The sequence below is a fragment of the Equus caballus genome, chromosome 2, assembly GCF_041296265.1.
Source record: "Equus caballus isolate H_3958 breed thoroughbred chromosome 2, TB-T2T, whole genome shotgun sequence".
NCBI classification, from domain to species: domain Eukaryota; kingdom Metazoa; phylum Chordata; class Mammalia; order Perissodactyla; family Equidae; genus Equus; species Equus caballus.
In genome coordinates, this window is record NC_091685.1 from 52,928,032 (window position 1) to 53,190,347 (window position 262,316).

General features: G+C 44.5%; 1 protein-coding gene, 4 long non-coding RNA genes, 1 other non-coding gene and 1 pseudogene across 7 annotated transcripts; 5 read left to right on the plus strand and 2 right to left on the minus strand.

Annotated features, from left to right (window-relative positions):
• Positions 1-64,874: 64,874 nt before the first annotated feature.
• LOC138921537 (cGMP-specific 3',5'-cyclic phosphodiesterase-like) lies at positions 64,875-104,893 on the plus strand (annotated as a pseudogene).
• A 5,578-nt stretch (positions 104,894-110,471) lies between these two features.
• LOC138923239 (uncharacterized) lies at positions 110,472-133,493 on the minus strand. The gene is made up of 7 exons (XR_011436601.1): positions 133,343-133,493; positions 129,761-129,939; positions 120,026-120,112; positions 118,570-118,702; positions 117,557-117,947; positions 112,161-112,286; positions 110,472-111,835 (listed from the first exon to the last, which is right to left on the minus strand). It is a non-coding gene; the product is annotated as an uncharacterized lncRNA (long non-coding RNA).
• Positions 123,226-135,712, plus strand: LOC111771742 (uncharacterized). 2 transcript variants are annotated; one of them, XR_011436603.1, is made up of 3 exons: positions 123,226-123,341; positions 124,290-124,514; positions 132,189-134,623. It is a non-coding gene; the product is annotated as an uncharacterized lncRNA (long non-coding RNA). The 2 variants fall into 2 exon arrangements; XR_011436602.1 differs by lacking the exon at positions 124,290-124,514 and adding an exon at positions 129,806-129,892 and having other exon boundaries at positions 123,235-123,341; positions 132,189-135,712.
• MIR8927-2 (microRNA mir-8927-2) lies at positions 129,687-129,831 on the minus strand. Its single transcript, NR_127937.1, has one exon. It is a non-coding gene; the product is annotated as a microRNA mir-8927-2 (primary transcript).
• A 2,937-nt stretch (positions 135,713-138,649) lies between the features above and the next one.
• Positions 138,650-222,988, plus strand: LOC138923238 (rho GTPase-activating protein 20-like). Its single transcript, XM_070261163.1, has 20 exons — positions 138,650-138,920; positions 160,513-160,787; positions 166,936-167,043; positions 185,724-186,342; positions 187,280-187,447; positions 194,066-194,215; positions 195,197-195,238; positions 195,875-195,959; positions 199,936-200,013; positions 202,269-202,335; positions 204,766-204,921; positions 207,629-207,798; positions 209,173-209,334; positions 212,107-212,216; positions 213,592-213,781; positions 214,991-215,372; positions 216,272-217,713; positions 219,339-219,543; positions 221,661-221,778; positions 222,643-222,988. Exons 4-17 carry the CDS (start codon positions 186,278-186,280, stop codon positions 216,418-216,420), a joined length of 1,974 nt encoding a protein of 657 aa, XP_070117264.1. The 5' UTR covers positions 138,650-138,920; positions 160,513-160,787; positions 166,936-167,043; positions 185,724-186,277; the 3' UTR covers positions 216,421-217,713; positions 219,339-219,543; positions 221,661-221,778; positions 222,643-222,988.
• Positions 222,989-226,014: 3,026 nt separating this feature from the next.
• Positions 226,015-231,294, plus strand: LOC138923240 (uncharacterized). Its single transcript, XR_011436604.1, has 3 exons — positions 226,015-227,752; positions 228,285-228,373; positions 231,163-231,294. It is a non-coding gene; the product is annotated as an uncharacterized lncRNA (long non-coding RNA).
• A 768-nt stretch (positions 231,295-232,062) lies between these two features.
• On the plus strand, positions 232,063-235,277 carry LOC111772032 (uncharacterized). Its single transcript, XR_011436605.1, has 2 exons — positions 232,063-232,314; positions 235,080-235,277. It is a non-coding gene; the product is annotated as an uncharacterized lncRNA (long non-coding RNA).
• The last annotated feature ends 27,039 nt before the right edge of the window (positions 235,278-262,316 follow it).

The following is a 262,316-nucleotide window of genomic DNA, read 5'->3' on the forward strand; positions in this document are numbered from 1 at the left end:
ATAACACAAGCTGTGTGATGGACTGTCTGGGCCCTAATCCCAGTGATACCACCCACAGATGTGTCAGCTAGCGACAAAGTACTTAGCTCCTCTAGATTTCAGTTTTCCTATCTGCAAAATGGGGATCAAAGAGTCATCGTTAATATCAAATGACACATACTAATACTCAACAGAGTAGCTAGTATTAATCACAGCAAATCAACACTTTATTCATTCTTTTTTTAAAAAAAAGATTGACACCTGAGCCAACATCTGTTGCCAGTCTTTTTTGTTTTTCCTTCTTCTTCTCCCCAAAGTCCCCCAGTACACAGTTGTATATTCTAGTTGTAGGTCCTTCTGGTTGTGGCATGTGGGACGCCACCTCAGCATGGCCTGATGAGCGGTGCCACGTCTGGACCCAGGATGCAAACCGGCGAAACCCTGGGCCACCTAAGGGGAGCACACGAACTTAATCACTCGGCCACGGGGCCAACCCCACTTTATTCATTCTTACTTCCATGTCTTTACCCAAAGCCACTTGCCTGATGTGTCCCTCCCACCTGGCATCCCTCCATGATGAGCTCCTATTTGTCCCTCAAATCCTGGTTTAAATAACTGCCTTTGAAAGCCTTCTTTTACCATTTCACTTAGAAAAGGTCGTTGCCCCACTGCGGCACTTTTACTGCATTTTGTGCACGTTGCACTATTACAAGCTGCATCTTCACAGCTCTACTTATTTTGCCTTCTCCTGCATATGGTAGCATCAGCATGCGAAACAATGGCTTTGCATCCTTGTACTCTGTTATGGGTTTTATTGTGCCTGCCGTGAAAAAAGATATTTTGAAGTCATATTACCCAGTACCTCAAAATGTGACCTTTTTCAGAAATGGGTTGCTGCAGATGTCATTAGTTAAGACAGGGTCATACTCAAGTAGGGTGGGCCCCTAATCCAATGTGCCTGGTGTCCTTATAAGAAGACAGCTATGTGGAGACACAAAGAAAACACCACGTGAGGATGGAGGCAGAGACTGGAGGGAGGCATCTACAAGCCAAAGAACGCCAAGGGTTGCTGGCCTTCACCAGAAGCTAAGAGGCAAGGCAGGATTATTCCCAAGAGGCTTCAGGAGGAGTCTGGCCCTGCTGATGCCGTGATTTCAGGCTTCTAGGCTCCAGAACCGTGAGACAACAGATTTCTGTTGTTCAGCGCACCTGTTTGTGGTGCTTTGTTATGACAGCCTTAGGAAACACACACATATTCCCAGACTCAGGAGACAAAACTCCAATATATTAGTGTTGAAGAAGTAACTGGCTTTAAGAATTTCACTTAATACATTTGGACCTACATAGAAAAATAAGAGTATCCATAGAAGGCTATATTAGATCATCAAAAGTTCTGACTCTAGGAATCTATCGTTTTATGTGATTTCATATTTTAGTGTCGTATTTCAACTCCCCACCCTATCTAAAAATTTGAGATAGATTCTTAGGACTTAGAAAACCTTTCTATATTCCTCCTTGCCCTGTAACCTACATTGATTGCTCATAAAAAGGAAATTATTATTAACCATCACGGCAGTGATATAAAGGTTTTCAACACATGATTCATATAAATGACACAATTATTCATCTCTGTATGCTATCGCTAATCTGAGGATATTGTGTCTGAGAATTTAGAAAAAAATTTTTCAAAGAGTTTTTAATTACAACATGTTTCCTTTTAGTGTCATATTTATCTATTACAATGCAATTACGCTGATATATGCTTTACCCAGAAACATTTTATACGGAAATAACTGTGTAAAGATGGACAAAACTAATCTTATATTCTAGGCCAGAATCAAGGTCTACTTTCTACTTTAGGAACTGTAGTTAAGAAAGAGGGAAAAAAATTCTGGAAGAATTTGGAAAGAAAAATGTAATTTCAGTCATTGTGGTTAGAAGAGACATTCATTGTATAATTGAAAATTCCGAAGTATACAGGGAAGGTAGAATGCCATACTATTTGGTGCCTAAAATAACACATTACTATAAAGTAAAGCAGTTTCATTTTGGGAGCATGGAAAAGCCAAGTGTGCTTTCTGAGATCTCTCTGAGCCTTGACTTCAAGAACAACCAGTGAAAGTACTAAATCTGTCATGAAATAGAAACTCTGCCCGCCCTGAGCCAAACACCCAGTTTTCTGACACCTACGCTAAGGCTGATTCTAAATAGATGCCTCGCCTTTTACTGTCCAGGTCTGTGAGCACCAGGTCCCACAGGGAAGGAAGTGAGTATAGTCAAGGTCCACTTGTCCAGCTTGTGGAACCTCTGCGAGTGTACATATTCAATCCAGTCATGCAATAATCCTGGGTTATGTTTTATCCCAGGCCACCACTGATTTGCTGTGGTGGCTTTGGGTAAGTTATTTTTCTCTGAAGTTCAGTTTCCCCATGGGTAAGTGAAGATAATGACAGGATCTGCTTCCCAGGATTAAATAAGAGAAGACTCAGGGTGCTTAACGTAGAGCCTGGTGTATAATAATCACCCAAGAAAAGTTCATTATATCTTCATCATCATTACATTGGTGTGCGTAATGGAACCAGTAAGCCAACTGAAGGTAGGACTATGCCCATTTCTTAATGGACACCCCATACTAATACTCTAGGCCCGCGATTAGCAACTGAAAGCCATGGGCCAAATCCAGCCCAACGCCCGATCCTGCAAAGAAACACCTCCTGGAACAGTCACTCCCATTCTCTTACATGTGCTCCATGTCTGCTTTACCCTGAAGGTGTGAGCAGCGGTAAAAAAGACTGTATGGCCTTTGGATCTTAACATATTTATTACTGGGTCCTTCAAAGAATAGGCCAGTGCTACTTAAAGTGTGGTCTTCAGCTGGTCAGAATGCAGACACTCAGGCCCCCAGATCTACTGAATCAGACTCTGCACACTTTCACAAGATCCCCGAGTGATGCACACGCACGTCACAGGCTGAGAAGCACTGGGGTAGGCCATAGGTCAGCAAACCTTTTCTGTAAAGGGCCAGACAGTAAATATTTTAACCTTTGTGGCAACACGTCTTTGTTGCACTTATTCAACTCTGCCCTTCTAATTCGAGAGCAGCCATGCATGCGCATGGTCCTATACCAGTGAAACTACTTGTGGAAACTGAAATGTTAATCTCATATAGTTTTCATGTTTCACAAAATATCCTTTTAATTTTTTCTAACACTTAAAAATGTTAAAATCTTTCTTAGCTCAGGGGCCACACGAACACAGGCAACAGGCTGGGCCTGGCCCCAGGCCATAATCCGCTGTCTGGTCTAGACAGCTGGGACGTCCCTGCCCAGCCAACACTTGGCTCCTCCCCCTCCTCACTCACTCTCCCCAAGACTAAACACCTATTTATATTTTCTAGCACATGTGACTTTAGAGAAAGTACCTGTTACTCATCTAACTTATCCTAGAATATATTTCTGTTCCTCCCATATAATTTCTAACTTGTAACATAAACTTTCTGTGAAATGATGTGAAGATGGACTACATTCCTTCCTCATTAGATGAATAGAACACAGCACAGAGAGGCTGCGCTGGGAACACACATACACTTGCCTCTGAAAAAATAGGAAACTGATCATAACAAAGAATTCTTTTGGCCCTAAATTCAAACCAACCATTTTGAGCACTTCTAAATATGCAATCAGAGTTCAAGGCTCTTTATCTGATATACAAATCTTATGATATACCAAGATTATACGCGAATCAGTTTCATAAAAGAAGCGTAGTTCATAAAAGCCTTTAATTTATGTTCAAACTTTACTGAAGCTGAGCTCAGTAGAGACCTGTCACTAATGATGGGTAGATAAGAGGCTTTGTTGAATTAAGACGGCATCAATAATTTAAGTTTAGCAATTTAAGAAACACAAAAGCACTCAAGATTTATCAGACGCACAAACTATATAAACTATTTGAACAGTCTTAGATAAAACATTTATATATATATATTTACAATATATAACCTTTACATTTTTCTTTTTGTTTTTTTTTTGCATGGAAAGATTCACCCTGAGCTAACATCTGTTGCCAACCTTCCTCTTTTTTTTCCTCCCCAAAGCCCTAGTGAATGGTTGTATGTCCTAGTTGTAATTCCTTCTATTTCTTCTACGTGAGCTGTCACCACTGCATGGCAATTGACAGACAGGGGGTGTGGCTCTGACTGAGAAGCAAACCTGGGCCACCGAAGCGATGAGAACGCTGAACTTTAACCACTAGGCCATCAGGGCTGGTTCTACCTTTTTTTTTTTTGAGGAAGATTAGCCCTGAGCTAACATCCACTGCCAATCGTCCTCTTTTTTTTTGCAGAGGGAGATTGGCCCTGAGCTAACATCCATGCCCATCTTCCTCTACTTTGTATGTGGGATGTTTGCCACAGCATGGCTTGATAAGCAGTACATAAGCCCGCACCCAGGATCTGAACCAGCAAACCCCCAGCCACCAAAATGGAGCACATGATCTTTACCACTGCACCACTGGGCCGGCCCCTGCTTCTACATTTTTAATCTGAATGAATTTGTTAGAATAGGTTGACTCCTGGTTTAGGTTACTGCCACATCTTTATATTTTTTTTTATTTTTACCTTAACACACTATTTTATCTTTCTACTGTCATCCAATTTTTGCTCTCCTTTCTAGGATAGTATATTTTGTGGGACAGGCTGAGATAAAGACTATTCTTAAGCTGAGAAATCCTTCAACTGTAAATCAATCACTAATGAAATATTTCCCCAGTGTATTAATTAGAAAAACCTCAGGTACAAGAAACAGAAAATCCTGGCTTAACTAGCTGAAACCTTAGGAAATTTATTCTCTCATCTAAGAAAGTCTGAGTCGAAGCAGCTCCAGGGCTGCTTAATTCAAGGCCTCCACAACATCAAGGACCAAGGATCTTTCCACTTGCCCATATTGTTTTTTTAGGGTGTAGACTTGTCCTCAGGCTGACTGACATTATCGTAACAAGACAAAGTAATATCCAATAAAAATACTATCTTTTCCTGTGTCTCTTTTCATTGTTACAAAATTTTTCCCTAAATCCTCCAGAAGATTCCACTTCATGGCTCATTGACCAGAAATGTAACATACCTATTGCTAAAATATGAACAGCCAGGAAGAAAGGGAGTACCATAATTGGATTAGGAAAGCATCTGGCCATGGGAAAAAGGTTAAATTACCTGAACAAAAATCAGTATTAGAACAGAGAAAGGGGCCGGAGTGTGTGAGCTATTGCTGAATAGTCACACAATACTCAATACTACAACCAGAATTAGTAATTAGCAAACTGCCACTGATAAAACTTATCCCATTCACCAAATAGGGTTAATGTGAAGTAGCTAATTACTTTTCATGGAGTGGATACCATTGGGAGATTCTGATTGGGACTATAAAACCTGATTATTGGAATAATATAGATCCGAAGGAGTGAAAATATAGCTGCACAATTAAAGGCACATACCATAATCTGAGAATCACTACAGAACGTGGCAAAACCTCACACCTCTCAGTAGACCAATGTCCAAGCAGACCATGTGATTCAGGCATTTGGAATTTGTAACCTCCACTCAGGCTCCAGCCAACTTTCTCCATGATGTGATCATTTCCAATTCACATAATGGCTGACCAATTAGAATCTGCATTCTTTTTAGATCCCATTTTGTCCAGTTCAATCAAAATGTTTGTCATTTTAGTAACATTCCAGTGGATCCTAAATTCCTCTCACAATTTTGTTGTACTGTCAGTTCTTGATCACAACTTTACAGTCATCCTAAGTTTCACTATTTGTACTTGTCAACAGCAATCAACACTTCCCTTCAGAGGTGGGGGATACTAGGGAGTGTACGGTCTGTGAAAAAATGGAAAGCATGTTCTCCACTCAAAGGACCAGATGCTTTTCAGCTTAGCTGACTGATGCTAGTGGAAATGTGGGCTCAATATTATGAGATTTTCCAACTTTTCAAAAGAAATCAGGAAGCTGGATATTTACATAGTAATATCTCAGTTTGTCAGTTTTGGCAATTAATTACTGGGTGTTAATTACATAAAGGTGTTCACTTTGTGACAATTCCTTAAGCTGCACACTTTGATTTGTGTATTATTCTGTATCAAAGAATAACATGTACTTGAACACAGAGTTTACTTTAAAATAAGCAACAACAAAAATGAAAAAAGCAAAACTAAGTTAAAAAAATAAAACAAGAACACTCTGATATGACCTAGAGGCTATCAGTTTGTGACTATTCAGGGAGCTGTCTCTGACAGCTTCATTTCAGGGTGCTGCAGGTGGGAAGAAACATGACTTGGTCACTTGGCTGACAGGTGACAACAGACTGAGACAAGAAGAGAAGTTGGAGCATTCTCTTCTTTCTGTCCCTCGCTGTCCACCCTTAGTCTCTCCCCAGGAGCAGAAAGTACAGAAAGCTTAGTGAGGACGGAGCACTGTTTCTAAGACCCAGCTGCTGGAGGGTAACTATGCAGACAATTGCTATTTATTTTTTCTCAACTATTTCCTCAAGCAAGGAAACAAAAATCTATTCTAAACGTAATCTATTCTAAAACCATTCTATGTTTTCCAAATATAATATAAAAAGCATCTCAAACAAATTTCCTTTTTGTAATTTAAAAGTCTAAGCTGGAAACTGACTGATGTTTATTAACATAAATCAGAACATGATGAGTTTCAGAGAGAGTTATTTATCTTAACTTCTTGTTACGTTTTGCTCTTTTTTATAGCAATATAGTTATAGAGCGATTGGGTTATCTCTAAGTGGGCTTCACAACAAATAGTTTTGCTGCAGACTTACTTCTTTTAAGTACTTTACTGCTAAAACAGTGACAGAGTTCCTCCTTCCTTTCCCCATTGAATGTCCTGAAGACACATTTAAATGTTTTAACCTATGAGAAGCTGCTTACTTCCTCTGCAGAATATTGAAGGAGAAAAAGTTACTATTTGAACAGGAAAGAAGGAGGCATTTAAATACAACCAGATATCTAGAAATGAAATAGCACATTCCATGAAGAAACTGTGAGAAATCACAACAAAGATATATTGTAAATGAATGACTCACAAATGTAGTATAAGAGAATAGGAATATAAGTGATGTTATTATAATTCACTTATTAGAATAAGCAAAATGACACCAGATTAAATCTATTGGTTTTTCCTACATGGAATAGAGGAAAAAATAAGATAAAAATTCATGGTATTAAATTTTGCCATTCTTTCAACTTAAGGGTGAATTATATAGCTTGAGAATTTTCTGAAAGTTTAATGAATAATTATTTCCCTTTAAAATCAAAGTTTTTCCCTTATAACTTTTTGGAGAACTATCTGCTCCTTGATAGTACTCAGTCTTGGCTCATGAATAAGGCAAAAATAGTTTACGAGCGATGCAGTCTTTTATGTATGGATGTATGTGTGTTGGTGTGTACGTGCATAACTGTTTATAATGGAAACATATCCAGAACAAGGATAAAATTACTGATTGAATTCTTAAAAGACATAACTACTGACAGAGAGCCTTGAGAAAACTTGCTCTCAGAAGCTGCCAGGATTCCAAGAAATCAACCAGGAAGTCTAAGGGCAAATGTAGGGAAATTTTAATTAAAACTTCACTATCTAATCTAAGGTGACTTGAATACTTCTATAAATGTTTATGAGATTTTATCACATATCATTAAGGTTCATAAAACACATGATTTATACACACAATAACCATATGAGTCAAACTCTCTAAACTTTTTAGTTATCATCCAGCTCAGTCACTTACCCTGATTTAGTACATCGCGCAGGATTCCTCCTGGATGGGAAAGATGAGATAGTAGGAAAGTAGCTAAAGGCACAGCCAAGCTGCTGACCTTTATGCTTTCTCTCTAAAGGGTATTTAACAGTACTCACCTGTCTCAGGCAGGTAAGATGTGGGTTTACGTATATTTTCATTTATATAAGGTGTTAAGACCTTGGAATTTGAAAGATCACTTTGGTCTTTCAAAAAATGAGGGGAAAGGGGCGCGGAAAGCATTCTCTGTAAGTGTGCTTGAATCAGTTACTTTTGCTACGTTGGCTTTTGGAATGGAAGATGAGATCCTGCTGGAGATCAGACCCTTCTATAACCTAGCTCACTTCTGAAGGCCCTTCCAGTCCTGAGAAGTACACGATGCCATGAATACTTGCACAGACCCTGACCACAGCAAATTCAAACTGTCCCATAATAAGACGCCCTTCAAATAGAGACTCTTGCATTCGATCTGCCTTTTACTCAAAATGCAAAGTATGAAATTTTTCAAGATCTCATTCTAAGATTTGTTGTCTACTATTACCCAAAGCTCCACATACCTTTAATTAAATTTCTTCTTAGACTGAGGAAAAACTGATATTTCCCCACCACTGATATCAACCCCTGTCATGGAGCCACAGGTGAGCAGCCTCGTGTGTTCACAAAGCACCTTACAGATCCGAACATTCTCGTTCATCCTTCTTCCCCTGCCTCAGACTCTTCTGTCCACAGAAATCACTGAAGAAGCAAATTCACTCATCAATATGGTTTGTTGCTTTTAACTAAGAAGACACTTTGTGGTGTTATAGAGAGCATTTCACCAACACCATAAGTCATTCATGTGGCGTTCTAAAATAGGGAAAACAAAATCTGTATCCTTTTTAGGATCCCAAAATCAGCATGAGGCTAAAAAAAAGTAATAACAAATATCTCCATTGTGAAACACAAATCAAGACATACTTCCTTAATTCATGTTGATTTCTGAAAAAATTTCCCTTCTATCTAGTTCTGGTACTTTAAGCCCAGTGGATGCGGGAAGAGTACAAACATGAAGCCATTATAAAGCAATAGAGAGAACACAGCCCTATTTATTTGTTGATAAGAGTTCTAGAAGCTAGGAACGGAAAGCAAAATAGGAAATAGTAGTTTACTTACAAATAGCTTATAGCTTAAAAGCAAGAGCTGGTCCATATAAGTCCTAATTCAGTCCAATTCATTGTCAAAATAGCCCCCTATCTTACCTAGTTTGCAGCTACTCCTAAATTTCCCTTTGCCTTTGTGACATTTCTCCTTCTTTGTTCTGGATCTCAACATGGTGCCTAAGTAATAAAGAGCTGAACCAGGATTGTAGGTGCCTCATGACCCAGATCTTTTCCTCACTGGCTTTGCCAGGCATGGCTTCTGCTCCCACTGTGACCCTCCTGGCTGTTGGACATGGGCCTGTCCTTTCAACCACCCCCCACCTCTCCCTGTTCCCCATGTCATCTTTCAATTCCTGACACCCCTCTGGATGCTGTTTTGAATGAACTCTGGATCCCGCTTTTTGTTTTGTTTTGTTTTGTTTTTTTATCTTCCTGGTTCTATGAATTTTATTTGCATTTGACCACACCAACCTGACATTCCCACCCACCCCAACGCCCATTCCCACCTTGTGAGTGACCTGAAATGACAGAAAGGAAAGTCCTGACAAACATCAAACTCCTATAGAGGGACGGAGCACTGTAGACTTCACTTACAGTGTGCCCCTCCCCGTGGGAACCGGGGTTGAGGCACTGAAGTGAAGGAGGATAAAGCCCAACACATAGTTGTTTTGTAGAGTTGAGCAGTAACAGCCAGAAATGGTGTTTTGCCAGAAATTCAGTTTTCCTTTCTATTCTCCTAAAGACCATTAATACTTTCCTAAACATGTGATGGATTTGCTAAGTAAATTTACTCCAAGAGTGTATGCATGTTTTATCTCCATTCATATAGCCCGAACTTTTAAGTCTCTTACAAAAAACAAATCCCCATCATTGTACCCTTACCCCCCTTTCTTGGAACATTCCATCACCAAGTGTTATCACAACCCTCTCCCTGTTGCTCCCAAGACTGTCTGATTTTTTCCCCCGGGGCAGGCATGGCTAGGATGCCAGACACACCTTGGCCCCAGCAGGCAGTGGGCAGGTGAGGTTGGCAAGGCCCTGGTTTGCGTGGCACAGGAGCAGGCAGTGTCTGGAAGGTGACTCCTCGGTGATGCAGCAAAGACAGACTGGGTCCAGCAGCCTGCCTCACGAGCCAGAGGGCTGTCAGCCAGCCACTCCCATTCGGGTGGTCTCCTGTCCCACAGCCCTTCACTTCTGATAGCGGGAAGGAACGGGTGCCTTCCTGTTGCTGAGACCTTGCTCCTCAGCAGGCGGGTATCAGTACCTGTTGCCCTGCCCTGCTTTCTGCCACCTGGGGACCCAGGGCCTGCTGAGAGCATTTGCGCAGGTGCAGTCTGCTCCGCAGGACCAGTGTGTGCCAGTTTGATCCAGTCAAGGCCTGTTGGACCAGATCCAGGTTCCACACAGCTGGGCATCATCAGGGGCTAGATGCCATCCCACATACCCCGGACCCCCCTACCCATTGACTTGAGTGGTTGGAAAGATAGCTGGAGCTAGACCCCTTCCTGCCCTATCTGGGATGTAGAGAAACCAGAACCCCTATATATATATATATGTATTTCACGGAGGCCACTGCCCTAAACATCAAGTTTCTTGTGCCGTCTCCACAGTCCAAACCTAACCCCGTCTATCAGTGGGGGACAGCAGAAGGAAGGCTTTTCACAGCCTCTGCGTGCCTCCCTACCAGGCTTCCCCCTCTTAACCCTGAGTCTGTCTACCTGTGGTCCACTGAAACGTGGCTAGGGACAAAGGCTGAGGAGACATGGGAAGCCCTCCTTGGGAGAACAGGAGGAGGAGGTGGGAGGACTTGATATCACCACAGCCCATGTCCTAGGAGAACAGAGGTCAGCAAACAGTGTACGCCGTCCAGCCCCGCGGCCGGGGGAGAGATGATGACTCAGCTTGCTGCGTAGGGAACAGAGGCTCGCGTGAGGGAGGGACCGGGAGCCTGGGCAGCAACACGGGAAAAGCTCTTTTTGAGATCTTTTAGTGCTCATTTAGCCCCACTTTTAAGGCGAAGCTCTTCTGGGGTTTCTACTAAATGCGTCATCTATTCATGAGGGTCTCTTTACTTTGGCTTGTGGAAACTTGAATGATTCTCAGACCTCTATGAGCTCTAGGAATTGTTCATGTTGCAGCTCCCTAACAACTGTTGTTTTCCCTGAAATTGTCCAAGGACGTACTTATAAATTGATATTCAGCCAAAGACTCAATGGGACTCCTGTGAAGATACCTGGGGCACTTCTGCATAGCCCCCTTCTCTTAGGCAGTCTGCACCACAAATTCTAGATGCCTCAGCTTCCCCAAATGATGATTTCCATCTCAACTCAATGACATACCCAAGCTTTGTTTGGATTCCCCTTCCTGTACTTTCAGTAGAAATTACTTCCAGGCAGAAAACCTGGGCAAAGCTAGGGTTCACCTCATTTGTTTTTCTTTCCTCCAGGATTATAGCCCTGTGCTGCCCACCATCGAGTATCTTAAAATAGTTATTTCCTAAAATGTGTCTAGTTTTCTAGTTGTTTATGGACAGAGGGTAATTCCATATCCTTATTACCTCTTGTGGCCAAATTCTGACTTAACTTAGAATGGAGTTTGGTTTTAGAAAATCTTGAGAATTAATCTTTTGAAGTACAATAGAATTGAAAGTTACTTTAAGCGGAAAAAAGGAAGAAAGAAAGAAAGAAAGAAAGAAAGAAAGAAAGAAAGAAAGAAAGAAAGAAAGAAAGAAGAAAGAAAGAAAGAAAATGTAGCTGCCATTATTATTTAATCTCACATGTCCTTTGGAGTCCAATTCCTTCTACTAACAGGAAAAAATAAATAAAATTGGCCAAATAAAATTAACTCACCTGCTTTTTTAATTGACTTATTTTTTCCCAAAATATTTTAAAATTAAGTTGGTCACAACAGTTTCTCCTCTCGTACAGAGACTTCTCTCTCTTTCCTCTACAGCTGGCTTCTGGGTTCAGGCCAGCACGGTGGTGTAGGAGAGATCTTTGGTCCACATGCTCTCTTCTGCTGGAATTTTCCCTTCCCTCCCTCGTCACTGGATAGCCTCCACCAGTGTGTCCTGAGGTCTGACTGATCTGGTCTTGTTCCATGGTGTCATCTGCTATTGATGCCGCTGGATCTTGTGTTCCCTCATCCTAAGGTCCCCATAGTGGTTCTTGTCTGTTCTACTGGTTGTCTCAAATCTTTGGCCCTCGTGGGAGACCCAAGAGCCGTCAGCTGATTTTCCACACCATGCACCAGGATGCAGAATTCTCTGAGGCAGCCTTCAAACACTTCCTCAAACACAGCTCTTCTGCCCAGAGACTACATGAACCAACACAAAGCTGAATGCAGGGCTTTGCTAAGGCACTCAGAGCATTCCCTCTTCCCTCTCCCCAGGGCACTGGCACCCAAGGAAGTGAGTAGATCACTCATATCTATACTCTCTCACTTCTCTTCCTCCATTTTCCAAATCCTAGTCATCTTAGAGAAAGAGAACCACCTTCCTGTCATAAGGAAACTTCCCTTGCAGTAGTCTCTGTTCTCTTTATGCTATAGCATCTTGTAAATACAGCTCTATAGGAATTGAGTGAACTGAGCCCAGACTATTAATTGTAAAACGAAGCTTTTGGAATTTATAAAACACTCTTGTTCTTTAAAAATGAGACTTAAGTCTTGCAATGGATAAAAACATGTCAACTTGAGGACTCAAAGAGGAATAAAAGGCCTCTTTGTTCTGTACCTGCTCTCACTCTGAAGCAATAAATGCCATTGATTTAACAGATAGGGCAGCCACTAAACACCTAGGGACTAGGGAACAAAAAATAAAGGAAACACTGACTTACTATATAAAAAAATTATCCTTTTTACCTCCTCCATAGTAAATCTTTGTGTGAGAACTGACTTTCCTCATATCCTCCTCCTCCCTACTAGCATCTGCATGACCTGATTGTAACAATAGTAAGAGTTAAAAGGTAGTGATTTCATACAGTGTGTCAGGCGCTGCTCCAACAGCTTAAACTCACTTAATTCCTGTGACAATCCTGTGTGGTATGTATTTTCATTACCCCCACTTTACAGAAGGGACAGCTGAAGCACGAAGAGCTTAAGTACCTTCCCTGAGATCACACAGACACTTTTTCTTAGAGAAAATTACTTACCCTTCAATTCTTAGAATTTTCAGCTACAGAATGAGGATAGCAATTACAGTAATAGAAACGGGGCAGTGTGTGTAGTAGCTAAGCTAAAGAGTCCCAGGTCCAGACCGCCTGGGTTCAAATTCTGTGTTTTGGAATTGCTAGCTGGTACCGTTGGGCTCCCTGACCTCTGACCCTCAGTCGCCTCAGCTATAAAGCAAGGAGGATGACAAATGCATCTGCCTCTGTGGATTATTGTGAGGATAAAGGAATCAATGTAAGTAGAGACTTGGACCCAAACTTGGCACACAGCGAGTTCTCAGTAAATGTTGGCTCTTTTCAAAACCACCCCCTACCTTGTCTGAAATCCTAGAGATCAGGTGAATTTTGGAATTTGGAGACTTTTTAGAATGGCAATATGGAACATTACCCCAGGGGGTCTGAGAAACACCCCATGACCAAATATTAAGATTTCTACTGCAAAATGCATGAACATTCACTTTAAATGAGATAAGTAAAGACTGAAAATAGCTTTGTGTCAGTTCAGGTCAGATTTTGCTGCTGAATCAATTATTTCCAAGTTTTCGTTTGCAGAGATTTTTTTATTTTAGAGTTTGAGATGAGGCATTATAGACTGTTTTATTTCACATTGTTGTGAGTATTAAACGAGTTGATCTGTGGCAGCTGAGCCAAGCGTGATGCCTGGCACATAGGAAGCTCTCCATAAATATGCATTTGTCATTTTATTGAAATTAAGACTATTACTATATTAAGTCCACAAAACATTTACAGCTACAGCTGCATCTTCATAGTACCTTTACAGTATTCTCCTAGATATTTTCACAGATAACTTCCTATGAAGTTCCTGATTTCCGTATTCTATCATATTTTATGCTTGGGCATGAAACTCATGTATCCCCTTTATCTACTCCACCTTCCTTGGTGAACAGTCCTTCATGGGATCCCACAGCTTTGTCACTGTCTCATTAGTCAGAGTGAGGGAAAGAACACAGTCTCATAGAAGAAAGGAAGAATAAAATGATTGTCATTTATTGAACATTTGCTCTGGGATCCATGCTAGATACTTTATATAATTATCTCATTTAATTCTCTCAACCACTTTGTGGAGTAAGCATTGTCATTCCCATTTTACAGATTGAGAAACCGAGACACAGAGAGGTTAGGTGATTGCCCAAGGACTTTAGAAAGAAGTCCCTGACCAGCTTCCCTGGTGAATTCTATGAAACATTCAAAGAAGACCTAACACCTATTCTTCTCAAATCCTTCCAAAATGATTGAGGAGGAGAGGAAGCTTCACAACTCATTCCAAAAAGCCAACATTACCCTGATACTAAAATCAGACAAGGACAACAGAAAAAAAGAAAATTACAGGCCAATATCACTGACGAACATCAATGCAAAAGTCCTCAACAAAATACTAGCAAATCAAATACAACAATACATTAAAAAGATCATACACCATGATCAAGTGGGATTTATTCCAGGGATGTGGGAATGGTTCAACATCCGCAAATCAATCAACGTGATACACCACATTAACAAAATGAAGAATAAAAGTGACGTGATCATCTCAACAGATGCCGAGAAAGCATTTGACAAGATACAGCATCCATTTATGATAAAAACTCTAAATAAAATGCATATAGAAGGAAAGTACCTGAACATAATAAAGGCCATATATGACAAACCCACAGCTAATATCATTCTTAATGGAGAAAAACTGAAAGCTATCGCTCTAACAACAAGAGCCAGACAAGGATGCCCACTTTCACCACTCTTATTTAACATAGTATTTGATGTGCTAGTCAGAGCAATCAGACAAGAAAAAGAAATAAAAGGGATCAAAATTGGAAAGGAGGAGGTGAAACTGTCACTATTTGCAGATGACATGATTTTATATAGAGAAAACCCTAAAGAATCCACCAGAAAACTTTTAGAAATAGTAAATGAATACAATAAAGTTGCAGGATACAAAATCAACATACAAAGTTCAGTTGTGTTTCTACACACTAACAACAAAGTAGCATAAAAGGAAATTAAGAATACAATCCCATGGGGCTGGCCCCGTGCCCGAGTGGTTAAGTTCACTCGCTCTGCTGCAGGCGGCCCAGTGTTTCGTTGGTTTGAATCCTGGGCGAGGACATGGCACTGCTCATCAAACCACGCTGAGGCAGCATCCCACATGCCACAACTAGAAGGACCCACAACGAAGAATATACAGCTGTGTACCGGGGAGCTTTGGGGAGAAAAAGGAAAAAAATAAAATCTTTAAAAAAAAATAAAAATAAAAAAAGAATACAATCCCATTTTACAATTGTAACAAAAAGAATAAAATACCTAGGAATAAACTTAATCAAAGAGGCAAAAGATCTGTACACTGAAAACTATAAAACGTTGAAAGAAATTGAAGAAGACACAAAGAAATGGAAAGATATTCTGTGCTCTTGGATTGGAAGAATTAACATCATTAAAATGTCCATACTTCCTAAAGCAATCTACAGATTCAATGCAATCCCTATCAAAGTTCCAAAAACATTTTTCACAGAAATAGAACAAAGAATCCTAAAATTTATATGGAAGAACAAGAGACCCAAATAGCCAAAGGAACCCTGAAAAAAAAGAACAAAGCTGGAGGTATCACACTCCCTGATTTCAAAATATACTACAAAGCTATGGTAATCAAAACAGCATGGTGCTGGCACAAAAACAGACACACAGATCAATGGAACAGAATCAAAAACCCACGCATCTATGGACATCTAATTTTCAACAAGGGAGCCAAGAACATACAATGGAGAAAGGAAAGTCTCTTCCATAAATGGTATTGGGAAAACTGGACTGCCACATGCAAAAGAATGAAAGTAGATCATTACCTTACACCATACACAAAAATCAACTCAAAATGGATTAAAGAATTGAAGGTAAGACCTGAAACCTTGAAACTTCTCAAAGAAAACATAGGCACTATGCTGTTCAACATTGGTCTTAGCAGCATATATCCAAGTACCGTGTCTGACCAGGCAAGGGAAACAGTAGAAAAAATAAACAGATGGGACTACATCAAACTAAGAAGCCTCCACATGGCAAAGGAAACCATCAACAAAATGAAAAGACAACCTAACAATTGGGAGAAGATATTTGCAAAGCATATATCTGATAAGGGGTTAATATCCAAAAATATGTAAAGAACTCATACATCTCAACAACAACGAAACTAACAATCCAATTAAAAAATAGGCAAAAGATCTGAACAGACATTTCTCCAATGAAGATATACAGATGGCCAACAGGTACATGAAAGGATGTTCAACATCAGGGAAATGCAAAACAAAACTACAATGAGACATCACCTCATTTCCGTCAGAATGACTATAATAAATAAGACAGGAAACAACAAGTCTTGGAGAGGATGTGGAGAGACAGGAACTCTCATACACTGCTGTGGGAGTGCAAACTGGTGCAGCCATTATGGAAAACAGTATGGAGATTCCTCAGAAAATTAAGAATAGATCTACCATATGATCCAGCTATTCTACTGCTGAGTATTTATCCAAAGAACGTGAAAACGTGAATGTGTAAAGATGCATGGACCTCTATGTTCATTGCAACATTATTCACAATAGACAAGACTTGGAAGCAACCTAGGTGCCCATCATGGGATGAATGGACAAAGAAGATGTGGTATATATACACAATGGAATACTACTCAGTCATAAGGAATGATGAAATCTGGCCATTTGTGACTACATGGGTGGAGCTTGAGGGTATTAAGCTAAGCGAAATAAATCAGAGAGAGAAAGTCAAATACCATATGATCTCACTCATAAGCAGAAGATAAAAACAACAACAGCCACACAGAAACAGAGATTAGGTTGGTGGGTACCAAAGGGGAAGGGGGGAGGGAGGAGGGCAAAAGGAGTGATTAGGCACAAGTGTGTGGTGATGGATTGTAACTAGTCTTTGGGTGGTGAACATGATATAATCTACAAAGAAACTGAAATATATTGATGTACACCTGAAATTTATATCAAGTTATAATCCAGTGTTATCACAATAAAAAAAGAAAAGGAAAAAAGAAAGAAGTCCCTGAAATTATTCAGGTGCTTCTCCTCCCCTACCCCATGAGGAAGACTCATAGATTATTCACATTTCCTAAGGTATACACACTGTTCCAAAGCTTAAGAACCCTTGAAGTCGTAGATACTATAAAAATCCTAGATAATCTAGGTGCACTAATGAGTGCTATCAGATTCCAGATTCAGGCAGGATTTATTTACAAGTCCTCCCTTCAACCCAGGAAATACAACACTGGTGCCTCTGTGCAGATGGGGATTAAAAGACACCCCAACAACAACATTTTGTTATTGCAGCCTTCCCTTCTCAGCTCACCTTCAACATTCTCCCCACAACCTCTATCTCGTTCACTCTCTAAATCTGATTTGTGTGCTCCCTTCAGTCTGTCACCTTCACCAGATTAAATTCTCCTTTGAAAGCAGGGGCCATGTCTAATTCTGCCTTCCATCCATCCTCAAACTGCAATGTTTTACCCATAGTTACTTCTTAATATGCTTTTGATGAAACAGAAACTAAAGCAATATCTCAGGGGAAATCTCAGACTGCCATTTCAATGTCAGTTGCATCCTTATTTTACACATATGTCAGACTCAACATCCGCTACAGCCCTTACCTTCCTTTGAGTTCCCAGAAACTGAATAATCTTGGGGTTCTTGTCAAATAACTATAAAAGAACTTTTTAAACATTATAATAAGTATTTCTCCAGGCTTAATTCCTTAGTTACTCCTATTCTCCTGCCTTTGAAATTATCAAATGCACTCCGCTTTTCCTTCAGTCCCTACATGTGTGGGGTGTAGATGTCTAGAAGTAGGTGGTGGACAGAAATCCTCAAAAATTAAGCCCAAGTCAACATAAGAGTGAAAAAAAAAAAACCCCACAGATAATCCCTATCATTTCCTTGTTTACAATACGTGGACAGCTTTCCTATAAAACACACATATATAGAATATGATAGACTAAAAGCTGTTTCAATGATATGACTTCATCCCATCATCCATAAAGTATACACTATAGAGCCATTTGAGTCTTTCTGTTTTCCAGAAAATCATCTGTCTCTTTTCCTTTAAGAAGGACTCTATTTGCATGACGCTTTGGGTCTTTAGGGAATACTGACAGTATTCTTTTCATTTTCTTCCAGGACAATGAACACTCAAATAAATGCATGTTTCTGTGTTAAACCACATGATCTCTCTACTGAAAAAAGTAACTAAAGTTTGAATTAATAAGCATTGAGAAATAGAAGGTATTTTTCCTTTGTTTATATATAGTTTAATGATTTTTTGTGACACAAGTCAATAGCTTATAGCAGGTGTTTCTTTTCTTTCTTTCTTTTTTCTATTTTTTCAAGGCCATATCCACTGATCCCAGTACATATTCTGGGTAATACAAAGATACCAGAAATTTCAGGGTAGAAAGTACATGCCTAGCCCTAAAGTTGGCCCATAAAACTCTTCAAATTGCATCCTGTAACTCTTGCCAAATGAGTTCATTGAAACAGTAATATTAACTTAATCATATATTATTTTAGTTTTTATGATGAAATCATTCCAAGGAATGTGATGGAGTAAATTCTTAGTTTTTTATTTGGAAATCCATTCTGTAATAATAATAACTAGGTACTCACATTTTTCTTAATGTCCAAGTAACATACTGAGGTTTGGATAGGGCAAATTAATTGTCTAAAGTCACTCAATAAAGGGCAAAAGTTTGGGGGAAAAAAGAGCTTCTTTTCCTGTTGTGAATAGTAAATCCACATCATCTGAATAAGTTAAGGAATAAAAAAATGAGCCATAAAGACTTTCAGCTTCCATTTCATCTTGTGTGCAACAAACATTAAATTCTAAGTTAGATATATTTCCTTCAATTTTTTAAAATAAAGAGATAAATGTCATCTATCAATGTTAAATAGATGATTATGAAGTACTTCTGATTTGTATAATCAACTTTTAAATTAAAAATTTATCACAAAACTAATAAAAAAGAGAAGAGATAGCTTTAAAAAAAAAAGTGGGTGGGACATTGTAGTTTCTCAGTTGAAAGGAACAGCACTTCCTTTTCTCATGATACCCAGAGCTCCCCGGATAGTGGATCATGTCTGATTAGAAAGTGTCTCTCCTTCCAGCAGAGCAGTGCCATTAGTTTTCCCAGCAGCCGATTGGGTCACTTCCCCTCAGGGCACTCAGCTGACCGCCAGGGTATTACATTCCCAAGACTGAAGACTCTCCTTTTTTCCCCATCACTTAATGCATCATTCGTCTCTGTAGAAACTCAAGCTCCTTCCTCTGAAAAGTAATACAGAAAGACAGATGAATTATGGCTCTTTCAGACTGAAGCATGATCTATTTTCTCTTCTTTAGTTCCTGGAGAGTAAGGGGAAAAATAGATTTAATTCCTGATGTAACTTTCACTCCCATTTTCTGAATTGATAGAGTAGACATCTGAAATTCTTGCATTGAAAAAAAAATTGATACACAGTGACTATATTTTAGCTTTATTTCAAGAGGACAAGAATTCCATTGGATTGAATACGGGTAACATTGGGGAATAAAGGACTCATTAAGCAGGAATTAGGTCACTAACCTAGTTTATTTTCGGTACCATAGATTCTACCAAAGAATGACCTTTTCTCCTAGCTTACACAAGAATGAATGAAAGTATGCGTGATGAGAGATCATTTTTGTGGCTTACAACTCTGGAAGGTTGTTTTACAGCCTGAGTGGAGAAATGAGGCTGAAAGTCTTTGATCTCTAAATTCCATCGATAGCTTTTAAACAAAAATAACAGTAGAGTGAGCTGTGGAAATAGTAACGAAAGAGAGAGGATGTTTCAAGGAAAATATTCACACAATTATTTAACGTTAAGGGGATCAAACAAAATAAGATCATGAGCCATTTTCTTCTAAGGAAGAAAAAAGGATGTTTACACTCTTAATTTTTCTTTTCATCTGAGTCCAAGAATGAAGAATCCAAGAGTCTAAGACTTGCTGGATCTCCCAGTAATTCTTCAGAGAAACTTTCAATGAGGAATTAAGAAAACCAATAAAGGAAGCTGTTTTAATGGGAATGTGGAAATTTGGGGAGAAGGGGATGAGAAAATAAAACAATAAAGTCAAAAAGGGAAATAACTCCAAAAATATAAATTTTTTCTCTGTGGTTCTTAACCTGGCACTTCTGATGGAGATTTTCCATAACACAGTTGCCAGGGTGCCACTCTCGGCTCTCTAAATCAAAAACCCTCGAAGTGGAAGAGGAGCATGGATCTTTTTTTGCAAGTTCCACCAGTTATTCTGAAGCACACTTCAGCTGAAGGGCTACTTTTCCAGTGTAATCCACACTTACCCCAGGCCTTACCACTCTATGATTACAAAACTGCAATAACAGCAATAGCTCAAATCTCATGGTCCTCCACCTCCATGTTGATTGCAGGATCTCATCCACCTATTTTTGTAGCCCCCAAATGCATAGCACAGGGTTGGAAAGCACTCCTCCTGGATTTTTCTTGCTGCGTTCCTGGCTAGTAGAGTCACTTGAGAGTGGTACTTAACACTGGCTCCCTGCTCCAAGAGTGGACCCCTATCCTGATTCTCCCAAAGAGCAAACTCTCAAGCCCAAACAGACTTTGTCATCTCAGAACCAAGCTATGGTATGCCTAGATGTGGTGAAAATGATGCTCCTTCACAGCTCAGAAAGCACAGGTTCACTAAAAGGCTGAGACCTAATTGCAGGAATATAGAATGCTTCCCCTTCCCCCTACGCCTCACCACCACATTGCTAAAACCTATTTACAGCAGTTCCTGTTACCAAGTACCTCACGCCTGGCTATCAAGAAAAAATTACAAGGCATACCAAAAGGCAAGAACACAATTTGGAGAAAGAGAGCAAGCATCCAAACCAGACATGGCAGGGATATTGGAAATATTAGAGAATCTAAAACAACTACGATTAATATGCTAAAAGCTCTAATGCATAAAGCAGAAAGTGTGCAAGAACAGATGGGCAATGTGAGCAGAGATGAACTCCTAAGAAAGAACCAAAGAGAAATGCTTGATGTAAAAAACACTGTAAGAGAAATGAAGAATGCCTTTGATAGGCTTACTAGTAGACTGCACATGGCTGAGGAAAGAATCTCTGAGCTTGAGGATATACCAACAGAATCCTCAACAACCAAAAAGCAAAAAGAACAAAGACTGAAAAAAATAGAACAGAATATCCGAGAACTGTGGGACAACTACAAAAGGTGTAACATTTGCATAATGGGAATTCCAGAAGAAGAAAGAGAAAGGAATAGAAGAAATATTGGAAACGAAAATGGCTGAGAATTTCCCCCAAATTAATGTCAGATGCCAAACCACAAATTCAGGAGGCTCAGAGATCACCAAGCAGGATAAACGACAGAAAAACGACACCTTCGCAATATCATTTTCAAATTACAGAAAATCAAAGATTAAGGAAAAACTCCTGAAAGAAATTGAGGGGAAAAACACCTCACCTGTAGAAGAACAAAAATAAGAATTACAGGGGCCGGCCCCGTGGCCAAGAGGTTCAGTTCACACGCTCCGCTGCACTGGCCCAGGGTTTCGCCAGTTCAAATCCTGGGCGCAGACATAGCACTGCTCATCAGGCTATGCTGAGGCGGCATCCCACATGCCACAACTAGAAAGACCCACAACTAAGAATATACAACTATGTACTGGGGAGCTTTGAGGAGAAAAAGGAAAAAAATAAAATCTTTAAATAAAAAAAAAAAAGAATTACAGGGGCAGTCCCAGTTTGCATGCCCCACTTCGGCAGCCCTGGGTTTTGCCAGTTCAGATCCTGGGTATGGACCTACTGCTCATGAGGCCATGCTGAAGCTGTGTCCCACATAGCAGAACCAGAAGGACTTACAACTGGAACATACAACTAGGTACTGGGGGGATTTGGGGAGAAGAAGGGGAAAAAAAAGAATTACATCTGAGTTCCCAGAAACCATGCAAACAAGAAGAGAGTGGAGTAAAATATTTGAAGTGTTGTGAGAAAATGATGCTCTTCCCTAACCAATTCCTGCTTCATCACCTTGGCCCCTAAGCCGCATGATAGATGCCTCTGTGCCGGTGAAAGCAGATCCCCCAGATTCTTCTTGCAGCCTTCATCTCCATCAGGGTTCAAATTCACTCCATGGGACCCATTAATAAAAGAGAGAGCATCCTGTCCACTCGTGTCCTTTACCATCTCTGTTTCCGGACACCCTGCTCTTTGGAGACGCTTTCCTACCATGTAACCTACCTTACCCAAATAGCCTCCATGAGCTTTTAGCTGCAGCTTTTCATCAAACACACACCAAAATTCCAAATCCCAGTTTAGGTTGAGACGAGATCCCTATTACGCTAGTAATTCTTCTATGACAATATTCTTTCTCCCAAGTCACCTAAAATCTAGCTAAATCCAAGAAAATCACAAGGTCTTAGATCAAGTGAGTTGCTAAATGTCAACCTCTATAGTTACCTAGAAAATGGCAACATCTGCATTTCAAACCAAAGGCCCAAGTACCATTTGGATTGCCCCAGGGATAAGGGGAGGGAAGAGGGTGAGAACATTTGATAGAAAATGTATTCTCAGATCTCCAGTCCTAAAAACTATCAAGGAAGATACAAGCCTGTATCATGTCAGCACTTCATGATCACCTCGCTCCCTACACCCTTCCTCTGCTCCCTGTCCTACCCCCACTTTCCAAACCTTCTTGTCAGGACTTTTCATCTGAGCAAGTGGCTCCAACACTCAGCCAGTTCTTGTCAGCGAAAAATTAGTTGTCAACTTTGACTCTTCCTTCTCTTTCCTCTCACCTCCCACGACAAATTTATCACTAAGTCTCATTGGTTCTATACACTAACTTTCTATTGATTCTATTTTCTTCTTCTCAGCATTCTCATAGTCTCTAGTCTAGACTGATAGCATGACTTGCTGAGACTAACACAGTAAGCCACGACTCATTTCCTCACGCTCACTTTTGTACCCTGAAATGTTTTTTTATTGTTTAATCAGAGTAACTTTTTAAAAATGTTTGCTTCCCTTCTCTTAAAAATCTTAAAATACTCTTGAATCCATTGCCAGGGTCTGCAACTGTAAATTGAGACAGTGATTTTTACATTCATGGTTATGGTAAGAATTTGAGAGAATATAAAATATATGTATAGAGGATATGTATATAAAAAGCTTTATATACAATAACTTTGAGCTACTTCAGCAATATGTTTCACCGTCTTGTCACACAATAGGAAAACGATGTGTACTCAGGGATGAATTGTAATAAAACTAGTGAATGTTTCTGTTTCATCAGAAAATTCTTAAATAAATCTTGCAGTTTTTCACTGAGAATATGTTGACATGAAGAATTCCGTGACTATAAGCCTTAATTAGAGCTAAATTTCCAGACATTTACCCACTATTGCTTTTGCACCATCAGTGCAAATGATAAAACAATTTAAAGGGCAAATAATATCTTAGCATTATCACGAAAATAATTTTTACCTTGTCCTAGTGTACTTTGAGAACAACTACTGTAGTCTAAAGTCACAAAGGTCTCTTGGTTTGGTTATTCCAATAGGTTCCCCACATCCATTCTGGCCACCTTGTAATCTGTTCACCAACAAACAGCCAAAGTGGACTTGTAATAAGGCAATTCTAATCATGTCACTCCCTACTCAAAACCTTTTTATGACTTCCCATTAGTCTTAGGATAAAATTAACAACCTTATGTTGGCTGACTGAGCTTTCTACGATCGGGTCCCTGCCTACCTCTGCAACCTTATCTTCCTCTGTTCCCCTCTTCAATCTATTGGCAACAACCATATTAGCATCTTTCGGTTCTTCAGACACAGTGATTTGCTCCTGTCCCAGGGTCTTTGCACATGCTCTTCTTAGTACTTGTAATGCTTCCTCCATGCTCCATTTACCTGATTAACTTGACCCGTCCTGCAGCTGTCAATTTAAATCTCACCCTAAGAGGCTTTCCTTACCCGTCCTCCATTAGATTAGATCCCCCATCATAAGTTTTCACACTCTTGTAATTATATAATTAGTGTCCTACTTATTTTTGAGATCTGCCTTCTCTGTGAGACTGTGACTGTCCTCAAAGACGAAACTGTCTGCCGTGTTATTCACGGGATCCCGAAGGCACAGATTAGGGGCTTTGATTGTCTGATTTTATTGAAGGGTGTCACTGAGCATAAAGACAAAAGGAACTGGAAGATGATCTGCATGTAAGTGTCAGTCTGTCTGCTCCTTAACCATGTGCAACACTGACCCTGTGGGCCTCAACTGAAGGAGCAACAGACCACCTTAATCCAGCACCAAAGTGCCTCACAAAGGCTTCCAACATTAAAAAAAAAACCGCACACACACACACAAACTGGAGGTGCAGAGAACACATCACTCCTTCCCCACAGGACTAAGATTGCAGCCAGACCAGCGTGTCTGCACCCAAAACTGAAACTCCACTCCAATCATAAAGGTTGGATTACAGGGATAAATTCGCCAGACCTCGATTCCTCTTTCCCTTAACATGATGCCTTTCCAAGGAGGTTCCTAAATTCTCATTCAAACAGACTTCAAAGAATCTTCAGACACATCCAGCAAATGTCTGAACTCTAGCAGCAAGTGTCGCTCAGCCCCAGATGTGGACTTCCACCACACTTTACCAGTGATTTTGTTACCTCCTCCGTCCCTCCATTTCGGGAAAAATATTGAACCATGAACGCGCTCTGAGTCAAGTCTGTAACTTCTAAACTTTCTGGAAAAATTATCCTACTCTCAAGCTTAACATCACAGTAAATTTTACCTCTAGAAAATATTGTGGCTCTCCCATTAAAGAAAAATGTACCAGAAATTAAGTAACTCCAGGAGGCTCAAAGTTCTTCTTCAGGGTATACCCAATATGGCTTGCACATGTCTTACGCTGGGTGGATGACCAGCAGGTGACTGGAGACAGTAGCCGAAGAAGATACCATTAGAAATTATAATTTTTTTTTTCTTGCTGAGGAAGATTAGCCTTGAGCTAATACCTGTTGCCAGTCTTCCTGGTTGGTTTTTTTTTTGCTTGAGGAAGATCAGCCTTGAGCTAACATCTGTGCCAGTCTTCCTCTACTTTATATTTGGGTCACTGCCACAGCATGGCTGATGAGTAGTGTAGGTCCACACCTGTGATCCAAACCAGCAAACCCAGGCCACCAAAGCAGAACTCGCCAAACCCAACCACTACGCCATGGGCCCTGCCCCAGAAATTATAATTTTCAGTATTTATTTTTTACTTAGTTCAAAATAAGTCACCCAAATGATCTGACTTCCTAAAATACTCCGTTAATTCTACTCAAGATGAAATTTATTCATCTTACATAATGCTGCGTATGAACAATTCATAGTAAGTCATAAAGCTCAGGATTGCTTGGTGATGAAAAGTGGAAGTTTTGGTTAAATGGCTAAATATTTGATTCACAATGTCTCAGTTACATTTAGAAGAATGTGAGATAGTGTTTCCTTTTTCTATTTTCTGCAGTATTGCTCTCAAAGCTGAGTTTATTTTAAAAAGACAAAGATTAAACACTGCAGTGAATTATGTCTACACCCATGTGCAAACACCTTTTTCTTTTTGCTGGTCTTTGTGGCTTTTTGAAATCTAATATTTACTACATTTTGTTTGAAAGAGAGACAGGTAAAATGCAGCTTAGAAAAGAAAATGGTAACAGAAAGAGATCTCATTACAGTGACTTACCGTAATTGGGTCAGCAAGAGGCCAGGAATGAATGTATTTGTAATGGAAATAGGAACTTTTCTGGAACATGTAAATAGCTGATACAGTGCCATTGCCTTGGAAACTGGCTTGGATGTAATCAGTCATTTTTTTAGGCTGGTTTGAGAAAGGAATACCAGATGGAAAAATTCAAAGTAGGAGGTTAATATCTAGAGACGAGCTAGTGGCTGTGCTTGGAAACCTAGCCATCAGGAGACCACTGGAAGGGCTGATTGCTGAGAGGAAGCGAGAGCCAGGAATCCCAATCCTGTAAGTGTGGACGCATCAAGGAAGAATTCCAACCTCCGCAGCAGCCGCTCCACGCGGTTGCCGCTAGTGCAACTGAGGAACTGAATTTTTAATTGTATTTCATTTTAACCATTTTAAATTTAAATTTAAATGGCCACGTGTAGCTAATAGCTACCGTGCGGGTTGCCACAGCTCTCGAAAATGCCTTTCTAGTTATCACAGTCAGCTGTACAATGTAATTTCATTAACTCCAAATCCACTAATTTAGAAACCACGATTATTCGACTTGGATTGAATTAGTCTATCAGCAACCTTTTGAACTACGAAGAAAATGGCCGATGATCAGATTAATAATGCAAAAAACTTTATAGATCAAAAGTTTAACTTACACAGTGGCAGGAACTAGTTACAAGAAGTAGTCTATAACTATTAAAACTATTTGTTAATGAATATAGGGAGTAGATTTGTTAGACAATGAAGCACTTTTATTATTCATTGATCTGAAGCTGGTCTAAATGGACCTTTACTTGGAAACACTCTTTCAATGGTTAATTTTATGTCAACCCGACTGGGCTAAGGGATGCCCAGATAGCTGGTGAAACACTATTTCTGGGTGCGTCTGCGAGGATGTTTGTGGAAGAAGTCAGCAGTTAAATCTGCAGACTCAGTGAAGCAGATCGCCCTCACCAGGGTGGGCGGGCATCAACCAATCCTTCAAGGGCTCGAATAGAGCAGAAAGGTGAAGGAAGGGCAGATTCTCGCTGTCTTCTTGAGCGGGACATCTCATTCTCCTGCCCTTGGACATCAGAGCTTCTGTTCTCGGACCTTCAGAGCAGATCTGGGAACACCAGCAGCTCCCCTAGGTCTCACGCCTTCAGACGAAGCCTGAATTATACCAATTTTCCTGTCTCTCCAGCTTGCAGATGACAGACGTGGGACTTCTCAGCCTCTATGACCACATGAGCCAATTCCTATAATAAATCTCCTCTTACATATGTCTATATATATCCTGTTGGTTCTGTTTTTCTGGAGAACTCTGCCTGATGCTACTCTTTAATAATTAGTTATATATTTATTCACTTATTCAAATTGTATGCCAGACACTAGACTAGTGCTGGAGACTTTTTAAAAAACTTACCCTTAAGGACCTCAATTTTACCCTGGAAATTAAATATGTATTTCTGACTTATTAGAGTTTAATAGATATTCATATATTTGTCACCTTAAAGATATGTAAGGACATTAAACCTCTTAACCTCAAAAAAAGCTCACTTTTATTTTTAAAGATTTCACCAGCGCATGATCTAATATAGTTCGTATTTCATATTTTTCACACAAATAATACTGAACTCTTCCCCGATTACTACAAAATGATGCCATTTTTAATATTTTATTTAATTGCACTTTATACTAATTATTATTTATATGATTATGTTTCTTTAGTATAGTACATTAGCATACAGTATATATAAATATATATGAAATAGTTTAAGGTTTTCGCCACATATTTACTTAACGAGTTTAAAATTTCCCGGTATTTAAAATTTGATTTAATTTTATATATAGTACGTAGTACTAATGTACTAATAGAATACTAATTATATTCTATAAAACTAATATAATACTAAGATAACCTGCCTCCTCTGCCACAGAGAATATATACTAATATAGGTACTATACTACTCATATAAGAATTATGTGTAATTATACTTATATAACCATAAGAATAACCGTGAGTATATATACTAGTATAAGGATAAATACTAATAGTTTCTTTTTTCTAATTTTCTGCGTAAGGTATTAACACCTAATATGTACTGTCAATAAAATAGTGAATTGATTTGCACTTAGTGAAAGGGGCTTAATCTGTTAACCTTTCCAGGAACATTGAGCGCGGGCTGTGGAGCTGGACTGCCACACTGTTGGACTCCCAGCTCCCCACACACTAGCTATAACCTTGAGCAAGTCATTAAGCTTATCTGTGCTTCTACTCTTCACTGGGAAAGTGGGAAATAATAACTGCCCCCTAATGGGGTCATTGTGAGAGTTACATGAAAAGATTCGTGGAAAGTGGCTTACGGATTCCCTGACACATGGTGAGCGCGCAATAAAACTTCATCATTGTTATTATTATTGGAAATATATTGCAAGTTAAACTAAATAAATTTGACACCCTGTGTCACCTGCTTACAGGAGATCCTTGAGGAGAGGAGCTTACCAATGTCTGTGTGTTCTTATAGAAGGTTACGCAGGGTCTGTCCTCACACAAAACTAAACCAGTGTTTCATACTGGAAGATTTTTACTCACTGGTATCTAAATTTGTAGATAAAACCTTCAAGTATTTTCATTTTTATAGAATGTTAATATACTTATCTTTTTCCTTGAAGTACAAGATTGGAAAATGCACACTGTTTTGTACTTTTCGTACTTTATCTTGAAGAATATGCATTTGACGTAGAGTGATTGCAGAAGATGTTTGTCATGTTGAAAACAAATTGTTTTTTCTCTGAAAGAGGAATGTATGAAATTTGAAAATACGGCCTTTACCCAGCGTGCCTGTCAAAGCCCTTCTCTCGCAGAGGTGTGCTTCTGCTGATCACGGCTCTCCTCTAAGTGGCATATAAAGAAGGATAATTTTATTCTTAAGTACATTCTATCACTTACCCTAAAACCAAATAAAGAAATTAAGTCAGGCAGGCCCCATGGCTGAGTGGTTAAGTTCACGCGCTCCACTTTGGTGGCCCGGGGTTTCGCCGGTTTGGATCTGGGGCACGGACGTGGCACCGCTTGTCAGGTCACGCTGAGGCGGCGTCCCATGTGCCACAACTAGAAGGACCCACAACTAAAAATATACAACTATGTACCAGGGTGCTTTGGGGAGAAAAAGGAAAAATAAAATCTTAAAAAAAAAATTCTTAAAAAAAAAGAACAATTAAAAGCTATAAGACTCTACATACTGAATAAAAAACACAGATGGCGTTTCTGCACTCTAACATCCTTTGCCCTTCAGAGTGGATTGGTAGGAATAAGAGAATTAAAAACTAGCAGCTGGAAATACAGGACACTACCTAACTTAAGACCAAAATGAAAACTAGAGTAGCCAGGAGACATGGACCTCATATTCTCTCTTTTCCTGCCAGCCTATCACTTTCACTGGTGTTAAGACAAGTGTTAGCTTTATGGGAGGGGGAATTTTACATATACACCAATGCACACAAATTCTCCTGGGAAGCCTTGTAACTGTTGCATTTAAGATCCTTGGAAAATTTTGGTGTTGGAATATGTTAGCCCAATAAAATAATCCTAAAGAGTTTAACGTCATCAGTGACCAATGGTCCCCATCTCAAACCTGCCTCTTCTGCCACAGAGAATGAAATGCTGCCACAATGAAGCTTGAAGCTGATAGTGTTGGAGCACTCAATGGCTTTCTAACAAATTTAGACCTGACAGTTATTTTGTCTTTCTCTTGTCTTAGTGGATTAGTCCACAAGAGCACTGCCTTTTCTCTGGCTGCTCCCGGAATTCACACCAACCTACCTGCCTGCAGGCAGCCGGCCAGGATGGACACCCTACAGATTGGCCGAACCCACGCCAGCTGTTTGACAGCACGGGGAAGGATGTCCAGAGGCGATTGTGGGTGAATGCCAGGCCACACTTCTCGACTTCTCATTAGTCTCCTTTTATAGGCTTGAGAGCTAACCACAAGCAGTTGCATGCTTTGATAAAAGTGGATCACAGAAATGGAAACGAATGCCATATCTGGCAGCTATTTTAGGCTCATTTCTTTGGACAATTGAACATAAACGGTTGTCTTTATGGGGCAGTAATGTCTAGTAGGTATTTTTAAAGGATTTATATGTTATCTAATAATATTGTATAAATTAAGCCCTTTTTCTGTAAAGTAAATAGCATCTGAATACTGGCATTTCGTTGTCACTGACCTGTAAAGTCATCTAGAAAAATTTGCTTCATTGTTAGAGCCTAAATTTTCCTGCTTATAAAAATAGCAATAATAAAAGTCATCTTTCTATTTCCTGTGTTGGCGGGAAAGCTATTGCACAGATAATGTAAAATATCACTTCGGCATGAATTAGCCCTGAAGGATGACGTGGGCCTGGGCTAGGAGACTACAGAACCTTATAGGGTGCCTTCTTGGGAGCCAAACTTAAAAGGCTAATTCATCTTCCTACCCTTGTTTATCTTTTTCTCTGATTTTACTACTTAGCTCTTTTAACTTGTTATGTGTGTATATATATATGTATACTTTGTAAGATACCTGCCCCAGATCCTTTTGGAATGAAATGAGGGTATAAAAACTAAAATTTTATTGAAATGCTATAAGCATTAGTTGGATTTTCTTGAGCACACACTGGGTGATTATGGGGACGATGAAACAAGGGAATCGTAGAAAATCCTCGTACATTTCTCAGGAACCCCAACTTGTTAACCACTTAAAATGTGTAAATCCCATACAAACAGACAGGCTTTCCTTGACGTTTGGGAGAAATCTGAAAGCGAGAAGAATGCTGGAGGTGAGAATTAAATATCTATTAATACACTTTTAGACTACATATTATGTGCCAGACACTATTCTGTTTGTTTTACATGTATGATGTATATCCTATTATTACCACCATCCCCATTTTACAGATGAGGAGACTGAGGGTCAGAGTGGCTAAGTACTTTGCCTAAAGTCACACTGGTAAAAAGTGGCAGCCTGGATCTGAAACCACTCAGGCTGGTTACGGGGTCCATTACACCATTACACGGCATCATCGATCCAGACAGCAGAAGACAGTTGAGGACACAGCTTTGTGATTCTCAACCTGAAGGTCCAGTAGCATCGTCTTTGGAAGGGGGAGAGGGGAGGTTAAAAACACATTCTGATGTCTGTGCCCCACTCGGAAAGCATCACGTCTATATTCTATAAGCCCCACGGGTAATTCTATTCTAGCACCCTGGGTTGAGAACTCCTGAAATAGACAAACCATCAATTTCAGCTCATAAACTACAGAGCAGCAAGGACTCCGAAGGGATATTCTATATTCTGAGCAGACTCTTCCAAATCTTTAAAAGAGAGGAAGGAATGAGTAAAGTGAGTGCAGTGTCATAGTGATAAAACAGTTATGAGAATAATCATGACCCTGAGAAACCAAGCCCTACACAGGTCCCAAGTTGTCACTCTCCTGCCAACAAAAGACACCACAGTCGCAGTAATGGGGAGCTATATTCTCTCTTCAAGAGAACACGGAAATTTAAGCCCAGAGATGAAGGGAGGCAGACGGAGCAGTGCCTGTTTCACAGCATGTGCAGGTTACACTTTGCCTTAATAGAAATAGAAAGAAGCAATACTGTGAGAAAGCCACTCACTGAGCTACAAGCACAGCCACATACTCCATTGGTACGACACAAAGAAGAATGCCCTTTTAAACCTGTGTTTTATGGTCACAACTATGCAAAACATCTTTAACTACTTTATGTTGTGATAGACGATCACAGAGACTGAAGGTTAATTTACTGAGTTAATTTACTGAGTACTGTGTTCTCAAAAACAAGATGTTATTTGGAGAGAGAGCAAGAGTAAAGGAGCAAGAAAGAGTAAATGAAAGAGGCTGAGACACGTATTACCAAGTAATAAATTAAAATGGAGGTGTGTGTTTCCCCTGGGAGTTGTCGATTCTGCATGGAGACATCTGATGCTGTGCCTTTTAACGGCAACCCTCCCAACCCTTTCAGTTATTTCAGTTGCTGGAGTTTTCCAGATGCACAGAGGGTTGAACAAATTAGACAGACCGCATATGTGAATTATCCACTGGACTCCTTTTGTGTATTTCATCCATATCCACACTGCTAGATGCAAAGGCGTTAGGTGCCAAATTCCTGAAAAAAGGTTGTCGTCTGCTCAGTAATGGCTCAGATGCTTCAAATCCTTTGGGGCATGATGGGGGTATAAAGAAATGAATTCATATTACATGTCCTCAAAGGCTACTTCTTGTGTCTATTCCTGCACTAACATCAAACTGATTTGCTAATAAAGTGGCTTAAAGTAGTGGTTACAGTTTCTTACTCATGTTTGACTATGGCATTCTTAACTTTAGCGAATAAACTGCTATTTGTGCCCAGAAACTCACTCTGATACCTAATTTTATCTTGACTGCCACGTGGTAAATAGTCCTCAGACTTTATTTGGCTAATTTTGTTCTTTCTTTCTCTTCAGGCTTTGCTGTTTTACAGTCTGAAACTATAACATAGCGCCTGGAGAATCTGAGGAAGTCACCCCATATGAATTTGAGTCAGTGAAAGGGACAACATTGTGTACAATCCTCCAGGGAGGAGACACATTTGTGAGGTGTTATACTAACTTCTTTCACGCTAAGGGGGAAATCTACCAAACAATAAGAAAAATGATAACCAAAATGATTAATAATAATAATAATCTGGAAGCATGATCATTTGGGCGGGCTCTAGGTTGACATTTTCTCTATAGGACGTAAGCAGTTCGAAGAGACAGGCTGAACAGATTAATACTCCAGGTAAGATTACAGAGCAAATAGTATTCAAAATAAATATTTTCTCGGATGCTAAAAGCATCTGCTGATCGACAGGGCATTCTTTGGGGCAGGGGGTTGCCTGAGGCAGCTCATTGCACACAAGTCATGGGGGCTCATCCTGCTTCTTACAGTGTCTGCGTCTGCCAGGCAGGCCTGATGTCCTCCATGGGGCTGGCAGGGCAGGTGCACGTGGAGTCAGCCTTGCAGAGCCAGCTCCACCTGCCGAGGGGCTCCAAGGGCTCCGTTCTGAGACGCAGGTATAGAACATTGCTGTTTTAACCTTGGGTCCCAGCTGCACATGCTGAGTCAGTGTTACCAGCCATTAGCACACAGACTCTTTGATCTTTTTCTCTTATTTGTGCCTACCTTCTACCACTTAGAACTCAGAGAAGAAAAGGAGTGGTTCATTGACTCCTAACTTCCAACGGCCTCCTTAGGCAAGTTGCTTCACCTTCTTACATTTCTCAGATGTAAAACAAGGAGATTTCTCCATACTAAAGTCCCCTCCTGCTATTTCATTTACAACTTTCCTAGGCAACACCTTTTACTTTTTTTTGGTGAGGAAGATTGGCCTTGAGCTAACATCTGTTACCAATCTTCCTCTTTTTGCTTGAGGAAGATTGTTGCTGAACTAGCATCTGTACCCGTCTTCCTCTATTTTGTATATGGGATGCCAGCACAGCATGACTTGATGACCAGTGTGTAGGTTCATGCCAGGGATCCGAAACTGTGAACCACGGGCCCCAGAAGCAGAATGTGCAAATCTAACCACTACGCCACCAGGATGCCCCGTTAACACATTTTTTTAAAGCCAGATTCAATTGGTTATAATCAAAAGTAGCTAAATGTGCATTTTTTAAAAACACTGCAATTATGTTCAGGTCTTCAACAGAGGTTTGTCCAAATTTGTGAGACTTTAAAATAGGATTAAAAATACAAAATACAGTTCATCTACCTTACTTCTCTCTATTCCTTTAAGACAGTAGATCAAATAGTCAAGTGTCTTCTTTCCCATTAAAGGAATTTTACAAATATTGCTGTCATTTTCTTATCCTATTTAGGATACACATTTCATCTAGAAGATTCAAAAAGAAAAAGAAAAGACTATGTGGAAAGATATATGAACCTAATATGTGTTTTCATGAAATAAACATCCCAGAGCCTGTCATCTCCAGATTGCTGGGAATCGAAAACTCAAATATGATTGCAAACAGTTGCCATGATCAAATTTGCCTAAAAATGAAAAAGAAAGAGAAGAGATCTTCATCTTCGGAACATCCAGATGTGCTAAATATGATGTTAGAGACATTTATATATCTATGTAGTTGAAATCTTTGCAACAGCTTTGTGAGGTAGATAATTTTATTTCCATTTTCACAGAAAAGTCCATTGAAATCCAGAGAGATTGAGCACATGCCCAAGAGCACATTGTTAATGCCAGAGACTTGGAACCCCTATCTGATGAGCCCGGAAACCAAGTCTTTTCCGAACTTTCCCAAAGTGGTCTTTCACTTCTGACGGGATCAACTCCCTTCATACTCCCATCATCTGTGCTCTTTTTCAAAGAGCATCTCTTCAGTTGTAAGCCTGACATCCTCAGGAAGCACGCATCCCATCATTCCCAGAGGACTGTTGTCTCCTTGCACGTTGGATGGAATGAGGTCACACATCAGGCCCATGGGACTGGGCTTTGTTTAAGGTTTGATAACACATTTGTCTTAAGGTCAAATGGGCTTATTACCAGAACTCTGCTGAAACATAAAAGGCAAATGGAAAAGTGACAAAAAGCAGTGGTCAGAACTCCAAAAAAAAAATACAGAATGTATTTGATGTAGAAAAGGAAAAAACCAGGGGATGAAAAAGCAGGAATACAGATGTATTTTACAAGCGTCATAACGATTTGTTTAAAAAACAGATTTTAGTTTTGCAAGACAAGGGGATGAAATCAAGAAAATTCTTGCTTCTTTGCTGTAGAGGAAGAAAAACTAGTAACAGATGACATTAAAAACACAGATACTCTTTGGGCCAGCCCGGTGGCGCAGTGGTTAAGCTCACACGCTCCGCTTTGGCAGCCTAGGGTTCACCAGTTGGGATCCCAGGTGTGGACATTGCACTGCTTGGCAAAAGCCATGCTGTGGTAGGTGTCCCACATATAAAGTAGAGGAAGATGGGCAGGGATGTTAGCTCAGGGCCAATCTTCCTCAGCAAAAAGAGGAGGATTGGCGGCAGATGTTAGCTCAAGGCTAATCTTCCTCAAAAGACAAAAGAAAAAACCCACAGAGACTCCAAAGAATTTTACTCCTTCATATATTTTATTTTTTTACTGAAAAAAATAACATACATATAGGAAAGTATATGCATTCACTTACATATACACAAGTACACATTTCAGTGAATTTCCATAAAGTGAACACATCTAGGTAACCAACACTCAGATTCAGAAATAATACATTTCCAGGACTCTGGAGGTCTTCCTCACACCCCTGCCAGTTGTTACTCCCTCCCCTGCAAAAATATCTATCCGGACTTGGAATACCCAGAATACTGACATTTATCTGTTTTTGCCGTTCACATAAGCAGAATCATGTAATGTGTACTTCTTTGTGTCTGACTTCTTTTACTGAACACTATGTGAGATTTCACTCATATTGCTGTATGCAGCACTTGTTCATGCTCATTGTTGAGTAATATGTGGTCGAATGAATAAAACACAATTTATTTATCCATTCCATATTTATAGCTCTTTGGATTGTTCCAGTTTTGACTATTATGATGCTTAAGAATATGCATATTTCGGTAGACGACTTTCTGTTGTCCACATATTTGTTCCACTCCTACCTAGGGGTGGAATAGCTGAACCATTGTCTGTGCATTTGGTCAGTTTTAACATTTACTGCCAAAAGGATTTCCAAAGTCGCTGTATCAATTTCCATTCCCACCAGCAGTGCGAGAGAGTTCCAGGTGCTCCAAACCATTGCCTGAGTTGGTATTGCCAATCTTTTTGATTTTAGACATTCTAGAGGGTGTAGAGTGGTATCTTATTTTGGTTTTAATTTGTATTTCCCTGATGAAAAATGAGATTGAGAACATTTTCATATGTTGCCAGCAATTGGATACGCTTTTTTGTGAAATGCCCGCGTAAGTCTTTAACAGTTTTCTTAGTTTTTTACTTTCTCTTACTGATTTATTGGAATTTTTTTTTTTTTTGTATTCTGACTCTAAACCTGTTGGTTTATGCCTTGCAAATAACTTCTATTTTATGGCTTGCCTTTTTACTTTCTTAGTATTACATTTTTATCAACAGAAGTTTACAGTATGATTTATCAGTATTTTCCTTTATGATTAATGTTTCCTGTCTCCTGTTTAAGAAGGCTTTCCCTACTCCAAGTTCATGAAGCATTCTCCCAGGTCATCTCTGTAAACTTTATTATTTCATCTTTCACATTTAGATTTCAACATCACTTCAAATGGATTTCTGTGTATGGTAGAAGTTTCCTGTGTCTTTTGGAAAAAATATCAATTCTAGTCAATTATCCAGGATGAGAGATAGAAAGAAGCATTAAAATGAAAAAACATTTTAATTGTAAAGTCGCCTTAAAATATTATACACGTTTGGATTATTTGTGCTTGAAGATGGGCTCCTCATTTACAAAATATATCAGCAGCTGTCACTATAGAGTCAGCAGCTTTATTGTGAAAGTATAAGAAAGAGAAACAGAGTAAGTGTTTTGAGACACCACAGAATACAAAATCTCGAGTGAGTTCAGGAGCTTTAGCAGGGGTTTTGGAGTCAAAAAGAACTGGGTTTGTATTTCAGCTCTGCCGCTCCCCAGCTCTTCCTGCTGCATTATGTAACTCTCCATGTTTCTCACCAGCACAATTAAAATCACACCCATCTCACTGGGTTAAAAGGATGAGGCAATTAGACACCATATATGTTTTGTTCGTGGTTGTGTTTCCAGCACTTACAACAGCATATGTTGCATCGCAGGAGCTTAATACTACATTCCTGTCTGTCCTACACTATCATTATTAGTTATTTACACTCTAATTAGGATAAATTTAGAGGCTCCAATGAGGGTGAAAAAGCAAGAGGTCACGAGGTAACTTGCAAAACCAGAGACTCTCTACTTTCACAATTTGGTCAAAGCAAAATTAGACAGCTTAATGTCGCTATCCAAGAAGAAAGTAGAACACCGTCATTGGGAAATGTCCTTGAGGAGCCGGAAATAGAGTAATTAGCATGCTTTTGCAGACCCAAATAGTTCTAGAAAGACCAATTTAATTTCCTTTCCTGATATACAACAAATATTGAAAAAGGGGAATCTGTAGATTCAATCTCTTTAATCATTAGGAAGCCCTTTCATTTCATCCCACCTAGCGCTCCTGCGAATACACTGGATTCTTGCTCCTCAAAGTCTGGGCCTTGGCCCCAGACCAGCAGCATCAGTATCACCTGGGAGCTCATTAGAAATGCAGCCTCTCAGGCCCTTCCCCAGACCTGCTGAATCAGAGCCTGCATTTCAGCAGAATCCCCAGGGTATTGTTATGCACTCTCATTTTGAAAAGCACTGGACCAGACAGTAGATTAAAATATCTATTGATCTGATAATCCACATTTTAAAAATAAAGTTAGGAGTGGAAGAAAGGATAGAAAGAGGGGGTGTCAAACTGAAGAAATGGCAACCATCCTCTCTGAAGGTCAACTTCTTTGTTAGAAGGTCATTTTGCCCGTGTGGCTGGGGAAGTGGGCACGGCGTCCTTTCAGCCAGGGTTATTTATCTTTCCACTTAACCTCATTTTTTGGCTCTTTTCTCCACAGTCTCAAATAAAAATCATGATGATTGTAGCTTACTTTTCCTTTTGATTTCTATCTTAGCTCAAAGAGGACTGCAGACAAAAGGAAGGAAGAAGATAATGGGGGACAGGAAGGAGACAAAGGCTTGAAAAGAAATTGCAGCTGACATCCCACGCTGATCTCTCATTCGGTCATTGATTCGGCCAAAAACCATTTTTCTTTTCAACCTCTGACTTGGAGTTCCAAACCTTCTATCTATACCTTCCATTGAAGAAAATTCCATAGAATTTTCTCCCTTTGAAGAGAAAAACAGCATGAATGGCTTGGGCCACAGAGTCTCTAAAAAAAGTATCTTTTTTTTTTTTGGAGGAAGATTAGCCCTCAGCTAACTACTGCCAGTCCTCCTCTTTTTGCTGAGGAAGCCTGGCTCTGAGCTAACATCCGTGCCCATCTTCCTCTAGTTTATACGTGGGACGCCTACCACAGCATGGCTGCCAAGCAGTGCCATGTCCGCACCCGGGATCCGAACCAGGGAACCCCGGGCCGCCGAGAAGTGGAACGTGCGAACTTAACCGCTGCGCCACCGGGCCGGCCCCTAAAAAAAGTTTTTTTTGTCAGTTGGTTTGTAGAAGTAAGCTCCGGTGAGTTTAATAATGATACGAGAAGGCGGGATTGCTGAAGTGGTCTGTGAACCCAAAAGTCTGTGAATTGCTAGATGGTTAAGGCCATTCTGTTAAGTGAGTACCCCCAAAACTTACTGTTTAGGGTTAACTAACTTTGTTAGAGAATGTTTATAAAATAATGATAGTGGTAAAAACTACTAATATATATGGTTTGATTAATATGTGCTAGGACTATGCTAAGTGTCTTAGATACAGTCCCACATTTAGTTTTCTCATTAATATCATTAGATGATTTAGGGAGACCTCATATTAGTATTCATTTACTGAGTCCCAGTGGTTAAGAGGAAAGTAAAAGTCACAAAATATTCATTAATAAATTTGACCACTTATAGAATGAATTCCCACTCAAACAAACATGACTTCCATTTAATGCCAGCATCCAAGGACAAGAGCCAAAGCTTGTGTCCCTCAGTGTCCTGTTCATCGTATCAAACATCCAGCAACACAGTGAAAATCAACAGCAAATTGCAATTGTAGATTCTGGAGCAGATGCCGATTTCATGAAGTTGGTGAAAAATATGTTGGAACACTGCTCAAATCACAGGCAAAGCATTACTAAATAAGGATCTGGCAGAATTTAGAATAGTTAACAACTGAAAAAGAAAAATCAGCAAACTGTTGACGGGTTATGTTCTTTATATCATATGAATGACTTAAATATCAAAAGATTCTGATCCTGCTCTCAAAGCCAGATCTGAAGTGAAGACTGTCTATCATGCTATGATATAATATTATCCCCCCAAAGTTATGCCAAAAGTTAATACCTGATTCATTCTCTATTTATGCTAAGAATTAGTGTATCTTTGCAATGTTAATTATGAATTAAAATGAATTCAGCTTCAGGGCCAGCCTGGTGGCATAGTGCTTAAGTTCAAATACTTTGCTTTGGCGCCCCAGGGTTCCCGGGCTTGGATCCTGGGTGCAGACCTACACATCACTGATCAAGCCATGCTGTGGTGGTGTCCCACAAGCAAAAAAAGCAGATTGGCTGCAGATGTTAGCTCAGGGCCAATCTTCCTCACCAAAAAAAACAAAAAAGAAAGAAAAGAAAAAGAATTCAGTTTCACATACTTTAGCTTGAATTTTTTTTCTTTTGAGGAAGATTAGCCCTGAGCTAACATCTGCTGCCAATCCTCCTCTTTTAGCTGAGGAAGATAGGCCTTGAGCTAACATCCATGTCCATCTTCCTCTACTTTATATGTGGGACGCCTACCACAGTATGGCTTGCCAAGCAGTGCCATGTCTGCACCTGGGATCCGAACCGGGGAACCTGGGGCTGCCAAAGCAGAATGTGTGAAGTTAACCTCTGTGATACCAGGCTGGCCCCAGCTTGAATCTTTAAAGATGAATTTGTAAACTTCTTACAATTTGCTATAAAATGTATGACATTTGAAGTGGATTCATTTTGGGGGGGGGGTTCTTCCAGTATCAACCCTGCTCAGGTAAGAAGGCTCTCCTAGTTTATTATCCATGTTACAAGTCAGAAACCGAGGCTTTACACAGCTCTGTGACTCGACCAAGATCACAGCCATGCATGCAGTCTGCGACATCCAGTCTTGGTTCTACAGAGTCTTGCTACTAAAATCAGGGTTCTAAAATCATTCTAATAATAAGAATTTGACCAATGAAGCCGGCAAGATGGGAGAGAGGAACTTTAAGTCCTTGACTTCTAAAGTTGTTGAAAGGAATATGATGGTGTAAGATATAGAATAGGATCTGTGGAACTCATTGAATTCATTATTTGGGGGTCAAGATGCCTCTTCTTCTTTAGAGAAAGTGAATACAGCTGGCACTGAAAGAAGCAGTTTTCTAGAAGTGTGTGTTCAGTGGATCTTTTAGTACAAAGCAGTTTTGAAAGATCAGAGAACATCTGGAACCATAAAGCCATGTCACTCAAGCCCAGTGCTACACTCTGCTCCAGTCCACGGGCTGTGAGCACGTGATTGATTGCACATGCAAACTGAAACAAATGATGAGTTTCCTGTGGGAGCTCTGGGGACGAGCTTCCATTTACAGACACAGCTGTAAGTCCCTGACTTTATGGATGTACATGCTAATGGCAGCAGTGACAAATTCCCTCGTGATATAAACTGTACGATAAACGGTTATGAGGTGGACATCACCTCTTTTAATTCCAGTCGCTAAAGCATGTAGCTTTGTCCATTCCTCTTCTTCCTATATTTGAGGGAAGATAATTTGCCTCACATTTTTAGTTAGATAAGCAAAATATCCTTGGGGGAGCAGGGAGAGAGAACAATTTTTTATGGCCCATTATCAGCACTGCCACTGGCACAAATTAAATGCAATTTTGTTAGAGATAGAAATAACAAAAACAATAAATTTGACTCATGAGAAAGATATACATGAACTGGGGAAGTTAGTTGCTTGCCAGGATCAGTCTTAAGTTGACAATCAAGAATGTTAACCCTCTTCTCAGGAAAAGTCGGTGTAACAAGGAAATTCCAAGACACAAAATAAAGTGTTTTATAATCAAAATGCATTAGTGGGTTAAACTGAGCCCTGACAACTCCTCACAGAAGAGACACATTCAAGCTAATGTAACTTCCAGCATTTATCGCGGTGTGTGAATTATTCTTCTGAATACATAATTTGCTTTCCTTCCTTTTTTACTCACTGTATATTAAGAGATAGAAATATGAATGCTTATTACTTTTGGCTTCTGGGACAGAATTAAACAATTGTGTATGATTGGTAAGATGAATTATACAGTGATTAATGTTTACTTGTGCATATTTGCAAGGGTGGAGAAACACTAGTTAAGCTGAGTGTTCAGCTATGCGCTTGCATGAGGGTGAGAGTTATAATATTTAAGCTGGGCTAGCTAAGGTAAGGGTGTAGGGAATGGGTAGATTCGGTTATACACAACTACGTAAACACATGGTAATTTGAAGGAAAGTCAGAGAGGTCTTTGAGGAGATGGGGTTTAATAATAATTATAATGATGAAAGTCACAGGCACACCACTATGGATCCTGGGTGAATAAATTGTAAATGAATGAATGAATGAAGGATTTAGTCAATGACTAAACTAAAAGCCTCCAAACGAAATGAGAAATGCTTAAAGTGTATGAACATGAGATCACTGGATGAATATTTACATAAGCCTGGAAAAAACAGAGCAACTGCCCCATCAAAGTCTATTTGGACATGTCAACGGAAGTCTCTCAAAAGCCCGAACACTGCAGAAAATGGCCTGTAGCATCCAGCCATATCTGATTAGCTTGGGAAATCCATCTGGGCAAATCATTGTCACCAGGTTTTGTGTAAACTAGAATAATCCTCTCTTCAACTAGAGACTAGAGTGCTGGCCACGGTCACAGTCACCTCATTGGAAAGACTCGTCATCCAATGGAATGTGTGCATAAAGGTACAAACAGCCACTACACCAAATGTCACTCTACCTGCCACATGTTCAAGTATATCATCCAATGTCTAAAACCTACCATCTATGCTGAATACAATACTGGGCAGCAGGAAGGAATCCACAGTATGTTTATTAAAGTTTTCAAATAATACTAAGTTGGGTGGGTTAAATGCAGACAAAAACAAGGTAATAGCTAGTAACCAGGAAAGACTGGCTAAGAAAAAATAATTTTAAAAAGTCTAAAGAATCACAAGGGCTGACAAATTAAACATGATGTCCCTAACCTTAGCCCTATACCGTCACACAACGCTTACATGTAAGATAGATAGGACAATCGGAGTGAGAAAGTATTTTCCCCTCAAAATTAACATACATCAAATCTTAATAAAGATTGTTACATTTGAGGGCCTTATATTCCCCAATAAACTGGGAAACAGGAGAGAATCTTGGCAGAATCTTAGGAATAATAAGAAATAATTTAAAATATACTAAGTCCTGTGAAACAGTAAAGATGTTTGTATAAGAAAAAAGAACTATTGTGTCTTCTGAGAGGCTTATCTCTCATTTATTTCCAAGTAATATAAAACAAAAGATTTGTTTACTGATTTTACATAGAATGGAACTCTTTATAACCCTTTAATGGGAGGATGATATCAAACCATGTATAATCACAATGAGATACCACTTGATATCCACCAGGAAGGCTATAATCAGAAAGATGGAGAGTAACAAGTGCTGACAAGGACATAGAGAAACGAGAACCCTCCTACATAGATTGTGGGAATGCAAAATTGTGCAATCACTTTGGAAGGCAATTTGGCAGTTCCTTACAAAGTTAAACAGAGCTATCATGTGATTCAGCAATTCCACTCCTTATATATACCTGAGAATTGAGAATATACGTCCACACAAAAACTTGTACATGAATGATAGAAGCATTATTCATAATAGCCCAAAAGTGGAAAAACCCGAATGTCCATCAATTGAAGAATGAATAAACAAAATACAGTATATCCATACAATGGAATATTATTTACTCATAAAAAGGAATGATAGAAGCTACAACATGGAAGAACCTTGAAAATATTATGCTAAGTGAAAGAAGCCACACGTGAAAGGCCATATGTTATGTAATTTCATTTATATTAAATTGCCCAGAATAGGCAAACCTATAGAGGTAGAAAGTAGATTAGTTGGCATAGAGAGAGGATGAGGATGGAGAGTGACAGCTAATGAGGTCAGAGTTTCTTTTGGGGGTAATGAAAATGTTTTAGAATTAGAAATGTTCTGGAGGGGCCGGCCCGGTGGTGCAGTGGTTAAGTGCACACGTTCTGCTTCAGCGGCCCGGGGTTCGCTGGTTCTGATCCTGGGTGTAGACATGGCATGACTTGGCAAGCCATGCTGTGATAGGCATCCCACATATAAAAGTAGAGGGAGGTGGGCACAGATGTTAGCTCAGGGCCAGTCTTCCTCAGCAAAAAGAGGAGGATTGGCAGCTGATGTTAGCTCAGGGCTAATCTTCTTAAAAAAAAATAAAAAGAAATGTTCTGGAAACATATAGTGGTGATGATTGCATAACTCTGTCAATATACTGAAAACTAATGAATCATACACTAACTAATATTAGGAAAATACCTATTATGTTTTAGGAAAAAAATGTCTTTTTATCTAAACTTACGCAGTTAAAAAAATTCACTTAAACCATAGTGCACATCAACTGTTCCCTCTTCTTTAGAAAAGATGAAACAAAGGTAAAAAGACTGAAATAAGATTAATAATACTTGTTCTCTGCCTGCATAGTCTGCAGTAAAGTAGACACACATACAGACAATTAAATTACACAAAATACATAGAAAAAATAAAGAGATCTATACAAGGTATAACACAGGGGAGAGAAGGTCTAATTTTGGGTGGCATCAAGGAGCTTCGGAGAAAGTATGAATTGATCTGAGTCTTGAAGGATGAGTGCATATTCACCAGACGCACAGGGCATGGAAACACGCACACACCAAGAGGTCTGAAACAGCATGTCAGCTTCTCAGATCTGCCAGTCATTCCATTGGGACAGAACTTTTGAGTTTTTTCAGAAGAGCTGATGAGGCTCAAAAGGTTTTGTTTTTACAAAAAATAAAACTGTGAGCTTTGTTTCATAGGAGATGGAGAATCATCAAAGATATTATTTGAGGAAGTGAACTATTCAGATTTCAATTTAGGTAGATCATGCTGGCAGCTTTGTGGGGCAAGGATTGCAGGAATACAAGGCTGGAGGCCGAGAGATGCATAGAGAATAAATGATTAAGGCAAGGCAATGATGAAGCAAGATTAGTAGGAATAGAGATCAGGTGGGCAGTTGGAGAGCTCCTTGGAAAGGCACGGTGAGCTGAGGGAAGAGGAGGAACTGAGAATGACTCATCTCTGACTTAGGCAGGAAGTGCGTCAAGGTGTGTTTGTGTTGGTTGAATTTCTAACAAAATTGTATTTAAATCGTAGTGTTGAATTTGAAGTGTTCATTGCAGGTATAGAAATCTAGTCAGTAGGATTCTGAGTTTGCAGCTTGGGAGAGAAAGTCTGAGCTGGAGATGTATGTTTGAGGAGTCATTAGAACATACCTGAAGTAATGGGAACGGATAAGATTGAGCAAGAAGAACTGATAGAAAAAAGAAAAGAGAGCAAAGACCAGAAGCCATTAGAAGCCTAGATTATGGATACGACAGCATAGAGCCTGGCACATATCGCTCAACGAGTGTTTGTCAAAGAAACAGACAAGTGAACACATTTGGTCCCTAGGATAGCAAGTAGGATGAGGAGACGAAAATGGAATCAAGAAAGAGGGATGCCACAGAATCTTCTTTTCTAACTGTCTATGTATCACAATGAGAAATAAAAGTCAGCCTTGTTCTTCATTGGCTGGGCATATAATTTTGGAATTTTTCAGCTCAGAGGCGAGATGGCTGAGGAAATGAGTATGAAGAGAAAAGGGAGCTGAAGACTGAGTCCCAGTCAGGAAGAGGAGGCAGACTCAGCCACCAGAGAGACAGGCAGCCAGTGGGATGGGGGGAAAGAGAGATCAGAGTGTTGTCTTGGAAACCAAGTGAGGAACATGGCGAAGGGATGGTCACCTGCGCCAAATGCTGCTGATTGAGGCAAGTTAGATGAGGACTGAGAATCTTACCCTGGATATGGCAATGTGAAGTCATTTGTGAGCTTAATAAGCGCTCTTCTGTGAAGTGGAAATGGGAGAAAGCCTGGATACAATGGGTTCAGGAGAGAGTGCTGTGGAGGGGCAAAGTAAGTGAGTTCCAGTAAAGGATCCAGGCAGAGAATGAGGAAGTGAAGAGAAGAGAAACAGGTATGGAGCTCCACCATAAAAGGGGCAGAGCTAGAGTGGGATGTGGAGTCAAGAGAGGGCTTGTTTTTAATAAGATGGAAGATATTCCACATGTTTTCATGTTGATGGGAATAATTTAGTGCAGAAAGAAAGGACGATGCAGAAGAGAGAAGGGGTCAAAAGAGCCTCATAGAAGTTAAGGAGGAAGAGGACCTGGTACACAAGTGGACAGGTGGGAGGCAGGCTCCAGCAGGAAAGCGGAAGATGTGGCTCCAGATGCAGGAACATTGATAGAATTGATGGAATTTAATTTTGCAGATAAGAAAAAAAAAGTAATAAGTAACTGCCCAAGAACCAGGAAGCCAGGATAGTTAATTTAATTTCTATCTAAAAATTAATGGGACATATGCTAAATGTTGGCCTAAATGGGACACAGTATCATTACTTAAAAATAATGCTATTATTTTAGTAAAGTAATTTGTCTCTTAGGAAGTGTAAGAATAAAATGCTATAAAAGTTTGAATATAGGAGGTAGTTGGTTTTTACATATCAAATAACGTGAAAGCAATTACATTGGAGTCCATGTAAAGGAAGCTTTAAGAAAACTGGACGATTTCTAGGGTCACTAGACTAGCCTGACATTAAGCAGGAAGCCACCAAGAGCAATATTCACTTTAGAAATTCATGTCCAAATCCAACAAGCGCAGAGGGTACGATTCCCGGCAAAATAGAAAATAAATGGCCTAATAGCTGTCTTCCTGGTCATAGTATATTTTCACAAAACACTTTTAAATAATTGCAATTTATTTTACACAGGAGGAACTCAAAAATCGTTTCTCGATGAATACACGAATGGATGAACAAAGCTTGAAGAAACATTGAGGAGCTTTCTGGATCCTAGGAATGGTTGAATTATCCTTTCATACATGAGTTACCTCCCCTTCTAGAACACTGCCTGTTTGGGTCCTAAAGCAAAGCACACACACACACACACAAAAGTATAAGCTCTAAATCAAGTCACTTTTGTAGAAAAAATAATATAAGGGATAAATGTATGTGACTAGAGTCACATTTTTATAAGATACTGGAAAAAGGCTTGGGCAGGTAAGGTGATAGAGATTTCAAAAAGCATTAGGAAACATTTTATCTCCTAAATTCACTAAGTGAATGTTGGATATGGTTATCACTACTCATGTTTTCACTAACTTGTTTTGCAACTCGAGTTTCTTTAGTTTGTGATGAGGTTTTCTCTACTGTAAACAAGGCAGTGGGGATACTGTGTCCACCTTATGAGGTGGCGATATGACTTAAACAACCTGGATTTTTATGTCCAGCAAGGAAAATAATAATATTTAAATACAGCACTTTGCACATGGTGATATTTAATAAATAATTATTAATTTGGTTTAAAGATTGCAGCCATTTCACATGAAGTAGTAAATATTTAACATCATAAGCTATCAGTCCGAGAACGAACTGGAAAATAGTTACTCTCAGATCAGCTGGGGACAATACAGTGATTAGATATGAACAAGCTCTGACCAACAGAACAGATATCCCGCAACTTACTCAATTAAAAAAATAGAATTATGTTTTTTTGCAAAATACATAAATACAAAGTAAATGCAAAATACAAAGTAGAAATCTCTCTCGGACTCCAAAAATCAATACACTACCTTACTTGAGAGCTGGATCAGCTTTTTAGCCCTTTACTCCTACGTAAAGTAATGTGTGCCATAAATGTTAGTTGGGAAGAAAAATAAGCAAACTTAAGAAATAATCTGTCTTTACATAAAAAGTAAATGGGTTTTTTTGACAGTTAATCATTTGATTATAGACCATAAAAATCACTTAACAAATAAAACCATTTCAATTTTTAAAGTAAATTTGGGTCCTATTTTATACTCGAGAGCATATTTATTCAAGTCACGAGCATACTTCTGGAGTTTAAGACAAATGGTAATTCATAAGTTGCTAATTGTTCTTCCCTGCTGGGGCTCTAAACAAAATGGATACGTTATTTTAGGTTAATTGCTTGAGATAGTTCAATTTGAAACCCTGTATTGATAGTTCTGTGATTATTTAAATTCAGAATGCTTTCTAAAAATTACGTATACTGATACCATCTACTCATTGATCAAATGTTCTTTTTAAGGTGAGAAGTATCCTTACAACTTGTAATACATTTTAATGGCTCCAATTCGAGTGATTCTCTTTAAATGTGCCTAAAAAGTAATTCATGGCCTTTTCTTAATTTGGTGGATTTTTTAAATCTTATTTTTTTAAATTCTAATCATTTCATGTGGTGCTAAAAACAGGCAAATGTTCTACAGCAGTTCATACACAAATTATATACCCCTCTTCCCTCTTCACTGTCCTTTCCAGGTAAATTATCACTTGGGCTTCTTGCTATCCCTGGAAATGTGTAATTTCACAAAATATGCAATGTACAATGTTCAGAAACTGAAACTTGATGACTTCAGATGAACGGGCATTCTTGAATTGGCAAGATTTTTAGCTAAAGTAATCCTTACCGGGTGTTTATTTGGCTTGGCAGGCCCCTAAGTACAGACTTCGGGGTTTGCATGAGTCTCATCATTTTGATACCATGAGCAGGACTGTCTTTTTTATTCGTTTTATTGACTCTACACCAGAATTATATTTACAGAATAAAATCTTGCAGTGTATAGGTTAGAATATTTTCAGCTGCAAATGGCAGAAAACCCAACTCAAACTAGCTTAAACAATCAGATATTTGTTGGCTCAATTAATTAGAAGAGAAGGAGGAGGGGCCTTAGAGGTGACAGTCCTGTCACCTGCTAGAGTTCTTTGCCCCACTCTAAATAGAACCTTCATCTTCAGGGTAATAGCAAAGTCGTTGCAGAACAATCATGCAACATCTGGAGAGAGGGTTACTCTGAGGATCTCTCACTGGGATGATGAGTCGTTCTCAGATGCCCCTTGGAAACCTCTCCTCACATTATTTTGGTCACACGTCCTCTCCCGTCACTTGCATTAGGGATGGAGTTAGCCTTGGATGCACCAGAGTCACCCGTGGAGCAGGTAGTGAGGTCTGCTTCTCCTGAGGTCCATTCGAGGTGTGAGGAAGGGGAAGACACTTGAATAAAGTCTGCAAAGGAACGGAGAAGCGAATGCTTGTGGACAGCAGAAATGTCTAGTTCAGGGGCTGGGCCGATGGCCGAGTGGTTAAGTTCTCGCGCTCCCCTCCGGCGGTCCAGGGTTTTGCCAGTTTGGATCCTGGGCGTGGACATAGCACGGCTCATCAGGCCATGCTGAGGTGGCATCCCACATGCCACAACCAGAAGGACCCACAACTAGGATATACAACTATGTGCTGGGGAAATCCGGGGTGAAAAAGCAATAAAAAAAAGTTTGAAAACAAAAAAGAAATGTTTATTTCAAATGGTGATTGGCGATCATATATTAAATAAAGCCCTCCAAAAATCAAAGGTAAATAAAAACATTGAGAGAGCAATGCTCTTCTATATGTAAAGAATTTTTATTTTGTAGCTTTAGAAGTATACAGAGTCAGGAGACTTTTTGCAATCCTGTCTTTCAAATTCATAGTGCGTTTTCGACTTTTTGCAAAAAGGAGTCATATACCAGGTGAGTCATTCTGTAGCTGCTATTTTTTAAATCAGGCTGTAACTTTAGAAATAATATCCAACATTTTTTCCTTTTTGCCTCCCCTATTCATTACTGTGCATTTCAGACGATGTTTTTGCTAACTTTTTATGCAACCAAACTTTACCTTTTCTTTTTTTTAACCAAACTTTAACAAGGACTTCCTGTATTCACAGTACGGTACTAAGCACTCCTTCACACATCTTTCACACATTATTGGCATGTGTAGAGTTCAGGTAATCAGTGGAGGAGGTAGAGTTTAAGGAGGATATGCTGGGCTATCTGACAATAGGATTTCTTTGAAGTGATTAATTGTAAGAAATAAGAGACATGCAAAGTGTTGTTATATTACTTTTATATTTATGTTAAATCTCAGTTTAGTTGCTAGACGTATTCAAACATCCTACTAACATTCATGCTTCACTCGACACTTGATTTAAGTGTGATCCTAACTGATGCTTATAAAATCAATCATATGGTTAGAGATCCATCTATTATAACCACCTACAAGAAACTCCTGAGCCTATGAAGCTATTTCCTCCTTTATAAGATACCTCACTGAATTGCGGGAAGATTCCAGTGAGATGAGCTAGGTAAAATTGTAGAGCAATGTCTCTCATAAAGCAGGCTCTCTGTAAAGGTTAAGCAACTTCTGGAAAATGTCTGTTGATGGGGTCTCCCAATTAGAGAAGCTAACATTCAAAGGACATGAGGCATGTACATGCAAATCCTGTAATTTTGCAGTACTACAAGATTTTTTTTTTCAAAGATTGGCACCTGAGCTAACAACTCCTGCCAATCTTCTTTTTTTTTATTTTCTGCTTTATCTTCCCAAACCCCCCATACACAGTTGTATATCTTAGTGGCAAGTCCTTCTAGTTGTGGGATGTGGGACGCCGCCTCAACGTGGCCTGAGGAGCGGTGCCATGTCTGTGCCCAGGATCCGAACCCTGGGCCACCGCAGCAGAGCGCGCGAACTTAACCACTTGGCCACTGAGCCAGCCCCTACAAGATTGTTTGTTTAATGAAGGACAAAAGTAAAAAATATAGAAATTAGTACAGTGTCTGGCTGGGTGGCACAGCGGTTAAGTTCGCACGTTCCGCTTCTCGGCAGCCCAGGGTTCGCTGGTTTGGATCCCAGATGCAGACCTGGCACCGCTTGGCACACCATGCTGTGGTAGATGTCCCACATATAAAGTAGAGGAAGATGGGTATGGATGTTAGCTCAGGGCCAGGCTTCCTCAGCAAAAAAAGAGGAGGACTGGCAGTAGTTAGCTCAGGGCTAATCTTCCTCAAAAAAAAGAAAAAGAAATTAGTACAGTTTAAGTTCAGATTCCCAAAAATCTATAAAGAGGAAACCAAAAATTTTTTAAAATTTTTCTAACAGAACACAAACATGTGTGTCTAGTATGGTCTGCTCCATAAACCCGGAGGAAAAAAATCAGCTACACGTATCTCTTATTTTGTTCCAATTAACCCCGTCAGTCAAAACAACACCTACAAGCAGGTAGCCCAGTAAATCTTAAACTCCACCTCATCCTCTCCTCCCACTCCCCACCCCTGTGACTACCTCCACTTCCCCACTTCCCACCCCACCCCATCACCATTTACCAGCGACCTCCAGGGATCACTCAGTGCCAGTCCGGTCAATCCTTGCTGAGAGGCCGAGTGGAGAGATGACTGAAGTCCAGTCGGCCCACTGCTACCGGTGTTTCTCACTGCCACACAGTGCCACTGCGGAAACCTGGTCCCCAGAGTTCCTCAGGTCCTTGTTAACCCTTGCTGAGCTGGTCCAAGCCCATGCTCTGGCTTCAGGGACGCCTCCTGCTTGGATTCCTGGAGTAGAACTCTCATTATTTGTCTACAATGGCTTGCTTAGCCATTATTCCCTAAAAACACCATCTCTAGGCAGCTGGGTCCTGAGGGTCTTGTAACATACATCATCAGCTGTGTCAGATCAGTCGTCCCCCGAACAACACTTGGGATCTTATGTCGAGCCTGGATCGGCCAAGACCTCCTCCCTTTTCTAAGGACACTGTATCCCCAGGCATCCCATTGGCCCTCTCTGCTACTGTGTCTTGATGGGAACCCTCTGAGTCTACCCTGACAGCTCACTCTAACTCCAAATTTTGGGGTATGTGTCTTGGTCCCAGTCTTTCTGAGTCTGCTATCCTCTTCATGCAAATTTCACATCTGGGTTTGTAAGGAGTAACAACATGGAGTGAGTGTCGAAAGGACTCTATCCTCATGCATACCTCCTCACTCTATACTCACATAACTAGGGAAACCACAATTATTAGTTTCCTATGGCTGCTGTTATAAGTTATCACAAATTTGGTTTAAAACAATACAAATTTATTCTTTTATGGTTCTGGAGATCAGAGGTCTGAATAAAATCTTACAGGAACAAAATGAATGTTTCTGCAGAGCTAGTTCCTTTTGGAAGAGAATCCCTTCCTTACCTCTTCCATCTTCTAGAGGATGCCAGCATCCCTTGGTTGGTGGCCACATCACTCCAATCTGTACTTCCATTTTTACGTCATCTTCTCCTAACTTTAACACTCCTACCTCCCTCTTAAAAGGACCCTCATGATTACATTAGAACCACTTGGATAATCCAGGATGATGTCCCTATCTCAAAATGCTTAATTTAATTATATCTGCAAAGTCCCTTTTACCATGTCAGGTAACATTTTAACAGGTCCAGGGGATTAGGACATGCACATCTTTGGGGACTCATTATACCCTACCAATCAAGCCATTGCTTAGACAACAGAAATCTGCTTCAGGGGCACATTCTGTTTCCACCCTGTGCTTAGTGGGAGGTAACAGGATTTTTTTTTTTGAGGAAGATTAGCCCTGAGCTAACATCTGCCACCAATCCTCCTCTTTTTGCTGAGGAAGACTGGCCCTGAGCTAACATCCATGTCCATCTTCCTCTACTTTATATTTGGGACACCTACCACAGCATGGCGTTTGCCAAGTGGTGCATAGGTCCGTGCTGGGATCTGAACCGGTGAACCCTGGAGCACTGAAGCAGAACATGTGAACTTAACTGCTGCGCCATGAGGCCAGCCCCAAGGATTTTTAAATATATGCCTCAGTGAACATTCCCTTAAAATCCACATTAACCAGCCTCTACCTCACACCTTCCTAGCTGCATGGCAGAGTGAGAAAAAAAACTCAAAAGCCTAGGACGTCTTTATCCAATAGGTTACTAAATAATATGTGATTAGAGGACAAGATGGTCAAAGGCATGATTTGAACATGGAATTCACAACTTCCCCTTCCTACGGTCTATCCTGAGTTTCCTCTTTCTCTCTTTCCTGCTGGGCCTCCCTGAAACCCTGCCTCAGGGCCACCCCTTACAGTTCTCTGCTTGGGTTCAAGGCTGTCCACCTTCGAAAGGCTAACTGCTAGGTAGGTTCGCCTATTTCAGTGGGGCGCCAGGTTCACACTGCCACGAGCTGTAGTGAGCAACATGCTGACCTCAAAAGTGTTGTTGACTTTAGGTTTTTGTCTTGCCTCATCCCTGAACAACGAAAAAATGTTTACTGTGGGCCAATTAGAATACCCATTCCACTTAAGTATTTTAGGCAGTGCTAATACAGAAAATACTCAACAATAAAACAATGAGGAGCCACATTTTTAGTCATCTGATATGAACAGTTATCTAATACCAGCTTTATTGGAAAGTACCCAGAATATTAAGTTGAACTACACACAATTGCCTACTTTTCCAGTTTTTTTAACCTACAAAAATGGTAATTTCATAAGATAAAACAAAATAGAAAGTCTGTTAATGGAGGCCTCACAGACTCCAGCAGCATTCACCTGAAGCTCTATAAGGGACAACTGGTGACTCGCCAAAACATACTCCTCCCTCCCCCACCCGGACCCTGATGATATCTTGGTGTGTTGGGTACCTTCTGTTTGCCTGTCCAGACCCATTCTCCACCATCTCACCATCACCCTACTCCAGATCCTGGGAGACTGGTCTGGCCATACGGCCTTCAAGGGCGTTAGACATGGGGATCAGAGGGCAGGAGGACAATGAGGTGAGAGGGTTTAGTCACCCTCCTCCTACTCCCCCAGCTCATCCTTGGTTATCTGCCTCCCTCCCTAAAGGCCACAGACATTCTCTTCCAATAGCCTCAGGGTCCAATCAGTCCTGGGACAGGTAACGGCTCTCTCCTTGCTACTTCTGGAGTTCTACATAATCGCTTATTTTTGGTTTTTCTTAAACACTCCCCATGCTTTTAAAAATAATCCTTTTACCTAGTTTGAACTTACTCTGTATTTTCTTCAGAAATCCTGACGAAAACATTTAAATAATCACCTAACCCAGGTTCTCCAAAATAATAACTCCCACACATTTCATTTTGTGGATGGCATCTCCTCTAAGCACCCCCGGAACCAGAGAGAGGGTGCAGGGTTGTGAGGCGTATTGCAGGCTGCACATCCAGCTAGACCCGCCCAGGATGGAAGGAGTCTTCAGATGATTCCAACCCCAAGCCTCCTCATCCTCCACCTGAGACTCGGGACATATAGGATTGGAGGGCCTGCTGTAGCCCATGTGAATTCCCCATCCACAGAAACCAGGAGACATAAAAACTTATTGTTGCTTTCAGCCACTACATTTTGAAGCAATTTGTAACACAGCAACAGATAACTACTACACTTGTCCTCTCTAGTGTCTGCCCTGTGAGGAGCATCCAACCTCTCTCTCTTTCTCACTCTCCATCAGCTCTGCCCTCACTGAGGCTAACCATAAAGCAGACCAGCACGACTCATTTCTCTGGTTTTCTAAATCTTTCCTGCAAGATTTAATGGCAGGACACAGTGGTAAAGGGTGCACACTCTACATCTACCGTGTGGCTTTGAGCACCAGCTCGGCCACTTACTAGCTGTGAGCCCTCAGGCCAGCTATGTGATCTTTACATGCCCCCGTGTTTTCATCTGTAAAATAATAATAGCACATGGCTGATAAGGTTATTAGGAGAATTAAATGGGTTATTATTTGCAAAGGTCTTAGAAGAGTGCCTGGAAGATAGAAAGTGTCACATAACTGTTAGTTAAACAAAATAATGCAGTGTCCCAGAAAATGACCATTTTCCTCCCAAACAAAGCAAAATGGGTAAGATTCACTGAATCCAGAAAATCTTAAAGGAAAATCTTAAAAACCTAGTCTTTTCGAAAGTATTTCAATAAGGGTAAGATGCTAATTACCCGATATAAGTCCTTGATATAAGTACACAGACATACTGTTTAGCTAGTGCAAATTTTTCTGTGGCTTTCTGAAGCATAATTTTGAACTTCCTTACATAAACTGTAGCTTTCTCCTCTGCTCTTTAATAAGTCTTGAGATGTGTATCACGTCTGGTAGATGAGCCAAGATTCCAATAGGAAACAGATGATACTCTCAAACTGGGTAATTCAAGAGAGTTTAATTAGGGAACTATTTTTAAAAGGTGGACAAGATTTAAGAAAGCCAATAACAAAGGATAGTACAGCTAGTAATGGCAGGGAGCCATCACCTCCCACAAGCTGGATGGCAAGAAGAGCTCTGTGGAGAAGGCTGTCTTGAAGAGACTTTGGCAGAGGCACATAGCCCACCAGGGATGACCCAGTGGGAGGTTACCAGGTGCTTAGTTATTGGTTTCTGTGTAACAAACCACCCTCAAACCAACTAGGGTAAAACAATAATTATGTATTATGCTCACAATTTTGTGGGCTAGGAATTCTGGCAGGACACAGAGGAAATGGATCATTTTTGCTTCACAATGCCTCAAGCCTCAGCTGGGGTGGTTTGAACAGCTGGAGATGTCTGGCACAGCTCAATGGGGGTCATATATTTGGGGCCTCAGTTCTGCTGTTGGCTGTGTTTCTTGGTTCTTCTCCATGATATATCTGCTGGGGTTGGAATGTCCTCCAAGATGGTGTCTTCACTCACATATCTGCCCGGGAAGGCCGGAATAGCTGAGGGGGGACCAGCATTGCTCTCTTTCCACGGAGTCTTTCCCTGTAGCTTCCTCCAGCAGGGCAGTCACAGGGTAATCAAACGTCTTACATGACAGCTCAGAGCTCCAAGAGTGAGTGCTCCAGGAGACTTGGGTAGATGGGGCTGCAAGGCTTCTTGTGATGACTTTGCCTCAGAAGTCCAAAAATGGCACTCCCTCTGCATTCAGTCATTCAAGCAAGCCACTTAGGCCAGTCCAGATTAATCGAGAGGGAGGAATTAGGCTCCATCTTTCACTAGGAGAAATAGCAGAGAATTTACCACCATGTTTAGTCCACCATATCAGGTCAATGAAGATTTTGAGCTCATTCTCCTCCTGCCCCCCATCTCATACTGATGCTCCCTATCAAGGCAACCAGTAGCCAGAGGGCAAAGGAGTTCAATGAGGCAGTCCTTACAGGTCAGCCCTCTGGGGAACACAGTAGGACCTGGAGGGACAAACGGAAGATGTCCAGCACATCCAATGGCTCTCCTAATCCTCAAATGCTTGTCTTAGGTCTTTCAAGCACTGTGCCAGAGTTATACAGGGGTGTGTTCTTAAGAACATAAGGATGACCATGAGGAGAGAGCCATATAAGCCCTCCATTACCTACACTTGTATTTCCCATTATGGTCCCTTTTACTCTTACCGTCTTAATCAGTGTTCATATAGAGTTTTCATTTGGCATAGAGTTTCATCCTCAAAGCACACTCTCCATTTCTGGTACCTCAATTTCTCCACCTACAGGAAAAATAACCTTACTTCCAGTTGGAATCTGCCTATGGAATATTCTTACAAGTGATTCCTACACTAGAGCAGCGAGCACCGTGTCAGTCTGCGCGTGCCAGCGTGCTGAGGCTTGGGAGGCAGTGCGCTTGACCTACCAGCATCGTTGGACACTGGGTCCTCTTCCATCGTGAGGTTCAGTTTTCCAGACAAGTTTTTTGGTGGAGGGCAGGGAGTGGTAGAGTCTCAGGCAAAAGCCTCAAAAATCACACTCTACATCTTCTTCTCTTTGCTTTGTCTTAGGAGTCAAACAGTTAACACCTTCTTCAGCAAACACTGGTAAAGTGGCATTTAGATTCCATTTCTTCCAGAATCTTTTGCTAACCATCAAATCAGTGACTTTAAAACATCTTGTAGTCTCATTTTAAACTAAGTCTCATCATAGTTTTCCAGGTTCCCCAAATAGAAAGAGCTTGTTTCTCTTGAATAGTCCACATACATCTAGTGACAGGTGATACAGGGCACCACAGGAAATCTGGCCCTTTTTGTCCTGGGACCAGGGGATTCTGAAGAGTGGGCGGTAGGAATATTCTTGTAAGTCATTCCTGCACTAGGGCAGCTAGCAAAAACTTAACAATAAAAAGAATTGACTTTGAACCAGTTAAAGATGTCACCTTTAAACTAAACTAAACATATCTCTACCTCAACCTCCCCTTAGCTGGATCCCAAAATGGCTGCAGCCACTCCAGTGATGCTACTGAAGAAGTCCAAGATGGGAAGGTTGGGCTGGCGAGAGTCAGTTGTCTTCATCAGGCAGCAGTTAAACACACACAACCATGTGGATACATTGCTAGGGACCCACTCAGAGACTGAAGAAGGGGCCCTGTAAGCGAAGGACCCTAAAAGCTGCCTTAGCTTTGGGGTAAATCCACCTCCACCCTTTCTGCAGATGAGTTTTCCTAGGGGAGCCCTTGCTCGTCTCTGCCTCTGAGCCTAGGTCAGGGACACCCTGATTCAACTTGACAGATCCCCCATCCCCCCCGTGCCAAATCACAGGGAACAAAGTCACATGTTTGAGTTCCTCTCCTCCAGAAGTTCGAAGCTTCTTGTACAAATTAATCTAACTCTATCTCAGGGTCTTCCTTTGCTCACGGGTCCTAGAGAACGGGAGCCTTTTGTTTCAAGATCTTCCTTCCACTTCAGACAGGAGAAACCTTCCTATCCTACATTTACATAAATGTAGGCAAAACTTAGATAAGGGCAAAACTTCAAGTGATTCTTAGCAGAACAAAGATCTGATTCAAAGAAACTTTTCGCCTCCTTTTCCACAGGTTGGAGATGCTCACTTAATTTTTAATTCCCCCCCTCAATGCCTACCCACAAGGATTGTCTGTCTGAAGAGGCTCCCTGTTACTCATCCATAATATTAACCTCTCTGAAAAGATACAAAGGTAGATACCAGCTTTTTGAAGGCAACTTCAACTAATATATATATATATATATATACCTATCAATTATATACTCTAACATTTCAGGTTAGAGGATGTGCAGCATATGCATTTTACTGTTCTCAGGGAATTTATAATCTGGAATTCAATACTTTACTAACATTAAGCATCCACTCTGTGCCAGGCAATATTGTAGGAGCTAAGAACCCACTGGTAAAAAATCAAACAAACTCAGTCTTACGGCGATTACCGAGATCAGGAATAAACAAACAAATGATAAATATAGACTATAATCTCCAGAACAGATAAATGCTATCAGGAAAAACACAGCTGTGTTTGGCAGTGGGGTGATTGTGTGTCTTATTTCCTTATGTGGTCTGAGGAAACCTCTCTGAGATGGATGGTGAGCAGAGACCCACATTAAGAGAGAGGATTAGCTATGCATCTATTTGGGAGAAGGTATTGGTTTTTCCAAGGATTTCCAAGATTTAAAAAATAATCCTAATAGCAATAAAAATTGTTAATGAGTCACAAGAATAGTAAATAAGGTGTCAGAAACATTATTTGTTCATTCATTCATGTAATAAATGATTACTGATCCCTTTTATGTTTCTAGGGGTACATATATGAACACCAGGTCCCGGGGGGGCTCAACTAGGACCAGCATGAACATGACGCAGTGCCTTCCCTCCAGAAGCTCATGTTCCTATGTGGAAATAAATTTCAAATAAATAGAGCTTTACAATACGGTGCAATGAGTGAGCGGGTGCTGTAAGATTACTTAAGAGAGATACCTAAATGAGACTTGTGTGGGAGGTGGGGCCCAAAGTGGGCCTGGGAGTGTGTACTTCTGGGAGCATCTGAATTCTAAATTAAACCCAGAGGAAACAGTAGGAGTTAGCCTGAAGCCAGAGTACGAGAGCATATTTTAGCCACGTGCAAAGTCCTGGGAAAGCGAGAACATGCTACATTTATGGAATTGTGGCACTGATGCCTCCACAGTAAACCGGGTTCAGAGGGCAAATGGCCTTATAGTTCTACTGAGAAGATTGTCCTTTACCAGAGGACAATGGGGAGGCACTAAAGTGTTTCAGGAGGAAAGCGACTCCACCAGGCTTACGCTTTAGAGAGCACTCTGCCTGCGACATGGAGAGTGCATGGATTCACAGGTTGAAGACAAGAAGTAGGATAGAGAAAAGGGGATGGATTTAAGAGTCATGATGAAAGATCAATCTTCAAGACTCCAATATGGGTTGGAAAGAGAGAATTGCAAAATGAATTAGTTACACCAAAGAGGTGACTTCAGAGACTGGATTCGGAGTCAGTTTTGAATGATGCACTGGATTTGAATAGATGGAGAAAGGAGTTTGATAGGAAGGAGGAGGCTGGAAGTCCCTTCATGTAGTTATTCTCTGAGCAAGAATTATTGAGCTCTAACTGTGTGCTGGGCACTCTAATTACTACTGTACATTTATGATGTCACTTAATAGTCACAACAAGTCTATGTGGGCTGTTGTTTCCTCCTGTTACAAAGAAGGAAACTGAAGCATTGAGCAGTTGACTAAATTGCCCATGGACACAATGCCAGCATATGAAAAGGAGAATATAAACTTCCAATCTAGAGAACAAAAATCAGTCCCATGACTTTATAACCATTTCTCATTTTACAGAAAAAAAAATTGTATTTCCCACCAGTCCATAGGTAGAGTGACTTTTGGCTGTTTAAAATATATAAAGAAACAAATTCACTCTCAGCATAAAGTAAACCAAAATATTGTCACTAACGAAGAGATGCAAAAAGACTAATGCAGACTCTGAAAGTGTTCCAAAGAGGAATTTCCCGAGACGTTTTCAGCAATGGCAACACAGTGGATCAAAATAGATGGCCTTCCAAGGCAACTATTGCAAAGAGAAAATCACTGGCATTGATCAATTAGGGAGTTTTAAGACATTATTAAAACGTTTTTCAGATTCCCAGCCCTAATATGAAAGAGATTTTGCAGGCCTTACTCTCATGCTGGAATAGTTTGTGCAATGCTTCTAATTTATGCACCAGCTCAGTGAGCTCACAGAGAAGAATGAAAATAAGTGAACTGAAGGAATTGGGGCCTGTTATGAGGATGTAGTTCCTTCTTTCTATTGATTTACTGATTACTCTTCTTGGAAGTGCTATCACTTAAAGACAACATTTTCTGTAAGCACGGCTGGAAATTTTATCCTGGAACTTATAGATTAGTATGACTGCAGGTTATTCCCTTTCACTATATTGTTAATTTTCCTATAAGAAAGGAGTAGGGAAATTGAGTCACTATGACCGCATCTATAAAGAATGAACTTCTAGCTTAATCTATATCGCCATAAAGCCTTTGTTTATTCAAAAATGTATTTTCAAGTCATGTATCAAACTTGAGTGAAAAATTTTGCACATTTTATAGTATTCCTAATTTTGGAATCTAGCATGAGTTTTCATTGATTTTATTAAATTGTAAAATGTTGATTTTTGTTTTAAAAGAATTGATTCAAAGAAGTTTCTCCAAAGGCTACTCCTAAAAGATGAAAATTCTCTCCAGTCATTAGGTTCTTTCTTTTTCTCTGGCATGATAATTAAATCCTACTTTTTCTTACAAATTTGGGAGGAGGCAGGCTTCACAACGGTGTCTATGCAGCCATCTGAGATTTTTAAAATGAGACTCTGAGCATCAAGTAAAGAATTTTTATCTATTAAAATAGGAAAGACAAGTGATTCTCTAGACTAGCAATCAAGATCAATAAATCTCTTTTCTCTTCATTTTCTTTTGAAAACACACATTTTTGTTCCTTCAGCCTTTAAAGAGTCTATTTTCAATGACCTACTTTTAAACTGGCTTTTAGTTAAGTGTGTCACACCTGGATGCAGTTGGCTTCAAAGCGTTTCACTCGCCGCTCTCTCTCTAAACTCATTATTTTATTTTTAGTCATTCTGACTACTGCAGGATATTTTCTCTAGAGAAAGGAATCTCTTCTTTAACAGGAAAGTGGATGGGAAGTGTATAGATTTGTTCTGGGTATGAGCGTTTTATGTGATTTTATGTTTCTACGAGTGGTTCATATTATTTATCAATGAAAACAACATAATTCCTCTGTTTAACACACTCTCCATATGCAGGTGAAAGGGCAGAGGGGAACCTCAGGAGCTCCTGCAGTGATCTGCTTCTTAGAAGGGACCTCAAAGCATCATCAACAGATGGGTGTCCACCCCATTTGTGAGAATCTCTAGGGAAAAATTCCACAGTTGTTTTTCATCATGAATCCATCTGTACTACATCCCTCTGTCAGGAAAGTGTGTTTAGTATCTGTCCCAAATCCCTCCTGTTTTAATGTAAGGCCATTTCCTCTCTGTGTGACCTTCATTGATACGAAGAACAGCTGCACACCATCCTCTGCATAATGTCTTTTTACACGGATCACCCTTTGTATATCAAACTAAATTCTTGGCTGCTACAAGAGACTTGGGTAGAAAACCTCATGTTTGATTTGGGAAAGAAAATATTGTGTACTGATTGGAATCATTGCACTATAACACAGTTTTATTATTCATGAGTTGGCTCCGTCTTTGAGATTGAGAATTATGATCTGATTTAAATTCATGGATTTCAAGTACTAGGCTGATCTGTACTTTGCAACAACTTGAAACATGTACTCCAACACTATCCTCAGAAATATGCTGTTTCACACAAGCCTAGTGCTGCTAAGAGTAAAAGGTGATCTTATTAAATGTAATAAGACTTCCAAAGACCACTAAAAGAAGTAAAGAATTATTTATTCTTATCAAAGATTAATTGCTGATATCATTTACATACAATATGTATATAGAAATACTGCCCAAGGACTCTAAGAGAAAGCCCACATTTCTTAAATTGACCCAACAAAGATCTGCTGAACATACGCTATGACCCAGTCACCATGCTTTATCACAGTGTTATTCCAGACGGATTGCTGTGGTGGCCTCCACCATCCCCACCTCCTGGTGTTCACATCCTGGTGTGTTCCCCTCCTCTTGTGTGAGGGCAGGATTTGACTTGTTTCCAACAAACACAATAAGGCGAAGGTGATAGGGTGTATGTGATTATGTGTATGTGATCGCATGATTATTTTACATAGGATTACAGTGCCTATCTTGCTGGAGTCTCTCTCTTGCTGGCTTTGAGGAACCAAGCAGCCATGTTGGGGAATTCCATGTGGCAAGGAAGTAAAGGTGGCTTCTAGAATCAGAGAGGGCTGGAAGCCAGCTAGAAGCCGGCAAGGAAAAGAATCCCTCAGTTCTACAATCGCAAGGAACTGAATTCTGTCAACAGCCTGAGTGAACTTGGATCTTTCTTCAGGTGAACTCAGACGAGACTGCAGCTCTGACTGGCACATTGACTGTCTCGTGAAACCCCCTGAGCAGAAGAGCTGGTTCAGCTGAGTCTTGACTTCTTATTCACAAAAACTAGAAGATGATGTAGGTATGTTGCTTTAAGCCACTAAAACTGTGGTAATATTGTTACATAGCAATAAATAACTAATATACACCTCTTTGGTCTTCATCTTTCTCAACCTGGGAATCTTTGAAGCATACAGGCCAGTTATTTTGTAGAAAGTCCTTCAAAATGGGTGTGTTTATGTGGAAATTCCTCAATCTAATCCTCATGATTAGATTCAGATTTTTGGCAGGACTAACACAGAAGTGATGTTGAGGCCTTCTCAGTATATCCTATTAAAAGGTATATATGGTTGGTTTCTCCAATAAAGCGATATCTAAATGATCACTTGGTTAGAGAGGTATCCACAAGGTCTCTTCATTGTACAGATACTATTTTCCATGGTAACTAATATGTAACTTGTGAGGAGATACCTTAAGATGATGTAAATATCGCAGTCATCACCAAACTCTTGCCTATTAGTTTCAGCAACTGTTAATGATTTTCTAACTATATGATTCCTTTTATGTTTATTACTTGGCATTCTACTGTAAGGGACATTCTCTTCTCTCCTATTTATTTACTTATCTAGTTATTTATTCATATCAGTATAGAATCACAGTTTCTTTAGTCAATGGTTTATAATTTGTTACTACTACTATATATTTTGATATTCCAAGTGCTCCAGATCTGTCCATTGGAAACCCCCTTCTGTTATATCTTCTGTCCTTCTGATATATAATTGCCGTCATTTTTAAGCCTTTTTTATTTTCTGGCAAAACAAAATTTCTGGGCACTTGCACTTTCCCTGTCCTAGATGTGGAATATTTTCTCCAAAGGCTCTTAGTTTCTTTTAAAGTGGAGAATGGTATTTAGAAACCAAAATCTGGGTACTAAGGGTACTCATTGCTACTAGAAGATCATTGCTTCTAGTACCTCTCAGTGACACAGCTGGAATATAGATAGCTAGATAGATGGATAGATATATAGATAGATACATACATATATAAATTTAACAAAATATATGCAATACATATACATTAAAAACTACAAGACATTGCTGGGAGAAATTTTAAAAGACTGGAATAAATGGATAAACATACTATGTTCATGGATTGTAGGACTCAATATTATTAAGATAATTATGAAGATGACTTCTGCTTAGCATCTCACAAGGCTGCAATCCATGTATGGGCTGGGATTGTGGTCTCGTGTGAGGTTTAACTGGGGAAATATCGGAGCTCACTCAGGTTGTTGGCAGATTTTACCTACTTGTAGTTAGAAGACTGAGGGATTCATTTTCTTGCTGGCCAGAGCTCCTTGTAGGCTGTCAACTGGAGGCTGCCCACAGCTCTTAGAAACTGCCTGCGTTTCCTTGTTATGTGGGATTTCCCCACAGACAGACACACATACACACATACATTTTATTTTTAACCTCCAATTCCATTTCAACACCACAATGCACCTTCTAGTCTTACTCCTTCAACAGTGAGAAACCTAGATACCATTATATGTGCAAATATATTTACTCAATTTTATCGAGCCTAGAATACACAGGATTGCTGCAAGGGAGCAGAAGATATCGTGTGGCATTTGGAAAAATAACAAGGCAAGGCAAGAAAGATGTCATGACTCTTACAATTTGTGTTCTCTTTTTTGGAAAAGGAACTTGATCATCCATCATTTTGTTTGTTTAATCTGGTTGTGTGACCAAAGCCTTTAACAGTAGAGGTAGGTAAAAGTCACTCACGTAGAACTTCGTAAGCCATGTTACAGAGTTTGGGTTTTATTCTAGTACAATGGGAATGCATTGGAGGGCTTTCTGTCAAGTCACATTTGTTTGTTGTAAATGGCATTAACAGCATTTTTCAAGTTATTTCCTGGTAATGTTTATTATTTACTCATTCTTCAACTCATTTTAAAACAAAATTTGAGATGCTTAGAGCAATCCATACCAATAAGTTAAAAACATAAAATAATTGAGCAAATTGGGATAGAATAAAATGGAGCTAAAAAACAAGAGGCCAGGGTGAGGTCTGTTCAAAATACACTTACCTTTAAGTACTTTAAAATTACAAGAGGTATTGTTACAAATTTTTTCCGAACTTTCTAGAGCATTCTAGAGCATATCCCTTGTATTATGCTCACCTCAGGTAAAAGACTTAAGCAGGAACCCCCAATCCACCATCTACACCACAGGGAATTGAGACTCACCAATGGGAAAATCCATGGATTGCTTTTCTTGCAGTGAGTTTTTTAGAAACCTTCCTAATTTCTGATAATTTAACCCTTTCAGGTTAGGAGAGAAAAAAGGACACTTGGATAGAGCCTGTTTATTTAATCAAGGCAGCCAACCAAAGCAAATAATTCAAGCCAAAAATTGACTCCATCTTTAGTAGGTAAGTGGAGTTTTAAATTATAATTGACTTCCTGTTCGAAGAAACACATGGATTTCCACAGGGAAACACTGAGCACTGAGGAGAAATTCTCTATTTCAAGAGCACTGTCACCAGTATCACAGTAACACATGAAGAGAGAACTCTCATTTTAAAATCGGACACAATTTATCACGCACTACTTCACACACTACTGCTTTGCTTACTTTTTATTGGCTTGTGGTTACTTGCATACCACAGTCAAGTTTTCGAGAAACTGAAGTTACAAAAGGACAATTCTTTAATGTGGGAAAGATACACCATTGCACTGGAGAAATGGAAGACCTTTTTTAACCTTCTCATATTATCAATTTAACTATGTGTTTCTATGTAGTGAGTAATGTCTTGCGGTCTTGCCAAGAATGTTTTGAAAGGAGTTTGTAAAAGTATGTCAGTTCAATCACTTTTGGTATATCGCTGCTAATGGGGTCGTTCACACGTTGTGAAACACACAACGCCAGATTTAATTCTGCCCCAAAATTTAGGTCATTGCGAAATACCATACTAAAACTGCAAATGCAGGACAGGGAGATGGGGGTGAGGACAAAGCAGAGGAAGACACCAATTTCTTCTTGTAAAACATGACAGGGATGGGACAAAACAGAGAAGGAAGGCTGATCCCTTTTATAGGGATTCTTTTTCCAGAGTGTGTGTGTGTCCATGTTAATTCCAGTTAAATATAAATGACGAATTAATGTCAAGTGGGAAACTGGCTGCTCTGCTCTGTACCGGCGTAGCACCGGTGCTCTCAAGTTACCCTAATTGTAGAGAGATGTCCTTGTTTTCTGACTTCATTCACAAACCATCCCTGATTATTTCAGTTTACCTTTTTCTTTTTCCGGAAAATCTTTTTCTAGTCACGAAAAGGGGTCGTCTGATGCAAAGGCACTTAGCTTATAATGATTATTGTTGTTCTTATTAACATGAAGTACAGGAATGGCTTTGCTGGAAGTTACCCACCCAGACCCGGACATCTGTCTTGGCGGCACACGCCCCTCTCCTTACCCGGCCATGGTCGGTGGCTGGGCGATTTGAGCCACCGCACTGGCTGGGCTCCGAGGAAGATCGGTCCCCACTCTCCGCAGACCGGAGCGCTAGGCTGGAGGAAAGCGAGACGGGACAGTTATTGTTCTCCCAGGCCCAAGGAAAAGCGCCCAAGGTAGCACCACCTCTCACGTTCGGGCGAAACTTCCCCGAGCTCCCGCTTTCTGGGCTCGGGATGGGTCTCCACATCGCGACCTTCCCTTTCCTGGAGTCGGCCACTCCAAGAACACACTACAGTCACCTTTGCGCGCTCCCCGGGAGCCGGCTTGGCACACAGCGCATCCCAGCGGCCGCGTGGCCTCCTTCTAGCCGTGACCACTTAGCTTCCGGAGAGCTTGCCAGTCGCCGCCGCAGCCGCCTCGCAATCTGGGGACTCGAGAGCCTGCGAGAGCCAGGCTCGGCCGGACCCCAAGGAGGGCGCGGGGCTGCGGCGCAGGGCCCCGCCCGGCACACCTGGGAGCCGTGAGGACTGGGAGACGCGGGGCGCGGCAGAAGGCTGGCCCGGTGCCGGAGCAGCTTCCCCGAAAGCGGGCCAGATTGGAGCAAGGCGAGAGGGAGCGTCTCGCGGCAGCAGCCTGCTCCTCCGAGGGAGGAACCCCTGCTGGGGCGGCCGAGCAGCGCCCGCGAGCCGCAGAGACGCGCTGCGCCCATCATGGAGCGGGCCGGCCTCGGCTCTGCGCCGCCGCCGCAGCAGCGGGAGCAGGACTCAGTGAAAGCCTGGCTGGACGATCACTGGGACTTTACCTCCTCTTACTTTGTTAGGAAAGCCACCAGGTAAGAAGAGCACCCAGGGAAGACGCGACCGGGGCGCGGAGCGTGACCTGGGGCTGATCTCTCTCCTCTTTTGAATTTTCCCCTTCGTTCACCATTAAACAGCCTCCGTTCCCAGGCCCTTCGCTTTTGAAGTAGGTCCTTGGTCCTGTTACGGTGTAGAGACCTCGACTTTAAGGCGAGTACAGTCAAAAAACCCAAGCGTCGGATTCGATCCAACTTGCTCACAAAGTTCACATACAAAAATGTACGTTCCGCCCCCGCGCCCGCCCCCAACCGTGATCGCCCTGGTATTCCCTGGGAGCAAGATTATTTTCATACAGCCGTGCTCCCGGGCCTTCCTCCAGCCCTTCTCTAGCCTCCTGGTTCCCCTAAATATCCTTAGCGAAACCCAAACAGTTTTTGAGCCCCTTCCCTGCAGCTCCGGAAGCACCATTTCCAACTCGGTTCCAGCGGCTCCGCTTCTCCCCCGCCCTGGCGGGGCGGGGAAGCCGGGGAAGGGGCGAGACCACGAGGAAGTCCAAAGGCAGCAACATGCCTGAACCTTCCCAGAGTGAGTGCCTTTTGCCCCCTTCCAGTCCCCCGATTGTCCCGCGCGCCTCCTTTCACTTGCTCTTGCGCCCAAGGCGGCGCCGCCAAAAGGGCTCCGCGGAGGGGATCGCAGCGCGCACACAAAGGGCGCGGGGGAGGGCGGCGGGCAGCGGACCCCGGGGGGCTGGCGGGTCTCCCGCGGCCCCAGCCGACCCCATGAGGCCGGCTCCTCCTGGTCAGGAGCCAAGCGCCGGGCGGCCGCGGCGGAGGGCGGGGAGGGAGCCTGTCCTTTGGGAGGCGGCGGCGCAGCGGGCAGTCGGGGCGCGCGTGGGAAACGCTTGCCGGAGAGTTGGGGAGGAACTGAGGCTGAAGCCACTGGACGAGGAAGGTGGAGCGGAGGGCGCGCGGCGGGCGGGTCCTCCGAAGCCCGAGGAGTCGGTGCGAAGCCGGGTCGCGGGCGAGGCTGCTGCGCGCGGACTCGGGCCCACTCGAGGACGCACGCCTTTGCAGAAGGGTCCCGAACCGCGCCCCGCCGGATCTGGGCAGCGGCCATCGGGCAGCCCGCGCTGGCCGGCCCGGCCGCCCGCGAGGCGCGCACGGGGCAGTGATGGTGGAGGAGCCGGCCGGGACTGGGCGCTGGGCTGCCACCCGCCGGCGCGCGGCCTCGACTCTGCCGGGCGCTCCCCGCCAGGGGGCGGCGCAGCGCGGGGCGGCGGCGGGGGCGGTAGGGGACCCGGCTTCGAATCTGGGCCTCACCTGGGCGCGTCGTGGACCCCCGGCGCCTCCTGGAGTCCAGGGTCCGCCGGGGCCGCAGGATCTGCACCTCGAAATTCCCACGTTTGCTATGTTGCCCTTTGGAGACAAAACAAGGTACTTCCTTCAGCATCCCCCCTGTCCCACTTTCCCCTGGGGTGCGGCGGGGGCCCGGTGCTGGGTGGTGGCGCCGGGTCACACCGGTGGGGCGATGTTTCATTGAATATAGATTGTAAGACATTTTTGTCTTCCTTTAGTCTCTTGGGGATGTATTACTTTGGGGAGTTAGATGTGGCTCTTTTTAACCCTTTCTCCTAACGAGTTGTCGATTCGATCACTTTCGGGGTTTTTGGACAGAGGCGATGGCTTTGGGACAAATCTTATGTTTTGTTTAATTACTCCACCTTCGTTTTAAATCCTCTTTCCCTCTTTCTCTTTCTTCCTTCAAAATCCTAAATCTGGAGCGACCAGAGTAAACCCGGAAAGGAAAGTGGTTACTTCTCAAAGGGCACTTTTCTGTGAGTTTGGGGCGAGGCACTAAGGCCATCCAGGTCTGGAGTTATTGATTGCTGTCGGTTGACAGTGTTCAGATGTCACCTGCTACCCCAAGGCCATCTGTCCTCACTTTCCTTTCCCCCTACGTTTCCACCTTCTGCCCCCCGTGAATCCTAGCGCACAGAACGGGGAGTGGGCAGAGAACTGGGCTGAGTTTTTCTGCGTGTGTGGCTGTTCGCTGGAGGTGTTCTTTAGGCTGATTATTAACAGTTGAAAGAAAAAAGTCGTTTTATAAATCAGCATAAATGTCCTTCACCCCCCTCCCCCAATGGCATAAATTTGGGATTGTTTGTGGTAGTTTTTAACTAGTCATACACTTCACTTTCAAAGCCTGCCAAAACATTGAAAGTAACATATTATTGGAAAATAAATGAAAAGAGTTAAGTTACATTTCTTTTCGCATTACTTCTCCCAAGTAGTATAGGATTAAAACCCTAATTCTCAAAATTATACTGCTCTGTGTAAAATTTAGATCGTCTGAGACTATATACTGTTTTTCAGTTAAGGTTTTTATATTATAGTTGATGTTGACAACAGGCTGAACCCTTTCTATGATATATATGTGTGTACATATGGTCTTAAGAGAAGAGTTTATGTTGCGTATAAGTTGGAAAGCAAAAGTGTCAAATATTTGAGTAGTACAGGCCCTCATTTTAGGAGTTGCAAAGTGCTGAAAGTTGTCAGTGTAAAAATATAATCTGAGAGCTTGTGTGTACCCAGAGGTTCTTCACAAAACAATATTCCAGTTTGGGCTGAAATTTGGCGGCATTAACTGGAGACTTAAGACTGAGAGTTTGGACGTTAGTTGATTATAAAAATGCCAAACAGCTAAATCCAGTAAGATTCACATGGTTTTGGTACAAACTTATCGCAGACATTTTAACTTTACAGCTAAGATTTTATTTTTTAACTAGAAGCTCACATTGCTTTGCTTTTTTCCCTTTTATTACACTTTGTAAGTGTAAATGAATACCGTATGTGATTCAGGAACCCATGAAACAGGATAGTTCTGTAGAGGCATTTGGCATGTTTTAGGATTCGAAATACATTTGGATTCACTTAGATTGGCCATCTGTGCCTGTAAACAGGCGTGTTGATGGAACTATTTCTAGTTATTTGATTTAATTGTTGTCCTTTGACATTCATGCATGCACGCTTCTCTATCCTGTCCCCGGACATGAATGAGCTGCACTCAGTAGCAGTCATTGAACAGAATGGAGTTGCTGGCATTCCTAAATTCTCATTTAAACACCTGTGAATTCTGGTTGACCTTGAATGCAGTTGTGCTGCTCTGTTACACTGTTTCTTGTAACTATCTTCAGCTCTGGAGCTAAGCACCCCATTAAAATCTGTAGCTTGGAGCCTAGAATACACGCTTTTTAGTAATCACAGCCTGTTTATATGAATTTGAGAAAGTCAGTTGAACAAGTCATAATCTACTGGCATAAAAATGCATTTGAAACTAGTAACCGCAATATGTGGAAAACTTCCACCCTCACTATTATAGACAACTTTGCAGTCCTCCAGGCCAGAGATCCTGTCTTAATTAAGGGCTCTTAAGGCTCATGCATTCACAACACAGCCTTCCCCTGCTAACGCCGCTTAACAGCTGTTGCTATTCTTGACAGCATATTAAAATAATGTTACCTTTCATTAGTTACTAATCAGCTTTGTGGTAGTGGGTGATATTTTAGGTCATTTAGTGTGGTAGGGGTAATATAATTGACTTTTTATTGCTTTGTTTTGTACTAGGCAAAAGCTTGAGAATATTTGGTATATACTGGAAATAGGAACTATTAAGTGAGGACAAGTTTTTATGACTGTTTGGATCAGAGCCCAGAAGCTTCACACCCCATGTAGTTTTCTGTTATAGACTTTTCATTCGACCCTGCAGGGCTGTGCTGAATTAGTTGACCTTCCAGGTCCTGTGTTTGTGATCCTTTCTTTTTGGTAATTTTTTTCTCATCTCTAACAGCTGAAACATCTTTGTTTGCAAGATATTTTTATTAAAATCAGATGATGGATATAAAATAAACATTGCTATGTGCTCTTAAAAGTGACTCTTTCTATAACTACATAGGGATAGAAACTCGTCACAATTTTCAGACAAATGGTTTGTTAAGCATATTTTGTTAAGCAGTCACTAGTATTAAAGATAAAACTCTGTGGGCATGGACTCAATCTGACTTCAATGTTATTTATAATATTTTTCTGATGGTGCAATTATGGCCTTTTTTGCTTTTATTGTGTATAACCAGGGGTCCATACAGCCAGCTCTAAGCAGCCGTTAGTGACCTAAAAGTCCTCATGTGGATTGAATTCTTCCTTTCTGGAAGAATCCGTAGGAGCCCCTGAAAGGATATTTCTCATTGCCCTTCTAGCTCTAGTGTTCTCCAGGTTTCAAATGCAGATCCATTCAGATCTTGAAATACAAGATCATGATTCCTAAAATGTGGTAGAATTAATGCAGTCGCCATTAGTCATAGATGGAGATTTCTGTGTGCTTAGTATGACATCATCTAAATAGGCCTGTAGTACTATTCAGTAGCTTTTTTTTTTCAGTTTGTGATCAGAAGATCTCTAGAAACTGCCAGTATTTTCACAAGGTCATGTCTTCAGCACCTCAAGATGAGCACTTTTTAGCATTTTGATTATGTCGTGTAACAAAATTTCCTTTTTAAGTAATTCCACCTAAATAGATGATTTGACTCTGGTCTCTGATATCATTTTCTTATAAAATATTTGAAACTGCTTTCAAGTTGTATGGATAAAGTTTTCGTCTTCACCTTTCATCTGATGACAGAGAACATGCCTTACTGAGATGCTCCCCTTCCTCTGGATTTGAAAACACAAATTCACTTAGAACTTTGTTTGAACTTCCCAGTGCCTTTTAATAACGCTTGGGAAAGATTTCTTTCGTAATTGAAAAGGCTAATCGGAACTGCTCAGTATTTATTAGTTTATCCCGCAAACATTTTTCAACCTAATAATTTATTAAACCGTATAAATTTATTATGTTGTATCGAGTTAGATTTGTTCTCTGTTCTCAGAGCTGATTGAAGGATAAAAACCTCTTCCTGGGATAAAAGACTTTCGTAAAGACTGCAGGGCGATTAAATAAATCCCTGAGTTGGTTGATAGTGGAGGGTTGAACGATGACTGATTTCTGACTTTAGGATGCAGACTAGCTGCTGACTTGCAGGACTTCCTGTGAAATTAGTTTAACTGGACAGATGGACACTCAGTGGGTCAGTGTTATGGCGGATTGACGTGGCCTTGGCAATATCTGTTATGTCAGGTTCTCAGTGAAGAGTGCCCGTGAGCTACATACCTAGGAGTAAAAAATCGAAGAAAGTCTTTCCACAGGAGTCATCTGTTTGATATTTAACTCTGTAATCTTATTTACTGACTCAGTAGTCTCATTTTATTTTGAATTATATATCTATTTCACAATGTAAGTGCTTTATTCATTTTCTCTAATTGGTATGAGTTTATACTTATTACCAACCGAATGTTTAAGACAGGTAAAGCGACCTCAGAGTTAAGTTCATCAGAATCATTTTGATAATCATTCTAAAAAGTTTTTCAAAAGCCTTTAAAGAGATCTATGTATCTTTCCCTCGGTCTTCTGGTTTGTAGTTCGCAGGAAACATGCTTTTACAGTGTTCTTGTGCCATTGTTAGCGTCTGGATTTTTTGAGATTTTTCCCTTGATTCTGACTTGTAAAGTAAGATTAACTTTTTGCAAATTATCTTCTCTGAATAATTTTATTATATTTAAACTTGGGGGAGAAAAGATCCTCACCTGATATTATACTTCTAGTGATAACTACAAAAAATAAGAATCATCATTTCCTCTCTGTTGAATGTCTATCCTGAGGTCATAAGAAGAGAAAAGATCCTGATCTTTTAAGCTGGCGAAATAATTAAAACACACATACAGGATCTTTGAACTTTCAAGTTAGAGAGGATCATGTAAGCCAGTGTTTCTCAAACTTAAGTAATGTTCCCCTGTTAAAGACACATCTTCTTCTTGAGCTCCAGGATATTAGTTAGAAAGCTTTTGGTCACAAGTGACAGAAACCCAACTTAAACTCATATGAAATTGACTCACATAATTGAAGTGCCTGGGGATTGGTTTGGCTCTGAATTTCAGCTGATCAAATAATCTTGTCAAATTCTGTCTGTCTGTCTGTGTATCTAGCTAATCTATCTTTCCTTCTTTCAGTCCATGTATCCATCCATCCATCCATCCATCCATCCATCCATCCATCTTTTTTGCCCCTATGCTGTGTTTATTCTCCTGCATACTTTCTTCCTGTGCTAGAAAAGGTTTTTCGTGGCAGATTTATGTGGGTCTTAAACTTCTGATTCTAGAGAAGTACCTTCTCATCTATATCAGTCCTCTCAAAATTACTCTGGCCATGTTTGGGTTCCATGCCTTCTCTGTACCAATCACGGTGTCCAGAAGAATAGGGCTATCTGATTACTTTGTTGGGGCAGGTAACCCATAGTTGGATATGTCATTGGGGGAGAGGGAATTCCCAAAAGAAAGTGATGAGGGCACACCCAGAAGTTTCAGATACCTGGGGATTGGTTTGGCTCTGAAATTCAGCTGATCAAATAATCTTGTCAAATTCTATCTGTCTGTCTGTATATCTAGCTAGTCTATCTGTCTTTCCTTCAGTCCATCCATCCATCCATCCATCCATCCATCCATCCATCTTTTGGATGTGGACGTCCTTTTATTTTAATATTAGTTAAATATGGAATTCTTAAGAGTAGATATAATTTAATCACAGTTACAGCGTTTATGCAACTGTAATACCAAAATAAATTTATAATTTAATTATGAATAAAATGATAAAACTCCAGCCAAATGCAAATTGACAGCATTCGTTAACTCACCCTTGCAAAGTGAACGAACGTGGCCCTGACTGCCGGATGGAGGGTCTGGTGAGGTCAGCTCACCTTTGCTGTGGCTGCCTTAGGAGGCATCCTTCACTGCTCCCGCTGGGTCTCTGTGTGAACAGTCATGAAACTTTATTCCTATGGCACAGCATACCAGTGTTTGGGTTTTACTTGGTTTGAAAGCATATTTGCATATTATATTTACATCTTTTATTTTCTCTTTATCCTACAACCACTCGGCTGCACTGTGATTGTAAACACAAATATAAACCTGACTGCTAAAATTGTAGGACAGTACTTGGTAATAAGGTGGTCATCCCACTAATTTAAAGTATACTTCTTTTGCCTTTTTTTGCTTTTACTTGTCATCAGTGTGAAAACACAAAATTAAAAACATTTTCACAGAAAAAGTACAGATCTTCAAAACATACTTGTTTTTGATTCTCAGGACTTCTCAGACCTCAGATTGAGAAACGCCAATAGACCAGTCTCTCCCATATCTAAGCTGCAAAGCAAGTCAATTTACACATTCACAGCATAGGTTTCAGTTACGATGTTTTTCCATTCAGATGTAAGTAGGTTTTCCTTAAAGGAACATTTTTCATACACGTGATTATGAATGCGCGGAGAATTATAAAACGGGTCTCTTCCAACTCTCGGTCAAATTTGAATTTAAAACCATATGAGGATATCACTTGGAGGTGCCCCAAATCTCCTGTTTCATTTAATACTGTTATAGTATGTTGATCTTTTATTCATCTAAACCGATGCTTCCCAAAGGGCATGCTATTGTCATCTTGGTGGACCAAAAGCTTTCTAACTAATAAGACACTTTTTTTTGTTGTGAGAGACTGTTCAGCACATTGCAGCTGTTTAACGTCTCTGGGCCCCAGACACTAAATGCCAGGAGCATCCCCATCATTGTGATGCCAAGGTCACAATGCGCCCTAAGGGCTGGCACCATGACTGAGTTGGGAGCCACTGTACAGAACCCTTTAAGATTTTTTCCTGTTTATGGTGGGCCAGGGCCCCACGTAGGACAGACTCAGACTTCACCCCCAGAACTACCTCTTTCTGAGAGTATGCCCTTAGGTACTTTATTTGCTTTCTCTGTTGAATGGAAATAAGAGCATTCACTTCATAGAGTTCTTGAGAAATTTAAAGGAAATAACGCCTATTTCCTTACCTTTTTTAGAGTGATTTTCAGTTGTTTACTATTTTACCTTGAGAATCATCAATGCCTTAAATATGATCACCAACTGTGATGGTCATTCCCTTATTCTGGCAAATGGGAATTAGAAGAACAGAACAGGGGTTTTATAGACTTTAAGTGTCCTTCTCATTCTTTAGATGAATTTTTATTGATGGTTTGAACAGAAAAATTGTGGATTGTGTAAGGTCCTGGAAAGGTGACTGGAATGGGAGACCAGACTTCCCGAGTTTGTCCCCAGCTTTGTGACTGCTGCAAGTTAATAAACCTCCACTTTAAAATGGGAGGTGAGAGGGAATGAGAATCAAGGCAGACAGATTAATCAGTGAGCTTAAAAATCTCGTCCAGCTCTAAGCATTCTGGATTCTCACCAGGAGAGCAGAGTGTCGACTTCTCAGATTGAATAGTTTCCTCCTTTAAGTATTTTCCAAATACCTGTTGTGGATCCAGTTCAAATTATGCCAACTATGTAACTAAAACTGTATAGAATTAGGATCCAAGAGCAGAAAAATTTCTAACATTATAATGTGAGTTATTTTTATGTTTTTCCTACAGATAATTTTAGTAGATTTCCATATGAGTTATCAACTATCCCTTTCCAGACAGGAAATTAGTACACTCTTTGTAATTCTGGCTGTAGTGATTAATTCACATGACTGATGAAGAAAGCACTGGAGAGAAAGAAAAAGGGATGATGTTTTAATAGTAGATTTAAAAACACGAGAACTCGTGTTTTGTGGATCATTGAGGGTGTGCATCTTTTTGCTCTTGTTTTGTTCAAGGCACCCCACAAGTCTCCCCAAATGTTACTGCTCAAGGGACCTGCTATATGGCCATCCTTGAGGCCCATGCATCAGCTTGCTTACAGAATTTCCCCAAGTGAGCCCCCTTGGGTAGGAGCTAAAACAGATCAACTTTAATCCCCAAATCTGCTGTCGCAGAGTGTTAAAGCATTGTTTTATCATGTGTTAAAAACATTCTCCAACTTAGACTGACAGTTATTATGAAATACTGCTATGGTTTTCATCATAGTAATTAGTTGTATATTTTCTCAGTCAAAGGGTTTTATTTTATCTTTGATATTTTGGAAAAAAATCATCCCCCAAATCTGTAACTTATTTTATTTTTTAAATTAATTTCTAAGTAGTAATGGAAAAACAAGTTACGTTCTTGCAATTATTTTTCTCAACTAAATGTTCAGCTCTTAATCTTTCTGTGTTACTCAGAACATCATGTCATACGTAAGTGTAGTCATTGGTCTAGGGACTCTATGTTTTTTCAGTACTAATTTGAGAAAATGCTAACGTTAAAACAACTTTTTCTTATGAGTGTTTCTGTAGAGAAATTAGTGCTTTTAAACTAGGAGCAACAAATGGCTAACATCTAGTTATTCTATAGAAGCCCATCGAATAAATTATTTTTATTTTTACAAAAAAAAATCACTTTTGAGGCTGGCACATGGTTTAGTGGTTAAGTTTGATGCACTCTGCTTCAGCGGCCTGGGTTCCTGGGTTGGGATCCTGGGCGTGGACCTACACCACTCATCAGCCATGCTGTGGCGGCATCCCACATATAAAATAGAGGAAGACTGGCATGGATGTTAGATCAGGGCTAATCTTCCTCAAGCAAAAAAAATTAAAATAAATCACTTTTGAAAGTATACTCAATTTAATTGGTTAACTTAAAAACAGTAGCTATCATGTGTTAAACATTGTGTCCTGGGGGCTGGCCTGGTGGCGGAGTGGTTAAGTTTGTGCACTCTGCTTCAGTGGCCCAGGGTTTTGTTGGTTCGGATGCTGGGCATGGACATGGCACCACTCCTCAAGCCATGCTGAGGTGGCATCCCACATGCCACAACTAGAAGGACCCACAACTCAAAATATACAACTATGTACCGGGGGTGTTTGGGGAGAAAAAGGAAAAATAAAATCTTTAAAAACATTGTGTCCCAGACTCCATGCTATCATTTTATGGGCATCATTTCCTTTTTCTTAAGAACCCTATGAGGGTTATTGCCATTATCTCCATTTTAGAGAGAGAGTAATTAATGTATCTAAGGTCTCACTCTTAGATAGTAGTAGTTCTGGGATTGAAGGCTAAGTCTTTGCCACCTGGGACCCTTAAGCGCCATGCTCTGCTGGAATTCACTGTCCATATTCCTGGAAGCAAAGCAAGGCTCCTAGAGTTAATGTCATGTGACTCTCACTCAGGAAGAGGTGGAAGTTTCTCCTAGGGCCTCTTACTGTGCAAGCATCTTACTAAATGATGTGCCTAGAGACCTTGCCCAAGTGGGTTTAGTTTCCATATATAATTTGAGAGTATAAAAAGTGGGAACTCTCAAATGACTTTTTAAAATACAGTGGCTGACAGTTTAGGTACTAGGCCATTACAATTATATTTTTAGTATTAGAACATGAAATACCCTAAGTACAGTATATTTTCAAAATAATTTTTATCCTTTGATACATTATTTTAGGCAAGAGTACAAAATACATTAAACTAGTTGCTCTACAAGTAGGTTTCATCTAAAATCTAATTACATTTTTTTTTACAATTTTTTTTTTTAAGATTGGCACCTGAGCTAACATTTGTTGCCAATCTTCTTTTTTTTTTCCTTCTCCCCACCAAAGCCCCCCAGTACCTAGTTGTATATTCTAGTTGTGAGTGCCTCTGGTTGTGCCATGTGGGATGCTGCCTCAGCATGGCTTGATGAGCGGTGCCATGTACACATCCAGGATCCGAACCCTTGAAACCCTGGGCCACCGAAGGGGAGTGCGTGAACTTAACCACTTGGCCATGGGGTGGTCCCTAATTAGATTTTTAACTCATGAGAGTTATTGTGTTTATATCACAATTTTACTTTACGTTGTAATTTTTTCTTTTTCCTTACTTTTCTAGATGCCAAGAAATATTCTATAAAACCTAGGCAGCGTATTTTAATTATTTTTCCCTTTCAAGACATCTGGAATATTGAATATGAATTTTTAGACATTTCTGTCTTTTTCAAGATTTCTTTTGTAAGATGAGTAAGCAGTTCAGGTTTAGTAGAAAGTAAAGTTACTGCTGCATGGAGCCCTTATGGACACAGGCAATAGTGTGTGTGTGTGTGTGTGTGTGTGTGCCTTTTGCTAATCATATTTGAAATGCCATGCAAGAGCTTGGGTCCCTCCTTCCTGTTGATAAGTTTTGCATATCCTATTTAATACTTCTAGATAGTAGGCATTTGGAGGAAGCTGTGACTTGTCTAGATTAGTGGTAAATTTCCAGAACACAAAATAAATTATAGTTTTCTTTCCTGTGATAGGTTTATAATAATCTTGAGTGAAAATGAGAAATTGGGAAAGGGGGAAAGTTTTGATTCTTAACAGGATGTGCCATATTTTCATTTTTTAACTGAATGTTACTGATCTATAAAATTTTTAGAAAGTATGAGATCAAGTGTACCCAATATACAAAACTTATTTAAATATCCCTAAAAAAGGTATTACTCGCTTGGCACCATGAAATTTAATCAATAACTTAATTGAGTCTATGATACACTTTTCATCTACCTAAAACATATGAGCATATAGGAAGTGTAGAATGGAATATATAGCGCTTTCTCTCTGCCATGTGTGTAATTTTGATGAAATAAGCCTTGTGTTACAACCATTGTAAAAAAAGGACAGTTCACCTTCTAAGCTTCCTACCCCCCTAGAATTCCTTTGATGTTTTTTATCATTCAAGAATGAATGTATTCATCCCTCTGTGTGTTAGTAAAGACATAGCAAAATGTCAGGCCCTGGAAATGTCAAGTTCAGCTTTTGCCTGCAGCCACTGCTAGACCCCGGCTGCCTGGCCTTGTGAGTGTGTGAACTCAATTTAGTTTTGCAGGGCGCTCCACCCACGTTGTAACACCCTCTTGAAGGGCGCAGTGCTGTTAGTGCTTTAAAGAAGCCTCATGAAATCAAAATGTGTTGAGCGTTATTCTTCATGACACTGATTTTTATATCAAATTGTCATTGCAGGAGCAGTTTGAGCTGCAAAAGTCTTCTCTGAAATAGAATATTAGGACAATAAACGGGGATTGATTGCATTCATTGTTCAAAAGATATTTGAGATTTAAAATTCAAGTTACATTTTTGACAACTTATAGCAAGTTTTTGGAAGCTTCCATTGGTTTTATTTCCTACTGTCTAATTCCTATCAGTGTTTTGGGTTCTTGACTTGCTCAGTGTGGGAAAGGGTCGCTCAGCGATCCTGCGCAGCGTCTGTGGTATGCAGAATACAGGTTTGAAGCCACAGATAGGATTTGCATTTGTGTTACCTGAGCAGAATAACGCCCAACATTGATTTTTGGTCCCCTCTGAGATTTCTCCAGTTATTTTAAGACATATTGGAAAAAGTCTAAAACAAAACTAAATCTAATTTACCCACTTAAAATTGGTGTATAATACAACTCATTTATGAGGTAAGAACTTTTGTGTGTAATAAGATGAAGACGGAAATAAATAACTGGAGGACAATGAAACATGCGGTGAGGGGACAAGGAATGGTTTGGATGGGATGTTAAGCATGAGGATCTCGTCATTGATTATAAAGCCTTGGCATCAGTTTTCATCGCCTCTCCCTTGGGCATGGCTTTGTTTCCAGTGTCTAGGGCCTGTTGTCTTTCATTAAGAGCCTTGTAAACGTTAAATCAACTCAAAGACTTCAAGAGGACCGCTCTGCTCATGAGTGCTCCCAGGTTTGCAGGGCAGTGAGCAAGGACAGGCTTGCACATGGAAGTCAAGTCTCTGAGTTAACTAGTGCTGGTAGCAAAGGGTAAAATACCTTTGTGGAACAGATGTCCCCTTCGTTCTTTTTGCTCGGATGGCTAGGGTGTAACTTATGTAGAGTTAGGATGTAACTCTTCTTTTTTGGGGTAAAACTTAGGGAGAGTCTATAAAGAATGGCATTCTGAAGTATCTGCTTTGGCCAAGGACTTCGAGTCCTCAGGGTGCGTGTAGTCAGCCTGTTTCCAGACCCCATGAAGCCCCCTCAGCCTGTGGGCCTGTACCCAGGAACACCACCTTTTTTCCCTTGTCTTTTCCCTGGTCCTCTTGGCAGAATTTTATGAGGAAATAAACAGCCATTGCTCCTTACCCCAGCCCTACATCTCCATTGGGATGAGTACTAAAACATGTGAGACAGCAAAATGTTAAATACGTGGGAGAGATTTTGAAATGCTTCCACACGCGTTTCCTATCTGACTCGTATGTCAACCCTGTGCAGTGAGTGAAGGAGTAAGGCTATGTAAAAATGAGGAAGCCGAGGGACAAAAAGAGGCTAAGGAAGTTGATTGACCTAATGATGCCTCCTGGCCTTTGATACTGTAAGCCATTGTGGGGTCTTCATGGCCTGTTAATACAGCTGCCCATTTTTACACCTGGAGAACCTGAACTCCAGAGAAGTTGTAACTAGTTCACCCTCACATGTGTGTCATTTTGTAGCTGGAACTGGAATTATCTGCTGACCGCCAGTTTGGTATTCTTGACTTCATACCCTGCTGAAGTCAGCACCTTGCACTTCGAAAAGAAGTCAGAATGGGTGGTATTTGCCCTGTTTATAGAGGATGAAATTGAAATGCAGAAAGAGAAGTCTGCCACTGGTTACACATCCTGTTAGTAGCAAATGCTAAGACTAGATTAGAATTTAGGATTCATGGGTAAAAAACACAGCTTCTTAATGCTTTGTCGTCCCCCAAATTTTTAGCAGTTAGTCAATCTGTCTTTTATATGTCGACTGCAGTTTCTTTTTTCTCAATTAAATATATGGTATTGTTTTGAGAGTAACAGGAGAAAGCTTGATTTAAGGAGGAATTTTATGCCACAAATTATTAATCCAGGAGCTTTCAAAAGGTTCCTTTATCCATACACAGGAGCACAGTGTTGTGTACAGGATCCTTTGTGCTCTTTTGATGATAAAATTAGTATTAGAGATTTGATAGCCTGGAACTCATTAGTATGCTGCATAGACCTTACCTTTTCTTTGTGGTCTTTCTGCCAACAATTCCAGTTGGGAAAAACAGAAGATAGAATGACTAGAGTGGCCGGCTAAAGTACAGGACACCCAGTTAAATTTGAATTTCAGATACTACTTATACTAAAAAATTATTCATTGTTTATATGAAACTCAATTTTAACTGAACGTCCTGTATTTTTACTTGCTAAATCAAGCAACCCTAAGAATGACTCTTGTCTCGAACACATTTATAATACATTCTGTTTAGTGCCTTGTCTTAGATTTCTTAAATGTGACCTGTTTTCAGAGAAATACAGACATGGGATTCAGGCAGGTTTTTTTAAGGACACTAACCTTAAGAATCTTTGTTCTCTTGAGTCCTCTGAGGCAGAGTTCTTACTTCCGTGGTTGAGTGCGCCATCCTTTTGTGATCTGGATGGAAAGAAGTTAGAGACTGTTATTGGAAGTGATCTTACTCTCCCTGGCCTTGTGTGCCTGAATTTGACTTTGACCCTATCTGATGCAGCGGGAGGTTATGGAGGCCTTCTTCATGACAAGCACTGAGGTTCCCGAACTTTTGTATTCTTCCAGGCTGTAAGACTTGGAACAGGAGACCTAGTTTTGCTACCAAATAGCAGAATATGTTTGGTTCAACCATTTAATTTAGCTTCATAATTGACAAAGCAGGATTGTTAATGCCTGCCTCACTAGGTTTAAATAAAAGGTGCTTTTTTTCCCTCGGTATCACTAATGTAAATAGTTTCCAAAGTCCCATACAATCAAGGAAGAGCAAGAAGGGAAAACAGAGATCGTATGCAAGGTCATAGGAGTCATTTGCCCGGTCAGAATCACCACGCAGCTTTCTTGAGTCCCATCTGGTACTTTTTACCCTTATATTTGACATGTTTACAGTCACCTTTTCCATCTTTATTCATTTGTGTGCATTTACATTTAATTTGATATGACAGCAAGATCCAATATATATATAAATTAACCTCTGAACACAAAATAAACTTCAGTTTGGGGAGGAGAGGTCAGTTAATAATTTATCTGAGGTTGCTCATTACCATTTCCCTGGTGCCCAGCCCCGCTCAGCGATCTTTACCTCATGAGAATAATTCATTCTAGACAAAAAGGACGCTTAAAAGTGAATTCAATTAAAATAGCAGTGAAAATGTTTTAATTGGAACTTTATCTTGAAAAATGGAACCGTAGATTATGAAAGTAAATTTATCTTATTTTAGATTTCATAAAATTGAGATTATAATGAAAACTCCTTGCTAATTTTTACAATAAATAATTGATTTTCTGACAAAACTATACCATAAACCATGGCACATGTTTATCGTATAAATACATGTGTACCTCATGTTTGACTTTTGCAGCAGGATCATAAAGAGATTTTTTCCCCAAAAAAATAGTTTTTTTGAATTAATATTTGAAAACTTCATCAGTTTTTCCAAGGGCCTTTCTTAGTCTAGAATGTAATTATTTGAACAGAATTCTCTTTTCAAGTATCTGTTATCTCATTATCCTGGTTGATTCTTTCTTCAGTTGTTAGCTGGTCTTTAATTGGGCATAGCTCTTGTTCGTCAGTGGCTCTGTGTAATATTAGAATGCTTCTCCAGCATCACTTTTGTCTACTTCTGGAAATTCTGTATCTTGTATAGGAATTTCAATTTCAGTTTGCAGGTGATTTGTACTTGTATAGAGACTGAAGTATTAAAAACTCATCGGAAGAGGATAGAAGTTAGTCTTAAGAGGAGGGGCCCACTTCATCCAGCCACGTAGGTCATGCACTGCAACACTTCAGGGAGGCCTGATGGAGGGAGGTGTGAGGGACGATTTAATTTGATCTGTGGTTGATTCATAAGTGATGGTTTTGATGTTATGATAACATATGTTTTCCCACTCAAGCATATAACCGCAGGGGCTCAGATAATCAACAATGTGGTCATGAGCAACTCCTTCCCTCCAGGACTGGTAGTTAATAAGAATTGTTGATTGAATGACTGAATATACTAGATCCATTTACCTGTGTCATTTAATACTGAGTTCATGTCTCCAAGAAAATATCTAGAGGTAAATCACTTGTGAGACAATTAACTATAGTAATAGACAACACGTGAAGATTTTTTTAAAAGATTGGCACCTGGGCTAACAGCTGTTGCCAATCTTTTTTTTCCTGCTTTATCTCCCCAACCTTCCCCCCCGTACATAGTTGTGTATCTGAGTTGTGGGTCCTTCTAGTTGTGGCATGTGGGACACCGCCTCAAGGTGACCTAACAAGCAGTGCCATGCCTGCGACCAGGATCCGAACCCTGGGCCGCAGCAGTGGAGCGCGCCAACTTAACCACTCGGCCACGGGACCGGCCCCATGAAGAATTTTTGAACACTGGCTCTGAGACATGTAGTCGGCACTGCAGCGTATATGAGGATCAGTTAGCCATGATCAGTTACGATGCTTAACATCAGAGAGATGGTTAATAGCTAAAACACAGTGTTGATTTTCTGTAACAAATATACTAGCATTCAGATATTCAAAAGACTGTTGTCCCTTTTGATGCAGTTAATTTAGGAGGCTTCATTTATTTATTCACTCACTTCACTCAAGAAATATTTACTGAGGACATACTGTGTAACAGACATTTTCTATGTGACAGGGAATGCAGTAGTGAACAAGGGAGACAAGTAGATCTGATGAAATTTACATCTGGTCAGGAAAGACAGACAAACCAGCAGATGAATTAACAAGAAAAGTATCTAATAATGAGATGAGGAGGCTGTGATCAGCCGGCGCAGCGGAGGGGAGAGCATTCCAGACTGGGGGCAGTTGGAGCTAGTGTGCTTGAGGAGCACCAAGGAGGCCAGCATGGGCGAGAGCAACCGCGGTGGGGGTTTCAAAGAGTTTGGGTTTTATTCTCAGTTCATGGAGAAGCCAAGTTGGGTAGTTAAGCTCTTAAGGTTTACTTTGTTAAAAGATTACTCTGGCTGCTGTCTGGAGAATGGATTGAAAGGGGCATGTATGATATGAGAGAGAGCAGTTGGGGCTGTGGCCATAGTCCAGGTAGGATATGGTGGGGCTTGGACCAGAGTGGTAGGACAGGAGATAGAAATGAACAGGTTGGGATAGAAGGTTTTGTGAGTCAAGTAGATGCGACTTGGATTGGACGTGAGAATGGAAGGAAACGGAGATTGAGAGTAATCCCTAGGTGTCTGGTTTGAGTGACTGGGGAGGTGATGGTGCTATTTCTTACTGTGAGGGAGACTGGCTGGGAGTGAGATGGGAGCGAGATGACGTTGGGAGGGGCGTTAGGAATTGTTTCCCCCGTTTTCACCTGTCTGCTTAGATATCCACATGGAGTTGTTACGTATGTGGTTTGATTAAAAAAGTAAAAAGGTTGATCACCATTTTCCAATGAAAAGATAAGAAATAAGTTAGGGCAACGTTTTGGGTTTGTAGCTGAAATAGTTAAAATGCCTATTTTCATATTGATTTCGCAATTTGTTACCTGTACATATTTAAAAATCTCGTAAGTTCCATGAATTTACACGTACTGCTGTTTTCCTATCTTACATTTTACAAAACAATTTTATTTAAAAGCTTCCTATACATTTTTGACAGCTTCACATGTGTTTGTGACATCAATTGCCTTTGGCACTGCGGCTGCCATATAAGCATTTCCCAGAGTACCTCCCCCTCATTTCTCTCTGTTTTTAAAATGCAGCATTATTTGAATCAGTGTATGTTGCTGTCACTGGAAAGTTTGTCCTAAGTCACAGCGTGTCTTCATAAAGCATTAGGACAGTTATTTTTTAAAAACTCTGTGCGGTGGGTATATACTTGTGATCTGTGCTATGGACCTGTCTACTGTGTTACTTTTAAAAGAGAGCTTTAAAGGGGTTTTATAACTGCATCCAAGGCTTGAAATTATGAGGGCATCCGGATAATATCTGTGTTATTTTTTTGCCCATTTCATTCTAGACTGGCACCATTTCAGAATAATATATATTTACCAAACAATACAGTGTTGTTCAAAGTAAAATAATTAAGGGAGCATCCCATAAATGAAAGACTTAGTGGAAACTCAGAAATAAGACAACCTCTTCTTTTCCCCTCAGCTTTCTTCTTTTTTCACTTAATAAATCTGGAGATTATTTGTATCAGTGCATATGACCATCTTTCACTGTCTGCCTAGTGGTCCATAGGATAAATGCGTTTAGCTAGCCTCCCATTGGTGTTATTAGGTTTCTTCTCACCTTCGCTAAAACAAATAGTACTACAGGAAATACCCTGGGCATTGGCAAGCTTTTTTTGTCTTGCCATTTGGTGAAAATAATCCCTATGTTATTGTAGGGTAGAGATTGCGTTGTTCTTATTATGGGCACATTCTTTTAAGTATTCTCAGCAGTAGCAAGTTTTTATCTTTTGAAGGTAAATTTGAGTTTTGGGGAAAGTCAAGTCTTGTGCATGAGCTAGATAGTAAGTTAGCTGTTAGTCTAGGTTTTTTTGGGTCTTTGTTTTTTGAGAGGATGGCTTAGTGAAAACCAAGATCTAACTTTTAGATAAAACTAATCTTATTTGGCTTACAAATTTTCTTAGAAGTTAGTTTCAAAAGAAGAGTTCCAAAAATGTCTAAAGTAATGGTAGTATCAATTGGTATAAGATTATGGCTTTCCAAGGGGAATTATTTGAAATGAATAATCATTTGGATGTGTATGATCTGGTATGTTTGTTTAAAAAAATCACCCACTGTGAAGGCTTTAGCTCAAATAGGTTTCTTCCACAGGAGGGTGCATTAAAAACATAAATAATTTAAGTTCTCTTGGATTGAATTTTTAAAATTAGGTATTGCCTACTTTTTAACTTTCTTCCTTTATACCAGGAGTAGGTAATCTAGAATAAATCATTTTTACCATTCATCAAGCATTATTAGGATATTTACAGAAGTCTAGTCTTTCTAACAGATAAAATTGTTTGCATTTCCCATTTCCCCTTCTAAATCTAATCTACATATAGCAATATAGATAAAACTATCTAAAATCAAGCATATTGCTAGCCAAATTTAGATAAATATTTATCTTTAACTTTCAAATATTTAACTTCAGAACAAGTTGTATGTTTTAAACAGCAGATTAACTTCCCTATTTATGTTTTCTTAAGACTATTGTCAAATTTAGTGTCTTTTACTTTAACATAAACTGATTTTGAGAAAAGCAGACTTGATGCTTGATGTGTTGTAAATCAGGTATCTGAAAATATATATATATGGGAGTCATACTTTATTAAAATTATTCATTGAAGCAATCGTCCCTTACAGTTTTTCAAAATAAAACTTTCTTAACCAAACCATCTTGTTTATATTTTCTATGACAAATCGAATTATGATCTGACCAGCTTACCGTGAGGGAATTTTTAGCAGCTGTCAGAGGCAGCGCCTTTCCATCTGAAATATTTAATGTATCACATGTTCTGTTCTGCAGAGAGATGGTCAATTCATGGTTTGCTGACAGAGTTCACACCATCCCTGTCTGCAAGGAAGGCGCCAGAGGCCACCCAGAATCCTGCTCTTCCCCCTTGCAGCAGACTTCCCGTGCAGATAACAGCGCCCCTGGGACACAAACCAGGAAAATCTCTGCCTCCGAATTTGACCGGCCTCTTAGACCCATTGTTGTCAAGGATTCTGAGGGAACTGTGAGCTTCCTCTCTGACTCAGAAAAGAAGGAACAGATGCCTCTAACCCCTCCAAGGTTTGATAATGATGAAGGGGACCAGTGCACAAGACTTGGAATTAGTGAAAGATGTTTCTAGTCTTTTGGATGTCACAGCCTTGTGTCACAAAATTTTCTTGCACATCCATGGACTCATTGCCGCTGACCACTATTCCCTGTTCCTCGTCTGTGAGGACAGCTCCAACGACAAGTTTCTTATCAGCCACCTCTTTGATGTTGCAGAAGGTTCAACACTGGAAGAAGCTTCCAATAACTGTATCCACTTAGAATGTAACAAAGGCATTGTGGGTCATGTGGCAGCGCTTGGTAAGCCTTTGAACATCAAAGATGCGTATGAGGTAAATAGGGAGCCTTTGGAACCCTGGAGATGGGTTGGGGCGGGGAACATGGGTAGGCATTGGATAACTACTGTGAATGGGGGTGTTATTAAAAACTGAGATGTATGCAATAAGATAACTGAGAGGTAGTAGTTTGTGTACTTAGTTAAAACTAGAATGTATGGTAGGAACTTTCCCATCTTTTAAATCTTTTTTACTGGTGGTTGAGTCAAGGATATGAACCTGAGAAAAATCTTATCTTGTTTTTCTCCTTAATGATAATTTAACATAGCTCATCTCATAGTTATATTCTCTCATCACTATACATATTCCTATCTGTTATTTCCATGTCTGAGGATTTTACTGAGATTCCAACATGATAGGTCCAAAAACTGTCAAGAAACCAAACTCATAGGCTTTTCAAAATTCATTCATTCATTCATTCAATCATATTCACTCATTCAAAGTCTCATTGACACCAAAAAAGTTTGATTTTCTGTCTTTCCATCCTTTCTTCCGTGTAGTTGTATGTTATGTATAGTTGCTATACATTGTGCTATAGTTATGTATAAGTCTTTAATTAAGGACCTAAAGATTATACTATACGATTCTTCAAACTTTCTACTTAAAATAATCCTTTTTATTGATAGAATTATGGGTTTTAAACAAAGCATCTTAATTGAATGACACTTGATATATTTATGAAATACTTTCTAGCACTTTGAAAGAACAATTATTCTAGCTACCTACCGCATAGTACACCATAAAGGTTCCGGGATAATCCCAGCTCGACATTCTTATATGTAATTTGAGAGGTCACTGCTGTTTTATTCACCCCTGTATCACTGGTGCCTAATACAGTGCCTGGTGCATGGTTGAGTCTTAATAAGTATTGATTCAGTGAAACTTATAGTAGATAAGATAGATAAGTAGAATAGAAAGCAGAGCATAATAGATGCCAAGGAAAATGTGGTAGGTTCATGGAAGCAGGAGATGACATTGAGTTGGGGAAATGCAGAAAGGTTTCTTTGAGGAAGTAAAGCTGATAACGGATCCTGGAAAATAGATAAGATTTGAGTAGATTGAGTTGTGTGCACGGTGAGATCCAGATGTAAAGAGAAGCTGGAAGAAGAGACAGGGAAGTTGGATCACATGGCACTTGTATGGAAATGTAGGGGTATAGTCAGTATAGACATTAAGGAGCTGTTGGAGCAGAGCCCAGAGATTGCTGGGGTCTTGAATTCGCCAGGTTGAGGAGTATGTATGTGATCTGGGGCCATGGGGAATAATTGAAGATGGTTTGAAAAGTGGACTAGTATGATTCTGACTGTGCTTTAGAAAGATGAATTTTACAGTGGTCATAAAATGAATTAGAGGGAAAAATACTGGAAGCTTGGAGGATAGATTATTGTAATAGTGTGAAGAAGTGAGGACCTGAACCAGGGCATTGGCCTTAAAGATCAAAAGGAGGGAATGGACTTCAGATGAAGAAGCAGAATCTGCTGGACTTGGCAGCTAATGGGAGATGGAAGTGAGGAGGAAGAGAGGAGTCACAGGTGACTCAGGTTTCAAGTTGGGTAAATAAATGATGGTAACTGGTAAGGAACACCGAGGGCAGGGATTTGGGGAGAGATGTCGTAGCTCAGAAAGGTTAAATCCTGAGATATTTTTCAGAATCCATTCTGTACAAGCAGTTTCTTCAATTCGGATTCTTCATGGAGCTCTCTCCATGTCCTCTTTGAGCTCTGTAGTAACGTCACACGGTAGCTGACTCCAAGAGGGGTATTAAGGACACAGCTGAAGGACTGCTGCCAGATTTGCGGAATTCCCTTCCTGTCTTAGGTGACAGCTGTGTGTCCGCTTTTCAACGGCACTATAGTCTCAAGTACAGTAGGACCATAAATATGCTTCAGTTTTGCTGAGAAAGTTTTCATCTGTCCGCGTGCTTATGTTTCTCCAGCCCGGAGAATTTTTTCCCTTATAAGCATTTTGTTTCATCTGCTTACCATCTTTAAAGTTTTGACAATGTAATTTTTGTTTTGCAGTTAGTAATGATTTAATTCTTGCACTGCTGTCTAAAAGAGGCCCCATGCCCTTGATCTGTGGCGCTCCCAGAGTGAAGCCTCTTAGCATGTGGGTTCTTCATGTTGCCACTTCACTCTTGGCACCCTGATCTGTGTTTCTAGTGGCCTTGCAGAAGTTGTTTGTGTCCCAGGAATTTCAATAGAAGCTGTGGAGTTGATCTGTGACATGTAATTTACATTGGTATTAACAGTGGAAGTCAGTGGCTAATGAGTAATTCATTTCTCAGCCCCACCCATAATTTGAATAATCAAAATACTGTCTCATGGCCTTTGTGAAAGTAGTCAGAGTATGAAAATACATTCTAATGTTTTCTGAGTCCTCCCTCTTTAAAAATGCATCTGTAAAAATGACACTGTACAGCAGTATTTCTTAAGCTTATTTGAACACAGAACACTTTAAAAGTTGTAATGTAGCAGAAGACCATGAGGTAGCCATGAAATATAGTAGTGCTCAGACTGAAGCTAAGAATTAAAAAATAGTCTCAGACAAATTAATTGTAAGAAGGGGTCAACATTTGATCCGCTCTTTAAAACTTTGTAACAGAATGACCTAAATTTGAGGATTCAACCATTTTATTACTAGTAAAATTACACATTCATATATTTAAAATCGAAGACAAGCTCCCCAACTTAGACCAGTAATTCTCAATTAGACCACAAATACCAATGATAGGGTTAGTTGGTAAATGCTGCCTATATATTGATGTTCAGTCACACCATCTCCTCCTGCATCAGCCCATCATTTACACAGCTTTCTTGAATGTGGCACAGCATTTATGAATAATAAGATATTGACACATAATAATCAGAACAACTATATAAATGTGTTTTGGTGTTTTCTTTGTACAGTCATGGGTTGCTTAACCACAGGGATACGTTTTGAGAAATGCATCACTAGGCGATTCTGTTACATGAACATCATAGAATACACTTACACAAACCTAGATGGTTTAGCTTATTACACACCTAGGCCATGTGGTACTAATCTTATGGGACCGCCGTCGTATATGTGGTCTGTTGTTAACTGAAATGTTGTTATGCGGTGCAAGACTGTATATGAAAACTAGATATCATCCAATATCTAGATTGGATTGTGTATGACCGTTCTTCAGAGAAACAGAACCAACAGGATATATATAGGTATATTAGAGGAGATTATTATAGGAATTAGCTCAGTTGGAATTAGGTAGAACTTCCATGATCTTCCTTCTGTCTGCAAGCTGGAGAACCAGGAAAGCTGGTGGTGTAATTCAGAGTCTGAAGGCCTGAGAATCGAGGGGCCACTGGTGTAAGTCTGGTCTAGGTTTGAATCCGAAAGCCCAAGAGCCAGGAGCTCCGAGAGAAGGCAGGTGGGCAGCAGAAGATGGATGTCTTAGCTCAAACAGAAAGAGCAAATTTGCCCTTCCTCTGCCTTTTTGTTCTGTTAAGGCCCTCAACAGATTGGATGATGCCTGCTCACATTGGTGAAGATCTTCTTTACTCAGTCTGCTGATTGAAATGCTAATCTCTTGAGGAGACATCCTCACCGACATACCCAGAACTAATGCTTCACTAGTGAATTGCGCATCCCTTAGCCTAGTCAAGTTGACATAGAAAATTAACCATCACAGATTGCCTTGAACCCCTAATTCCGTGACCTTAAGCCTAGCTAAGATTTCCTATGTCAAAGGATTTACATTGTCAAAACACCCCTCGTTCTCCCAAGTCAACTGGAGTACAAAACTTGGACACTTCTCCTGTTTCCATAGGACAACCACTCCATGTATGCCATGATTTCTGGAAGAAAACTTGGAGGGTCTTAGGGAAGGGTCACATTCCACTCGTGTGGCCTTCACCACGTAGCTGCTATTCCTTCCATCCTTCCATCATTCCTCCCTTGTCATTCTTTCTCCAGATAAATGAATCTTCCCCATCTCTCACCCTGTGGGTCTCACCTCTACTCCAAGGATTTATCAAGATATTTTTCTAAAGAAATATGAGCTCTCTCAAATGAATTTCTGATGAGTAAAATTATTTCCAAATTGAATTTTAGAAGAAAGAAATAACACTAGCAACTGTTTTAATTTTGATAAATCTACTAAGCTGTCATGGCATAATTGTGCCCCAGGGAACACAGTTTGGAAGCTGCAATATTTGTCTTTGTTCAAAGTTCTAATAATCTTGGGGCAATGTCTTAAAAATGCCACTCTGGAAGAAAACCAGTGTATAATTTGGCAAGTCTACTCTGTTGTTTCCTTTTTTGCTTTTTTTTATTTTTATATAATTTCGAACTTACAGAAGAGTTGCAAGACTGTATAAGACACTTCTGTGTACCCTTCACCCAGATTCTCTAGTTGTTTATGTTTTGCCCCATTTGCTTTATCATTTTCTTTTTCTATATATATTGCATATAAGTAATAATGCATATTATTTTTTTCTCAACCGTCTAAGTTGGAGATGTTTTCACTAAATATTTCAGAGTATGTTTTCTAACAAGAATATTCTTTTACGCTATTGTAACACATTTATCAAAATCAGGAAATTTTATGATACAATACTATTATCTAACAATGCATAGTCGGGTTTTGTCAATCGTCCCATAAATGTCCTTTATAGTTATTTTTTCCCTCTGATCAAGGATCTAACCCAGGATTACATATTGTACATACCTGTCATGTCTCTTTAGTCTCCTTTAAATCCAGAATAGTTTGTTAGTGTTTATTTTTCTTGACAAATATTTTGGAAGAATACAGGCCAGTTATTTAGTAGACTGTCTTTCCTGAATAGATTCAAGTTAGGCACTTTGGGCAGGAATACCACAGGTGTTGATGTTGAGACCTTGTTTGGTTTTCCAAACAACAGTCAATTCTTTCCTCTTACACCAGCTGGGGGTCCTACAATCCAGTTCAGTTCTGACTGTAACTACCTGGGGTCAGCGCAGACCCCACGGGCTAAGGACTCAGTCCCACAAGATTGCCCCCACTTCAGACACCAGCCACAAATGGAGTCCCCAGGCTACCTGCACTTATGCCCAGCTGATTGAAAATTCAGGGGTTCCCCCCTCAAGTTCAGTTATTTGCTAGAATCACTCACAGAATTCAAGAGAGTGCTATATTTACAATTACAGTTTTATTATAAAGGAAACACTTCAGGAACAGCCAAATGGAAGAGATGTATAGGGTGAGGAATGGGATGTGGGGGACACAGAACTTACATGCCCTTTGCGGCGTCATCCTAGCACATAGATATCTTCACCAACCTGGTCGCCAGTGCCCACTTCCGTCTCTGGAGGTCGGGGGTGGGTCTGAGAGTTCTAACCCTCCAGTCTATTGGTTGGTTTTTTTGGCAGCCAGCCCCCATCTTGAAGCTATCTGGGGCTCAATTACCCATGAACCATCTCATTCGCATGAACTAAGTTGTGCTTGAAAGGGGCTTGTTAGGAATATCAAAATATTCTCCTATCAACTCAGGAAATTTTAAGGGTTTTAGAAGCTCTGTGCCAGGAACCAGGGATAAAGACCAAATATATTTTTTATTATACCACAGACGTTCTCAGTGTATGTTATCAGGAAGCATGTGATATTAGTTTATCCCAGTACTGATGGTGTTAAATTTGATAACTTGGTTACAGTGGTTTCCACCGGATTTCTCCACTATAAGGGTACAGTTTCTGATTGTAAATAATAAGTAGCCAGCCCTGGTGGTCTAGTGGTTAAAATTTAGCATTCTCACCGCCGTATAGCCCAGGTTCGTTTCCTGGTCAGGGAACCATACCACCCGTCTGTCGATTGTCCTACTGTGGCAGCTGCGTGTTGCTGTGATGCTGAAAGCTGTGCCACTGGTATTTCAAATACCAGCAGTCACCCATGGTGGACAGATTTCACTGGAGCTTCCAGACTAACACAGACTAGGAAGAAGGACCTGGCCACCCACTTCCAAAAAAATGGCCATGAAAACCCTGTGAATAGCAGTGCAGCATTGTTTGATACAGTGCTGGTAGGTGAGAGGATGGAGCAAAAAGACCCAGCAGGGTTCCGCTCTGCTTTACACAGGGTGACTAGGAGTCGGAGAGACTTGATGGCACTAAAAACAACAAATTAGAAGTATCTTATGGGGAGATACTTTGATATTATGTAAATATCCTATCCCTCATCAACCTACATTTACCAGTTTTGGCATCCAGTGATTTTCTAACGCCATCATACCTTCTATATTTATTAGTTGGCATTCTAATGTGAGGAAGAGTTTTGTCTTTTTTATTCATTCATTCATTCATGTATATCACTGAGGACTCATGGATTTTCATTTTGTTTATAAGTTATGATCTGTTATTATCTTTATTTGGCTTCTCAAATTATAGCAGATTTGCAGACTCCCATGTATTTTTGATATGCCCCCATCACTGCAATTTTCTTGCTTTCCGGTAGGGCTGAAAGTTCTTACTGGCTTAACAAGATGTTCCAGGCTATCTTAGACTTTCCCTGCCCTAGCCCTAGAATGTTTCCTTTTTCCAAGGAGCCTTGCTTCCAAGGAAAGGATGGTATTTAGAAACCAAGGTCTGGCCACTAGGTGAGCTCATTGCTTCTGATATGTGCTCATTGCTAATATGTTTGCAGACAGAGCTAGGAAAAAAATAAACAAATATACACACATACTATATTTTATTTATTTCTATACCTATCTACTTATTATATTAAAAACAATGAATTCTTACTGATACCTCCAATTTCAATCCACATCTCAAAGTACATTTTTTTCCTGCTTTCTTTCTCTGTTAGGTGTTTCCTTCTCCAAAAGTGAAGAACCAGGCTTCCTTACTCTTTAAGCATATGCTCAAGCCAAGTTCTAACCTCTTCACTCCTTTCGGCAGGTTCTAGTATCTTTCCCTTTAGGCTGAAGAACTTCCATTAACACTTTGTGTAGTGTGGGTCTGGTGCTGACAAATTCTCTCATTTTTAGTTTATCTGAAAATGCCTTTATTTTGCCTGTATTCTTAAAAGATATTAGTTAATAGTAGTTTCTTTCAACACTTTAAAAGAGTTTTCTCACATTTTTCAGGTCTTCATTTTTCTCATGAGAAGTCAGCTATACTTTGTGTTTGCAACTCCTGTGGTGCTGTATTTCATTTTCACACCATGTGTATAAGTTTAAGGTTTTCAACAACTTTGAGAAATTTTTGGTTTAATTTTAAATATTTTATTTTTAATTGTATTTATTTAATTTTAAATATTTTCTGCTCCATTCTCTTTCTTCTTTTTGGGACTTCAATTACGTATATGTTAGATCACTTGATATTGTCCCAGAAAACACTGAGGCTCTGTTAACTTTTTATAGGTTTTTTCTTTTTCCCCTCTGAGTTCTTCTGATTAGATACTTTCTGTTGATCTATGTTCAGGTTCACAGACCCTTCAATGAACTTTTCATTTTAGACATTATACTTTTCAATTCTAGAATTTCCATGTGGCTTTATTTTTCTTTATAGTTTTTTCTTTCTTTGCTGAGATTCCTTATCAGTTCATTATTACCATATTTTCTTCTAAGTCCTTAAATACATTTATAGTAGCTGCTTTAAAATCTTTGTCTGTTAATTCCAACATCTGAATCATCTTGGGGCCCATTTTTATTGACTAGTTTTTCTCTTCATTATGGGTTGCAATTTCCTGTTTCTTCATGTGTCTTGATTTTTGATTTCATACTGGACATTGTGGATGTTTCATTGCAGGGCTTTTGGATCATTTCGTCTTCCTTTAAAATAAGGCTGACATTTGTTCTTGCAGTTGAGAGATCTTTGGTCTTGTTGGCCTTGGTATTATTATTTGTTAGGGTGGATGTATTTTACTTTTGAATTTAATCTTAGGGAGTGCCCCCTGAATCTAGGATATGGTTCTGTGTCTCAACTGAATGCCTGAGGTGCTTAGTAAGATCTCTCCTCTGGCTAGACTGGAAGTCCAGTGTCTCTAAACATTTCCCAAACTGGTGTCCCCGTTCTGATTTCAGACTTCAACAGGTCATTTTTGCAAGGGCAGAGTCTTGCTCTGTACGTGTCTGAAGTGAGTAGCTGCTCAGTCTTCTGCCACTCCTCCTTTAAACCCCTTTCCCCAACCCCCCAAGACAGCCTCTCTTATCAGGTACTTTGCCTTTCAAATTCCAGCCCCTTTAGAAGTCTCGAATTTCTTTCACTTCCATTTGGAACTGTTGTTCCACTTGGATGCTGCCTGCCTTCTCCCCAGCAGGAAAATGCCCCCAGGAAGAAAGCCGGAGTGTTGCATGGCAATTGTGCATTTCCACTCTCCACTGTCTAGTAAAGCAGTAGGGCAAGTCTGGTACCAGTTGCTTTATCATGGCAAGTGGAGATCCAAGGCTTGTGTTTTTTTTACACTGACATGTTCTCATAAACAATAAAAGGAATAATCACAATAACAGTAGTGCTCCATTTTTTTTAAGGTGTTTCTTGGACCTAATGGGGTTAGAACTTCTCTCTGTGTATTGCCTCTGCAGTGAGTGCATTGTTAAAGGAAAATATTTTGAGATGCCAAAATTCACCTAAAGTGAATTTGAAGCATATGTTACTCCCGCCTCCTTCAATGAAGAGTGCAATCCAGGCTGCTGTTGATTTTAAACTTCTACTATGCACAAAAATGTTGTGATAGTCCTGCTAATTTCAGTCTGTCAAACTCTATTGCTGTGATTAGATAGTTGGGTTTAATTGTCTTCATAAATTGGTCTTGTAATTCAAATATTCATTAACAAAATAATTGCTGAAGGTGCATTTTTATTCATATTTTGATTATTAGCTTGTAGAATAATTTATAAGTTAATAAATTTCTACTTCTTTAATTCATCAATATCAGAATTGCTTTTGATACTTTGCATACTAAAGGATGTTATTTAGGAACTATTTCTTAGAAACATTCAGCCCAGGTTTTCTCTGTGTCTCAATATAACTTTGAGTATGTTTGCAGAAAAAGCAAAAATGCGGTAGCGTTTATTTATAATATAAAATATTTAAACTGATTTTCCACCATTTTATAATTTTTCTTTTGCAGTTATCCTTAATGTCGGGTTTGGCCCTCTCAGGGGAAAATTGGCCTCATTTCTGACCCCAATTGATGGAATCTAGTATAGTCATTTACTTCATTCACAGCTTTGGCTGTGCATGACTTTAGACTAATTTTAAAAAAAAATAGAAATAACCTTCAAAGATGAGGATTTTCCAGTGTAGTGATTCCATATTCTCTGAAGGGAATTCCTACAGCAGAGTTTTGAGAGCAGTGATGCTATCATTAGGTTAAACATGTAACTTCCCAAGGCTGTTGCTTTGAAGGAACAACACTCATTCAAATGTTTATGTTCTGGTTTGTTTTTTCCATTCTAATCTTTCCTCATATAGTGGTTATCTGTCCATTTCCTTTAGTATGTTTTCCCCCTACCTACAAGATTTAATTTAAACTATAATAAACTAAAAATGATCACAGTTGATAACTATGATATCACTTGTTGATGAATTCTTTCATTTATTTACCAAATGCTGTTGAGTTCCTGTGCTAACATTGGGAATACAGTGATGAGCCCAAAAAAAGCCCCTCACAGAGTTTACAGCCTAAGTAACTTCAGTCTTCCCAATCTGGAGTTTAAAAGAAAATAGCCTGTACCTTTCTTTAGCTCACATTTAGAATTTTTACACGTGTCAGAGTCCTTTGTAATTACTGGATGTGCATGATATACTTTGTAAAAGGGGAAAGAGATTCAAAAGATTGAGTTGTTTACAGTCTGATTGAGGCCATGCAGCTTTTTTACATATACAAAAAGAGAAAAGATATAAATTCTTGTGAACACCTGAGATACAACAGAATACTGAGGAATTATATAAACGACCATTACAAGGGAGTAAAGTCAATACTGGAAGTTCGTTTTGGAGGTGGTTGGTTTTATAGGAAAAGTTTCAGAGCAGAGATGCTTTCCTGTTGGATGGCACGGAAGAATCAGGTAGCGAGATGGGAACAGGCAAATTGTGTTACAGGGAGGAGAGTTGCCAGTTTTCCTGAATCTAAGTAAGGCTATCCAAATTGGTTAATATTTTGAATTTCCTTAATTTCTTTGAGTTTATTTCTTTGTTTATATTTCCTTTATATGTTTGAGTCTGTAGTTTTTTGGTTCTCATAAACACTAGCTGCTAAAAAAACACTTAAATTTATCTTTGTCAAAGATGATACGTACTTACATTCAGCAGTGCCTTTTACAATGATAAAATTGTCATTCAGAGCAACAAGGTAAGTCAAAGGTTAGATTTCTCTAATCTTATAAATGGGAAAAATCAAATCAATCTTTGAACAGGTCAGTCATTAAATTGAATTTCTTTTTCCCTACTAGGATCCTCGATTCAATGCAGAAGTGGACCAAATTACAGGCTACAAGACACAAAGTATTCTTTGTATGCCAATAAAGAATCATAGGGAAGAGGTAAGCCAATTTTCCATTTTGTAAAAGGTTATTTGGAAACATTTCTCTTTTTGAAAAAAAATTTTTACTTTACTTTGCACTTTTATGAAATAATCCCATAGTGATTAAGTTAACTATGAAGTGCTTAAATGTTCTGCTTGATGTTTTTTATTTGGACCTAGTTACAGGGTTCAGTCCTGAAGGAGACTTGACTTTGACTCAGGAATAAACTTCAGGCATTTTGCTTCCTTCCTGTCCTTCTCCCCCAGGACCTTATTCTCTCCTAAGATATATAATTGTGGCTGCAGTTGGAATCAATTTATTTCATGTTATATTTTAAGTGTCTGAGTAATGCTCATTTCATAAATGGTTATCTAATTGCAATGGTCATAAGCCGATTCTTTTTAGATCCAAAATGAAGTTTTGAAAAAATGGAAATTGTAGCTAATTCCAAGTAAATTTCATTGTGAAGTTATAACAAGCAAAGGAAAATAGGTTGGTTTATATTTCACCTAACTAGAAGGTTTGGAGTCTGTTAGCACTGATTTCCCTCTTCATTTATACTTATTTTAAAAAAATGGTTAATAAATTACCAATTAAACTGAATTTTTCAATTGAGTGTTCTCAACCCTGGCTGCACATTACAATTGACTGAAGAACTTCCAAAATATTACCAATTAAATCATAATCTCTAAGGGCAACGTCTGGATACTGATATATTTTTAAAGCTCCCCAAGTAAACTGTAGCAAGGGTTGAAAATCACTACTCTAAGTGAAAACAAATAGATTGAAAGAGCCCGTATTGGTGTTTCTTTACCTTGGCTGCACAGTAGAATCACATGGGAAGTAGTCTGAAATTCTAATGCCCAGGCTTCACCTTAAATCAGAGTCTCTGGGGTTGGGACCCAGGCATGAGTATTTTAAAGCTCACGGTGATCACAGTGCAGCTAAGGTTGAGAACCCCTGTCAAGAAGACTAGAAACACTTTGATGCTTCTACTTGATTTACATTCGGATTCTGACATCTTTCCTTTCTCTCCTCCATCTGGTCTGTTACCAAGTCCCATTGATTTTTTTTTCCATTAGAGTGTTTCTCATTTCAGTTTCTTTCTTTTCATTCCTGCCGCCTGCACCAGAATTCAGATCTTGAAGCAATGCCTGAACTTTTAAAATATTCTTGTAAGGGGTTTCTATACTTGCAGTCAGTTCCCCTTCAGTCCACCCTGCATATGCCCTGGGAATTTTCCTAAAGCACAGCTTTCTAAATCAGTGCTCCTAAAATATTAATGTGCATATGAATCACATAGGGATTTTGTTAAAATGCAGATTCTGAATTCAGTAGGTCTAGGTGGGACCTGAGATTCTTTTCTAACAAGCATGAGGTTGATGCTGATACCCTGGGTCAATCACAATTTGATTAACAGGATTGAGCATCAGTCACTTCTCAGTATCTAAAATAAGTTCTCAGTGCCTTAGAGTTGCCACAAGGTTTCTTAAGAGGATAGTTACTAAAAATTCCTGCACCTAAAACACGAATATCAGATTAATTATTAAGTTAATTAAGGCAATGTATGGACTAATGATGATAGTGCTATTAATTGGGTTGCCAGATATAGGAAATAAAAAATACATCCCATGTAACATTTAGGACCTAGTTATACTAAAAAATTATTTGTTGTTCATCTGAAATTAAGTTTGCTTAGAGGTCTTCTATTTTATCAGGCAGCCCTAGTTGTAAACCAAGGACTATGATTCTGTGCTCTTAAGAAGACAATGTTCAGCTTTTAGTTAGTATTTATGCTTTAAAATCATGGCCCAAAACACAACTTTGTACTGGCCAAGAGACTCAGTTTGAATCCTACTCTGATTAAAGTCCTCCTAAATAGTGCGAACAGTCTCAACCTGTGTCACTGTGTGTAGCTGGACCCAAGGCCCCTCTGCTGGCTACATGCCTTGTCCCCTCACTAGAGCTGTCATGCAGGGGGGCTGGAAACCTTTCACACAGCTGTAGGGCTGACTGCATATTTTGTGGGGCCCATAGAAAAATGAACATTCAGAACCCCTTATGCAGGAAGCAGGGGGAAATACGCAGTTAAAGGTACCAAAATAGGAAGCATTTTCCTTTAAAATATCTTATTACTTACAAAACATAACAGGACTGAAAAAGGCATGAATAACATAAATTTACACATTACAAGGCAATCTTATCAGTCTTACTTTATATAACATATACAGTACATGACACTTTCTCAATATGTTGAAACAGATCATAAGATTTTTCTGTCTCACTTATGCAAATTCGTTTATTATGTCATGAAAATATATAAAGTTAGTAACTTTTATTTTAAATTGATACAGTTGAAAGCGGTATCTGTTATTTTTGGCATATGCAAGATTCCAGATCATGCTCACTTATGCCGAGGAGAAGAGTCTGTGTTGGTATAAACACTCGTGGAGCCGTGAAGAGTGTTTTATAGGCTATGACAACATTGAAGGGATTTCTGATAAATTATTTCAAAATACAAATTTTATTACACCTAGAGCTGATGATCCTTGTGGAAAAATTTTTCTAAGCAGATTTAACCCTTCAAACAAATCAATTTCATGCCATCTGAATTTAATTTTAAATGTAAATTTATACTTTGGCATTTCAGTGTTTCCTCTGACATTTCCCGTAACTTATGGAGGGTGTAGAGATAACCGAAAGTGTGCTCTGCATTTGCATATAATTCAAAATGCCTTTTTATTCATCTACCATTGTGTCTTTGGTTACATGGAATATTAATTTTATACTTGTCTTTCTTATTAACACGTGGTTCTTCTGAAGGTTCATGTGAAAAAAGTGTTTTCTGCTGACTGCAATGATCTTTTAATTTTCTTTACTATTTCTGTTTGTGGATATTTACTTTGCAACATTGCAGCAGTTGTGAAACCAGAGATATTAAACCTTTTGAATAATTCTAACACTCTTCAATTCTCCCCGATATGATTTATTGCAATGCCCAGTATCCACTTTTATTTTGCAGGAATTTCTTGATCGAGTTTGCTGCCTGAGTACCGCAGTTCGTGTCCTTGCATTCGGGCTGGACAATTGTATTTGTGCAGATGCCACGGGGACAGGCTCCTGGGACAGACAGACCAGCCAGCCTGCACCCGCGGGTCCCGGCACACCCCCGTGCAGTGGCCCTCCTTTCTCCTAAGGCTGAACCTGCCGCCGCCTCTGCTACCACCACCACTTGGGGCCCTGCTGCCCCTGGAAACATCCCCATCAGCAGCCAATCTCCTGAACGGCAGGGCTCTGGAAACCTCCCGGGGTTTCCGCCAGGGGATGCATTGTCAGCGGCTGCACCTTTCAGCCAGGAGAAGGAGAGCTGAAGTACAGCGCTCCGGAGTCTGAAAAAAGGACTGGGGAGCAGATGAGAGCCCCAGGGCACCCCGGCTGGTCTCTGGGGACTGGGGCACTAGCCCCTCCTATGGCATCTCCTTCAGGATCTGTGGGTCCCTGAGTTGTGGAAAGCCGCCCAGCCTTCTGAGCTGGGGGCCCGCAGGGTTAGCTCTGGTTGCTCTGGGCACTTGTGGGAGAGCAGGGTCAGAGCGGAGGGCAGGAGTTGGGGGCTGAATGCTGGTGCCCACCCCAGCACACCCCGCGGTGGGCGAGGCCGCCCCTGCCTCCCTCTCCAAGGAGCAGACCACGAAGTCCGAGAAGCAGAGAGGGGAGATGGGGAGGGAATGGCAGTGGGGCTGCAGGGCACGCTCGGGTCAGCACTAACCGCTGGTGTAAAGGGACGAGTGGCCACTTCTGGCGGAACAACAGGCGGCGATGGAAGGCAGCGCTCAGGACGTCAGCGGGCCTGCGGGGGACGCACTCACCAAGGACCAGCAGCACTTTCCCGCTAGGCGCCCGATGCGCACTGCAGAGCTCAGGGTCCGGCAGCGCCTCGCAGGCCCGCACCCCGGGCTCTGGCCGCGCCCGAGTACACGTGCGCCTCAGGCCCCGCCCACAGGAGCCCTGGCCACGCCCCTCGCTCAACCACTGCGCGTCCCGTGGACCCTGATGCGGTGATCTCAGGAGACCCTCAGCTGCTGCGGTTCCTGGTGAGTCCGCGGCGGCAGTGGGTGGCGTTGGGCCCAGGGAAGGGTAGGCGAGCTCCCGGGAGAAAAGCGGGGCCGCGGGGGGAGGCCGATGCGGGGCCCGGCGCAGGGGCCGAGGATGCGGGCGCCTTCCACGTGGACCCCGCTCCCCACCCACTGCGTCCCAACCCAGGTTCCCGCCTCCCCCGAACTTGGTGGAGCCCGCAGGCCATAGACTCTTAGGCAGCGTGGTGTCCCACCCTTAGACTCGCCGTAAGTGGCTTCGGGGTGGGGGCCCGGAGCAGCCTCGCAGGGGCGGGGATGAGGGGCAGTCTGGGGCCAACTCTGTGCAGGTGGTGCCAGGATCCTATGGATGCTGTGCACTCTGAGTTAATCAAGGGGCCTTGAAGTTCCCAGAACCAACTAGAACCCCTGGGGCCCCCTAGGATGCCAATGCCACAGGTGGGGGCGGGGGTAAGGCAAGGCCTCAATGGAAGACAGCCCCTCCAGCGCTGCAGTCCCCTTAGTGGGTGGAAGTCTCCATGGCTGGCCTTTGCAAAGCCTCGGGCCCTCAGGGCCTCCAGTCCTCACACCCACACCAGCCAGAGGAGGGAGCCCCCTGGACCCTGCTTCTCTCTGCACTGTGCCTCCTTAAATTCCCTGGGGAGGAAAAAAAAAAGAAGCAAGCAGATTTTCCTTGGAGGAAAAACTGAGTGTTTAGGATTCTTATTGAGAAACTGTTCATCAGCTAGGGTTTGGGCAAGTGGGGTTCTGGGATTCGGGGCAGGGGTGTGGGGACACTCCATCTTTGGTGGAGGCCCCCTCTGCACAGGTTTCTGGCTTCCTGTCGCAGACCAGCAAGGGGGTGGGATGTAGGCCATCTAGCTCAGACCCCCTGGAGGGGAGACAGATTGTGCCTCCCCTGATGCCCTGGACCCCCGCCCTATTGCTGGGTCCTCTGAGGCCCGGACCCTGACTGCTGGTCTGTGTTGCCCCTGCTCCACCCCAGGCTGAGTGAGGCCAGGCCCTCAGGCTCCAGCATGGCCCTGCAAGACCACTGCTGCCCCCCTGCGGCCGTGCAGAGGAGGCTGCCCATCCTGGCCTGGCTGTTGGACTCTGAAGATGGACTTCATCACTGGACTTTCAGTGGGGCTCAAGGTCATTCCCCACGTGCTGGCCTGTGCTGAGGTGACCTGATTCCTGCCCCAAGTGAGATGTCTGCCCCTGCTGCTGGCCACATCCCCGCCCTGACCCCACACTAGGCCTCATCGCCTGCCCAGAAGCAGAGTAGAAATGCACAGTATCCCCTCCAGACAGCAGGGCACCCAGCGCTCCAGCCCCATGGGAACCAAGAAGCCTTGGTTTACAGTCTACAGCACGTGACTGCCTTTGGGGAGACACACGCCCTTATAACTTCTCTTGTCACACTTGTCACACACAGGTATCAGGGCAGTTCTGGGTTGTGTGATGGGGCCAGCAGGATGACTCACAGTAGCTTTAAGCATTATTTCTCAGACTCGCAGACTCACACAGAAACACGCAGGTCTTTGTGCTCCCGCAGGTGGCACCTGTGGCCCCCTTGGGTGCGGGTAGAAAAGAGGTCCCCTCATCACAGCAGGTCACACTCATGGATGATCGAGGGTGAGTGGTTACCCTGGCTGTGTGCGCTGGTGTGCCCAAAGTACACAGTGGACACCGCAGACCCCTGTGCTCAGATGTCTACACCAGGGGCACCATGGGTGTGCCGTGTGCCTCCTGGGTGCTCATCACTCTCTCCCCAACAGTGTGGCTTCTACTCTGCCTTCATGGGTGCTTCGTGTAGTTCTTCCTGGTCATCTTCTGGCATGTTACCCTGAGCCCGCCTGTGCTGTGCTGCTGGCTTTCCTGCGGGCTGCATGCAGTTAGCCATGGGGTCCCTGCACTTGGGGAAGACTCTCAGGCCTTCATTCCATGGTGGGGGTGGTGTGGTTCTGCTCTTCCCAGAGTACCGAGGCCCCTGCCTCCTGGGGATGGCCCTGCCCTCAGCATTTCCTTCTTTGCATTCCAAGGGCTATCCCTGTGTGCGTGTAGTAGGGGCAGGGGGACCCTCACCCCTCAGCCCTCCCCTATTCTGCTGAGAGGCCAGGACACTTGGAGAAGCTCCCAGAGCCTCAGACCCCAACCTCCCTTTCCTGCTCTCCAACCAGCCCAAACAGAGCATGTCATTCCAGTCCTCAGCCTCAGTCTTATCCACACTGCCTTTCCCCGCCATGTCCACCCATGTCCTCTGGGACCAGGCAGAGCTCTGACCAACACAGTATTCCCTCTTGGCTGCCAGGGTTCCTGCTGGACTTCGTCTCCTGTGCCATCATTAAAGGTTTCACCTCTGCTGCTACCATCACCATGGACTTTGGGCAGATCCAGGTAGGCTCACTGTTGGCACTGGGGCACCTGCAGGGTAGCAGGACCAAGGCCAGGTCCTGATATGTGTGGGTCAGTCGACCCCTTGCTTTCCAGAGCTGGAAGTACATGGTGCTCGCGTGAGTCTCCATCAATGAAAATGACCCTCAGGGCAGATGTTGGGTGAGGGTCAGATTGTTCCACAGGTAATCTGGGGGAGCGGTGATGACAACCCTGCTCTTGGTGGAGATTTCCCACCAGTGCGCTTGGTTCCCGCACAGGGTGGTTTGTTCTGCTGCCTCTACTACCCACTCAACCAGCAGCCTGCATAGCTGATGAGCATCCTGCCAAGATTTTGACAAGCGGATTATACCTCCATGCTCATTTAGCTAGATGATTTCATTTTTTTCCAATTTCTGTCGACTGTCTTTCAAATGGCTTGCTTCTTTATGTTTCTGTTTAAACCTCCATGAGAAGCACTAGATCAGTGACCACTGGTTACCCGAGGCCGTCATTGGTTCTCCTTTCCCTGGGTCTGACGTTCCTGGGGGCAGGAGCTGTCTTGCTCCCGACCGTGGCCCCCAGTGTTGTGCTTGGTATAAAGCAGGTCAGCGCTCAGGTGGGTGTGCAGAGTGGACCGGAGCTGTCTTGTACAAATGAAGCTGTGGGGCCCCTGGTGGCAGACTCAGGGCCAGGCCTCTTCCTTGTGACCTGGTGTTCTCACCTGGGTCTGGTTCTCCAGGCTGGCCTGTGCAGTCTTCCCTGATGCAGGGCAGTGAGCAGATCAAGGCCAGGAGGAGGCATGTGTGAGAATCCAGCAGCTGACATGTCTTCCCTCTCACTCTGTGCTGGGGCTGGATCCACACTTTCCCTGTGCTTCCTTCTCGCCACACCCCTCGGAGGGAGGTTTATCATCATCTGCATTTAGAGAGGAGGAAACCCCTTAGAAAGTTGGGTGAATGCGATTTATGTGTTATGTACACACACGTCAGGGGAAGCTTGGCAAATGGTCTGTCCTAGGATAGTCTGTCCTTTATTCTAGAAACAATATCTTTCCTTTTTAGTGTCAGTAATGTCCCTTGATGTGATCATAATACGGGTAGAGGGCAGCTTCTTTGTGCATTCATTACCTGGCAACCCTATGCCCACAATGTCATTAAAACCTTGACCACATCATGACAGCCATCTGAGAGTCCCTAGGGTGGGGTGGGGTTCTCCTGACTGCCCAGGACAGAAGTGGAGGAGGCGGAGGTAGGAGGTGTCCCCTGGCTAAGTAGCCCAGACTTCCATGGCACCAGTGCCTCAGTCACCTTGGCCCTGGTGAGCGGTGTCTTCGCCAAGGGGTGCATACTGTGGTCGGTGATAGTCATGTGAACTGAAGGGACACCAAAGGCTGGTATCAGGAACAGGCACACGCCTGGACAAATCCAGAATGTCTTTGTATTTGTTTTTGTGAACCGTGAACGCACCGTGAAAGGTGCGTTAAAGCCTGATGAATTTTAATAGACACGTGCCCTGAAATATCCCGGCACACAGAGCTGAATTTTCCACAGTTCCTTGTTGCTCTGCCTGCTGGTTGTGCTGCTCTTTGTTCACGTCTCTGATCTTATATAGAGTTTAGGGTCAGACTCAGCTTTGAGAACAGCCTTTTACACACACTGTTGGACTCTTTTCAGTTTGATCCTGAAGGCATCTGTCACTTCTGGAATCCACTCCAACGACGAGGAGGAGAGTCACTTCAATGCCTCTGAAATGGAACCTTCAGGAGTTTTTAGTTATAAATCTTGGAATCTGGAAGATTCAATTCATGATTGCAAAATATTTATTTCCTAATATTTTGTTTTGTCATAAACTGATGCTTTTGAAAGAGATCTCATTAATTGGGCTGTTTGACGTCTCTCTGGGGTGGAGCAGTAATAAACGCGAGTCCACATTCATGTTCGGGGTGCAGATCCACATGATCCGAACTCTTCCACTTCTTTTCCATTTGATGGCTCCCTGTGTTCTCCTCCCCCTGAGCTACGATGATTCTTTTATGACACTTGTGAATATGTTTTTTTAAACTTTAGGTGCCTTTTTTAAAAAAATTAAAACATAGAAATCCTCATGGATGTTTCAGGATGTCCTAGTACCTAGAACATTCGCTACTGGAATTCCTCTGTGTTTTCATTGCCCTGGTTGGGATCCCTTAAAGTGAGTGAACGAGACTCTGTCCTCCCTTCTGGGGGATGTTTTCTGTGTTGCTGATTCACCGTGCAGTCTTTAGTCATCATTACAGCATCAGTGAGATATAGTTCACATGTAATACGAGTCACACTTTAAGGTGTGTAAATCAGTGTTTTTAATATTCTCACAGAATTGTGCAATGTCACCACAATCGATTTTGGAAGCTTTCCATCACTGCTCCAGAAGAAACACTCTACTCGTTAGGAGACAGTCCCATTTCTGCTAAGCCCTCAGACCTAGGCAAACAGAAATTCAGATTCTGTTTCTGTGGATTGGCCTATTTTGAACATTGCCTATAAATGGAATCATACAATGCGTGGCCTTTTGAGTCTGGCTTCTTTCACTCAGCATGACGGCTTCAGGGTCCACCTGTGTTGGCTTCAGGGTCCACCTGTGTTGCCGGATGTGTGAGCCCTCCATTTCTTTTCGATGCTGAATGGCATTCCATCGTGTGGCTGCAGCACAGTCTGTTTATTCCTCAGCTGATAGACATTTGGGTTGTGTCCCCTTTGGGCTATTATGTATTTGTCTGCTATGAGCATTCACGTACAAGGTTTTGTGTGGACATCTGCTTTCGTTTCTTTTGGGTCTGTACCCAGGAGTGGAATTGCTGGGTCACATGGTAACTCTTGGTGTCACTGTTTGAATACCTGCAAGGAATTTTCCCAAAGCAACTGCACCATCGAGTGCAGACCTGCAGGACACTCAGGTGTGTCAGGTCTGTGGCCTGGTTGCAAGGACATGTGGCCAGCAGGGGGCACCATGGGGCTATCTCAGAGGTGAGTCTGCCTGGCCCTGCCACCTGGGAAAGTCTCGCAGGCCAGAGGGAAGTGAGCAGTGAGTTCACTGAGCTGTGCTGTGATGAGACTGCAGCGGTCAGGACCTCCGGGACCCAGGGCCATGAAGGGCCAGGCTCTCTCACCACCTGGGTCCTGGGAGGGTGCAATTCTCTTCCTCCTCCTCTTCCTCCAGGCAACAGAGACTGTGCCTAGAGCTGAGGGGTGCTACAGGGGGTCAGGGACCCACACACATTTGAATGTAGGAACTCCTCCCCTGTTGGGTCTTTTAGATAATGAAAGAGATATGGGGGACCCCAGTGTCCCTGAAGGGGTCTTGGGAGGGGAGCTCTTGAGCACCTGCATGGTGCGTTGGGCCCCTTTCCCCATCTGCCTCCTCACTTTGCACAGGTGCTGGGGGGCCTCTCCTGAGTGCAAGACTCTGGGGAGCCTCAGCTCACCTCTGCTTCCCCCTCACTCACTCAGCTCACTGTTCTCCCTGTGTCTCCCGCTATTGATTCTGGGTCCAGATGGGACTGACTCAGCCACCCTCAGGGACCAAGTCCCTGGGACAGACAGGCACACTCACCTGCATGGTAAACAGCAACAGTGTTGGCCAACAGAGAGCAGCATGGCTGCAGCAGCTCCTGGGCCGTGTCCCCAAACTCCTGATCCACAGGAGTAACAGCTGGCTGTCAGGGGTCTCTGAGAGATTCTCTGGCTCCAGGTCAGACAGTGTGACCTCCTAGATGTCACTGCAATGGCCCAATCCTTCATTCCTGAAAGGTACGGACAATCAGTAGACCTGCCTGAATTGAGTTGTTGTCATTTTCCAGTGACATTAATCCCAGGGCATGGCAGTTGTAGGAGACACCCTAAGGGGTCTTCTGTGTTATAGACACCCTCTTCCTTACCTCCACTGTGAAATAATGGTCCAATTTCTCCTTGGTAAGGCAGTCAGGAGAAGTCACCCCATCCAGCACAGTTATTTCCTTCTTATCCTGTTGATTCAGAGGCACGAGGAGCCCACAGTGGCTAGTTGTCAGTCTTAACTTCCAGTTCAATGAGATCATCATTGTGTCTCCTGGTGGCAGCATATGTCCCTTTGGAACTAAGAGCTTTAGGCCAACAGAACATAAGGTCAAGGGGACAGAGAGTAAACACTTGGCTAGTGGGTCACTAGGGGTAATAGTTATGTCATTGCCATTTCCACTCCTTGATTCCTGGAACTCTGAATACTGGATGTGGGAGAGAGAGCATCATATGTCAATTAACGATTCAGTGCATTTAAAGCCTCCTGAAAATCCATGCCCCAGCCCTACAAGGGATCGTCCCCTCGCAAACACTGTACTGGGAATTCAAAAGGCCACTGCACCATTCTGCCAAGCCAACTGCTTCAGGTTGGACAAGTGAATGGACAGTTAAAAATGATAAGCCAAGTGAATTCCATGAGCATGGGCCCATTGTCTCACATCATTTGCTATGAACTGAGTTCCTTGATAAGAAGCAAGGCTATGTGGAAACCATAACTGTGGGAAAGAGATTCTGAGCTCACTAATGGTAGTTTTGGCAGAAACGTTGTATTCAGGGAAGCCAAGTCCATATTCACAGTGAGTGTCTGTTCGGGTAGAACAGCACACTGCCTCTTCCATGTTGGATGCAGTCCAGTGTCATCACCCTGACCCCAGGCAGCTGACTGATGGCTGTGGCGATGCTTGCTGTGTGAGTCACTCAGTGTGGGTCTCCGCTGTCAGCAGAGTGGGCGCCCAGCAGTGGCCAGAGCCAAATCAGTCTCTGTGAGTGGAAGTCCATGATGCTGAGCCCATGCAAAATGTCCATCCCTGGCACCGCATTCATCCCTGCCACCACGTCCTTCCCTGCCACCGCGTCCATCCCTGCCACCAGGACCCCTTTGCTCATAGCTCATTGGGTGATGCCAGGGCTGCTGGGGAAGAGGCTGATTGGTATCCACAAACAGGCCATCCATTTGATTAAAATCCTCCTGTGCCAAGGTCACCCTTTGGGGAGCATTCACATGTGAAACAAATCTCTGCGCATTTTTTGCCCATTCAGAGAGACCTGTCTGCATTTTCTTGGTCAGCAGTTTTCCAACGGTATTGCTTCCAGGGACCTGACCATCAGGCCAAGCAGTTGTCCACAGCCCATGTGTCAGGGCGTGATCCCACTCACGGATCACATTTCTTATTCCAAGCAAAGTGAGCAGCCAGGAGTGCTGCTGGAAGTCCTGCTCACTGGAAAGATTTCCCCTCATCACTGACTTTCGTGGATGCCCCAGAAAGGGGCACAGGGCTGCTGCTGTGCACCTTTGGGTGGGACCTGCATATCACAGAGTGCTCTGGAAATCTGGCCTGAGGCTTCTCCTGCTCCCCAAGCTGATCACAGGGAACTCCTCACGAGGCTGTTTCCACAGGGGTTGGAGAGGCTGCCTCCACCGGCAAAGAAGATTCATCAGAATTTAGAGCTGTTTTTTTAAAGATTGGCACCTGAGCTAACATCTGTTGCCAATATTGACTTTTTTTTTCTCCTTCTCACCAAAGTGCCCCCAGTCCATAGTTGTACATTCTAGTTGTGAGTGCCTCTGGTTGTGCTATGTAGGACGCTGCCTCAGCATTGCCTGATGAGCAGAGCCATTTACACACCCAGGATCTGAACCCGCAAAACCCTGCGCTGCTGAAGTGGAGGGCACGAACTTAACCACTCGGCTAGGGGCCTGCCCCTGGGCGTCTTTGTGTTGAAGGATCCGCAGGCTGGGGGGTTGCTGGGATGCGTGAGAGAGGTGCGTGGATGTCTCTAGGATGACTCATGTACACAGCTGGGGATGTGGACGGTCGATTAGAGCACAGATAAAAGAGCAGGTCCGGCATAGTGTCTCTATCCATGCTTCACCCTGTGTGGGGGAGGGGAGAGGCATTTTTGTCTTTTTTGTTGACTCATTTACGTTTTCATTCAAAATTACTTTTGGACTGGCTACTACTAAGTCTCAGCACTCTCCCGGGTTTGAGTGCCACAGCAGTGAAACAACACTGTTAAGGCCACGGACATCCTTTGGCTTTTAGTCTGACTCAGCGGTGGAGAAGTTGAGCAGATGTTTTCTGTGACTCAGTCAGTTGGACACAGTCAGTACTTACAGGAATAGAGTGTAGAGGACTGAGTCAGGAAGCAAGTGCTTGGCTAGAAATATATATATGTAATCGACTGAAGTTTATTAAAGCCATTGTAACTACACTTGTGGATCTGGTCACTGGGAGAAATAATTTTGTTAATGTTCATAAAGCATGTAGGATAATATCTAACACATGGCAGTGCCACAGAAGGATCTGTAGAGTAGGAATAAATGATGCATGGGCTGCGAGTAGAGGATTTAGACAAGAAATCTGGGGACATCTGTGCCACCTTCCTCACCCATTTGCTTGCAGGTTCAGCCCCTCTGCACTTCCCCGGAGGTCCAGCCCTGTCCTAATGCACAGCCCGCATCGTGTGTGGGAGACCCATTCACCCTGCTGTCCACCCTCAGGGCTGTGGGTTCCTGGCTGCTTCCTGGGGGGACTGATGTCCCTGATCATCTTCCCCAGGGTGGACGAGCAACAGGAGAAGCAGGTCTCTCTCCTAAATAATAAAGGTTCTTCTGGAAGAATTCCTTGTGTGTAGTTATTAATGGACCCCTGCCCCACTGAGGGTAAAGGTGGGGACAAGTAAAGAAGGTTATGGAGACTGGCCTGCCGTGGCTGGAAGTGACCTGTGATGAGGGAGAGAGGAACTGGTCACCTCAGGCCCCCCACAGAGAGGGTGTGGAGGAGAGTTAATGCCCTCTGCCCTCTGCCCTCTGCTCACTGGCGGCAGGACACGGTCTCTCTGAGGGGTCAGTCACCCATGGCCCCAACACATAATTAACTAACGGTGGAAGGGGCAGAGGAGTGACTTTATACTGAAGAGGCCATATTTTTGAAGTAAGGAAAAGATGCGGTGACACCTGCAGCACAGCAAGGACCCCCCTGGGGACGAGAAGCCCCAGCCCCTGTGTGGGGATGGGTGGGGTGTGAGGCAGGGCTGAGTCCAGAGTCTCTCTCTCTCCTTGCTCAGCCCTGGGGTATCCATCCCAGTCACAGGTGAATCTGGGCTCTGAGACAGCAGGGGGTGCTGTGGGCCTGTCTGGAGGGTCTGTGGGGTGATCTCAGCTGGGAACCCAGAGCCTGGAGCCCTGCCTTGTGCATCTGCTCTGTGCTCACTGGGGCCCAGCAGCTGGGAGCTCCCAGGGCCCTAGGAGAGGCTCCCCAGCCCCACCCATACTCAGCTTCCACCAAATGTGGGCCCAGGCACTCCAGGGGAGGGGGGTGGTTTGCATGGAGGGGCCCTCTCTGCTCTCCTGAGGGGAGAGATAAGAGGACTCTGCAGTTCCCTCACTCCTGAGGCTCCGAAGCAGAGCCTGGGTGTCTCCACCGTGGCCTGGACCCCTCTCCTCCTCGCCCTCCTCACTCACTGCTCAGGTGACTGGCTTTGGAAAGCAGGAGAAGTGATTATGGGGGACAATTTGGCTGCTCTTTAACCAGAATTTTGTGCTCATGCTGCGGGCAATAACCCCAGTCTCAACTCTCCGTGTCTCTACCTCCTCTGTTCCAGGGTCCTGGGCACAGTCTGGGCTGACACAGGAAGCCTCAGTGTCTAGGTCCGTGGGACAGAAGGTCACCCTCTCCTGCGCTGGAAATAGCAACAATGTTGGAATATTTGATGTGGGCTGGTACCAAATTTCTCACGGTGCCCCCAAAACTGTGATGCTCAGAAGTTCTCGTCCCTCAGGGATCCCAGCTCGGTTCTCTGGCTCCAAGTCCGGCAACACGGCCTATCTGACCATCTCTGGGCTCCAGGCTGAGGATGAGGCTGATTATTACTGTTCAGCATGGGACGATAGCATCAGCAATAACACAGTGCTCTGGACCCATGGGGAACCGAGACCAAAACATGCCCCATTCCCTGTGATCACCTCCACACTGCCTCTTACAAACAGGGTTGACTGTGGCCCATCCTAGAGTGTCAATATCTGAGGGTCTGACTCTGAACACAGACCAACTTTAAAGAGTCAGTGGCAGAAGCTCCCTCTCACATTGTTTATAATTTTATTGAGATGTAGTCTGCACGTCATAAAGCTCCCCAGTGTGATGTCTACAGTAGTGCACAGCATATTTACAGGGCTGTGTAACTGTCACTGTAATCTACTTATAGATCATTTCCATCCTCCCTCAGAGAACGTCCCCACCCATTTGACATCACTCTTCCTGACTCTCTGCTCAACCTTAGGGAACTGCCCATCCACTGTCTGTCTTCATACATTCCCCTATTCTGGACATTTCATGTAGCTGGAACCAGGAAAATACGTGGCCCTTTGTGACCACCTTATTTCACTTATTTCATTTGCATAAGAGTTTTGATGTCCATCTATGCTGTGGCATGGCAAAGTAGTCCATTTTTAATTGCCAAATAATACTCCATTGTCTGAGCAAACCACCATTTGTTTATGCATTCACCTGTTGATGGGCATTTGAGTTGTTTGTCATCTTTCGCTAGTATGCATGATGCTGCTAGCAACGTTCAGGTACAAGTCCTGTTTGCTTTGGTTTTGGTGAATGTGTGTCTTCATTTGCCGGGGAGGCACCCAGGAGCGGGATTGCTGAGACGTATGGTGCTTTACGTTACAGTGCTGAGGAGCTGTCAGATCTTTCCAATATGGCCGCACTGGTTTACATTTCCACCAACACTACCTGCATGTTCTGATTCCCACACATCTTCCCCAACGATTGTTATTGTCTCTCGTTGTTATCATAGCCCTTCTAGTCTGGGGGGAGTGATACCTCAGTGCATTTTGACGGGCATTTCCCTTAGGCCCCATGGTGTTGAGCCTCTTTTCATGTGCTGTGTTGTTTTTCAAAAGTGATGAGCAGCAGAGGCTCTGAGGCCCTTCCACAGATCACTGACACTAAGAAACTTTAGATTCAGCTGTTGCCAAAATCACACACTCAGCCTGTTCGGCTCAACTCAGCAGAAAACCTTTCTTCAGGAACAACATTCCTCTCAGAGGCAACCGGCAGCATGAGGCCACCTTCCCACGTGAGGACCATAAGATCGGGACGTCCTGTGGAATCTGCCTGTGACAGACACTGAAGCCTCAGGGCTCACACTCTTTTCCAGGACCGTCTATAGAGTCTCATTTCTGCACATGTCTCACACTCAGTCACCTCTTCAGTAAAGCCCCAGGCCCAGCGTGTGTCTTCTGACACCTCAGCAGAGGCCGCTCCGCTGGGAACCAGGCTCGGGTGGAGCTTGAGTGCAGCCCCTTCTCCCTGCACACACAGCGCCGTCTTCATTAACCACAAGGACCGCAGAGACCGCAGGCGACCATCTGACACAGAATGCACACGGACACTCTGGGCAAAGATAAAAATTCCAACGGGGGGATCAAACACGACCTGAATAAATGTAAAAATAGACGTTGCTGAGAATGATTAATATCAAAAATATGAAATGTATGCTTATTTAATATATAAATATAATAATTATGTGTAGTATCAGTCAGAATATTCGGGAAACATGACATTTTTTCTAATATTTATGTGGGAAAAGTTAAGTCCAAGAATAGCCTAGAGCATTTTGTGAACAAATGAAAAGGAATTGGGATATAAATGATTAGATATCGAGATCTATTTGAACACACAAATAATTTAAAGAGTATGCGGTGGTTGCAGAAATGAAACAGAACAACCAACCACACAGAAATCAATGGAACTCAATTACCTGCCGAGGAGGAGGCCTGTGCGCACGCACAGTGGGCCCACGATGGGCTGTTCAAGTGCCACGCAGCAGTCACATCGTGAGCTCAGTTCTCAAACAGATCCACGCATTTTCAGGAAACACAGATGTCTTAATAAAAAAAGTGAGATTCAGAATAAGATCTCTGGAAACTACCATTTATGTAATTTTAAAAACACAAATAGTTGCAACCATGTTGGAATAACTGAAAAATGATTTAACTGCCCATTGCAAACAACTGGAAAAACCGATACATGTATAAAAGTTCTTTCAAACATTAGACAGCAGGCAGAACAAGATTATTATTTTTGTGAGGAAAAAAATGGCACAAGTTGTATCATCAGCCCACCTTTTTTGTGTGATGCACAGCCTGGCCCCTGGAGCAGAGAGGGGAGCTGAGGCAGCGCACGGCCTCTCACCGAGTGGAGCAGATGGAGACCTGAGCTCAGGGATCCGAGGCTCTTGGGAGCTGTGGGGATGAGTTCTGGAGAGGAGCGCCCTTCACAGAAAACATCTAGAAATCAGCATGGGGTTCCTCTCATCTTAGCTGAACCCTAAAATCCATGTGCATAGTGTGAAACTACACAAGGTCTGTCCACAGGGTGACCAGGAGCTGGTGGATGAGCAGTGTCCACGACTCACACAGGCTGCGAATTGTACACATTTCAAGCAGCCAGCTGTGGTCCTTGTTCATCACTTTGGGGCACTTAGTCGAGTTCACAGAAAAATACAGCAGAGGGGCTAAATGATTCTGAGACTATGCTGTTGTGGAAGAGCACTTACAGTCTACAGCAAGCCTCAGAAGGATCAAGCTGAGGCGTCAATATGCTCACAAGTGTTTCCAGCTGCTTTATTCATGATGGCCAACACTTGGAAGCAACCAATACGCCCTTCAACAGGTGAATGGATAAAGAAACACCGGTGCATCTATACAGTGGAACGTGATTCAGGGATAAAAATACATATCATTTGGCCCCCAAAAGACATGGAGGAAACTGACATGCATGTTTCTATGTGAAAGAAGCCAATCAGAAGTGGCTGGATCTGCGAGGGGTCCGGGATGGAGAGGGCAGGAGCCCTGATCGCCTGCTCCAGCTCAGATCACAAGTCTCCTGCATCCACCAGAGGGCGCTGGTGCTCCCCAGGTCCTCAGCTTTGAGCTCTTCTCTCCCCTGCGTCTTGGAAGTGTTCCTGTGTAATCCTTGCAGAGAAGCCCTTTCCTCTCCTACACTCTCCTTTTAGTAGATGCAGGCCAGGCTAACGTTGAAGGAGGGGCACCCACAGCCTCCAGAAACGGGAAGATTTGAGTGGAGACCTCCCACCCTGAGAATACAGGTAACATACAAGAAGGGTTGGTGGGCTCAGGCCTGGTGGTGGAACTCAGGAAGCAGAGTCTGGGGGCATCTCCACCATGGCCTGGGCTCTGCTCCTCTCACCCATATAGCTCACTGCACAGGTGGCTGCCTCCAGGGAATTCTGGGAGGACACCTGGACGTCTCTTGGCATGATGACCTCTTTCTCTTTCCTGGCAACAGAATCTGTCCTGTCCTTACTGATCTCTGTGTTGCTCCCTCTTTGCAAGGTCTTGAGCTGAGGTTGTGCTGACTCAGACCAGCTCTGTGTTGGAGTCTCCGGGGCAGGAGGCCATCATCTCCTGCACCCACAGCAGTGGCTACATTGGGAGCAGATATGTGCACTGCTACCAGCAGTGCCCCCATCAGCGAAATCTACAAGAGTGACAAAGGACCCTCCAGGGTTCCTGATCAGTTTTCTGACTCCATAGCCAGCTCCCCTAATGCTACCTGCCTGACCGTCTCTGAGCTGCAGCCTGAGGATGATGCCGACTACTACGGTCAGTCTGATGACAGCAGCTATAAGCGCACAGTGCTCCAGACCCGTGGGGCAGTGAGATGGAAGTTCCCCAGAGCCTCCCCATGCTGGGTCTGCCCTCAATCTGTCCCCAGCAGAGATGGTTGTTCTTTCTTGTCTCCTGCTGGAATATCCATGTTGAGATTGCATGTTTATGAATCTATTTTTTTCCAAATTTTCCCCCCATGTCTTGATGGATGATTTCCTACTTCCTTTGCAATCATTTCATGGAGGTGATTTGGTTCAAACAGGGTTTCTGAACCGCGGCACTACTGACAATGTGGCTGGGTCATTCCCTGTGCTGGGGCTGTTCTGCATATTGCAGGATGTTTAAAAACATTCTTTGGGGTCCGCACATCAGATAACAGCACCCTACTCTCCAAGTCATGACACACAAAAACACCTCCAGACATTCCCCAAAATGCCCTAGGGAGGGGGGCCAAATCACCCCAGTTTGGGACCCTCTGGGTTAGAAGAACATATTCTCAGCTCTTAGGAGGCCTTTGATGTTGAGACCTGTTCCCGACATTCAACTGGACAGAAGCCTGGATGTGTCACCTCTCTGTGCTTCCACTTTCCCATGTGTTACACAAAACAGGTGCACAGACTCAAATGAGGCCAGAGAACCTGTGACCCAATCACACGAATCTCCTCTCAACCAGAGTGTGGAGCACACATTTAGTCAGAATAGATGTGTAATTAATATTTTAAAGCTTTACACAATGCACATGAAAATGTAACAGATCCATCTTCATCTGTTCTCTTAGTGAGCGTTTTTCAAGCATGGGATACAAAGATGAATAAAAACAGACAGAGTCATGTACCCTTGGAGTTTGCATTTAGTGTGGGTACGAGACAGCAGACAGAAGCAGCAGGTGGATGGTGGAGCGATTCTGAGCACAGAAGACAACCTCCAGGAGGAGAGGAACTGCCGGGAGCATGTTAGTTGTTTAAATGTCTGCTCACATTTCACTGAACTAAGAGCCTGTGAGACAATTGATTGTCACACAATACTAAATACACAGTTCAAAATCCACCATATGCTGAATGAAATTCAATATGCAACACCTTAGCCTCAAATCCGCCAGTGGAACCAGGTGGGAAAACTCATGAAAGAAGAATGACGGGTTTGAAATCTTAGTGTCCAAAAAAGACACGATTCTTGAAGTGTATGAATGGAGACCCATAGTAGACTGTCTGAGGATGGACGTGCTGGTCTGGACTTTCTTCTACTCAAATGTGTCATCCATGAACCTCACGGCTCCAAAACACAGGATGCCTTGCTCTTCCTTCACTTTCTCAGTCAGTACAACAAGCAAATAAGCTAACCATTCAGGAGATGACAACGCAAATACATTTATGTGAGAGTAGTCATGACACATTGCTTTAATGGACAAGGGTTTTGGGACAGTAAAAATGCATGTGCATGATGAAGCATGGACCGATGATGCGGTACGGTGTTTGGAATTTGTTTTCATATTTAGGTATTAGGATGAGGCATAAAGAAGGTTGGGAGATTAAAGAAGTTGAGTCCTATTGATGACACTTGAGGTTGGGTGACGGGTGCAGGTCGTTCTTTGACTCATTCTCTGTAGTTTGTGTAACTTCAAAATTGTCCACAATATAGTTTTTAAATTCTCTACTCCTGTCTGATACTGTGGGTATGTCCTGCTAAGAGACACTCAGAGTTGCCAAAATGTGTGTTTTCACCATGATTTCAAGTTTAAGCCCATCTATTCCCAATAGACAGAAGACGAGTTGGCTTGGAAGCCATGAAAGGGACAGGAATGCCCGCTTTTGAAACTATAGGCAAGTGAGGGAGGCTAGAGGTCTGAGAATAAGGAGAGGGGCTGGGAGGTGGCCCATGGAGGGGGCAGGGACCAGACCATGAAGTCACCTTGGAGGAGCTGAGGAGTTGAGTTTTATGCAAACAGAAGTGAGGAGTTACTGAAGGGTGTTAGGCAGGGGGTTGATCCGCCTGAGCTGGGTGGGAAGGGTCCCTCTGAAGGCCTTGAGGAGAAAGTGTCTGAGGGGAGCAGAGGTCCTGGTCACAGGTCATTACTAAGAGGCCCTGTGAGTCTAGACATGTGGGGACCATGGGCACAGATCCACCAGCGCTGGTTATGAGGTACAGTGCAGAAGTGATGGTTATAGGATTTAACTGCCCATTCACTACATCGGCAAAAACTTTAAAATCTCCCATTTAGCTTGCTACCAAACTAAGATGAGTAAGGAAATATAGGTAGGAAAGTTTTCTTTAAGATATAAACAAATTGTATGAGACCTAAGGCGGAATCCTGAAAAGAAATATATGACATAGATATGCAGAAGAACACAAAGTTAAGAAAATACAACTCACTTCATAGAATAAAGAAGTACGTTCCATATTCACTGGTAAAGGTGAAGCCTAACAAGGCCATGCTTTTTTCCCAGTCACTGAATCAAATCTAATCTCTATCAAGACTTTAAATGTGTTACATGACTTTCGGCCTGATTGCTCAATTGTCCTCGCTGGAATAGATCACTGATTTTATCACTGGAAAACTCCCGTCTACGTTATTTCCCTAAACAGTCCCTACACGCTCTTCAAACCAGCGTAACTGTCCCCTCATCTGTGACACCTGACCTGATGCACATCTGGGCCACCTGGCACTTTCTAGAATGAACGCTAAATAGTTATATATGTACATACAAGCATGTCCAAACAGGACTACTTCTGGGACTGAGAAACTGCAGTAATCATGCTACATGTGTCAGAATGCCCGTATCTAGGAATCTAACCATGGGTGTGTGAACAGAGACAGGGACCTGGTGAGCTGCAGAAACCAGCTGGGCTCTCAGGGCTTTTGGTCATGGTGAGCGGTGTGCCCTGAGACCAGAAGGGGGAGCTGTGGGAGTCCTTGTGGTTCCTACATAGATGCTCAGTGAGGACCATTCACTCAAAGGAACCTGGACCTGGTAGCTGGGCCCTGTGCTCACTGATGGGGACTCAGCAGCTGTGCCCTCTCTGGCCTGGCAGAGTCCCCTGAGCAGGGAACTTCGTGTTGCCTCAGCAGGTGCTTCCTCCCAGGGCTCTCCTAAGGGGTGAAGCCTGCCTCCATCCTCCTCAGTGTGTGGTGTGAGCTGAGCTCCAGCACCAGGACTCAGGGAGGGGCTGGGCTTGCACTGGATGGAAACCCATTTGCATGGACAGCCCCTCCTGTGGCAGAGGGTAGAGAAGAAAAGGAGGCCTGGGGCATCCTAGACCCACTGTGGGGACCAGGGGGCTGTGTGCACCATGGCCTGGACTCCTCTCCTCCTCGTGCTCCTCTCTCACTGAACAGGTATGGACAGGACTCCGAGTGGTAGACATCCCCAATTTTCACTCCGTTCCTTCTTAGAATGCTGAGAAACTTTACTCTGGTCCCTGCCCAGCACCCATATTTGTCTGTGTCTTCAGGTTCCCTCTCCCAGCCTGTGCTGACCCAGCTTCCCTCCCTCTCTGCATCTCCAGGAACAACAGCCAGACTCACCTGCACCTTGAGCAGGGGCATCAGTGTGGCCAGCTATCCCAATCTGTGCTGCTACTCAGACTCAAGCATGTGATTGGGATCAGCAGATCCCAGCTGCTTCTCTGGATCTAAAGATGCCTCTGCCAATGCAGGCTTTTTGCTTATCACTGGGCTCCAGCCTGAGGACGAGGCTGACTCTTACCATCAGATCTGGCACAGTAGTGTCTCTCACAGTGACACACAGAGATGGGGAATTAGGGACAAAAACCTGGGCCTGCTCAGAGTCTTGTTCCATGACGGTTTTAAGTTTTAAAGTAACTCGCACATATACAAATGACATTCGGAAGTGCTTCTGCTTCATAGAGTGTCTACTCCCAATTTTTCATTCCATGTTTCTGAAGTGTCAGGAAAACTAAACACAAAAAGAAAAAGAAAAAATTCATGATGACACTGAAATGTTGCCTGGTTATTCATATGGAATAAAACCAGAGATTTTTTTTTCTCTTGAAATAAGGAAAATGAGACTTCCCTAGCTTTTACCGTCATCAGAGCCCAGGGACCCTGCAGACAGGTGGACAGACCAACACAGAATGGACTGTGCTCTGTGAAGGGTCAGAAGCCTTCCCATCCCCCAGGTTCCTGTGCCCAGGGACAGCGAGGCTCACTGTGTCCCAGAGATGACACACCGCAATGTGAGGTGCTGAGTGAGGAAGAGCTTGGGGGGAATTTCAGGCACAGAGCTGGCCTGGAATCCTCACTTGGCACCGGAGCCTTCAGTTGTAAAGTCAGGGAGAGGGGCATTAGTCAAAGGGGCAGTTTGGGACTTGTGTCCAGGGAACCTCTTTATGGGTCATGAGAGGGTGGGGGATGCTCAAAGAATGCTGGGAAATGCCGAGCCTGCTCCAGAGGAGTTGGGTGAAGTAGGTCCATGGATAAGACCTTACAGCTGACACCACTCAGGACCCAAGGAGCCTTCCATGACTGGGTTTCCCTGAGCCCACAGCTATGACTTGTATCCACCTCTCCTCTCATACCTCACTGGAGCTTTCCAACAACACAGGGCGTGGGGCGGGGCTGTGAACATCAGGCGCAGGGACTCCCCAGTGTGTGCTTGTGTGACTCCTCCTGTGAAGCTCCTGATGGGCCCAGATCGAAGGTCACCTTCTCCTGCACAGGGAGCAGCAGAGACATTGGGGGTCACCATGGCAATGGCACCAAGGACTCTCATGCAGAGCCCCTACTTGTGTGACCTAGGACAGCAGTGGGTACCTTCCAGGGTTTCCAGACTGATTCTCGAGATCCACATTTATTACTAGGACCTCTTTGGCCACCTCTGGGCTCCAGCCTGAGGACAAGGCTGATTATCACTGTTACAGAGCTAAATACAACCCCAATGCCACAAAAAGCTCCTGTTCCATGGGAAGTTGGAGATACTTAGCTCTCAATGCAAACAGAATTACTTTGTTTCCAGAAAGAAAATAGCCTCCACAGGGGCTGTTTGTGGATGAGAAGGGCTGAAGTACAGCGTTTATGACCTGGAAGAACCAGGTGATCTCACCCTAGTCCTGTGTATGTCTCCTGGTACCAGCCAGGGGTTAGCGGATAATTCTCTGAGCTCTGAAAACTTAAAGAAGCTGTACTTCTCACTTTCACCTGATTTCAGAACTTTGTGGGACTCCTGATTTCCAGGAGTTCTCCCCCTCATTGAGGAGAACCAAAGGAGACATGAGTGACATGGACAAATCAATGTCTCAGCCCCAAACGTCACAGAGAAGACTTACTCAACCTACTGCCCTGGGCAGTGACATCATAAAAAACCCATCTGAAAAAGTCAGCAACGCCTTCCAGGACAGCTGGGTGGTGTCATAGGACATGGGCTCTGAGCCCAGCAGGGGACGCTGTTGGACTGCTCCTGAGAGGACAGGGTTCTTCCCTGGGCCATCAAGGAAAATACTCTAATGCGTCTTTCACACTTTGGCAACAAGTGTCCACATTGAAGTTTTACTTCCTGCACCTGGGGCCTCCAGGAGCCACATTAGATCTTGGCTCTGACACACCCATTCATGTCTCATATTTCATTCTTTACATCTCGTGGAGACATTGTTCTGAGCTTATGTTCAAGAAGGTGTAGATGCACGATTACACAGCAGGAACAAATTTGCATGAAGAAACATGGCCTGTGAATCTCTCTGGGCACAGGACCAACACCACACTCCACACTCCAGCCCAGGAGCACAGGAGGTGATGTCCTGTTGAGTGTCCCCACCATGGCCTGGACGGTGCTTCTTCTCCGGCTCCTTGCTTACAGCTCAGGTAAGGTGAAAGGACACTGCATCCTTGGGGGACACATAAAAGCTTGGTCTCAGGCTGACCCTTGTCTCTCATAACAACACTTGTCTCTCTCCCAGTGGTTTTAGGGGCAGATTCTCAGACTGTAGTGGTCCAGGAGCCATCACTCTCAGTGTCTCCAGGAGGGAAGGTGACACTCACCTGTGGCCTTAGCTCTGGGTCCGTCTCTTCCAGTAACTATCCTTTCAGGTACCAGCAAATCCTGGGCCAGGCTCCCTGCACAGTTATCTACAACACAAAGAACCGCCCTTCTGGGATCCCTGATAGCTTCTCTGGGTCCATTTCTGGGAACAAAGTCACCCTCCCCATCACGGGGGCCCAGCCTGAGGATGAGGCCGACTATTCCTGTGCTCTGAATATGGGTATTACACTGACACAGTGCTGTAAACCCATGGGGAAGTGCAACCAACACCTCCTCCTGTGCTCAGAACGGCTCAGCCCTTCGAGGCAGGAGAGCCAGTGAGAGGGTGGAGACAGTAACACCACCATCGGGGGAAGTCCATGGCCCCATCCTCCTATCCAAAGGTTCATCTCCATGTGCCTCCTCCAGCCTCTCCCAGGCTGTGTCCATCCCTCTAGGGTGACTCCTCCAAGACTTTCATTCCTCTCTCCCTCTCTGCCTGTGATGATGGGGGGAGGCTCAGCTCCAAAATACATCAACCGACAGTGAGACTCGGAGTCGCCACCACGAGCTTTGAGACTCTTTTTATTCAAACAGCATTGACAGGCCTACTCTCATCCACTAATGATGATGGAGAACAAGTTAATATTTAACATTTCTTCATGAATATGCATAAGCTAGGTCCATAGCACATTGTTCTTCTGCTCCATATGCCAGATGCTTATCGTCATTACACAATGAAGATGAAGAAGGAAAAGAAGCATATGGGAAAGTTCAGGTTTAAGGATGTCAGCGAGATAGTTGATGCTCCCCTGATATCCATTTCTCACACTTTTCACCTCCTGTGATTTGGGGAATCACTCAATTAACTGTGACAGACATTTACCTTTTTATTAGTGTAATTTAAAACTTATCAAAACCTTGATATATAAACTATATGGTAGATTTTTATAATTTACTAATTTGGGGAAGTATTTGCTTTGCTTTCTGAGAAATTGAACAGTCAATTTATACCAGTATCTTGGCTCACAGTAGGGTGCATGGCCCATGGATGTTTGTGGTGACAGTGACCAGGTCTCAGGCCAGTGCCCCTGACATTATTTCCACCAGAGCTGAAGTCTGACTCGGGAGCAGAAGGGGGCACTGTGGTTCTCCCCAGGGTCTGCACTGTGGGTGCCCCCGCTGTGTAATCCCCCAAACTTCCCAGGGCTGGGACATTGGTGCCTCCTGTGCTGATGGGGACCCTGCAGCTGTGTCCTGTCTGGGCTGGGCGGAGTCTCCTGCTCACAGGGCTGAGAAAGGACCCAGCAGCTGCTTCCTCCCTGGTCCCTCCCAAGGGGCAAGTTCTGAGTCTCACTCATCTTACCCCAATTCCCAAAACTCACCCATCACTGGAGGGGAGTTGGAAAAGATCTTGTCTGAGATTTGGAAAAACAAACAAACAAAACTGGATTGAAAACCAGGCTCTTTCAGATAGAGGCTATGCATCATGCTCATGCTGCTGAATTGCTCTGTGTGCCACTGTCATTGCCTGGGCAGGTGCCATCATGCCCCCCCCAACCTGTAAGGAAGAGGACACGGGATGAGGAAGCCAGAGCAGCAAATGCAGATCTGGGCACAGAACAGCAACGAGAATGGTCAGTGCTGCCACCAGCTCCAGGTCCCCTGAACCACCACTGAGCTCTCACGTCAGCCTGAGTCAGGGGTGGACTGAGGGGAAGCTGAGGGAGACACCAGGGCTCCCTGTTATCAGCTGCACACAAGGCCTTGGACACGGTGGAGACAGCACTGAAGGAGCCTCTTTGAAAGGAGAGGTGAGCGGAGTTTGGGCATGTGTGCAGATACTGATGAGGCCTCACACACCCGCTGTCTCCCAGAGGAATCCTGTCGGGGGCAAGAACAGACAGAGGTCAGCAGATCCCGCCATCTGTGAGATATGGAAAGGCACTGTCTCCTCCACACACTGTGTCTTCAATGCCCCGGGTGCCCAGCCCTGATCTGTGTGAGGAGTGGAGGGGTCGTTAGAGCTGGAAGGGCTGGCAGCTTCATAAGGACCATGAATTTTACTTTTGAGGGAAGTGGAAATTCTGGAAGCACATCAATAAGGTTTCATTTGGGATTCCCAGTTTCTCAGTGGTTAGGAAGAAGTAGAAGCTTGAATCAGATTTCCGCTATAATTTATTTATTGATTTTTCATAAATTCCTCTGAAAATGTCATCTAATCCTTACTGAGGGCCTGTTGTGGGCAAAAAGCGGCCCTAAATAACGGACAGACTGTCTAACCATCTAACTTCACTACCAGCTTTGTGGTCAGAATAATTACCTTTTCCTCCAACTTACTGAGCTGGAAATCTAGGCTAGAGAGATGAAATAAGGTGCTCAGGGTTATCCCACCAGTAGTGGCAAAACTAGGTCTTGATTAATCCGTAGTTGATGCCAAAGGCCATTTTAACCAGAACATAATTGCCTCTCACAAATATCTAATGAAAGTAAATCAATGAAACGAACATAAATGAAAGTAAATCAATGTAATGTAAGTGACAGGACAAATTCAAAACGTTTTATTGCATTTTCTGAGTGCTTATACTGAATCTTTCTGGCTGGCCTCATAAACCATGAGTTATAGTCACCCAGCAATCACAGTCTGCAGGTGCTGTGGAAGGGTCTAGCCAGACCCAGTCAAGATGCTGCTGACTGAGGAGGCAGGAGCCATCACATGTCCCTCCTGCGGCGGTCTTGGCCAGCATTCCAACCATGGTGAGGAAGAAAGGGTTTGAGAATGTCCTTCCCCTGCACTCCTCTCCCAGGAGCCGGCCAGAAAGCATCTGGGGGCAGCAGAGGCGAGACTGGGAGGAAGGGCAGTGGGGGCTGAAGGCCTCCTGGGTCAGCACTGAGCTGACCGCTGGTGGGGAGGGGCGAGTGGGGGCTTCCGGGGGCGACAGCAGGCGTCCAGGGAGGGCGGCGCCCAAGGCAGCAGCAGGTCCGCAGGACGCCCTCACCGAGGTTCAGCGGCACGTTTGTGGGCGCGCAGGAGAGCCCAGGACAGGCGGAGCCAAGGGCAGGCGGTGGAGCCCAGGGGTGGAACGAAGGCGAAGCCCAGGATGGGACAGACGGCGGAGCCCAGGACAGAACAGACGGCGGAGCCCAGGACAGGCGGAGCCAAGGGCAGGCGGTGGAGCCCGGCAGTCCGCCCCGGCCCCGCCCCGCGGTCACGTGCCCCGCAGGCCCCGCCCCTGAGCGCCGCAGTCTAGACCCCGCGCCTCGCTCCTCTGATTCTCAGACGCCTGAGGACTCGCTGTGGTCGTGTCCGGAGGCCCTCAGCTGAGACGGCGCCAGGTGAGTGCCCAGGGGTCGGCGTGCGGGGCCCAGGGGTGGGGGGCAGGCAGCGCGGGACGCGGGGTGCCGTGTGGCATCCCACGGGGCGGACGCCTTCCGCTCGGACCTCCATTCCCCACCCGCCATGTCTCCAGCAGGTCCCCGCTGCCCTCAGCCTTGCTGACACCCAGCCTTCAGGTCAAGCGCCTTCAGCGGGCTGGGAGCAGGATTCTGCCCAGAGCAGTGTCGCAGGGGTCTGGGGTGAGGGCTGGTCCTGGGCCAGCTCTAAATACAGGGGGAGCTGGGATCCTAGAGGATGCTGTGCACCTGAATTAATCAAGGAGCCTCTAAAGTTCTCCCGGACCAAATAGAACCCTGGGGCCCCTCTAGGGCCGCAGGTGGGGGTCGGCGGCCTCAGGATAAGTGACCGCCCTTCGTGCAGCGCTGCAGTGTCCTTTGTGGGTGGAGGCTGCCATGGTGGGCCCTTGGAAAATCTCAGCACCCTCAGCGCCTCCAGTCCCCCATCCCCACCCTGCCAACCAGAAGAGGGTGCCCCCTGCCCTTGCTTCTCTCTACACTGCTCCTGGTTAAAATCCTGGGGAAGGAAAGAAAAACAAAAAACTAATTCTCCAGGGAGAAATCTTGAGTCAGATTTGTGCTTAGGCTTCTCACTGAGAACTTTGCTCATATTTTTCCTGGTGAACGTTGATGGAGGCAGAGCAGGCACCTCGCCTTTGGGCAGGGGGATTCAGGGAGCGTGGTGAGCAGGGCGTGGGGGTGCTCCACCTTTGTTGAGGTCCCTCTGCACAGCTTGTTGGCTTCCTCTCAGACCAGCAAGTTGGGGAGGCTCAGACCCCTGGAGGGGAGACAGATTGTGCCTCTCCTGATGCCCCGGACCCCCGCCTATTGCTGGGGTCTCTGGAGTCCTGACCTTGACTGCTGGTCTGTGTCCCCACACGCCCACCCCAGGCTGCCTCCTTCTGTGAAGGTTCTGGGTCAGGCCAGGCCCTCAGGTGCCTGCATGGCCGCTGCTGCCCCCCTGCGGCTGTGGAGAGGAGGCTGCCCGTCCTGGCCTGGCTGCTGGACTACTCCATGCAGTGGATGAAGAGGGACTTCATCCCTTGGCTCTCAGTCAGACTCATGGTCATTCCCCAGGCGCTGGCCTGTACTGAGGTGGCCTGACTCCTGCCCCAGGTGAGATGTCTGTCCCTGCTGCTGACCACCTCCCCTCCCCAGGACCCAACCTCCCATGCCTCAGCACCCCACACAAGCAGAGTAGAAATGCACAGTTTCCACTCCAGACAAGCAGAACCCAGGGTTCCAGCCCCTTGGGAACCAAGAAGCCTTGGATTACAGTCTAGAGCATGTGACTGCCTTTGGGTGGATGCAGACCCCTGTAACTGCTCTTCTCACACCTGTCACACTCAGTTATCAAGGCACTTCTCGATTGTGTGATGGGGCCAGGGGGTGACTCACTGTACCCTTAAGAACGCTTCCTCAGGGTCCGGCCCGATGGCGGAGTGGTTAAGCGTGCACTTCTGCTTCTCGGCGGCCCCGGGGTTCCGGTTCGGATGCCGGGGGCGGACATGGCACCACTTGGCAAAAGCCGTGCTGTGGTAGGCGTCCCACGTATAAAGTAAAGGAAGATGGGCATGGATGTTAGCTCAGGGTCATTCTTCCTCGGCAAAAAGAGGAGGATTGGCAGTAGTTAGCTCAGTGCTAATCTTCCTCAAAAAAAAAAAAAAAAAAACACCTTGAGGGACAATGATAGGCACTGCAGAAACAAAGGAAAAAGGCTAGACTCTTGGAAATTAAACATAAGTTATAAATACAAACCAAAGGGAAGTTCCAGAACTAAAATTGCAATACATGAATAAAGACCTCCCTAGATGGGCTCAGGAACAGGTGACACTTAGATTGAATTTCAGGTATTGGGGAGGATATTTAGTACAACTGGAGAAAAAAGTACCGACAAGGATTAGCAAAGACAGACAAGCAATGAATATGGTGTTATGTGCCAAATAAAGTGGAATAATGAAAATATTTTTAAAATATTTACGTACTGAAAGAAACAGGACCTTTTGTTCTGAATAATTCCCATCTTTGTTAATATTCTCTCGAGGGTGTCACCAGGGAGCGCTGTCGGTCTGTTCCAGGTGAGCAAGGCCTGCAGCAAATTCAGGTTTAATGGACCCTACACCCAAGCTCAGAGGCCTGAGTTAGAGTTACAGCAGGTGCTTCCTCCCAAGGGACAAACTCAGAGCTCACAACACCCCAGCATTTACTTCATCCTACACCACACTCAGTGGAGCCTTTTTATTATTATTATGGGAAATTTCAAATATACACTAAATAGGAGAAATTGAGTAATGAATCTACATACCCATCACCCATCTTCAACTCAATCAATGTTTTGCCAAATTTACTTCACATACTTCCCAACCCTGCACACATTGCTAGTTATTTCTTGAGGTATATTTTAATGATATAAATCTCACTTCCTTTAGCTGAGTTTTCATAGATTAACAAATCACATATCACCACAATCCAATATTAGAACATTTCCATCAGCCCAACTAGTTTGACAGCACCAGTTTGCAGTCAATTCATGTCCCACATCCAGCTCCAGGCAACCACTAACTCATTTCTGTTCCTGTAAATTTGACTTTTAAGGATATTTACTATAAACTGAATCATCATTGTGTAGTTTTTTGTGTCTGGCATTTTGCAAACCATATTTTTGAGATTCACCCATGTTGCAGCATTTATCAATATTTAGCTCCTCTCCTTTGAGGAGTAGTTTTTCACTGTATGAATGGACCGCATCTTGTTATTTTTCTCATCAGTTGATGGGCATTTGGATTTTTTTTCCAGTTGTGGCTCAACTGAAAAGTAAACACCCCAGCGAGAATCTCCCAAATGCAGGAACTTGGGAAACTGTGCAAGATGCCTTGCTAAGTGAACAGAGCCATGGGAACAACTCTATCATAAAATACTGAGGGGGGTTATTTCTTAATGACATATAGAGAAATTCCTGAAGGTACATTGAGAATTTATGGAATAGTGCCCAAGTAAATGTTTACAGAAGATATAGATATCTGTAGGGTAGAGGAGAGTTAAATGTTCATTTTACATCCTTCTAGACTATACAACTTTTTTTAATTAAAATATTATTTAAAAAATGTCCCCTGGCACCCCACTGGCCTGGCATGCCCTGCCTCCCACAGGACCCCATGGTGGCAAGAAGAGCAACTAGAAACACTGGTGTATTAGGTGTGGACTGCATATGACACAAAACTAAGTATGCAAAATTATTACTTTCTTCAACTTGAATGAGCACCATTTAATTTTTATTTCAATCTTTTATCCATGCTTGAAATAGATTTTTAAAAATCTGGTCAGATTAATCTACAAATTTCAAGTTTAAATGCCACATTCTGCAGTTGCCACCTCTCCCCCGCCCTCCATCCTAAGTTCCACAACTACAATGAGGGAAGTTGGTGCAGGCAGGGGGTCCTCCCACTGCTGGATGGGCCCCGCCATGGTGTGCCCACTGTTCACAGGCCCATGTAGCACTTGGCAGAATTAGCCTCACAGGAACCCCTCACAAGGTCAGGTTACAGCAGGGCTTGGCCCCTCTCAGTTGCTGAGGTCACTCTGAGGCCTCTGTGAGGCTGACACAAGCTTCCTCTCCTGGCCCCTCTTTCTGAATGTCCCCTCACTGGCACTGTCATCTGGGAGGGCTGGGGAGTTTTTAAACATCTGCACAGCTGAATAGAAACTCTGTAGGTTCAGTGCAAGATCAAAACGTTGGATCCCTTGTACAAGAAGCCAGGGGGGTGTGCAGTTAAAAAGAATATAAAGCATATTCTTTTAAATTAATTATTACATATTAAATGTAATAAAAGTGATAATGATGCATGAATAAAAACATGAAGTTATACTTTACCAAGCAATAACCTTCCAAAGTCATACTTTATGTTATACAGTAAATAATATTATTCTCACGATTCCTTCCAGAGGAATTGATAAAATTCACATGATGAAATGCCTAGAAGGACATTAACACAAGGACATATGAAGTAGTAAATTTGCAGTGATTTGTACAGCTGAGACTAACTGAGCATTAGATGAAGAAGGAATGATCTTGGTGGTGGGCACTAAGGTGACTGCCTTATAATCATTTATTAAGTTCTCTCATATTTTGGTGCTTCTGTATATATTTATTTTACCTCATATAAAATACTTTTAAGCATTTGCAATATATAAATATCAATTTATGTAAAAACCCCCAACAAGACTCTCTCTTTGACCTGGTCAATGCCAGGATTCCACTCAATGGGAATTGTCCTCTTTGTGACTTTAGAAAACTGATGGGAGATCATCATTAGTCAAAGATCCCAAAGCAGGTGTGGAACACACCAGTGAAAAAAGCATGGGCTTCTCCAGGATGATTTACCATTTATTTGTTTTCAATTGCAAATTTCTTAATCCCAGGAAGAAAATTTGTGCTGAGGACAAGTCCCCACCACACAATTTGTCAGCTGATGCTGTTATTTGTGAATGTCCTCTTGAATCAGGCATCAGTTGATAAAAGAGTCACAGTTGACAACTCACCCCCAACAACGAAACTGTGTGTGTCTTCTATCATGTACATTGTCAGATATTCATACAAGAGTTCAATTGAAAGAGAAATAAACAAACAAGCCACCATATCTCTTTCAGACAAAGATGGGCAGCCTTATCTTGGCATTAGATGGGGTCTCCACTCTCTCATGAGAAAGCTCCTCCAAAAGGCCCTCATGGGGAGTGAGGAGGACACGGATTAACTGTCAGTCATTGGTGGTGTTGCTCAGGAATTATTCAGGGACCCCTGCTTGATATGGATACAGAACTAGAGTGTATGGATGTGGTTGATTAACAAGCATAGAATAAGCTGCTGCTAGGTCATCCTCTTTGGCAGAAGAAGCATAGGAGAGAAGAGGAAAAGGAGAAGAATGAGACACAGAATCCTCAGCTTTGGAGCTAAAGACAGCTTAAACCAACGTGCAGTGTTCCACTTACAAATGGAATTAAATACACGCTATGATTAAACGAATTCCCATCACTCTTCTTTCCCATGTTTAAATCCAGCTAACTGCCACTGGCTTCTTGACTTCCTTCAAACCATCTCAGCCTCCATGGAGCCATGTATGCTGCATTTCCCCTCGGTTGTATGAGATTTTCCAATTGATGAAAAGCAACCTTACACTGGGAGACTGATCTAATTCCAGGAAAATTTTTCTTTTATTTATTCACTAAATATTTGCCATAAAGATAATCAATTTTAGAAATTTGGAAAATACGGATGTCCTACCATTTCAACTAAACATTATTACGCACGTGATATTTTCACTTCCAGTCTTGCTTCTCTAACTATATGTGTGTGTATATTGGTCAGCAGCTGGCCAGGTTCACACTAGCCAGCCAGGAGTGGGCAAGTTCATTACAGAGAGGAGGGCTGGGGTGAGCAGTGATGCTCTCTGACCGAGCTATACAAGAGAGTTACAATGAGTGACGGGCACCAGGGTAATAACCAAGTAGTACTGTTATTCTTATGTGACAATCTTCCCAGGGGTGATAGCTCACAGAATTTGAACACTTCTTAGCCATATTTTTATAATCTTATCAAATACCATTGAAATATCACCTATATTCTTATCTATTCTGGCCTAGATGCTGAGGAATGACCCCACACCATCAAAAGTTGGTGAGGTTGTTCTACACGGTGTCTGGATCTCTCAGAATCTGTGGCTGACCAGAAGCATGTGGGCTTTCTCCATGCTTTTTCTGCTAATTACTATGCCAACATTTGTGGTAATGTGCACCAATATATGATCTGTGTGATGTGACCACAGAGGCTACCTTATAATGAAGGACAGTGATTGAGACCTCTGTATGCCCAGGTGATTCAGGAACATGGATGGATGCTGGGACACCCTTGCACTGGGACTAATGATCCAATTGTGGAGTGATGAAGGCTATAAAGTAGTTCAGAGCCTCAACAGTGGGGCCACAGCCCTGCATACACACTTAGGCTCTTTCACACAGGAGCTCAAGAGCTTGGGTCACTCATCACTGCACCTCATTTTCTGAGGAGTGGGAACAGCAAACACACCCACAGATATGGCTGTGGTGAGTGATGAGCAAGTCAATGTGTGTAAAGCATAGAGTGGCTATGGGGTTTTCTTTGAGGATGGTGGCACTTACAATTGTGCTGTGTAACTAGGACGTATCTATGGAGAACTGACATTCTCTGTCATATGCACTCCCGACGCATTCACAACAACATCCCACAGACTCACACACAGGCACCCCTAAGGCCCCATGCACACAAATCCACACCCCTGAAGGGAACACAGCTTTTCCAGGGACTGCAGAATGTTGCCAGAGTTCTTTACCTGGGAAAACAGTTCTTACATCACACTCCCCATCCTCATTCCCAGCAGGAAGCTGGAATCATGGAGGCTCTCCAGACTAAGGCCAGCAAGAAAGCCCCACCTTTCTGTTCATTTGGATTTTTTCCTCAGCATGTAAGTGTTCCAGAATGCAGACCATTTTCACGTGTCATTGAAGTCACCTACAATTACAGAAAAGAAAACACAGAGGGTCAGATCATACTGTGTAGGTTTTATCAGATCTTGTGTCTTCTTAGTGAGTATAGAATACCAGAGAGAAAGCAGTAGTCAAGCCACGGGCACCAGAAGCATACAGGACATATGGAAAAATACTAGCTTTTCCTATGGGCTGTAATTCTCAAGTCCATTTTGGTCTACAATTACAAAATTCTTAATCCAAAGAGAAATTGCTACTAAGGATAAGTCCCCCTTCCACACAGTTTATAACTTGATTCTGCCATTTCTTTTCCTTCCTCCCTAAAGCCCCAGTTCATAGTTGTATATCATAGTTGCAAGTCATTCCAGTTCTTCTATGTGAACCGCCCTCAAAGCACGGCAACTGGCAGACAGGTGGTGTGGTTCCGTGACCAGGAAGTGAACCCAGGCTGCTGAAGAGGTGGGCAGGGAACGTTAACCACGAGGCAATAAGGGATGGTTCAGAGATGCAGCCATTTTTAAATGCCCCCTTGAATCCTGCATCTGTGTGTAAGAGTTTGTGTTAGTCAGTTCAGACTGCTGTAACAAAACACCATGGACGGGGTGGCTTAAATAACAGACATTTATTCTTCATAGTTCTGGAGAGGAGGATGGGAAAGAACAAGGTGCCCGTGCACTCGGTGTGTGGTGAGGGCCTCTTCATGGCCTGTACACCACCCCCTTGTATCTGTTTTCTCACATGGTAAGGAGAAGGGAAGTTCTATTCTCTTGCTCTTCTTATGAGGATACTAACTCACCATGAGGGCTCCACCTTCATAACCTCATCCAAGGTTCCCTCCAAAAGACTCACCTCTTAATACATTTACATGCGAGTTTAGGGCTTTGGCATATGGATTTTTGGGGGAATGTAAATACTCAGTTTATAACCTTCTACCCTTCTATTCTCCCAAGATATGTATTCTAGCATAATTAATGTATATTGTCATATTTTCAAATTTGAAACTAAGTTTTAAAAATTCAAGAAGACAATATTTCTATGAGAGACAACCTTACTTTGGCACTTGATGGAGCCTGTTTGTCTGCCCTGCCAGTAGGAAGCTCCTCTGACTTGTTGTCTTGGGGTGCTAGGAGGACTCAGAGTAACAGTCCTTCAGCGGTGGTGTTGCTCATGAAATACTCTTGGAGCTTTGCTTTATTTAGAGAAGTGGCTGGAGTGTACGGATGTGATTCTTTAAAAAGCATAGACTGAACAGAGATTGGCCAGTCTTGCTTAGTGGAAGAAGGAGAGAGAAATGAAAACAGCAGAAAATAAATGAGAAAAAAAGTATTTAGCTTTGTAGAAAAAAAGCAGCCTAATGCAATGTGAAATAGTCACAAATGATCCTAAACTACATGCAATGATTCGGTTACACATTTCCATTACTCCTCTCACCTATTGTGAAATCCTGCTGAGCTGGTGCTATCTTCTTGTCACCTCCCAAAACAATTTCACTCTCCAAAGGTACATGTATTTACCACTGCAATTATCCTCTTTTCTATATGATTTTTCATTTGATTACATGCAATATTTTCTTAGGTGACTGGATTCAATTCTAGGTAAAACATTCCATTGTAACTATTGGCTAATACTTTGTCCTAATCAATTATGGAAGATAGGAGAAGCACAGGGTGTTGTTAGGATAGTTAAATCAGCCTCCATGACAGTGTAATGGTGACGTAAGACAGGATGTATTTGAATGTAGAATGTAGAAATGTACAGCAAAAGAATAAACCCTAATGTAAACGAAGGAATTGAGTTAACAGCAATGTGTAAATATTGGTTCATTAACTGTTCCATGCTCCACATTAACGCAAGATTTTAATGACAGTAGGAACTGGCAGGTGGGCGGAAGGATATGAAAACTTTATTATCTGCTCGATTTTTGTTGTTGTTATTAATATAGAACTGTTTTAAATAGTAAAGTCTACTAATTAAAGAATAATATGGCAGCAATATTTCCATGAGAGATCTATTTTGGCTAATGCTAAGTGAGCAGCTGATATATAAATATTAGTTTGACACATGGTTTATTGTTAAATGTGAGCCAAATTTGGACAATAAATGCATCTTTACTCCTGTAGTTGAAACACTACTGATTGACTTGGTAAGTTAAACTTTTCCTATGTAAATGAAGAAAGACATGGCTTAGCATTTTTATAGTATTGTCTTGAAAAAGGGACATGGAAAAATTATGATGATTATCCTTAAATTAACTTACACATTGAATTTCCACAGCACCTTCAATGGAGTCCTGTGTGTGGTGCACCCTGGCATGTGACAAGATGCCCACTGTTCTTACCCACGGCTGGAATTGGGCTGTATCTTTCCTTAAACAAAGCACAATTTTCTCTTTGTATCCATAAGGTTAGATCCTGGGATATGCAATCACACTAGAGAGAGCTTTTGACATACTGCTGGCAGAAGACCACAGGAAAGTCAATAATAAGTTATTCTCAGTTCAAACTTTTGATACCATTATTCACAGGCTGCCCAACAGAACTACTTGCATTAAAGTTGTGCTTCCAGAAAAGCACGCAGTTTAGTGTTCACTTAAAACACTTGGATTGTGTGGGAAAATACTTTGATTTAGATGAGACAACACAAGCAGCAGAGCACAGTGACAGAGAGCATGGGTGCAGGTGCCTGATGACCTGGGTTCAAATCCCACTTAGATGTCACATGACCCTGGGAAAGTTACATAACTGCTCTGTGTCTCAGTTCTCTGCGCTGTCATATGAAAACTTGAAGGGCCCATTTATTACTAGTATATTATAGGACTATCATTATTACAAACAAGTAAAGCTTTAAGACCAAGTACTGATTCATCACAAATGCTCAATAAGACTTCAGTTATTAAATGTCTGAAGAATAAGCTACATGTTGCTGGTGGTTGACTACAGAGAGGGGATGGCTACAGAACAGGGGAGGATGGAAGCTTATTCTCCAACCTTTACATGGGAAGGATGCCCACAGTTCATGGAGAATGTCTGTTTTCATCTCCTGTGATCCCCATTGTAACCCTCTGCGGGGTGCAGAACAGGGGACACAGCACACCTCTTGCAGTTGAAGGCAATTAAATTTAGAGAGGTTAAGTGACCTGTCCGGAGTCACAACACTGATGAATGAGAGATCTGAGGCAGGAATGTAGTTGGTTCCCTGGGTACAGAAATCAGAAAACCTGAGACCAGTAGATCACACCCCAGATGCCTGAATCAAGATCCTCCATCATTCTCTTCCTGAAAACAACTTAATGACAGGTTTCTGTGGGGAAAAAGTTGATGCCCTGGATGATGTGTCCAAACCAAAAGAAAAGTTGGTGGGGGCTAAATCCATGATCCAGCCTCTTGCCTCCACATTTCAATCCCTTATCCAAATATGAAGCAATTTACCTGGATTAAAGCCCCTCAGAAGGAAAAGGGATGTTCAAACTTGTGTTCAACCTTCCCCAGCATGCTTACACTGTCACCTGCCTCCTGGTGAGCCTTCCTGATGGTTAGGGGACCACCCTGAGTGACCAGTATCTGTTTGGCTCTCTGCCTCAGAAGCCCAGACATTCCACGGCAACTGTCACATGACGGTTCTGACAAGAACTAGCTTTCAGTCAACTGACCAAACCTGGATGAGCAGTTAACGTAAACTAACTGGGAAAGTGGCTGTCTGAGCTGCTGCTTTGGTGGATTAATGAATTAAGTGTGTGACCCCAATATCCCGCTGACTATTAACCTGAGCTGCCCCTGTGCAGCCTGTGTAAAGGCCTGACTGAGAATCAGCTGTGGCTGCCCCAGCACTGAGGGTGCACCTTCCCTGCTTGCTCCTTCCTCAACAAATCTCTACAACGAACTCTCTACAATCTCCTCATCCTCCTCTAGACCCTGCAGTGGCAGAGGAAAGTCCCATCTCCTCTTGGGAACTCCTCCATAGCCACAGCCTATGACCCTCACTCCAGGACTGTCACAGAGGATCACCCAGACACTCCATCCCTCTGTCACTACAAGAATACTCCAGGGATTGTAGAAACATGGTGGAATTTTGTTACTTGGAAAATCAACTTATTTGACTAAAACTGCGAGCATCATTCCCAACAGGTGGCTGGGGCCAGGGCGGCACTCCAGACAAAAGCCAGCATGTAAGCGCCACAATTCTTATATTTTTTCATCAGACAGTGAATCTACAATATATACCATTTTCATCAGAGTGAATCTACAATATATACCATTTTGTCTTTTTCTTGATGCCACCTGCAATTACAAAAAAGTAAACAGTCTTAGAAACAGATTACTCTGTGCACTGTTTGCACAGATCTTTTGCTCCCTTGGTGACTGAAAAATGAGATAGGAAAGTGTGGTCATGTCAAGGCCCACAAAAGCTAGAGGAGACAACACCTGTGGAAAAGGCAGGAGTTCGTCTTGGAGAATGTACCTGTCAGGGCCATTTTGGTTGACAGTTACAAAATTCTTAATCTGAAGAGGAAAAATCCCTACTGTAGAAAAGGCTAAGTAATGTACAATTTTAATCTGATCCCACCAATTTTGCATCCATTCTTGAGTCAGGTGTCAATTGTAAGATCCTCTTCCTCAACCCCTTGACAAAACACTCTTAGGCAGTCAAAATTAGGGAGTGTGTAATGCGTATGATTAGGTGTGTATATCAGAAATTGATTGAAAAAGAAAGGAACCAAGAAAATCACAATTCTACCTTAGGCAAAGAAAGTCTCTCTTAGCTTGGTAATGCATGGGACCTCCCATCTGCCCTGTGTTGATGAACATTCTCCACAAGAGCTTTTTGGGGAGCAAGAAAGACACAGAATAACTAAGTTCAATGGTGGTGCTGCTCATCAATTACTCAGGGAACTTGACATAGACCAAGGACCAGTGTTTATGGATGTGGTTGGTTCACAGGCACGGATTGAGCTGCTGTTGTACCATCTACTTGTTGGAAGAAGAAAGGGCAAGGAGAGGTACAAGAAAGAAATGAGAATAGAGCCCTTGGTACTCTAGGTGATGACATACTAAAGCAACAAAAAATAACCAATCTACAAACGTGTAAATACTAAAATACATGCTATGAATCCATGACAGAGTCCTGTCCCTTTCTGTCTTTTTTGAAGCCCAATGGAATTGTCTTCCAAGACTGTCTCCAAGGATCCACATACGTTTCCACTTCATTCATCATGTGCTGATTAGGAATTTGCCCTTGATTATTCACAAACTATTATTACGGAACTGGATTCAATATCAGACATAACATTTAATTTTATATATTCACTAATCTTTTGTTATAAAAATAATCAATTATTGAAGACTAGAAAATACTGAAATACACACATTTTAAAACAACCACTATCAATCATACATTTTCCTCACAATCTTCCTTTTCTATGACATGTGTTTGTTTTACTTTGTGGTTGTCTATGACCGGCCAACTAACAGTGGACAGAGCATGATTAGGAGCCGCCCCTGCTGAGCACTAATGCTCTTTAAACCATCCATGCAAGAGAGTGGCGATTTGAATATCTATACTGGAGAAATTTCTATTCAAATCCTTTGCCTAATTTTGAATTGGGTTGTCTGTGTTTTTTGTTGTTGAGTTTTAAGGGTTCCATACATTTTCTGGATAATAATCCCTTATTAAGTATATGACTTGCAAATATTTTCTCACATTTTGTGGATTTCCTTTTAATCTGTTGATAGTGTCTTTTGATGCACATTTTACAAAAACATCGGGAATCCAGTTTGCAAATATATTTTGTTGTTTGCGCATTTGGTGTCGTCTCTAAGAAATCATTATAAAATGCAGTGTTGCGAAGTCCTTAGAAAAATGCCTGTTACAGAGTCGGTGCTAATGATTGTTCAATTAATAAATCCAGAAGTAAATTGGAAATTTAACCATGTTTCTTCCAGTGGCAGAAGCTGGAAGGCTGTCAGGAAGGAAGGAGGAAACTCAGATTTTGATACACACACTTTTGTACATTTTGAGTTTTCTATGAGAGCATTATTCTTATTGCTATTACTATACAAAACAAATCAACAAGGATAAAATTTTTAAATTTCCCCAAAATATTGGCATAAAAACACCACTTAATTTTGCTCATGGACACAAGATAGGAATTCAGACAAGACATAGTGGGGATGGCTTCTTTCTACTCTATGATGTTGGGGCCTCAGCAGAGAAGACCCCCTGGCTGGGCCTGACTGGAAAACTAGGGGTTGGAATCCAGGGGAGGTGACTTCACTCCCATGTGTGTAGTTGATGCTGGATTTGGCTAGAGGACCTACGTGAGACCTCCCCAAGTGACTTGGGCTTCCTCGCAGCAGGGCAGTCCTAGGGCATTCAGATGAGGGTTCCACAGGGGAGTGACCTGAGTGACCAGAGTCTCATGGTCATTTCAAACAAAACTTTAAGCATGACACAATGTCATTTCCAAGCTATTGGTCAGTGACAAGGAGCACTAGAGTCAGCTCTGGGTAGAGGGAGGTACCTAGACCCCAGCTTTCAATGGGAGGAATGTCAGGTGGTAATGCAGCCCTCTCCCTATGGCATCAGTAGAGAGCTTGTGGGTGCTGGATTTCCACTCTCCACCCAGCAGTGAAGGGGTGGGTGCTCCTCCACATACCCACAGAGGTAGACACAGAACAGGCCAAGAGCAGAGTGGGGACCTTTATCACTACCATGTGGTAATGAGCTGGCCTGCCCTCCTGGAGTCAGTGTAGGCATATTTGCATCAATAAGGAGACACTCCTACCTCTCCCATCCAGGGACTATCTGTGGAGGCTTGGTGGGAAGTCTGCACTCCTACCCCCTCCCAGCAGGGAAAAGATCTCCACCTGCAATGGGGAGTCTGAACATTTCCCCACACCTGGAAGGAATGAAGTGTTGCTCGCCTCTTCTCCCCTGCTGGAGTGATGTAACAGAAAGCCAGCTAAGACAAAAGCTTAAATACTACCCAAAGTCTCATAATACAATCCCCAAAATGTCCAGCTTTCAATTGAAAATAATTCTTCATACTAAGAATCAGGAAAACATCACACAGTGAAGAAAGACAAACAATAGATGCCAACACAGACATGACAAAAATGTTAGAATTACCTATCTGACAATGATTAAAAGCAACTATTAGCAAAATAAATTAACATATATGAATAAACTTGAAATAAATGGAATAATTGAAAGTCTCAGCAAGGAGATGCAAAATATGTGAAGCAAAACTGATATCAGTGAAAGGAGAAGTAGATCCACAAATACACCTTATGACTTCAATAAAGCCTTCTTAACATCTGATAAAAAACTCAACAGAAAGTCAGCAAGAATATAAGAGAACTCAACGTGATGAACTGATAAGATCCAAGCAACATTCATAGACACTAAATCCAACAACATAGAAGACATATTAATTTAAAATGCACAAAAATATATAGACCAATATCCCTCACAATTATAGACATAAAATTCCCTAATATATTATCAAATTATATTTCACAATATATAAAATGAATTATATAGCATGTCCAATGGTGTATTACTGCAGGGATGCATGCCTAACTCAATATGAAAAATCAATCAACGTAATTAACCATATGAAAAGATTAAAGAAGAAAAATCACATGATCATATCAATCAATATATAAAACAATTTGACAAAATTTAACACATGATTAAAAAAAATCTCAGTATGTTAGGCATAAAGAACAGCCTCACCCTGATAAAATTGATCCACAAAAACCTACAGCTATCAGTATCCCTAAGAAGGAAATATTTAACACTTTCCTGCTATCACTGAGAACAAGGCAAGGAGGCCCATCCTCACTACTCTTATTTAATATCATACTGGAAGTTCCAGTGAGTGCAATGAGACAAGGAAAGAAAAGGCATACATATAGAAAAAGAAGAAATGCAACCATGCCTTTTTTGCAAAGGACATGACTGTTTCCATAGAAATTTCTACGGAATCTACAAATGAAAATTTCTATAAGTAATAAGTGGCTTCACCAAATTTGGAGGCCACAAAATTAGTATACAAAAATCATTTGTATTTCAGTATACTAGCAATGACAGCATTGGCAGAAATTTAAAGTATATAATCAGTTACTATTCTTCAAAGATGAAAAACTTAAGTGTAATTCTAAGAAATACACAAAAAATTTGTAGAAGTCTTGTACAGATCTTGGATTCTGAGAACTTTCAAATGCAGATGAAATTAATCAAAAAAAGTCGATCTAAATAAATGGAGAGATGCAGTACATTCGTGAGTCGCAAAATTTAGTATTGTAAAGAAGTCAGTTTTCTTTTAAATTGATATATGTGTTATAATTCCCATCAAAATCTCAACAAGACATTTTGTAGATACAGAAAAAATTATGCCAAAATGTGTATGGAAAAGCTAAGGAGCACGCATAGCTAAAACACTTAAATAAGAGAATAAAGTGGGAGAAATAAGGCCACAAGCTTGTACAAGTCAAAGTTACAGCGTTCAGAGCTGAATGGTTTTGGTGAAGGATAGACGCAGATCAAGAGCACACGGTAGGCGTGGTTGGCGGCATTTTGGATGTCCATCACGCAGCCCTGCACAGCCCTCCTGCATTACTCACCGCGACCAGAGAGGGCGCTAAAGGAACTGGCCCTGAGGAGAGAAGCGGATTCCCCCGCCGGCAGGAAGTCCGCGGTGGGCGTGTCAGGGGGCGTGGTCGGCGCTTGGAGGCGGGGCCGCAGCGGCCAGCCCCTCCCCCAGGGCCCTCAGAGCCGGCGGCGGCGGCGGCAGTTGGGCGTCAGCGGACTTGGCAGCGGGGACATTGGCGGCAGCGGCCCCTCAGAGCCTGGACCCCGGTGAGGGCGCCGACCCCGGTCGTGTGTGGCAGGTGACAGTCGCGGGCGCTGAGCAGGGACCAGACTCCGCTCGCGCTCCTCGTCCTGAACGCGCTGACTGACTGGAAGGTGTCGCCGCCCCGCGTGCCCCCTGAGGAGGATGTGCAGGTTTGTCCTCAGGGACCGAGGGCTCCAGGTCCGGCCGAGGGGGCACAGGGCGGGGCTCAGGGCGTCCGAGTGGCTCCTGAGCCCGGAGTCAGTGGGTTTGGCTCATTTAACTTGAGGCTTTGGGAAGCACGAGGGTAAAATTGGGCGAATTGTGCAGGATTTCAACTCTAAACAGCCTCGTCATTTAGGTCTTTTGGGTAATATTGAAATTTCAAAAACTGCAGAAAGTAGTTTGTCAACGGCTTTATCATCGATTGATGTGATAGCGATCACGGAAAATCACTGTTTTGCAGTTGCATTTCCTGTCGGTGTCATTTGGGGCAGTTTTGAGAGAAAACTACAAACCATAGATGTGGTGGTTGAGAGGGTGGAACTGAAGGGCGGATGTCACTGACGTGAGAAGCTGGAGCAGGCGGATCAACGGTCAGAGAGCGGACCCGAGGGTCCCAGGGCCTGAGGGGGTGCTGGGCGTTCATGTTCAATGGGAACAGGGTTTGTATGAGATGGGGAATGTTCTGGAAAAGGGTAGTGGTCTTGGCTGCACAGCATTGCGGATGGACTTAATGCCGCTGCGTGCACACTTAAAGACGGTCGGAACGGTAAATTTTGGGTTATACATATTTTACCATAGTGAAAACAGATGATTAGGAGTGGAGAGCCGTGCTTTTTGTGCCAGCTTGTCCTCAAAATGCTCCTTCCCGCTTTCCTGCGATCATTTGGGGCAGAGAGGATCTTCTTTCTAGATCCATTATGCCTCCCAGGAAGTTTATCGTGGAGATTTAAACAGTGTAATTTCTTTTAAGTCTTAATAAGTTTGCAAAGAAATTGGCTATCTGGGGTGAAAAGCCATAGGGAGTTAGGATTGGGGGAGAAAGGATTCCATCTTTCTTTCTTTCATATGGTAGTTCAAGTATTAGTTTTTGAGGCATCTCCATCCTGTTTTCCAAAGTGGCTACAACAGTGAACATCCCACCAGCAGTATATGAGGTTCTCCTTTCTCCACGTCCTAAAACACGCTTGCTATTTCTTGTCTGTTTGAATAGCCATTCTGCTTGGGTGTGAGGGGGTATCTCACTGTAGCTTTGATTTGCATTTCCCTAATCTTTTCAAGTGCCTGTTGTTCATCTGTATATCTTCTTTGGAAAAATGTCTGTTCAGATCTTCTGCCCATTATTTAATTGGGTTTTACTGTTGATGTTGAGTTGTATGAATTCTTTATGTATTTTGGATACTAATCCAAATATTAATGCAAACATCTTCTCCTAACTTAGTTTGTCTTTGCATTTTGTTGATGGTTTCCTTTGCTATGCAGAAGCTTTTTAGTTTGATGTAGTCCCATGTGTTTATTTTTCCTTTTGTTACTCTTGCCTGAGGGTGCATGATATTCAAAAAGATACTAAAGCTGACATTTAAGAGTATATTGCTTGTGTTTTCTTCTAGGACTTTTATGATTTCAGATCTTACATTCAAGTCTTTAATCCATTTTGAGTTAATTTTTGTGTACGGTGTAAGATAATGGTCTACTTTCATTCTTTTCCATGTGACTGTCCAATTTTCACAACACCATTTTTTGAAGACTTTCCTTTCTCTCTTGTACATTCTTGGTTCCTTTGTCGGAAATTAGCTGCCCATGGATGCGTGGTTTATTTCTGGGCTCTCAATTCTGTTCCATTGATCTGAGTGTCTGTTTTTCTGCCACTACCATGCTGTTTTGATTACTGTAGCTTTGTAGTCTATTTTGAATTCAGGAAGTGTGATACCTCCAGCTTTGTTCTTTTCTCTCAGGATTCCTTTGGCTATTCAGAGTTTTGTGTTGTTCCATATAAATTTTAGGATTCATCATTGTATTTCCATGAAAAATGTTGTTGAGATTCTCATTCACAGTGCATTGATTCTGCAGATTGCTTTATGTAATAAAGACATTTGAACTATGTTTATTCTTCCAGTTACATGTACGTGGAATAGCTTTCCATTTCTTTATGTCTTCTTCAATTTCTTTCAATAGTGTCATATTTTTCACTGTATGGGTCTTTGACCTCCTTGGTTAAATTTATTCGTAGGTATTTTATTCACTTTTTTGAGACTGTAAATGGATTTTTATTTTTGATTTCTCTCTCTGCTAGTTCCTTGTTAGTGTGTAGAAATACAACTGATTTTCATATGTTGATTTTGTACCCTGAAACTTTACTGTATTCATTAATTATTTCTAGTAGTTTTTGGTTAATTCTTTAGGGTTTTCTACATAGAAAATCATGCCATCCAAAACTAGTGACAGTTTAACTTCTTCCTTTCCAATTCAGATCCTTTTTATTTCTTTTTATTGCCTAAATTCTCTGGCTAGGACTTCTAATACTATGTGGACTATAATGGTGAGAGTGTACATCCTTGTCTCGTTCCTGTCTTTAGAGGAATAGCTTTCACTTTTTCACAATTGAGTGTGATGTTGGCTGAGGGTTTGTGGTATATGGCCTTTTTTACATTCAGGTACTTTCCTTCTATTCCTACTTTATTGAGAGTCATTATCATAATTGGATATTGGATCTTGACAAGTGCTTTCTCTGCATCTATTGAGATGTTCATGAGTTTTTTATTCTTCATTTTGTTAATGTGGTGTCTCACATTGATTGTTTTGTGGATGATGTTGAACCATCCCTGCATCCCTGGAATAAATCCCAATTCATCATGGTGTACGATTCTTTTAATGTATTGTTGTATTTGATTTGCTAATATTTTGTTAGGGATTTTTGCGTCTGTGTTCATCAGCAATATCAGTCTGTAACTTTCCTTTTTCGCATTGTCCTTATCTGGCTTTAGTTTTAGGGTAATGTTGGCCTCATAAACTGAGTTAGGGAGTGTCCCATCCTCTTCAACTTTTTGGAAGAATTTCATAAGGATAAATATTAAGTCTTTGAAAGTTTGGTAGAATTCACCAGAGAAGCCATTTGGTCCTGGACTTTTGTTTTCTGGGAGGTGTGTCTTACTGCTTTAGCTTTCTTACTAGTGACTGATCTATTCAGGCTCTTTATTTCTTCTTGATTCAGCTGCAGGAGGTTATATGATTCTAAGAATTTATCTTATTCTTCTGGGTTATTCAATATTTTGGCATATGGCTTTTCTTAGTATTTTCAAATAATCTTTTCTATTTCTGTAGTATCTGTTGTAATTTCTCTTCTTTCATTTCTCATTTTATTTGAACATTCTTTTTTTATTTGTGAGTCTTGCTAAGGGTTTGTCAATTTTGTTTTTCTTTTTGAAGAAGCAGCTCTTATTTTCATGGATCCTTTGTTTTATTTTTTTAGTCTATATTTCATTTATGTCTGATCTGATGTTTATTATTTCCTTCCTTCTGCTGACTTTGGGCTTATTTGTCTTTTTTCTCCTACTTCTTTAGGTAGAGTTAGATTATTTATTTGAGATTTTTCCTGTTTTTTCTCCATACTGCTTTTACTGCATCCTGTAAGTTTTCGTATGTTGTGTTTTCGATTTCATTTGTCTCCGGGTGTTTTTTTGATTTCTCCTTTGATTTCTTCATTGATCCAATAGTTGTTCAGTAGCATGTAGTTTAGTCTCCATGTATTTGTGAGTTTTCTAGTTTTCTTCTCCTAGTTGATTTCTAATTTCACACCACTGTGGTCAGAAAAGATGCTTGATATGATTTCAATCTTCTTAAATTTATTGATGCTTATTTTCTTTTCCAACATATGGTCTATCTTTGAGAATGTTCCATGTGCACTTGAGAAGAATGTTTAGAATATCTATGCTGGTACTTTACAGTAGAATATTATATATAGAGAGAGAGAAAGTCCATCTGGTCTAGTGTTTGCTTTAATGCCAATGTTTCCTTGTTGACTTTCTGTCTGGATGATCTACCCATTATTGTAAGTAGGGTGTTAAAGTTCCCTACTATTATTCTGTTGCTGTCAATTTCTCTCTTTACTTCTGCTAATAGTTCCTTTATATCGTTTGGTGCTCCTATGTTTGATGCATACATATGAATATGTCATGTCTTCTGGGTGGAATGTCCCTTTTATCATTATAGAATGCTCACCTTTGTCTCTTGCTATCTTTTTTGGCTTGAAGTCTATTTCGTCTAATATAAGTGTGGTGACACCTACTGTCCTTCAGTTACTATTTGCATGGAGTATTATCTTCCATCCATTCATTCTGAGCCTTTGTGTGTCTTTAGACCTGACTTAGCTCTCTTGGAGGCAGCATATTATTGGGTCTTGTCTTTTAATCTATCCAGCCACTCTGTGTCTTTTGATTGATGAATTCAATCTATTCCCATTTAGAGTGATTATTGATATGCGAGGGTTTAATACTGCTATTTTATCTATTGTTATCTGGTTGTTCTGTGTTTCCTTGTTTCTTTTTCCTTGTAATTCTGTCTGCAGTTTCAGTCAGCTGGGTTTTTGTGATGTTTTTCTCATTTTCCTTTTTGTTTATGATTTATGACTCTGCTCTGATTTTCCAGTTTTGTGGTTAACATAAGGTTTGTATAAAAGATCTCCTAGATGAGAGGTCCTTTTTCTCCTGATAGCACTTTATCTCCATTAGCCTATGAAGATACTATCCTTTTCTTCATCCTGTTCTATGTTTTTATTGTCACAAATTATCCTTTATGTGTGGTGAGTTTGTTATATTAAAGTGGTTATAGTTATTTTTGTTGTGTTTTTTTCCCATTTAGCCTTTATGGTATAACTGTTTACTTAGTATGATATAGAGTTGCAATTTTCTGATTCTGTCTGTGTCTTTATCACCAAGCTGAAATCTTGTCAACCTTTTCCTTTTAGTTTCAGGTACGATGCTCCTTTGAACTTTTCTTGTAAGGGAGGTCTACTGGTGATAAACTCTCTCAGATTTGTTTGTGAAAGCCTTTGTTTCTCCTTTATATCTGGAGGAGAACTTTGCTGGATAGAGTATTTTTGGCTGATAGTGTTTGTCTTTCAATATTTTGAATATATCATTCCACTCTCTCCTAGCCTGCAGAGTTTCTGCTGAAGAATTTGTTGATAGCTTCATGGGGGTTCCCTTTGTAAATTATTTTCATCTCTCTGGCCACCCTCAATATTCTTTCTCATCATTGACTTTTGACAGTTTTAATGTTACATGCCTTGGAGAGGTCTTTTTGCATTGAGATAATTAGGAGTTCTATTTCTTTCATGTACTGGTATATCCAGTTCTTTCCTCAGGGTTGGGAAATTCTCAGCTATTGTTTCTTTGACTAAGCTCTCTGCTCCTTTCTCACTCTCTTCTCCTTCTGGGATACCTGTTATCCTTATGTTGCTTTTCCTAATTGACTCATATATTCCTCATAGAATTTCTTTATTTTTTAAAAAATGTTAGTTCTCTCTCCTCTTCTACCTGAATCATTTCTATGTCTCTATCTTTGAGTTTGCTACTTCTCTCTTTGATATGGGCTGCTGTATTTCCAGTGCTTTCTACTTTATTTTTCATCTCATTTATCATGTTCTTCTCCTGAATTTCTGTTTGTTTGTTTCTTTAAAGTTTCAGTCTCTTTGATGACGTACTCCTTCTCTTCATTAATTTTATTTCTGAGCTCATTGAATTGTCTGAGTTTTCTTCTAGCTCATTGAGTGTCTTCATGACAGCTATTTGAGTTCCCTGTCAGTCAGATGGCAGTCTTCCATGACTTCCAGTTTGATTTCTAGAGACTTCTCATTTCCTTTTTATTCTGCCTTGTTACTGTAGTTCTTCATGGAGCTTGATGAGTTGATTCTCTGCCAGTGCATTTGTGGCAGTAAACACCTTTCTTATTTGGGTAAGACTTTGGGTACTTTGATTCTAGGCTGCTTCTGCATGTTTTTGAGAGCCTGCACACTTCACCATCCACTGCCACTGCAGAGGCATTGTCAGTACCGTCCCTGTGCTGCTTGTGATTCCAAGGTTGTTGGTGCCTTGATGTTTATGATGTTCCTGCATTCTCAGGTGTCACCATCAGGGTGACCAGCCTGCAAACACTTCCTCTGCATTTGGAGTCTCCTGAGTGTCATATTTTCCCACTGGCTCTCCCTGGGCTTGGGTGAGGCTGCCCTGTGCTTCACTTGTGCTGCTGCTCCCAGGTTTTATGGCAGCATTGCTGCCAGGAGCAGTAGGTTCACAGGTGTCACTGTCACTGCTGGGTGACCAGGGTCTTGTATACATTCCCTGCTGCTGGTAGAGTGTGTGTCAGGAGTGCCACCACTGGGGGCTGGGTCGTGGGTTCTGCTGTGGCTCCTGAAGCCTCGGGTCTCAGGTGCCATTTGCCACTGCTGGAGAAAGGGCAAGGGCTAAGACATGAGTACCATTGCTGCTCCTGCAGCATTTGGATGAGTTTGACTATTTTAGAAATCTCGTATAACTGGAACCGTGCCGTATTACAGTATTTGTCCTTCTTTGTCTGGCTTATTTCACTTAGCATAATGCCCCTTGAGGTTCATTCATGTTGTAGCATATGGCAGGATTTCCTTTTTGTTTTTTTGGTTCCTCACTGAATTATATTCCATTGCATGTATATATTATTTTTTCCTTACTGTTTCATTTGTCAGAGGACATTTACGTTGTTTCTACCTCATGAATATTGTGCGTAATGCTGCAATGAACACAGGAGTGAAATTTACTCTTTGTGATCCTGATTTCAATTTTTTAGATAAGTACCCAGAAGTGGGAGAGCGGCATCATATAGTAGTTGTACTTTTGGTTTTTGAGGAAACCCTGTACTATTTTCCACAGTGGCTGCATCACTTTACATCAAACATTTACCCATTTTTCAATCAGGTTATTTGACTTTTTCTGTTATGTCATAGGTGTTCTTTTATGTATTTTTTATAATAACCTCATATCAGATATATAGCTTACAAATATTCTTTTCCCATTCTATAAGTTGTCTTTTCACTTGCTGTTTCCTTTGCTGTGTATATTTTCAGATAATTGTGACCTCCCTTTTCTAATTTTTGTTTTTGTGTCCTGTGATTTGATGTCATGCCCAAGAAATCATTGCCAACACCAATGTCATTATCCTTTTTTCTGTTTTCTTCTAACACTTTTACAGTCTCCACTATTATGTTTAATTCTAATCCACTTGGAAATCATTTCTGTGTATGGTGTTAGATCAGACTCCTCAGTTTTATTCTTTTGAATATGCATATTCAGTTTTCTGCAAACCTTTTTTGGAGAGCTATCGTTTCTCCATTGTGTATTCTTGGCAACCTTGTTGAAGATCAGTTGACCATCTATGCGTGACTTTATTTCTGGGCTCTCTATTCTGTTTCATTTGTATAGATGTCTGTCTTTCTTCCAGTGTAATACTTCATTGACTATTGTAGCTTTGCAATATGTTTTGAAATCAGGAATTATGAGACCTCCAGCTTTGTTCTTTCTCAACATTGTTTTTTTCTGTTTGAGGTATTTCGTGGTTCCATGTAAAGTTTATGGTCAAGTATTTTTCTTTCTGTATCAGATAGCATTTGGATTTTGAAAGTAATTGCACTGAGTCTATATAACACCTTAGGTAGTATAGATGTTTTACCAATACTAATTTTTCCAATGGACATTGGATATCTTTCTGTTGATTTGTGTCTTTTTCAATTTATTTCATCAATGTTCTTTAGTTGTCACTGTGCAGATGTTTCAGTTCCTTGGTTAAATTTATTTCTAAGCATTTTATTCATTTTGATGTCATTGTAAATGGGATTGTTTTCCAAATTTCTTTTGCAGGTAGTGTGTTGTTAGTGTGTGCAAGCACAACTGACTTTTGTATTTTGTTTTTGTATTCTGAAAATGTTCTAAATTTGTTTGTTTATTCTAACAGGTTTTGGTGGAGTATTTAGAGTTATCTATATATAATATCCTATCATCTGCAGAGACAGTTTTAACTGTTCCTTTCTGATTTGGATGTATTTTATTTCTTCTTCTTGCCTAATTGCTCTAGCCAGGACTTCCAGTGGTATAGTCAGTAGAAGTGGTGAGAGTGGGCATCCTTGTGTTCTTTCTGATCTTAGAGGAAAAACTTTCAGCTTTTCATCATCTGGTACAATGTTAGCTGTGATTCTGCCATATATGACCTTTATTATCTTGAGGTAGGGCCCTTCTATTTTGAGTTGGTTGAATTTTTTGGTCTTGTTTTTATCATGAAAGAGTGTTGAAACTTGTTGAATGCTTCTTATATATCAATTGAGAGGAGCATGTGTTTTTTGTCCTTCATACTGTTAATGTACTATATTACACTGATTGATTTTCATATGTTAAACCATCCTTGCATTCTAGCAAATATCTTACTTGTTCATAATGTATAAATTTTTTAAGGTACAGTTGAATTTGGTTTGCTGGTATGTTTTTTTGGGGGGAGGTTGGACTTTTGTGTAAATATTTATTAGGGATATTTTTGTGTTGTTTTGTTTATTGGTTTGTGTTTTCTTTATCTACATCTTATTTCATTGAAGATGGTATTTAAGGTGCTGGCTTTGGCCATTTTGGTGAGTTACTCGGTTTTCCTGCATTTATTTCATGTGTACATGTTATTGTACTTTGATTTTTCTCCTGTTATCCTGTCTCATGTCAACTTAATTCTTAGACTAACCAGAAGGATGTAGAGGGTAGAGGAATTGTCATCCTCCCCTACAGTGGGAACCCTGCCTGTCACTCTTCCCCAGGAAATACAGCACCTGATTCTTGGCTCCAGCTCCTCTGTGTGTTGAATTCAGGGATTTTGGGCTGGGTGTGTTCTCACTGTTTATATTCTCTGGAGGAGAGTGTTCAAGATTGGAATTAGGAAAGTGTACATTTTTCTAAATGGATACACAACTTAACACAACCAATTTGAATGAAGTTTCAAAAATATAAACTGAGGAATAAAAGAAAATTATAAGATGCATTTATAACTCTGCATAATGTATTGGAGAAGGGGACATGAAAAGTAGTGTCAAATATTCTGAGAAGAGTTAGACAGCCCATTTGTTGTCACCATATTCACAGAATCCTTGTGAACATACTTCTAGAGCAGCAGTGCTGGTTTCCCATCTTGGAGGACTCTTGGTATAAAGCTAAGAACTGTTCACCTGCAATCAAATCTGACCTCCCCACTGACAGAGTGACAAAATGGAGGACAAGGTGTCCATCAGCACAGAACCACTGAGATGGGTCATCATAGGATTATCAGAGTGAACATATGCCCCACACTGTGGCGCCCACCTGGTGTTCTCTATATAAGTGTGTTTTTATATCTTGTAGTGTATCATTGAAGAGTAAATAGTTTGTTTGAAAAATTGAATAGAGTGTCACAATAATTGTTCTCTGTTTCTGGAAACGAGCTATATGTAGGAAAAAGACCTGCACCCCAACTATAGTGGAGAGTGAAAATTTCAGAGTGAGAGGCCTAAAAGCTGACGTGATGGAAATAAATACAGTACATTTTTTTTATTTGAAATACCAACCCACCCATTTCTACCCTTTCTGAGATGTCACCTGACATTTCTAGGACAAAGAACATAAAATTTGTTCCTATTTAAATGAAAAGTAGCAAATGGTATACATTTTCAGTATTAATATGAATAATTGCTGGGGCTGGCCCAGTGGCACAGCATTTAAGATCGTGCACTCCGCTTCAGTGTCCCAAGGTTTGCTGTTTCGGATCCCAGGCACGGACCTACGCATCACTTGTCAAGCCGTGCTATGGCAGGCCTTCTACATATAAAGTAGAGGAAGATGGGCACGGATGTTAGCTCAGGGCCAATCTTCCTCCGCAAAAAGAGGAGGATTGGCAGCAGATGTTAGCTCAGGGATAATCTTCCTCAAAAAAAAAAAGAGATGAATAATTTCTGAGGCTCTAATATATAGCATGGTGACTATAGTTAATAATACATTGTTGAACACTTTAAACTTGTTAAGAGAGTAGATCTTAAGTATTCTCACCAAATACAAAAAGATGATGGATGTGTTAATTAACTTATTGTGGTAATCATTTGAAAATGTGTGTGTACATATGTATTAAATCACCACATTTCACACCTTAAATATAATACAATATTTACTTGTTAATTATACCTCCACACATTTGGAAATAGAATCATTGGAAATTCCATTTGAAAAGCCATATTTATCTGAGTTATCAAATTATGTAAATTCTTCTCTAGTCATCTCTATATATTACCTACTTTTTCTCTCTATGCAACGGAGACTATGTATTTAGTGAACTTCCTATCTCTATGAATTCACTGAGAAATTTGTGTTCATTGTCACTGTGAAAGGCTAAATTATTCACTGAGAAATTAGTAAAGAAATATCACAATATTTTCACTAGTACAGTTCTGTTAGAGTGAACAGGTTGGGTAAAAAATTACATAATTACTTTGTAAATGGAGTATTTTAGATACAAAAAAGAGTAAGATTAAAGCTGTGTTCTAGTTAATAAATTGATGCTCAATCACACACGTTTATTATTTTTTCACGGAAACTATACATAGGAAGAGAAGTGATGATACACAAAATACACAGAACAGGTAAAAATTTTAGGACAAAAGTGAGAGAGTAGCCAAGTTTAAAGCAAAGTTGGTCTCTTTCATGGTACAAAATTCTTCAGTACGAATGCCCATCATGGCTGATTCACGACACATTTCTACCTATATTTGTGTGTGTGTGTGTGTGTGTGTGTGTGTGTGTGTGTGTGGAAGGGAGAGAGAAAGAAATAAAAGGAAAAGAGTAGGCAAAATACACCTTTCTGAATGTTTCCTTAAGAAGGTGCCTGGTGGGGATAAATAGAGGCAGCTGTGCAGGTCCCCGGACCTCTAGCATGACCCCTGCTCAAAGAAGCCCATCACCTCAGCTCCATCGGCTCTAATGTGTGGTCATTGTCATCTTCTGATGTGAGGGTCCCTGTGGGCCAGAGGATGGTGTGAAACCTCCCTTCTCCTGTCACTCAGCCATGGCTCAGTCACTCAAAGTCTGCTTTCCTTGTCTCCTGGGGTCTCAATCCTTAAGCCCCCTTCACTCCTCAGTCTCTCCCTCCTACAAGGGTCTCGGTTTCACCCTGGGGACGCTGCCCTCTTCATGGAGCCCCATCCCCTTAGGTCCCAGGGCTGCAGCCCCAGCGTCATCCTGGACAGCTGTGCTGAGAGGTGGGTCCCAGAGCAGCCGACCTCTGTCTTTCTGAGGATGAAGAACAGCCTCTTCTCAATACCTCCCTGCCTTGTTCCTGTTGATGGACCCCCATCCCCACCAGGGGGGACATGAGAGGCATGAAGGGGGAGGGTTGAGGGGCCTGCACCTGCCTCAGTGGAAAGTGGGGTCAGAGAGAGGGGGAGTGCCTCCACCTTCCCAAACAGTGAGACGTGGCTGGTCTCAGGGCCTTTGTCCTTCTGCTGTGAGAAAGCAGCACAAATTGTCCCTCTGGGGCCAGTTCTCAGGGCCCTGCACTCCACTGTGTAACCACTGAAGGGGCATCAGAGAGCCCACCATGTGAGGAGGCCTCTCTATGACACTGAGGAGTCAGTGTGGGGAGGAGGTTGCAGCCCAGTGAAGGCCTGGGTGAGGGTCCCACCCCTTTATGAGGAGGGGACTGTGGAAAAGGCAATGCTTAGGGAGGCCCTGCCCTCCCGCAGGTGGGATGCTGACAGTGTATTCTGACATGGTGCAAAGCGCACCAGGGCCAGCAGGGGGCGCGGTGGGCGTGTGTCTGAACCACATGTGATGAGAGAGAGCTGTGACCCAAGCACCTGACTGCTTAGCTGGTGCCCTCTGCTCAGTGACCCCTGGGCCCCAGCAGATCCTTCCTCCCCAGGTCCCAGAAGAGCCCATATCATAAGTTACCAGCTCCATGTCATCCAATGATAAACTCCAAGGCAAAGGGGATTGAATCTTGGTTCACAGACAGGCTGGGAGAGGTGAGGGGAGGAGAAGGGGAAACAATTTGGATGAAGGGCTCTTGCTCCCATCAGAGTGAGGGAAGGGATGAGGGATAGATAATTGGGCAGCCCTGTGTCATCTGGGGGAGGGAGAGAGAGCTCTGGGGTGTCTCTGTCATGGTCCAGACCCCTCTCCTCACCCTCCTCACTCACTCACAGGTGACTGGACTCTGGGGTCAGTTCGGGTCCCTAGGAGGATACAGGGACGTTTCCTTCCCCTTGGTGTCCAGCCTGGGGTGTGGGAAGGGCCCTGACTCTCCACCTCTGTGACTCTGTGTCCCTCATTTCAGGGTCCTGGGCATGGTCTTTGCTGACCCAGCCATCCTCGGTGTCAGGGACCCTGGACCAGGAGGTCACCATCTCCTGCTCCGGGAACAGCAACATTGGATCCCATAGTGTGTGTTGGTTCCAGCTGTCAGTGGTGCTGCCCCAAAACTCTGACTCTTGGAAGTACCAGGCCCTGAGAGATTCCAGATGATTCTCTGTCTCCAAGTCAGGCAACATGGTCTCTTTGACCATCTGTGCGCTCCAGCCTGAGGACGAGGTGATTGTTACTGTCACACATATGACAGAGACCTCAGTGTACTCAGTGCTGTGTGCCCACGAGGAAGTGAGACATAAACCACCCCCCTGGGGCCCCTGATCACACCTTCACTCCTCTGTGATTGACGTCACCTCTGTCACCAGCATCTGAGGGTCTGAGCCCCCTACATGGGTCTGTCGATCTGAGCATGTCCGTTCCTCTGATCCCCTGTAGACTCAGCCATTCCCATCGATGCACCCTCTGCCTGCTCATGTCCACACAGGCAGGAGCTCCTTTTCCAGGGCACCCGGTCTCTCCAGAGAGACAGTGATGGGGACAGAGGGAGGCTGACTCCAGTCATGTCAGAAACAAGAAGGACCTAGAGACTGCGCTGGAGCCAACACGGATCTCACACGATCCCAAGCTCCTGGTGATGACAGTGTTAGGAAAATAAGTGTATTAAATTGTTGGGATCTAATTCTCATGAAAAACTGAAAGAGAAAATATTCTCCATTTTTGGACTTATAATCGATGATCTAATAAAATTCTGTGCATACTCTGCTGATGCAGCTGAAAGGCAAGCTGCTGTGGCCTCTTTGTAGTGACAGGGACATCCCTCAACCCACACCCCCGGTGTCTAGAATCCCAGCTGCCCAGGTCCCTCTCTGACACCAGGAGCAGCTTCATGAAGAGCATCGGGACAACAGTCCTCCTCTAACCGGAGGGCCCAGGTGTGTCAGAGAGGCCGGGTGGGGTGGGGTCTGAGGGCATGTGGGACAGTGTGGGACAATCCTGAGATGGCCCCTCCCAGCTGGGAAGCCACCCAGGGCTCCAGGGGTTCAGCCATCAGTGTGCTCACTGGGCTGTGCTGACCTCCAGGACCCAGGGTCATCAAGAGCCAGGGCCTCCACCCCCTGGGTCAGCTCATCCCTCCTCTACTTCCATCTCCCTGTGAGGACCAGGGCAGGGAGGCCAGAGGCAGACAGAGAGCAAGGGCTGATTTGAGTGTATCCACTCCACCCCCGATGAAAGTTTCAGGAGATCCAGAGAGACTTAGGGCAGCTCCGTCTCCACAGCACAGCTCTAGGGCTCAGAGTCTGGGTCTCTCCCGTGCCCTGGGCTCCTCTCCTCCTCACCTCCTCACTCCCCACACAGATGAGAGTGACTTACCCTCGGGATGGAGATCCACCCCCAGCTCTGCCCCACGCCCCCACCCTCCTTCACAGTGAGCTGGGATCCTGCCCTCACACTCCTCTCTGTGCCCTACAGTGTCTGTGGCCCAGGCAGGGCTGACTCAGCCGCCTTCAGTGACCAAGTCCCCAGGACAGACGGCCACACTCACCTGCACTGGAAAGAGCAAAAATGTCGGCCATGAGGGGGCAGCGTGGCTGCAGCAGCAACCCCAAGACCATGTCCCCACACTCCTGACCAGCAGGAATAACATCTGGGCCTCTGGGGTCTCCGAGAGATTCTCTGGCTCCAGGTGAGGCAGTGTGGCCCCCTGAGCATCTCTGGGCTCCAGCCTGGAATGAGGCTGATTATTACTGCTCCGTGTGGGACAGCAGCCTCAGTGCGCACATGGGGCCCCAGGCCAGTGGGGAAGGAGACACAAACCCTGAGCTCCCCAGGCTCACCCAGCGCATGGGGACCTCCCAGAGCAGCATTCACTGCCAAGGAAAGGACAGGGACTGGGTTCCAGCTGACAATTGTGTGGCCTATTCAGGAGTATTAAAAATAATACAATAAGTGAAAATTTCATCTGCATGATTAACAAATGTATAGGCAACATCATTGTGAATGCATTTGTGGCTATATGAAGATGCACATTCGTACACCTTAAAAATGTGTAATAAAGGATTTCAAGGTTTAAGTAAGAGAATATTAATTTTTCGAGATTTTTCTTTTCTATTCCATTTGGAGGTGCTGGCTTCCCCTGCTTAGAGGGTCCATCTCTCCGACCTCAAGTGGCCATCCACCAGCGTCACCAGCAACCTGCCTCCCCTCTTTTCCTGACCTCGGTACATGACCTGACCTCTGATTTGAAGGCTCTTCCAGTCTTTCCGTTCAACCACTCAGTGGGCTCCAGGGCAGTTGGGCGACCTGTGTCCTCACTGATGTGGGACTTGCCTTCACCCGTGAGGCTTCCTGTGACCCTGTGAGCTCCTGGTTTTGGCTTCCTAACTGATGGCTTCCAATGTAGGTCATCGCCTCCTTTTTCCTCAGGGAGTCTTGAACAAGGTGGGGCTGACAGACCATTAGGAGCCCCAGTGCACTTCCTAGGAGGAAGTGGGCTCCTGGGAAGACTGTGCAGAAGACAAGACACAGCTTGTGGGCGGAGTCCGCACAGTGGACCCTCAGGAGACAGAGCTCAGTGGCGCCTCAACCAAACCCGGAAGTCTTGTTCTTCCAGCTTCTGGTAGGGGACCTTTACAAGATTTTATGCACAGGACCTGCCTTCTCCTTGGTTCCACATGGAGCAGGTGCTGTGACACCAGACTCACAACGCCTGTCTCAGTGTGTTGGTCACTTGGGCAGAAAGTCCACACTTTCTGCCCTGGAAGTCTGCATGTGGCTTATTCTGGCTCTGAGACAGAAGCCCCATAAGTGTGATGACTGATGTTACTTGGGATGCAGTGTGAGTGGGATGCAGATGATTACCCCAGACCTCAGGTGACTGCCTAATATCTTACAAGATGCTCTTCACTGCTGGGCAGGTGCACCAAGACCTCCCCTTTGCTCCCCCTGTTCCACTCACATGCCTCTGTCACTACCTGTTACCAGTACTAGTGAGTGTTAGTGACTAGTCACTCACTGGGGTGATCTCTGCTGTCACTTCTGCACCGGGACCAGAGTATCTAAGGCCACAACGTTCATTTGGATCATTAAGAATGTCTACTTCTTTGTTCCCATGAATTCTATGTCCAAACCATTGATATCATTACTTTAATTGGATTTTCTCATTCTTGCAGAATACTGTGGAATATTAATGGAGGTACATGGGCAAAGGGAATCACCTTTGCCTATTGCTGATCTTTTTGGAAATGCTGCCCTTTACCATTCCATTGACTAAGATGCTGCCACTAGGATTTCATTATACGTGTGTGAGAGAGTGTGTCTGGCCATATTATAAATGTTTCTGTTTGTGGCTTTTAGTTTTATGTGGCTTTTATTAGGAATTGATGCTAAATTTGGTCAAAATCCCTTCCAGTATCATTTGAGACTGTATGATCATATCTATCTATCTATATTTATATTGTGTGTTATATTAAAATATTTCTTACTATTGCATACAACTTGCATCATTGGAATCAATGACACTTGGTAATAATTCATCAATTCATTAATCTAGTATTGAGCTCTCTTCGTTAATATTCTATTTAGAACATTTGCGTAATATCTAATGTTGTTCGTCTGCCATTTTTATTTTTCTGTAATTTAACTGTAACATGCATTATAACTGATATAACTGATCTCTAAAAGAACTGGTAAGTTTTCCATCCTTTTAAGTGTTATTTAAAAATAGAGCAAGTAGATTGGAACCCTCTGGCCTCTGATGTTTTTAGAGCTTCCATGTGAGAATATCTGTCTGTTCAGTCATTCTGTGGAGTGGGTCCATAACATTTTGTATTTCTGTATTAAAATAGGTAAGCTTACTTGTTTTATTTCCAGTAGAGCCAATTTTGATCCTTCCTAGAAAAGCACGTATTTTACCTATTTTTCACAGACATTATCTCTTGCATTTTCGGCATTTTTCATTTTTCCACATATGACCAGCAGGGGGTGATGTGGGACTGGCCTGTGGTCCCTACAGAGCGGCTCAGGGAGGATTTTTACTCAAAGCAGCGTGGGTACCAGCAGAATGCACGGTTCCCTTCCCAGCATCTCCTCTACTACCACACGGATTCAGAGAAGCACCAGGCTCCAGGTCCCCAGCTGCTTCTCTGGATCCAAAGATGCCTCGGCCAACGCAAGGATTCTGCTCATCTCTGGGCAGCAGCCAGAGGATGAGGCTGATTATTACTGTGTGATTGTGCACAATAGGGCTTCTCACAGTGACACAGGCAGATGGGAAATTGGGACAAATACCTCAGCCCACTCAGGCACTTGGAATAGACGCTTCTGCAATTTTACAGTAACTTGTAGACACAGTAGCTGTGCCTGGAAGTAGTTTCTGGTTCACATCGGCTGTCTTCCCAATTTTCCAGTCAATATACCTGCAATCTCAGGTAAACAAACACCAAAATGAAAACCAAACCAAACAAAATACAAATCTCATGATGACACTGCATCTTTGCCTGGTGACCCATGTGTGATAAAATGAGAGCCTTTGTAGCTGGGCTGTTTGTCTTGAAAGATGGGAAATTAGCCTTTGCTAGATTTCTTCTTGTGGGAACCCAGGGTCCATCCAGCAGATACACAGTCCTCCACAGCAGGGACTCTGCTCTGTGAGGGGTCAGAGCGGAGACCTTCCCTCCCTCCCAGGCTCTTGTGCTCAGATCTGGCTGAGGCTCACTGTGTTCAAGCACAAAAGATTAAGATGTAAGATGTTGTGAGAAACATCCCAGGAGGAATTCCAGGCACAGAGCTGGCCTGACACACTTGCTGGGTGCCTGGACCTACGGTTGTGATGTCAGCAAGAAGGGGAGACTAAAATGGTGAGCCTGCAGCATGGAAGCTGGGTGAAGTATGTCCCACAGTTGTGACTTTCCTACCTCCGATCCCCCTCAGGGCACATGGGATTCCCTCCGGTGTGTGATCTGGAGCCTAGAGGTACACACTTGAGTTCTTCTCTCCTCTTGTATCTCAGTGGACCTTTCCAATTAGACAAAGTGTAAGAGAATGACAGTGGAATATGAGCGAGCAGAAACTCCCCAATATGTGCATGAAGTCAATCCAACCCAGGAAGCTCTTTAGAAGGACCCAAACCGTCTCCTTTAAGGGAATCAACAGAAACATAGGTTACAATGGAAATCAGCATCAAGGATTCCCAGAAAGAGCCCCTAAGTGTGTGTCCTAGGACAGCAGGGGTTCCAGACCAATCTCCAGATCCAGGTCTGTAAAGATAACCTCCTTGACTACTGCAGGCTCCAGCCAGAGGATGAGGCTGATTGTCACTGTCAAACAGCTGCATGCAACCTTGATGCCAATCCTAGTTCGTGGGGAGTGAGATCCACTCCCCGGTCTGACCTAACTCTCCTCCGTCCCTGCCTGGAGGCAACACCAGCCCAGGTTTTGGCTTCTGCTGTCACTTGTGCTACTAAACCCAGAGGGACTGATGCTTTCTAGTCAGTCCACCTGTATGGATGCAAAAAAAAAAAAAAAAAAAAACCCATTTTATTACTGGTTTTCCAATGCAAGCAAATCATTTTGTCACCAGAACCTATACAAGCACCTCCCTGCCTCATGCATGCATGGAGAAGAGAAGTCAGCCAGCGAGAGCCAGGAGACCCAGGTCCTCCTCTGCTCAGTCCCCTACATGTCCCATGAGCCTGGCCCAGGCTTTGCTGATCATGCCCTGAGTTCTCACACCCATCACCTCCTCACTTTCCCCAGTTTAATCCCACAAATCTTACCGGTTTTACAGCTACAGATTTTTTGTGTGTTTATTTTATTTTGGAGGGGGAGATGTTTGAAAGCATCTCAGGTCATTGGGATCTAGAGCCTATGACCCAACCCTCCTTATCACAGAGAGCCCTGATATTACAAAACAATTTACAGACAGCCCTGTTCATTAATCACATCAGCATATGGAGCAGCTACCAAGTAAACCTGGTCAGGGCCCAGTGTGAGTTGTGTGACAGATCTTGGATGCCACTAAGTCAAGGAGGGAGGGCGGACCTCAAAAAAGAGAGATGCACATAGTAATGGTTTACTTATCAATCTTCAGACTAAAAACATTGACAAAACTTGACTAAAATAGGGGAAACTACCAGAAATCTATCACAGATTCAAAAGAAGAAAGAATAAATCTCCAGAACAGCCATTAAGGGCAAATGAGCCCAGAGTGATCAGCAGGAGGGAGGGCGCCTTTCTCCAACAGCGCCGTGTTCCAGTGGCCACTGGAGAAGGCATGACCAGCACTTGTGCAGTGGGGTTGGGGGGGGGTCTAACAGGAGTCCCTCACAACAACAACAGCAACAATAATGGTGACAACAACAACATAAATCAGCCTGTCAGGGTATCCCAGACAGATTTCTCACCAGTATGAACCAACAGAGTACACTGTAGAGTCTTAGGCCTTGAACTTGGTTTAAGATGCTCCAGACATATGGCAGAAGCAAAGTAAAATGTTGGGTAAACCTGAAATATCTGGCGCTGTGAGGACTGTGCGATGCATCCCGTATTTATCCATCCGGAGATCATTGGTTATCTACAGGCAATTAATGTCTCAGACTCAAATCCCATGAAATGGCCTACTTGTTTTGCTATTCTGGGTAGTGACATCACAATGATCTGTGAGCAAAATCAGGACATCCTCCAGGAGAGTTGAGTGGAGTCAGAGGCACTGGCCCCTGGATCTGAGACCAGCAGAAGTGCTGTTGGACAGGTCCTGAGAGGGCAGTGTTCTGGGCAAAGCAGGCACAGAGAATGTTCTACTGGCTCTTGCAGACTTGGGCATTGAGTTTTCTCATTGAAGTGAGGCTTTTTGATACCTTAGTTTGTTTGTTTGGCCTAAAACTAGGTTCTCATACCCAGTCTAGGGAACATGGTGTACAGCTTGTAGCCCCATCTTCTCAGTTTATGCTCCCAAAGCCCATCCTTGGCAGCAACAAATTATCTGATCGTCTCACATTCATCAGATATTCCTCAATGTCAAGGTCAGGCTGCCATGAGGCCAGAGTCCACGATGGGTCAGGGAAAAACCAGAGACACATAGTCTAGCTGTGTTTGATGCAGGGTAGCCGAATGTTCATGGGTACATCCATCCACACCATTTAGGAAGCACCAACAATTGGCTGGGCTAGATGGGGAATAGGAAGCATTAGAGGATTTGACATGGAATATATGAAATCTGATTAAGTTTATGAAGTCCTGATGCTGCAAAGAAGATGAGTGGGTAGGTGGTGAGAGTGAAGGCAGAGACCTTTCGGGGGTTGTGGATTTGCTACAAATATTAGACTGGCGTCCTGGATGCCGTGTTCAGTGGTGACACAGGAAAGTTTTCTCTTTAGTTGTCAAGTGTGGAATCTCAATAAGCTTCAATCCTTCTTCTCTGAGATTCACTTGAGATGTTCTCTCTCCATTATCTCTTGTGTCCACAGGCTGATTTATCACATGGATCAAAAATGTCCCTGCAGTCCTAGGTATCGCATCCACACAACAAATCCTCTTGAATGAGAGAGACTTCCCTCCCTGATCTATTGAACAGGAATCCTGGTTGTCATGAGGTCCAGACCAGAGCACTTAGACCATTTCCCCTGATTCCGTCATGGCATCCCAGGAGGGGATTTTCTTATCAGTTTGGGAAATTAAAGGCCTATTTCTGGAGCTGCAGTGGGGTTTTTCACATGCTCACCACATGGTTAGGAAATTAGGGGTCTAGAGAGGACAAGAAAAGGCAAAATGTTTGCCTAAGTGGTCCCCACCCAGCACATCACTCTGCCCTCCATCGCCATCATTAGTTCATGTTGATCCTAGCACTGTGGACACTGGGAGCTGAACCGGGGACACAGGCCACAGGTTCCTGTCTCACACAACACTGCTTCTGGCTCCCAGACCTTTCTAATGGTCTGCAAAGGATCGAGCTCAGGTGAAATCACACCCACTTCCATCAGTGAGGCATCAATCTGAAATTCAATATTCTCAGGAGAAGTAGAAAGAATCAAAAATCCCTCATGAGGACATCCTCTCTCTAGAGGGAGTGAGAGGATGATTAAGGTTCAAGAAACCACAGTAGTGGCTGGTGCCAATCATCACATGCGTTCCTCTCCACCATCTACCCTGTCCCTCAGGTGAGGACCAGTCCCAGAGGGTCAGCTCATGAATCTCTGGATGCATGCTCCATTCCTGGCCCCTTCTACCCCCATCCCCAAGCACATGCTCCACGAGGTCAGTGAGGGGTCATTGCTGAGATTCTCCACCTCATGGGGTCCAGGTCACAGGTGCTCTATCCCAGTCACCTACCACTTCTATGTTCGGGCGTTGGGATCAGAGTGACCCTGAATCAAAAAGGTAAACACCTGACTCTCATACAAGTATAGAATGAACCAGTGTAAAATATTTTATTCAACTCATACATTAGTGAGGAGACCAGTAAATGGTAAGGATTGGTCACAGAGCATAGCAAAAATAAAAGTCCTTATATTTCGGCAGGAATAGAAGCTTTGGAGCAAAGTTTTTGAGTGTTGGAGATGCACTGCTTAATCTCTAACAAGAGAGGGATCACATACGAGGAAAGAATCTGGGTCCTGCACAGAAGGGGACCTGCCTCCATGGGGCCAGTCACTGCTCTGTTCTTGATCCTGATCTAAGAGGAGTTTGATAAGAGACACCCCCTCAGTCCTGACTGCTGAACAGCCAACGGCCACACGAACATGCTCACCCCTGAGGAGGCTGAGCAGAGCATAAAGACTGCCTTTGGGTGGTGGGGAGGCAACATGAGGGGCCACCTGGCCTGACCCTAAGGCAAGGGGAGAGTGGACAGAGCAGTGGGGACCAGAGCTGTTTCTAATTGGCTTTAGTCACTGTGTCACACCTGATGAATCATGGCCTGGACACCGGGGGGTGCTCAGTGCTCGTTCCTGAGGTTTTTGTGGCTCATCACAGCTGGGACCAGCCCCCTGGCACTGCCTGGTGCCCTCTGTTCAGGGATCACAGCTGTGAACTCCCCACTCCCTGGCCATCGTTAGGCAGTGAGACCTGAACCAAGGCCCAGTGAGAGATCAGAAAGCTGGGAGGGTCTGATGTGCATGTGTGGGCCCTCCCTCTGTTAGAGTATGAAGAGGGGAAGGGAGAGATCTGGGAGAAGCTCTGCTTCAGCTGTGGGGCCACAGACGGTGGGAATTGGTGATGACCTCCACCATGGCCTGGACCCGTCTCCTCACCCTCATTGTTCTCTGCACAGGTGACTAGTTATGGGGACAAGGGGCCCTGGGAAGATACATGTCACCCTGCTTTCTCATCTTGTTTCTAGACCCCAGCATCACCATCTCTGTGTCTTTCCCTCTTCTAGGATCCTGGGCCCAGTCTGTGCTGACTCAGCCGGCCTCAGTGTCTGGGAACCTGGGCCAGAGGGTCACCATCTCCTGCACTGGAAGCAGCTCCCACATCGGTGATTATGATGTGCACTGGTACCAACAGCTCCCGGGAATGGCCCCCAAACTCATCATCTATGATAACAGCAAACGGCCATCTGGGGTCCCAGAATGATTCTCTGGCTCAAGTCTGGCAACTCGGCCACCCTGACCATCACTGGGCTCAAGTCTGAGGACGAAGCTGATTATTACTGTGAGTGCTATGATGCCAGCCTGAGTGCTCACACAGTGCTCCAGGCATGTGGGGAAGTGAGACAGAAACCTGCTTCCCCCCCAGCCATGAGGCTTCCCTGCGCAGCCCCCACTCCTCGGCCACATCAGCTGCTTCCTTGGTTTCTTTGGCCCCAAACTTTCTATGACTCAATCCAGGGTGCTTTGTTTAGAGACTGTGTCCTCGTCCTCTCCAATTCTTCCCCCGCTGCCTGTGTCTGGTTTCAACACATTATTGATTTTCTCAAATCGAGCAGACATTCCGGGATGTGGGGGCAGGCTGTGCTGGCCACAGCATCCATGCAGTGTGTTAGTCTGGCAGGGCTGCCACAGCGCAAAAACATAGATGAGTTGGCTTAATCCAAAGAAAGGTATTTTCTCACAGTTCTGCGGGCTGGAAGTCCAAGATCAAGGTGCTGGCAGGTTTGTTTTTCCTGAGGCCACCCTCCTTGGCCCACAGATGTGTACATTCTTACTGTCTCCTCACATGGCTTTTTCTCTGTGTACTTACCCCTGGTTTCTCTTCCTCTTTTCAGAAAGACACCAGCCCTACTTGCTTAGGAGAACCCCCCATGAACTCTTTTACCTTAACTACCTCCTTTAATGCCTTATATCCAAAGACAGTCACACTGGGGGTTAGAGTCTCAACATAGGATTTTGAAGGACACAGTTCAGTCCATATCAAGGGGTCAGAAAAGAACCAAGGACACAGAGTCCAGCTATGTTTGACTCAGGATGACTGTCCAGATGATGTGCATCCACACAATTTATTGAACACCTATTATGTGTCAGACTTTGGTTAGGAGCTTAGGATAGTAGGTGGAAAATATGGGAAAGTCCCCATGCTCAGGAAGCTGACACTCTCAGGGGAAGAGAGAGAACAAACAAACAAAACATGCTTTGAAAGAAAGATGTCCTGGGAGAGTGAGGAGAGGCATGGCGGTTGGTGGAGATGGGAGAATTGGGGGGGTGAACAAGGAAACAGCAGAATGCGATTTAAGTGTATTTAATCCAGGTGCTGCATAGAAGGTGAACTAGGAGGAGGGGAGAGTGAAGGCAGGGGCCAGGTGGGGGTGTGGATGATACGATGTCAGACTAGGAGCCCTGGAGGAGGGCAGGAGCAGGTGGGATGGAGAAGAAAGGTCAGGGTCCCCATGTCTTGAAGGTAGGAGGGACTGAAGAATGAAAATGGGAAAGAGAGGAACCGAGGCTGGGCTCTTGGGAACAGTGCGGGATGTAAGTGAGTCGATTACTTGAGACAACATGATGACCCCATATATTTATGACAGGATTATTTAAACCTTATATTTTCAGGAGACATGATCAGCTCCTGACAAATGGGACTGTTCACAAGAAGTCCTAGGAATGCACGTCTCCGGTTTACTTTCATCTCACATTTGATGTAAACTACACCTGTGCCTGTTAAACTTTATCATGTTGTTGGAGGAATAGAATGTGAAGGATGAACTCAGTCCCCTCGTTCGCAATGCTGCCCCCATATTAGAAATCTTCCACTTTGGAAAAGATGAAAACCACAATTTCCACCAGATTACTTAATTTTAAACTCAATAAGTGGGATTCTGTAATAGGTTTGTGTTTACATGCTTCCAGAAAGTTCTTTTATGTATCATGAATAGATAACCCCTAATTGGCTACATCTGTCATTCTGTTGATGAGAAAAATGAGCCAAGAGGAATGGACAGGCTGATGATGCTGAGACTCATTTGCAGATGCAACCCCAGGCCTCAGAGCAGGGGGTCTGCTCTCCCACTGGGCAGGGTCAAGGCAGACGTGTCCACACATCCTGATCCCAGTCATCCCCTGGGGGATGGGGAAGGATGTGCTGGGAAGCAGGTGTTAGGATGGGCTCATTAGGTCCCAGGATGAACACAGTCTAGTAGGAGAAATATAGAAAACTCTACTAGAAATCAAAATGTGATGGATGCACCTAGAGAAAGACAGCCCTTCACTGCAGGGATGAGGAGGGGGGAAGGACTTAGGCAATGCTTTACATTAGAACCAAATGAAAATAGTGAGAGGATTTTTCTAAGATATGTATGTCATGCTATCACTAGGTTAATCCGTTCATTCAGAAGATATGATTTTCCAGAAGTTCAATCAGTCCCTTCAATTGTTAAACACATATGAGCTAAAGTGAGTTTAAAGTGGCCCTGAGCCAGGTGCAGGGACCCCCGTCACGTAGGAGAGAACCTCATCTTGCAGGGGCTTTCAACCTGGCTGCTTAACAGTCTTTGGTCTGGAGAACTCTCTCCGAGGAAGGAGGGACAGAGGGATACTTTGGTCTGTTTAGAACCAGAAATTCAGGGTGGGCTACAAAGTTTGGATTGTGGTATCAGGAAGACAAATGGCAAAATTTCACAAGGACCAACTGTAAGCAGGGCTGATGAACGCTGCTGGATTCTCTGTGATTGTCTCTATGTCCTCCATGAGTATATAGAGAGTCTCCAGGCTGTTTTCCCACATGGTCCAAACTTACCTCTGCAGTCCCAGGCATCATATCCACACAACAATCAGTCCATAAGGAGAGAGACTTGCCCTCCCTGTTCCACTGATCAGGAAATCAGCTTTCAGGAGGGCTGGACGAGCTCACTTACACCATCACCCAGCTCCACCATGGTGAGCAAGGAGGGGATTGTCTGACTGGTTTAGGTAACACAAGGGCTATCCAGGAGCACGTGTGGTCAATCCTAGGCCAACTGCATGTCTGGGAGACTTGGAGTCCAAATAGGAGAAGAAAATGATAGAAGTTTTACCAAATAGGTCTCTAACATTTCCTCACTCTTCCCTGCACCCTCATCGTCAGTTCAGGTTGGGGCATGTACTGTGGACACTCGGATCTGGGAAGGGGACACAGGCCAGACTGTTCCCGTATCATAAAGCCACAGCTTGGCTCCCTGGCCTTTCCGAAATTCCTACAAGAGATCAATTCCGGGACAAGACAGATTCATTCCCATCTACAACGTGTTGATCTGAAATTTAGGTAGTCTCATGAGAGGAAGAAAGAAGGAAAAAAAAAGCTTTCTCTTGATGACCTCTTCTTCCCAGGTTTAGTAAGAAGGTAAAGAAGGCTCAAGAAACCTCCATGGTGGCATCTTCCAAAGCTCACCGGACACCTCTCCCCGCCTTCACTCTCTCCAATGTGGACCAGACTCAGGCACCATCACATGAACCAATACCTCTGTCCACATGCTCCACATGGAAGTTCCTTTTGCTCCCAAACCACAGCAACTGCTCCCTTGGCCACCACTGTGTCATTTCTGGGAGTGTCCACGTCACAGAGTAAAGTTCCAAGGGAATGAGAGCACTCAGCCTGATGCTACCTCTGCTGTGACTCTGCCCATCGAGGACATAGAGAAAACTATTAAGAGCTGCAGTTGAACTGTCCTGGTTTTTCCTCCACCTGGACTCTACATGTCAAGGTCCTTCTGGAATGTCCTTTGTCTATCCAATCATATCATGTAATGTCCTCAGACCTAGACTCATTGATTTTTCCCAAATTCTACCATCTCTCTTATGTTCTCATTTCCTTTCCACCAGTCAGCTAATGACCCCAACCAAGCATCTTCAGCCCATTGTCACAAACATGTGTGTCGGGGGTGGAGTTTTAGAAAAATATAGCGTCAGAAAATCAAAGTTTTAGTTGTTCCTGGGAATCACTTCAGGACTCAAGACAAGCGATTCCTGACCTTAAAGATTCCAGTCCTCAGTCACCACAGGGTCAATAGATTAGATAGAAGGATCCTCTCAGAGATCTCAGTAAGTAACCTAAATTGTCAGGGAAAATTTTCCAAAAGTTAAACATATGGAGTAAGAACATGTGTCAAAAATTTATTCAACTTATATTTCATTGAGGAGACTAGTGAGACAGTAATAGATTTTAAAGAGTATTTTCTAAATATAGTACATTTATTCTACCAAGACTGGGCCAAGGAAGCCAGTTTTCTACGTTGGAAATAAACTGGTTAATGTCTTCAAGGGTAATAAATCTATGAGCTTTGGATTTCTCTTCTGTGTAAAAGTCTACAAATTAACGTGATTCCATTTACAAGAAAAATATGGAGAAGGGCAGCTAGACTTTAGATTCCTCCATCTTACACTTCCCGTCCGATCTTTCCTAAAGGGGAATCTGTCCTCTCTCTGTTGACTCTCTCACCCACTCTTCACTTCTCACCTTCCTGACATATGGCCTCTCCCTGTCTTCCTTTCCACCACTCCCAGTAGGTCACGCTCAACTAGTGAGCAAGACCCTTCACCTGATAAACCAAACCGCATCTGGGATTCCTAAGGCACTTGCCCTGCTAACTAATCCGATTTTTCCTAGTAGCCCATATCTCCGGGGTCATGTTATTTATCTCTGTCTTCCTCTGTTTGTATCCACTTTTTGGACTTCTCTACATCTTCACCTAAACCCAGGGAATCTTCAAGTCCTGCCCATGTCCTCTCAGCTCTCATGTTGTCTCTGACTCCCTGCTCCCCTGTGATCCCACAAACCTTCAATCCCCCACAGACCCATGAGTGCAGCAGTGTCTGCTCTGGTCTCCTGCCTCCAGTGGTGAAAGTGAGGAAGGGAGACCCCCTGTATGCCTCCCACCGTCGTGTTTCTTCTTCAGGTTCAGCTCTATGAGCAGGGATGAGGCTGTCTAGCACAGCCTAGAATTCCACTGCCAACCCCCAGACTCAACACCAGATCGGTGTTCAGTAAACATTTGCTATTGAAGGCATGCTCCTCACTACACAGGCCGAGTAGTACTGGATCAGGATGGGGCCTGAACTGGGAGAGAGTCAGCTGTGCCCGTGCTCCTCTCTCTGCCCTGAGCCTGAGAGCTGAGGGGGCCCCACCAGGGAGAGAGCATCCATGGGGAGAGGGGACACAGGCAGCCTCATCCTGTGTGTGAGAGACTAGGCAGACCTGCAAATCCTTGTTTATTGAAGTGGAAGGAAAAGCAAAATAAAATTCACAATGAACATTTCTGCATCATCAGAAAGGAAGCAGTGCCAAAAAAACTCAAGGTGCAAATATTTTGTAAAAATTAATTTCTGCTCAATAATGAAGAAAATTTCATAAAGTCCCTGTTGTGTGATTTAATCAAAATTGTTTAAAAATAACAAAACTTACAGAGAAAATAATATTTCAAGAGGTGGTATCATTGTAAATGCAAAATTAAAATAGAGCTTTTTTCCCCCAGGAAAATTCATTGACTACTCTTGATTAAATAATGACTTTAGATTTTCACTAATCCATTTAAACATTTTGGTGTATTAATATCTCAAGATAACGCAACCCCACTGTAACACACAGAGAGCACACCAAACTGACGGCCAGGATGTGCTCTCTGCCCCTAACAACTCCCCAGACTCAAGTGAGCTAAGAGTCTGGTGCATAGAATTCTCAAAGTTTTCTGGCTATAGAAGTCTTATTATTTGATCTTATTATCTGCTTATTTTCTTTTATGTTATTTTGGTAAAAGTTTTTGTTTTTGTTGTTTTACTTTTGGCTGGAGGTGATCTTTCTGGCAAAATCATGTAGAGTGGACATTTTGCCAGATAAAAGCATATAAATCGTTCTTGTTTTTAACCTCCCCACCCCTGCCCATAGCATTGGTTCTTGAGTATGAACCACATTCTTTTCAAAACTCTCTAATAGGAAAGATTGATCCTAATAGCTACACATGTCACGTTCCCCTGGGCCCAGGCTCTGTTCACAATGATTCAGAGGTTTGAGGAAAATGCTTCAAAGAATGTCATTTGTGATGACTTCCTAAAGAAAAGACATGGACTTTTTCCCAGATCTTTCCTCAGGAGTGCTCCTCACATCCCTTCTCCTCTCCCGACCTCTCTGGTCCCTTAGTTCCTAAGGACCCTCGAGTTTCCTGACTCTTCCAGCCACAGGAGTCCCTTCCCCTTCTCCTCCCTGGGCTTCTCCTCATTCCCCAGGGAGCTACCCAGTGTGTGCCTTCATCCTCGAAACTCTCACCCCCGTGTGTCCTCTGTGCACATCTAGTGAGGGGTCAGGCAGGAGGAAAGGGACCTGGATTCCTGAGCAGCCTGGGAAGTGACTTCATGGCTGACCTGTCCCTGTTCTCAGCTAATGAATGTTTTCCTTCATGTAGGGTTTGCATATGAGGCCCCTTCCCCTGAGGACTCCTTGCAAAGGGGGTGAATTCTGTCTCTGATTCCTGCTGAGGAGGCCCAAGCAGACAACGACAGACTGAAATGAGGTGGGAGGCTGCCCCTGAGGAGGGCCTTGCTCTGCCCTCAGGGAATGGCAGTGATCAAAGCAGTGGGGGAGGCAGGAGCCTCTGGCAGGGTCACCTGTCCTCTGGTCACAGATATGATGGACCTGGGCCTGGGGCAGCAGGGGCGCTGTAGGCTTGCTGCCAAGGGATCTTTGAGAGCTGGGAAACCAGACACCTGTCCCCTGGTCTCTGCTCACTGCCCCCTGGGCCCAGGAGCTGGATGTCTCGGGGTTCCTGGTGATTCTCAGCCCAGTCTCAGCCCAGGTCTACCCCTCCCAGAAATAATGATCTCAGGACATTGTGTGTGTGGTGGGAGAGGCAAACATGAACCGAGGAGGTGTTTGGTTGGCCAGGAGAAGAGGAGCAAATTTGTATGAAGGGCTCTATTCTCTGGGGATTGAGGAGGATGAGAGAGACCTGCAGCATTTCCATCTCAGCAGAGCTCTGGGGCGTCTGCACTATGGCCTGGATTCCACTCTCCTCCCCTTCCTCCTGCACTGCTCAGGTCAGGACAGTCCTGATTCCCCAGCCCACTAAACTACCTCCCAACCACATGGAGGAAATGTCTCTCCCTCTTTCCCTCCCTCCACCATAATGGCTGTTTGTGTTTCCAGACTCAGTCAGCCTGTGTGACTCAGTTACTCTCTGCGTCTGCCTCCCTGGGAGCTTTGGCCATGCTCAGCTGCACCCTGAGCAGTGAGCAGAGCACCTTCTACATCGGATGGAATCAACAGCACCCTAGGAAGACCCCTCAGGATGTGACGTGCCTGAAGAGTGAAGGAAGCCACAGCAAGGGGGATGGAATTCCTGATCATTTCTGGGGCTCCAGCTCTGGGGCTGACCGCTACTCAACCATCCCCACCAGCCAGTCTGTGGAGCATCTCACAGCATTGCTGTGTCATTTGTTGAAGCAACAGTGATCCAGATGAATGGGGAAGTGGGATGATCCTGTTTCTTCTGACCTGCTACCGACACTGTCACATGGCTCCCAGAAAGAGTGTCTGGTGTCCTGACTATCAAAAGTGTTGGATTTTTTCTTCTTGTTTCTCCAGGGAAGAGCAAGGCATATAGCTTCCTACCATGAGCTCCCCAGGCAGCAGGCGGCTGGAAAGCTGCTACAGAGTGACCTGGTGCTGCAGTAATGGTGCAAATGTAGAAAGCAAACCTGGTGCACCCTGCTGTCTCGTGCGGTGTCATTCCCTAGGGGAGCAGGAATACTCTCCTCTCCAGGCGGAAACCCCAGGATGACACCCCTCACTCCTGCCTCACTGGAGTTCATTGGAGTGACCACCTTAGAGGTATCTCACTGATCTTCTGGACCAAGGATTTTAGAACTCTCGCAATAAACTCGAAAGCACATGCTAATTTAAGGAGGAGAGAAAGAGACAGAGGCAGAGAGACATAGGAACAGTAAGAATGGTGGGAGTAAATGCACTTGACTCTTTCTTATATCTTGAGACATTTTATCTCAGGTGTCCAGGACGTGGGTTTGGTGAGTGAGAGAGAAGGAGGAGGGACCGACCCCATCACAGTGAAGAAAAGAGGTGCTAATCCAGAAAAATGAGGGAGAAATGAGAAAGATGCATTAAGGCCACCTTGACACCCCTGAGACTGAAAGGCAGGACTCTGTGACCTGTTGAAAAGCACGCACTCCAGCCTCAGAGGCGGCCGGTGCAGCCGGAATCCTGCCTGCCCTTTCCTCCCCTCGCTCATCCACGGCCCGGCTCAGTGCTCACTGGGACCCACAGGGGGTGACTTCCTACTGCCCCTGGGGCCTGGGGACAGATGGTGCCCAAGGGACTGAGAGAGCCCTAGTTCCCTTGGAGCTTGGGTGACAAAAGACACACAGACTTGGGACAGCTCTGTCTGCACTGTGAGTCCTCAACAGGCCTGGGTGTGTCCACCATGGCCTGGTCACTTCTCCTCACCTTCCACACTAACTGCCCAGATGTCATATGACACATGTGTGACCAAAATGGCTACATCAAAAGTACATTAATAATCGCTATTTTCACATAAAAAGAGAAACAATCCATTAAAATGGGCAAAAGATCTGAACAAACAATTCACAAAGGAAAATAAATAATAAAAAATTTTAAAAAGTGCTTGGCCTTATAAGTCATCAGCAAAAGGGAAATTCCAACTATAATGAAACCTGGACCAAAAGGTGGCCCATAATGAGTCAATTAGCACAATCAGAGCTGCCTCGGCTTAATGGAGAGGAAGGAATATGCACCTACAGAAATTATGCACCTACTTGGGGCCGGCCTGGTGGTGCAGTGGTTGAATTTGCACCTTCCAATTTGACGTCCCTGGGTTCGCTGATTTGGATCCTGGGTGTGGACATGGCACCTCTCAGCAAGCCATGTTGTGGCAGGGGTCCCACATATAAAGTAGCAGAAGATGGGCACGGGTCTTAGCTCAGGGCCAGTCTTCCTCAGCAACAAGAGGAGGATTGGCAGCAGATGTTAGCTCAGGGTCAATATTCCTCAAAAAAAACAAACAAACAAACAAAAAAGAAACTATGCACCTACAGAAACTGATGGAATGAGAAAGTCTAACAAACCAAATGTTGACAGGGATGTGGGGCCAGAGGAACTCACCTATCTTACTCATTTGGAATGTGAGATGCTTTGAAAACTTTTGCCAATTTCTGATAAATTGAAATCTAAACATTTAGTTTGACTCAGCTTTTCCAGTTTTATATATTTAAGCAAACCAAAAAAGAAAGAAAGAAAACAATGTCATAAAGGGAAATATGTAAGAATGCTCACGCTGGAAAAGACCTTTTAGTTGTAACACCAAAAGCTCCAACCAAAAAAAGAAAAACCAAAAAAACAAATTGATAATTTGGAATTCATCAAAAATGAAATACCCTGCACTTGAAAGTCACTGCTAATAGAAGGACAAGACAGCCATCGACTGGGAGAATATGCGTGCAAATCACTTACCTAATAAAGGACTTGTGTGGATAATATGTTGCAGAGTTCTTTCCATTCAATAATTACAGGAGAGTTCAATTTAAAATTAGGAAAGATATTTCAACAGACACTGCACCAAAGATGATACATGATAGCAAATAAGCTCATGAAAAATTTTTCAACATCATTATATATTATGGAAATGCAAATTAAAATGGAAATTATATGCCACTAAACCTGCATGAGAAGGGACAAAAGTACAATACTGAGAGGAGGCAGCACAGCTACTCTCACACGGCTGGTGGGAGCACGGAATCGACAAACTAGTTAGGAAAACAGTTGAGCAGTTTCTAAAAGGGGTAAATATATAGCTTCTTAAGACCCAGCTGCTCTGTTTCCCCAAGAAAAAATAAAGTGCATACTCATTCAAAGACTTGTACACAAATACTCAGCAGGTTTATTCATTTATAACATAAAGTTACATATTAAATTTTATTTTAACTACTTAATATATGAAATTCACATATTAAATAAATGCAAACAAATAAATTTACTTCTAACATAAATAACGGCTTTATGTATAAATAGCCCAAAGTGTAAAAGACCCAAACGCTCATGAACAGGTGGATGGAGAAGCAGACTGCGGCCCGTCCATACTGTGTGCCCAGGAATGGCCTGTGGATAACTGTGAAAACAGGGATGGGTGTCAAAATACATATGCTCAATGAAGGAAGCCAGACAAGTAAAGCTGGGAAACCAGAACAAAGATTTGAATTATATAAAATTCTACACAATGGACATTAATTTATAAAGACAAAAGCAGATCAGCAATCACCTAGGGATTGGGGAGGGGATGGCGGGATGGAGTGGTTTCAAACTGGTGATGTCAACATAATGACAGATACAGTCATTGCCTTGACGGTGGTGATGGATTCACCAGTGTGTTCATATATTCATGAGAGCTTGCCAAATTACACACTATAAAATGGCAGTTGATTATTTGAAAATTAAACCTCACTAAAGCTGTCATAAATACATCTCAATCCCTTCTTTGTGAAAGAAAAAGTTCTTTCGAATCGGTCTCCAGCTCTCCTCAGAGCCACAGCTTCAGTGCCGTAGACCACTGCAAATGTCCCCTGTATGGTTTGCCACCCAACCACCAACCTAGTCTACTTAATGTCCCTGAGTATTTGCAAACACTGCCGATCTTCCAAGAATCAAGCACATTTCCTAGGAACAGTTATTGCTTTGTTTGTCCACCAGCAGAACCCCGGTCTCCATTCAGACCCAGGGCTCCAGTGGCTCCTTCATGTGGCCCCTGTGGAAGGAGCTGCTCGGGTCTTGCTCCCAGAGCCCTCTGCCTCCTCACTCACTGCAGACTCAGTCTCACTGTCCTGTGGTCAGATTTCCACATCTCTTCCTCCTAGCAGGCCAGGAAGCCCACAGTTAAACAGGTTGTTGATCAATATCACTTACGTGGGGGCAGAGCACGGGGTGTGGCGCATGGATGTTTGTGGACCCACAGTGACCAGGCTGTCAAGTCAGTGTCCCTGACATCATTTCCAACCTGAGACTGAAGTTAGAACAGTGAGCAGCAGGGGGCGCTGTGGGTCTTCCCCAAGGTTGCACCTTGGGTGCCCCCTGCTGTGTAATCCCTCAAATCCTCCAGGGCTGGGACATTGGTGCTTGTGTTTGCTGAGGGGTCTCAGTAGCTGTGTCCTCTCTGCTCACAGGTCTGAGTAAGGTCCCTCAGCTGCTTCCTCCCTGGTCCCTCTGATGGGGCAAACTCTGAACTCACCCATCAGCTCCTCCATCTAAGGAATCAAGCTCAGACTCAGCTGGTTCTCAGGACAAAAGTGGGATCATCATTAGGGGGAACAAATTTATGTGAGCAGCCCCTTCTCTTTCAGGTCAATGGAGAAGAGCAAAGATTTGGGGGCCACCCAGCCCTGATCTGGGGCCCCAGCAGGCTGTGTGCACCACGGCCGGGACTCCTCTCCTCCTCATGCCTCTCTCTCCCTGCCCAGGTAGGGACAGTCTGCAGTGTCCAGAGTCAGCTCCTGAGCCTGTGTCAGCCCCCTGTGGCTGAGACCCTCTAGCTGCTTAACCTTAGTCTCTGCCTCATCATCCACGGGTGTCTGTGTCTGCAGGTTCCCTCTCCCGGCCAGTGCTGACTCAGCCACCTTGCCTCTGCATCACCTGGAGCATATGCCAGACTCACCTGCACTGCCAGCAGTGACATCAGTGTTGGTGGATACAGGATATTCTGGACCAGCCAAAGCCAGGGAGCCCCCAGGTATCTCTTGCTCTGCCACACAGACTCAAATGAGCATCAGGGCCCAGGATCCCCAGCCACTTCTCTGGATCCAAAGATGACACAACTAACTCTGGTGTTCTGCTCGTCCCCGGGCTGCGACCTGAGGACGAGGCTCACTATTACTGTAACACATGGCCCGGCGTCACTAATGCTCACATGTGCTCCAGACCCCCGAGGACGTGAGACACAAACCGCCCCCCCCACTCTCCTGGCCTGGTGCGCTCGCCCCTCTGGTGGCTCAGGAGATGGCTTCTGCTGTCACATCTTAGACAAGACCTGATTTTCCTAGAACCAGAACAGTTGACAAAGTCATACCCTTTTCTTCATATCATGAAGAATATCATTGCTAATATATTCTTATCCAACTCATGTTTGCATAGACAAAAATTGCTTGTTGAGAGAGAAGAGTCTCTCAGTGGAGACATTTGAGGAGGCCAAAAGAGATTGAGTCTGCCCATGCCCAACGCAGGGTCGAGTGACTGCGATATGCTTCCGGTCTGACTGTTTCAGTTTGGATTTTGTGATAAAATGCCAAGATGCAGAAATTAATTGTATTCTATATAGCAGTAATGAACCTTCAATTTTTAAAAGAAAAACAATAACATACAACATTACTAATATTTAATGAAACGTGGATATATCTGAGAAAAATTGCAGATCTTGTATACTGAAAATTACAAAACCCTTCAAGAGAAATTTAAAAAATAAATGAATGAATAGATATTCCTAGTTTCTGGGTCAAAAAACTGACTGTCACTAAGATAACAGTTCTTCCCGAAATGATCCAAAGACTCGCTGCAAGGTCTTCAGGTAAAATGTAATCATGATGAACCATGAGGGAGAAGATCTCAGCAAAGAAAGAAAATGCTAAGAGCAGACATAAATGGCGCACAGCCCTGGGATGCTCCTTCTCTCCCTCCCGGGGAGCCGATCCATCTGGGAAGGGAGGGGTGGAGCATCGTCTTTGAACTCCAGGAACAGAGAGGTTGTTTTCGATGATCAAGGTGAGGCAAGGAGAGCAGCGTTAGTCCCAGAAGAGTCAGAGGCCAGGTGGGGAAGCTTCTCTGAGGGCAGACGGGCAGAGGGTGGGGGCAGCAGGCCAGGGCTGGATGCCACTGGGCCCTGAGCCCGTGCTGGCACCCACCATGTGCGCCGGGGGTGATGGGTTTCTTGTTGTCGCCTCACCACAAGGAGCACCTTCTGATCTGTCACCTGTGCATGAGGATTGTGACCCAGCGGCTCTAAAGAAGAAGGTGCTCCCAGGGTCCCTGACATCATTTCCAAGGCTCAGAAGTGGAACCTGCATCCATGAATCCTGGACAGGAAACCCAAAGGCTCTTCTCACAAAATCATGGATTACTGGCGATAGCTGCCTGGCCTGTCGCAGAAAGAGTGTGAATCCGTCCTTCAACAAATGGGGCGCCGACAGCCTGGTCTCGTGGGGTTGTGTACAGTGCACAACCATCCAGGAATATTCCTGGACCTCTGCTTCCCTGTGACCACAACCTCCTGAGGTCTGTGTAGGGCCCAGAGCACAGGCTGCCCTTGTGCCACCGCGTATCACAGATTGTTCCACAGGACAGGACCCTGCAAAGGGCCAGAACGAGTGAAGAGCAGGCAGAGATTTGGATGAAGGGCTGTGTACGACTTATGGTTCTCCTGAGCACAGAATCAGTAGGATGTGTCTCTCTCTCTCTTTATCCATGTATCTATGTATGTATCTGACTATCATCTATCCATCTACCTATGTGTGTATGTATGTGTGTATCCATCTATGGAAATTTATTTTAAGAAATTTTTTCACATGATTATAGAGACTGGCAAGTCCAAAATGTGCAGAAGGCTGGCAGGCTAGAGACCCAGGGAAGGAAGAGTAGAAGTTACAGTTGGGTTCTGAAGGCAGTCAGCTGGCGGAATTCCCTCTTCCTAGGGGAGGTCAGTCTTCTCTCTATCAAGTCCTTCAACTGATTGGATGAGGCCCACCCACATGGATAGTAATCAATTTCAATCAATGTTTACTGATTTAATTATTAATCTCTTTTAAAACATGCATTCACAGAAACTCTTAGAGTAATGTACGACCAAATATCTGTGTCCTGACCGAATATCATGGCATACATAAGCTGACACATAACATGAACCTCCACAGGCCCCTCCCTTCCCTCTGGGTGTGGAGGAGGATGAGAGATGTGAGGTAGCTGTGCCTTAGCTTTGGGGCCTTAAGGGGCAGGGTTCAGGTTGTCCTCACCATGCCTTGGGTCCCCCTGTTCCTCACTGACCTTGAACACCACACCTTTAATGGCTCGCTGACACACGTGTAGGCACACTGCCCAGGGCTGCCCTGCTCCCTGCAGCGTGGACCTGTCCTGTGCACACAGGACTCTGCTTCTCTCCCTGCTGAGCTGGCCTCCTGCGGGGACTGGGATTCCCGGATGGAAAGCCAAGATCTGCTGCCCCGGAAAAAAGCGCTGGATAGAATGGAGTGATTTTGACACATCAGCCCCTGGGATATCCAGTTAAAGCTCCAGACCCATCGGAACAGCCACACTCTCACAACCTCAGTTCTCTTCTCGGTCTCCACATGGCCCTCGGCCAACAGCTCTGGTTTCCAAGTCGATGGTGAAGCTTAGCATCACTAACCAGCACAACCCAGATGCCACAGTGCTCTTCCAGTGTGGGAGGGCTGGGGACCAAGAGTCACACTCCTTGGGCAGCAGGAGTCAACCCCCCTTCAGTGCTAACGAGGGGCTGACTTTGTAGCATTATTATTAAATTTGCAGAGTGTCTCCTCACCTGATCAGTGAAGACATGAAACACGAGTTGGGAGCTCCTCCCCTCACAGTCTCCACAGCCAGAGCTTTCTTCTCAGTCAATGCTCAGGTTTTGTGGCTCCCATACTGGGTGACTCCGTTATCTTTGCAATTTCCCCCTCACTTATCATCCTCTCTGGCAATCCCAAACGTCTGCTGTGAATCCTCAAGTGAGTCAGGCTGTGGACAACATGAGCAGGGACCCCAAACCTCCCCTTCTCCATCTTTTATGTGTTTCAGGCTCCTGCTTCCAAGCTGTGCTCACACATCCATCTGTGGTGTCGGGTCAGGTCTCAGGAACAGGATCATCCACAGCAGAGAAAGCAGCACCTTGAGATGATCAGTGTGGCCTGGCGACAACAGCATCCAGGCAGAAGCCCTAGAAATGTGGACCCAGGTGTTCTTTTCTCACAGCATCTGAGACAGACCCTCTGGCTTCAGGTCTGGCAGGAAAGCTTCCTGAGGGTCTCTTAGATCCTGTCCTAGGATGGGGTTGGCCACTGGGACCAGACATGAGATGATCTTGACACAGTGTCCAGATCTGTGAGGAATCACGATGCAGCCCCTCCCCCTCCCCCTGTGAGCCCGTCACTCTCTGGTCACTTCCTCATCTGAGTCTACATCCGGGTGACTCTGCCGTTCATCTGCTGCCATCCCTGAATGTCTGGAGACTTTGTGGGAGCTGCGGCTCTGAGGATGGCTGCGCCATTCGTGACAGCCTGTTCTCACCCTCATCACTGCTGCACAGACAGAAGCTTTCTTTTCAGGGCACAAATTCTCTCTAGATAATTGACGGAAGAGTCAACAGAAGGGTGATGCCAATGTGTCCAGCCGAGTTAAGAACCTGCCAGTATCTGACCACAAGGAACCCATGTAATCCAATCCCAGATCTTTGTCAGAAACCCAAAATATGCCTCTATTTTCCTGTTTTACCCAATCCCAGGATGGTGGCCCTCTTCCTGTCCTCTTGAGGCCAGGAGCAGTAACTTCCATCCTGATCCCCTGGGCCTGACCCTCAGCTCTGTGCATCTTGCTCCCTGGGGGCTCCCTGCCCTCAGACCCCAGGCTCCCTTGTGAGGACTGACCTTCCTGCATGAACAGGAACCCAGGGGCAAGGCTGCTCCGAGAGTCACAGGACCCACTTGGGCGGAGGGAAAGAGGGTACCTTGATGCCTCTGTGTCCACATCCTCGGGACAGTTTGTGTCCCTGACCTCAGGACTGCGTCAAGACTGCAAACGTGTGTTTCTCTAGCCAGATCAGGAGAAATCGGTGAGAGTTTATCAAGGCAAAGAAGAGACCACTGTTCATCATTTATCACTCAATGAAGGCACAGGCCTTAGGTCTGTCAGTTCCCTGGAAGATTCTGGAAATGGAAAAGAAGACTCCACAGCTGGTGTTGGAAATCAAACACAGAATTAGTGGATGTAAAGGTTTACCATAAGCCAAGAGAGACAGAAGTGGGACTCAATCGTGAGAGTGAAATGAGTGGATTTGTTTCAAAACCATCCTTTTTTGTCTCCTTTCTCATTGCAAAGGTTTAAGTAGAAAAACACAGATGACGTTTTCAATAAACGCTTAAGAAGATGACAATTAAATTCATCTCCATGCCTGCCTTTGTAAAAATAAATATAGAAATAAAGCAATAAGGACTACTTCCTCAATGGCTTAAGGATGGTGTATCTTTAAACCAGAGAAAAGCATTATCCCAGAACAGAGAAGACTAGAATTGTTCCATTTCGGTCTTGGACCGCACGTGATGACTGCCGACACAGCTCTTCTGAAAGGTTTACCCTGAGATTTGTGTCAAGTCAAGAATAGAAAAAAAGAGAAAACATTTAAATATGAAGAGTTAGATTTTAATTATGAAAGCTATAAGTATGTACCTAGAAGTCTAGTGATTGTACTGAAAATTAATTAGGATGAATGAAAAAATTATCTGAGTCACAATGAATAAACGTAGTATCTCATGTTAAAAGTATGTAATCTAAAATGTAGTTCAAAATGTATATGATTCTGTTTCCAGTATAAAAAATTAAAAATTTGACCATATCTGTAGAAAAACAATTACAAATTTCAGCACGTAATAAAATAAAAAATTGAACAAATGGTGGAATGTTTCCTTACATGAAAACAGAGTAAAAATGTCAGCAGTGAGTAGACAGGTTATATGGGCACCTTTATTATTTATGTTGTGACTTATTCATACGTGTTTCCCCTTGAGAAAGTGTGGGTTAGCATAAGCAGAGGTCACGGTGCACGTGACACGCCACCACTGCAGAGCCTGACATGGACCAGGCACAGTGACCCCGTGTGCTGCCCACTAACTGGCATTTGCTGCTAACACATCCCTCCCTCTGATATCTGAGGGGCCGCACTGGAGCAGCACCCACTGTGGGGACAATGATGTCCTCCCTTCAGCACTTCCTTGCTTATGTTGTTCTGGAGCCTCTGCCCATAGGGAGCGAGGACTGAGGCTCAGCTTGACAGGAAGGAGAGGCTGGAGAGAAAACAGAGTGAAAGAGAGAAAGAGACCAAATTTCTTGGGTCCCAAACTGTGAGTGCACAGGGTCAGATCTGTGGTGCCTTTGTGTTTTTATTCCCTGCGCTGGGGATGGGTTATGACACCCCACCTCAGCCCAGCAGTGGAATCAGTATGGGGACAGTGGAGACAGTTGTGGATGGTCCTCAGCGAGAAGGCCACAGCAGTGAATTCTGAGCTGAATGTGACCAAGAGGCTGCAGCCTGAGCAAGGCCTGGGTGTGGCCCCTTCCTGTGGGGAGTGAGAGGCAGAAGCTGAGCCAGGGGTGGAGGCAGGGGATCTCTGTCTGAGGGGCTCCTAACCCCTCATGTCAGGCCGAGAGGAATAAGGGCTGGGGCAGCAGGAGGCGCTGTGGGCCAGTCGCTGGAGGTTCCATGGGGTGATGGCAGCTAGGAAAACAGCCACCACCTGAGTCTGTGACCCATGTCCAGTGACCTCCATGCCAGGGTCCCAGGGCCTCAGGGCCTCCACCCAGCCCACTTCTCCCTCGGTCAGATGCCGCATGTTTTTTGGAGGGAAGGAAGGGGATTTAGGGAAGAGGTTTGGAGGCTGGTCCTCGGGGACTGGGTGAGATGTGAGTGAGCTGTACCTCCTGAATGATGGTCTATGGACACACGTGGGGGGTTGAGGTCCTGAGCTCATCCTTGTGATGGAAATATAGACAACAGCCTTCCTGCCTTGTTCAGTGGTGACAGGAAGGTTGTAGTTGTCAAGTGTGTCATCTCAATGGACTTCCCTCCTTCTCTGAGATTTATCTGAGTTGTCCAATGTCCATGATCTCACATGTCCCTAGGCTGATATCCCACATGGGTCAAAAATGTCCCTGCAGTCCCAGGCATCACACACACACAATAAACTCTCCTGAATGAGAGAGATTGCCCTCCCTGATCCATGGAACAGGAATCTCAGACTTCATGAGGATGGGACCGGAAGAGATACCTCACACTGTCTCCCCTGACTCCATCATGGTGAGCAGGGAGGGGATTGTCTGATTGGTTTGGAAAATGAAAGGCCTGTCCCTGGGGCTGGAGCTGGGGCAAATCACAGGCTCACCACATGACTGGGAGATTTGGGGTCAGAGAGGAGAGGAAAGGACAGAAGGTTTCCCTCAGTGGTCCCAGCATGTGCATCATCTGCTCTCCACCCTCGTCATTAGTTCATGTTGGGTCAACTACTGTGCACACTAGGAGCTGGGCAGGGGACACTGTCTCATAAGACTCTGCTTCTGGTGCCCTGGTCTTTCTAATGTTCTGCAAAGGGTCAGTCTCAGGTGAAATGACACCAACTCCAATCAGGGAGGCCCCAGGCTGAAATTCAATACTCTCTGGAGAGGGAGAAGGGGGCAAAACTCCCTCATGAGGATGTCCTCTTCCCAGAGGGAGTGAGAAGGGCGATTACATCTCAAGAACCCACACTAGTGGCCATTGCCTGCCATCACCAGGCTCCTCCCCTGCAAGTGCCTCCTCTCTCAGGTGAGGACCTGTCCTAGAGGCCCAGCTCATGGATGTCTAGACACACACTCCAGTCCAGAGCCCTTCTGTCATGTTCCCCCAAACAAGTGATTCCTCAGGTCACTGAGGGCTGATTTCTGAGATTCTCCCCCTCACAGGGCCCAGGTCTCAGGGACTCTGTCCCAGTTACGTTCCTCTTCTGTGTCCTGGAGCTTGGATCAGAGTTAGCCTGACTCAGAAAAGTGAACGGTTCACTCATACAAGTAGAGAATGAGCCATGTGAAATATTCTATTCAACTCATACATTAGTGAGGAGACCAGTGAATGGTAAGGATTGGTCCAAGAGAAGAGTGTAGCAAAAATCAAAGTACTTCCATTCCACCAGGAATAGGACCTCTGAAGCAAAGATTTGGAGTGTTGGAGACACGCTGCTTAATCTCTAACAAGGAAGACATCACATAAGAGGAAAAGAGTCTGTGTCTTTCAATTACTGCCACCACTACTTGTCCTTGGTTTCAATCCATTGTCTGTTTTTCTCTAATCGAGCAGACATTCCTGGATGCTGGGGCAGGCTGCCCTGGGGACAGAGTCCACCAGGGGTGTGTGAATCTGCCAGGGCTGCCATAACATAACACCACAGATGGGGTGGATTAACCACAGATGTGTTTTCTCACATTTCTGCAGGCTGGAAGTCCAAGATCAAGGTGACGGCAGTTTGGTTTCTCCTTGGCTTGCGCATGGCTGCCTTCTCACTGTGTCCTCACAGGGACCTTTCTCTGTGTGCTCATCCCTGGTTTCTCTTCTTCTTCTTATAAACACACCAGCCCCACTTGTTTGGGCACCACCCTCATGACCTCATTTACCTTAATTACCTCCTTCAATGCCTTATCTCCAGGGACAGTCACATCAGGGTTAGGGTCACAACCTAGGATTTTGAGGGACACAGTTCAGTCCATATCAGGGAGTCAGGGCAGAATCAGGGAAACAAAGTCCAGCTCTGTTTGACTCAGGCTAGTTGACTCTCCATATTATGTGCATCCACACCATTTACTGAACACCTAATTTGGGTCAGACTTGGGTGTAGGGGCTCAGGATAGTAGGTGGACAAGATAGGAAGGGTTCACATGCTCAGAGTGGTGACACTGTCTAGGGGAAGAGAGAGTACAAACAAGCAAAATATACTGTATAGGAAAGCTGTTTTGGGAGAGTAAGGAGGGGTGAGCTTGGTGGGGTGGAGATGGGAGCATTAGAGGGGTTGTCAGGGGATCAACAGTATGTGATTTGTTTATGAGGCCCAGGTGCTGCATAGAAAATGAAGGAGGAGGAGGATTGGATGTAGGTAGGGACTAGGTAGGAACTGTGGACGACACAAATGTCAGACTGTGAGTCTGGCTAACCGGTGGAGCAGGTGGGATAGAGGAATAAGTTCAGATTCCCCATGTCTTGGAGGAAGGAAGTATTGAAGGATGGTGTTGGGAAAAAGAGGAACTGAGGCTGGGCTCTTGGGAAAAGTGCGGGTGTGGGGTGATTCAATCAATTGAGACAACATGATGGCTCCATCTAGTTGAGACAGGATTATTTGAAGCTCACATTTTCAGGAGATATGATCAGCTCTGACAAATGTGTCTACTCATTAGGAAGGCCAGGCCTGCGCATCTCTAGTTTACTCTCCTCTTACATTTGATGAAAACTTCACCTGTGCCTGTTCAATTTCAGCATCTTGTTAGAGGAACAGAACACGAAGGATGAACTCAGCCCCCTCCTTCTCAATGCTGCCCCCATATTAGAAACTTTCCACTTTTTAAAAGCCAGAAAATGACCCTTTCTACCAGATTAATTAATCTGAACTTCAGGAGCGGGATTCTGTAATGGGGTCATGTTAAAATGCTTCCAGAGGTTTATTTTATGTAAAAAAGATTGATAATGCCTACTTGGCTTCTCTTCTTATTTTCTTGAGGAAGAAAATTGGCCAACAAGACAGGACAGGCTGAAGAGGCTGAGACTTGGCTCCAGATGGGACCTCAGGCCTCATATGAGGGGGCCTGCTCTCCCACTGGGCAGGGTCCAGGAGGATGGTCCACACATCCTGATCCCAGTCATCCCCTGTGGGGGCGGAAAGGCTGTGCCTGGAAGCAGGTGTTAGGATGGCGTCATTTCCCAGGCAAGCAGAGTCTAGTAGGAGAAATCAAGAAGACTCTCCTAGAAACCAAAGTGTGATGGATGCATTTCAAGAAAGACAACCCCTCAGTGCAGTGAGAAGGAGGATCTAGGCAATGCTTTACCCCAAAATCAAGAGAAGATAGTGGATGGATGGGTGTGGCTCCCCCCTGGGCACTGGACAGTTTCCTTGTTGGGCAGGGTTGGCCCTGGGTCACAGCTGATAAGGGCTGTGCTGAGACAGAAGTCTGCTTCAGGGTCCACAGCTGGTATTAGTCTGAAGGCCTGCTTCCTGGGGCTTAAATGGGCCTGTCCCCAGCCCATTTCCTGCCCACAGACCACTCTGCACAGGGCTGGAGCCAGGGCACAGGGCTGCCTCAAGATTCCCATTCAGACTGAGGGCAGCAGGCCTGCCTCCAGGGGCACTGATGAGCATTTGTCTTGTGCAGTTCCTGGATGGGCAGGACTGCTCCTGGACTGTGGCTAAGAGGGGCTGGAACTGGATCACGGGCTGCTTCAGGGCTCACAGCCAGGGACACGGTTGTCAGGCCTGCTAACTGAGGCACAGACGGGAGTGACTCCTGCTGGGTCCATTGACAAATGGTGCAGGTGACAAGATGAAGACAAAAAAAAGATGTGCCATGTTCACAGGGGTATGGCACTGATCTGGGCCTGTGGTCAGGACCCCCTGAGCATGGGCCTGCCTTCTCAAACACCACTCCTCAGCCTTGGGTTCCACCAGGATTTCACAGTCTCCTACCTGGATCCAGAAGCTCCCACAAAGGCACTTTTCTCCATTGATGGCCACCAAATCATGGTTGCTGAGTGAGGACATGAGTGGGGGACCGCCTATTCCATCATCTTGCTGATGTCACTCGCCTGTTAAGTGATATTTAAAAATTTTAGGTAATGTATTTTGTTCTCGTATGGTTAGTCATTTTTGTGTTCAACCTAGGAAGAATTTGTCTATTGCCAGGACATGAAGATGTTACTGTATTTTTTCTAGAACTCTTATGATTTTAACTTTTATATTGATGACTATGATTCAAATCAGATTGAGTTTTTCATATGGGACGAGTCAGTGGCCAGTGGTCACTATTTCCAGACCACAGGCTTGTGATCAATTAAAGAAAAGCCAGTGACTATTTCAACAGAAAAGAATTTGATAAAATTTCAGAACTTGTTTGTGATTTTGAAACAATCTCTCAGGAAACTGGAATCAAAGGGAAGTCCCATTCCCTGACAGAAGACAGGAAATAAATAAATCATCAAAAATCATTATTCTAAGTCACTTTATGTTAGAATTTCTCTATTTAAAACAGAGATAAAACAAACGTCACACATCAGAAGAAGCGATCTGTTAGAATTGCTATGAGAGCAGCATCCTTGGTCCTGCAGAGGACGTTCTAGATTATGAGCTTCCCCACACGCAGGGACGTCCTTGTCTGTCACAGTTTTTAAATTAAATGATCATGAGGAATAGTCCTCCAGGCTCTCTAATGGGTCACATTTTTACAGATCGTCATAGTAAAGTTGTTCTGGAATTCAAATGCTATAAAATCTCTTCTTACAACCCTTTATCCTAGATGTCTGACTCAGTCCAAGGATAATACTCCACCAACCAAATTGGAAATATGAAATGTTTAAATAAAAAGTAATAACACAATATACATCCACTTCTTTAGGGAATGTAAACAGGGTAAACTAATCAGAAAAACAAAATGATGATAAGAATCATAACTGCATTCTTTGTTCAGTATTTCTATGCTTAAATTTTATCTAAGAGAATATGCACAATGGGATCAGATGTAAGTGTGGAAATTTCCTAGTAAATTATTATAATAAAAACAGGTATTTGCTCATCTCAGCATGGTCAGTATCTCCAGCAGGTGATGTGTGAGCCTGGTCCTGATGGAAGGGGACAGCGGTGGGAAAGGAGGACCAGAAGTACCAAAAGGAGAAGGTGACACTGGGTTTCAGGGTTAAGCATCCTCTTAGCAAAGGGGCCCTACTTGTGCTTTTGTATAGGCTCCAGGGGAGAGGTGAGCCAAGAGGTCGGAAATAAAGATGGTCACATATACAGAGACTTTGAATGTGACACTCAACAGCTTTACATAATCTTGACAGTGAGAGAAATTGTGTGAAACGTTTAAGCAGGGAGGTGCCTTTATCAGATAGATGCGCTTGAAATATCGCTCTAAATACAGAGTGAAGAATGGAATACAGTGGGCAAACTGTGGGATGAGGCCACACTGAGGGACTCTGCAAGGCTGGGGGAGCAGGGCTGGGCTCCTGCACGTGGTACCTGGAATGGGGCAGAGCCATGTGCAGCTGAGGGGAGGCTGGGGACAGAGCACAGAGAATCTCAGTGTCCATGTCCTGAGGGAGATGAGGGGCTCTCAGCCAGCAGGAGCAGGCTCCAGATGCCCAGAGGAATTATGCGAGTCTATGCACTGCCTCTTTCTCCTGCTGGGATCTAACTTCCATGTGAATAGGAGTTTTCCCCTCTTATGTCACTGCTGTATCTACAGAGCCCAGAAAACTGTGGCACAAAGGACAAACTCAGCAAGTGTTTGCTGAAAGAGTATTTGAATTCTCCTGAATTTCAAACCTTGTTGAAGAGCAGATCTGAGGCAAAGATAATGATTTCTGCTTTCTGGACAGCTTGAGCCTGGAGTTCTGAGTCGAATTAAGAGTAGAGGTTAAGTAATAATGGTGATCTCATTGTCTATAGGACAGAAGAGAAACTCCCCCTTGACCCTGGGGACAGTGACCAGGGAGATGGACTGGGTTCCACGGCTTCACACAGAGAAAGAGAAGGATGCGCTGGGCCTGCAGGGACTGAGGAAAAAACCATGGGGAGCAGGCGGAAGGGGGAACAAACTGTGAGCACAGGAGACAAGCTCCATGAGCAAATAAACTGCAGAGTGTGGGTGAACTTGATAGAAGTCAAATAACATTCCACTTAAGAACATGTATGATAGACATTTTTTTTTTAGGATTGGCACCTGGGCTAACAACTGTTGCCAATCTTTTTTTTTTTTTCTGCCTTATTTCCCAAAACCCCCTGTACACAGTTGTATATCTTAGTTGCAGGTCCTTCTAGTTGTGGGATGTGAGACGTCGCCTCAACGTGGCCCGACGAGCTGTGCGCGCCCAGGATCCGAACACTAGGCCGCCGCTGCAGAGCACGCGAACTTAACCACTCGGCCATGAAGCCGGCCCCTAATGATAGACATTTGTTAACAAGATGTTAAATATAGAGCTCATGATCCAGCACAAGATCAATGAAATTTTAATACTCAATTTTTTAACCCAAAATCCTATGAAGGACCCTAGTGGGAAAACCTGTGAAGAGAGGATGATGGGGTTGGTAAGCTGTGTGTCCATAGAAGAGATGATTCTGAACAGGGAGAGATGGATGACAGAAGCCAACAAATGAGGGTCTAAGACTTTCTCTGCCAGGTTGGACTTTACTCTAATACAAGATTGCGTGATGGGAGCTGCACAGCTCAAATATTAGGATTCATTGTGCTTCTTTGATTTCTCACTAGTACAGGCAATAGATTACCTAAAAATTGGAGTTTAAAACACAGATAAGGTTATGTGAGATTATTTGGAATTCATTGCTTTATGCACAAGTGATGGAACACTGAACATGGATGCGCTCCCTAAACCACATTAAAATGAAGGGATATGATGTTTGCAACATCTTGTCTCATGGTTAAAACACTTTAAATTCCAATTTCTGTACATTTTTCCACCTTCCATGTGCACTGCCTTATGAGAGAATGATACAAGAGTCATTGCCTCCAATGTATGTGAATGCCATTAACAGATGATCAGACCATGGATGTGTGAATAGAGACAGTGACCTGGTGAGCTGCAGAAACCAGCTGTGCTCTCAGGGCTTTGGCCCTGGTCAGGGGTGTGTCCTGTGACCAGGAGGGGGCAGTGAAGGACAGCCCTTTGGTCCCTACAAAGCTGCTCAGCAAGGACCATTCACTCAAAGGAGCCTGGGCCTGGGGGCTGGACCCTGTGCTTACTGAAGGAGGCTGAGAAGCTCTGTCCTCTCTGGCCTGGCAGAGTCCCCTGAGCAGGGACCTTTGTGTTGTCTCGGTAGGTGCTTCCTCCCAGGGCTCTCCCAAGGGGTGAGGCCAACCTCCCTCCTCCTCAGTGTGTGGTGTGAGCTGAGCTCCAGCACCAGGGCTCAGGGAGGGGCTGGGCAGTCACTGGATGGAAACCCATTTTCATGGGCAGCCCCTACTATGGCACAGGGTGGAGACCATGGGGATGTGTGCACCATGGCCTGGTCTCCCCTCCTCCTTGTGCTCCTCTCTCACTGCACAGTTGGAGACAGGCTTTGGGGACAGAGGGAAGCCCCCAACATCACTTCTCCCTTGCTTAGACTTCTGAGAAATTTCCCATGATTCTTGCCCAGCAACCATGCCTGTCTGTGTCTGCAGGTTCCCTCTCCCAGCCTGTGCTGACTCAGCTGCCCTCCCTCTGCATCTCCTGGAAAAACAGCCAGACTCTCCTGGACCCTGACCTCTCGCTTCAGTGTTGACAATTACTGGATATGCTGGTACCAGAAGAAATCATGGAGACCGGGCAGAGAAAGGATCCTGTGGTGATGGAAATAAATGTCCTGTATCTTGACTGTATCAATGCTACTATCTTAATTATGGTATTGTACTATAGTTTAGAGAGATAGTACCATTCGGGGAACCAGGTAAAAGGTTGATGTAATTTCTCTGGGTTGTTTCTTACAACTTCCTGTGAATCTACAATTATCTCAAAGTAAATAGATTAGTTTTAAAAACTCAAAAGATGCTGGCAAAACCAGGGAAACAGATATGTCAGTTTGTCAGTTATGGCATGTGCCTTAGAACCCTAACGTCATAACGGCCGGTGACCTTGACAACTCCAGAATCCTCAGGCTTCAGGGCCTAGTTTACAGTGCTCTGCCAAGTGCTGTAGACGTGCTCGATAGTCAGTGCCAAGAATTGAAGAAAACGGGATGTTTTCGTCAATCAAAAAGCGCTTTCAGCTTTCAGGCGGTAGTTCAAGGCTTCACCTCCGCAGGTAGTCTTTGAATATACTACTCTTAATCGTCCAAAGGGACTAGCAGTCACAGGAAGTGTTCTGTTTTGTTTCTCCTAAAACATGGGAACTGATTCTTACCTTCAGCACTGCTTTCATGAAAAGCTACTCATGTTCACAAGGTTCAGTGCTGCTGAGTACAGAAAGCAGGCTTTACATACTCAAGGGAGACTCTTTCTTGGCTCCATGAGAGAGAATTTTCTGTAGACCTATGACAATATCTCCCTATTCATGAAAGAGTTTTTGTGTCCTGAGAAATTTAGTTGTTTTACCTTTTATGACCAAAGAGTCATAGCTTAGAGGTTATAAGCTCAACAAAATAATATCTAAGACCCTGTTGTGTTTAGAAACTTATTGATGTTTCCAGTATTATTTGCTGATCTTTGAGAATTTCCCCCCAAAACTTGAATACTGATTTAGCTACGATTGGAGTCAATTTTCCAGAATCTTCAGTTATCTAAATTTTTATGTTAACATGAAACTAAATTGTAATTACTTTTTCACAAATCTCTAGGTCACTTTATTTTATCTGTCTCAGGCCACAAATTGTCCTGGGTTTTGGGTTTTTTTTTTTTTTTTACCTTCTTGTAATATTCTCAACCTTTGGCCTCTTGGTTCTCCCCTTCCCAACAGCTCGTGGCCATCTTTGCTTTGCTGCTGCCCCCTTCTCCCCACCTCTAAGAGTTGGCATGCTCCGGGGCATGTCCTGGAAACTGTTCTCCATCTACCTCAACTCCCTGTGTGCCCTCATCTTTTTTAATAGCTTTCTGTAATTTGGAGACTTGAATTTGAGCTATAGAGTTCGGTTTTGGGGATCGAGGCTAATTTTTAGTGTCATGTTAACCTTGACCTTTGGCACAAAACTCTATCAGGTATTTGATGGGTGACTGGTTGTCCTGTGGTGTTTGTTGCTTTTCAGGGAAAGCTCTTCTGTTGAGGTGGACACCCACAGTGAAAATGCTACGTCATCTGAGAGTGCCGGTCGCACTCTGCTGATCCACAGCCCCGTGGAACTCAAAAGAGGCTGGAGGAGGCAGAAGCGACACCTCTTCTTGCTCAGCGATCTGTTGCTGATAACTAACACCAAGTACGTGTACACTACAGGCTCTCCTGATTACCATCAGATTGTGTTTTCACCAACCCTTACTGTGGGAAAATATTAAGTGGATTTCTTCTTTTGCTTTTGCAAATGTTTTGATCCTCCCTTTGGTCAACAAGTATCGACAGAGGTCTTGTTCTGTGCCGTGTCCCTGTAGAGAACACGATTGAGAATGTGACAGGCAGGGTCTCTCCTGCCTGGAGCTTCCGGACAGATGATAAAAATAAGAGGAGGGAAATTACACATTGAAGTTAGTGCTTCTCATAAGAGAGAGAAGAGGGTACCATGTGGAGAAGAAAATGGGACCATCCTAGAGAGGGGCTGTCTATGAAGGTCTCTCCGAGGTGGCAGCATTTAAACCAAACCTATGGGGTGAGAAGCAGCCGCATTCCTAGACTAGGTGGCTGAGCCTTCTAGAGTGAGGGACCAGCAGGACTCAGTGGGTGCAACTCAGCCCTCTGGAGGGAGGGGTTCAGGAAAGGCTGATGTGACTGGAGCCTGCAGTGTGGGGCACAATATCAGGTAAGATACTGTGGTCAGGGGTCCAGCCACACAGGGTCTCCACAGGCCACAACAAAGGTTGAAATATTATGCTGAAGCGTATTTAATTAAGCAAGTGACCATATCTGGTTTATATTTTTAGCATATTGTTCTGCCTATTGCTAGATAGCAGATTGGTGGGTAAGCAAGAGTGGACACAGGGAGACTAGTTAGGGAGGCAGTGGTTCTGATGAAATATGACAGGGACTCCATCTTGGGAGTGGCAGTGAGAAGAGGCAGCAGACAGATTTGGAACATATGTTGGAGACAGAACCAAATGGATGCACTTTCTTCCCAACCCTGGACACAAATGTAACCAATATCCAGCCTAGAACATGGTAATTGCTCAATTAACGTCTAACGGTAGGTGGATGCAAGGTCATCTGTTTACTTTCTTCATCTCTGTTTTCATGATTTATGAAACACCATAAAAGACAAAGAATATTTCACCAAACAAACTATCAAGAAGCTTTTTCATTACTAGAGAAAATGAAAACTCTTTTCTTGGCTCCCCTCACCACTAGCTCTCAGTTAGTTACGCCATGTCATAGGTAAGACACGCAAGTACCGACTTTGCAAAATGCTATATTTAATCTGAGCGACGTTAATAATAAGAAGCATGATTTATCAGAAGTTTTTTCTGTCAGGAATTATGCTGAGGACTTTATGTACCGAATCTTGTCTGACCCTTGCAACTACCCAGTGAGATAGGCTCATTTTCCTTATCTTATGGAGGACCTTGATGCCCGGAGGTCTTGCTGCCTTTCCCCAGGTCACCACCTTAGCAATTAGTGGAGTCCACGTTTGAAGCTAGGTCTGTTAATTTCAGCACACAGTCTCTTACCCAACCTGTGGTGCTGCTGCCTCTATTCTCTCTTTTGTCTGGATTTCACAGAACACACCACAATCAACTAGTTTCTCTCTCATCCTTGAAATCAACCTTTCCTTTGTGGTGAGGAAATGGCAACCTCACATCCTGGTGAGAAATGGAACTGAGAAACAAATGAGAAGTCTAGCTATCAAAAAAAAAAAATCAGAGGCCAAAATAAAGACGATAAAATATATTTAAGATGAGTGAAATTGCCTCCAGATGTAGGCTTGGAGATGACGATGTCATAAAGAGGACAGAGAGAAAAAGATTCTGTCCAGGGCTTGGCATGAGGTCCATTCAAGGCACTCTGCTCTTGATAGAGGAATGAGGCATTATTTTAAAAAGTGTAGACTAGTTACCAATCTCTTTATTTAAGCAAGGTTAGTATAGGGAACTGAAATTTCTTGGATGCATTCTTGGGACCACACGAGGAGCATCACAGATGGCTTGTTTAGTTTCCCCAATAGCTCTCCAAGGCAGGTACTGTTATCATCTCCAGGCTTCAGATAGGAAGACAAAGACTGAGGAAGGCTCAGGAACTGGCCCGATGTCATACACAGGAAAATGGTGGGAGAGACTGCACTGCAGGTCTGCCTTCATCCCAAGGCCATGCTCTTCCTGTCACACCATGTTGTATTCCTCTGTGCTCAACCTGAGACACACAAAAGCAAGCAACCACAACACTCATCTCCTGCTTGTCAGGACTTTACAGACCACTCACATTCAATTTTTAAGGGGAATACGTTCTCCTTCACTTTTCTTTTCACCTTTGTAATTATTACAGTATTTAGGAGAGTAGGAGACCTTTGTTTTCCTACCAGAAGCCACTTGTCTCAGATACTGCTAACCTCTGAATGGGTCTGATAGAACCTACAGTACTCTGGTAAAAACATTTTATATTGATACAGTGTTCTTTTCTCCTAGCAAATTGCATCCATTTCAGAGCTGAATTTTTATTTTGGTTGGTCCATTATCACAGAAGATGCCCACCATCTTTCACATACTGCTTTTCAGAGAGCTCTCTGTGTCTGCTCAAGGGTTTCATAATGTGACACAAAATCTATCAATTTATTCAATAATATTCTTGTTTATGAGACTCAGTTCCTGCAAGATTACTTTTATATGCTTTCTACATCCATTGGGAATGTTGGAAAGTGTAGGTGATCTAAGGCATTTGATTTGCTTCAGAAGACCTTGATATAGAGAGAGCAGAGATTTTTGATAAGGTAACTGTCTTCATCTGGTCAGGCTACCAAAACCAAATATCATCGACTGCTTGGCTTAAACCACAGAAATGTATTTACAGAGATTCATTTATTTATTATTAGTGCTTCCAGTGGCCCTCATGCCAAGCCCTGGACAGAGTCTTTTTCTCTCTGTCCTCTTTATGACATCACCATCTCCAAGGCTACAGCTGGAAGCAATTTCACTCATCTTAAATATATTTTCTTATCTTTATTTTGGCCTCTGATCTTTTTTTTGATAGCTAGACTTCTCATTTGTTTTTAAGTTCCCTGAGCATTCTGTTCCATTTCTCACCAGGTACCAAGCAGATGAGAGTTAGTCATTTCCTCACCACACAGAAAAGAAATTTATTTATTTACAGAAATTTGTCATGGTTCTGGAGACTGGAAATCTGAGATGAGGCTGTCAGCAGGGTCGGGTCCTCATGAGAGCTCCCCTCCCGGCTTGCAGATGGCCGCCTTCTCCCCATGGGCTCGCATGCCTCTCCTCAGTGTGTGCCTGTGGAGAAAGAGCTCTCTCTCTTCCTCCCAATCCTATTGGATTAGGACCCCACTCTTATGACCTCATCTAACCTTAATTACCTCCTATAAGCTTTATCTCCCAAAACTGACATATTGGCTATTAGGGCTTCAAGGTATGAATTGGAGGGTGGGGAGTGGGGTGGGAGTTGGGGACACAATTCAGTCCATAGCAGGAAGCAAGCAGTACTCAATGCTGCCACCTTGTACAAGAGTTTACCACAGCATTTAGAAAGCTGGCTACTAGATCATTTCCATAGTAAACATTTGGGGACATTCGTGATTACTGTTCATATGAGAAAATTTATTTATTTTTTTCCTACCAAGAAATAACAACTTCAATGAAATAGCCACCTGCAACAAGCTGCTTTTTTCCTTTCTGTCATGCCTCGCTCTCAGATGGAGTATTGTGTTATGTCCTGGATCGATCTGTTCAAGTTAATCACCTGAGTTTAGTGCCTGCTTTTTCTACTCAGGGAAGGGGGTGGAGTGACTTAGGTTCCGTTTTTCCTCAGTGTGTCTTGAGGCTTCAGTTGGAAACTCTTTCTTCTCCAGGTTGATGCTACAGAAACCAACACAAAGGGAGTAAATAGTTGACTGACTGCTGCGTATATATTAGTCAGACTAAATGAACTTTAGTTTGTGTGTAATAATAAAGGGGATTTATATGTCCTTTCTTCATGAGGAAATTATATTTCTCCCGTTGTGCTGGATGTTAATAACAGTCAGTGGAAATTGTTTGGAGATTTTTTTCATACTACATTAGAAACTTTGGTTCTCAAGAATTAAAGTCAGATGGGAACTTTGTTAACATTTTTGATATTCATTAGAATGCTAAATAAGAAGTTATTTTTCAAATGAAATTATGACTTGTTTTTTTAAACAGCATCTACTTCATAAGATACTAATACTCGTAGAGGCCCATGGAGAACGTACAGAAAGGAAGAGACTGTACTTACTTAGCTCACACCCCCCTTAGACATCTCTGTCCTCATATTTAGTTATTAAAGAATATATAAACAACGAAATCCAATTTTGTGTAGGTCAAAAGATGAAGATGACTATTAGCTTATTATCAGTGGCATTACAAAGATTCTTGCAGAAGATACCATGACCCCTACTCCCAGCATCTAAGGGAACACCTGTGCCTTAGAATGAGGGGAATCTCCCTAGAATCTGTGACTTTCCACAGTTCACCGGGGCTCACGCTCCCGTGTCCAAGTTGAGGTAGAAGAAAGCAAGAGGGATACCATCATCTTAGCAGACCGATAGCAAGGGCCCATGCCATAGAAATAAAAACTGCCTTTTCCCTCCTGCTCCCTTTGAGCCAGTTTCCATAAGGTTCATCCCTTCTCATTTCTACTGACATAATCTGAAGAGTCAGACACTGAGAGCAGAGAAATGCGGTGAGATCTCAGGAGAATCCACTGTAGTACAAGCCTTTGCTGTAATACATTTTCAGTATTTCCAGGCTAGCATTTAGCTTTGTTGATAGAATGTCAGGAGATTGATCCTCTCACTCTCAAATGAGAGAACAATACCGTCAGAAAGCCTGATGGCTCTGGGGGGAGAAAGGAGGCTGAAGGTAGGAACGATGAGGAGGGCACTACATGGAACTGTCCAGGTCAGCACTCATGGAGGCTGAGTCGTTGTGAGCATAGGCTCATGACTTAGGCTGTCTGGCTTCAAAGCCCATCTCTTGCTTTTGGCAATTTTCTTAATCTCTCTGTGAGTTTCCTCATCTATAAAATGGAGCTAATAGATATAGTGGATTGAGGATTAAGTGAAGTAATGTTTGTAAAATATGTAGAATAGTGCTTGGCATGTGGTGGGAGCTCAATAAATGTTATAGGAGACTGAAAACCATACTCTGGGCTTTTGACAACTCCGTGGTTTGGTTTCAAGGAAGTGGATAATCTTGGGACTTCATGGAACTTTGGAGAGAATTAAAGAAACGACTCTTTCAGGTGCACATATTTGGAATTTTCCACACAGTACCTTAGGTGTCTCCACACATGGACATCTACATGACAAAACTTTTAAAATCTGTAAAAACAAGTAGACACGTGTCTCTCTTTCCTATCGGCAGTAGGCTATTTTTAGCTTCATAATGCTTTTAGAGTTACGATCTAGAACAATTATTTTATCTGAGAATTGATTGTGTTTCACACAAATCTTCAAATACATCAACATAGGGTAAAAATGTGAAATAAATGTCTAAGAAGCCACCTGTGCCACAAGGCGTATTTGCATCCGCTGTACCCTAACGTTTGAATCTAGGTCATCCTTCAGGTAGGCTTCCTGCAGAATTATTTTCGTTTCATAAATCCCATCAAAGCCTTTTTGCTTTAACTGTTCCATGAGTCAGCAGAGTCTTAGGGGTTTTTGAACCTGAGGTGTCTTGGATCTCATTTTAGCTTTAGCGTTTCCACATGTGGTTCTGAATAGGAGGCAATTCCGAAGTGGCGTGCCCGTGTTCCCTAGGCATCCTTCAGAGGACTTGTACCGTCTAAATCTCAGGCTCGCCTGAGTGTTAAATTTGTGAGTTAACCGAGAGATATAGTGGTTTCCATGCCAGAGGTCAAAGGAGATTAGGCAGAAACTGTCGGAAAACCATTTCATTGCTGACAAAGTCGATCACCTTCCGATTCCTCAGAGATAAATGGGAAATATCTCCATGACTCACATGTAAGACCTCCTGGGCACTGATGTGGGACCAATCGATTAATTGGTTGAATTTTGAGCTCAGTCCGCGCGCTAACAGTTTTTCAGTTTGATCCGGAACCTGGTAGAAAATTATATGAATGAAATCTTAATAAAGGAAATTTAAAATAACCTATGCTTAAACGCTAGAAAATCTTTTAAAAAATTAAGGCTGAAAATGTATTTTAAATCCCTCTGATCCAAGCTTATTGCTGTTTTAGTCTGATTCTCAAGAAAAAAGTTGTATAATTATCTTTATAAATCATGTATCATGTATCTTTCTTCAGCTACTCAAAGGCTTTTTAAAGTAAGCAAGACATGAACAAATAATAAATTAATTATAGTAATAATAAATCATTAAGTAAATAAAATGATATATGTGACTATAATAACAAATATAACAATAATAAATGAATAATAAATGAATTAATGGTTCTCTAGAAAAGCTCTAAAATGTAGAGTATGGTCCATACTCAATCCTCAACATGCAGAAAAATGGCTATTTGCTGCCATTGTGTTTTCAGGGCCTTCCTGGGCCAGGCGTCACTCAGCACACACTTTGTAAAGACCCATCCAACCCCTGACTGTGCAGAGCACAGAGGGTCACAGAGCTAAAGGAGGCACGTTGCACCCTGAGGCAGTGAGAATTGGCATCTTACCATGAGCACAGCTGTTCCCATAACATTTAAGAAACAAACTAACAGAGGTCTTGTTTGGTTATCTTTCTAGTTACAAAAAAAACTTTAAAATAAAAAATAAAGTACCCCTGAACACCATATGGATTGCCAACTGTTTGGACAAATTTGGAGAAGTGGACACCTCTGCCAAGAGGTCCTTTGTCTTGGGCTGGCCCACAGTGAACTTTGTGGCCACCTTCAGGTAAGACCTACAGCTTTTGTATTCAATGACTCCTTTTCTGACCTCTCATAATGACACTTGTATGTACTTTCCCCCAAAAGGTTTTTATGTGCAAATTGATCATGAACAATGGGAACTATTGGAGTAATTTCCTTTCCTTTTTGGATGAGTGCTTTTTCAAATGGGCTCTAGGAGCTACTTGGGGAGGTGGATGTTCAGGATACATGGAGTAAGGTTTAAGGCCACTCTCAACATCCTGCCCCTAATCCCCAGTGAGTAGCTGTGTTTTTAAATCACTGGAATATCTTCTGTGAGCAAGTACTATTAAATAGTCCAAGTCAGTTTGAAAAATTGCTTTTATACTCTCAAATTCATTCCCTTAAAAATAGTATTTAATTATACAAATAAAATTAATCATGTCATCAAATACTGGGTTGCCTGAATTGCTGTGTACATATTGTCTTATTTGGTGTCTATAGAGAGGTGACAATTCAAGACAAAGGTATGGTCCCAGAGTACAAGTTAGTGTTCCGAGACATGTTCTAAGACTGGCACGAGGATGGGGAATGTGGTCCTCCGACCCTGGACATCCTGAGTCTACACTTCTGGGTTCACAGGGGTCCTTTTTTATATTTGAATAGCACTGCCAGCTGTAGGAACACTCTGAGGTATAATTAACCCTTTTCCTGTTCTGGAAACTGAAACTCAGAGTGGTTAATTGATTTGCCCGTGATCACATAGCTTGCCTCACATAGTTGCAATTATGTGTTTAGATTCCACACCAACTGCTCTCCCACTTTACGATCTATTTCCCATCGCTGTAACACTGCTTGGAAAACAGCAGGGCCCATCAAATGCCCAACGATGAGGAGAGCACAACTGACACGCACATCCTCGTCAGTGATAAACGGCTGCTGCTATTTTCATCTGCAATGGCAGTTCTAATATCTTAGTATAAGTATTTTATGTAGTTAATTTTTTCTCCCTTTTTTTAAATTGCAGTTCTTCAGAACTAAAGGAAAAATGGCACTCTTCCCTTCAAAGGTATTTTTTCAGTATACATATTCTAAATCTTTGATCCACAATAAAAGATTGCAGATCTCTTCATGGCAGCACCCTTAAACTATTCTCCCTCTCTCTAGTAGAAGCTGTGCGAGCATCCTCAAATAACTCCTTGTTTAGATTTACCTGGCTGCTACTGCAAAAATGTCCTCTCACTTACATGCATGTTTTGCTTATTTTTGAGGAAGTTCTGCTTGTCACTCTCATCTTCCCCTTCTCTCCAACCTAATGATTGGATCCAACGTTACTCTGAAAACACACGCTCAATTTCCCTAAGTGCAGGTTACTCTACTGAGTGATTCTCAAAGCAGCTGCTACTTCCTACCCTTGAACCCAGGAAGGTGCTGGGCTCTCCAACCAGGCAGGAAAGCTCTGAGGACGGGATCTACTGCCAAATCTCACATGACAGGGGCAACCCGTTATTTTCTGGGTCATGTCTTACTTTCATGAAGTATTTTTGCATATTCTTCCAACTCATAATTTGGTTTTGCCGAGTCTATTTATATGCTTTCAAAAATAACCAAGTAGACTGAAAATATTAGCAGTATAGATTATTTGAAAAGAAGCTAATAGCTAATCCATCCTACTCTATTTTGGGTTATTATTGAATGTGATTAGGTGCATCAATCTAGCCAAAGAGAAGGACCAGCCAGAGAGCATTCCCCTCAAAATCGTCACTGAGGACATTAAGAACTGTGTCTGTGTGAGTATTTTTAAGAGCAAAAATTAAATTAAATTCCAAGTTCTTTATTTGGGCAGAATGAAAGAGAAAGGCATAGACATAGACAGAGAGAGATGGAGGTAGAAACAGAGAGAGAGAGAGAGAAAGGGAGAGAGAAGGAAAGAAAAACAGGAAGGGGAGATGAGGGGGAGGGAGGGAGAAAGGAAGAGAGGGGAAGAGAAAGAGAGAATTTAGAGGGTACCAAGTGGAAAACTGTATTTTCCTGTATCCATACTGTGACATAAAACGTGAATCCCAGGTGATATGAAGCAAGAGGAATCTATGATGGCTTCAGTGCTTAAGCATGAAAAGAATATTGCATGGTAAACGTTCCTAATGTTTCTCTGGATCCTGCTAATGGTAATTATAGCGGCTTGTTGTAATAAAGTGATTTTCACAACCAGGTATTTCCTATTAGAATGAAACATTTTTTCCAATTGTTGCTACATGCAGAGTGGCCTGGGTTGTTTCCACAGTTTTTTTCTTCCTAGGATGTTTTATTTAGAATAATTGTAAAGTTACAGAAAAGTTGCAAAAATACAAAAGGTATAAAGAACACCCATATACCCTTTAGCTAGATTCACCTATTTGGTTAACATTTTACTCCATTTGCTTTATCATTTATTTTGTTGTCTCTCTCTCCTTCTCCATGTTGTGTATGAAGATACCTATTTTTGAGGGTCACACATACGTCGTGGTCCTTTATCCTTAAACACTTGGGTATGTCCTAAGCATAAGGGTATTCCCTTCTATAACACCATACAGTTATCGCCTTTAGTACATTGAACATTGGTGTAATACTTGAAGCTACCATTCATGTTCCCATTTTGCCGGCTGGCCTCAGTAATGTCCCTCTTCTAGGAGAGAATCTACTCGAGGGTCAGGTATTAAAAATGCGGAGAAGTTTTGAAAAGTCTTTCATTCTGAGGAATGTCAGCACTAATTGAACTGAAAAGGTTGAGACTTTTAAGAGATCAGTATATTTCTACCTTATTTTGTTGATGCCACTGGGGAAAAAAACCATTCACCTCAGTTGTTTCTATAGAATTTGATCTCTGAAACTGTAGTGCAGGAGCCAAGACATTGACCCTGAGGAGCAAATATTCTGGGTGTTTTTCATATCACTTTGTTCTGTTATCTGTTACGGGAGCTCTCGATCACACACGATAGTATGTGAAGGTGGAAAAAGAGGCAGTTTAAGACAGTTATTTCCTGGCCAGTAGGAAAGCCGTGCAAATATTCTGATATGTTTCTGAGTATCCAAGAGATGCTCTGTTTGAGGAGATAAGACTGGAGTGTTCCCTAGGAAAGCACACAGCCTGCTCTCATTTCACTTAGGGCAGGGGTTGCAGTCAGAATTTTTCATGGAAAATCACCTTTAAATTTTTGAAAATGAACTTTAATTGCATAAACGTTACACAAAACAAACATTTCTAATGTTCTTCATTCATTCCCGAAGATCCAAATTTCCCTCTAATTCTATTTCATTTCACCATGGAGAAACTTTCCTTAGCATTTCTTGTTATGCAGATCTGGTGCCAACAGATTTTCTTAGTTTCTTTTATCTGAAAATGTCTTTATTTCACCTTCACTCTTGAAAGATGTGTTTGCTGGATGTAGAATTTTGCCTGCAATTTTTTTTCTTTCGGCGCTTTAAAGATGTTCCGCTGTCTTTTGGTCTTTATGCTTCTGATGAGTTGTCTGTGATCATTCAAACATTAATCATCTGCATATGATCTGTCATTTTTCTTCAGCTGCTTTCAAGATGTTTTCTGATTTTTGGTTTTTAGCAGTGTGGGTATCAGAGCATGGTTTTCCTTGAATATGTTTTTTTGCCAAACAAAATCCTGTTTGGCATTTTCTAAACTTCTTGAGTTTTTAAATTTATGTCTTTATGAGTGTAAATTATGTCTAAAGTTTGGGAAATTTTGGTCATTATTTCCTCATTTTTTTTTCTTCCCCGTTTTTTCTCTTCTTTCTTTCTGAGATTCTAGTTACACGTATATCAGACACTTTGATGTTGTCCACAGGCCCCTCAGGTTCTGTTATTTTTTTCAATCTTCTTTTTTCCCCTTTACTCTTCACATTGGATAATTTGTATTATCTACTTTCAAAATCATTTCCTCTTCCATTTGTCATCTTCATTATGCAATTTAGCCTGCGTAGTTTCAATTTTTTTTCAGATTTCAGATAAAAAATTTCTATTTTTCAATATTTTTAATTTCTATGCTGAGATTCCTATATTTTTGTTTATTATGACCATATTTTCATTTCTATAATTGAGCATAATTGTAATAGCTGTCTTTGGCTAATAATTTCAACTTTTAGATCATCTCAGGGTTGTCCTCAACTCTTGAGAATTGATCACATTTTCCTGGTTCTTCATATATCAAGTAACGCTTTAGTTCTTATGAAAAAAATCACATTTCCATTTTTTTCAAATTATTTGATGAAATAGTTAATTTTTTTAAGGCGTTTGTTTGCAAAGAGCTCGGTCTACTGGAATTTATCTGTTTTGGAGAACAGACAACATGCAGGAAGAAATACACACATCCTTGGAATGACTATTTTGAACATAATATGTTCCTTATGCCAGGAAAAACCGTTATCTTACAGACCAGATAAATTAGGGAGTGATGATTAGCATTTGAAAAGAGATTCTTTTACTTTAAAAAATCTTTCATGGGAGAGTTTTTGATTGTATTGAAGGGACTTCAGACATCTTAAAAACAGCAGCACCCTTACTTCTGGTTAGGTCCCGAGGGAAACCCCATGTTTGAATGCCCCCAGACACGTCAGCACAGGAAGCTCCCAGCATGCCTGCGTCTGGGCCCTCGGAGCTCTACCACTGGGTTCTGAAGCACTTTCTCATAATCCTTAGGGCTACAAGTAGTTGGAAATCAATGAATGCTTTCATTGATAGAAGTCCCATTATAAGCAAGTTTCAGGGCCATCTGTCATATCAAGCAATTGAATTCATACGAAGAAAAATACAATGAAAGGACAAGGAATGAATTACGAAAGGATTCCCTTTGTTTTTAATGTCATCTTCAAGCCTCTGAGTGTCCCCTTATGCTGTCTGTCTTCTTTAAGCACCGTTGATTTAGGACAGGGGCCTTCCTGCCTGATAATACTCCAAAACTATGTGCGCAGTCAGTGTTCTTGGTTACCGTTTGTCTTCTTTGAAAATGTCTTTTGGAGTTCAGAGTTCAATAGATATCTCAGAATCCTATTAATTGCTTTCGGGTACTTTTCTGTAAACTGTCTTCCTATTTTAATGGAGCAGTTTCTCACTGTGAGGTGTGGCAGGGAGCTATTGTGAATACCCTAGTCACTGGCAGAGTTTGGAATGGAACTTGAGTTTCTCAAATTTTCAGTCTAATTTCCTGGACTCATTGGTTTCATTTAATTTTCTCAACATATCTTGACAATGAAAACTTAGTGACCATCATGCCAGACACAAAGAAAGTACTCACTAAAGAATAGCTTTTAAAAATGCCTTTTATAGCCAGTTCTTCTGATTTTACCAATACCAAGTATGTAATTGCAAAGAAATAAAGCCATATTACAAAAGCACAACTCAGGAAGAGAAAGGGTTCAGCTCCTCCTTTTTAAACCACCCCCCCTCCATTACAGAAATAGCCTCAAGGTGCTGAGGACCAGCCCACGGGCCTGCCCGGAATTCTCAGTCTTTCTCCTTCTTGCTTAAGCTGTTATGTTTTTTGTGCCACAAATCCTTTCAGAGAAATGTTTGATTTACTGAAATGCTTCCTACTAGCCTCATGTTATACAAAGGAATGAAAGTAAATGGTATTTAGGGGTTCGTGCTCTGCATGTGCTGTGCTGTGTCACTACCTGAAAATGAGCTTGCCTTTAGAAAACGGATAGTAATTTGAGAAAAATTATTTAAATTTTTCAAATTTAAATTATAGCAATTTTTCACATTTATTTTTTACAGTCTGTAACTGTAACAGTGACCAATTCGGATACAGTGAATAACATTATCAACATGTCACTACCAATGCTTGGAATAACTGTAAGTTACCTGCAAACTATTTTTACTTAAAAACCAACTTTAATTTTTGAGATTTGTGTGTGTGTGTGTGTGTGTTTGCATAATGCACCACCCATCATGACAACTGATTATTATGGATTTCAAAGCCATATTTTGTCCCCCTTCAAATTTGGAAATTGAAGGCAGCAAAGCTATATTATTAACCTATATATGGTTGCTATTCTTGTATTCCCATTTTAAATTTTGTGCAAATGGAAAGTAATAGCATAATGAAATTGGGCTATAATTTTAGAGTGCTAATGGCAACATGCATTTTTATTGTATGTATTTTATACATGGACAATCACATAAGATTCTAAATATTTCCTCCTCCACTGGACTGTTCCTTCTGTATATTCTTTCCTGATTCCTCCCCTCCCATCGCCATTTGCCCTGGTTGTCATTCAAGGACTCAATCTCAGTATGATGAACCCTAAATAAGATGTTTTCTTGTGAACTTTGATATAAAGACCACCTGGCTACAGGCTCCACCCCATTGATGCAGACCCTGAGGATGAGTTGGCTAATGCCCTTTGTGAATTGGTAAAGGAGGAGACAAGTTCTGAATGAGACCACGAATCCGGGGGCGTTTGTGTCCACATCACTTTCATCCTGTTCTGCTTTTAAGTGTCTGCTCTTTGATACTTTGATGGAGCTGGTGTGAGCTGTTGAAATTCTTTTTGGTGAGAGATACATATGTTTGAGGACGAGGTTGTGTCAGGGAAAAGAGAGGGAGAGTGACATGCAGATGGACAGAAAACAAGGAAGCACTTGTAAAGCACGGCTCCTCAAATAAAATTCTCTGGAAATGTAAAAATGCCCTGCTACAGTGACAGGGCGTAATTACAAGACTTGTATTTAAAATTTGCCTAACCCAATGGTATAATAAAGCCTCTTAAAAGCTAAGGGCAACCAGAATTTTCCATAAGGAGCCAATGATTTCTGTACAAGCAGAATTAATAATAATACATTTTAAATGAATTGGAATTTATATGCATGAGTAAAGCACACTTCTGCATTGATTTCTAACCTAGAAGATGTGTACACTCTGAATAACAATTAAACCTTGGAAGAGAGTGAGTGTTTTGAGGGATGAGGTTAGGGAGATTGATTAATGATATAGCTCATTTTATTTCATGATTTTAATTTTCCTTAGCGTAAAGTGATCAATCTCACTAGACAAAAAAATTTCTATTTTAATGAAGAGTTGGGCTTATTTGGCTATATATGTATGCCTGATTGAAGAGATTACAACACAGTGTTTCCAATCCCTACCTTAAAAGAAAAGGTTTTTATTAGCTCTCATTTCCTATTTGCAACACAATTTTGAGCAGATTTAGCTGTGCAGGCACGTGTGTGTGCCTGTGTATGTGTGTGTGATGGCTGCCATAGCTGGGACTCTCCTTCAGAAGGGCTAGACTGATTTTTAATCGGGAGTCAAGGGCAAGCACGGTACCTATCAATCACCAACAATTCCGTTTCAAACATTTTTTGCTTTATCCTCTCTTGGAGAACTCTTTAAAATAATTCAGCTGTCTTTATAATTTTGACTTGTTCCATCCGAGTAGGCTTTACAGCATTACTGGCAATGATTCTGCTGGGAGTGGCTGTGCTCTGCATCTGACCTGTTCTCTCGGTTACAGTTCTTGCAGCTTCTTTCCCGCGTCTGCACCAGAGTCAGTGTGCTGACTTCGCTGGGCCATCTCCTCAAGGCCTCCTGGGCTTCCGCCTCCTTTAGCTCAGGGTTGCTGAGCCATAGAGGCCTTTCAAGCTTTACTTTCATGGAACAGTCATGGCAGGGTGTGTGGCTCTCTGGACAGCATGCTTGTCTGGGCAGGGACATTTGAAGGCAAAAGCTAACATTCTCCAAGGAGTCTGGAGATAGCAGAAGGCAGGACTCTCAAGATTAGACTTTTCCTCCTTAATAAAGGGGGCATAACTGTGATTTCTTTTGCTATCGGCCATGCCCAAATTGAGGGGCTGACTGCATTGTGGTTCCATAGATCCTTGGCCTTCATCAACAGGGACAAGAATCAGGGAGGGTCTATTGGAGGCTGTGAGAGGGATAAGGGGTTACTGAAATCGGCGCCATTGACTCCAAAAAACTGTAGCCACCCCCATTGACCAAATAGCATTTATACTGGCCCCAATTTTTTCTTTTTGGAAGCAGAAATGCTAAGGAACTGGTACCTGCTGTGAAAGATTTAGTGTGACACATAGTTCTTTTTGTTTCCAAGGGCTCTGAGAAAGATTACCAGCTGTGGGTCAGTTCCGGCAAGAAAGAGGCCCCATGCCCACTCACTGGTAAGTGTCTGGGAACATCTCAGAGGGGGCTGATTGGGTAGAAAACTGCAACTCTGAAGTCTCCAAGGAACGGTTGCTCAGTCTCAAGCTCCAAGACCCTTAAAAGTGAAAATCTTATGCAATATTCCTTCCTACATTTATTAAATAATTACTAAGCACTTACTCTATCCCAGGCACTGATAACATCTCTTCATTCCACGGCTTATGGTCTAGTTTGTGGGAAATGTGAGTTTTTCTTCTTTACTTTTTTACTTGACAAGCAGAGCTGTCTTGAAAAACTTATACATACTTACTTCCTCAGGTATGATGGCAACCTGGATTGGAATTTCTTTTCCCATCTATTTATTTTTTTATATTCCAGTCTTGAATTCCTCTGTTCCAGTTCCTAACTACTAAGTAGCCTCTATTTTGTGAGAATCTTAAAAAATCCAGCCATACCTCTGAATCCAAGTACAAATATTTATTTAATACTTGCTCTGTGTCCGAAACTTTTCTCAGCATCATAAGGAAGATGAGATAATCGCAGTTAACTCCTCACGTCTTCACTGACTAAACCACCGGTACTTTGCTGTTTCTCAGGCCGAGTTTTCTAGCATTGTTCTTGAGGTTATTGATAAATCGATTACACCTCTCCTAAAATCGTTATTAGAGCAAGTGAGCTAAAAGAATAATAATAATTCTTGGATCACCAAATTTGTTCAGTGCGGAAAATAGAGGGACTAAGACAAGGGAAGGGACAGGCTCTGTCGCAGACCTGGCAGGAGGTCTTCTCAGCCTTCACGGAATTGAAGAGAGTGAGGACCTTGCTCTGGATAAGCTTGGGCTGAAGGGAGTGTTGTGGCTGGTTTGATCTTCTATCCAGACCACTAACACTGTCTCCCTGTCGGCAATAAGGCTGTTTTGCTTTCTTCTCATTCATGTGTTCACTGCAGGAGCACTTTGAATTTCCTTCAAGAATTTTTCTTTTGTGTTCATGACTTGGCTAACTCTCTGGTGCCAGAGGACTAGCTCTCAGCCGCCTCAGCTTTCGACATGGCTTCCTCAGGAAGCTTAATCATTTCTCACTTTTCATTTAAGGTGAGAGGTGTGTGACTCTTCCTCTCATTGAACACTTAGAGGCCATTGTAGGGTTACTAGCTGGCCTAATTTCCATATTGTCATGTCTCAGGGAACAGGGAGGCCTGAGGATATGGAGAGAGAGGGGAATGTCAGGTCAGTGGAGAGGCCAGAACACACACACATTTATCCATTAAGGTCTCCATCTTAGATGGGCAGTGTTCATAGTGCCCCAAAACAATTACAATAGTACCATCAAAGACACTGATCACAGATCACCATAACAACTATAATAATCATGAAAAAGACTGGAATATTGCAAGAACTATCAAAATATGACACAGCGACATAAAGCGAGCAAACACCGTTGGAAACATGGTGCTGATCGATTTGCTTGACATAGGGTTGCCGGAAGTTCTCAATTTGTAAAAAGCGCAGTATCTGTGAAATGCAATTAAGGGAAGCACAATAAAACTAGGCATGCCTGTATTCTTCAAGAATGAAATCCACACCACACTGTTGGGGAAAAGTGCAATTCTCCACAGAGAACTCTATGGAGAGGAAGCAATTTAAAGCATGGAAGAGCAAAACAAATCACATGGCAGGCAACTCCCGGTGATGTTGGGGGCAGTTTTCCACTCTGTAAACACTGTTTTGCACTTTGCTTCTGGGTTTCCAACACCGTGCAGCCTTCCCTCTGATGGCTGCCTGGCAGGGCCCTGGGAGGGTGGGCAGCTGTGGGAGGGCAGCTGAAGGCACAGAGCCCTGCTGCTCTTGAGGAGTCCTTGTCTTTAGAACTGACAAAAGGAAACAAAAAATCTGTGTTAAAATGACATTACGAGTGAGACAACAGTGATCACAGCAATTCTGAACATATATGGTCCAATTCTTTAAAAACCATTGACCGCCAATGTTTATTAATATATTTTCCTTGATCCTTATAAATCTGTGTGAGGGTAAGCATTTAAAAGGATGAATGTCAGGCTCAGAGAGGTCAAGTAATTTGCCTCAGATGTACAGATCTAGTTAGTGTCAAGGCAGAAACTAGAAGGCATTAAATATTCTCGGAGGGAAACACAGCAAAAGTCAACATTGTGCAATGCACTTACGGATCTATGCATTCCAAAAAAAGCAACGTGGTTAAAAATCTTTTTCTCTTTCCTTTTTAAACTCTTTTGCTTGGGCACCTGCTTTTTGCAAGGTGTCGCCCGTGAGGGTGCACGTGGCGCTCGCTCGGGAGCACAGCCTTCTTCATCCAGAAGCTGCGGGAGAATGGCAGCACACACTGGTGTGGCCCACACGCTCACAGTAAGGAGGTTTGATCCTAATCCATCACCATCATCCTGATGCATAGTTAGATTTTTCTCTGTACAGGACATGAGCATCCCTACATAATTAAAATGAGCCATCGTCCAGCCACTGGGCTCCTGCCACAGGGACCAGAGGGCTCCACATTCCAGGAGTCCCCAGAAACGCAAGGCCAATTCATCCTGAAGCCAAGGCACCCAGCCAGGAACCAGCAGAGGAAAGGTGAGCCCCTCCCCTCCGGCAAGCGCCTTCTCTTGGCTCATGTCTCCACTTCCCAAACGCGTGACACAGAGCTGATTTTCCATGTGTGGGTGGACAGGAACCCAGTACCCGCCCAGAATCAAGCTTAGAGAAACTCCAAAGGTCTGAAATCAAGACCCAGCTCAATTCTAGGAAGGTTTTTTTTCTTTTTTAATTCTTCTAGGTAGACAGTTGCTCCCTTCTCTGTATCCCCAGAGCACTGTTGCCATATAGTTCTGTGTCTGCACATCCATGTGTCTTCTCAGAGCACGTGCTTCTACAACCCGAGAACGTGCCTTCCCAATCTCAGGGATTTGTCCAGTATCTCGGTCTGTCACGGGAGGGGACCAAATGACCACATGTCTTAGACACACCTGGAATCAAAAACTCCAGTGGAGCGAAGAGTTATGGAATTGAACTGGACTCTCTTCTGGGCTTCGGCTGAAGTGGCCTTGGGATTCCAGAGAGAACTGGACTCTCAAGTCTGTTCCCACAGCAAGCTCGCTTTCCACGTCTGCTTCAGACCCAGGGCGAGACCAAAACTAGACTGAATGTTTACGGTCAGGGCTTTTTTATCTTCCTTCTTGTCATTTTTTCCCCCTACCACTCCAATATTCTCCCATTGATATTTCTTTCTCTGAAGAAGACATTTTATTTATTTGGGAAGTATTTGAGCCAGAATAGAATTTCTACTTCAAAGCATTTTTATTATGATTGTTATTTTAGAAGGATAAAGTTTCAAAAAATTTATTTTTTAATACACACACCCTAATTGGAGCATGAGGAAACACTAACCTAAATCTTGCCAGGACTGTTTAAAACTAGCTAGGTTTTGGGGGCCAGCCCGGTGGTGTAGTGGTTAAGTTCAGTGCGCTCCACTTAGGTGGCCCAGGGTTTGTGGGTTTGGATCCCAGGTGCTGACCTACACCACTCATCAAGCCAAGCAGTGGAGGCGACCCACATACAAAATATAGGAAGATAGGCACAGATGTCAGCTCAGGGCCACTCTTCCTCAAGCAGAAAGGAGATTGGCAACAGATGTTAGCTCACTGTCTATACTTTCTGTCTATGCTCATAGAGTAGCTGAATGTGTAGCTTTGTATCAAGGGATAGAGCACTCTTCTTCAGAGCATTCTTGTTTAAGCTGAATAATGGAATACATTTGGATAGTTTTAGAAATAATAAAATCAGGTTAAGAGTAGGAAAACCAGGTTGCATACAACAACTCAACCTATATTTTAACATGTATCTGAGACAAACATTTGTACGTGCAGACATATAGAAATCTTCTCCTGGAGTTAAGAATGTATTGGCTTTCTTCTCTCTTTTTAAAATGGTAGGGGTATCAAATGCCAGGCAGGAAGAAGCCTTAGTTAGGGGAGTGGTGGCATTCCTTCATGACTGCTACCTTCTGGAGGCAGTGAAATCAAATGGAGAATGGGGGTGGGGTCTGCTTTGGGGGGAGGAGACAGATGTCTAGGCCTCCTTAGGCCCTCTGAGTGAGGGAGATGAGATTTATCAAGGCTGCTATGAGCCATGCCTTATGCTGAGTGGGACCTTCTAGTATTTAGTCCAAAGAGGTGTAGGTAGCATCATTTACATTAAAGTTGACCAAACCAAAGCTCAAAGAGTTTTGAGTAAGCTTATCCGACTAAGCGGCAGAACCAGGAGCCTTCTGTTTCTCGGATCCTGCTCTCTCTGGTCCAGCCCCAGGAGCACTGCATCCACGTGAGTGGACATGGAGATGCACTCACTCCTTCCCAGGAAGGCCGAGTGGTTGGACGTTGAAGGCTACTTGGTGAAATGTTGCTTCACTGTTTATCCTCCTACAACTTGGCTCCTCTGTTGACATTTTTAGTATTCGGTATAAACATGTGATTTAAACAAATGTTAAGGTACCTTCTTAGGTAAACATTCATAGCTGAGCAGTAGAGACTTGGAACTCAGCTTTTCCTTGCTGATCACCTTTCCTTTGAAAAGCATTCTTTTGACAGGGGCTGTTGGGTAGTTAAAAATCATCTCTGGGTAGCTTTGTGGGGTGTCCGAAGAAACACGGCCACCTGGAATCTTAACACATAGCCAGCATTTAATGACTACTTCCCAAGGACCCTGACTGCTGATAGTCATCATGGAGCTGCCTGAGCGTTGTGGCCCCCAGAGCAGAGGCCAGAGGCCGGCTGAGAAGTGGGATCAGGCAGGTTGTGTCTTGAAAGGCAGATCCTTTTGCTGAAAGAAAGTTGACCATGGTTGGGCGTTCAGAAAGCAAACAGGGAATCTAAGAGTGGGAGGAGACTTACTATGAAAGTAGATGATTGCCAAACTCTGCTTGATTTGAAAACCAAACCTGGTTAGCTTTCGAAATGCGATCTGTCACCTGAATCCACTGTTCATACTAAACATCAGAAAACATGGACAAGTACAAGTGAAGTGTCTCATAGGAGAGAGCACTGCCTAGGAAGCATTTCCCCTGGAAGAAGTGACCCCGAGTCTGAGCAAGCCTCTAGGTTTGCAGGATGAGGGGAAGAAGAGCACATTAACACCACAAGGATGCAGTTGGCCAATTTCCAAACGTGGGAAATTCTGTGCAAAAGCTGACTCAGTTCCTCTTTCTTCTTGCCATCGCAATGAATGTGCCGTAAGTAAATTAAACTAACTACTGCTGATAATCTCACTTCTTCTTTGGATTCAGGCCAGAAGTCAGTGAGAATTAATTTTATGGGCAACTGGGCCTTCCGGCGTGGCTCCAGCGCCTGCCAGGACCTTCTGCACGTGACACCACCATCCCCAAAGCCAGGGCAGCTCTTCGGCGTCAGCCTCGGGAATGTGTGCGAACGCGACAGCCTGCCCCCTTCTCTTCTGGTGGGTCTCATTTTGGTCTTCTGTGGCTTTCCTGAGGAGGGAGAACTCTGAGAGGTCAAGTGTCTCGTTTAAATCTATCCCTAAACGGAGAAATCTTTAGACAGCCGCTGGCTTTGGGGGAAAAGCTTTGCTAATATTACGTCAAAGAATAAAATCTGATTTAGGTACTGCTGAGTCATAAAGCAAACACGACAAAGAAAAGATACCCATGTCCATTCCATAGGTTTCAGCAAAGAGCCACATATGCCTGCTCAGATCAATGCAAATGGGCTCCATGTGGATGAGTCTCCGAGAGTCCACCCCGTCTCATCTTCTCTGAACTCCACAGTAGTCTTCAGCCTCCTTCAGCTGAGTCTACTCAATCTCACTCCTCAGAATCTCTCAGGTGATTTTGACCTGTATTTCCAGTGCTGAAGCATACAGACTCAGCCTCTGGCATATGTGGATCCTTTCATCCAAATAGAATGTGTCAAGTGACAGCCACAGAATTTGGCCTGTGTTAACTCAAATTGGTGTATGGAATTGTCAGTGTCAACATTTATTGAGTGTCCAGTATCTCTCCAAGCACTCTACCAGATCTAGGGAATTTTAGGCTAACGATGAAGAAATGTGTCATGCCAGTCCCATGCTCCTACTACCTCAGTCCTTGCAAGTTTCACAGCAAATTTAGGGGGTAGCTATGATTATCATTATTCCCACTTCACAAACGAGAAAAAAAAAGTAACCTCACTAAAGTGTACACTGTGCCCAAGGCCACACAGCCAAGATGTAGCATCATAGGATTCGGGTCCCTTGGATTACCTGACTCCAATACCTAGAGCCTTTCTGCACCACAAGCAGAGGACATGAAGATGCAGCAAAAGGAAAGGAAAGAGTGATGAGAAGGGGATGTAATTAGAGGAGGAGGAGAGGGGTTTGGAGAGCCCGATTTTAAAAGAGGGAAAGCAATCCAGGAAGTAGAAATGGGGTACGCAGCCCCTTAAAGGGGAACGAACAATGGGACATGGGTATGGCATGAAGATTTCCATAGCTGGGGAAGAGCAGCTATATTAGGGCACGATGAGGAAAGATTGGTGGAGTAGGAGCGGGTGATTCCACAAAGGCCTGGAAGCAGGGAAGTTTGATTCAAAAGTGTCAGTTCACTGAAAAGGAAAATCTGACTTAACAACTGTTTGAAATGCTTCAGCATATGAATGTAGAAGGGATGGTTGGGTAGAAAATAGAGACACTGAGAAAAAAATTCTACGTTTGCTTGCATGCCCCCGCCCCCAGCACTGCACCTCGCTTACCCCAGCTCCGACAATGGGGGAGCTGGTGCTCTGGGCTCCTGGATACGAGGTGCCATTGATTTTTCCTTTCTCTTCTTCCCTATAGGATATGCTTTGCTTTCTCAAGCAAAAAGGGCCGCTCACAGAGGGCATATTCAGAAAATCGGCCAATATGAAATTATGCAGAGCCCTAAAGGAGACATTAAATGCTGGGGACAAAGTGAACCTGGACTGTGAATCTGTTCTTGTGGTCGCATGTGTCTTAAAGGTAGGGAAACTTCTAGCATTATCCACACACAGCGTAACTCTGAAGGTACATGATCAATTTCCTTCACCGTGATTGCCCAGGAACCATAATAGGCATAATAGATTGAGAAACTGAAAAACACTTCACGAAGTCCAAATTTAAGGGCGTTAGTTTGGGTGTTAAAAGCCCCAAATGTTAGATATACTTTCCTTTTTCATCACACACTACCTTCTCCTTCTTCATTCCTGAACGTTATCCCAGAATAATAATAATAAAAATTCTAAACACACACTTAGATATACAGAACGTTTACCAGAACAAACATCCTGTTTTTGATGACTTCTTCACCATTGTCCTAATGAAAGCAAAGTTTACAAAAGAAAATTCGTATGAAACATTTGAAAATAGATAGAGAGGTTGACCGTAGTCAGTAAGCCAACATTTGTCATTCAATGAATCAAAAAATGCTCAATGAGTGACAAAAAGCTCCGTTCACTTCCTCATCCTTCTTTCGCCTGTCTCTTTTAATTTAAAAGTAGTGTAGGGGTGACTTCACTATTTTTTGCCTTCTTTCACCCTTACCAAATTTGGCATCCTTTATTAATGTTTGTTAAGCTTAACCCACCATCCACGATTATGGTCACACAGTAACAAGCTCCTACCACATGCTTCTTCTTATAAATCTGACTTTTAAAGTAGGTGCAGCAACGAAAATTTGTTTGGAATTCTGAAAATTCAATAGATTTATACAAAAAAGGTTTTTAAATGATACCGCTAAATCACAAATATCCAGTTATGTTTCTATGAAGGGAATCATAGAACAGGGAAAGAATTGACTCAATCCATCTTGGTATTTGTTCACAGCTCTAAAGCTGCTATAATGTCATAAGTAGAAATGACTACAATAGGTTATTAAAATTCTCTTACAATCGAGATTCCATTTGGTCTTTCCTTGTTCCCCATGATTGTTCAGCTCTGTCATAAATAGGGACAGTTCAGAAGTGGCTTAGAGTCGACTACTGTGACACTGGGATGATTAGAAATATACTCTAGGCATGCAAATAGCAAGTTGAGTGTTGCCTTCTGTGAGGTGCCCACCTGGAACTGATTTTCCAGCAAGAGTTAGAGTTGCCCATCAGCAGAGTCTTGCCTATCTTTCTGTTATAAGTACAGACTAGCAAGGGGGTGGCCACTCATGGGTATAGTTCTTAGACATTCCTAAAATTGGCTGATCTTGGTGGGGAATCAGACTTTGCAACTTGGCTTTGATAATACCATGCCCAATGAACTGGGGTGTTGACCTAAACCAGAAATGAGTACATCATCAGGACCACATTGAGTTTGCCATTGAGCTGTCTAAAAACAGAGGTCCAGCAGTGAATACCCTTGGCATATTCTGCTCGGGTCATGTTCTGGCTTCACCACACTCAGCCTCACCAATGGGCTCCCACAGAACAGGGTTCAGGAAACAGAGAGGAGACACATGCTCCGAGTGCATGTAGTGTGGTACGCATGAGGCAAGGGCCCTCCTGCACGCTCCCAGACTCGAAGAGCCGGCCAGAGTTGGACTGCTTCCTCCCTCCAAATATATTGGAAGCACTCCATAGGAAACACGGTGAAAAGCACTAACTACCATGGCTAGCTACAATACCATGGGTACCACACACCAGTCAACATAGTCAAAGTGAGAGGACTGGGACTCTGTCCATTGGCTTCTCTGCTCTGTCCCCAGTGCTCACAATAGTGCCTGGCACTAACAGCAGCTCAATAGGGATTAGCATGAGTGAACCATCATTAGATTCTAATTAGGATAGTTGCCCTGAGGCACTTCTCGAGCAAGCCACCACTAAGAGAAGGCATGTGCTGCTGAGTGAGAACAATGGATGCTAGGTGTGCTTGGAAGCTAGCAAGACAATGTGACAACTTCCCCTCAGTCTTGCACAAACATTAAAGCTTCGTAAATTTTAATAGGCCCAATTCTACGATGTTAAACTTGTTCCTCAGCCCTCTAAAGTGACAGATGTTCCAGGCCTCCACTTAGGAAGCTGACATTTGTGCGTCTGTAGCCCTGATACTCAGAGGCCTGAAGTTGTGATGTATCTAAGTTTTTAGTAAGTTTCTTCTTTTGGAAGGATCTGTATGTCCCACTCACAGACTGTAAGGGGTAACACAATGTTACCCATTGGGGATTTTAATATATTTCCAATGTCTGCTGCTTCCCAGTCTGCAGGATCGAACGTTCACACAGTTAAAACCAGGATGAACGAGGCTATTGTGACACAGTGTTCTCCCAAGGAGCACACATACCTCAAGTCAGAAGGCTCAGTTCTCTCTTAATATGTGTGCGAGAGCACGAGGGTGTGCGCGTTTGGTTTGTTTCAGAACTTCTCTTGCTTGAGTTAAGAGCAAGCACTGTGTCTCAAACGGGGATGGGTATTTCTTCTCAAGAAACTAGCGGGATTGAGGATGACGTCTCACCGGACCTTGTCAGTTTCTACTAGTTTACTAAAATGGACACCAAGAGGAAGTTCCAGGTGATAGAAGGGGGCTTTCTCTTCGCTCCCACTGTGGCCCACTCTGCTTTGATGGTTCTAAGTTTTAGAAGTCCAAGCACCCACTTCAGGGTGTGCAAGTCAGTGGAGAGGTGGAGCTGAGCGCTGCGTGGGTCACAGTGTGGGGAGCCTGAGAAGGAAGTGGGGACAGAAACTCAACTTTTCAACTCCATGTTTTCCCTGTAATTTGTCCAATATGTATTTGCCATAAGAATAATACTCTTCTTTTGATGTGTGTAAGGATTTTCTTCGAAACATCCCAGGGAGCGTCTTTACATCTGACCTCTATGCTAAATGGGTCAGTATAACTGATGGAGAGAACGAGGAGGAGAAAATCGCTGCCACTCAGAGGTAACGATGCCATGATTACTCTACTGGGGCACACCTCCAAAGTACAATCAACATACTCTTAGGAAAATATTAGCTTATACTTTACAGCTTTGTCCACTAAAATAATGACCAATGCCAAAGAGTTTGATTTGACCACTCCCACGGAGGCCAGTTCAAAAATAGTGGCATGCCTTACTGCTCTTATTGAGTTCTTGTTCTTCTCCTAGTCTTGTTAATAAGGAATCCTTGACCATATTATACCTTCTGAATATGTTGTCGACGAAAATAATCCATAACCAATCAATAAATGAAAATTTGGGTGAGTTTATTCTGAGCTTAAATTTTAGGATTATAACCCGGGAGGTCTTTCCACAAAGGAACAGAGCACTCCAAAGAAGTGGGGGTACATAGGGTGGTTATATACCCTCAAAGAGGGTGTTTCACATGATTGAAATGTCCCTCCCACAATAGTCACAAGAGTGCCCTGTCGGCACAGCACTTGATGGACACAGCAGGTAGTGGGTCTGCTATCTCCAAGGGCGCAGCAGGAGGCAAGTCTATTGTCTCAAGCTGGGCACTCACAGGTGAGTGCAGCAATCAGCTTCTAGCCTAAGGAAAGATGCTTAATCCTTAAGGAGACACCAACGTTGGCAGGGGGAGGGAAGTTGCACCTTTATCTCAAGGGCCTTTTGCTCTTGCCATAGGGAATCTCTAAAGCAGATATACAATGCATGCTCAACGGCCTCGGTCAGGCCCTTTTGGAAAGACAAGGTCAGGCCCGAATTAGGTTTACACCAAAATGGCTTCCTCATATATTCCAATATATCCTATTACTTGCCATTTTTATTTGACAATATGAAACTGAGAGCAGATGAAATCCTTTGGTCCAAGAGAGATGCTAAAGGACCAATCTGCCAGGGATATGGTCTTACCTTTGTCAAACACTTAACTAGCCAGAGAAGTTCTTATCTGGTTCAAGAACTGAACTCAATGAAACATTTTTGCCTGGAACTTTGCTGGGCTCTTACCCTGAGACAGTGTTCCTATATTGCTACCTTCAAAACAAAGGGAGCCTTTGAAATTTCATCGCTGTTTAATTTAATCAATGAGCTTTTGTGAACTTTAATTGAAGAGTTTCTGCAATGTTTCAGAGTTTTAAAATATATTTAGATTAAATTCGATGTTAATAAGATGTGCCCAAATGAGAACACGTTCTAGGCATTTCAGGGAAATATTTCAGGCAGCATGTTTAGGAGGGCCATTTCTGCATTCTCATGCATGTTCACTGGGCTTTGTGCCTGCTCTACAAAGAAGTCCTCTGTTCCCTTTCTCTGTATTTCCAACTTCCTGAGCAAAATGACGTGCTGTCTTTAAAGGTCCATTTTTGTGTCTTTAGGCTTTTGGATGAGCTGCCCAGAGCCAATGCAGAGCTCCTGCGCTATCTTTTTGGAGTGCTGCACAACATTCAGCAGCATTCTTCTGTCAATCAGATGACAGCTTACAACTTAGCCACCTGCATAGCCCCAAGCATTCTTTGTTTGCCCAATGCCTGCAGCGCAGAATTAGAAAGTGACATCACAAGAAAGGTAATGAAAGCTCTCATTTGCGTGCCCTAGGGGTCAGAGTCCCCACTTGGAACCCAAAATGGACGGTGTTAACTCTGACAGACCAGTTTTTGAAAGTGTATCCGTTGAGTGGCAGAGTCATTTATCCTCCTCTGTGGGGATGAGAAGGAGGGTTGTTAAGGGGGAACTGTGAGCAGTTGAGTCTCTCCTCCCTTTCTGTCCATGAGACTAAACTCTGGACCGACTGAACAGCAGAGAGAGGAGTGGCCCGATATGACAGAAAAGAACCTGGGCTTTGGAGTGTGACAAGCCAAGGTTCAACTCTCAGCCTAATCACTGAGGGATGTGTAACCCTGGGCAAAGTTTCCAAGCCATGGTTTCTTCATCACACAATGGCGACAACACCCAGATCCTCTGGTCATTACTGGCACATCCTAGGCAGCTTGGGCAATATGAGCACCCATGGCTCCACACACTTTGGCCTTCCTCTGCAAGCTGTGGCTCATTCAGAAAAATACTTGGCTACTATTTTGCCTCTGAAATAGGGTGAGGAAACTAGTAAAAGATTCCAGAACATCCTATCAGAGCTACAACATGCCCAATAAGATCATAGCTGTTTCCCAAGAGAGTTTCCCAGAAAGTAAGGGTGGGGCAGGCAATGCAAGAAGAGGGGCTGCAGCCAGACAAACTGAATGGTGTCTCTCCAGCTGCTTTCTTCCCTCACAAAGACACACAGAAATCTCTGCTGCCCAAGTTTAAGCAGCACCTAAACTTACAAATGAATTTCACGTATCCGTGTCTATTGGGTGCTTTATAAATTTTCCTAAGATGTGATATGTCTATTATATCTCAACAAAACTGGAAAAAATGTTTAATGAAAATGAATAGATAAAATTTCATAAGAGACTATACATCTTCCCCCAAACATCCTATGTGGGTTACATTTGAAAATTGCCTTTGTTTTCAAGATGTAACCATTGATATAAAAATGTTAGCTTTTAAACTAGACCACAAATTATGCCTTTAGTCCACTGATGAAAAGTATTTTAAAACCTGTGCCCAAAGTACTCACGAAAGTATCACAGTTCGTTCTTAGAGAAAACTGGTTCTCTGAATTTTTCTTAGTATTCTTTCACAATTTTTGTTAGAGCCAAGATTCATGTATGAAATGTGATTTATAACTATGCCATATGAAAAAGAACACCCCGTTTTTACCCTTTTGTGTTGCAGATTTCTCTTGTGCAATTTTTGATTGAGAATTGCCTCCAGATCTTTGGAGAAGACATTGCTTCCCTCCTGGGGGAGAGCTCCATGCATTGTGATGGCAGCGAGAAGGCTGCAGATCCTTCGACTGACTTCGGAGAAGACATTGCTTCCCCCCTGGGGGAGAGCTCCATGCATTGTGATGGCAGCGAGAAGGCTGCAGATCCTTCGACTGACCTCGGAGAAGACATTGCTTCCCTCCTGGGGGAGAGCTCCATGCATTGTGATGGCAGCGAGAAGGCTGCAGATCCTTCGACTGACTTCGGAGAAGACATTGCTTCCCTCCTGGGGGAGAGCTCCATGCATTGTGATGGCAGCGAGAAGGCTGCAGATCCTTCGACTGACTTCGGTGAGAAACAGGCAGCGAGGCCGCCAGGGGTCATGGGAGATACCTAGATGGGGGATCCCAGAGCGAATCCCAAGGGCAGTGATTCCCATCTGCTCCTCCTTCCACAGGCTGGCTCACAGGTCAGGCAGGGTTGCACACTGTTGTGAGACCAAAGAAAGAAGAAGTCGAGGTCTCTGACTTCAAGAAGTTGCTGGTGCAGCTCATAACAGCTTTAGGAGACATCATGGGATAATAGAGTGTCTGGGAACTTTTTCAAACAAAACTTCAAATCTATTATGTGTATAATAGACGTCCTCTGGTTGAAACCAGAGTGAGGGCCCCGAGGTGCTGCTGCTCAGTGGTCCCTGAAGCACAGAGGAATTCCAGTGCTCTTTGAAACAGATTAAGAGGAGCAGCATCATTGAGAAAAAAGGAGCTGACTTGATGTCAGACAAACTTTCAGAGTACTGCAGACTCCTGTGCTACCGTTTCCTGGCTGTTTGATCTTTGGCCAATTATTCTAGCTTGTTTTCAGTTTCTTCATCTCCAAACTGTGGGGGGTAATAATGTTTAAATCTTAGGAGTGTTGTAAAGATTAAGTAAGATAATGGATGTAAAATAAATTTGTGAAAAAGTATTTAAGAAAGCTAGTAGAAGTGCCCCTGATGCTAGAGCTGGTATTATTGGCGCCTCGCTAATCACAGCTAACGGGCAGGAGTCCATTCTAGAAGGTAGAGTTTAGATTCAGAACCTGGGGGCCTGTATCATGAGCCCCTTCCTATTTTTGACATTTCTTGGTTTCAGACATTTACCTCAATGCTCTGAGGAAGTCTTTAGGAAAATCCATTTCATCGCAATGAGATGAGTCTAGTATCTGAGAATATGCTTATACTAAGACAATCGTTGGTTTTTCATTTCAGGAGTGTCAACCAAGCAACCTGTTGAATCCAAGCCAGTGAGAGTGATAGTGACTTACAAAAAGGCACAACTGCAGAATGACGCCGAGGCCCCACGTGGCGTGGGTCCACCCAGCTCCCTGTCTGCAATGCTTTCAGTCACTGAAGATTAGAGTCTCCATAATCATACTCGACCCTTTCCTTTCCTTTCCTTCCTGTAATATCCCACGAAGAACACTTTCTCCAAAATTCTACTACCTCCGTTATGTTCTCATCACATAGACACCAGTCAGCTAATGCCCCCGAAATCATTTTCAGCCCCTTGTAACAAAAAAGTGTGTGGGGGTGGTGAATTTCTAGAAAAATACAGGGTCAGACAAGGAAAGTTTTCGTAGCTCCTGGGAATCACCTCAGGGCTCAAGAACAGTAATTCCTGAGCTTGAAGATTCCAGTCCTCAGTCACCACAGGGTCAGTAGATTACATGGAAGGATCCTCTCAGACATCTCAGGAAATAAGCTCCCAACGTGTCAGAGACCAATTTTCACAAAGTTAAACACATGAATCTCACACACTAGAGTCTAAACTTGAGTCCAAATGTTATTCAACTCATCTTACTGAGGAGACCAGTAAGGTGGTAAAGAATGTTTTTGAGTATAGTACTTTTATGGCACCAAGCTGGGGCCAAAGAAGCAAATTTTCTTTGTTGGACATAAACAGTTAATGTTTTAAAGGGTAATCAATCTATAAGCTTTGAATTTATCTTCTCCTGTGACAAAAATCTACAAATTAACATTATTCTATTTTTATGACACACAGTGAAGGACATCCAGATTTGGACTCCTCCATCTTACACTTCCCATGCAAGGTTTCCTGGAGGGGAATCTGTCCTCCCTCTGTCAACTCTCTCACCCACACTTCACTTCTCACCCTGCTGACATGTGGCCTCTCCCTGTCTTCCTTTCCAGCAGCCTCAGTAGATCACATTCAACCGATGACCAAGCCCCTCCACCTGACAAACCAAAGCACATCTTCTGGGATTCCTAAGGCACTTGCCCTGCCAGGGTCTCGTAATTCCTGAATTCTAATCTCATTTCCCTGGTAGTTCACTTCTCCCAGGTCATGTTGTTTATCTCCATCCTCCTCTGTTTATATCGTTTCATGGACTTTTCTACATCTTTGCCTAAACCCGAGGACTCTTCACGTCATTCCCAGGTGCCCTCAGCTCTCGTGTTGCCTCTGATTCCCTGCTCTCCTATCATCCCACCAACGCTCATCCCATCACAGACCCATGAGTGCAGCAGTGTCCTCTCTGGCCTCCCTGTCTCCAGTGGTGAAGTTGGGGAAGGATGGCCCCATGTATGCCTCCCACCCTAATGTTCCTACTTCAGGGCAAGCTCCCTGAGCAGGGATGAGGCTGTCTAGCACAGCCTGGCATTCCACTGCCAACCACCAGACTCAACACCAGGTAGGTATTCAGTAAATATTTGCTATTGAAGACATACCCCTCACTATATAGGTCACGTGGTACTGCATCAGGATGAGGCCTGAACTGGGAGAGAGTCAGCTGTGCACATCTTCCTTTTTCTGCCCTGATCCTGAGAGCTGAGGGGGCATCAACCAGGGAGAGACCTGTGCATGGAATTCCTTCCTAAAATGCACAGTATGGAAAGAGGGGGCAGTAACTTTGCAGTGGAGAAAACAGACAAGCACTACCTTAGCCAGGCGATCAAGGTCAGCATCAACAGTCATACATCTAGTTAATAACAATGAACCTGTATAATTTCATCTGTTGTAACCAATATCCCCGATTGAGGTAAGATGCTAGTAATAGCAAACCAGAACAGAGGTGTATGGGAACTCTCTGTGCTGTCTTTCTTAAATTTTCTATCAATCTCAAAACTGTTCTAAAAAGTAAAGTCTATCTTTTAAAGAGTTCCCATTAAGTATAGATGAAAAATGGTATCTTGGGTTTTCTTTAATTGGACATGCTTTGTTTACTAATGCAGGGAAGTCTGTCCACATTTGGGTTGGCTACTTACATTTGTTCTTCTGTGGATTGCTGATTGTCATGTGCCCCTAAGGTATATGGTTATCTGTTATGTGACATTAGTGTAGTCATAGCTCACTGACACAATCTCATGAACTACCAGAGTCTGAGGAAGTATTAACTGCCTGCTTTTCATTATCCAAATACCCATTTTACTGATGAAGAAATGGAGATTCAGAGAGGCTGAAAAATTGAACCAAGTCCACATTTAGTGTCACACCTAGACCTTGAACTCATATCTGTCTGACTCCAGAATTCCCTAAACACCACACTGTACTAGGAAGTACCAAGTGTGTGACATTGGCAGGAGGAGGGGGGGATCCTGACAGCTGGCTGGGTGTCCAGTGACAAACTTTAATTCTGTATTTTAATGAAGTGATGACACCCCAATGGGGGGCACCATCCAGGCAAACTAGAAGTATGTAGGAAGTCCCTGAGTGGCTGCTGTGAGAAATGGCTCATGAGGGCAATGAGCTTTGTGTCCCAAGCAGAGGGACTAGAGTAGGTCACTCCAGACCTACTGAGAACAGCAAAATGGATCCTCTGTAGTCGCCCTCAGAAGAAATGCAACTTTCAGGGGCCAGCAGGGGACACAATCTCATGTCATACATCATCATAATTTAATGTTGGCACTGAAAACTGAAGCCAGGAAGGGGTATCGCCTCTCCTCAGAATTCTTAAACAGCATCCAAGCTGTGGGGGACCCCATTCACCAGCACTTGCTTGTCAGGTCTTGACCTTAAGAAATTGGGCAGAAATCCAAAGGCTCTGGACTCAAGGGATGGGATTTGACCTCTGGCTTGGCTGCCTGTCTTGTACAACCTTGAGCAAATCAATTCACCACTGGGGTCCTTGCTTTGTTCATATCAAAACAGGAACCACTGCCCTACTGACCTCATAGAATTTTCCAGCAGATGAATAATAGTACTGATGGCTAACAGTTACTGCACAGTCACTACAGACCGGCATTTTGCAGGCATCATCGCATTTAATACTCACGGCAATCATGCTGGCCACGTACTTATATTATCCTTATTTTATAGATTGGAAAACAGCTCCAGAGGAAGGATATCGTTTGTTTGAGGTCACCCGGTTTGCGAAGATGAAGTCAGAATTTAGAGCCCATGTTGTTCACCGATGAGTTACGTCACTAACCACGTTCCAAAGTGATGCTAGATGGAAAGAATGCTGGTGCTTCAGAGTCCTGGGGCAACCTTGAGAAGCTGCAGAGGAGTGGATGACCACGAGGTGGGGCTTGGTATTTATCACTGGGTGGATATGCAAGCTGAGGGGGTTTGGAGAAGAAAGATGCAGAGAGAAATGAGCTTGACTGGGGAAAACGAGCAGAGAGGGAGAAGAGAGAGTTGGGGCAGTTGCCAAAAGGAATGGAAATCTAGGAAGACAGAGCTACTCGAAGGGGATTTTGAAGAAGCTTTGCTCTCAGGTGTGCTTTGTGATAGCTATTCTCTGGCCTCCACTAAACCTTCAGGAAAATCCCTACTTTTCCTCAATGCCTTTAGAGGTGGATCCAGGGTTACTCATTGTACTGCTCACGGATGGCAGTGCTTCATTTTCATATTCCCACCTGCCTCAATACTTGTTATCCTACTGTTTCAAGATAGGAAAACCAACTCCTATCATAACCCCTAATGGGTTCTATTTGGTATCTCCTACGGGACTTAAGGGTAGTAATACTCTACAAAAATCAGTTGGTTTTCTAATTAACAACAAAGAACAAGATTAAGAGGATATTAAGAAAGCAGTTCCATTTCCAAAAGCATCAAAAATAATAAAATAGAAAACGCTGTAAACTGAAAAATACAAACATTACTGAAAAAAACGAATTTAAATAAGTGAAAGGGCAGCCATGTTCACGGACTGGATGACAATACTGCGCAGGTATCCATCAATACCACCCACAGCGATCTCCACATTCAATGCCATCTCATTCAGTGCTCACCTCCCTCAGGTCAATCCACAACGTCTCCTGCTCTTCCCTGTGGTTCCTTGGTTGGGAAAGTGCTGGATAAACATCTGTTCTTTTGGATTCAGATCCTAGACACCTAACACTCAATAATTCCATGGAGCTCTTAAAAAAATCTTGATTAGGGCCCAGTACATTACAGTCACAGGCTGTGAGAGTTTTTAGTACAGCAATGGGAGAAGAGCCCTAAAATAGGGAGGAGGTTCCATTGTAGTAAAGTTCCTGTTCTATCGGCCCTCACACTGAGTAACACTACAGAACTTGATTAAAAATATATTAGCTACATCAAACAGTCATATAAAGTAAGGAATTTATATTTATTTTAAACTAATATGCGTATTATAAAATTACATATAAAAACATAAATATATGTAATGTATTATATGGAGAGAACTTCGTATGTAAAATGCATTATAATGTATGAAATGCTACATATTGCATATTATGTGTTACATGTTGCATCTTATATATGTTGTATATTATATGTTACATATAGAGAGAGAGGAAAAGAAGAGAGGATGTAGGGCAATTTCATTTTCTGATTCTAGGAAAATAATGAAACCCAAACCATCAGGAACGGTATCACTTGAGCAGAGCATAGGTGCAAGTACCATCCGTGTTATATGCAGAAACATTCACCTTGACCCTAGGGGGCATCTGGGCTGAGACTAGATGACTGAAATCTCTGGGCGATGGTGAACACAGAATTGGGGGACAGCAGATATGAAGACGCACTGAGCCACATGCCAGACGCCCCAAGCGCAGAGAGAGCTTGTGAGCTTCTAGCGGTGGAGACTTGACACACTGAGGGAGAGGAAAATGAAGTTACTGGACCCACTGAAACGGGACTCATTGATCCTCTAGCCCATGGTGGGCAGTGTGCATCAGCATGGTCCTTCAGAGGTAAACAGCACAGCCCAGAGAAAGCTCTGATCTGGGTCAAGCAGCATCACCCAACAGCCACCAGGGGGAGCTCCTCCCTGCACTTTCCTGCTCTTTGAAGGGCCTCTGAGCCCCGGGTTCTTCTCCCATATCCAGCTTCCCAATCCCTCCATTCACCACTGGCTCCACACCTTCCCTATAGGAAGGAATGATTCTGACCCATGATGCCTTGAGAGTGTCTGAGACAGTTTCTGGGGTTGGGTGAGGGCTCCCTGCAGAGGTCAGGGGTCCTGGCTCATTACTATGGCCTCCCAACTTATTCATGATGGAATATATAATAAATGCATTAGCTCTAAAAATGTCCTAATTTTAGTAGCTATTTATAAGTAGTATGTCAGTCATTTATTTCCATATTTTACAGTGACTTATGAAAGCTGATATTATTTGTGTTTTTCAGATAATTCAATTATTTTTTCTAATTCTTCCTTTTCCTCTTAAGTTTTAGATGCTCCTTCTCTTCAAATTTCGTGCTCATCAAGGTACATATTTTTCTGCACTGTATCAAAGAATCCTTTGTTTAATAGAAGACACAGAATAATTCAGTATGGACCTTTGAGGTGAGTTGGGGCTCTCAAATACAGATGATGGGAAAGGAAACAATAACCCTGCACATTTTATGAAACGATGTGCTAGCAATCCTGGAATGAACATAAAATCATATTTGATTTCATGCTGTGAGAATGCCAATGTGGTGGTTAAATTGCAAAGATTACTGGAGAAGTTTTGTCTTCCTCCTGCTCCTCTCTAATTCTAAATCCCCTCAGCTGCTCTGCCTGTTCTTTCTGCCCCAGATAGCACTGCTGAGGGAAAAGGGCATTTAAAATGCTGCATAATGTTCACACCAACTCGGTCAGACTCATTTCAGTGTCATTTTTTACATAATACGATAAATAATATTCTTCTCATGATTCATTCCAGAGACATTGACGAACTCCACACAATGAAATGCCTAGAGAGACAGTAACATAGGGACACAGGAAGTACTAATTTGCAGTCTCCTGTACAACTAAGACTGAACAAATGTCACAGAGGACGGCAATGACCTTGGTGGTGGTCAATAGGGGGACTGCCTTATAACCATTTATTAAGCTCTGCCCGTATTTTGGTGCATATTTTCAAATTTATTTTGCATATATTTTTAAAGCATTTGTAATATATAAATATTGTTTTATGTAAAAACCCCAACAGAACCTGTCTCAGACCTGGTCAGTATCAGGATTCAAGTTACTGGGAGTTGTTCACTTGGTGAATTTAGAAAATCAGATGGCAATTATTTGTTCTCTGGCCAGAGTTTCATTTGTCATCTGAGAGAGAGAGGCTGCATGGGGCTCACTCCATTTGGCCCAAACAGAAGTCTGCAGTTGCTTGTCAAATAAATGTCTTTATGTTGTTGCATATGCAAAATACCCTTCTCTTTTCAGGCTGAGTAATATTTCTTGGCATTATCTTTATCTATTCATCTGTCGATGGACACTAAGCTGTTTCCATATCTTGGCTCTTGTGAACAAGGCTGCAGTCAACACAAGAATGCAGATGTCTCTTTGAGATTCTGATGTCAATTCTGGTGGATATATACCCCCAAGTGGGATCGCTGGATTGTGCTGAGTGAAATAAGCCAGTCACAGAAGGACAAATATTGTGTGATTCCACTTATGCGAGCTATCTGAAACGGTTCAACTCACTATAGTTGACAACACTGCATTGTGTCATTGAAATTTGCGAAGAGAGATCTTAAATATGCTCGCAAGAAAAAGAAAGAGAAGAAAAGAGAAACCTGTGTGGTGACGGATGTGTTATTTATCCTGATGAGGGGAAACCTTTTGCGATGTATCAAATCATGTCATTGTAAAGAGATACGTTTATTTGGCAGTGATGCCCTATTAAAACTGGAAAAATACCCCCCAAACCAAAAAAGAAGAAAAAAATGTGAAACTCACAGAAACAGGAGAATGGTGATTGCCAGGAGCTGGGGGAAGAGGAAAGAGGGAGCTGCTGTCCGACAGGCACAAAGTTTCAGTCGTGCAAGATGAGTAAGTTCTAGAGAGCTGCTCACAGCCCTGTGCCCAGAGTTCCCAGTACTGCAGTGTGCGCTTATGACTTGGTTAAGTGGGCCGACCATAGGGTAAGGGTTCTTACCACAATAAAAAAAAAAACTGGGCAATTTCTGGTGATCACAAAATGCTTAGAGTATATAACTGAAGGAGTAGTACATGAAATATCAAACTTCAAAATTAGATAATTTCGAAGAAATGAAAACTAGAATTGTTTGACATTGAAAGAATTAATATCTCACTAAATGTATTCTCTGAAAAAGATGTACAGTGTTTATAAATGCAGCGTTGAGAGGATCTGACGGGGTGACATTTTAATAAACTACTTGACGTTTAGTGGATACTCAATAAATGTTCATTCTCCTTTCATTTCTGGTAACTTTGGACCCAATTCCTTCCCAGAGGCATCAGAAGAGATCACATTCATGTGCTTAGAGAACGTCACGTGTGCTCTGCGTCCTCCACGTAGGCAGGGCGGGATGGCTGAAGTGGGCTGGAGTCCCCACAGGTAGGTGTGTCCCTGATCAAACCTTAGCATGTCAGGTTCTAGTAAAATAGTTTCTCCTTAGAGCAGACTTTTTAAGAACAGAATGCTCTAGCATATTTCAAAATTGTTCATTTTTTCTTTCCTCTGTGGAAGCACAATATTTTTTCTCAGACATTCACTGTAAGAAGCAGGTCCAGCTGCTGGAGGCAAAACTCACAAAAGTTTGGGCCCCTGTGACCAGGTCCTCCTGGAATTTTAACTCTCTGAGGGTCCACACTTGTCCACACTGGGCCTCCTGCAGATTGTCCATTACAGGTTAGGCTTCCCTGCCCCAGCACTGGTCCCCTCGGGGGCTCAGTTGTGATTCTCTGCGTTCACCTGTGAGTCTCCCCAATCTGGGGGCGGCAATTTGCCCAAGACCTCACTGCTCTTATGAACCTAAGAACAGCTGGAGCCTTTTCAGTTTGTTCAGCTGTTTAGTGTTTGGGGATGGAGTGGAGACTTCCAGGCTCCTAACATCATGGACCAGAAGCCAGAAGTCAAGCCAACACCTTATTTGTTTTATTTATAGCTCTTCTAATTAATACGGACTGGACATATAATAAAGGGTCCATATTTGAAATGCATAATTTGATACCTTTTGACAATTTATACCCCTTTGAAAACATCAGCAGAATCAAGAGAGTGAACATTTCCACCCTGGCACAGTGCTTGTCCTAGGCTGTGCTGCTGGCACTTCCTGCCCCAGCAGTGGCAGGCTCTAATCTGGGCAGTGCTCTGCCCTGCTCGGGTGTACAAAGGCCTGGCCACTGGGTGGGTGCCTCCAGTCCGGAGGTGTTGAGCCTGGTGCCTGGACCACCCAACAAGAAATGGTCCTAGTTCCTGAGAGCAGGGGTCTGATTCGGTCCTCTCTTCTCTCCCCAGGTGGCTGGAGATGCTCATGTTCTATCCCAGGACCAACAAACAGAACTAGAAGAAGAAGCAGAAAGTCGAGCCACCCACGCCACAGGTAGGCAGTGGGTTTGCCAGTTGGTGTCCACTTTGTGGTTTCAGAGATGAGGAGCTGGGGCAAAGCGAGAGTACCCCAGAAGATTCAAGGGCTTCAGGACCCAGCCTAAAATTAGGGGTGAGGGAAGGATTCAGGTCAGGGCTGAGGTGGTCACCAGCCCTGCACGTTGTCTCCATCCTTCCAGTGGTCTGTGGGCTACAATCTGCATGCTCCTCTTCAAGCCACAGGGCAGGACCCACTACAGGGACAGGGTGGCCTGCTTGTGTGGTCTGGGGCTGCCCCAGGAGGCTTCCAGCCAGGGGGCAGGTGCTGAGCAGCAGTAGCAGAGCGTGTGTCTCTTCCCCTGGCTGTCCTTCCAGCTGCTGGGAAGCAAAGAGCATGCCAGGAGGGGTTGCTGGCTGCACAAACTCCTCATGCGCCACAGTCCAAGGAAGGACTCAGCTCGGTTCCACTTTCTACACAGAGATGCTCTTGCAGAGAGCAGGCTGAGAAAGGGGAGCCAAGTGAAGGGCAATTCGGGGACCCCACTCTTGCTCTGGGGCCTTGACCATAAATGGAAAATTTGGTGCTGGTCTTGATTTGTGTGCACCTGCTCTGACTCCCATGTGACCAGAGTGGGAGGTGGCTGGGGTGGTCCCACCAGGTCCAGTCCTTCCCCAAAGACCCCTCTCCTCTCCCTTCTCTTCCCCAGCCAGTGTCCAGGGGCTCAGGGCACCAGGAAAGGTTCTGAGCCTCAGTGAACTGATTTGCAAAATGGGCTTGTTTTGATCCAGTTATAGGATTATTTGTGAGCTTGAAAGGAGGTCTTGGGCCCAGTGTGGGTGCTCAGTAAATGTTATTCCTTTCCTCTGCGCTCAGGCTTCACTGTTACCAAGTGTTCTTGCCTGATCGAGCCTTGCAGTAACCCTGAGAATGAGCAGAGTGGAGATTGGGGGTCCCTTGGGCATCTTGCAAGGCCCAGAGCCTGGCAGAGGTCCAGGCATAGCAGAACATGGCTACCCCCAGGGTTCAGCAGTCCTTCCTGGTGCTCTCTCCTTCACTGAGTGGCAGAGATCAGCCTGGGTGGAACTGGGTCCCCCTTCTCCTCTACGCCCCCCAGGTCTCCCCTGGATTTGCCTGCCCTGGGCTGCTGCACAAACCCTCCTACTAGTAGAGTGCAGCTCTGGGCCTGCTCTCAGCTGATGGTCATTGTCTGCCCTCTGTCTACCCTCCCCAAGGAGTCCTAGGCTAGCATCCTCTGGAAGGTAGTGTCCCTGGCAAAATCAAATGGGAGTTGTTCCTGGAGACTGAACAGCTTCCTGCTGGGGAACAGCAGACACACATGCAAATCCCCTGAAGCTGGCTGGTTTGAGAGAAAAAACTCCCAGGCAGAATAACAGCATTCAGGGTTACGCTGCGTTTCCATAGTAATACCTTGGAAATAGTGCCGTAGCAGACCTCCTGCCTCCAAATAAGGCAACTGCACGTGCAGAAGACACGCTCGGCACAGACCAGGGAATTTGATGGTGCTCCTGCTCCCTAGCCGTTCCCTCCCCTGTGACGTCCCCTCCCCCAAATAATGCTGGCCTTGGCCAAGCTTCACCTTTTCTGTTGGTAGCAAGAGCCATGTGATCACAGGGTGGGAAGAGCCCCCACTTCCCTGAGGGTCTGTTAGAGCCCGGGCGGTCTGGGGTCCCAGCCTCTTCCACTCAACCACTCCCAAGCCCCAGCAGAAGCCAACCAGGCAGAGTCTCTTTTCCTTTGCCCCTTGCTCCTCAGAGCATCACCTTGAGGCTGCTGGTTTCTGGAAGCTGTGAACTTTCATCAGGGCCACGCTGCTGTGAGTCAGTCTCATGGGGTGAGGTGGGCCCTTTCCAGAGGAGAGCTGCTGATCTCTGAGAAAGCCTCCCTTCCTCAGCCTGATGCCAGAGTCATTCTAGTGCACCAGAGGAAGCTGAGGGGGAAGCCTAAAGCCTTTGGGGCTCCTGTAAAGGCAAGAACCCAAGACCCCATACCTGGCCTCTGTCTCCATGGCCTGGGAGTTTCAGATCAAACCAATGGGGAGCTGCTACACCCCATTCCCGGCCAGAACCCTCCTTCTCATTGGGTTCCTGCTCAGTTTCTGTGCCCAGGAAGTAGAAAGAAAGGCTGTCGTTGAAACCCCTTCCAGAGAGGGGGCCTGCTTAGCACATGGAGGTGACGGAGGCCGCTTGGCCCAGGCCTGCCTTCCTACCCTATTTCCTCTTTCCTCTTGCTTTGAAAACCCTTTCTGAGTAGCCAGATAAATAGCACAGACTTCATTATAGCATTGACATCCCTGAGCAGTGCCGCTGTCCTGGCCACACAGGGACATAGAAAACCTGGTGCCTCCACTCCTTCCTTGTGCACAGGCACTCAGGGTCTCTGTCGGCATGAGCTCCAGCATCCCTCTCCGCCACAGTGGTGACAGTGTGTGGAGCGGTAGCAGTGCCATGTGGCCCTGGCCTGGCCTGAGGCATCTTACTTTCCACATACCTGCTTTGGAGAAGAGAAGCAACTTTCCCTAGAGACAAGGCTTCCTCCCATCACCCACCCAGCCCCTCTCCTGGAAGCCAGCATGGCTTTTCTGCTGCCAGACTGTCCTTCAGTCCCCGCTGACTTGATCAGGCTTTGGCTGCTGTTCATGGCCCCCATTCTCTGGGAAGAGTCCTCCAGAAGCAGGGAACGTGGGGTGGGATCTGGGGACGCAGCCAGCCCTGCACAGGTCGGGGGGCCCTGGGTGTGGGAAATGCATGCATTTCCCTTGCATTTCAGGCCTGGAATTTCCTCTGCCTCTTGCAAAAATTAAGCATAGATCTACCATATGATCCAACTATCCCACTGCTGGGTATTTATCCAAAGAACTTGAAAGCACAACGGCATAAAGATACATGCACTGTTATGTTCATTGCAGCATTATACACAATAGCCAAGACATGGAAGCAACCTAGGTGCCCATCAAGGGACAAATGGATAAAGAAGATGTGGTATGTATACACAATGGAATACTACTCAGCCATAAGAAATTATGAAATCCGGCTATTTGTGACAACATGGGTGGTCCTTGAGGGTATTATGCTGAGTGAAATTAGTCGGAGGGAGAAAGTCAAATACCGTATGATCTCACTCAGAAGATAAAAATAACGACAAACAAATACCTAGCAACAGAGATTGGATTGGTGGTTCCCAGAGGGGAATCGGGGCTGGAGCAGGGCAAAAGGGGTGATTAGGTTCACACGTGAGGGGGTGGACTATAATTCGTTTTTGTGTGTTGAACATGATGCAGTCTACACAGAATTTGAAATATATCACGATGTACATCTGAAAGCTATATAATGTTATAATCCAATGTTACTGCAACTAAAATGATAAAAAATAAAAACATAAATTAAATTTTTTTTTAAATAATGAAAATTTGCTACCAAAACAACACAGTAATGATTCATAGAGGCAACATATTAAGAGGATACCACAAGTGCAAATGGAATATTTACCACATATATATTTTTTTATTCCCAGACTGTGCTTTGTGACCTGCCTTTGCCTGGAGGAGTCACGCCTTGCATGCTGATAACAATTCTGGGCACAGTGAAGCGCAGTGCAAACAGGTGAACAGCAAGATTAGCAAGTCTGTCGTATTTGCTGATTGGTTTAGAATTTTTAAAACTACACATTTAGAATCTTGGCTATACCACAGTATGGGATTATTCCATATATCAATATGTATTCCCAATACGGGGACAACGTTTCCCTCACTGAATCTTAAACCAGAAGAATCAAGAATAAAACAGTCCTACTTTCTGAGGACAAAGAGGAAGAGCAGGAAACCCATTCTGTTGGTGTTTCCTGGCAGTGAAAGCCTTAGAGCTCAAGGAAACGTGGAGCTTTTGTAATGTGATGCCTGGCCGTCTCTCCACCTCTGCGCCATACATTGTGTAAAAAACCAAGCATGCACATTATGTCTACATGCCCATCAAAAACAAGGTGTGAAAACAAAAAGACCCCACTGGACATTGTTCCGAGTTGGTCTGAGCGCTTGAAAGTGATGCCACTCTGTCCTGATGTGCGTGCAAATCTCCCCGCAGTTGTGCAGGTCACAGTGCAGTCTCGGACCTTGCAAGCTCGGCTGCCATTTCCATCTTCATAGTGGGGGCAACAGCAGGGTCACAGATTCCTATGGTGTCAGCCTGGTCTACAGCTGACAAGTGGCAGGATGGAGAACCCCAGTTTTTCTGAGCAGACTCTATATACTTAGAAGATTTGAACAGATCCCTCAAGTTACAAGACTTCCTCAAAATAAATCAACCTTTGCCACTGGAACTGGTTTGACTGAGGTGAGCTAGGATGGGGTAAGATTGGAGCTAACAGGTAAATCCGTGCTGATCCATGGCTGCCCTGGGATGCCTGGGCCTGGTGATCACCACTGGTTATACCTACGTGTAAAACAAGAAGGCTAAGGATATCCTGAAGCTGTCCAGTACGCCCGTCCCTGAGGTCAGTGGTGCCACTAAAGCTACTGCAGCCATTAATTCATCTGTGTTTCTGGGTCTTATGACCAGGACACAAAAGGCACAAAGTCAAGCTATGCACACAGGTTTATTCAATAATTTGCAAACAGACTCCATGAGTGTCTGTCACCTTTTTCCTGGTGAATCAAAGGGAGCCACCTCCTCTGTTAGCAGGAGATAGACTCAGCTCTGATCTGATCATTTTACATCCAAATGGCCCACTCACTCCAACCTCCAGCCAGCTTCCTCTGGTTCCGCATGAAGGTCACCACCCTAAGCCAACTGCTACTTCCACACAGCCTGTACAGCTTCTGATGGCACAGTTCTTCCCTGCACAATAAAGCTTGCCTCACAGCAAAGTACAAAACATATATATCCTCTGCCTATGTCCTCATCCATCTTTCCTCCCAACATAAGGTAGGACCCAGCACACCTTACCCTGTGCACACAGCACTCATGATTTGTTAATATCTGCTCTCCTCCCTGTACGACCCCTCTCATGCAGGACCACACTGATATACATATCTTTGCTTTATTTAGGGTTATTGCACTGGAAACTTTAGCTCCAGGAACACTAGAAATGCAGACTGACACTGCGGCCACTCAGAACTAATTCTGGTTGAAGTGGTTAAGGTGGTCTAAACTGAAAAAATTATTGCTTGGTCCTGCAAATTCTATGTGAGGAATTACAAGAAAAAAAGAACACTGAAGGCAGTAGAGATGACAGTATCTTGCTTTTCACTGCAGAGGAAATATAGGCATTGGATTTTCAGTCAAATACAAATTCTATTGCCATTGGCTATCTTGGTCTTTTCCCTGTGAATTTAATCATTGGAAGACACAGTGTGGTGTATGTGTTCATTACTGGGTGAATCAAAACATACAGAGAATCATTGTTAAAAGGTCTAGAGTGCAGACGTTGCTTTAAAACCAGAGCACATGCTGATTCTGTCAGTGCTCTATGGGGTTCGCTGAGACACTGAGGGAAAGAGTTAGTGATTCGACAGCCAGGACTTGTGTTTGCCTTGACATCCAAGTGCAGGAACTGGGGTCAAAAAGCCAAGCAGCACTTTCGTGGGGTTGGCCCCGTGGCCGAGGGGTTAGGTTCTCGTGCTCCGCTGCATGCGACCCAGTGTTTCGTTGGAGCGAGTTCTGGGCGCGGACATGGCACTGCTCATTGAGCCACGCTGGGGCAGTGTCCCACATGCCACAACTGGAGGGACCCACGGCTAAGAGTATACAGCTATGTACCGGGGGGCTTTGGGGAGAAAAAGGAAAAAATAAAATCTTTGAAGAAAAAAAAAAAAGCCAAGCAGCACTTTCATTAGTTCCACTTGACATCATGGAATGTTTACCACACTTATTGTCACGACTTTACAACTTAGCATCGGAATACTGAACTTTAACGATGTTGTCTAGCTCTTGCTGTGTCAGGACTTGGCTTTTGGTTAACTATGAGGAAGCCGAGTATTTGAAAGCTCTTATTTGCCATTAGTAGGGATTAAAAGCAGGCTGGCAGGGCAGGAAGGAGGTAACCGTTATTCTCTGCAAAGTAAAGCATAAAGTGCCCTCAAAGTGGCCCGAAAACCTCTGTGAGAAAACCTTGAAGACCTTTCATGGGTAGAGGTGGTAAAGAGGGAATGACAGCTGACTAGAATGACGTGACCAAGACAACGAGGCAAAAAACTCAGCCCGTTGTCTTGCTTCCTGTCAGATGCTCATGTATTACATCCAGTCCTTGGCCCAGGGTACCTTCAGTGTGATTTCTGTTTAGAAAATTGTCAGGTATTTATACAATGATTTGCTCTTTAGAAAATTGCATGTTCTTCACTTGATACAAATGCACAGCTTGAATCATTTTACTAACTCTGGTCTTTGGTTTAAAACAGGCTTGCTTGAGATTTCAAGAGAGGGCATGAGTTCACCTTCCACTGTAACCCGTGCTTCAGTGAGAACAACAGGGGAGCCATTGTTTGCATTACAAAGCTGGATAATATCTGGGGAAAGGAAGACAGACAGGCAGATTTCCCCTTTGAAAGTGGTAAACCAAAGTAAGTTATTGCTACTATGAGATATTGAAAATGTCTGTTGCTCATGGGACTCGCTCTAAACCACAATGCCCTTGAAATGAATTTTCATCAGCTCTCCTGAGACACCTAACTAGGACATCTCCTCCCCATCCCAGGGGACCAGGCACTGCAGGCTGGAACAGGGCAGGAGCGCTGACCACAGGACCTTGGCACATGTCAGGATTTGGAGATGGCTCTTTAAGGAGGTGAAATGAGGTCCTGATGCAACGGGACTGGGGTCCTTATGAGAAGAGGAGACACAGATGCAGAGGAGCAGCCCCGTGAGGACGGAGGCAGAGACGGGAGGGAAGCAGCCACCAGCCCAGGGACCCTGGAGCCCCAGACACTGGAAGAGGCCGGAGGGACCCTCCCGTGGAGCCTCCGGAGGGAGCACAGCCCTGCAACCCTTGACCTCAGACTCTGGGCTCCAGGATGGGGTAGGACGGATCCCTGGGGTTCAAACCCCTGAACGGCCCTTCACCTGGAACTCTCCGGACCTGCACTCTGCCTCACCCATCCAATCCCGTTTTGCATACTTGGCCACCCCTCAGCCTGATTCCCAGCCCCCGAGTGGCCCAGGCAGCCCCAACAGGGCGGGCCGATGACCTGGGTGGGGGGACCGGAGGCAACTGCCCCCCACTGATTCCCCTAAACCCCATCTTCCCTCCGGCATCTGATACGCAGACGCCCTCGGCTCACGCCCCATTCCTTTATATCCAGGCCGATGACACCCGGCCCCCCCCCCCCAGGGCTCCCCGGCCGAGCGCTCGGTGTCCGGGGGTGATTACCGCCCAGCTTGCTGCGTGAAAGATGTGAGTCCTGACTCGGTTGGGGGCCAAGCGGCCCCAATTAACACAGCAGTGGATTTCATGTTCACCTCAATTAAGCCGGCTGCCGTTTCCTGAGTCGTTTCCCGGGCAGCGTCCCGCGGTGTCGGCCACACATCAAAGGGCCTCGCGGGCCACGCAGCAGGTGACGCTCATTTGCACACTGACCCAGGCAGGCGGGGGCGGGGGGTGCTCTGCGAGGGACCAGGAGCTGGTTGGGGTGAAGGGTCATGGGTAGGGTCCTCCAGGGAGGGTCCCTCCTGCCTCTTCTGCTTATCAAACCATGTGAGGCAGCATCTTGCATACAAAATGCAGGAAAACGGGCATGGATGTGAGTTCAGGGCCACTCTTCCTCAGAAAAAACTGATCTCTGATTCAAAGGATGACTCGGGTCTTGAGTCAGAGGCCGCTTCCCCCTTTGATGAGCCTGGTGGTGGGGAGGTCACAGGGCATGGTGGGCACTGCCTCCTTCCACCTCTGAGGTCCGACCACCGTCCTTCAGAAGCGCAGGACCTGACTGACCCAAATCACCCATCACAAACCGACTCCCAGACAGCATTGCCTCCCAACCTCAAAACCACCATCAAAAGGGCCCAGTCGGTCCCCACATTTGCTTGTCTCCTTCCCCGTGCAAAAACCGACGCTCCATCCTCGGTGCCGAAAGCACGAAAACAGATGCCTGCATCCTGGGACGGTGATCTAGCCGCTGTTTGCAGGAGGAATAAATGAGACAGAAAACGAATGGGCAAAATACGGTCCATCTGTGCAGTGGAATATTATGCAGCCATGAAAAAGGAGCCCATGTCCAAATCTCCTTCCTTTTCATGGCTGCATAATATTCCCTCCACAACGGCCTGTGTGCTGTTCCTCCATTTATGCAGCTGTGGACACTTGTGGCATTCGATGCATCTGATTTTTATAAGTCAGTCTATTAACCTGAGCCGCTTCCTGTCCATTTTCCTTTCTCCAGGGGCTCAGTATTTATTCCCAGGCCACGTGACCCTGGGGCATCATGTCCCTGGGCAGCATTGACAGCTGTCGACCCTGCAGAGAGGCCCCCCCTGTCCTGCTGTTTGCACACCCCACCCACCTCGCCCCCATCTCCACGTGGAGCTGGCCTGTCAGATGCAGCAGGAGATGCAAAAAAAATCCGGCACAAAGTGGATTTTTCATTTCTCAGGAATACTTGGGAAGTGACTAGAAGGAAACACTAACAAGAATTAGCAAGAGTGACAAGGCAATGATAATGAGCACGCTGTCTTTCAAAAGAAGGAATCATTCAAAATATTTCTTTATCAGAGTCGCAAACACAATCATGTCCTCTGGTACAGTAAAACCACTTTAAAGATATATTCCAGCACCCTGCTCCATTCCATCCCATTTCCCGTATATATTCTCTATCAGTGCACATCACACTGTATATACATATTCCAGCACCCTGCTCCATTCCATCCCATTTCCTGCAGATATTCTCTATCAGTGCACATCACACTATATATATATTCCAGCACCCTGCTCCATTCCATCCCATTTCCTGCATATATTCTCTATCAGTGCACATCACACTGTATATACATATTCCAGCACCCTGCTCCATTCCATCCCATTTCCTGCATCTATTCTCTATCAGTGCACATCACACTTTATGTTTACTCATGAGATCTAAACTTCGTGTACAAAATACTCATCACCCTGAATAAGAGAGAGTGCAAGACGGCACAATCAAGCACACAGACTCAGCACGCTCTTCACAGTCTACTTTCCTTCAGAAGGTGGGCAAGTTCCTTTCCCTCCAGCTCTCGTTTTTCTCCTCTGCCAATATTTATTCATCCACTAGATCCTAGTTACTGTCCAAAAAAATTTATCAGCAGTTCTCTATATTTTAGATACCAGACTTCCCTCTGACATACTAATGGCAAGCATTACCCCATTCCATTGACTTTCTTTTTATCTTTGTTTTCTTTGATGTAAATGTTTCTTATTTCCATATATATAGGATTTGAATTTTTCTATTTTGCCACCAATAATTTCCTTTCATGTTTCTATAATTTCTAATTTACTCAGTAACTCCCCTGTCTCAGATTGTATCCTAAGAAATTATCAGAAACTTGGACACACTGAAAGGGATCACACTTATGTGGAGATGGCAGTGGTGGGGAAGGACAGAAAGGGGTGGAAATGTATAAATTTTGCATTGTTTGACAGGCATCTTTACTTCTTTCAGTTTTTAAAAGAGTGCCATTCCTGTCTTCCATTGTAAAGACCAGGGAAATAAAAATCTAATGTTGAGACATAAAAGAGAAGCTTGAACAAAAGTTGACCTTTTAAAAGATGTTAATTGAAGGATTACGTATAATAGGAAAATTAGAAATAGCTTAAATAGCTAATACGAAGAGAGTGATTGATTTGTAGTATATAGCATATGTAAAACATAAAAAATATACAGCAATTAATTAAAACATTTTCTTTTAAAGAAAGATGTGGGTTTTTAATAACTGAAAATTTAACATTTAATTAGATCATCAGGGACATAATTAGATTGAGCTATTTGCAGGAATTTTTAAACTATATTTTTTGTATAAAAACTATTATTACACTGCTGGTGGAAATTAAAACACAAGAAAGGTTCACGCGATCTTGCCAGATCACCCAGCTCCTCCCAGGCTTTGTCAATATGTGTGTGTGACTTGTAAATAATTGCAGTCTGTCAACTCTGTATTTATACATTTTCAGAGATGATTTTGGAGATGTGTGTTTAAATTTTACAGAGATTTTTTAACAGTGTTTTTAATCATATTTTATGAGTTCTAAAGCAGCATAAAAGAAAAATATTTGTCACCTTATATAAAACATCTACATAATAAAAATGCCAATTAACATATTTATTGTATTTCTGCTATGTTTTCTCAGACAGTTTCTGAGGGAAGAATCATCAACAGCTTTTAATTATTGCTGGAAGAAAGCAGCAATAAGTGGATGAGAAAAGAAAAGTTTGAGTGAGTTCTACTTTCTTTAAGTCTCCAAATGGACACTTAAGGGGGAAAATGCTGATCCAAAGCAATGGCTGACAGTGTTCCGGATTAAATGAGAGCCTATTCATCCTCTAAACATGTAAGACTGATTGGGAAAATCTCTATATTTGTTTTCTAGAAAGACTCCACAGTTTATACTTGTGGCCAACTAATGTTAAATTTTGTAATTCTTACTAATTTTTTATAGCAATACCTCTTGCTCTTGATGTCTCAATACTTTAACTAAAAATGCTCATAATTTCTAATGGTAGATCCAAGGATATTGTTATTGTTGTTGTCATTATTAGTATTTTAAAGTACCATTTATTGAAAATCTACTATTTGCCAGGTACTGTAATATATTTTATCTTAAAACTCCATGGAGAAGAGACTGTTATCAAACTGAGGTTTATGAAGGATTACGTCTCTTGCCCAAGGCCATATATGGCCTTCAACCTTTGGATTTCAAACAGTGGCAGGGTAGAGATTAAAACCCAAGTCAAAGCCCACACTCTTTGCCACTATCCTGTACACATCTTGGGCCGCTGCTAGACACACCAGAACCACCTGTTGGATATGCCAGAAACATCTGCCAGATACGCTGAAACCACCTGCCAAATATGCCAGAATCAGGTCCCGGACATGGTGGAAACACCTGCCAGACACATCCAAATCACCTGTCAGATACGCCAAAACCATGTGCCACACATGCCGGAACCACCTCGTGGATACATCTGCTGGATACTCCAGAAACAGGAAAACCACAGGACGGAACCAGGTGCCAGACAAGCGTTAGGCCCCTTCCAGACTAGCCTGAACCACTTGCTGGACCAGCCTGAATCACTTTATGGACATTCCAGAACCACATGCCCAGCATGCTAAAACCGAGTGACTGACACTCCACAACCACCTGCTGAGCACACCTGAACCGGTCACTGTGAAACCACCTGCCGGATACACCAGAACCAGGTGCCGGACATGCCAGAACCACCTGCCAGATACACCAGACACAGGTGTCGCACATGCTGAAACCAGGTTCCCAACATGACTGAACCACCTGCCAGACACGTTGGAGCCACCTGCCGGATATGCCAAAAACAGCTGTTGCACATGCTGGAACCAGGTGCTGGACACACCTGAACCACCTGCCGGACAAGCTTCAACCACCTGCTAGACACAAGGGACCCACTTGCCGGACATGCCGTCATCACCTTCAGGAAACGCCAGAACCATCAAGTGAACATGCCAGAAGCACCAGCCGAACATGCCAGAGCCAGGTGCTTGACACGCCATATCTGCCTGCCAGACACACTGAAATCACCTGCCAGATATGCCAGAACCAGGTCCCGGATACGCCAAAACCAACTTCCAGGCAAGCCAGAAAAATCTGCCGGACACGCCGGAACCACCCCTCAGACTGGCCAAAAACACGAAAGTGAAATGACGGGATCATGTCCTGGACATGTTGTAGCCACATGTCAGACACGCTGGAATCAACCGCTGGACATGCTGGAACCAACTGCTGGACACCCCAGAAGCACCCACTGCCCATGTCAGAACCACCTTCTGGACATACTGGAAACTCATGCCAGACAACAGGAACCCCCTGCCTGACAAGCTGGAACCACCTGAATGACATGCCAGTACCACTGCTCGGACATGCCAAAACCAGCTGCAAGACAAAACTGAAACACCTGCCAGACAAGACTGAACCACCTGCTGGATACACCTGAACCACTTGACAGACACTCCAGAACCGCATTCCAAGCATGCTGGAACCACATGTCCGATATGCCAGAAGCAGGTTCCGGAGGTGCCGAAACCACCTTCAGGACAGGCCTGAACCACCTGCTGGACATGCCTGAACCACCTGACCGACATGCTTCAACCACCTGCTTGACTCCCCGGAACCACCTGCTGGACACCTGTTGGATATGCCGGAACCATGTGCTGCATACACTGAAACCACCTGCCAAATGCCCCAGAACCAGGTGCCAGACATGGCGGAACCAACTGCCAGACATGTCCAAATCACCTGTCAGATATGCCAAAACCATGTGCCGGTCACACCAAAAGCACCTCCCGGACACGCCAGAACGAACTGCCAGATACGCCAGAAACAGGTACAGCTAGGGTGGAACCAGGTGCCAGATAAGCCCGAAGGAGCTGCTGGACTAGCCTGAACCACATCCTGGATGAGCCTGAACCACCTGCTGGACCATCCTGAACCACTTTACGGACATTCTGGAACCACATGCCAGGCACGCTGTAACCAGCTGCCCAACACGTAAGAACCACCTGCTGAACACGCCTGAACCACCTGCCCGACACGTGGGAACCACCTGCCGGATACACCAGAAACAGGTGTCACACATGCCGAAACAAGGTGCCGGACATGACTGAACCACCTGCCAGACATGCTGGAGCCACTTGCTGGATATGCTAAAAACATGTGTTGCACACCCCGGAACCAGGTGCTGAACACGACTGAACCACCTGCCGGACAAGCCTCAACCACCTGCTGGAAGTGACTGAACCACTTGCAGGACATGCCATCACCAACTTCAGGACACACCAGATCCATCTGGTGGACACGCCAGAAGCACCAGCCGAACATGCCGGAGCCAGGTGCTGGACACACCAGAACTGCCTGCTGGACACACCAAAATCACCTGCCGGATATGCCAGAACCAGGTCCTGGTTACACCAGAACCGACAACCAGAGAGGCCGGAAAAACCTGCCAGTCACATCGGAACTACCAGTCAGATACGCCGAAACCACCACCCCAATTTGACTGGATCAGGTCCTGGACATGTCGTAGCCAGCTGCTGGACACACTGGAATCACCTGCCAGACATGGGGGAACCAACTACCGGACACCCCAGAAGCACCCACTGGACACGTCAGAACCACCTTCTGGACATACTGGAAACTCATGCCAGACAACAGGAACCCCCTGCCTGACATGTTGGAACCACCTGAATGACACACCGGTACCACTGGCCGGACATGCTGGAACCACGTGCCAGACCAAATTGAACCACCTGCCAGACAAGACTGAACCACCTGACAGATACCCCTGAACCACTTGACAGACACTCCAGAAACACATGCTGAGCATGCCAGAACCACCTGTCAGGTATGCCAGAACCAGGTGCTGGACACGCCGGAACCACCTTCCAGACATACCTGAACCACCTGCCAGATATGCTGAAATCACCTGCCAGATACCCTAGAACCAGGCCCCTTATATGCCGGAACAACCAGCCAGACATGCCAGAATCACCCACCAGAAACAGTGGAACCACCACACAGATATATCAGAACCACCCACCAGACCCGCCAGAAACACACCCCAGACACGCCGGAACCACCTGGAACCACCCACTGGACACACTGGAACCACTACTCAGACATGCTGGAACCACCAACCAGACACACCAAACCAACTTCCGGACACAGCAGAAGCACCCACCAGACACCCCAGAACCATCTTCCAAACGTACCAGAACCACATACCAGACACACCAGAACCACCTGTTGGATATGCCAGAACCAGGTGCCGGATACACTGAAACCACCTGCCAAATAAGTCAGAACCAGGAGCCGGACACGACAAAAACACCTGCCAGACAAGCCCGAACCACCTGCCTAACATGCCAGAACAAACTGCCGGACATGCCGAAATCACCTTCCGGACACGCCAGAAAGAGTTCCTGGATATGCCAGAACCAATTTCCATAAAATGCTAGAACAACCTGCTGGACATGCTAGAATCAACCACCGGACACATCGGAACCACCTTCCTGACATACCAGAAACTCATGCCAGACACACAGGAACCCCCTGCCTGTCATGCCGGAACCACCTGAATGACATGCCAGTACCATCGGCCAGACATGCCATAACCACCTGCCAGAGAAAACTGAACCACCTGCCAGAAAAGACTGAGCCACCTGCTGGACATGCCTGAACCACTTGACGGACATTCCAGAACCACATGCCAGATACGCTGGAACCACCTGCAGTACAGGCCTCAACCACCTACTGCACATGCCTGAACCACCTGGTGGACACACCGCAACCACTTTCCGGATGCGCCGGAACCATCTGGTGGACATGCTGGAACCACCTGAATAACATGCTGGAACCACCTGACTAACATGCCGGAACCACGTGCCAGACACGCCAGCACCACCTGCTGGAAACCCCGGAACCACAGCCCAGACATACTGGAAGGACATGCTGGACATGCAGGAACCAATTGCTGCACACACCTGGACCACTTGCTGGACACCACCAAAGCACATCCTGGAGAGGCCTGAATCAGCTGCTGGACACGCCCAAACCACCATTCGGACACTTCAGGACCATGTTTCAGAAATGGCTGTACCACAGGACGGCCATGTCTGGACCATGTGCCAGATGCATCTGGACCAGCTGACAGACATGCCTGAACAACCAGCTGGACACCCCGGAACTACCTGCCAGGCATACCGGAGCCATCCACTGGAAACGCCTGAATCACCTGCCTGATATGTTGGAACCAACTGCCGGAAATGTTGGAAACAACACCCGGACAATCTGCAACCACCCATTGGAGACACTAGAATCAGATCCTGGACACACCAGAAGCACCTGCCGGACACTCTGGAACCACCTTCTGGAACCACTGGAATCACCCACTGGATACGAAGGAACCACCTTCCAGACACACCAGAACCACTTGTCAGATTTGGCGGAACCAGGTGCTGGACATGATGAAACCACCTGTCGGATATGCCAGAACCAGGTGCCAGACACGAGAGACCCACCTGCTGGGCAAGCCGGAACCACCTGCCTGACATGCTGGAACAACCTGCCGGACACGCCGAAATCACCTGCCTCATACACCGGAACCAGGTCCTGGAAAAACCTGCCAGACACACCGAAACCACCACCTGCACACTCCGAAACCACCAACCCGATTCTGGCAGTTCCTGCAGGTGGTTCCAGCGTGTCTGGCAGGTGCTTTTGGTGTGCTGGGACCTGATTCTGCCATCTCCGGTGGGTGGTTCCAGAGTGTCCTTGTGGTGGTGTCCAGCAGTTGGTTCCAGTGCGTCAGGCAGGTGGTACAGGCGTTTCTGGGAGGTGCTTTGGGGGTGTCTGGCGAGTGGTCCGGGTGTGTCTGGCAAGTGGTTCCAGCATGTCCGGCGTGTCCTTCCAGTATGTCTGGCCTGTAATTCCTCATGTCCAGCCAGTGGTTCTGGCGTGTCCGTCACCTGGTTCTGGCATGTTTGGCAGGTGGTTCTGGCAAGTCCACCAGATGGTTCTGGCTCATCCTGAAGGTGGTTATAGCATATCTGGCAGGTGGTTCAATCATGTCCAGCAGATGGTTCAGTCTTGTTCAGCAGGTGGTTCAGTCGTGTCCAGCACCTGCTTCTGGCATGTGAGAAAGCTGTTTCTAGCATATCCAGCAGGTGGCTCCAGTGAGTCCGGCAGGTGGTTCAGTTGTGTCCAGCACCTTGTTTCTGTGCGTGCGACACCTGTTTCTGGCATATCAGGCAGGTATTTCTGGCATGTCCAGCAGGTTTTTCACTCAAGTCTGGCAGTTGGTTCAGGCGTGTCCAGCAGGTGGTTCTGGCGTGTTGGGCACCTGGTTCCAGCATGCCCAGCATGTGATTTGGGAATGTCTGTAATGTGGTCCTGGCTGGTCCAGCAGTGGTTCAGACTAGTATGGCAGCTGCTTCAGGCTTGTCTGGCACCTGGTTCTGGCCTGTCCTGGACCTGTTTCTGGTATATCTGGCAGATGGTGCCGGTGTGTCTAAGAGGTGGGTCCGGTGTGTCTGGCAGATGGTTTTGGTGTACTCAGCAGGTGATTTGGAAGTGGCCGGCAGGTGTTTCCTCCATGTCTGGCAACTGGTTCTGGCGCATTTGGTAGGTGGTTTCAGTGTATCCGGCACCTGGTTCCCCCATATGCAAAAGTTGGTTCCAGCATGTCTGGCAGGTGGTTCCGGGGTGTCAGACCAGAGATTCCACCATGTTTTGCAGATGGATCAGTGCTGTCCAGCAGGTGGATCAGTCGTTCTGGCAGTGGGTTGCAGCATATCTGGCAGTGGTTGTGGCGTGTCCAAAAGGTGGTTCTGTCGTGTCCGGCAGGTGGTTCTGGTGAGTCAAGCAGGTGGTTATGGCATGTTTGGCAGGTGGTTCAGGCGTGTCTGTCAGCTGGTCCAGGTGCATCTGGCACATGGTCCAGGCATGGCCGTCCCGTGGTCCAGGCATTTCTGAAACATGGTTCTGACATGTCCGAAAGATGGTTTGGGCGTGTCTGGCATCTGATTCAGTCCTCTCCGAGAGGTGCTTTAGGGGTGTCCCACAGGTGGTCCTGGTGTTTCCGGCCAGTGGTTCAGCATGTCTGGCACGTCATTCGAGTATGTCTGGTCTCAGGTTCTGGTTTGTATAGCAGGCAGATCCAGCGTGTCTGGCACCTGGCTCCGGCATGCTTGGCAGGTGGTTCTGGCATGTCCGCCAGATGGTTCCGGTGCATCCTGAAGGTGGTTATGGCGTGTCCAGCAGGTGGTTCAGGCTTGTCCGTCACTTGGTTCCGTCGTGTCCAGCACCTGGTTCCAGCATTTGCGTCACCTGTTTCTGGCATATCTGGCAGGTGGCTCCAGCGTGTCCAGTGGGTGGTTCAGTCATCTCCTGCACCTGGTTATGGCGTGTGCAACAACTTTTTCTAGCGTATCTGGCAGGTGATTCCAGCATGTCTAGCAGGTGGTTCACGCTAGTTTGGCAGGTGTTTTGGGTGTGTCCAGCAGGCGGTTCTGGCCTTAGGGCACCAGGTTCCGCTGTGTCCAGCACTTGGTTCTGGCATATCCTGCAGGTGGTTTCAGTGTATCTGGCCCCTGGTTCCAGCATATCCAACAGGTGGTTCCGGTGTGTCTAGCAGGTGGTTCAGGTGTGTCTGGGAAGTGGTTCTGTTACATTCGGAAGGTGCTTCCGGCGTGTCTGGTGGGTGATTCCAGTGTGTCTGGCAGTTGGTTCCAGCATGTGTGGCTGGTGGTTCCATCGTGTCTGTTTGCTGGTTCTGATGTGTCCGGTGGGTGCTTCTGGGGTGTCCGGCAGCTGCTTCCCACATGTCCAGAGGGTGATTTCACCACATCCAGCAGGTGGCTATGGCGTGTCCAGGATCTGAATCCATCAAGTTGGGTGGTGGTTTTGGTATGTTTGGGTGGTGGTTCCTGCGTGTCCAGCAGGTGATTTTGGTGTGTCTGGCAGGTGGTTCCAGTGAGTCAAGTAGGTGGTTGCAGCGTGTCAGGCAGGTGGTTCAGGTGTGTCCAGTAGGTGGTTCAGGCCTGTTCGGAAGGTGGTTTCGGCGCATCCAGCACCTGGTTCTGGCATATCTGACATGTCGTTCCAGCGTGCCCAGCATGTGATTCCAGATTGTCCATCAAGTGTTTCAGGCGTATCCAGCAGGTGTTTCAGTCTTTTCTGGCAGGTGGTTCCAGCATGTCCTGCCAGGGGTACTGGCGTGTCATTCAGGTAGTTCCAGCGTGTCAGGCAGGGGCTTATAACATGTCCAAGACCTGATTCTGGCGTCTCCAGTGCATGGTTCCAGAGTGTCCGGGTTGTGGTTCCGATGTGTCCAGCAGTTGGTTCCAGCATGTCAGGCAGGTGGTTCAGGAGTTTCCAGGGGATGGTTCCGGTATGTCCAGCAGGTAGTTCAGGTGTGTCCAGCAGGTTGTTCAGGCATGTCTGTCAGCAGGTTCAGTTGCATTTGGGACATTGTCCTGGCATGGCCATCCCGTGGTCCAGGCATTTCTGAAACGTGGTTCTGATGTGTCCAAAAGGTGGTTTGGGCGTGTCCAGCATCTGATTCAGGACTGTCCAGGAGGTGCTTTGGTGGTATCTGGCAGGCGGTCCAGGTGTGTCCAGCATTGGTTCCGGCATGTCCAGTGTGTCTTTCTAGAATGTCTGGACTTTGGTTCTGGGACATCCAGCGGGCGATTCCAGTGTGTCCAGCACCTGGCTTTTCAGTAGGTGTTTCCTGCATGTCCACCACACGGTCCCAGCGTGTCCTGAAGGTGGTTCCGGCATGTCCCATAGGTATTTCAGTCCTGTCCAGCAAGTGCTTCAGGCTTGTTCGGCAGTTGGTTCAGTCATGTCCAGCACCTGGTTCCAGCGTGTGTGACTCCTGTTTCTGGCATTTCTGGCAGGTGATTCTGGTGTGACCAGCAGTTGGTTCATGCAAGTCTGGCAGGTGATTCAAGCGTGTCCAGCAGGTGGCTCTGGCATGTCAGGCAGCTGGTTCCACCTTGCCCAGCATGTGGTTCCAGAATGTCCGTAAAGTGGTTCAGGGTGGTCTAGCAGATGGTTGAGGCTAGTCATGCAGCAGCTGCAGGCTTGTCTGGCACCTGGTTCTGGCCTGTGCTGGACCTGTTTCTGGTGTATCCGGCAGGTGGTTCTGGCATGTCCTGCACATGGTTTTGGTGTATCTGACAGGTGATTTGGACATGTCTGGCAGGTGTTTCTGCCATGTCTGGCACCTGATTCTGGTGATTTTGGCAGGTGGTTTCAGTGTATTTGGCACCTCGTTCCGGCATATCCAACAGGTGGTTCCGGTGTGTCAGGCAGGTGGTTCAGGTGTTTCTGGCATGTGATTCTGGTACGTCTGTAAGGTGGTTCTGGGGTGTCCAGTGGGTGCATCCAGAGTGTCTGGCAGTTGGTTCCGGCATGTCTGGAGGGTGGTTCTGGATGTCTGAGTGGTGGTTCCAGTGTGTCCGGTGGGTAGTTCTGGCATGTCTGTTGGGTTGTTCTGGCGTAAAAGAGGCCAGGTTCCGGCGTATCTGGCAGGTGATTTTGGCGTGTCCAGCAGGTTGTTCCGGCGAGTCAAGCAAATGGTTGCGGTGTGTCCCAGTAGGTTGTTCAGGCATGTGCAAAATGTGGTTCAGGTCTGTCCTGAAGGTGGTTTCTGCACGTCTGGCACCTGGTTCTGGCATATCTAACATGTGGTTCCAGCGTGCCCGGCATGTGGTTCCAGATGTCTGTAAAGTGGTTCAGTAATATCCGACTGGTGGTTCAGTCTTGTCCTGCGGGTTGTTCAGCTTTCTCTGGCTTGTGGTTCCGGCATGTCCTGCCAGTGGTACTGGCGTGTCATTCAGGTGGTGCCAGCATGTCTGGCAGGGGTTTCCTGAGTGTCTGGTATGAGTTTCCAGTGTGTCTGGAAGGTGGTTCTGATGTGTCAGGAGGGTGCTTCTGGGGTGGTTGGCAGTTGGTGCCCGCATGTCCAGTGAGTGATTCCAGCGTGTGCAGCAGGTGGGTACAGCGTGTCCAGGACCTGATTCTGTCATGTCGGATGGTGGCTTTGGCATCTTTGGGTGGTGGTTCTGGCGTGTCCAGCAGGTGATTTCAGCATGTACGGCAGGTTTTTCCACCCTGTGTGGAAGTTGGTTCTGGTGTATTCAGGACTTGGTTTTGGGGTATCCAGAAGTTGATTTTGGCGTGTCTGGCAGGCTATTCTGGTGTGTCTGGCACGTGGCTCTGGCTTGTCTGGCAGGTGGTTCTGGCATGTCCACCACCTGGTTCTTGTGTATCCGGTGGGTGGTTTCATGGTGTCCAGCACCTGGTTCTGCTGTATCTGACAGGAGGTTCCGGCGTGACTGTCAGGTGTTTCCAGGGTCTCAGGCAGGTGGTTCTGGTGTGTCTGGCTGGTGGTTCAGCTGTGTTTGGCAGGTGGATCAGTGCTGTCCAGCAGGTGGATCAGTCATGTCTGGTGGTTGGTTTCAGCATAGCTGGGGGTGGTTCCAGCGTTTTCAGAAGGTAGTTCTGGCATGTTGAGAAGGTGGCTCCATCGTGTCTGGCTGGGGCCCAATAACCTGCATCCCTTGGCAGACTGTCCAGAACCACCTGCCAGGCACACCAGCACCACCTGCCAGCTAAGCCAGCACCAGGTGCCAGACACGACTAAACCACCTGCCGGACAACTTGAACCACCTGCTGGAGAGGTCTGAGCCACCTGCCAGACATGCCAGAACCATGTCCTGGGCACGCCGGAACCACCTGCTGAACAGGAAGGGAAAAGCTGACAGACAGCCCTGATCCACCCAACGGACATGCCATAACCACAGTCCAGACATGACAGCATCACCTTCTGGACATGACAGAACCACATTCTGGACATGCCAGAACCACTCCTCAGACACACCAGAACCACCCACCGGACATGACAGAACCACCTTCCAGACACGCCGGAACCACCTGACTGACACACTGGAGCCACCTTACTGACAGGCAGGCATCACCCAACAGACATGCCGGAACCACCTGAGGGACATGCTGGCACCACCTGCTGGTTACACCAGAATGAGGTGGCAGGAATGCCAGAACCAGCTGCCACTCAAGCCTGAAAAATCTGTCAGACCAGCCTGAACCACCTGCTGGACATGCCTCAATCACCAGACAGACACACTTCATCCACCCGATAGACATGCCAGAACCAACTGCAGGACACACCGGAACCACCTGCCGGACACACAGGAACCAAATTCCAGTCACATGGGAACCACCTGTCGGATACACTGGAACCAGGTGCCTGGTTCACTGAAACAACAAGCTGGATACGCCGGAACCAGGTGCCAGACATGCTGGAACCAGGTACCAAATATGCTAAACCCACCTTCTGAATATGCCAAAACCAGGTGCTGGACACTCCCAAACCACCTGCTGGACACAGCCAGACCACCTTTCGGACATGTCAGAACCACATTTCAGAAACACCTGGACCACGGGATGGCCATGTCTGGAACACGTGCCAGGTGCACCTGGCCTACCTGACGGACATGCCTCAACAACCTGCTGGACACGCCCGAACTATCTGCCGGACATAGTGAAATGATCCACTGGAAATGCCAGAACTGCCCAGCAGACATGACAGAACCACCTTCCGGTCTTGCCCCAGCCACATGCTGGACACTCTGGAACCACCAGCCAGACAAGATGGAACCTCCTGCCGGATATGCCTTAACCGCTGGAGGGACAATCTGGAACCACCTGCCTGGCACGCAGGATCCACCTGCCAGATATGCCAGAACCAGGTGCTGGACTCGCCAGAACCACCCGCTGGACTGGAGGGAACCACCACCTGGACATGCCAGAACCACCTGCTGGACAACCCTTAACCACCAGCCAGACATGCTGGAACCACAGACCAGATATGCAGGAAGGTCATGCTAGACACAGCAGAGGCACCTGCCATACCTACCTGGACCACCTGCCACACACGCCTGAAGAACCTACTAAACACTTCCGAACTGCCTCCAGACAAACCCAAACCACCATTCTGACATGTCAGAAACACGTTTCAGAAATGCCTGGACCACGGGACTGCCACGCCTGTAGCAGGTGCCAGAAGCACCAGCATCACCTGACGGGCATGCCTGAACAATCTGCCAGACATGCCAGAACCACCTGATGGACATGTGAGAACCACTTCCCTGAGATGATGGAACCACTTTTCTGACAAGCAGGAACCATGCCCCGGACACACAGTAACCACATGCAGGACATAATGATCCACCAGCTGGACACAACTGATCCACCCACCAAACGCAGCTGAATCACCCACGGGACACACCAGAATCACCTGCCAGACATGATGGAACCACCTTCCGGACATGCTGGAACCACTCATTGGACACACCGGAACTACCCACTGGACATGATGGAATCACCTTCTGGGCATGCCAGAACCACCTGACTGACATGCAGGAACTAACTGACTGAGACACCAGAATCACCCGCCAGTCATGCCAGAAACTCCTGCGGGACACACCACAACCCCCTGCCAGTTACAGCAGAACCAGCTGGCAGGAACACCAGAACTGGCAGATGGACAAGCCTGAACAACCTGCCGGAGCAGCCCGAATCACCCACCAGACATGACTGAACCACCTGCCAGACATGCCAGAACCACATGCTTGACTCTCCAGAACAACTTACTGGACGTGCTGAAATCACCTGATGGATACTCCAGAACCAGGCCACTTATATGCAGGAACCACATGCAGGACAAGCTGGAATGACCTGACGGGCAGCCTGAACCACAACTCAGACACACCGGAACCACCCACGAGACACCCCAGAGTCAGGCCCGGGACACAGCACAACCAACTGCAGGACATTTAGGAATCACCTGTAGGACACACCGGAACCACCTTAAGAAAATACTGGAACCACGTGCCAGACACACAGGAACCACCTGCCAGACACCATGGAACCAACTGTCAGATACGCTGGAACCAGGCACCTGATACGCTGAAACCACCTGCTGAATACACCAGGACCATGTGCCGGACACGCCGGAAGCATGTGATGGATACAACAGAAACAGGTCCAGCACAGGCCAGAACCAGGTGCAGGACATGCCTGAAACACCTGCTGGACACACCTGAACCACCTGCTAGACCAGCCTAAACTACTTTACGGACAATCCGGAACCACATGCTGGGCACACCAGAACCAGGTGCCCAACACACCAGAACCACCTGCTGGACACGCCTGAACCACCAGCCAGTCTTGTAAGAACCACCTGACAGATGCACCAGAACCACCTGCCAGATACGCCAGAAACAGGTGTCGCACATGCCAAAACCAGGTGCCAGACATGATTAAACCACTTGCAAGACACGCCAGAACCAGGTGCCCCACACGACTGAATCACCTGAGGGACAAGACTGAACCATCTGCCAGAGAGGCCTGCACCACCTGCCAGACATGCCGAAACCACTTTCCAGACTGTCTGTTGCAGATGCCAGAACTGCCCACTGGACATGGGTGAACCAGCTGCCTGCCACGATGGAACGAACTGCCGGAATCTTGGAACCACCAATGGGACACTCTGGAACCACCCACCAGAGACTAGAGAATCAGGGCCAGGACACGCCAGAAGTACCCACAGGACACACTGGAAGCACCTGACTGACATGCAGGAACCACCTTCTGGACACGATGGAACCATGACTATGGCACTCCAGAACCAACTCCTGGACATGCCAGAAGCACCCAACGGACACGCCAGAACCATCTTCCAAACGTAGAAGAACCACATGCCAGACACACAGGAACCACCTGCCAGACACGTCAGAACCACCTGTTGGATATGCCGGAATCAGGTGCCAGATACACTGAAACCACCTGCTGAATACACCAGAACCAGGTGCCGGACATGCCACAAACACCCGCCAGACAAGCCAGAACCACCAGCCTAACATGCCAGAACAACCTGCTGGACACGCCAAAATCACCTGTAGTTCTGGCATGTCCAGCACATGGTTCTGGCATATCTGAGAGGTGGTTCCGGCATGCCAGGCATGTGATTTCAGAGTGTCTGTGAAGCGGTTCTGGCGTATCTGGCAGGTGATTTCGGTGCTCTGTCGTGTCCAGGACCTGGTTTTGGCATGTGCGACACCTGTTTCTGGTGTATCCAGGAGGTGGTTCTCACAAGATTGGCAGGTGGTTCAGGCTGGTCTAGCAGGTGGTCCTGGCATGTCGGGCACCTGGTTCCAGTGTGCCTGGCATGTGGTTCCGGATTGTCCATCAAGTGGTTCAGGCTGGTCTAGCAGGTGATTCAGGTGTGTGTGGCAGCTGTTTCAGGCGTGTCCAGCACCTGGTTCTGGCCTGTGCCAGACCTGTTTCTGGTGTATCCATCACATGGTTTAGGAGTGTTCAGCACATGGTTCTGGCATATTCGGCAGTTGGCTTCAGTATCCTGGGTGCCTGGTTCTGGCGTATCTGACAGTTGGTTCCGTGGTGTCTGGCAGTTGGTTCCCGTGTGTCTTGTGTGTGTGTTTCCAGTACATTCTTAAGGTGGTTCCTGCGTGTCTGGCTGGTGGCTACTGTGTATCCGGGACCTGATTCCGGCGTGTCCAGTTGGTGCTTTCAGAGTGTCCTGGTGTTGGTTCCGGCATGTCTGGCAGTTGGTTCCCACATGTCCAGTGGGTGATTCTGGCGTGTCTGGCAGGTTGTTCTGGCCTTTGACAGAAATTGGTTCTGGCATATCCAGGACCTGGTTCTGGTGTATCCAGCAGGTGATTTTGGCGTGTCTGGCAGGTGGTTCCAGTGAGTCAAGCAGGTGGTTCTGGCGTGTTCGGCAGGTGGTTCAGGCGTGCGCAGCAGGTGGTTTAGGTCTGTCCAGGAAGTGGTTCCAGCATGTCTGGCACATGGTTCTGGCTTATTTGGCAGGTGGCTTCAGTGTACCACGTGCCTGGTTCCGGCGTATCTGACAGTTGGTTCCATGGGGTCTGGCATGTGTTTCTGGTACATTCTTAAGGTGGTTCCTGCATGTCCGGCAGATGCTTCAGTCTTGTCTGGCAGTTGGATCAGTCATGTGCGACACCTGGTTCTGGCGTGTGCTGCGGCTGTTTCTGGCGTATCTGGCAGGTGGCGCTGGCGTGTCCGGCAGGTGGTTCCATTATGTCTGGCACATGGTTCCCGGGTATCATGCAGGTGATTTTGACGCGTCCTGTGGGTTGTCCCAGCGTGTCCAACACCTGGTTCTGGCATGTCCAGGAGGTAGTTTCAGCGAATCAGGCACCTGGTTCCAGCGTATCCAACAGGTGGTCCTGGCATGTCTGGTAGGTGATTCTGGTGTGTGTGGCACATGGTTGCGGTGTATCTGGCAGGTGATTTCAACGTGTCCAGCAGGTGTTTCCAGCATATGTGGCACCTGGTTCTGTCATGTTTTGCAGGTTTTTCATTCATTACCTGCACCTGTTTTTGGTGTGTGCAATACCTGTTTCTGGATTATACTTCAGGTAGTCCCAGTGTGCCCAGCAGGTGGTTCTTGCAAGTCTGGCATGTGGCTCAGGCACGTCCAGCAGGTGGTTCTGGCATGTTGGACACCTGGTTCCAGCATTTCTGGCAGGTGGTTCCGGACCATTCAGCAGGAGGTTGCACCATGTCCCCTACCTGATTGCGATGTGTGTTTTGCGTGGTTCTGGTGTGTCTCTGTAGTGCCTCCAGTGTGTCCTGCAGGTGGTTGCGGCACATGTGGTCAGTTTTCCCGGCGTATAAGGAGCTTGGTTCCAGCCGTCAGTCGAGTCTGGCTGTTGGTTGCAGCTTATCCAGGGGTGGTTCTGGCATCTCCACAAGGTGGTTCCAGTGTGTCCAGCAGGTGATTCCAACATGTCTTGTGGGTGGTTACGGCACATAACCCTAGGCCAGATATAATTAAATGATACGTTGGATATGCCAAACCACTTGCTGGAAACACCCAGACCACCTGCTGGACACCCCCAAAGCACTTCCCGGAGAGGAGCAAATCAGATGTCTGGCACACCCAAACCATCTTTTGGGCACATCAGAACCACGTTTCAGAAATGCCTGGAGAGGTCGGCCATGCCATGTGCCATGCCATGTGCCAGGTGCACCTGGACCAGCTGACTAACAGGCCTGAACATCTTGCCAGACTTGCCAAACTACCCTCTGGCCATACCGCAACCATCCACCAGAAACGCCTGAACCACCTGCCTGACACGCTGGAAACAACTGCTGGAAACATGGGAGCCACCACCTGCAAACTCTGGAACCAACCCCAGAGAAGCAAGAATCGGGTCCCGAACATGCCAGAAGCACCTGCCGGACATGGTGGGACAACCTGCATGAACTGCCAGAATCACCCACTGAACACAATGGAACCACCTTCCTGACATGCCAGAAGAACCTGTCTGACACGCTGGAACCACCTGCCAGGCACGATGGAATCACATTTTGGACATGCTGGAACCACCCTAGGGCATGCTGCAACAAACCGCCAGAGATGACTGATCTACCTGCTGGACAGAACTGATCCACCTGTCAACCATGGCTGAACCAGCAGCTGGACACAGCGGAAACACCTGCCTGACACCCCAGAACCACCTTCCTGACAAGCTGGAACCACAGGTCGGATACAGCAGAAGTAGGTGCCAGACAATGCGAATGCACCTGCCAGATATGCCAGAACCAGGTGCCAGACATACCAGAACCACCCTCCAGACATGCCAGAGCTAACTGCCAGACATGCCGGAAGCACCCACCGGACACACCAGAACCACCTTTCGAACATAGCAGAACCACATGCCAGATACACCTGCCCCACCTGCCAGACATGCCTGAACCACCTGTTGGGTATGCCAGAACCAGGTGCCGGACACACCAGAACCACATGCCGAACAATCTGGAACCACCTGCCAGACACGCCAAAACCACCTGCCGGACATGCCGAATTCACCTGCCACACATGCTGGAATCATCACCCAAACATGCCAAAACCACCATCTGACATGATGGAATCAGGTCCTGGACACGACATAGCCAGATTCAGGGCACACCGGAATCACATGCCAGACATGTGGGCACCAACTGCTGGACACCCCGGAAGCACTCACCTGACACGTTGGAACCACCTTCCAGACATACCGGAAACTCATGCCAGACACTCAGGAACCCCCTGCCTGACATGCTGGCACCACCTGAATGACACGCCAGTACTACTGGCAGGGCATGCCAGAACCACCTGCCGGACAAAGATGAACTACCTGCCAGACAAGACTGAACCACCTGCCAGATATTCCTGAATCACTTGACAGATAATCTGGAACCACATGCTGGGCATGCAAGAACCACGTCAGATATGCCAGTACCAGGTGCCGGACGCCCAAAAACCACCTTCACGACAAGCCTGAACCACCTTCTGGACAGGCCTGAACCACCTGCTGGACATGCGCAACCATCTGTTGACTTGCCGGAACAACCTGCCAGACACACCGAAATCCCTTCCTGGATACACCAGAAGCACGCCATTATATGCCGGAACAACCCAACAGACATCCCAGAATCAACTGCTGGACACTCCAGAAGCACCCACTGGACATGCCGAAGCCACCTTCTGAACATACCGGAATCACATGCCAGACACCTGCCAGACATGCCAGAACCACCTGTTCTATATGCGGGAACCAGGTGGCAAATACACTGAAACCACCTGCCAAATACACCAGAACCAGGTGCCGGACATGGCAGGTACACCTGCCTGAAACGTACAAATCAGCTGTTGGTTAAGCTGAAACCCTGTGCCGGACATGCCGAAACCATCTGCTGGATACGCCAGAAACAGGTCCAGCACAGGCCGGACCCCGGTGCTGGGCAAGCCTGCAGCTGCTGCAGGACTAGCCTGAACCATCTGCTAGACCACCATGAACCACTTTACGGACATTCCAGAACCACATGCTGGGCATGCCAGAACAAGCTGCCTGACACACCAGAACACACTTCCACACAGGCCGGAAAAGCCTGTGGTGCATGCCTAAATCACCAGCCAGACACACAAGAACCACCTCCCAGACATGCCAAAACCACCACCTGAAATGAGGGAATCAGGTCCTGAACACACCGTAGTCACCTGCCTAATACCACGCAAACACCTGCCAGACACACCAGGACAACCTGTCGGATACGGCAGAACCATGGCCAGACACCCTGAAACCACTTGCCAGAGATGGCAGAACTAGGTGCCAGACACGCCAGAACCACCTGCCAGACAGGCCAGAACAACCTGCCAGACACACCAAAATCACCTGCCGGATACGCCAGAACCAGGTCCTGAATACACCAGAAGCAACTTCCACCGAGTCTGGAAAAACCTGCTGCACATGCTGAAATCACCTACCGGACACGCCGGAACCACCACCTAGACATGCAAAAACCACTACCCAACATACAGAATCAGGTCCTGGACACACTGGAATCACCCTCCGGACATGCAGGAACCAAAAGCCGGACAACCTGGAAGCACCCACCTGACACATCACAACCACCTTCCAAAAATACCGGAAACTCATGCCTGACACAAAGGAACCCCAAGCCTGACACACTGGAACCACCTGAGTGACACGCCAGTACCACTGGCAGGACATGCCAGAACCACCTGCCAAACAAGCTGAACCACCTGCCAGATACGCATGAACCACTTGATGGACAATGTGGAACCACATGCCGGGAATGCAGGAACCACATGTCAGATATGCCAGAACCTGGTGCCGGAAGTGCTGAAACCACCTTCTGGACAGGCCTGAACCCACATGCTGGACACGCATGAACGACCTGCCGGGCACACCGCAACCACCTGCTTGACTCGCTGGAACCATCAGCCAGATAGGCCAAAATTATCTGCCAGATATGCTGGAACCAGGCCCCTAGATGCCAGAACAACCCAACAAACATGCCAGAACCACCCATCGGACACACTGGTCCCACCACTCAGACACGCCAGAACCACCCACCAGACATGCCAGAGCTAACTGCCAGACACGCCAGAAGCACCCACCGGACACGCCAGAACCACCTTCCGAACATAACAGAACCATATGCCAGATACCCCTGCACCACATGCCAGACATGCCAGAACCACCTGTTGGATATGCCTGAACCAGGTGCCAGGTACACTGAAACCACCTGCCGAATATGCCAGAAACAGGTGCTGGACACGGCGGAACCTGGTGCCCTAAGTGCAGAGCCACCTGCTGGACACAACTGAACCACCTGCCAGACTTGTGTGAACCACCTGATGGACATGCTGGAATCACCTGCTAGATATGCTAGAAAAAGGTGTCACACACGCCGAAACCAGGTACCGGACATGAGTGAACAACCTGCCAGACACGCTGGAGCCATCTGACGGATACGCCAGAAACAGGTGTCACACATGCTGAAAGCAGGTGCTGCACACGACTGAACCAAGTGACGGAACAGCCTGAACCACCCGCTCGACACACCGTAACCAAGTTCAGGATGCACTGGAACCATCTGCTAAACATGCCGGAAGCACCTGCTGAGCACGCTGGAACCAGGTGCTAGACACACTGGAACTGCCTACTGGACATGCCAGAAACACAGGCAAGACACAATTGAAGGACACACCAGACATGCCAAACCACTTGCCAGAAACACCCGGACCACCTGCCGGATACCCCCAAAGCACCTCCTGAATAGGACTGAATCAGATGCCGGACATGCCCAAACAACATTTCGGACACATAAGAACCATGTTTCAGAAATGTGTGGAACATGGGATGGCCATGCCAGGACCAAGTGCCAGATGCAACTGGACCACCTGACAGACATGCTTAAACAACCTGCCGGACACACTGGAACTACCCACCAGACATACTGGTACCATCCACCAGAAAAACCTGAACTACCTGCCTGACACGCTGGAACCAACTGCTGGGCACGTCGGAACCACCACCCAGACACTCTGGAACCATGCACTGGAGATGCCAGAATCAGGTCCTGGACATGCTGGTACCACCTGCAGGAACTGGCAGAATCAGCTGCTGGACACAGTGGACCACCTTCTGGAAACGCCAGAACCATCTGCTGGACACAACGGAACCACCCCTGGATATGCTGCAACCAACCACTGGACATGACTGATCCACTTGCCGGACAGCACTGATCCACCTGGCAAACACGGCTGAACCACCAACCGGACACACCAGAACCACCTGCCTGATACCCTGGAAACACCTGCCTGACATGCCGGAACCACCTGTAGGATATGGCAGAACCAGGTGCCGGACACTGTAAAACCACCTGCGGGATACGCCAGAAGCAGATGCCGAACACACCACAACAACCTGCTTGACATGCCAGAACCACCTGCCAGACATGCCGAAACAATCTGCTGGACACACTGAAATCACCTGCTGGATACGCCAGAACCAGGTCCTGAATACGCCAGAGGAAACTTCTGAACAGACTGGAAAAACCTGGCGTACATGTCGAAATCAACTGCCGGACATGACAGAACCACCACACAGACATGCCTAAACCACCACCCGACATGACGGAATCAGGTCCCGGATGTGCCGTAGCCACCTGCCAGACATGCTGGAATCACCCACCGGACATGTGGGAAACAACTGCCGGAAACACCGTAAGCACCCACCAAACACATTGGAACCACCACACAGGAACGCCAGAACCACCAGCCACACACGCTGGAACCAACTGCTGGACACCCTGGAAGCACCCACTGGAAACGCCAGAACCACTTTCCTAATGTAAAAGAACCACTTGCCAGACATACCACAAACACCTGCCAGACACACCGGAACCACCTATTGGATATGCCAGAAGCAGTTGCTGGACATGGTGGAATCTGGTGCCCTAAGGCCAGAACCACCTGCTGGACACGCCTGAAACACTTGCCAGACTTGCGTGTACCACCAGCCGGACATACCGGAATCACCTGCCAGATACGCTAGAAAAAGGTGTCGCACATGACGAAACCAGGTGCTGGACATGACTGAACCACCTGCCAGACACCATGGAGCCACCTACTGGATACGCCAGAAACAGGTGTCACACATGCTGGAACCAGGTCTTGGACACGACTGAACCAAGTGACAGACAAGCCTGAACCACCTGATGAATTCATCGTAACCACTTTTAGGATGCGCCAGAACCATCTGGTGGACATGCTGGAAGCATCTGCCAAACACACTGGAGCCAGGTGCCAGACACACTGGAACTGCCTGCTGGACACGCCAGAACCCCAGGCCAGACATACTCCAAGGACATGCCGGCCATGCCAAACCACTTCCTGGATACACCCAGAACACCTGCTGGACAACCCCAAAGCACCTCCTGGAGAGGATTGAATCACATGCCAGACACTCCCAAACCATCATTCAGACACGTCAGAACCACGTTTCAGAAATGCCTGGACCACGGGACGGCCATGCCTGGACCATCTGCTGGATGCACCTTGACCAGCTGACAGACATGCCTGACCCACCGGCCGTACACGCCAGAACCACCTGCTTGACTCACCAGAACCACCTGCCCAACACGACAGAACCACCTTCTGGACACACTGCAACCACCCCGGGATATGCTGCAACCCACCACCCGACATGACTGATCCACCTGCTGGACAGCACTGATCCACCTGTGAAACACGGCAGAATCACCAGCCTGACACCCCAGAACCAACTGCCAGACATGCCGGAATCACCTCTCACATATGGCAGAATCTGGTACCGGATACCCTGAAACCACCTGCCGAATATGCCAGAACCAGTTGCCAGACATGGTGGAAACACTTGGTGGCCACGTCCAAATCACCTGCTGAATACACCGAAACCATCTGCTGGACACAGCCGAGCCACCTCTTGGACGCGCTGGAACCATCTGCTGGTTACGCCAGAAACAAGTCCAGGGAAGGCCAGAACCAGGTGCTGGACAAGCCTGAAGCAGCTGCCATACCAGCCTGGACAACCTGCTGGACCAGCGAGGACCACTTTATGGACATTCCAGAACCACATGCCAGACGTGCTGGAACCAGGTGCCCGACACACCGGAACCACCTGATGGACATGCCTGGACCACCAGCCAGGCTTGGGGGAAACACCTGCCAGACATGCCAGAACCACCTGCCGGATACGCCAGAAACAGGTGTTGCACACACAGAAACAAGGTGCCGGACACGACTGAACCAGCTGCTGGATATGCCAGAAACAGGTGTTGCACATACCAGAAGCAGGTGCTGGACATGACTGAAGCACCTCCCAAACAACACTGAACCAGCTGCTGGACATGATTGAACCAACTGCCTGATGTTCTGTAACCACCTTCAGAATGCGCCAGAACCATCTGGTGGACATGCCGGAACCATCTGCCGAACACGCCGGAGCCAGGTGCCAGACACACCTGGACCACCTGCCGGGACCTGATTTTGGTGTCTCCGGCAGGTGTTTGCAGATTGTCCAGGTAGTGGTTCCGATTTTTACAGCGGTTGGTTCCAGAGTGTCTGGGAGGTGGTTCAGGCGTTTCTGGTGGATGCTGGGCATATGTCCGGCGGGTAGTTCCAGAGTGTCCAGCAGGTTGTTCAGGCATGTTGGGCAACTGGTTCTGGATTGTCCGTAAAGTGGTTCAGGCTGGTTTAGCAGGTGGTTCATGCGTGTCCGCCACTTGGTTCTGGCCTGTGCTGGACCTGTTACTGGTGTATCCCTCACATGGTTCCATGATGTCTGGCACATGGTTCTGGCATATTTGGCAGGTGGCTTCAGCGTACCGGGTGCCTGGTTCCAGCGTATCTGACAGTTGGTTCCATGGTGTCTGGCAGGTAGTTCCTGTGTGTCTGGCAGGTGGTTCTGGTACATTCTTAAGGTGGTACCGGCGTGTCCGGCAGGTCGCTGCTGTGTGTACGGGACCCGATGCCATTGTGTCGGGTTGGTGCTTTCAGAGTGTCCGGGTGTTGGTTCCGGTGTGTCTGGCAGTTGGTTCCCACATGTCCGGTGGGTGATTCCGGCGTGTCCGGCAGGTGTTTCCCACGTTTTATGGAAATTGGTTCTGGCATATCCAGGACGTGGTTCCAGTGTATCTGGCAGATTGTTCCGACATGTTAGGCTGGTGGTTCCGGCTTGTGTGGCAGGTGTTTGTGGGGTGTCCGGCACCTGGTTCTGGCATCTTTGGCAGGAGGTTTCAGTGTATCTGGCACCTTTTTGCGTCATATCCAACAGGTGGTTCCGAAGTGTCTGGCAGGTGGTTCCTTGTGTCTGGCATGTGGTTCTGGTACGTTAGGAAGATGGTCCCAGCATGTCCGTTGGGTGCTTCCGGCATGTGCAGGAGTTGGTTCTGGAGTGTCAGAGTCATGGTTCCAGTGTGTCCGGCGGGTGGTTCCAGGTGGATCTGGCGTGTCCAGTGGGTGCTTCAGGTGTGTCTGGAGTGTCATTCAGGCATGTCTGTGTGGTGGTTCGAGAGTGTCCGGCGGGTAGTTCCCACGTGTCTGTCAGGTTTTTCCGGCGTCTAAGGGGCCTGGTTCCAGCGTATCCGGCAGGTGATTTTGTTGTGTCTGGCAGGTGGTTCCAGCGAGTCAAGCACGTGGATTTGGCATGTTCAGCAGGTGGTTCAGGCATGTCCAGCAGGTGGTTCAGGTCTGTCCGGGAGGTGGTTCTGGCGTGTCCGGCACATGGTTCTGGCATATGTGAGAGGTGGTTCCGGCATGCCCTGCGTGTGATTCCAGAGTGTCCATCAAGTGGTTCTGGCATATCTGGCAGGTGATTTCGGCGTGAGTCAGGTGGTTCTGGCATGTCCTGCAGGTGCTTCTGGCGCGTTCTGGACCTGATTCTCACATCTGTGGTGGGTGGTTCCAGAGTGTCCAGATGATGGTTCCGATGTGTCCAAAAGTTGGTTCCAGCCTGTCAGTCAGGTGGTTCTGCTGTGTCTGGAATGTCATTCCCTGTTGTCCTGCATTTCGTTCTGATATGTATGATGATTTGTTCCGGAGTGTCCAGAATTTGGTTACATCGTGTCCGGCTTGTGGTTCCGGCGTTTCAGTCACATGGTTCCGTCATGTCTGGAGCATGATTCTGTCTTGTCTGACCTGTGGTTCCAGCGTGTCCGTTGACTGGATCAGGGTTGTCTGTCGGCTTCTTACTTCCTGTTCAACAGGTGTTTCTGGCATGCCCATGAACTGGTTCCTGTGTGTCTGGCAGGTGGTTGTAGTTTGTCCACCACATTGTTCCAGCACGTTTGGATGGTGGTTGTAGGGGGTCCGGCAGATGGCTCAGGTCTCTCCAGCAGGTGGTTCAGGTTGCCCGGCAGGTGGTTGAGTCGTGTCCAGTGTCCAGCACCTGGTTCTGGCTTATCTGGCAGATAGTGCTGGCGTGCCCGGCAGGTGGTTCTGGACTGTCCACCAAGTGATTCAGGCGTATCGGGCAAGTGCTTCATTCTTCTCTGACAGGTGGTTCAGGCCTGTCCAGAAGGTGGTTCTGGTGTGTCCAGCACCCAGTTCTGGCATATCTGACTGGTGGTTCTGGCGTGCCCAGCATGTAGTTCCAGAGTGTCTGTCAAATGTTTCAGGCATATCCGGCAGGTGGTTCTGTCTTGTCTGGCAGGTGGTTCAGTTTTGTCTGGCAGGTGGCTCCGGCATGTCTGGCCAATGGTACTGATGTGTCATTCATGTGGTTCCAGTGAGTCCAGCAGGGGGTTCCTGTGTGTCTGGCATGAGTTGCCAGTATGTCTGTAAGGTGGTTCTGACGTCTCCGGTGGGTGCTTCCGGGGTGTCTGGCAGTTAGTTCCTGCATGTCTGGTGGGTGATTTGGCGTGTCCAGGAGCTGATTCTGTCATGTCTGGTTGGTGGTATCAATGTTTCCGATGGTGATTCTGGCATGTGTGGCAGGTTTTTCTGGCCTGTCTGGAAGATGATTCTGGCGCGTTCTAGACTTGATACCAGCATGACCAGCAGGTGATTCACACAAGTCTGGCAGGTTGTTCAGGCTTGTCCAGCAGGTGGTTCTGGTGTTTCCGGCACCTGGGCCTGGCATATCCAACGTGTGGTTCCAAGGTGTCCGGTGTTTGCTTCTGGGGTGTCTGGCAGTGGATTCCTACATTTCCAGTGGGTGATTCTGGCATGTCCGGCAAGTGGCTACAGCGTGTCTGAGACCTGATTGCATCGGGATGGGTTGGTAGTTTTGGCATGCCCAGGTGGTGGTTCCAGCATTTCTGGCAGGTATTTCCAGTCTGTCCGGAATTTGGTTATGGCATATCTGGGACCTGGTCTTGGCACATCTGGCCGGTGATTTCAGTGTGTCCAGCAGGCTGCTGCGGCATGTCTGGCAGGTGGTTCTCGCTTTTCTGGCAGGTGGATCTACTGTGTCCGGCACCTGGCTCTGGCATATCCAACAGGTGGTTCCAGAGATTCCGGCAGGTGGATCCAGGGTGTCAGGCAGGTGATTCCGGCGTGTCTGGCAGCTGGTTCAGCCGTGTTTGGTGGGTGGATCAGTGCTATCCAGCAGCTGGATGAGTCGTGTCCGGCGGTTGGTTTCTGCATATCCGGGGGTTGTTCCAGCCTGTCAGTCAGTTGGTTCCAGTGTGTCCAGAAGATGGTTCCGTTGTGTCCGGTGGGTGATTTTCCACTTCCTGTATGTAATTCCAGCGTGTCCAGAAGGTGCTTCCGGCCTGTCCAAGACCTGATTCTGGAGTCTCCAATGTCTGGTTCCAGAGTGTCTGGGTGGTAGTTCCGACATGTCTGGCATTTGGTTCTAGCGTGTCAGGCAGATGGTTCACTGCCGGGAGCCATCAGCTTACAAGTTAAGCCTCTGCCTTGTGACACGGTCCAGGAGAGAGATGAGGGGACTCACAGCGACCCTCAAGGGAATCTACCAGGCTGCCCTTGCAACAAGTCTCCCTGGTACTTTTGACTTTCCTGCTTCTGCTTACTCTGTTCTACACCTGGTGGTGTTTCAGGCGAATTCAGCCTGGCCCTGGGAATGAGAATGATACAATACAATATTCTAGGGAAAGTTCTGGGGAAAAACATCTTCTAGGGAAAGAACATTCTGACCCGTCCTTCGGTCAGGTGAAGCGATGGGAGTGGAGAGGGAACAAAGAAATCTGTGGCCCCCACAGATCTCTCTGGGAGGACGGTGGTTGCCATGGCCCATTGAGTCAGCAGGCCGCTGGGGGTAGCCTCCTTGAAGTACAGAATTACAGAAGCTTGACTCCCCCCAGGCCTGCACACAATCCATTGCTCTTAAGACTATTGTCTACCTTGCAATCAATTACTCTTAGGACTATTGTCTACCTTGCAAAAACCCGCTTACGTGAGCCAAAGATATGTCCTGGGACTGTTTCATGAAATCATCCTTGCATACCCTGAGCCCTATATAAATCATACATACACAAAATAAACTTAGACTTGGACACTAAACTCCTTGTCTCACTGCCTGCTCCCTCACTGACACCGTCCATCCCTCAGGAGACCCTGTTCGGCTGGGGCTGTACCCCGGCAGTTCACGTGTTTCTGTTGGATGGTTCCGGTGTGTCCAGTGGGTAGTTCTGGCATGTCCGGCAGGTTGTTCAGGCATGTCTGTCAGCTGGTCCAGGTGCATCAAGCACATGGTCAAGGAATGGCCCTTCTGAGGTCCACATATTTCTGAAACGTGGTTCTCATGTGTCTGAAAGGTGTGTTGGGCATGTCTGGCAGGTGATTCAGGCCTCTCTGGGCAGGGCATTCGGGTGTCAGGCAGGTGGTCCAGGTTGGTCTGGCATGTGGTTCCTGCATGTCTGGCATGTCGTTCCAGTATGTCAGGCCTGTGGTTCCAGTGTGTCCAGCAGGTGGTTCTGGCGTGCTGTGCAGGTGATTCCGGCATGTCCAACTGATGGTTCCAGTGCATGCTGAATTAGATTATGGTACATCAGGCAGTTGGTCCTGTCGTGCCCACCAGGTGGTTCAGGCTGGTCAGGCAGGTGGTTCAGTTGTGCTCAACACCTGGTTCTGGCATGTCTGACACCTGTATTTGGCATATCAGACAGGTGGTCCCAGCGTGTCTGGCAGGTGGTTCATGCAAGGCTGTCAGGGGGTTCACGCTTTTCCAGCATGTGTTTCAGTAGTGTCCAGCACCTGGTTCTGGCATGCACGACACATGTTTCTGGTGTATAAGGCAGGTGGCTCCATCGTGTCTGGCAGGTCTTCAGTCGTGTCCGGCACCTGGGTTCAGCATGTGCAAAAACTGTTTCAGGCATATCCAGCATGTGGCTCCAGCATGTCCAGCAGGTGGTCACACTAGGATGTGATGTGGTTCAGGTGTGTCCAGCAGGTGGTAGTTGTGTGTCAGGCATCTGGTTCCAGCATGCCTGGAATGTCGATCTGGAATGTCGGAATCACCACACACACATGCCAGAACCACCCATCACACTTGCCAGAAACAACTGCTGGGCACGCAAGAAGCACCCACTGGAAATGATGGAACCACCTTCCGAACGTACCAGAATCACATGCCAGACACACATTAGCCAACTGCCAGGCACGCCAGAACCACCTGTTGGATAAGCTTGAACCAGGTGCCGGATACACTGAAACCACCTGATGAATATGCCAGAACCAGGTGTTGGATACAGTGGAACCTGGTGCCCTAAGGCCAGACCACCTGCTGGACAGGCCGGAACCACCTGCCAGACTTGTGTGAACCACCTGCCGGACACACCAGAATCACCTGCCAGATAGGCTAGAAAATGTGTCTCACATGCAGAAACCAGGTGCTGGACATGAGTGAACCATCTGCCTGACATGCTGGAGCCATCTAACCGATATGCCAGAAACAGTTGTCGCAC

Bases quoted from the DNA above. Each gene is read 5' to 3' on its own strand.
- LOC138923238 (XM_070261163.1), top strand. From the start codon at position 186,278: ATGTTTTCGTCAATCAAAAAGCGCTTTCAGCTTTCAGGCGGTAGTTCA. The intron at 187,448-194,065 runs GTACGTGTACAC...TTATCTTTCTAG, and splicing joins TTGCTGATAACTAACACCAA to TTACAAAAAAAACTTTAAAA. The intron at 202,336-204,765 runs GTAAGTGTCTGG...TTCTCTGTACAG, and splicing joins GGCCCCATGCCCACTCACTG to GACATGAGCATCCCTACATA.